The 234251-nt window shown below is 38.5% G+C and overlaps 5 protein-coding genes and 1 long non-coding RNA gene across 12 annotated transcripts; 1 reads left to right on the top strand and 5 right to left on the bottom strand.

Moving 5' to 3' along the window:
* Nucleotides 1-27007: 27007 nt before the first annotated feature.
* samd12 (sterile alpha motif domain containing 12) lies at nt 27008-135447 on the bottom strand. Of its 4 annotated transcripts, XR_009119404.2 has the most exons (6): nt 134566-134807; nt 116579-116787; nt 104572-104701; nt 89892-90032; nt 62945-63058; nt 27008-27830 (listed from the first exon to the last, which is right to left on the bottom strand). XR_009119404.2 is itself a non-coding variant. In XM_078791932.1 (5 exons), the coding sequence occupies exons 1-5, from the start codon at nt 135173-135175 to the stop codon at nt 27799-27801; spliced, it is 525 nt and encodes a 174-aa protein (XP_078648058.1). In that variant the 5' UTR covers nt 135176-135447; the 3' UTR covers nt 27008-27798. The 4 variants fall into 4 exon arrangements, 3 of the variants coding, with proteins under 3 accessions (XP_078648058.1, XP_057903644.2, XP_057903646.2); XM_078791932.1 differs by lacking the exons at nt 62945-63058; nt 134566-134807 and adding an exon at nt 135163-135447; XM_058047661.2 differs by lacking the exon at nt 62945-63058 and having other exon boundaries at nt 134566-134805.
* Nucleotides 135448-136687: 1240 nt separating this feature from the next.
* On the bottom strand, nt 136688-138992 carry LOC131102163 (zymogen granule membrane protein 16-like). The gene is made up of 5 exons (XM_058047667.2): nt 138868-138992; nt 138748-138771; nt 138612-138667; nt 138420-138546; nt 136688-137065 (listed from the first exon to the last, which is right to left on the bottom strand). The coding sequence occupies exons 3-5, from the start codon at nt 138664-138666 to the stop codon at nt 136768-136770; spliced, it is 480 nt and encodes a 159-aa protein (XP_057903650.2). The 5' UTR covers nt 138667; nt 138748-138771; nt 138868-138992; the 3' UTR covers nt 136688-136767.
* A 1298-nt stretch (nt 138993-140290) lies between these two features.
* Nucleotides 140291-142340, bottom strand: LOC131102161 (zymogen granule membrane protein 16-like). 3 transcript variants are annotated; one of them, XM_058047666.2, is made up of 5 exons: nt 142248-142340; nt 142138-142179; nt 142023-142075; nt 141795-141927; nt 140291-140827 (listed from the first exon to the last, which is right to left on the bottom strand). In XM_058047666.2, exons 3-5 carry the CDS (start codon nt 142072-142074, stop codon nt 140500-140502), a joined length of 513 nt encoding a protein of 170 aa, XP_057903649.2. In that variant the 5' UTR covers nt 142075; nt 142138-142179; nt 142248-142340; the 3' UTR covers nt 140291-140499. The 3 variants fall into 3 exon arrangements, with proteins under 3 accessions (XP_057903649.2, XP_078648059.1, XP_057903648.2); XM_078791933.1 differs by lacking the exon at nt 142248-142340 and having other exon boundaries at nt 142023-142094; XM_058047665.2 differs by lacking the exon at nt 142248-142340 and having other exon boundaries at nt 142023-142175.
* An 8-nt stretch (nt 142341-142348) lies between these two features.
* On the top strand, nt 142349-233910 carry LOC144899515 (uncharacterized). 2 transcript variants are annotated; one of them, XR_013627665.1, is made up of 4 exons: nt 142349-142398; nt 215249-215368; nt 233584-233634; nt 233759-233910. It is a non-coding gene; the product is annotated as an uncharacterized LOC144899515 (long non-coding RNA). The 2 variants fall into 2 exon arrangements; XR_013627666.1 differs by lacking the exon at nt 233759-233910 and having other exon boundaries at nt 233584-233707.
* On the bottom strand, nt 145353-147809 carry abrab (actin binding Rho activating protein b). The gene is made up of 2 exons (XM_058047656.2): nt 147070-147809; nt 145353-145836 (listed from the first exon to the last, which is right to left on the bottom strand). Exons 1-2 carry the CDS (start codon nt 147807-147809, stop codon nt 145353-145355), a joined length of 1224 nt encoding a protein of 407 aa, XP_057903639.2.
* On the bottom strand, nt 156875-221352 carry angpt1 (angiopoietin 1). The gene is made up of 9 exons (XM_058047655.2): nt 220648-221352; nt 191023-191178; nt 190776-190897; nt 190139-190371; nt 181063-181178; nt 177988-178089; nt 171042-171208; nt 165063-165193; nt 156875-158368 (listed from the first exon to the last, which is right to left on the bottom strand). Exons 1-9 carry the CDS (start codon nt 221005-221007, stop codon nt 158205-158207), a joined length of 1551 nt encoding a protein of 516 aa, XP_057903638.2. The 5' UTR covers nt 221008-221352; the 3' UTR covers nt 156875-158204.
* Nucleotides 233911-234251: the final 341 nt, after the last annotated feature.

Genomic DNA, 234251 nt, shown 5'->3' on the forward strand with positions numbered 1-234251 from the left:
ATAGACAAACAACCATTCACACTCACATTCATACCTATGGACAATTTGGAGTCGCTAATTAACCTAGCATGTTTTTGGAATGTGGGAGGAAACCGGAATACCAGGGAAAAAAACCCACGCATGCACGGGGAGAACATGCAAACTCCACACAGAGATGGCTGAAAGTGGAATTGAACTTGGGTCTCCTAGCTGTGAGGTCAGCACGCTAACCACTAGAACACCGTGCAGCCTCTCAATAAATGTTTTTTTAAATGTTTTTAGGTGAATAATTGGATTTGATCAAATAATATTCAGTTTTCAAATGGTTTGCTTTTCGTCTGACCTTTTGGAATGGATTAATAACAAAAAGCAAGGTTTTTGTGTGCATGAATGTACGTATGAGAGCCAATGTGTGTGAATGCAACACGGAGAGAGAGAGAGAGAGCAAGGCCTGAAATGTGAACATAACCTTGTGGCCCAGCTGTTTTTTTGTTCCATATTCAGTTAAGATTTTAATATTGAGGGACTCGGAGCTGTCAGGAAATATCAGAGTGATAAAACACACACACAGCGCTGTTATATGCTCTCGGTTGCTATGGTGATAACGTGTTGGTATATGTACGTCACGTCTCTGATGCTTTGTACGTGGTTCGAAGGTCTGTGTCTATCTTACGGCGTGAATGCTGTTTTTTGTTGCATCATGCTAGAGTAGCGCTAAGCGATATGTGTGTGATTTAAAGAATATTGAGAGAATATCCCAAAAATCCGTAATATGCAGCTGCAAGAGAACTACAATTCAAATGGACTGTTTATTTGAAAGACAATAGCAAGGGTTCTCCAATCTAGGGTGGGTCCAAATAATAGGTCCCAGTTCAGTTTTTAACATTTTTGGCAAAGGGATTGTGGATTCCTTGATGGAGAAACATCAGAAAGTAATGCACTCTCTTTAGTATGCAGTACCTTTGTGGTATATATTTACCACATATAAAGTGTCACTACATTACATTCCAATGAATTATATTAAATTTTTTACTGTGCAGGACGACAGTAGCATAGTAGCCACGTTTACATGGACCCAAATATTCCAATTCCATTCGGGTTATTTGCTCTAACCTCATTCCGAAAGAAAAGTGCTAATCCGAATGAATATATAATCGGATTCCCAGGGGTGGAATATTCCTTTCCCCAATCCGATTGAGGTATCTTGTACCCGCTCAAACGGAAAGTTGTCAGACTGTGTTCTTCTTCGTGGTGTTTTTTCTTCTTCGGTTGTTTATTGCCGGTTGGCAAGCAGCTTTTTCGTGTGCATTAGCGCCATCTGTGGAACAGAATCTAAACCCTTCTATACGCCATTCACAAGTCCACTTTTATTAAAAAAAGAAAATACATATCTATATAAAACATGTGCCGAGCTTAATTATAAAATATTAGCAAGATTATCTTTTTCTGTGAAATGTAATATGTGTAATGATGCATCCTGGTGTGGAGAAATGAAAGAAAAAAACAATAACAAAACTACATATAATTAGTGTGCTAATTAAATGCTAAATTAAATTTGTAAATCCACACTGGTATCATTTCATTATAAGTGCACATTACTTACAGACACAGACTGTCAAATTTTTGTGCCTCACTGCATCACAAACTCAACTCAATGAATTATTGCAGCCACTAGGTGCCGCCAAATGTATATTTTGATGGATTTTTTAAATTTTATCAAAATCCTAAAAAAAAAACAAAACAATTCAGCTCCTTCTCCGTACATTTAGCATTTTTGCTCTATTTTGTTTTCCATTTTTGTTTTGTTTTTAATTTTATTTCTACAACGCTACACTTTCTTAATTCTCAAAAAGTATGAAAAACAGCTTGCTATAAAAAACAAACACCTTTCTTTCACTGCAAGGTTTAATCTGCGAGATGTTGACAAAACAAAAAGGATCTCAATTTTGGAAATGATCCAATTGGGAATGGAATGTAACCATATGGAATGCTGTGAAGACTATATCAATCAAACGAGAGAAATGTGTCCCACTCAGCACATGCCAAGAACAGGAAATTACCCCAAAATTGATGATAAGGCAGAAACGATACACGGGGAAGCTGCCACAAGGCAAATTAGAGGAACTGATAGAATTTAGATGACAAGTGTTGCATTTCTTTTTTTTTATTCCGTGGGCTATAGTTTGAGTTGTAGCAGTTACACAATACTATCTCAAAATACAACAATTTATAAAAAGTACAAGAACAAAAACTGCTTATTCTCCACAATTGTTATAGGTCAGGGGTCAGCAACCTGCGGCTCCAGAGCCGCATGTGGCTCTTCAGCCTCTTTATTGTGGCTCCCTTTGCGATGCTTGAATATTTTTAACACCCGAGTGGAGAAAATGCACGTCTTTTGTAATGAGTTTTAAAAAATCCAACTTTGTCTGAGACCATGAATGCATCCTGAGTGAGTTCTGACTGCTATCCAGTTCAGTACATGAAGAAAAACAAGTAATACTTACCTACAAATCTAAAAAATAATTCGAGATAATTTAAAAACAGCGGCATGGGAACTTGTTTTTACGTTTACAGTAGTTTACACATACATTTATGTAAGTTTATCTCCAAAACTAGCAAGAGTACTCCAACTCGTCTTTTCTTATCTGAACTACTTTGATACCCCCAAATTCCCTCCAATGTTGTTTTAAACATACTATATGTTTTGCGGCTCCAGGCTATTTTTCTTCAGTGGGCATTGGGTAAAATGGCTCTTTTCATAGTAAAGGTTGCCGACCCCTGTTATAGGTGGACTGATATCATATTTATACCCCGATACTAAAATTTGATATTTTCATTGAGCCTCATTACAGTGGTACCTCGTTTTTTGTCATTATTTCTTTCCGAAAGGTAAAACAAAAACATATAAAAATCGGAGCAAATTTCCCATAGAAAAAAATACATTTGTTCCATACCCAAAGTATGGACTATTGACAATTAACCTAGCATGTTTTTGGAATATGGGAGGAAACCGGAGTAACCGGAGAAAACCCACGCATGCACGGGGAGAACATGCAAACTCCACACAGAGATGGCCCGAGGGGGGAATCGAACACGGGTCTACTAGCTGTGTGGCCTGCGTGCTAAAGACTAATTTACCATGCAGCGTGGCATCATCTTACAAATAACAATAAAACAGCAACTGAGCAGCACGTTTATTGGGGCGCTGCAATGACATCAGCCACCTCCTGCTGCTTATACACCATCGTGGTGTTTGTATATATGTACAAATATAGTTTTATACATATATGGCCCTAGAATTTAAATTAAAACCCACTCGCAACTTTCTTTGGCCTTTCTTTCATGGCGGGTTATTTTCATAACACTAAATGAAAAATTGTGTTGCGGCACTTCATTTTGCACAACAACACAATAGAGGGACAAACTGAGTTGTTTATTTATACGTGAAATACTGCATGAAAAACCATGATTGAGTACGAAAAGCAAGGTAAATGTTTGTGACAAACACCAACTCTTACGGAAACTGGCGAAGTACGAAAACATTCAGGGGAAATGTCTGTGTAAGGTGTGTGTTGACATAATTTAAATCAGTGTACAGTTGTATAAAATATGACTTGAAATTGGGTAAAAGTACTTATGTACATTTTTCCTTAGTCAATTTTATTTTGGATAATTATTTGGGACATTTCTTTATCACTTCACGAATTAAAAACAATTTCTCAAGTGGAAACAAAATGTCTCAGACTTATTTTGGTTGACAAATGAGGTGCATCAGACCTTAGTGAAAAAAACATATTTTCATCTTTTTCATTCCCAAAGGTAGATGAGTGAGTCTCATTAACCTTCCTTTCCCAGAAATTAACCTCCATGACTTCAATAAAAACACACAAAAAACAATTTGGAGGAAATGCTGAATGCTGAAAAGACGAAGAAAAAATATTATAGAAATCTCAGTCTGATTATTATATTATTTCTTTGTAAAGGCAGATTAAAAATTGCTGATTTGGAGATGCTATAATGTTGCCAGATGAAGTATTGTTGCCAGATGTTATCGACAACGATAACAGTTGATATTTGTGTTTTACTTTTTTACTTTCTTACCAACCTCATGACTGTGTGGCCAACATGCTAACCACTCACTCACCGTGCGGCCTGTTGTCACATTATATTTTTAGAATGTGCAGCTGGCTGCAAATGGCCACCAAGCCAGATTTTGGACACCCCTGGTCATGTCACTTCAAATGAACCGTGTAGCTCCTGATCAACAAAATAATTCAGAAAACCTCTGGAGCTCTATAAAAGTTCTCAAGCTTGATAAAACTTTTTAAAAAATGCATAAGCAATCTCAATGACACACACACCCATGTAGCGCAACCAGGGTTGTGCAACACTTAAATATGACTCATGGAAAAATATTGGGAAACAGAGAAGATGCATTGTTCTCACAAACACACACCAGTTTAACTTTCTCTTTCACACTTCAGGGTCGCGGCCATGCTGGAGCCTATCCCAGCTGTCTTCGGTCCCAGCTGGACTGGTCGCCAGCCAATCACAGGGCACATATAGACAAACAACCATGCACACTCACATTCATACCTATGGACAATTTGGAGTCGCTAATTAACCTAGCATATTTTTGGAATGTGGGAGGAAACCGGAGTACCCGGAGAAAACCCACGCATGCACGGGGAGAACATGCAAACTCCACACAGAGATGGCCCGAGGGGGGAATCGAACACGGGTCTACTAGCTGTGTGGCCTGCGCGCTAAAGACTAATTTACCGTGCAGTGTGGCGTCATCTTACAAATAACAATAAAACAGCAATTGAGCAGCATGTTTATTGGGGCGCTGCAATGACATCAGCCACCTCCTGCTGTTTATACACCATTGTGGTGTTTGTATATATGTACAAATATGGTGTTGTACAGAATTTGTAATAAAATAAAATAAAATAAAATAAAATAAAATAAAATAAAATAAAATAAAATAAAATAAAATAAAATAAAATAAAATAAAATAAAATAAAATAAAATAAAAATTAAATTAAATTAAATTAAATTAAATTAAATTAAATTAAATTAAATTAAAACCCAAATTTTAAGTTGTCTGTCATTGTAATTGCTGTAATTGTTTTTTTATGCTGACTTGACCAAGTTTCTGAGTTGGAACACACACAAAAAAGGTAGTGATTCGCCCCCCCACCCCCCTCCCATCCTGTCCAATTATCTGTGGTCTCATGCTGTCTGGACATGTTTGTCAATATAATAAGCTGCTGTGAGTTCTTGTGAGTTCTGGCTTCTTTCTTGATATCAAGTCCCAGCTGTCACGATGAAGACTTTGTGCCAAGTTTTGATACCACTGAGCACACTGGAGTCAGAGGCTGCCAGATGGAACCACCATCTTCCCAAATCCAAGATGACACACACACACACACACATGACCCACAAAATTCTTTATTGGCACACATCCATTGACACGCACACACAAACACTTGGCAGGGTTGGAATACTGGAGCGTTAAAAGGCGACGGGAGCGTCAACAACATCACACGGCTCCAACATAATCCTTCTCATCCCTGAGAGAGGACGACACAAAAACAGAAAGCCAATCAATAAACTTAGCCTCTTCGTCAATAAGGCAAATGAGGCCTTCTCAACCTTCCCAGGTGTTGCTATCAGGACAGAAATGTTCTTTTTTTAATTGGGCCGACACCTTCATCAAGCATGGAATGAAGATACGTACGTGTTTAGATGTTTAGAAGGAATGTTGCCAGCTGAGGGATTTTTGTTGTCGGAATTGCTTAATTGGTGACTTTTGTCAGATTGCTTACTGTCAATTCAGACTGAAGCGGTTATTGTTATCCCGCGTGTTATGCAAATTCAATGGAAATCAGTTAAATGCCATGCAGTGAAGGCAGGGTTGGGGGGGGGGGTGCTGTCATCATGGGACAGCTAAAGAACTGATGCTGAATGTCATTTCTAATTGCCGGTTTTGAGTGGTTTCGGAATTGATGCTGTTGGATCAATTGGATCAAAAGTCTGCTAACATTTCAAATTCCCACAGTCTTTTGCGCTGAACTCTATCCGGAACACCTCTCAAATTTGGGAGTCTAAAGCAGTGATCGCCAACTTATTTTGAGCCCCAGATCCCTAGACTCGCACCAACATTTTTTGAACCTCAGATCCCTAGTCTAGGCGAGGAAAGGTATACAAAACTGTGGTGAGACCAGCCATGTTGTTTGGTCCAAAGACAGTGCCACTGAGGAAAAGACAAGAAGCAGAACTGGAGGTAGCAGAGATGAGAATGCTGAGGTTCTCATTGGGAGTGACCAGGATGGATAGGATTAGGAACAAATACATCAGAGGGACATATATGTTAGAGGCCTCGGCGATAAAGTCAGAGAGGCCAGACTGAGATAATGAATATATTGGTAGAAGGATGCTGAGGTTCTCATTGGGAGTGACCAGGATGGATAGGATCAGGAACGAGTTCATCAGAGGGACATTACATGTTAGAGGCCTTGGAGATAAAGTCAGAGAGGCCAGACTGAGATGGTTGGGACATGTCCAGAGGAGAGATAGTGAATACATTGATAGAAGGATGTTGAGGTTCTCATTGGGAGTGACCAGGATGGATAGGATCAGGAACAAGACATTACATGTTAGAGGCCTTGGAGATAAAGTCAGAGAGGCCAGACTGAGATGGTTGGGACATGTCCAGAGGAGAGATAGTGAATATATTGGTAGAGGGATGCTGAGGTTCTCATTGGGAGTGACCAGGATGGATAGGATCAGGAACGAGACATTACATGTTAGAGGCCTTGGAGATAAAGTCAGAGAGGTCAGACTGAAATAGTTCAGACATGTCCACAGAGATTGAAAGTGTGGTGTGCACTGGCACCTCTGGTTTTCAAGAACTGGGCTCAGTCCTAGGACTGGCGGGCCGCATGTCTCGGGTTCAGGGGTCAAAATCTGTGTCTGTTGGTCACTCCCTGGTAGGGGACGGCACTGATGTGATAATGTGTTTATTTTATTTTTTTTTAATATTTTTGACATCAACCAGCAAAGTCACAAATATTGACTTGCCAATTATGATGGACGGGTTGCTGACCCCCTGGGTCTAAACATTGGCGTAGACTGCCAACAGTCCTGACCTCAATAGACATGAGTGAAATCACACTGTTGGTGTAAGAGTGACCAACAAAGACCATGTTGGATTGAGGGGAATGGCATCCCACAGCAGTGTGTGACCAGGCTGGTGATCAGCATGAGGTGCCAATCTGTTGTTATTGTAAAATTGCCAGTGTCATGTTTTCTTCCTTGTTGTTGCCAAGACTATCCGGTAGGAATTTTGATGACCATTTTGTTGAGACAAAAGGTTGAAAATGTTTCTTTTATTTACTGTACATGACAAATTGCAGTATTTGTCTTATCTGGAACAAATAATGTTTATGTGGCATCATATTTGTTTTAATTACACAAGATTACGTTACAAAGCCATAGCATTTCAGTATGTGGAATCAAACTATGGAATGGATTGAGTAAGGACCTCAAACAATGCACAACGATGAGCCAATTCAAGAAACAATACAAGCAGTTGATGTTTGCTAAATACAAGGATGAAGAGTCTTGAACCAGTCATGATGTGCTATATATATCACTATATTGACACTTACTATGGTACACATTATGTCATTGGATGCTCATATCACCTCATACTTCGGTACGAGGTACATTATTAAAAAAAACAAAAAAAAAACAAAAACAAAATTTTTTTGGAAAGCAGGAAGTGAACAAATGTAACAGTAATATATTTTTCTGCCGCATGATTTACAGACAGGCACCCGCCGGGCAGCTTGTACATACTAAAGGATTGACCGATACTTCGGCCGGCCGATATATTGGGCCGATATTTGCGTTCTTTACTTGAATCGGTATCGACCGACATACGCGTGGGTTGGCAGATATATTTTTCCGCCGCATGATTTATAGACAGGCACCCGCCGGGCAGCTAGTACATACTAAGGATTGACCGATACATCGGCCGGCCGGTCACACTGCGGTAGAGCAGTCATCACATCGATGCTAAATGTGACTACATTAAAAAGCCATAGCATTTCAGTATGTGGAATCAAACTATGGAATGGATTGAGTAAGGGCCTCAAAAAATAAAAATAAAAATAAAAATAAAAATAAAAATAAAAATAAAAATAAAAATAAAAATAAAAATAAAAATAAAAATAAAAATAAAAATAAAAATAAAAACTTTTTTAGGATAAAAATAGAAATTTTAAAAATTAACAAAAAAAAAAAATACGCAAACTTAAATTATATTAGGAAAGCAGGAAGTGAACAAATGTAAAAGTTACTGATTGCAAAAGTACCAGATGGAGGGGTAGGATTTAATAAGCTTTGCTTCTTCCTACTCCTTTTCCACATGTGGAACTGTGAACTGATTATGTGATGCATTCAATTGTAATCTGATGCATGTTCAAATGAAATTAAACCATTACCATTACCATTAGTTTGAGTGAATATCGTTGGTAAAGCCAATCTCTACTATCTTTGTCATCCGTCAACTAGACCGGCTAGAAGAGACTTGCATAGGCAGTGAAGATTTGAGTCAGTTTTGGTGATCATCCCAGGAATATTCCTTCCCAGGAATATTCCACTGCTATCAAAAGTATTAGCAGAAGCGTTGCTACAACTTACAAAACACTAATTGATCAACTTTTGTCTGGTTTGATAGAATCGAGAACCGCAGTTCATTTTTTTACACATTCCGTTACTTGGGTCTTTGTTTTCGTTTCTGGGCTGTACCTTACATGCGTGGGTGGGTATCTGCTTTTTGGATCATGTACGCATACTTGAGTGTGTGCACATGATCACGGAGGCACCAAGAGATGTGAGATTTGAGAGAGTTTATCAGTATTTTATGTGGTCCCGCACGCAATAAAAAAAAAAAAAAACGGTATCACTTTCAAACCACACAAAACGGCAATTGGAAATGAGATGAAGCAGCAGGTTGTTTTTTTCTTAGCGACTTCATTGGAGCGGTATTTGCATAACACGTGGGATGAAGTCTTGCTAAACAATAGCCGCTTTTGAAATTGATATTTTTGTGAGCAAGAAACAAAAGTAACCAAAGAAACAATTCTGAGAACAAAAATCCATACATCCATGTTTTAGGGTCAAGTGTAAATTGGTGCCTAAACCAGATCCTAAATATCTCTGCATTGAGATTTCTTTCAGTCTTTCAGTCAGGTAATGGTTATGATTTTATTTCATTTGAACATGCATCAGATGACAATTGAATGCATCACATAATCAGTTCACAGTTCCACATGTCCAAAAGGAGTAGGAAGAAGCAAAGCTTATTAAATCCTACCCCTCCATCTGGTACTTTTACAATCAGTAATTGTTACATTTGTTCACTTCCTGCTTTCCTAATATAGTTTAAGTTTTAAACTTAAAATTTTAATTTTAATTTTAATTTTAATTTTAATTTTAATTTTAATTTTAATTTTTATTTTTATTTTATTTAATTATTTATTTATTTATTTATTAATTATTTAAATTTAAATTTAAATTTAAATTTAAATTTAAATTTAAATTTAAATTTAAATTTAAATTTAAATTTAAATTTAAATTTAAATTTAAATTTAAATTTAAATTTAAATTTAGTACATTATTATTGTTCCTTTTTCTCTTTTACTTCTCCGTTTCCATGCGTGTGCTGTGTTTAAATTTAAATAAACTTGAATTATATTAGGATAAAAATTAAAATTAAAAAATTTTAAAAAGCAAAAAAAAAAACTTAAACTATATTAGGAAAGCAGGAAGTGAACAAATGTAACAATTACTGATTGTAAAAGTACCAGATGGAGGGGTAGGATTTAATAAGCTTTGCTTCTTCCTACTCCTTTTGGACATGTGGAACTGTGAACTGATTATGTGATGCATTCAATTGTCATTTGATGCATGTTCAAATGAAATATCTTAAAATTAAGAAAAATTAAAATTAAAATTAAAATTAAAATTAAAATTAAAATTAAAATTAAAATTAAAATTAAAATTAAAATTAAAATTAAAATTAAAATTTTAATTTTAATTTTAATTTTAATTTTAATTTTAATTTTAATTTTAAAATCAGTAACAGTTACATTTGTTCACTTTCTGCTTTTCTAATATAATTTAAGTTTGTTTTTTTGTTTTTTTAATTTAAATTGCAATCCTAATATAATGTAATAATTAAAATAATGATAATTAATTATGATGAATTAATAATTAACAATAATAATTTAAAATAAATATGTTTTTTTATTAAAATTTTTGTCACACATTTTTTTTACACATATTATTTTACACATTAAGTCAATATGATTTCAAGGACATAAAATAAAGGTCAAATGAGTGAGTTTTTATGAAGTTTGGTCAATTCAAAAGGTAGCTAATGTAAAATTTAGATGGGCTTACTTCTCTACATCCATTCTTGAAAGGGGACACAATTTAGGACACAAGTGTTAATCATTTGCCAGGACATTGGAAAATACCCTCCCTTCAAATATCGCCCATGTGGGGTTGAGGGCATTGGTGAATGAAATGCTTCCAAATGAATATCGACTTATCCTCTGTGCTTGAAAGCGAGAAGGCCATCAAAAAACATGTACTTTAAACCCTGGGGGGGGGGGGAACCATCCCTGCCACGTTTCACTGTCCTATTTCTGTGAGCAACATAAAACAAGATTAACCAATTTCTCACCAAAGGCAGCATGTTACATCATTTCTGCTGTTCTGTCGTTTTTTTTTTCTTTTTTTTTTTTCCCAACATGGGATCAATCCAGATTAAAGCCATAAAAGCAGTCACTCACAGATCTGACACATCAAGGGCCCAGCAGAGTGAAATGTTTCTGCTATTTTGGCTCTTTCAGAACTGGCGGCATGCAGAGAAACTGCTCATTAGAAGGCAAGTGTGACAGAACCCCCCCCCTCCTCATCCCACCCCAACCTCGGTAGAACTAACCAAAACAAGAGGGATGAGGAGGAGAGGAGGCAGATGGTGGTAAAAGGCAGGAGCAGAAGGAATGCTGGAGGGGGGAGTGAAAGTGAAAATAGAGGAGGTAGGAGAGCGAGATGCAGCTGTGGAAACGGAGAGAGAGAGAGAGAGGAAACAGTGCAATGGATGTCATTAGCCTTCAGACCAAAAGGCTATTTAACAAGCATGCTCACAGCACCACTTCCATTGTTACTGGCGCCTGCTGGCCCTCGAGCCTCCAGGTTTTGGCTTCCCTTCCACACAAGGGGCTCCGGTCTGTTCCATCTGCAATGAACATGCGAGGAAGCTGAGAGGGGGGGATTTATTTTCTCTTCGTTCCTACCCGTGGAGGATCCAGAGCGCATGCATTCTCATGCTTTGAAACCCAAAACCCAATTTCCGACAATCTCGTTCCCATTCCTTCACATTGCTTTAAAAAGGAAAAAAGATTTATGATCAGTGTTCCGTTTAAAAGGATAATTGCTTGACACATAAACATTGGGATAATAAACCCTTAATGTTCAGTGGAAGTTCGGCTGTGTGTACTCTGGGTGTACCCCGCCTCCCCCCTGAAGTCAACTGAGATAAGCACCGGCATACCCGACTACCCTAATGAGCAATGTAGACTCTGAGGAAGTGGGTTTCAAATAGAGGATAAGGGAATCTTAAAGAACCAAATCATAGAATGACAACCAAATTATCTGCTTATCTGCAGTCCCTGTATACCTACAAGTAAGCGGGTCTTATTACAGCGCAGCTGCAAAAAAAGCACTCTTCCTTTCCCTGCCCGGCTTTTTATACATTCAAGATTATGTAAGAGGCTGAAGTCCTGGACCAATCAGCTTTCGTCACCGCCCTTGCTTGAACCGCTTCTTTCACGGTGTTTCTGCTTTCGTTTGTTCGCGGGAGCATCAAGGCGTCTGGAACATTCTGCTTACATTCAGCAACAAACGGTACAAATAACGGTTGGATGGTGTCATATGGCGGAATATTAACATTATTAACATTTTTTTGGGCATGGGTGGTGGATCTAAATAGAACATCTGCTTGGGTTCGATTCCTAGACTGTAATGTAAGTTGAGATGTGATGTTGAATCAATCCTAAATTGAACTCGAATTAGTTCCCAAGTCAGTCACACTGCACATGGAACATATGAATGAGTCAATAATAAAGAAATCTTTTTTTTTGGGGGGGGGGGGGGGGTTATTAAAAGAGGATGCAGAATTTTGATTATTTTTGATATTTTGATTCTGGTCTTCTAGTCAAAGCACAAGCAACTTTTTGATCTCAGTAATAAAACTTAGTTATCACTGTCACTTTCATGGGGGTGTCCAAACTTTTTGTGGGACTACCAGTGTGTAAAAAATTTACACAAAATAAACACAGTTAAATTTTTACTGCTTGCCTTTTTGACTCTTCCACACGACAATGTTGGAAAGGCTTAAGCAAGTTTGTCGGCTAGTCCAGCTGTATACTGGCCCATGTTCACAAAACAGTCTGATTAAAATTATTATTGATTAAAATGTATTTCCTTTGCTGGTATCGAATCAGGAACTCCAACCACTTGTGCCTGATGGTAGCGTCTTTAGGGATTGTAAACAAAAGTGTTTTTTCCCATACGAGGCATTGCTAGCAAGTAAACAGCAAGGGGAAGCACAGGGTTTATATATACAGCCATATAAGGAAGTCAGTCCCTTTGTGATGTCACAAAGGAACAGTATTACCACGCCTTCAAAAACCGAGCGTTTTGAGCCATCCCAAACTTCTTTCAAGGCTCACTTCCACTCATTATCTGAAACTTTGACATCGTTTAACACCAGAATACAACATTCTAACTACATTTACAGGTCAGAAAAGTGGGGAAAAAAAGCATAATAGGTCCTCTTTAACTGATTGATGAAGCTTCCCTGAACACGAAATTCATCAACCACTTAGGTAACGTGCCACAAACACTGCAGTACTCCCTCATACTGTTGGATGTGCAGTTTTTCCTCCCAGAGCAGGCACTGTTATGAATTGCGCAGATAACACTAATCCTACCAATCTATTTCAGCAGGTGCAGCAACAAACTGTTGATAAGCCGAATCGCTTGGATTCCTGATCCTGTCGTGTTTGCCAGGCAAAAGTTCATAAGAGTCCATTTTATAAGCTCTGTTTCTTCCTAGGGCAGCACGGCGGTCGAGTCGAGTGGTTAGTGCGCAGACCTCACAGCTAGGAGGACCAGGGTTCGATTCCACCCTCGGCCATCTCTGTGTGGAGTTTGCATGTTCTTTTATAGAGAATAATATACTAGTGGAATATAATATGATAGTATATTACAGTACTCAGCTGCACGGCAGTCTAGTGGTTAGCGCAAGGAGACCTGAGTTCAGTCCCACCCTCGGTCATCTCTGTGTGGAGTTTGCATGTTCTCCCCGTGCATGCGTGGGTTTTCTCCGGGTACTCCGGTTTCCTCCCACATTCCAAAAACATGCTAGGTTAATTAGCGACTCCAAATTGTCCATAGGTATGAATGTGAGTGTGAATGGTTGTTTGTCTATATGTGCCCTGTGATTGGCTGGCGACCAGTCCAGGGTGTAACCCGCCTCTCGCCAAGACAGCTGGGATAGGCTCTAGCATATCCCTGCGACCCTCGTGAGGAAAAGCGGTAGAAACTGAATATGTTTTGTGATAACATTTGCGGGTATCTGGAATAGATTTATAAGTTTTACATTATTTTCTATGAGAAAATTTGTTTTGGTTAGAGTTCGTTTTGGTTTGAGTCTGACCTTCTGGAAGAAATACTAAAACTACGTAATAAACAGAACCCAGTAAGAATAAGTATAAGTATAAGTATAAATATAAGTTTCTTTTAGTTTCTTTCTTGAGCCATCATCTCCCTCAACAAGACCATGTAACCAAGGCAACCAATCGTCCTCTACAATGTGGACCCTTCGTTATTTTATTATTATTTATTCTTCTAATTTCTATATTTTGTACTATACTGTGATTGGTTGGCGACCAGTCCAGGGTGTACCCCTCCTCTCGCCTGAAGACAGCTGGGATAGGCTCCAGCACCCCCCGCGACCTTCATGAGTAAAAGCGGTAGAAACTGAATATGTTTTGTGATAACATTTGTGGGTATCTGGAATAGATTTATAAGTTTTACATTATTTTCTATGGGAAAATTTGTTTTGGTTAGAGTCCGTTTTGGTTTGAGTCTGACCTTCTGGAAGAAATACTAAAACTACTACTATATGTATTGTGATTGGTTGGCGACCAGTCCAGGGTGTACCCCTCCTCTCGCCCGAAGACAGCTGGGATAGGCTCCAGCACCCCCCGCGACCTTCGTGAGGAAAAGCGGTAGAAACTGAATATGTTTTGTGATAACATTTGTGGGTATCTGGAATAGATTTATAAGTTTTACATTATTTTCTATGGGAAAATTTGTTTTGGTTAGAGTCCGTTTTGGTTTGAGTCTGACCTTCTGGAAGAAATACTAAAACTACTACTATATGTACTGTGATTGGTTGGCGACCAGTCCAGGGTGTACCCCTCCTCTCGCCCGAAGACAGCTGGGATAGGCTCCAGCACCCCCCGCGACCTTCGTGAGGAAAAGCGGTAGAAACTGAATATGTTTTGTGATAACATTTGTGGGTATCTGGAATAGATTTATAAGTTTTACATTATTTTCTATGGGAAAATTTGTTTTGGTTAGAGTCCGTTTTGGTTTGAGTCTGACCTTCTGGGAGAAATACTAAAACTACTACTATATGTACTGTGATTGGTTGGCGACCAGTCCAGGGTGTACCCCTCCTCTCGCCTGAAGACAGCTGGGATAGGCTCCAGCACCCCCCGCGACCTTCATGAGTAAAAGCGGTAGAAACTGAATATGTTTTGTGATAACATTTGTGGGTATCTGGAATAGATTTATACGTTTTACATTATTTTCTATGGGAAAATTTATTTTGGTTAGAGTCCGTTTTGGTTTGAGTCTGACCTTCTGGGAGAAATACTAAAACTACTACTATACTGTGATTGGTTGGCGACCAGTCCAGGGTGTACCCCTCCTCTCGCCCGAAGACAGCTGGGATAGGCTCCAGCACCCCCCGCGACCCTCGTGAGGAAAAAGCGGTACAAAATGAATGAATGAATGAATGCAAACATGTTTTGGTTTAAGTACATTTTGGTTTGAGTAGAACGTATTTACGGCTTAACGGTGCTCAGTCTTCTTTGTAAAATAAAAATACCTGATATTATAATAATAATAAACGACTGTGAAAATGAATGAATGTTTCTTCCTACTCCTTTTCAGACTTAAGTCTAATTTACTTAAACTTTTTAATTATGTTGGAGATATACAATTAGCGGAATGTCGACCTAACTGGATCCATCACATGCAGAGATATCAACAACCCTTTGGCGACCTTCAGTTCAAGAGGCTGCCACAGAAAAGGATGGATGAGCATTATCCTCTGCAGTGCTGACACCGGTTGTGGCAAAGCTGGCAAGATTACGCCGCCCCCCTTGAAAAGTATCTGTAGAAGATGAGCACATACTGCAGCCGGTTGGCAAAGAGAGGGGAGGAACGCCAAGTTCACAGCCGGGTGGATGTCAGCTCCATCTACAACAGAATCAACGCGGCTTGATAAGAGGGCTTATAACTTCTTTGGCTCCTCCTGATGTCCACTAACTTGCTGCATATTAAAGTTCGATGCCGATACAGTAACCGTGTTGTGTATATATATATATATCTATATATAAAAGAACAAGGAGGAGCACCGACATCTCCAGTCTCTCAGATGCTGACACATGTCGAGATAATGATACACGCAGAGACACTGACACGCAAAGCCGACCGAGATTTGAGCTGATCCTCCTTGCCAAAATAAGCAATGTCAACTGCACTCGGGAAAAAAAAAGAAAAGGGTTTTCATAACAGTCATATTGACGGGATCAGTGAGAAGTGGGATAAAAAGGGAGACGCAAACGCAGAGGGATATAGATGAAAGACGGGAAAGGAGGACAAAAGGCGAAGAGATCAATAACCGAAGGATAAAAGTCTGATAAAACAGAACAAAAAAAAAACCAACAATATTGTGGAATCAAACAGGAGGCTATATAAGGTACTCAAAAGGGAGGCTGAATACATAAGAAACTGTACTTCTTGCCCTTATTTATGCTCCGACCATAAAAGAAAGCGTATGTTCTAACCTTTACTTCCTCTTGTGTCGGGTCTCGAATGTTTAATTCATAAGCCTTTTTGATTGACATAAGCGCATAATATAGGAAGTGGATGATGTTACTTAGACTTGGACTATTGATCCACGAGGGAAGTTGCTTGGTTACAGTACTCAATTTCACAAGAAAACACCATCCATCAATCTTCTACCGATTATCTGAGGTTGGTTTGCGAGGGGCAGAAGGTCGGCGCTGACTTCTGTCTCCGATCCTCCTTGACGGATCCTGAGGCGTTCCCAGGCTAGTTGGGATACATGGACGTGCCCTGGACACCTCCCCAGGGAGGCATTCTAACCAGATGCCTAAGCTTGATCCACAAGGGAAGTTGCTTGGTTACAGTCCAGATCATCCAGATCCTCCTTGACGGATCCTGAGGCGTTCCCAGGCTAGTTGGGAGACATGGTCTCCGGTTGAACTTGCTCTGAACATTTCCACAGGGAGGTACCCTAACCAGATGCCTAAGCTTGATCCACAAGGGAGTTGCTTGGTTACAGTACTCAATTTCACAAGAAAACATCCATCTTCTACCGATTATCTGAGGTTTGGTTTGCGGGGGCAGAAGGTCGGCGCTGACTTCCGTCTCCCTGGCCACATCGTCCAGATCCTCCTTGACGGATCCTGAGGCGTTCCCAGGCTAGTTGGGATACATGGACGTGCCCTGGACACCTCCCCAGGGAGGCATTCTAACCATATGCCTAAGCTTGATCCACGAGGGAAGTTGCTTGGTTACAGTCCAGATCATCCAGATCCTCCTTGACGGATCCTGAGGCGTTCCCAGGCTAGTTGGGAGACATCGTCTTCGGTTGAACGTGCTCTGAACATTTCCCCAGGGAGGTACCCTAACCAGATGCCTAAGCTTGATCCACAAGGGAGTTGCTTGGTTACAGTACTCAATTTCACAAGAAAACATCCATCTTCTACCGATTATCTGAGGTTTGGTTTGCGGGGGCAGAAGGTCGGCGCTGACTTCCGTCTCCCTGGCCACATCGTCCAGATCCTCCTTGACAGATCCTGAGGCGTTCCCAGGCTAGTTGGGAGACAAGGACGTGCCCTGAACACCTCCCCAGGGAGGCATTCTAACCAGATGCCTAAGCTGGATCCACAAGGGAAGTTGTTGGTTACAGTCCAGATCGTCCAGATCCTCCTTGACGGATCCTGAGGCGTTCCCAGGCTAGTTGGGAGACATGGTCTTCGGTTGAACGTGCTCTGAACATTTCCCCAGGGAGGTACCCTAACCAGATGCCTAAGCTTGATCTACAAGGGAGTTGCTTGGTTACAGTACTCAATTTCACAAGAAAACACCATCCATCAATCTTCTACCGATTATCTGAGGTTGGTTTGCGAGGGGCAGAAGGTCGGCGCTGACTTCCGTCTCCGATCCTCCTTGACGGATCCTGAGGCGTTCCCAGGCAAGTTGGGATACATGGACGTGCCCTGGACACCTCCCCAGGGAGGCATTCTAACCATATGCCTAAGCTTGATCCACAAGGGAGTTGCTTGGTTACAGTACTCAATTTCACAAGAAAACATCCATCTTCTACCGATTATCTGAGGTTTGGTTTGCGGGGGCAGAAGGTCGGCGCTGACTTCCGTCTCCCTGGCCACATCGTCCAGATCCTCCTTGACGGATCCTGAGGCGTTCCCAGGCTAGTTGGGAGACAAGGACGTGCCCTGAACACCTCCCCAGGGAGGCATTCTAACCAGATGCCTAAGCTTGATCCATGAGGGAAGTTGCTTGGTTACAGTACTCAATTTCACAAGAAAACACCATCCATCCATCTTCTACCGATTATCTGAGGTTGGTTCGTGGGGGGGCAGAAGGTTGGCGCTGACTTTCGTCTTCCCGGTCACTTCGTCCAGCTCCTCCTGACTGATCCTGAGGCGTTCCCAAGCTAGTTGGGAGACATGGTCTCCGGTTGAACGTGCTCTGAACATTTCCCCAGGGAGGTATCCTAACTAGATGCCCGAGCCACCTCAATGCGGAGGAGTAGTGGTTCCACTCCGAGTCTTTCCTGCCACTTTGTACAGGAAATGTACACAAACCGAGGCAAAAATTTGGTGTCAATTTTAAGTCAATTGGTTCCAGACCGGGCTGCACGGCGGTCAAGTGGTTAGCACGCAGGCTTCACAGTGTAAAAATCCTCCCCCTGAGGACTCTAAGTGGGTTTCGAATAGAGCATAAGGGAATCTTAAAGAACCAAATCATAGAATGAGAACCAGATTGTTTATTCCTGACAACAATAACGAATACAGACATCCGGGCTTATCTGCAGTCCCTGTAAGCCTACAAGTAAGCGGGTCTTATTACAGCGCAGCAGCAAAAAAAAAGCACCTTTTCGTGTATAAGTATCTTTTGTCTGTATTTGTGAGACTATGTGTTTGTTTTTAGTGTTTATGTTTAGCTAGCAAAATTGAGCAAATACCTTCAACAGCTGGGAGACCCAAATTCAATTCCACCCTTGGCCATCTTTGTATCTCTGTTGTAATAAGCGAAATAGACATAGACATAGACATAGACTCCCTTTATTGTCATTGCACAAAAAGCAGAACAAAATAATGACATTTTTGGAAATGTAGGGCAACACGGTTCTCCCCGTGCATGTGTGGGTTTTCTCCGGATACTCCGGACCCTAGTGATGATAAGCGGTAGGAAAAGAATGAATTAATGCATGACAGGCTGCACGGTGGACGAGTGGTTAGCGTGCAGGCCTCACAGCAAGGAGACCAGAGTTCAATTCCACCCTCGGCTATCTCTGTGTGGAGTTTGCATGTTCTCCCCGTGCATGCGTGGGTTTTCTCCGGGTACTCCGGTTTCCTCCCACATTCCAAAAACATGCTAGGTTAATTAGCGACTCCAAATTGTCCATAGGTATGAATGTGAGTGTGAATGGATGTTTGTCTATATGTGCCCTGTGATTGGCTGGCCACCAGTCCAGGGTGTATTCTGCCTCTCGCTCCAAGACAGCTGGGATAGGCTCCAGCACCCCCCACGATAAGTGGTAGAAAATGAATGAATGAATGGTTCCAGACCTGATTGAATGTTTTCATAGTTAGACCATAAAAAACCTAATGATAACCTTCTAAATATGCTTTTTAATATTATTAGAGCTCAGTAGACACAAAATAACACCCCTATAGTCACTTTAACATGACAAAATAAAACAATAAAACACAATAACAATGTAAAACAATGAATAAAATCAAACATTATGGTAAAATTAATGCTGGTAGCATTTGGGATGGCGTTCCAAATTTCGGTACCTTTGACTGATAACACCTGTTGACCAATGACGTGTGTCTGTAAGGTATTACACAAACACTTCTAGCAGAGGCTTTTGTTACTTTGCTGCCCTTGTCGACCATCATAATACAATATATAATAATATATATAATAATAATAATAATACATAATACAGGATAAAGAAATAAAGCCTTAAAAATATATTAGGATGTACTGTAGACGTCGTCCAACAGTTCATTGTTGTTACCACAACAGAGTAAAAACGGATTGATGTGATGTAAGACTGAGCAAGAAGTGCACTGGGAATGAATGATGGGAGAAAATTAAAGCATCCAAATGCAAAGAGAAGGAAAAATTGAAGGACAAAAGGATGAAAAAGAAAGAAGGGAAAAATTTCACATATGCATGCAAGGACACACACACACACACAAAAAAAAAACATGGAAAAAAAAAAAGAGTGCTGAAAGTATGTGTTGCAGGTCTCCAGAGGAACTGAGTGCTAGCGATTTTCTGTCATATCTCTCTTTCTCTTCATCCCTCACGCCTGTTACCCCCCACCAACACATCCTCGACTGCGGTACAGTGCTCTTAAAAAAAACAAAAAAAAACACCCCTGAATGTGCAGTATCTGTTTGACATGACATAAGATTGCTTTTATTTTGGGATTAATGATGGTGAAAGTCAAACGGGATGTAGTGAAACGGCTCAGTTGCAGTTTCTTTTTGCTTATATTCAAGTATGGAAAATCGACATTTTATTGCCACAGATATGATGCAGGGATTGATGGAAGTCGATAGCACTGATTAGTCATGGGGTCTTAGAGTCGGATCTTTGAAGTGAACAAACTGCCTAAAGCAGGTGTGTCCAATTTTTATGAATAAAGTCAAAATATTAACAGAAAAAAGTTAAAAATGACAAAATTTTATGAAAATAACATGAGAAAAAATAACTTTTTGTGTAATTTTTGTAAATTAAAGTTGAAATATTAAATAATTGTTTGTATAAGGCATAATATAGTTGTAATTTTGAAAATATTTAGCAATACATTTAAGAAAAGAAGAAAAGTTGAAGAAAATATTTAAAAAATGAAAACAGCAAAAATTGAAAAAACACTAAGAATAAAGTCAACATATTAAGAGAAGTTTTTAATTTTTAGGAAATTAGATTACAATTTTTTTTTAAATTTCCAATATGAGATTAAATTAAAAATATTATGTAAATAAATTCACAATATTAGGAAAAGACATATTATGAAGATTAGTGAAAAAAAAACTAAATATGGGGAAAAATGAGCAAAGACTGAAGTTCATACTGATAACAAGTCCTTTCACCCACTGTATCATGCATCACAAAGACAGCTGGGATAGACTCCAGCATCCCACCGCGACCCTTGTGAGGAAAAGTGGTAGAAAATGAATGAATGAATATTCAGCAATACCTTTAAGAAGAAAAGAAGCAAAGTTGAAGAAAAAAATGAAAAAATTAAAACACAGAGAATAAAGTCTAAATATTAAGAGAAAGTTTTTAATTTTTAGAAAATTAAAAATTTCCAATATGGGATTAAAAGTAAAAATATTATGTAAATAAATTCATAATATTAGGAAAAGACATATTATGAAGATTAGTTTAAAAAAAACTAAATATGGGTAAAAATGAGCAAAGACTGAAGTTCATACTGATAACAAGCCATTTCACCCATGGTATCATGCATCACAAAGACAGCTGGGATAGGCTCCAGCATCTCTCCGCGACGCTTGTGACGAAAAGCGGTAGAAAATGAATGAATGAATGAAAAAGTTGGGTTTGCAGCTAGTGGCACAAACCGGAAAAACAGACTGTTTTCACAGGAAGCACGAAACCCAAAGAAATACAGATGAATAGGTGCAGATTCTGGAAGAACTGGACAGCTCATAGGAGTCCACAACTCCATACAAAGGGATAAAAATTAGCATAATATGTCCCCACGTATGATCTGCAACACCCCTGATATGTACTAAGTATATAGTCATGGTCATACAAATCTACCTTTAGTTGTACCAAAAAATCAATAAATCAATCAAAAAAGATCAATAAACTTTGTTTTGTTTATCTTTAGACAAAGTAAATATCGAAAGTTAAATTGTGGGGGGGCGACTTTGTATGCACACATTTAAACCCAGAGATAAAACACACTGTCAACAAATAAAACCCAGATTTAGTTTCCCCTTTAGATTCAGTTTGCTTCAATGTTCATTCATGCTTGACCTTTTGCTGCCTCGGTGTCGGCGCATTGTGTCACCGCGCGCTTGTGTCACCGCGCGCTTGTGTATTCCGTACGCGTTTTCACCCGCATGAGTGAACGTTTCCGTTGCAGTCCTGTTGTTGCAAGGGTCGAGTGTGGTCTTCCTCCCTTGTGTAATACCGCACTATTAGCAACCCTGTGTACGTGCCAAACCTCTATCAGGTGCTGGGAGGCTGGCCTGCGCGGAATCTCGGACATCTTGGCACAGTTTTCCAGATTGCAAAAGCTGATGGAAAATGGCAGCCAAATCCATGGTAGAAAGGTTCCCTCTTCACATTTCCTTGTAAAAAAAAAAACATACACGACAAAGAATACATATTTTACTGGCTCCTGCTTGGGTTTTTTTTTTCACTGTTTCAGCCCAGAATATGGATAAGTCCAACTTCAAAGGAATTTTCTATCAGCTTTACTTGGCTTGGCCTCGTGTTTAAGACCTCGTGCTGAAAAGACACTTTAAAAAAAGAATAGTTTTGTAAACAAGTACATCACATTTTATGCACATGGATACCAATTTTGGAAGTAAGAGCAGTGGTAGTAAAAATGAAAACAGCCCCAGACCATCACACTACCACCACCACATTTTACCGTTTTTCTAACACATGTAATAGAAGTTAGTTAACACCAAAACAGCCCCAGACCATCAGACTACAACCACCATATTTTAGTTTTTCTGTCACATGTAATGGAAGTGGTAGTAAACATCAAAACAGTCCTAGACCATCACACTACCACCACCACATTTTAGTTTTCCTGCCACATGTAATGGAAGTGGTAGTAAACATCAAAACAGTCCCAGACCATCACACTACCACCACCACATTTTACCATTTTCTAACACATGTAATAGAAGTTAGTTAACACCAAAACAGCCCCAGACCATCAGACTACAACCACCATATTTTAGTTTTTCTGTCACATGTAATTGAAGTGGTAGTAAACATCAAAACAGACCGAGACCATCAGACTACCACCACTACATTTTACAGTTTTTCCACCACATGTAATAGTAGTGGTAGGAAACATCAAAACAACCCCAGACCATCAGACTACCACCACCATATTTTACAGTTTTTCTAACATGTAAACATCAAAACAGCCCCAGACCAACACACTACCACCACCACATTTTAGTGTTTCTGTCACATGTAATGGAAGTGGTAGGAAACATCAAAACAGCCACAGACCATCACACTACCACCATCATAATTTACAGTTTTTCTAACATGTAAACATCAAAACAGCCCAGCCCATGACACTACCACCACCGCATTTTAGTTTTTCTGCCACATGTAATAGCAGTGGTAGTAAACATCAAAACAGCCACAGACCATCACACTACCACCACATTTTACAGTTTTTCTAACATGTAAACATCAAAACAGCCCAGCCCATGACACTACCACCACCGCATTTTAGTTTTTCTGCCACATGTAATAGTAGTGGTAGTAAACATCAAAACAGCCACAGACCACCACACTACCACCACCATATTTTACAGTTTTTCCAACATGTAAACATCAAAACAGCCCCAGACCAACACACTACCACCACCACATTTTTGTTTTTCTGTCACATGTAATGGAAGTGGTAGTAAACATCAAAACATCCCCAGCCCATCACACTACCACCACCATATTTTACAGTTTTTCTGTCACATATAATGGAAGTGGTAGTAAACATCAAAACATCCCCAGCCCATCACACTACCACCGCCATATTTTACAGTTTTTTTTTGCTACATGTAATGTCAAGTAGTAAACCTCTGACAATCCATCCTAAATGGGACCAACACCTTGCTGCACAAACAGGTATTTTCCATGGTAGACCAGCTTGCTTATCTTAATATACGTACTACAACCATCCTGAGCACTGGTAGTACAGTGCAGACAAAAACAGACAGTGTAAATATGACATGAATTAAACATGTGTATAATAATTCCTTAAATATATTGAACAGGTGAGGAATAATCCAGGGTAAGGGGTGCGTTTCATGTGTTTATTGTGGTGTGCAGGAATGGCGGGTGCACGGCTTCACGTCAGACGTCTGAAAGGGAGCAGGAGACTGTGAAAACTTTAGGAAGCATGCACTGTCGGTGAAAAGCGCTAACCATGTCAAAGTGCTCCGAGTACCTTGAAGGCGGCGCTGCGCCATACAAGAGAAAGTCCATTTACCATTTCCTTCGTGCTGCATTGATAGAAACTGACATGACATCTCTGACCGACCGTGAAATAGCCACTTGCGTTTCAGCCCTAAACAACTCTATCCACTGCAATGTGGACACAGTGACACACACACACACATACACACCTTGAGGCTTTTGTAATCCCGCAGGACTGACTGCATGTCCCGGAGACCTGATCAATATTATTCGATCAGTGAGCTTGGTCTTTCCTGCATTAGTCTACGGATGCTATATCCCGAAAATGAATGAACGGACACACAAGAACGTGTAAACAAATGGAATCCCATTAAAATGAAATGTGTTTTAGTTGTCTTTTTTTTGATTGGCAGCTCCAGTCCCGAAAAAAAAAAAAAAAAAAAAGTCATCATTGCACAGGCTTGGACTTCAGCTTTTTATAAACATCATTCCAGTACATGGATATTTATTTGCTACATATAATGTATGAATAGTCACACACAACTGTTTGTTTTCATGACAAGACACGTGTGCTTTTAGGGTTAGTACATATATATACAGATAACATCGTTATATAACAGTGAGCGGCCATCACGTAGACAAACACGGTTTCTCTTCATATAAATATGACAACAGGAAAAAAGACGGACATTTCAATGACGGACAGCTTGTTTTGGCTTCTTTCAATTTACTGCAGTTCACTTAAAATAGTTTGGAGAAAGAAGCTGACATAACAATATCTGGAGCAAAGTCATACAAGAGACCTGTCAAGAAAAAAAAAAAAAGGCTATTTCTGATGTCTCGTTTTTTTTCTCTCCTCATTAACGGCAAAGAGTTTCAAAGTCAGAACATCCGTCGGTTTGGTTTCAGGTGCCAGATGTGTTTACTTACTTGGATAGGGATTTTCGTGAACCTAGAACCTAGCATTGCAAAACTATAAAAAAAAGTGTTTTGTTTTTGTTATTATTTTTGAGTGTTCAGAACATATTAATTAGATTGGGGCGCTGCAATGACATCAGCCACCTCCTGCTGCTTATACACAAATTGCGGCGTTGTTCAGAACATACTGATTAGATTTACATATTAATTAGAAACCGGAGAACCCGAAGAAAATCCACGCAGGCACGGGAGAACAAACTCCACACAAAGATGCCTGAGAGTGGAATCGAACTCGGGTTTCCTAGCTGTGTGGCCTGCATGCTAACCACTAACTACCGTGCAGCCCGGCATCATCTTACAAATCACACTAAACCAGCAACTGAAGAGCACGTTTATTAGGGCACTGCGATGACATCAGCCACCTCCTGCTGCTTATACACAAATTGCAGTGTTTTTCAGAATATATCAATTAGATTTGCGTTATTTCTAACGGGAAAACCCTTTTTGGTTCGACTCGAACCTTCTGGAACGGGTCCATGACACCAACCGAGGTCCCACTCCCCCATTTGTTGCCTTTCCCTCAAAATTATAATGTTTTTGAAAAACTGCGTGCATTTTCAAACTCCAAAAATAGCCAGGAAACCGGAGTACCCGGAAAAAACCCACGCATGTACGGGAGAACTAACTCCACGCAGAGATGCCTGAGAGTGGAATCTAACTCGGGTTTCCTAGCTGTGTGGCCTGTATGCTAACCACTATCCACCGGCATCATCTTTCAAATAACACTAAACCAGCAACTGAGTAGCACGTTTATTAGGGTGCTGCGATGACATCAGCCACCTCCTGCTGCTTATATACACAAATTGCGGTGTTTTTCAGAATATATCAATTAGATTTGCGTTATTTTTAACGGGAAAACCATTTTTGGTTTGACTCGAACCTTCTGGAACGGGTCCATGACACCAACCGAGGTCCCACTCCCCTATTTGTTGCCTTTCCCTCAAATAATAATGTTTTTAAAAAACTGTGTGCATTTTCAAACTCCAAAAATAGCCATAACGACAAAGATGCCTGAGAGTGAAATCAAACTCGGGTTTCCTAGCTGTGTGGCCTGCATGCTAACCACTAACCACCGTGCAGCCCGGCATCATCTTACAAATCACACTAAACCAGCAACTGAAGAGCACGTTTATTAGGGTGCTGCGATGACATCAGCCACCTCCTGCTGCTTATACACAAATTGCTGTGTTTTTCAGAACATATTAATTAGATGTGCGTTATTTCTAACGGGAAAACCCTTTTTGGTTCGACTCGAACCTTCTGGAACGGGTCCATGACACCAACCGAGGTCCCACTCCCCCATTTGTTGCCTTTCCCTCAAAATTATAATGTTTTTGAAAAACTGCGTGCATTTTCAAACTCCAAAAATAGCCAGGAAACCGGAGCACCCGGAAAAAACCCACGCATGTACGGGAGAACAAACTCCACACAAAGATGCCTGAGAGTGGAATCGAACTCGGGTTTCCTAGCTGTGTGGCCTGCATGCTAACCACTATCCACCGGCATCATCTTTCAAATAACACTAAACCAGCAACTGAGTAGCACGTTTATTGGGGCGCTGCGATGACATCAGCCACCTCCTGCTGCTTATAAACAAATTGCGGTGTTTTTCAGAACATATTAATTAGATTTGCGTTATTTTTAACGGGAAAACCATTTTTGGTTCAAAGTTTTGGTTTTAGTCGAACCTTCTGGAACGGGTTAATGACACCAACCAAGGTCCAACTCCCCTATTTGTTGCCTTTCCCTCAAAATTATGATGTTTTTGAAAAACTGTGTGCATTTTCAAACTCCAAAAATAGCCAGAAAACCGGAGTACCCGGGACAACAAACTCCACACAAAGATGCCTGAGAGTGGAATCGAACTCAGGTTTCCTAGCTGTGTGGCCTGCTTGCTAACCACTAACCACCGTGCAGCCCGGCATCATCTTTCAAATAACACTAAACCAGCAACTGAGTAGCACGTTTATTAGGGTGCTGCGATGACATCAGCCACCTCCTGCTGCTTATACACAAATTGCGGTGTTTTTCAGAACATATTAATTAGATTTGCGTTATTTTTAACGGGAAAACCATTTTTGGTTCGACTCGAACCTTCTGGAACGGGTCCATGACACCAACCGAGGTCCCACACCGAGGTCCCACATTTGTTGCCTTTCCCTTAAAAATTATGTTTTTGAAAAACTGCGTGCATTTTCAAACTCCAAAAATAGCCATAACGACACAGCCCCTGACAGTAATTTTAACATTGTGGCATCAAACGCTGTCTGAAAACAACTTTCCCCGGATAGACATACAACAAAACACACGTTCATACTGTAGTGCTGTAAAATATGTCACCCGTTTGCGGTTAAGGGGGATACAATTAGAGGAAGAATGAAGGATTTATGAACAGTAATTGACTTCCCACTTGACAAAAGCCCTAAGTTGGATTAAGGGCCAGCCTTCCCACGGGGGGAACATAAACCTTCAAGCGCTACAATGAAGTTTTGAGTGACAGTTTTAAGGATTGGATTTAAGGTGTTACTGTAAAGAGGAAAAGAGCCTTTTGGGATAAGTAATAGCCAAGCCAAGTACCGTATCATCATGAAGGGGAAACAACTTTGCAAGAAAACATGTCAGTGTCTCGTTAAGGAAGTGCAGCCAAGACCTCGTTGCTTTTTGCAGAAAAGGTTCAAAAGTGAGTGTTTTTTTTTTTTTGCTGCAAAGGTCAATAATGACTTTAGATTTGATGCATGGAATGGAAAAAAAAAAACAAACTATTGGTCAGATTCCAGAATGCTCCGAGGAACCAGCAGGTTACAACATGTGGGATAGGATGGCTTTCAGGAGTGGCCGGGAAGAATGTGTGGAGATTGTTCTCAGTCTTCCCACAGGATTAGGTCCAAGACGAGTTCTGGGAAAGGGGTGGCGGCGGGGGTCATATACAGGTGGTCTGGTTTGCGTACTTCTGTGAGCATCAGGTTATGGTGAAGATGGAGCGCACTCCAAGGATCCTATAGTGGAGAAAAAATACAAAATAAAACAGGATTAGAGTGTTGGAGAAAAAAGAAATGGTGGGAAAAATAAAAAAAAATGGCAACTTTCACAGCAAAGTGAAACTGAGAAAAGTGACATAGATGAGAAAGGAAATTGGAGATCAAAAGCAAAAAAAAAAAAAAAGAAGCTTGAGATAACAAGCATGGGCACATTGAGGCGTAAAAATGGAGCAAGTGGATGGAATTAGAAAACCAGACGAGAGCGGCGAGATAAGAGAAACGGGATTAAAGACAGAATACAGTGAATAAAAAGCAAAAGGGACACAATTATAAAATAGCACAGAGTAAACCGATGCAGCGGACATCTTTGCGGATTGCGGATGCTTGTCGTAAAAACACAAAAACGACCTCCTTGTTTTTGCATTTGAAACCCATCCTGTCGGAGGAAGCAGAGAGCGATATGTGACAAAGTAGAATTTCTCTCTTATAAATCAATATTTTCATAATAAGAACAAAAAAAAACAGTTTACAACTTTATAAATTCATTTATTTACATATTTAGAGTCCTGTAGACATGAAATAACACCCCTATAGTCACTTTTACACTCATTATAGATATAATATGAGGAAATAATATATATTTAAGCCATAAATAACACAAAATATAGACTCAATGTATGTATCAATGTAACATGTGTGGGTTTTCTCCGGGTACTCCGGTTTCCTGCCACATTCCAAAAACATGCTAGGTTAATCGGCGACTTTAAATTGTCCATAGGTATGAATGTATGAATGCTGAATAAACTTACAGTCGTTTAATTATTATTATAATGTCAGGTATTTTTATTTTTCAAAGAAGACTGAACTGAAGCTGTAAATACGTCCTACTCAAACCAAAATGTACTTAAACCAAAACATGTTTGCATTCATTCATTCATTCATTTATGATGATGCTGCCCAAACATTATTGATGCTTATTACAACAGAAACTTGGTTAGCGTCATTAATATATTTCACTCTATCCAAAGCGTACTCTAACCAAATCCACTTTTCCCCTTAAGAACTCATGTAAATCCAATTAATCAATTCCAGGAGGTCTGGTTGAAATTTTGACCACTGTATTCTTAGGGTCGGTTTCGACCGATATGTTTTTTTTGGGGGGCCGATACCGATTTTTTTCCCCATCACCCTCAGCCGATGGCCGATTTTTGCTTGATACTGCTTTTGATCACTCATTCATTCATTTTCTACCGCTTTTCCTCACAAGCGTCACGGGGGGTGCTGGAGCCTATCCCAGCTGTCTTCGTGCAAGAGGCAGGGTACACCCTGGACTGGTGGCCAGCCAATCACAGGGCACATATAGACAAACAACCATTCACACTCACATTCATACCTATGGACAATTTGGAGTCGCTAATTAACCTAGCATGTTTTTTGGAATGTGGAAGGAAACCGGAGTACCCGGAGAAAACCCACGCATGTATGGGACAACAAACTCCACACAGAAATGCCTGAGAGTGGAATCGAACTCGGGTTTCCTAGCTGTGTGGCCTGCACGCTAACCACTTTTTCACTGTGCAGCCAGGCATCATCTTACAAATAACACTAAACCAGCAACTGAGCTTGTGGACAGGCCACAATCTCCACTGTTGTACAGACATGGAGAGATCTGATCGGAATACTGATTTAGTGTGTGGTTGCATTGACGCCAACATGTGTACACACACATCACCCCGGCCGGTGTCGGTAAATGAACAACAAGCCTCGAGGTGATCCTCAATGACAATCTCGATATATTTCCTATCAATGTCGGTATTATGATGTGTCTCGGGTTGTTAATACACACACACAAACCCATCTCTCATCCTTTACACATGCTCTGCATCTTAATAAAAAAAAAGAATGTCCCTACATATCAAATGTTAGCTGATGACAGATTATTGCTGCTTGTTAAAACAACGTGAAACAATAACATCTGACATTTTCACAACCTTTGTTATACAGCACGGAGTACAATCATCCGAGCTGTTATTATGCAAAAAGGCTGAATCACCAGGTTGTTGTACAGTATATTACTGTCATTTAAAATAATAACTATGATCCGCAAAAACAAGACACAACATAACACTGAGAGACTACACAGCATAGCACACTATGGAGGTCCTTGGTCGAGTCCTAAGTCAATCACACTCTACAGAGAAGACACAAAGGGCACATAAAAAACAGTATTATAAAGATTAATTAGATTAATCAGATTAAAAAAACATCCTTTTTATTCCTATGGTTGAAAGATGACACACCGAGTTATCAAAGTCCATTTCATAGGTATTGATCCTTGCACATGTTCAAGGATACCATCACGCTCGGGATACCCAATAGTCACGTTTACATGAGGAGTTTTTCTCTTTCCGAATGGAATCTTTCCGAATGATCTTTCCAAAAGCAATGGTATACATGGAAAGGAATATTCCAATGGCGTGTCTACATGCGCCGCTATAATCAACCAGAATAGTCAATGGGGCATGCCCAGTAAAGCGTAAACACCAACATCACGTGATACCGACTTCCTCCAGTTTTTCTTTCAAACTCCGCATTCCCAGTTTTTCTTTTGTCCAGTCTTGAAATTTAGTTTGAATCAAAAACAAACTTTCCACAGCAGTCCAGTGCCGATTGCTAGCCTCCATTTTTTTTCTCTGATTCATGGAGAAGCCCAAAGGAAGGACAGACGTCACACTGAGCACCTTGAGTGTTTATAGTGTACCATTTCAACAAAGATGGATAGTCCAGTTGAGAAAGAACATACAGTATGTTGGCAAGCTATGTGTTGACTACCAAAGCATGGTAGAAGGACTTTCAGGCCAGGATCTGTCTATAGTGTCCCAACACTAGCCACATTTACATGAGGAGTTTTTCTCTTTCCGAATGACCTTTCCGAAAGCAATGGTATACATAGAAAGGAATATTCCAATGGCGTGTCTACATGCGGCGCTATAATCAACCAGAATAGTCAATGGGGCATGCCCAGTAAAGCGTAAACACCAACATCACGTGATACCGACTTCCTCCAGTTTTTCTTTGACTTGTTGGAATAACTCCGTATTCCCAGTTTTTCCTTCGTCCAGTCTTGAAATTTAGTTCTTCCGCCACATGTACGGATCCAATAAGTTATAGTAGTGTGTGGTAAGCAAGAAACAACACAAGGATTGCCTGTATGTTATATGAAAAGAGCCAAATATTAATAATTTAGTGATATAACTTTATTCTTGTGTGTGTTTGGGCTGATACATTCTGTCTTTTGAACACACGCACACAAATGATGAATGTGAATTGCCGATAGTCAGAGATCCTGCTATGCTTCTATGCTGTCTTTACATCTTTTATGCTCTGCCTTTCTTGCACAAACACACACACACACACACACAGACACACACACACACTCTTGTTTGTATTCAAACTAATCATGCAAAAGAAAAGCACAACTCAGAAAGCATGGAAATGTCAGCACACTACAGTTGCTCTGATTCTGTCCATCCATCATGGACGATACTCTTTGAAGGGTCGAACAAGCTTTGAGGTGTTTTCATTCACCTCCCAACACGTTTGGGTTGCCTGTACGGCTGACGACTAAACAGACTTGCTTCCAAATGCCTCACCCACCTTCTTAAAGAAATAGCTCCTTGTTCCTGGCTTGTATATAAGATGGACCATACCAAAAGAAGAATTAGACTCTTTACTCTATAGTAGTCTTTCACCTTTTTCTGTTTTTTAGTAATCGGTACAAGAACATAAGCAAGTTTCAGGAAAATATCAGTTCCCAAATAAAAAAAAAAAGTGAGAAAAACAACTTTTTGTGAAAAGATACATATATTTAGCAAAACTATCTAAATAAATATGCAACAAAATAACACAAAAATTGAACGGTGGTCGAGTGGTTAGCACGCAGACCTCACAGCTAGGAGACCGGGGTTCAATTCCACCCTCGGCCATCTCTGTGTGGAGTTTGCATGTTCTCCCCGTGCGTGGGTTTTCTCCGGGTACTCCGGTTTCCTCCCACATTCCAAAAACATGCTAGGTTAATTAGCGACTCCAAATTAGAAATAACACAAATCTAAATTGTTCTGAACAACACCGCAATTTGTGTATAAGCAGCAGGAAGGTGGCTGATGTCATTGCAGCACCCCAATAAACATGCTGCTCAGTTGCTGGTTTAGTGTTATTTGCAAGATGATGCCGGTGGGTAGTGGTTAGCACGCAGGCCACACAGCTAGGAAACCCAAGTTCGATTCCACTCTCAGGCATTTCTGTGTGGAGTTTGTTGTCCCGTACTCCGGTTTCCTCCCACATTCCAAAAACATGCTAGGTTAATTAGCGACTCCAAATTGTCCATAGGTATGAATGTGAGTGTGAATGGTTGTTTGTCTATATGTGACAAAAGTGATTGGCTGGCCACCAGTCCAGGGTGTACCCCGCCTCTCGCCTGAAAACAGCTGGGATAGGCTCCAGCACCCCCACGACAGTATCACTCGGATACTATGAACATCCAGCAGCAACACAACATTTTGGCGTGACTACTATTTTGATGAAAAATATACTGAACCAGGGCTACACAGTGGACCGGTGGTTAGCACACAGGCTTCACAGCTAGGAGACCCGAGTTCAATTCCACCCTCGGCCATCTCTGTGTGGAGTTTACATGTTCTATATGTGCCCTGTGATTGGCTGGCCAAAACTGTTTTCTTCTCCATGCATTTACTCGCAACAAGAGGTCATGAGAACCTTGCGGCTGGTGCGCACATCCACAAGCCCGGTCGTGTGTGCACCACTTTGGAAGCCTGCAACCAGCCTCTACCAAAAACACAGACTGGACACAGTCTTTTGTTAACACTCTCCGCTCCCTATGAAGTATGTCAACCCCTCGATGTCCAAAGTGCGGTCCGCGGGCCATTTGTGGACCTCATTTTTTTTTTATGTGAACGGCACTTCTAGTGAAAAATCTAAGCATACATACACCCCTGGGCAAACCTGGACCTGTTTGTCACCTGTTGTTATTTTAGGGTCTTTCCTTACAGCTCTCAACCAAGTTTTATTTGGTGTGTTCCTTCTTTACGACACCCCAAATGGTTGTACTTGCTATAACTAATTTCTGATTCATCTTCCATCATCTTTCCATCTCTTCATGATTGCTTGTTTTCCCACCTTTAGACAGCTCTCTGGTTTTCATGTTGTGTTCACCTCTAAATGTAGTCTACACAGTCAAAAGCTATCATACTTATCCTACATTCAGTGCTATTTATTTATTAATATTGACGGGTGGGTTCCAACAAAAAGATGCATCTGATCCAGCTCAAGTTGAAATGTTTCTCTTTAGCATAGCTAAAGGAATTGGCCTGACTGTTGCAATACTTCCAGAGGACATTATATATTATATATGTAAGAAGGCCAAATGTTGTAAAGTTGTAGGGAATAAATATATGCATTCCATCAACCTACATACACTAGTATATCGACGTCTAAACAAAGCTATTTTTTCATGTCCCGGTGTGCATTAAGCAAATGTTGCGGCCATGACTGCTCTGTGAATAGACCTATTATGCATGATGGTGCGGCACAGTTACAAAAAAAAAATAGTACTGAGCTCAGCGTGTCAGACCCCTGCTGAGCAACTAAAAAAAACACTTTGGTGTGTGTGTGTGTGTGTTTATTGTATGTAGCAGGGAAATCTGTCATGATTTGCACCCTGCTTGGTCTGAGGCCTGATGTATTGTTGCAGCGCTGCAGAGGAATACTCCTTCCTGTTCATGTGACCAGCACACCTGCATCTCATCAGCACTATTTAGGCCCATGCGGTCCAGCTAGTTCCCTATAGTTCTCCTAGTTTAACCCTCCTCTTGTTTTAGGGTTGGCACCGACATGTTTTATATTTTAATGCATAAAAAGAATCATATAACATTTGTCTATTGCATTAAGGTTTTTTTGTGCCCAAATTATTATTTATACTAATAATACTAATAATACTCATAATACTAATAATAATATATATTATAATAATTATTATTATTTTCAATTATGCTTATTACAACAGAACCTTGGTTAGCGTCATTAATACGTTTCACTCTATCCAAAGCGTACTCTAACCAAATCCACTTTTCCCCTTAAGAACTCATGTAAATCCAATTAATCAATTCCAGGAGGTCTGGTTGAAATTATGACCACTGTATTGTTAGGGTCGGTTTCGACCCATATGGTTTTTTTTGGGGGGGCGATGCCGATACCGATTTTTTTTCCCCATCACCCTCAGCCGATGGCCGATTTTTGCTTGGGCCGATATTTGTGGCCGATACTGCTTTTGATGACTCATTCATTCATTTTCTACTGCTTTTCCTCACGAGGGTCGCGGGGGGTGCTGGAGCCTATCCCAGCTGTCTTCGTGCGAGAGGCAGGGTACACCCTGGACTGGTCGCCAGCCAATCACAGGGCACATATAGACAAACAACCATTCACACTCACATTCATACCTATGGACAATTTGGAGTCGCTAATTAACCTAGCATGTTTTTTTGGAATGTGGGAGGAAACCGGAGTACCCGGAGAAAACCCACGCATGCACGGCGAGAACACAATTAACTCCACACAGAGATGTGCCGAGGGTGGAATTGAACCCTGGTCTCCTAGCTGTGAAGTCTGCGCACTAACCACTTTTCCACCGTGCGGAAAGTATTAAAACCAACATTTTCATAGATGAGGAAGCCTAAGAAGGAGAAGCAAATTTGATGGTAACTTATTGTTTGTGTATTGTGTATTTTACAACTGATTTAATACATGAGTAAAAACCGACCCGTTAACATAAGAGATGATACCAGAAATCTAACACAAGAGGAAGTTTAAGAGTAATAAGCGGTATAGAAAATGGAAATCCAAACTTCCATGTGCTGCTTTGTCAGAAAGTCCAATTTCGAAAAAGTTTTTGAGCCTGGATATATAATCCAATAGTCATTCTCCCCTGATAGCACATTAGTATATACAGTATATACAGTATATACAGTATATACAGTATATACAGTATATACAGTATATACGGCTTATTCGAGGGTCGCTACATCATTCGCCCCGAAGGGATCGAGTATATGAAATAAATGCGGCGGTAAAAATTACAAAAAAAAAGTGAAGAAGTATGACTTTTGTTTGCATGCACCAGAATGACCTTCTGTTGTGTGCCACTAACATGCTCTCTCCCTCCAGGCTTCCTTTTAAAGGTCTGTTATTGTTTATCACAACAGAGTCAATGGAGTCTCTAAAGAGGGCTCAGGGATAAGCAATATACTGGGAAAACCGAAACGGAAGCATTTACCATATGAAAGGAAAAAATGAAAGAAATGGAAAATGGGATGAGAAAAAAAAAAAAAAGATGGAGAAGCAAGATGTGGAGGGTGTGTGTCCTAAAAGAGAGAGAGAGAGAGAGAAAGCATGGATGATAGAGTGAGAGTGCGGAAAGGGGGAAAAAAGAGGGAAAGACAACAACACGGCTGTATTCCCCAATGTGGCTTCCGTCTTGTTGGCTCTTTGCAGCTCGAGCTCCGAGGATTACCACATTTACACTCCCGCTTAAAAATAGCTCTGCTTAAAAATTTATTTAGCTCGAGTATATGCCATCCACTATTGAATTCCCCAAGAGTCCTGAAATATATATTTATTTATTTGGTTCTAATCGAATTTTTGTGCTCTTACTGTCACTTTCTTGAGTTGTGATATTATTTTAGATTAGAAAAAAATATATATGTTATGATAGAAAAATATTATTTAATAAGAAAACGACAAAAAAAGAAAAAAAAATCAGCAGTATAAAGTCAATTATTAAGAAAAAAACAAAAAATCGTACTTTTAGAAGAATAACGTCATTTATAACATCAGTGAAAATTACGTCATTTTAGTAGCATAAAGCTACTAAAACAGCAGAACTACAAAAAACTAATTTTATTAGAATAAAGTGAAAGTGTTGAGAAAAAAGTAATAATAATAATAATAATAACAATAATAATTTATTATCATAGAAAAATATTATTTAATAAGAAAATGACAAAAAAGAAAAATTTGAAAAATCAGCAGTATAAAGTGAATTATTAAGAAAAAACAAAAAAATCGTACTTTTAGAAGAATAACGTAATTTATAACATCAGTGAAAATTACGTCATTTTAGTAGCATAAAGCTACTAAAACAGCAGAACTACAAAAAACTAATTTTATTAGAATAAAGTAAAAGTGTTGAGAAAAAAGTAATAATAATAATAATAACAATAATAATTTATTATCATAGAAAAATATTATTTAATAAGAAAACGACAAAAAAGAAAAATTTGAAAAATCAGCAGTATGAAGTGAATTATTAAGAAAAAAACAAAAAAATCATACTTTTAGAAGAATAACGTAATTTATAACATCAGTGAAAATTACGTCATTTTAGTAGCATAAAGCTACTAAAACAGCAGAACTACAAAAAACTAATTTCATTAGAATAAAGTGAAAGTGTTGAGAAAAAAGTAATAATAATAATAATAATAACAATAATAATTTATTATCATAGAAAAATATTATTTAATAAGAAAACGACGAAAAAGAAAAATTTGAAAAATCAGCAGTATAAAGTCAATTATTAAGACAAAAACGAAAAAGTCTTACTTTTACAAGAATAGCGTCATTTATAACATCAGTAAAAATTACGTCATTTTAGTAGCATAAAGCTACTAAAACAGCAGAACTACTAACTAATTTTATTAGAATAAAGTAAAAGTGTTGAGAAAAAAGTAATAATAATAATATATTATAATAGAAAAATATTGAATAAGAAAACGATAAAGGAAAAATTAAAAAAATCAGCATAATAAAGTCAATAATTAAAAAAAAAAAAACGAAAAACAGCAAGATGGCTGTTCAACAGCCACGCCCGGCAACAACGCCTCCTATTATGACCACCCCCAGGGGGAACCCATTCACCAGAGACATGAATACGGAGACTCCCTTTTGTATTAAGGTAACATATCTTCAATATCAACAAACAAGTGTCCAATTTCCTTGGTTCAACTTTTGCGGAATCAAGAACATGATGAAACAACCAAACTACTCCTCAAACTACAGAAATTGTACTGAAATATATCATTTTAATATTTCAAATTTCATCATGTACTCTACAAAGAATCTGTGTTTGGTGTTTTGTGTGGACTCGCTATTGTTTTGAAGCGCATCGCTGCAGGGGTGCGCACATGTGCCAAGAACTGGCACAGGCGCACTGACGCTGGATTGAACATTGAATTATGAATGAAAGATAGCACTTAGCTTTTCATGTGATATTCTATGGAGTATCTCTTGTATCTCAACAATAAAAAAAATATCCAATTCATGGCAAAGCTGGATGTGATTAGTGGGGCCTATTGAATATGAACTGCCATAATCCTAAATGATTCTTGAAGGAAACTTTAAGGACAAGAACTGTAGAGCGATCCATACACGGCATAACAACCACATGGACCGTACAAAGAGAAAGGGGATGGAGTGTACCAATAAGCAAATTTTACATCATTAAACTATATTAGGAAAGCAGGAAGTGAACAAATGTAACAGTTACTGATTGTAAAAGTACCAGATGGAGGGGTAGGATTCAATAAGCTTTGCTTCTTCCTACTCCTTTTGGACATGTGGAACTGTGAACTGATTGTGTGATGCATTCAATTGTAATCTGATGCATGTTTAAATGAAATAAAACCATTACCATTACCAAAAACAACAATATTACGTGCAATGGCACGTTTGTGGTATTGTTTTTTTTATGTTATTGTGTTTGACTGACCTCTTTGTAGAGATATTTTTTTGGTATGAGTACAGAAAACATCGCCTGTGCAAAACTAGGTAAAAGTGATATTAAAACTATGATTATTGTCTATAATATGTGTTTTGTGAGGTGGCACGGGGGTCGAGTGGTTAGCGCGCAGACCTCACAGCTAGGAGACCAGGGTTCAATTTCAGTTTGCATGTTCTCCCCGTGCATGCGTGGGTTTTCTCCGGGTACTCCGGTTTCCTCCCACATTCCAAAAACATGCTAGGTTAATTAGCGACTCCAAATTGTCCATAGGTATGAATGTGAGTGTGAATGGTTGTTTGTCTATATGTGCCCTGTGATTGGCTGGCCACCAGTCCAGGGTGTACCCCGCCTCTCGCTCGAAGACAGCTGGGATAGGCTCCAGCACCCCATGCGACCCTCGTGAGGAAAAGCGGTAGAAAATGAATGAATGAATGAATGCAAACATGTTTTGGTTTGAGTACATTTTGGTTTGAGTAGGACGTATTTAGTGGTTGGCTGGCCACCAGTCCAGGGTGTACACCGCCTCTCGCCCAAAGACAGCTGGGATAGGCTCCAGCACCCCTCTGTGACCCTCGGGAGGAAAAGCGGTAGGAAATGAATGAATGAATGTGTTTTGTGATCTATTGTGATCTAGATCTAGAAGTTTTACATTATTTTCTATGGGAAAATTTGTTTTGGTTAGAGTCCGTTTTGGTTTGAGTCTGACCTTCTGGAAGAAATACTAAAACTACGTAATAAACAGAACCCAGTCGGAACAAGTACAAGTACAAACAAGTACAAGTATAAGAATAAGTATAAGTATAAGTATAAGTATAAGTATAAGTATAAGTATAAGTATAAGTATAAATACAAGTATAAGTATAAACTGTCTTGCACTGAAAATGGAGCTGCTGCAATTTCTTTCTACTATATGTAAAATGACAATAAAGGGCATTCTGATTGTGAAGTATACGTATAAGTATAAGTATAAGTATAAGTATTTGTTCTTTTCATCCAGAGACTTACAATTTACTTGGTATTTTGTCTTTTCCGGATAATACTGCCAATACCAAGACGTTTTATATATAAAAATCCTTAATATTTAGATTATTCTGTACTTAATTTACACCAAGTCTAAGATGCTCCCATGTGATTGGATAATTGGAGAGTTGGATTAAAGGGGCAGGCGATTAGGTGTATTAAACAAGTTGTTAAATGACCCGTGTATGATTCTGCGTATGATCCTGTGTATGATTCCGTCTACTCCGGTTTCAAGGACAAGTTTTTGAGCCAATGTTTCTCAAGTAGGAAATAAAACAAGTCTATTAACGAGGCGATATCCATTTTGCCCTTGGGGATGCGTCTGTCGAGTGTCTTTTGAGCGTACTTGAAGGGAAAAAGATATTGAACAGGGCATGTTCAAAGTTCATCGTACTAAAAAAACATAAGCTATGAAAGGCCTTCAAAAGAACCAAGACAAAAAAAAAAAAGGCTTGGCGTCTGGATGGAGCAGGAAGGCTGCTTCAGTAGTTGAGGTTAAAAGGGGGTCATCAGTCTTTGTTGCACGGCGAATCTAATTTTCTGCAGTAATGTGATGACTCGACAATGGGGGGGGGGGGCAACGCGGGAGAAGGAAACGGCGGGGAACGGAGATGTGGGGAAGCGACCGAGTTGTTTTTTGTTGTTGTGTGACCATGTCTTTGTCTCGTTTTGTGTGGCTTTCAGAGATCTAGACCTTGATGGCCCCTGATGACCTCACACAGCGCCAATGCTTGGAAACTCTTATCGACTGTTATTTCCAGATTTTGCTGTTATAATGGGATTGTACTGTTCCCTGTAACATTTCACGCAAAGGTGAAACTCCAATTTATTTTTTTTTGTTCACATTTTCAAATTATTCATTAAAAAAGGAGATTGTAATTGATTTATAAGCCCAACTTAAATTATTCATGATAAAGATGAGGTAGTCGGGCACAGTTCCTTATAATAGCTTTTAGGACCATAGCCAGTGGAACAATTCTTGAACATAACTTGGAACCCTAAGTTTTACATTATTTTCTATGGGAAAATTTGTTTTGGTTAGAGTCCGTTTTGGTTTGAGTCTGACCTTCTGGAAGAAATACTGCCCTGTGATTGGCTGGCGTCCAGTCCAGGGTGTACACACCACCTCTCACCCGAAGACAGCTGGGATAGGCTCCAGCACCCCCGTGACCCTCGGGAGGAAAAGCGGTAGAAAATGAATGTGTTTTGTGATAACATTTGTGGGTATCTGGAATAGATTTATAAGTTTGACATTTTCTATGGGAAAACTTGTTTTGGTTAGAGTCCGTTTTGGTTTGAGTCCGACCTTCTGGAAGAAATACTGCCCTGTGATTGGCTGGCGACCAGTCCAGGGTGTACACACCACCTCTCGCCCGAAGACAGCTGGGATAGGCTCCAGCACCCCCCGCGACCCTCAGGAGGAAAAGTGGTAGAAAATGAATGTGTTTTGCGATAACATTTGTGGGTATCTGGAATAGATTTATAAGTTTTACATTATTTTCTATGGGAAAACTTGTTTTGGTTAGAGTCCGTTTTGGTTTGAGTCTGACCTTCTGGACGAAATACTGCCCTGTGATTGGCTGGTGACCAGTCCAGGGTATACACACCGCCTCTCGCCTGAAGACAGCTGGGATAGGCTCCAGCACCACCCGCGACCCTCGGGAGGAAAAGCGGTAGAAAATGAATGTGTTTTGCGATAACATTTGTGGGTATCTGGAATAGATTTATAAGTTTGACATTATTTTCTATGGGAAAACTTGTTTTGGTTAGAGTCCGTTTTGGTTTGAGTCCGACCTTCTGGAAGAAATACTACCCTGCGATTGGCTGGCGACCAGTCCAGGGTGTACACACCGCCTCTCGCCCGAAGACAGCTGGGATAGGCTCCAGCACCCCCCGCGACCCTCGGGAGGAAAAGTGGTAGAAAATGAATGTGTTTTGCGATAACATTTGTGGGTATCTGGAATAGATTTATAAGTTTGACATTATTTTCTATGGGAAAACTTGTTTTGGTTAGAGTCCGTTTTGGTTTGAGTCCGACCTTCTGGAAGAAATACTACCCTGCGATTGGCTGGCGACCAGTCCAGGGTGTACACACCGCCTCTCGCCCGAAGACAGCTGGGATAGGCTCCAGCACCCCCCGCGACCCTCGGGAGGAAAAGTGGTAGAAAATGAATGTGTTTTGTGATAACATTTGTGGGTATCTGGAATAGATTTATAAGTTTGACATTATTTTCTATGGGAAAACTTGTTTTGGTTAGAGTCCGTTTTGGTTTGAGTCTGACCTTCTGGAAGAAATACTACCTTGCGATTGACTGGCGACCAGTCCAGGGTGTACACACCGCCTCTCACCCGAAGACAGCTGGGATAGGCTCCAGCACCCCCCGCGACCCTCGAGAGGAAAAGCGGTAGAAAATTAATGTGTTTTGTGATAACATTTGTGGGTATCTGGAATAGATTTATAAGTTTGACATTATTTTCTATGGGAAAACTTGTTTTGGTTAGAGTCCGTTTTGGTTTGAGTCTGACCTTCTGGAAGAAATACTGCCCTGTGATTGGCTGGCGACCAGTCCAGGGTGTACACACCACCTCTCGCCCGAAGACAGCTGGGATAGGCTCCAGCAGATCATGAATGAATGAATGAATGAATGACTTGACATGTTCCAAGATTTACCACCATTATCCCTGATGATGGTAGCGTTTGAACGACTCGAACAACTCGAATTTTCCGATGTCTAATTTCACTTCGCTTTTCAGTTTCACTTTCCCTTTCTGCCTCATTCTTAATGAAGGGGGAAAAAGTCAATGAAAGTGACGCATGACTACGTACTCTTCCGTCGCATGCACTTAACTGGTTCTGGTTTTCTTTTGGCACTGCATCCATAATTTATGACGACTGCTTATATGAGCAACTCACAGTGACGGCTGTGAAAACATTCATTTAGATTTCTGCGGGTACACAACAAAGGTCAAAAGTCTTGGATCTCTTGGATTAGGGGCATCCATCGCAACACATTTACGGGGAATTAAATAAAAGATAAAGTCAACAATTAGTTCCGTCAGTGCATTTCGAAACTAGTAGTACTTGCTAAAGTGTATGGGAGGGTGACAGGAGTATTTTCTTGTGTGGGCAAGTGCATCTGTGCAAACATTTGTGAAGGCACAGTTTGAATGTGTGTTCTTAAGGTGTTAAGAGAATCATTTTTTTCCTATGACACCTAAAGGCAAAAACAACACATACATACATATATATATATATATATATATATACTCTACATTAACACTATAATAAGTTTATTTGAAAGTTGAAGCCTACAAGGCAGGATGATTAGGCATTTGTAGGATTAGTTTTTATCTATTTACACTTGCATATACTACTACATACTACCACAAATAATAGCTTTGGCAACAATCTGGCGAGCACCGTGGCATATTACGACGTTCCAGCAGTGTCAAATGCTGTAAAATGACACCATAAGACAAGGGTCTATATTTTCAGCCTGCGGCTCATTTTTTATTGGCCCATTCTAAAAATAAAATAAATGAATTAAACAAATTGTCGTCAATAGCACATACAGCTGAGGAAGTTGACGTTTTGCTCCAATAGTTTACCAGATATTGCACTTCTTTGGATTGGTTTATAGCAGATTTTAGGCACAACCTTTACTTTGTGTTGCTGTTTTTGTTCATTTTACGTAAATAACACTATTAACCAACATGGGTGGAAAGGAAAGGCTGTGTTAGCTTGGAAAAGTAAACAATCCCATCCTCAAAATGTCAGTACAATAGTAAACGTGCAACATTTCGGCTTGAACATTGTGGTTTCAACACTCAACGTAAACTTCTGTGGCGCAGCGCAAGTTGGCGCAGCGCAAGTTGGCGCAGCGCAAGTTGGCGCAGCGCAAGGTGGCGCAGCACAAGTTGCAGCAATGGCGCAGCGTGGTGGAGCGTGGCGCACCCCACACAGTGATAATTTGGTGCAGCGCACCACTGTGTGTGCACAAAACAGCGCACCTGAAGCATCCTGATAGCTCACCAGCTCCGACCTGGTCTATTCTTGGTGAAGGCAAAGCGCACCCTACTAACAGTGATTGGGTGTTTACTGAAGAATTCCATGATTTCCTATGGGAAAATTTGATTTGGTTAACAGCCGTTTTGGTTAGAATTAATGACACTAACCAAGGTTCCACTGTGTGTTCTATCCTTCGTGTACAATAGTAAACGTGCAACATTTCGGCTTGAACATAGCGGTTTCCACACTCAAAGTAAACTAGCCCACACAGTGATAATTTGGTGCAGCGCACCACTGTGCAGAGCCGATGTGGTAATTTGGCAGACTGGGCTACGCCGAGATAGGCGTGGAGGCACACCACGGGGAGGTTGTCCACATTTTCAGCATGGCGCAGTGCAAATTTCGCGACAAAACAGCGCACCTGAAGCGCCCTGAAAGCTCACCAGCTCCGACCTGGTCTATTCTTAGTGCAAGCGAAGCGCACCCTACTAACAGGGATTGGGTGTTTACTGAAGAATTCAATGATTTCCTATGGGAAAATTTATTTGGTTCACAGCCGTTTCGGTTAGAATTAATGACACTAACCAAGGTTCCACTGTGTGTTCTATCCTTCGTGTACAATAGTAAACGTGCAACATTTCGGCTTGAACATAGCGGTTTCCACACTCAAAGTAAACTAGCCCACACAGTGATAATTTGGTGCAGCGCACCACTGTGCAGAGCCGATGTGGTAATTTGGCAGACAGGGCTGCATTTTCAGCATGGCGCAGTGCAAATTTCGTGACAAAACAGCGCACCTGAAGCGCCCTGAAAACTCCCCAGCTCCGACCTGGTCTATTCTTGGTGCAGGCGAAGCGCACCCTACTAAAGTGATTGGGTGTTTAGTGAGGAATTCGATGATTTCCTATGGGAAACTTTATTTGGTTAACAGCCGTTTTGGTTAGAATTAATGACACTAACCAAGGTTCCACTGTGTTTTATATCCTTCGTGTGTAATAGTAAACGTGCAACATTTCGGCTTGAACGTAGCGGTTTCCACACTCAAAGTAAACAAGTTAAGGTCAGCAGCAACCCTGGAAAAACGGGTACCGTACTCGTTAGTCAGGATTTCTTGTGCTACCTGTGTAGCTTACAAATATTGTTGCACTGTCAACCATCTGCCATGGATGAATCAAAGGATCAAATGATTAATTTTACTGATTATTATTAATCCAGAAAGCTGCTACTGACAGTCGTATCTCACTTGTCAAAACCGCATCGGTTTATCGTTCCCAACATTACTGTTGACCAATGTTAATTATTAATCTTTTCATTATCTGTTTGTCCTGTTGACATGGACTTTTTACTTTATTTAATCTCCCATCAAGTGTAAGGTCACCTTGTTTTTCATTCTTATCCAATGTTTGTATATAAACATAAATGATTCACCGGGTCTTAGGTTCAAAATCAGACTTTGGGTGTAAGTTACAATGGAATAAATGAAGCAGGTTAATTCTTCCAATAATGGAAAATCTTATGCGTTCTAACATATTTAAAAGGTTTTAGATCATGTAATGAATAAATATTGAATCTGAACTGCTCCAGGTTATATTGCGGTGTCGATGTTAGGAGTTGTCTGCACCCTTAATCACCGCGCTGTTCCGTTACATTTGGCTGAGTCATATATCGGTCACGTTGGCTGCAGATCAATTCAGATTTTTTTGGCTTCGATAAATCCGATATATATCTGATACGTACTGCAGTCAGAACAGATCCGACCAAGATGTCATCAAAAAGCATAGCTTACCGTGCAAGACTCGGATCAAGGTACTCAACCATGTAGGCAAAAGTCCTTCTTGTCATCCCAAAATCATTTTTAAAAAGTGTCATTGAAGCGGCTCACACCAATGTCCCACCAGTCCTTCCACCCACAAACTTTTGCCAAAATGCTTTTGCATCATTTCTCGGACTATTTGCAGGTACTCACATTTTTGTTTTTTTTGGCAGTGTGGACGACCACATTAAAAATCAGAGTGGGCATCATACCATGCCTTGTGATCATAACCTACATACTATTCAAATACAATATTTATTATCAATACAATAGAATATAATATAATGGTAGTGTGGGCGACCACATTAAAAATCCGAGTGGGCATCATACCATGCCTTGTGATATAATAACCTACATACTATTCAAATACAATATTTATTATCAATACAATAGAATAATAATAATATTAATAAATAAAATAATATATAAATAAATAAATAGTATAAATAAATAATATAATTAAATAATAAATTTAGTTAAATTTATAAATAATATAAATAATAAAACAATATAATTATCAATACAATATTGGTAACCCAGCAGTCACTGATTGTGCTGTCGTTAGAGCGCAACACGGCCAATTATCATATATTTTTTATCAATATCAATACAGTATAATATAAAATACAATAAAATACGTTCTTCTTCCTGGTGTTTTTCTTCTTCTGTTGTTTATTGGCGGTTGGCAAGCAGCTTTCGTGTGCATTAGCGCCATCTGTGGAACAGAATCTAAACCCTTCTATACGCCATTCACAAGTCCACTTTTATTAAAAAAGAAAATATATATCTATATAAAACATGTCCTGAGTTTAATTATAAAATATTAGCAAGATTGAATTTGATCTTTTCCTGTTTAAATTGATCCCGGGTAGCGTTCTTTCAGCGCATGCTCAGATATGACGTAACACGCAGATCCAGACGTTCTTCACTTTACATTACGCAGACATTTATGAATTTGACTCAAGGTACAATGACACTCTGAAGATCCAATTCCGAGATGGAGATAAAATCTAGAGCAGGGGTGGGCAAACTTTTTGACTCGCGGGCCGCATTGATATGACAAAATTTACGGGGGCGGTGGGGGGGGGGCAGACTATATATTTTACACGTATCAGTCCACCTGGTATTATTGTATCTGTAAAATTGCAATCTGCTATTATTATTTATTATTTTATATTTATATTTAAATATTTTAAAAATAATAAAATATTATAATAATTACAATAAAATTAAAATTAAAATTATTATATTATTATTATGTAAAATATGCAAATATAACAATAATATTATATAATTAATATAATAATTAGCATGAATATAATAATTATAATAATCATAGTAGTTCTAATAATAATTATAATAATCCAATAATAATAATAATAATACTAATAATAATAATAATAATAATAATAATAATAATAATAATAATAATAATTATGATTATTATGATTATTATGTGCTTGTGTCCCTTTTTTCAGGAACACTTTGTAAACAACAGACCATGTCAAAAAACGAAATTGATAAAACCATCAAAAGGTTGGCTCAGGCCATGATGCCAGGTTGTATGTTGAGTTTAAATGAATTACTTTGGAAAGATTGGGCGGGCCGTATTCAAACACTTGGCGGGCCGGATGTGGCCCCCGGGCCGTAGTTTGCCCACCCCTGATCTAGAGCCTTTTTCCGTCACATAAACAACGCTTTTTTTTTTTTTTGGCAGTGATTTAATTATCAAGACGAGGGAAATAGTAAATAGAGAAAAAAAAATAACCCTAAGGCAAATGTTTTATGTAATGTAAGTCTTAATTATCTGATGTCTGCTCGAGATATTTCGATAACCTGAGGCTAAGATATCATATTCTTATGAGCGTTCTTCAAGTTACAGTCAACACCGTGTAAATGTGCTCATTCTGTCCCTCAAACCCGCACCACAAATTCAAAGTCACCACAAATGATGGATTGTGCATTCTTTGCGTTCTTGTAGCGTTAAACGTGCATTAACCAGCCGGGGGTCTGAATACGTGATGAGGCTCCTGCGTTCCCCACGGGTGGCCGTTATACCTGCCGCCAGTTACACCACATCGCCCTTGAGGTAAGACACCTTCACCTTTAGCTTGGTTAAGTATGCATCGCAACAAGCTGGCTGTGTGTGTAAATGTATGTAGTGTTAGTGTCAGGGTGTGGAGGTCCCACCGGGTACAGAGCGGAGATATATGATGAATATTAATCACACTGTGTGGGTTTGGGAGAGACTCTAGGGATTGGAGTGATGTATTACCTTCGGGGATGCCGACTTCATACGTTCAAGCATCAGGACCGCCATGCATGATGCTGAAACGGGGCACCGTGTCCCTGCCATCCACTATTGACTTCCCCCAAGAGTCCTGAAATATATATTTATTTATTTGTTTGGTTCAAATCATATTCTTGTGCTCTTACTGTCACTTTCTTGAGTTGTGACATTATTTTAGAATAGAAAACTATAATATTATTATTATTAAATATTATAATAAAAAAACTTTATTACTATTATTAAATATGATAATTAAAAAAAAAATTAAAAAATGTTACTTAATAAAAAAAATTACAAAAAAACATTTGAAAAATCCGCAGTATAAAGTCAATTATTAAAAAGAAAAAACAAAAGTCGTACAAGAATAACGTCATTTATAACATATAACATAGTAGCATAATTTTAATTTTAATTTTAAAACAAATTTTATTAGAATAAAGTAAAAGTGTTGAGAAAAAAGTTGCAGTTTTACAAAGTAAAATTTGTAATATGAGGAAAGATAGTTATTTTAGTAGCATAGGGTTGAAATATTAAAAAAAAAAATTGAGATGTCTGATAAATATCGTCCCGATAAAAATGCGATATTGGTTGATATCAGTATTGGATTTTTTTCCAGATCATAAAAACCGATATTAAAAAATGCTGTGTATCTTTATATAAATTTCTTTATATAAAAGAAAAACGAAAAGGTCTTACTTTTACAAGAATTATGTCATTTATAACATCAGTGAAAATTATGTAATTTTAGTAGCATAAAGCTGCAGAACTACAAAAAACATTAGAATAAAGTAAAAGTGTTGAGAAAGTTGCAGTTTTACAAAGTAAAATTTGTAATATGAGGAAAGATAGCTATTTTAGTAGCATAGGGTTGAAAAAAAAATTGAGATGTCCGATAAATATCGTCCCAATATCAGCATAAAAAAGCGATATTGGTTGATATCGGTGTTGGATTTTTTTCCAGATCATAAAAACCGATATTAAAAAATGCTGTATATCTTTATATAAATTTCTTTATATAAAAGAAAAACGAAAAAGTCTTACTTTTACAAGAATAACGTCATTTATAACATCAGTGAAAATTAAGTCATGAAATATAAAAACATAAAAATTGAGATGTCCGATAAATATCGTCCCGATATCAGCATAAAAATGTGATACTGGTTGATATCGGTATTGGATTTTTTTCCAGATCATAAAAACCGATATTAAAAAATGCTGTATATCTTTATATAAATTTCTTTATATAAAAGAAAAACGAAAAAGTCTTACTTTTACAAGAATAACGTCATTTATAACATCAGTGAAAATTAAGTCATGAAATATAAAAACATAAAAATTGAGATGTCCGATAAATATCGTCCTGATATCAGCATAAAAATGTGATACTGGTTGATATCGGTGTTGGATTTTTTTCCAGATCATAAAAACCGATATTAAAAAATGCTGTATATCTTTATATAAATTTCTTTATATAAAAGAAAAACGAAAAAGTCTTACTTTTACAAGAATAACGTCATTTATAACATCAGTGAAAATTAAGTCATGAAATATAAAAACATAAAAATTGAGATGTCCGATAAATATCGTCCCGATATCAGCATAAAAATGTGATACTGGTTGATATCGGTGTTGGATTTTTTTCCAGATCATAAAAACCGATATTAAAAAATGCTGTATACAACACATATGTGTCCATTACACCACAGGAGATATGTCATGTTAGATGTATCGGTATCGGAAATTGAGTGTGAATATCGGCATTTCGGTTTTCGGCAAAAAAAAGGCAATATCGTACATCCCTACTAATATATGTTGTAATAAGAGAAACAAGCAAAACAAAATAATGACATTTTTGGAAATGTCGGGCCACACGGTTCTCACCGTGCATGTGAGGGTTTTCTCCAGGTTGTTTGGTTGTTTGTCTATATGTGCCCTGTGATTGGCTGGCGACCATTTTCCATATATGGCGCTCAGTGAACCTCGGTTCTCACCGTGTCCCTGTACAACCCTCCGGTAAGAGCGCAGTTCCAGTTTTATGTGTGCATGTATTCGGATTACACAACCGCCGGACTGCAACAGCGCTCAATGTGCACGGTACACCTTCACGCTGCTGGTAAACACTCTCTCCGGCGCCTACCTGTAGTTTCATAATACGTCTGGGTCAACAGACATTGGCAAAACAGGGGGAGGCTAATGAAATCAATTAGTTTATCTGCTTCACTGCCGGCAATCATCAGTGTTGTTTTTTACAGCGACATTAGACGCTCAGTGAGGGGATGATGTTTGCTTAGAGAACAGCATCAACAGCCATTTTGGAGATGAGAGTTGACTTGTAAACTTCAAGGAATACGCCTTTTAAAACTACAAAACTGGCACTCTTGTTCGTTCATCCTGGGAACGACACTTCCTCACTCTCCTGACAAGAATCTGAGATGCATTCAGGGACACTTTAAACAATCACAATGACCTTTAACTTAAACTTACGTGAGGTCTTTGAAGGCAACCCACTGTGTTTTTTTAATGCACAAGATTAGAAACATGCAATCCAGAAAATGATATGTAAACGTTACACTTGGGGGGGCTAATAAACAAACTAAACAACTATACTGATGAAAATGGTAATATTAATGATGATTATAATAATGGTGATAATAATAACAATAATAATGGTAATAATGATAAAGATTATAACAATAATGATAATAACAATAATAATATTACAATGATAATTGTGATCAGATAGTTGAATACAAATGGAAATAATGGAAAGTTATATTTGGATTGATGTAAGAAATGCACTTTAATATTTCATATATTTGTCCAAATAAAATAAAAAAAAACCTCACTGCCCATTAAAAAAAAACAGTTGAAAGTGTGATTCAAATGTTCTGCTACCATTAAAAAGACTAGGGTTAGATTTTTGGACATGTGTTATCCTTTAGCTTGATTGACACATACATACGTATATTTACATGCAAATATACTACATAATGCTGTATTGTCATTTATCTTTCTGTTCATTAAATACAATAAAAAATGGCATATTTCAGACACACGGCTCTAATTCCGTGGCGCAGCGCGGCGCACCCCGCACAGTGATAATTTGGTGCTGCGCACCACCGTGCACAGCCGATGTGCTAATAGGCGTGGAGGCACACCAGTGGAGGTTGTCCACATTATCAGCATAGCGCAGTGCAAATTTTGTGACAAAACAGCGCACCTGAAGTGCCCTGAAAGCTCACCAGTTCCGACCTAGTCTATTCTTGGTGCACGCGAAGCGCACCCTACTAAGAGTGATTTTGGTGTTTACTGAGGAATTCAATGATTTCCTATGGGAAAACTTTGACTTGGTTAACAGCCGTTTCGGTTAGAGTTAATGACACTAACCAAGGTTCAACTGTGTTTTATATCTTTTGTGTTTTCTGGGGACAGTTTTAGTGACTTCTGAGTCAATTTTGGTGTAAGATTTGACATGCATCAAAACTCGACTTACACCACAGTCGAGGAACGGAACTCAAACGTAACCCAAGAACCAGATTTAATGTAATTAATTACATTTATTAAGGACTGATTCCTTTCCTATGTGTGTGTTCTTTTTAAGAATAGATTAAACTTTTTTGGTATGGGAGCAAAATCAAAGATTTTTGGACTGCAATATCTGGCTCAGAGTTTTCATGTTAAACTAAGTCTCGTCTCTTCGGGATATGAAAGAGAAGACGAGGGACATTTGCACAAATGATGAGTAATCGCTAAAGAGCATGCATACACACACCCTGCGAATAAACCTGTCACCTGTTTTCACCGCCTACTTGACACTGAGTAATTACACTGTAGTGGACATCTGCCATGTTGCCGGACGGCAGAGTTGCCTCCTACATCCCTTATCCGCCAGGCAGTCGGGAAGGAAGCACAGAAGGATAAGGTTAACATCCGGGGGATGGTACTGATGAGATCAATAATAGGGCTAAAATCCTTGAGCCTAGGGATATTATAATGATACAAAGTATAAGAAGTAATAACGGCGATCTGAGCAGACAACAACAGGACAAAGGAATTGAATAACGATACAGATGGAAGGAACAGAAGAAGGAAGGGACAGTGGGTGGGGAACAAAGTGGGTGGAATACAAAGACAACGGACACCATTTTGAAACACAAGTTGGATGCTTATTGTAGCGTTCACTATATACTACAAGTGTTAAAAACAATATTTTCATAAACACACGCCTCAGGTGTCGCATAACATTTTGGACAATTAATGAATGACACATTTAATTAAATTAATGCCCCCCCTAAAAAAAAACAGTGTGTGCAACATGACTATTTCAATAGTAGCTTACCAGAAAAATCTTTCATTATTGTCGAAAAATCTTCATAATTCCTTTGTCACACACTTTGTCGGCCTCTCTCATTCTTTAGTTGTCTCTGTGTGACTTTTGTTTCAAGGCAAATTTGTCTATCAGGTTTTGCTGATTTTAGTAGTAGAATCCATTACCGTTGACAGCCACGAGAGGGCGCTTGTGAGAATAATAACAATAATGTGGAATGAGATCGGGAACTCGGTGAACTTGAGAGAACTTATCGTGATAACTTCCTTGTTGGACTTGTTTTTTCCTTACATTATTTGGCATATTCAGCCTCTCAGGTATGTTATTTATGCTATTGTGTAGCTGAATAATTGTTCATGTATTATGTTACCATATTCGGCCTGTTGTTGAATAACTTGCTCTTCCAGATTAAATTTCTTTTCTTGGTCTTAAATTCTGTAATATATGCAACGTGTATGTTTTTTTTCCCTTTTCACAACAATTTTTTTTCAGTCATGTGACTTAAAGTAAGGAAAATATGGCTTATTTTACACATCAATTGGCATTTAACGTCGCCTGAATGCTTGTTTAGGTAAATCACTTGTCTAGTTGAGAGAGAACATGCCACTTAAACAAAATGTACTTGACCTTTTCTGCTAGCAGACGCAAGTAAAAAACAATTGTGTGCTAAATTCAGCATCATTAAACAACAGCGTTTCATTGTTCATTACCAGCGGAGGAGAAAATGAATTTGTCTTCACGGATCACCGGTTGCAAGGCGAGCAGGTTTGCACGCAAACCATCCCACCGCTCCACTCTGACAAGCCAAACAACCAGCAATCAAAGCAAAAGGGGGCCATCGTTCCTACACAGTGCAACATGGCCTACTACTATACTGGCAAGCTTTTTTGCGTCTCTTGCTGGCGGGTTGGAGACAGTTGACGGACAAATGAGAATTACAGCCCTCTCTTCTTTGTCTTCCTGTTCGACTTTACTGCTGCACTCATGTGATTGATGGCTGAATGCGAGCCACACTTTGTAGGAGATGAAGAGACAGGAGATTCAATACCCAACAAAAAGGGAACAAAAACCGAGAAAGAAAAAACAAGGAGAATAGAATAGACGTGAATAGGCATTGTTAATCATCAGGACCGATGTGCTGTCATTTGTTCGTGGTCCAGAACAACATACATGTTCTTTGTAGGTTCTTCCCATTTTATAGTTATTCATTTTTGCATTTCTCTTGAGTGCAGCTGCATTCGAATAATTACAGCGCACACACAACTTTGGGGCTGACCCAGTTCCTCGGCAGCTTTAGTCACAGCCATGGAAATCAATGCCAAAATCATCATTCCGATACCGCACAGATTTGTCCGTGAGCCTGCCAAGGCTGATAAACACATCGTCTGCTTTTTAATAAAGTAATGCAGCTACGCCTTGCATCGACATGCAGTGGTTATTTGCAGAAGATCAGTGAAGAAGGAGGATGAAAATACTCAAAATACAAATACAATACTTTTCTATTTCATAAATTAATGTAAGGGGTTAGTGTGCAGACCTCACAGCTAGGAGACCAGGGTTCAATTCCACCCTCGGCCATCTCTGTGTGGAGTTTGCATGTTCTCCCCGTGCATGCGTGGGTTTTCTCCGGGTACTCCGGTTTCCTCCCACATTCCAAAAACATGCTAGGTTAATTAGCGACTGTCCATAGGTATGAATGTGAGTGTGAATGGTTGTTTGCCTCTCACCTGATGACAGCTGGGATAGGCTCCAGCACCCCTGCGACCCTCATGAGGAAAAAGCGGTAGAAAATGAATGATTGAATTAATGTAAGGCTAACCCCTCCAAAAGTATTGAAGAAGTGAGGTCAATTCCTTGACTTTTTCCTGTAGACTCAAAACATTTGGGTGTGGCTCCTTCACATCAAGAGGAGTCAGTTGAGGTGGCTCGGGCATCTAGTCCGGATGCCTCCCTGGTGAGGTGTTCCGGGCATGGGAAAAGGCCCCGGGGCAGACCTAGGACATGCTGGAGGGATTATGTCTCACAGCTGGCCTGGGAACGCCTTGGTGTCCTCCCGGTGGAGCTGGAGGAGGTGGTCGGGGACCGGGAAGTCTGGGTTTCCCTACTGAGACTGTTGCCCCTGCGACACGGACCCGGATAAACGGGGGAGGAAAATGGATGGATGTCCATGCCCTCCCCACCGGGTTTTCTTCTTCCTCCCACATTCCAAAAACATGCTAGGTTAATTGGCGACTCCAAATTGTCCATAGGTATGAATGTGAGTGTGAATGGTTGTTATATGTAAGAATATTAGACAGTTCAATGGACTAAATTAAGGCAGAGAGTCCAATAAGGAAGTTATGAGTAAGCAAGTTCACCAAACTCACGATCTCATTCCATATCACTCCTTGGTTCATGTCAGTCAGTATTTAACTTAACTTAACTTAACCAGAACCGGCTGCATGGTGGATGAGTGGTTAGAGCGCAGGTTCTAAACACCTGAGTTCGATTCCACCGTTGGCCATGTCTGTGTGGAGTTTACATGTTCTCCCCGTGCATGCGTGGGTTTTCTCCGGGTACTCCGGTTTCCTCCCACATTCCAAAAACATGCTAGGTTAATTAGCGACTCCAAATTGTCCATAGGTATGAATGTGAGTGTGAATGGTTGTTTGACTATATGTGCCCTGTGATTGGCTGGCCACCAGTACAGTCCTGCCTCTCGTCCGAAGACAGCTGGGATAGGCTCCAGCACCCTCGCGACCTTCATGAGGATAAGCGGTAGAAAATGAATGAATGAATAAAAACAATAAACCTGCCTTATTGTTTTCATAAACCATGTATTGCATTTTTTTCTGACCTTCACCATGCTGAGATATTATTATATGACATGTACATCCACAGCCACAGTGAAATAACCTACTTAGGAGATGTGATAAAGTCCCAAATCTTGTTTAAGAATCGGTGAGATACACACACACACACACACATATATATTTTGCACAGGTAAGGAGTCTTAAATATGCACACGCAATCACAAGGACTCTGAGCCAACTCTTAATTACAGAAGCAGCCACTTCAGGCAATTTGAAAGCAGCCATGATAAACTCGGGTGTTTACATCATCAAAAGCAGCTGTGCTTGCAAGAGAATAGAGGAAAATTTGTGCCATTCATCACACGCCAAGAGCGGGGAGAGCACTGATTCGACTCGACTCAAGCCTTTTCTTTAGTTTCAACTACATTATCTAAAATTACAAAAAAAAAAAAAAAAAATGAAGTAGGGAAAGATATTTGCTTTAGAAGGAAGCCAAAGGTTTCATTTGGTTTGATGTGACATTTCAGCAAATTGAGAGCAAAACATGAGCTTCCTGTCTCCTTGGAACGGCGTAAAAAAAACCTTTTATATCTTGTTTGACATAACAGACAGCCTTCTAATCAAGATGTTTGTTTCCGATGACAAAAAACTAGGACTGTCAAAAATAGCGCATTGATGGGAATTCATTCATTCATTCATTTTCTGCCGCTTATCCTCAAGAGGGTCGCGGGGGTGCTGGAGCCTATCCCAGCTGTCTTCAGGCGAGAGGCGGGTTACACCCTGGACTGGTCACAGACTGGACAAAAGACTGTGTCCAGTCTGTGTTTTTGGCACAGGCTGGTTGCAGGCTTCCAAAGTGGTGCACACACGACCGGGCTTGTGGATGTGCGCACCAGCCGCAAGGTTCTCGTGACCTCTTGTTGCGAGTAAATGCATGGAGAAGAAAACAGTTTTGGCCAGCCAATCACAGGGCACATATAGACAAACAACCATTCACACTCACATTCATACCTATGGACAATTTGGAGTCGCTAATTAACCTAGCATGTTTTTGGAATGTGGGAGGAAACCGGAGTACCCGGAGAAAACCCACGCATGCACGGGGAGAACATGCAAACTCCACACAGAGATGGCCGAGGGTGGAATTGAACCCTGGTCTCCTAGCCGTGAGGCCTGCGCGCTAACCACTCGACCGCCGTGCCGCCTTTTACCATAATTATGACTTAATATTTTTATTATATTCCCGTAGCTTAACATTCCCGTTGTTTTCTGCAACTTAACGTTCCAAAAATGAAAATGTTGACTTCAAAAGACTTGACTTTAATATTTCAACTTTATTCTACTAAAATGACTATTTTATTGGATTGTTTCTTTTAATATTTAGTTTTTGTTGTAAAATTACAAATCTCACAGGGATATGCTGGAGCCTATCCCAGCTGTCTTCAGGCGAGATAGGCGGGGTACACCCTGGACCGGTCGCCAGCCAATCACAGGGCACATATAGACAAACAACCATTCACACTCACATTCATACCTATGGACAATTTGGAGTCGCTAATTAACCTAGCATGTTTTTGGAATGTGGGAGGAAACCGGAGTACCCGGAGAAAACTCACACATGCACAGGGAGAACATGCAAAATCCACACAGAGATGGCTGAGGATGGGATTGGACTCGGGTCTTCTATCTGTGAGGTCTGCGCGCTAACCACTCGACTACTGTGCAGCCCGGCAATTCATTAATTATGTTATTTTTTTGTTGTGTTTCCAATACCATATACAGTATGTATCTCTAACATCACACACGTTTCTAGTCCTCCTCGGAATGAGGTGCATTCAGGGACACCCCGAATATCACATGTATAATCCAAATAAACATAAGTGGATATTATAATCACTCAATAATGTAACTCTTACTCTAGAAGTACTGGTTTAGAATCAGCAATAGTCTCTGTCGTTGCCATGGGGAACCCGGATTGAATTCCAATTCCAGGAATGTGCTTAAAACAAGCATGGTAATTTGTTGGGCATGGTGAAAGCAAAAGAAGTGAAAATGTGTAGGAGGAAAGAGTAAAATTTTAATCCAATCAATGTGAGTCAGGAGACTTTTGTGACAAGAAAAATGAGAAATATTGGATTTAACATTTAGCATTAACCTGTAGCAATTTAGGTTGTAATATTGTGCAATTATTACATGATGATATAATAATGAATATACAGCATAATTGTATAATATTTATTTTTGGCATAGTTTTTCTTTAGTTGTTGCTCTGTAGCCACGTTTTACATGAGGAGTTTTTCTCTTTCCGAATGCCCTTTCCGAAAGCAATGGTATACATGGAAAGGAATATTCCAATGGCGTGTCTACATGCGGCGCTATAATCAACCAGAATAGTCAATGGGGCATGCCCAGTAAAGCGTAAACACCAACATCACGTAATGGGGCGGAGTCTCTGTGTGGAGTTTGAATGTTCTCTCTGTGCATGCGTGGGTTTTCTCCGGGTACTCCGGTTTCCTCCCACATTCCAAAAACATGCTAGGTTAATTAGCGACTCCAAATTGTCCATAGGTATGAATGTGAGTGTGAATGGTTGTTTGTCTATATGTGCCCTGTGATTGGCTGGCCACCAGTCCTTCTCGCCCCAAGACAGCTGGGATAGGCTCCAGCACCCACCGCGACCCTCGTGAGGAAAAAGCGGTAGAAAATGAATAAAATGAATGAATGAACAACAATGATGTTGAATGAGATCGTGAACTTGGTGAACTTGATTACTTATAACTTTCTTGTTGGACTTGTTCTTTTGTTACATGACAATTACCATACAATAATAACAGTAACCTGTAATAAAAAAGATGACAAAATGTACAATAAACCATTCAATTTACAGGCGAGTGCAGCCTTGATGGATGTATCCACTCATGTCTTTCTGCAAGGCTGTAAACATTGAAATGTATTTCATAATCTCCGGAGATAAATGGACTTGTGCAATGAGTCATATGAGCAACGTGTATCGGCACATTCATTCCCCAAGGAGGCGGAAAAATCTGATGTCACTTGAGAGCTATGTCTTGTACACGGAGATGATACTAAATCAGTGGCTGTGGGACCCACCATCGCTCCCTTAATGATAAGTGTGGACCCACATTTTCAACTGACCATGGACATGTCTAAATGAATATGTGCAGTGGGTGGATTGGAATGTGAGTAAAGGTTTTTTTTTTTTTTGTGTGTGTGTGAAGGTACACGTCCAAGGGTGTTTGTGCCCCCGTCCCAATTTTCCATCAGGCTGAGTGCTGTCAGCGCTGGTGTATAGTGTGGACACATTCGATCAGTCCCACGGAATGGAGTGTGTCTGCAGCATATTGCATGGACCACAGCTCCTTCTCCCAGTAGTCAGTTCCCTTTAATTGAAACTCAACTCAAACAAGCAAGGGTTCTCCGGCGACACTATCTGTGGCATCTTTGTCTCACGCATGAACCGTGGAGTTAGATATGGACACGGCATCGGTGTGACATGCACACAATCGCAGTCAATGAAAGATATTCCCACAGTATCTGTATAGCGGGTGGACAATCTGAGAACACATAATTCTGAATGGTGAATTATGAAACATGTGTTACTCCAATGGAACCCTGTATGCATGTTCACTATTTCTCCTCTGGACATGTCCCAACCATCTCAGTCTGGCCTCTATGACTTTATCTCCAAGGTCTCTAACATGTAATGTCCCGTTTCCTGATCCTATCCATCCTGGTTACTCCCAATGAGAACCTCAGCATCCTTCTACCAATATATTCACTATCTCTCCTCTGGACATGTCCCAACCATCTCAATGTGGCCTTTCTGACTTTATCTCCAAGGCCTCTAACATGTAATGTCCCGTTTCTGATCCTATCCATCCTGGTCACTCCCAATGAGAACCTCAGCATCTTTCTACCAATATATTCATTATGTCAGTGTGGCCTCTCTGACTTTATCTCCAAGGTCTCTAACATGTAATGTCCCGTTTCTGATCATATCCATCCTGGTCACTCCCAATGAGAACCTCAGCATCTTTCTACCAATATATTCATCATGTCAGTCTGGCCTCTCTGACTTTATCTCCAAGGCCTCTAACATGTAATGTCCCGTTCCTGATCCTATCCATCCTGGTCACTCCCAACGACAACCTCAGAATCCTTCTACCAATATATTCACTATCTCTCCTCTGGACATGTCCCAACCATCTCAGTCTGGCCTCTCTGACTTTATCTCCAAGGCCTCTAACATGTAATGTCCCGTTCCTGATCCTATCCATCCTGGTCACTCCCAACGACAACCTCAGCATCCTTCTACCAATATATTAATTATCTCAGTCTGGCCTCTCTGACTTTATCTCCAAGGTCTCTAACATGTAATGTCCCTGTGATGTACTGCTTCTTGATCCTATCCATCCTGGTCACTCCCAATGACACTTTTGTCCACCTGTTCCATCCTGCCTGCACATGCTTCTTCACCTCCTTTTCACAATCTCTTCACAATTGTTCTGAACTGTTGACCCAAAGTACGTCAAATTCTCCACCTTTAGTATCTCTTCTCCCTGTAACCTCACTCTTCCACTTGGGTCCCTCTCATATACTCTCATATACTAAAAAAAAAAACTAAACTAAACAAAAAAAACCTTACACTATATTAAGAAAGCAGGAAGTGAACAAATGTAACAGTTACTGATTGTAAAAGTACCAGATGGAGGGGTAGGATTTAATAAGCTTTGCTTCTTCCTACTCCTTTTGGACATGTGGAACTGTGAACTGATTATGTGATGCATTCAATTGTAATCTGATGCATGTTCAAATGAAATTAAAAGTCTATGTGTAAAAAAAACAACAATAAACTATACATGTACTGGTTCTCTTTACAATTTAGGGTTCTTCTGCTGTGGAACCATCGTCCTGATTGAGTCCGGTGGGCAGACACCAAATCTAGTCAAGAACAGATTTAAAAACAAGCTTTTAAATGAAGCTTGGAGTCAAAGCTGACACTGCCATCGGCTTAGGCCGCTGGGGGGAATCTTACTTATACCAGATTTGCCTGTTCTCTATCTATTTGCTATGTTGTACTAAAAAGTTAGCGATACAGTGGATCAGTGTCTTTTTGTGAATATGCAGAAAAAATTCACCTGTTGTGAATCGCTTAACCCTTTGCTAGCTTAACGTCTCTCACGCTACACTGTCTCACTATCTCAACCCAATTGACTGCAATTATAATACGCGGCTGACATGTTTTGTTATCCTCTCAAGTCAACGAAAAAGACCCGCCGACCTATCACTTATTAATTAGCTTCCAAACCATTTCCCTTGTTCCGTACAGCGATGTGAAATCCGACATGCCAAGGTCACATGGCACCAAGCGGGCAGCAACATGCTGATGAGGTTCTTCCTAATAACCTTCCTCTGGCTTTCCACCATTAATGAGCAGCAGCAAGACTCTGCTTAGCATGCAGTCAACACCTGTCATGCCTCCAGTCATATTTCGTTCCATCTCCGTCGTCAGTATCGCTAAAGGAGACCGGCGTAGGGTTGATGATGGGGTTCTTTGTATTCTGATAATCCTCTGCGTACAGTTGCTGAGGGTAATGAGGGTTAACGAGAGCTTCACTTACTTTGAGACGCCAGAGGCAAAAAGTACAGTTTGTGTTATATTCCAATTCCCTCCATGGACCTGCTCGTTTAATGTGATGTAATCACTCATTTTATGTTCCGTCGATATGATCCATATGTATTGTATTTTTGATTTTGCAAGCTGCACTGCAGGTATGAAACGCTCACTTCCAATCCAATAATTGGATGCAGATGCAGATATGTATCTAATAGTGATACATATCACTATATTGACAGTTAGTATGGTACCGATTATATCATTGTATGGTCATATCACCTTGTACTTCGGTACGTGACAAAAAAAAACAAAAAAAAAAAACTTAAAATATATTAGGAAAGCAGGAAGTGAACAAATGTAACAGTTACTGATTGTAAAAGTACCAGATGGAGGGGTAGGATTTAATAAGCTTTGCTTCTTACTACTCCTTTTGGACATGTGGAACTGTGAACTGATTATGTGATGCATTCAATTGTAATCTGATGCATGTTCAAATGAAATACAACCATGACCATAATTCTATGAATTGCTAAAAAGGTAAATACTATTCATCACTGCAGATAATTGGAACCTAATATAGCATAAATTGATTTCATTCTAGTATAAAGTACAACAATTGTTGGGTTGCAACCATGTGACCAATAACGTAATTTGTAATGCTGCCAAAGAAAAAAGGAGCCAAGGTGAGAAACTCCACTACTGGTCGGCGGTCAGAGGTAATGCAACCAGAAATCCAATGGCACCTGTACAGCGGTCAAAGTACTAACTGTGTTCTAGCAGTATTCTTAATAATCCTACTGTGTTCCAACGATATATGATCAAATGTGCAAGAATGAGTGGGAAAGTGGCTTTGGGTTCATTCCTTGATTAATTTTCTACCGCTTTTCCTCACCAGGGTTGCGGGGGTGCTGGAGCCTATCCCAGGTGTCTTCGGGCAAGAGGTGGGGTACAACCTGGACTGGTCGCCAGCCAATCACAGGGGGCACATATAGACAAACAACCATTCACACTCACATTCATACCTATGGACAATCTGGAATGTGGGAGGAAACCGGAGTACCCGAAGAAAACCCACGTATGAACAGGGAGAACATGCAAACTCCACACAGAGATGGCCAAGGGTGGACTTGAACCCCGGTCTCCTAGCTGTGAGTTCTGCGCGCTAACCACTCGTCCGCTGTGTAGCCCTTTCTCCCAAATTCACACCCAAAATAAAGAGTAATGTCTCCCTTTCCGAAATGATTTGACTACCGAAATGACCTTCTATACATCTTGTACTGATCTCAGAGGGAGACTCTCAATCCTGCATCTTCTCAATAAGTCAGACTCAATACATTTTTTGGTAAAACCAAGATTCTGGCTGGGCACAACAACACTTCTCTTGGAAATAACAGGGGAACTTTGCTCTATATCTTTGTCAGTATTGTAATTGTGTGAAGTGACAACGGCAGGACCACAGCATCTCTGTTTGGATATTGCCTGTTCGGATTTCCCCTGGGCTTTCTCGGAGTATCTCACAAAAAGTCTGTCCAGTCCACACACTATCCCAATTGCAGTGCCCAGAACCGCGACTACTACAACCATAGTACGCCATTTTTGAAGGTAGAATGCAGATACAGATCCTTGGAAAACAACTGATTTGTCATGATTCAGACACTGATAGTCGTAAAAAAAACAGAGGTTAAGGTGACTGTTTTATGAGGCTGGATCACATCATCTGCAAAGAGTTGAGATGATATTCTAAGGACCTACAAATTCTATCCATAAAAGTAATAACCAGACCATAAAAGTAATAACCAGAACATCCTTGGTGTTCACCATGAAGTTAGTCGAGTTACTGCTCCGGTTGTACAAGGATCACATTGTGCCATAAACCCAGCGAGGGATGCCGTCGAAGGCATTTTCCAAGTCCATAAAGCAGATTTGGACCTTTTGGATAAACTGCCATAGACTCTCAAATACCCTTGGTACCCTGGTACAGTTTTCCACGACCAGGATGTAAACCAAATAGTTGGTCATACGTTTCTGTCCAGCACTCTTGAATAGACTGTCATGGAGAGGCTGAGGGGCTGTACGGTGGACAAGTGTTTTTCACACAGGCCTCACAGCTAGGAGACCCGAGTTCAATTCCACCCTCGGCTGTCTCTGTGTGGAGTTTGCATGTTCTCCCCGGGTTTTCTTCTTCTTCCCACATTCCAAAAACATGCTAGGTTAATTGGCGACTCCAAATTGTCCATTGAGGTATGAATGTGAGTGTGAATGGTTGTTTGTCTATATGTGCCCTGTGATTGGCTGGACGAGTGGTTGGCGCATAGGCCACACAGCTAGTTCAATTCCACCTTCGGCCATCTCTGTGTGGAGTTTGCATATTCTCCCCGTGTATGTGTGGGTTTTCTCCGGGTTCTCCGGTTTCCTCCCACATTCCAAAAACATGCTAGGTTCCAACAACATATGATCAAATGTGCAAAAAGAATGAGTGGGAAAGTGGTTTTGGGTTCCAGTTTTCTCCCAAATTCATTTCCTCACAAGGGTCGTGGGGGGTGCTGGAGCCTATCCCAGCTGTCTTCGGGGGAGAGGTGGGGTACACCCTGGACTGGTGGCCAGCCAATCACAGGGCACATATAGACAAACAACCATTCACACTCACATTCATACCTATGGTAATAGTAATGGTTTTATTTCATTTGAACATGCATCAGATTACAATTGAATGCATCCCATAATCAGTTCACAGTTCCACATATCCAAAAGGAGTAGGAAGAAGCAAAGCTTATTAAAAATACCCCTCCATCTGTTACTTTTACAATCAGTAACTGTTACATTTGTTCACTTCCTGCTTTCCATAATACAGTTTAAATACCTATATACCTAATACCTATGGACAATTTGGAGTCGCCGATTAACCTAGCATGTTTTTGCAATGCGGGAGGAAACCGGAAACCACATTCCAAAAACACATGATCCAATTTCCCCAAACACACCATCCAGTCACCCCTGAAAAGGGGTACCAAAATGCCAGCCTACCACCCCTACCACGTGTCAACCAGGACAGTCCCACAACATCCAGAGCAAGAATATGCAAATGGGTGCTCGTTATAACTGCAGTCTCCCTTGTATTTTTAACCGAGAAATCAATCAGTAAAATATTAATTTCACTTCCTTCATCACGTACTTGTTCTCCGCCTGCTTTCCACTGTCCTACATGTATTCAAGTGATAATACATCCTTCACAGAGGTACCATCATTAGCTACTATACTTTTTGCAAATCTACGAGGCCGTGTAAAAGCAGGGCAATAATCATATCCCATCTCGCTGCAGTCATTAGAAAAGCATTAACACTGACACCGCACATTTTCATTCCGAATAACAATAACCCTTCATATAACGCTCACCTTTTAATAACCTGGCAAATTAGGACTGCGAGAATCATAACCAGCTCCTCGGTCCAATTCCTTAATTACACCAGTCTTGCTTTTCCATCATCTGTTAGACACCGCCACCTCCCCCTAGAGGACGACGACGACGCAGGAGAGGGGAAAAAAAAAAAAAAAATGAAGTCAACGACGAGATGGGATTCAGCTGGTGCGTTTGAGGTGGCCTAGAATAGCAGCGGTGATGTAAAACATAGTGGCATGCAGGGACGCTGTTTGTCAGATGTGTGTCGTTAAATTTCACTATTCCCATAAATAAATTCACAGCCAACTGTCAGCCACGTCCGCTTCATGAGGAATTCTCCAAAGAATGGAGATGTAGTATGAAAATGTGCTGTGCCCATGGAGAATATTAGGAAAAAAGATCTCTCACTCTTACCAGAAATATACAATAATATATTGTTGGACTAATAAATAATAGTTATTATGCATGAATTGAGCCATTAAGAGACATAAAGTAGAATTCCTCACTTATAAATCAATATTTTCATAATAAGAGCATTAAAAAACGGTTTACGACTTTATAAATTCATTTATTTACATTTTTAGAGTCATGTAGGCATGAAGTAACACCCCTATAGTCACTTTTACACTCATATAGACATAATATGAAGAAATAATATATATTTAAGCCATAAATAACACAAAATATAGACTCACACATATCAATGTAACATGCATGGGTTTTCTCCGGGTACCCCGGTTTCTTACCACATTCCAAAAACATGCTAGGTTAATTAGCGACTCCAAATTGTCCATAGGTATGAATGTATGAATGCTGAATAAACTTACAGTTGTTTATTATTATTAGAATGTTAGGTATTTTTATTTTACAAAAAAAACTTAGCACCGTAAATACGTCCTACTCAAACCAAAACGTACTCAAACCAAAACATGTTGCCATTATAACCAAAATTGATGAATGGAAGGGGATAAATTAACATTTAACATTGGTTTTACTTTTATTTATGACTTGAGGACACCACCGTTTTGGAGTTGGCAATTAACCTAGCATGTTTTTGGAATGCGGGAGGAAACCGGAGTACCCGGAGAAAACCCACGCATGCACGGTGAGAACCGTGTGGCCCTGTGTTTCCAAAAATGTAATTATTTTGTTTTGCTTGTTTGTCTTATTACAACATATATTAGTAGGGATGTACGATATTGCCTTTTTTTGCCGATATTGTCCAACTCTCAATTTCCGATACTGATATCAGCCGATACTGATACGCCTAACATGACATATCTCCTGTGGTGTAATGAACACATATGTGTAATATACAGCATTTTTGAATATCATTTTTTATGATCTGGAATTTTTTTTTATACCGATATCAATATATCAGCATTTTTATGCTGATATTGGGCCGATATATATCGGACATCCCGAATTTGTAGTTTTTATACTTTAACCCTATGCTACTAAAATAACATTATCTTTCCTTATATTACAAATTTATTTGGAGAAAACCTACGCATGCGCGGGGAGAACATGCAAACTCCACACAGGGTGGAATTGAACCCTGGTCTCCACTCTACCACTGTGCAGCCCAAACCATTAATATATTACTACTAAAGAAATTAATTTTACTAAGGAGATGCTAAAGTTAAGCAATCTGGAAGTCAACCAGCATCAAAAAACAGTTTGACTTTGAATGTTGCACTTGGTTATATATTTAAATCCAAAAACGAAACCTGCCTCCATAAACTATTTCCATGTGACAATAAAAGCAATGATGTAAGAAAAACTCTTTGATATGGACTCCTTTGATAATGACATGTGTTCCTGTCTAGAATGTCTAGAATGATCACATCCTAAGAGAGAGATCAGGATAAACAACGGTCCACATTATGCTCGTCAAAGTCAAAGGCACTCAAAAGGTGAACTTCATCCAACTCTGTGTGGTAATTGGCCAATAAAACAAAAAACCTTGCGAATGTTTTCCGGGCCTGGGGGGACAATTACACAAATGAAAAAAAGAGCGTGTGTGCCAATCTAATCTAACCGATGATATGATGTGTCCATAATGAAGACTAATATATCGCTCATAAAGAGTTGGGGGTTGGATTCATTGTCACGTGTGTATCACCGTGCTGATGTGCCAGGGCAGTGCAGAGCATTGCTTATTTGCATCATTTAATACCCATTTTGTTTTTTACTGATGGCACTTAAACACACCGAAATGCCATAATTCAAGATTATGTCGCCTAAAGCTGTAACCAGCACAATAAGAAAAAAAAAAAGGTACAAGGAGGCGTTACGTGTATGGACTTGTATGTGGTGTACATTCATTTTACGCCCAAATGCCTTTAGTAGTGGTGAAACTAATGAGAGTAGAATGAGTGTTGGAGATACAGTCGTCCCTCGTTTATCATGGTTAAAGAAGACCTATTATTCTTTTTCCACTTTTCTGACCTATAAATGTAGTTAGAATGTTGTATTCTCATGTTAAACGATGCCAAAGTTTCAGATAATGAGGTTTTTTGCATTTGGAAGTGAGCCCTGAAAGACGTTTGGGATGGATCAAAACGCTCGGTTTCAGAAGGCGTGGTAATACTGTTCCTTTGTGATGTCACAGAGGAGCTGACTTCCTTATATGGGCATGGCTCTTAGCCAGATAAACTCTCTGCCCTCCCCCAAGCTCTGATTCCATCTACTTCCTGATTGGATACGGGATCCAACACATATGACTGTATATTAAAAATTGACATTTTAAAAGATTCATTAAACAGATAGATAGATTAATTAAAATAAATAATTATATTAATAATAATAATATAAATAGATTTAAATAAATAGATGACATCAAATATGAACAACAATGTACAGCGTAAACAGTAAATTGCACAAATAATTTAAATAATTTTGAATAAATAATAATAAAGTTAAATAACAAAGTTAAGCAGTCTGATGGCCAGGGGGATGTAGCTGTCTCAGTTTTCGCTGGAAGTACGAAATCCGAAGAAATACAGCTGAACAGGTGCAGATTCTGGAAATGGTTATTGTGTGTAGCTGCTCTATAGGAGTCCACAACTTAACTGAATACCATATTTTCTGGACTATAAGTCGCACAATGCCAAAAATGCAGAAAAAAACATAAGTCGCACTGGAGTATAAGTCGCATTTTTTGCGGGTAATTTATTTTACAAACTACTTGACTAAGGCAAATTCTAACATTAATAAAAGAACAGAGAACAGGCTGAAAAGGTGTAAGATATGCTAACACAATGGTTATTCAGCTACACGAAAAATAAACATGAACAGAAAAGGTGTCCAGTGTTTATGTAACATAACACAGTTTTTTCATTTATAACTCACTCTGGAGTATAAGTCGCAGGAACAGCCAACCTATGAAAAAAAAAAGTGTGACTTATAGTCCGGAAAATACGGTAAATGAAAAATAACATGATAACTTTATTGTTGACAAATAACAGGAGAATATAGCCGATTTTGTATGCTAACCAAAATGTAATTTTTGTATGTAAACCAAAAAATGACGCTAACTGTGGCGTATGCTAACCGAGGTTCCAGAAAACACAGTACATATAGCGCCTTCTCCCCCAATTTTGGATCAACAATTGCAAAAAAATTGCATCAATTAGTTCTGGCAAACAGGTTCGATAGTTGATAGATAAGTCGCAGGAACAGCCAAAAAAAAAAAGTGTGACTTATAGTCCGGAAAATACGTTATTTTCATAGCATTAAAAAAATAAAAATTAGAGCACTCTATACATAAAATAACACCCCTATAGTCACTTTTATATTAATATTACCTAATATAGTAGACATAATAAGCAGTAAGCATTAGGAAAGTTCCTTGTTATCCTTGTTGGTTGCACAGCTTAAAAAAAAGACCAAAGTCAGCTTAGCTCGTCAGTTTTTTTCTATTGCCATCGACAAAACTGTTTGCGTTTTGTCAGGGGTCAAGATCGGTTTGCTTTGTTTTATCAAGGTTAGAAACACCAGCATGTTTCCGCCCCTTAATCTGCTGTTTCAACTGTTTCAATTACAAAAGAGCGTTTGTGTACACGGCATTGAACAAATGACAGGAGCGGCTATGTCCACAAAAGCTTTGCTGGTGGCCCCAATTGACAGTGCTGATATGTAAATATGAATGTGTTGCTGTGGTATGTTGTGTTTCTTATGATAACAGATGGATGGCATAACTTGGTAGAGTTTGGACATGTGTAACTTTTTTTTTTTTCCCTTCTATCTTGCCTTGAAGAGCTTCCAAGTTTGTAGTGCAAGTGAAACAAAGTATATTGATAAAAAGCCTTTCTGCAAAAGCGCACGTGGAAACATGTTTTATATTCACCATCACCATGGAAACAGGACTTGGTTCGAGAGAAAGAGGAGTAACTATGACGATGGAAATGGACGCCTTTACTTTCTGAGGTCATAACTTCAAATGTAGTTATTTTTTTTCTGTATGTTTCACAATGGGATTAAATCTGTGTTCTTGTTTTCATTTCAGATGGATTATTATTATTATTATTATTATTATTATTATTATTATTATTATTATTATTATTATTATTATTATTATTGGAAGGCATTTCTCCAAGTTTCCTGATTTCGATGTAGAAAATCTGCCATGTCTACATAATCCACATTGTTGTATTTCCAGTAACAATTTACGAGAATACAGCGATCCCTTGTTTATTGTAGTTAATTGGTTCCAGAAATGGCTGTGATAAGTGAATTTATATGAAGTTGGGTTCATTATTTCTAAAAAAGACCTTCTTAATACGGGTTTTAACATTTTTAGAGCCCTTTCCACATGAAATAGCATCCCTACAGTCCACTTTAAACTCGGATTACCCAATATAGTAGACGTAATCACAGAAAAATAAATTGTGATATAGACTCACACAGGCTACACAGTGATTGAGTGGTTAGTGCGCAGGCCACACAGCTAGGAGAACTGGGTTCGATTCCCGCTGCAAGGGTTTTCTTAGGGGTACACTGGTTTCCTCCTACATTCCAAAAACATGCTGGGTTAATTGGCGACTCCAAATTGTCCATAGGTATGAATATGAGTGTGAATGGTTGTTTGTCTATATGTGCCCTGTGATTGGCTGAAGACAGCTGGGATAGGCTCCAGCACTCAAGTGGTAGAAAATGAATGAATGAATTAACCAGGACCAGCTATGACCAACTATGAAATGAAATTTTGTGGCTTCACTCTATAAATTAATAAATCGTGCCTATTATGCATATTTAAGCAAAAGGTGTGTAGTTTTTTTAAGCTTTTTTTTTAGTTTTTTTTTTTAATTAACTGAACTATAAGGCGCTGAACAGGCACATTCAAAGATGATATGTAGTACGCTACACTGATCACTTGGTGGCAGTAATGTTACTGTGACTTGATCAACAGGTTCTTATTGCAGGATAGAATTATGTCATTTTTTGAACCCCTGCCTTCACTAGTTTGACGGCGATTCAAATCAGTAATTTGAATCTAACGTTGACTATAGGGGTGTTATTCCATATCTCGAGGACTCTAATAATGTTAAAAACCTTATTTAGAAGGTCGTACATGTGTTTGTTTATTTTTTTTTTTGCCTTAACTAGATAGCATATCCAAGGACCATTTTTAACAATTGGTAGTTGTTGCACAACAAAACAACACAGTTTCTGTCAACTAAAACAAATTAATTCAGAAAAAAAAATATCTCAAAGGCAACTAAGAAAAGCACACCTCTATATAACATAAGTGTCTGAACCCTGTCTACTAATTGGTACTCGTTAACAGAAGGATGCACACTGACATCTCATTTGCCAAATGGAGCACATACACAAGCAACCATTAACCTACCTACTAACTGACACACATATAACTTGACATTTGGACACACGTAGATATATGCTTCTACCAACCAAGTAGTGCATGGCAAGTCCACAGCTCAAGAAATATAAGAGTGTCACACTGATAAAATGGTTCTGTTCAAATCAAACTAATCAGGATTTGGACGGTCCAAGCATGTAAACTGAGAATTATCATTTTGTAATGAATTAATTTTGGATGCAGCACCGGTCTACATTAATTTATGCAAATGCTGTGCCAGTGAATTTATGAATTGTGTCCAACTGGAGTGTTGTCCTCAACCTGTTCATATCGAAAGAACTATGAAATAACTCATGTTGTGATTTGCTGCTATTAAAATGAAGTCACATCAGAGCAAGCACAATTCAGTAGTTGGTCTTGGATTTGTGGTATAAATTTAGCATTTTTAAGCATTTTTGCTGGCATGCTGGCATACCCGGAGAAAACCCACGCATGCACGGGGGAGAACACGCAAACTCCACACAGACATGGCTAACGGTGGAATCGAACTTAGGTCTCCTAGCTGTGTGGCCTGCGCGCTAACCACTCGACCGCCGTGCAGTAAAGTTATGTTAAGTTAAATACTGACTGACATGAACCAAGGAGTGAACATTACCATTCAGTGATATGGAATGAGATTGTGAGTTCGGTGAACTTGTTTACCTATAACTTCCTTATTGGACTCTCTGCCTTGTTATGTTAATTTAGTGCATTGAAGTATCTAATATTATATAACTGTAGTACACTTTCTCATCATATTCATGCAAGCTGGTGGTCTTATTTGTTTAGGTTAAGTTAAGTTAAATACTGACTGACATGAACCAAGGAGTGAACATTACCATTCAGTGATATGGAATGAGAACGTGAGTTCGGTGAACTTGCTTACCTATAACTTTGTTATTGGACTCTCTTCCTTGTTATGTTAATTTAGTGCATTGAAGTATCTAATATTATATAACTGTAGTACACTTTCTCATCATATTCATGCAAGCCGGTGGTCTTATTTGTTTAGGTTATGTTAAGTTACGTTAAATACTGACTGACATGAACCAAGGAGTGAACATTACCATTCAGTGATATGGAATGAGATTGTGAGTTCGGTGAACTTGATTACCAATAACTTCTTTATTGGACTCTCTGCCTTATTATGTTAATTTAGTCCATTGAACTATCTAATATTATATAACTGTAGTGCACTTTCTCATCATATCTATGCAAGCTGGTGGTCTTATTTGTTTGTGTGCGCCTTAAATTGCAGAGCTCGAATCTTGACTATGATAAAATCAGTAGTGACCAGTGAGTGTCTCTTCATTACCACTGATAGCCGTGTTGGCATTTCTCCCCACAGTGTGAGCTTCGCTGTTTAATGTCAGGACAGATTTATGAAGAGTAATTCTGCAAGTGAAAAGTGCAGTAAACCAATTTCCCCATGAGTGATCACACACCTCGCACTTGCCTCACTGATATACACCATCATTAATACACACTTCCATTTAGCATTGGCACGCTTCCCCAGCAAAAAAAAAAAAAAAAAAAAGCACACGACTAGAAGTGCATTAGTTGTAAACTTCATTATTTTCAGTTTCGTTCCAAGTGTGCATCGAGACTAGGGGGTTGTAAACGTTATGTCAATGATTGAGCCAGTGGTAGCAAACATGTAGGCATCCCTCATTAGCTGCATCGGCCATAGTGGCTGCGGGCAGAGAGGTGCTGTTGCAAGGCCAAGCCATCCTGGGGTCAGACTGGAGGATAATCAAAAGCTATAATGACACAAGGAATGTCCCTGAAGCACAGCCAAAGGATGGCTGGTCAGTATCATAGGTCGGATAAGGAGGACATACAGTTACAGACATTGAAAGAAAAATGAAGAAAAAATGGAGCATAGAGTTGGCGATGCAAAACAAGACATGGGAAAAATAAACAAGCAGATGAAGTAATCGAAATAGGTAGGAAAAAAATCATAACAGCATGAGAATGATAAAATGAGCTTAGTTGCTGTGTGAATACAAAAAAAAAAAAATGTGGAACACAAGAAAGATCTTTCAACACAATCTCCAGCAACGCCCGTACAGTCACATTCTCACAGGATGTACGGTTTCAAAAAATGTCTTCCGACTTTTCACGGAAATTCACTTAACATGGTCAGGTATGGGACAAATTAACCATGATAAACGAGGGATTACTTACTTTAAATGTGTTTAAGTGTGAGCTATATTTAGGGCCTAAACTTGGATTTTTCTGCAAGGGAACAATGGAAATAGCGGAATTGAATCTAATAATTCCAAAAGTGTTGATCCCAAATCAGACGCGAATGTCAACGTCAAGGTAGCAGGAGGGTCTGGAGGCCATGCTCAAGGCACATAATCCATATGCTATCAGTATCCATGTTTTGGTGACTTTGTTGCTGTGATGACTCAATAGTGGTTCTTTTAGGGTTGGGACACTAGAGACAGATTCTGGCCAGAAAATCCTTCTACCATGCTTTGGTGACTTAGTCGCTGTGATGAATGGATTGTGCTTCTTTTAGGGTTGGGACACAACAGACAGATTATGTGCAGACAAATGTTAAAATAATAAAGGATGATCAGGTACGCTGCTGTGGTTTTGCCGCCATAAATCATCAATAGAGAAGCCATGATCCCAAACAGGTGAAATACATCATATCCTTTTTATGTACCTTGTCATTGAACAACTTTTCTCTCAACGTGTCCTTGGCTGCTTTTGTTTTGTATTTTTTTTGTTTTGTTTCTCCTCATTGTGTTTCTATAGTGAAGATATTCACTTTCATTGCTCGAGTCTCAGTTAGCAACGACTCCAGGTGTTTTGATTAGCAGACCACATCGTGGACGAGTGTGTAGGAAATAGGATGAGCGGGATATTGAATAATGTTATGAATACCGATAAACCAGTGTGCAAAGCCCTCAAAGCTCCACTGTAATTAAAGAAGCCATTATCTATTGTATGGACTAAATGCATTTTGAAATGTTGAAGGATGAGTGGTAATGACATAGTATGTGAAATGAGACAGAGAGCAAACTGCTGGGGTTTGCAGTGTATCTATGCATATTCATGATTCATCATCCACGGCCTCGTAAATTTGTGGAATTTTGCTCCAATTTTTTATTTCTATTTTTTTCCACCAGAAATAAGCACTTTGGGATACTATAGACAGATTATGTCCAGAAAATCCTTCTACTATGCTTTGGTGACTTAGTCACTGAGATGACTGAATAGTGGTTCTTTTAGGGTTGGGACACTAGAGACAGATTCTGGCCAGAAAATCCTTCTACCATGCTTTGGTGACTTAGTCGCTGTGATGAATGGATTGTGCTTCTTTTAGCGTTGGGACACAACAGACAGATTATGTGCAGAGAATCCTTCTACTGTACTTTGTTGACTTGGTCGCTGTGATGAATGGACTGTTTTTTTTAGGGTTGGGACACTATAGACAGATTCTAGACAGAAAATCCTTCTACCACACTTTGTTGACTTGGTCGCTGTGATGAATGGATAATGGTTCTTTTAGTTTTGGGACACTAGAGATAGATTATGTCCAGAAAATCCTTTTACCTTGCTTTGGTGACTTAGTCGCTGTGATGAATGGATAGTGGTTCTTTTAGGGTTGGGACACAATAGACAGATTATGTCCAGAAAATCCTTCTACCATGCTTTGGTGACTTAGTCACTGTGATGAATGACTAGTGGTTCTTTTAGGATTGGGACACTATAGGCCGATTATGGCCAGCAAATCCTTCTACCATGCTTTGGTGACTTACTCGCTGTGATGAATGGATAGTGGTTCTTTTAAGGTTGGGACACTATAGACATATTCTGGACAGAAAATCCTTCTACCTAATTTTCTCTGCCTGTCTGACAGTAATTACATACATTTATTTTGTGTTGTGGATTCGAAACACATTTCATTTATAATTAATCCTCTTTAAAACTATAAATCTCAGAAAGTGGAGTAGACCAGGCATATGGGGAATAACGTTCTCACAGGGTATATCATGGGTCTTTGAATAATTTAGTTCATGTGTGTTTATTAATAACAGGTAAGAACAATCACAGAGCATTTGAAAATCATGATACACAACAGACCAAATGCAACGGAATACTAATGGAAGGTACTCACAAATGATGTGATGTTTGTTCCACATTCTGACAGGTTTATTCTCAATCGGGGACAAGTACGTGAAATGAGGGACAATTTGTGCCCATTGTTGAATAACATGAACAACTGTGGCCAAGCATTGATTTTTGGCTAATTAAACAGAAAAGAAGAACGAGGCAGTCTGACATTTAGAGAGGGAAGCAAACATGCACTATAAGACAAATGGTAAACAAATCACATTCGATACAGTGGGTCGCCACTTTTTCAGGACTTTTTATGACTGGGGAAACCTCGTTTTTGTACGATGTCTTGATTATCGTTAAGCTAAACAAGCATCCATGCTTTGGTGACTTAGTAGCTGTGATGAATGGATAGTTGTTCTTTTAGGGTTGGGACACTATAGACAGATTCTGTCCAGAAAATCCTTGTACCAAGCTTTGGTGACTCAGTCGCTGTGATGAAGGGATAGTGGTTCTTTTAGGGTTGGGACACTATAGACAGATTCTGGCTAGAAAATCCTTGTACCATGCTTTGGTGACGTACTCGCTGTGACGAATGGATAGTGGTTCTTTTAGAGTTGGGACACTATAGACAGATTCTGGCTAGAAAATCCTTGTACCATGCTTTGGTGACTTAGTCACTGTGATGAATGGATTGTAGCACTTTTAGGGTTGGGACACTATAGACAGATTCTGGCCAGAAAATCCTTGTACAATGCTTTGGTTACTTAGTTGCTGTGATTAATGGATATTGGTTCTTTTAGTGTTGGGACACCATAGACAGATTCTGGCCAGAAAATCATTGTACCATGCTTTGGTGACGTACTCGCTGTGACGAATGGATAGTGGTTCTTTTAGAGTTGGGACACTATAGACAGATTCTGGCCAGAAAATCCTTCGACCATGCTTTGGTGACTTAGTCGCTGTGATGACTGGATAATGTTTCTTTTAGGCTTGGGACACTATAGACAGATTCTGGACAGAAAATCCTTTCATCATCTTTATAATCTGTGTGTGTGTGTGGTTTATTTGTTCATAGAACACAGAAAGAAGGATGAACAACTCAGTATCTATTTCCTTTCCTTTCTTTCGAGTGCACTGCAGATCTTGGGCTTGAGCTGAAAAAGTTTGGCGACAAGAGGGTAGCATGTCATAACAAGCTTTGTGTTGAGTTGTGTTTGACAGTACAGTACAGTACAACAGAATGTTGCCAATAACTTGGTTGGTATGCCATCTCTCTGGTAATAACATTTCCACGCCAAAGCCATTAACAGTTCCCCATCAATCATGTCTGGCCTTAAAGTGACAAATGTTAAAATAATAAAGGATGATCAGGTACGCTGCTGTGGTTTTGCCGCCATAAATCATCAATAGAGAAGCCATGATCCCAAACAGGTGAAATACATCATATCCTTTTTATGTACCTTGTCATTGAACAACTTTTCTCTCAACGTGTCCTTGGCTGCTTTTGTTTTGTATTTTTTTTTTTTTGTTTCTCCTCATTGTGTTTCTCTAGTGAAGACTCATAAAGGCCAATATTCTTTCATTGCTCGAGTCTCAGTTAGCAACGACTCCAGGTGTTTGATTAGCAGACCACATCGTGGACGAGTGTGTAGGAAATAGGATGAGCGGGATATTGAATAATGTTATGAATACCGATAAACCAGTGTGCAAAGCCCTCAAAGCTCCACTGTAATTAAAGAAGCCATTATCTATTGTATGGACTAAATGCATTTTGAAATGTTGAAGGATGAGGGGTAATGACATAGTATGTGAAATGAGACAGAGAGCAAACTGCTGGGGTTTGCAGTGTATCTATGCATATTCATGATTCATCATCCACGGCCTCGTAAATTTGTGATTATGTCCAGAAAATCCTTCTACTATGCTTTGTTGACTTAGTCGCTGTGATGAATGGATAGTGGTTCTTTTAGGGTTGGGATACTATAGACAGATTATGTCCAGAAAATCCTTCTACTATGCTTTGTTGACTTGGTCGCTGTGATGAATGGATAGTGGTTCTTTTAGGGTTGGGATACTATAGACAGATTCTGGCCAGAAAATCCTTGTACCATGCTTTGGTGACTTAGTCGCTGTGATGAATGGATAGTGGTTCTTTTAGGGTTGGGATACTATAGACAGATTCTGGCCAGAAAATCCTTGTACCATGCTTTGGTGACTTAGTCACTGAGATGAATGAATAGTGGTTCTTTTAGGGTTGGGATACTATAGACAGATTCTGGCCAGAAAATCCTTCTACTATGCTTTGTTGACTTAGTCGCTGTGATGAATGGATAGTGGTTCTTTTAGGGTTGGGATACTATAGACAGATTATGTCCAGAAAATCCTTCTACTATGCTTTGTTGACTTGGTCGCTGTGATGAATGGATAGTGGTTCTTTTAGGGTTGGGATACTATAGACAGATTATGTCCAGAAAATCCTTCTACTATGCTTTGGTGACTTAGTCACTGAGATGAATGAATAGTGGTTCTTTTAGGGTTGGGACACTATAGACCGATTACGGCCAGCAAATCCTTGTACCATGCTTTGGTGACTTACTTGCTGTGATGAATGGATAGTGGTTCTTTTAAGGTTGGGATACTATAGACAGATTATGTCCAGAAAATCCTTCTATTATGCTTTGTTGACTTGGTCGCTGTGATGAATGGATAGTGGTTCTTTTAGGGTTAGGATACTATAGACAGATTATGTCCAGAAAATCCTTCTACTATGCTTTGTTGACTTGGTCGCTGTGATGAATGGATAGTGGTTCTTTTAGGGTTGGGACACTATAGACCGATTACGGCCAGCAAATCCTTGTACCATGCTTTGGTGACTTACTTGCTGTGATGAATGGATAGTGGTTCTTTTAAGGTTGGGATACTATAGACAGATTATGTCCAGAAAATCCTTCTATTATGCTTTGTTGACTTGGTCGCTGTGATGAATGGATAGTGGTTCTTTTAGGGTTAGGATACTATAGACAGATTATGTCCAGAAAATCCTTCTACTATGCTTTGTTGACTTGGTCGCTGTGATGAATGGATAGTGGTTCTTTTAGGGTTGGGATACTATAGACAGATTATGTCCAGAAAATCCTTCTACTATGCTTTGGTGACTTAGTCACTGAGATTAATGAATAGTGGTTCTTTTAGGGTTGGGATACTATAGACAGATTCTGGCCAGAAAATCCTTGTACCATGCTTTGGTGACTTAGTCGCTGTGATGAATGGATAGTAGTTCTTTTAGGGTTGGGATACTATAGACAGATTCTGGCCAGAAAATCCTTGTACCATGCTTTGGTGACTTAGTCACTGAGATGAATGAATAGTGGTTCTTTTAGGGTTGGGATACTATAGACAGATTCTGGCCAGAAAATCCTTCTACCATGCTTTGGTGACTTAGTCGCTGTGATGAATGGATAGTGGTTCTTTTAGGGTTGGGATACTATAGACAGATTATGTCCAGAAAATCCTTCTATTATGCTTTGTTGACTTAGTCGCTGTGATGAATGGATAGTGGTTCTTTTAGGGTTAGGATACTATAGACAGATTATGTCCAGAAAATCCTTCTACTATGCTTTGGTGACTTAGTCGCTGTGATGCCTGGATAATGGTATTTTAGGCTTGGGACACTATAGACAGATTATGTCCAGAAAATCCTTCTATTATGCTTTGTTGACTTGGTCGCTGTGATGAATGGATAGTGGTTCTTTTAGGGTTGGGATACTATAGACAGATTCTGGCCAGAAAATCCTTCTTCTATGCTTTGGTGACTTAGTCGCTGAGATGAATGAATAGTGGTTCTTTTAGGGTTGGGATACTATAGACAGATTCTGGACAGAAAATCCTTCTACCTAAATTTCCATTTTTTCCACCAGAAATAAGCACTTTCATTCACCCTAAGTCGTTGACAATGTACATCATAAACTTACCACTGTTAAAAAGCCTTGACTTTATACGTGTTTATATATTTATATGTCACCGATAATGGTTTTCCCGTTAAGCAATTTTGCACTTGAACTTGCGGTCCTTGAAAGCACAATAGTTGCTGTGAGACACATTGTACAACATGACTCCAATTTCACCTGTTCATCGATCATCTTACATCAAGGATGTCCAAACATTTTGTAAAGAGGGTCATATTCTCTAGTATGTGAGAGTTGGATTTTAAAAAAATCCAAAACTGGAGATATTTGGAAATGGTTGAGCAATTTAATGTGAAACTTAGGAAATATGAGGTTAAAAACGGATACATTCCTATGACCTTCCTTCTGGAACTTTCTCCCATCTCCATATAGCATCCTTGGAGTTCAGCCAGAGTGACCGTCGCCATCAATTGCCGGCGCTAAAAAAAAGAGTCCTGTCATTATGATATGCCAGAATTATGGAGGTCACGGTCCTCTTGGGAACATTAAGTGCAGCAGAAATATTTTTGTAGCCTTCTTGGCCAGATATGTGCCTCTGCAAAATCCTGTCTCGGAGTTCTACAGGCGGTTACTTCAAACTAATGGCTTGGGTTTTTTTTTTTTTTGCACGGATATGCTTTAAGGCGGTTGGACTCCAGTTAGGCGTATCTAATACAGTAATGTACCGACCGTTTCACACCCCAAAAGTCGTACAATTTATTCTTAGACCAAATTGGACCCACTTTCAGCCAGGAAATGACTTTTCTGAACATCCAAAACAATCAGTCAGGATAATTACGAACAGTGGATTCCGACATGCGCCACTGCGAGATCTGATTCCGAATTCATCATCATAATAATAATATTATAATAATTGTAGTTTCTGCTGTCAAACACCACCACCACACAATGCTATCACAGTTGCCATGACAACTAACACAGCAAAAAAAGTCACATTTTTCCTCTTGCTCATTACATTTAAAGACAGTCATTCTGCAGGCATTGCCCGGGTTCTTTTATGGGATGATGACTAGTCTCGGAGCAAAGAAAGTGAGCTCAGGTTATTGATCCAAGGTTTGTAAGATCATGAGCGAGTGCTCGGAAGCAGAGGGCTCTTTCCGTTCCTGTCCTGGCTCCTGGATGTCCAGGGTGGTGGTCAGGAAGGCTGGAGACGGCATCAGACTGAGTGGAACCAGTCCATGGTGCCAAGCAAATGATATAAGGCTTTTTTTTTAATGGTGTCTCGTTTCAGTACAGCCTGATGAATGCGGCTCTTTTCAATGAAACTGAAGCCATCAGTACTGGTGTAGCCATCACTGGACACTCAATGAAATTCTACTTTTAAAATACCTTGGACCATGATCAAAAATGTCCAAAACTACATTAATAAATCAGCACAGTGAATACAGCCTATTGTTAGCAGGTCACATTTGTCCGCAAACTTACATTTCCAGGTCATGTGGTTGTTGTTGAGTAAACGGTCTATACCACTTCCTCACATTTGGTGACACTCAACGTGAATAACGCTTTGACCGACAACAGCACGATCGTACCGGTGCGGCTCAATGCTAACAAGGCCGCTAACGACTTTTTGGCAATACTACTATGTTAAAAAGCCATAGCATTTCAGTATGTGGAATCAAACTATGGAATGGATTGAGTTAGGACCTCAAACAATGCACAACATTGAGCCAATTCAAGCAGTTGATGTTTGCTAAATACGAGGATGAAGAGTCTTGAACCAGTCATGATGTGCTATATATATCACTATATTGACACTTACTATGGTACCCATTATGTCATTGGATGCTCATATCACCTTGTACTTTGGTACACACAAAAAACTACAAAATTGAAAAATTCCAAAAAAAAAAAACGGGCTAACCTTGACATTGCTCATATGCCTCTTGGTTCTTTTTTTTTTTTGCAGAAAGAAAAGCAAACAAGGAAAGTGTCTTTAATTGGGGGCCCTCAGTGGTGGGAGGCTGATGTGTCTTTATTGAGGATTTAGGGAGATATATATTGTGCTTTTTCAAAAAAATCGAATCATTATTATTTCCGTTTATCCTCAAAATAATTGATGTGGCCTCGATCATTTGTGGCCTCATCAGTTTCCTGATTTCGGTGTCAAAAATCCACAGTGGATCTTTTGATCTGCCATGTCTACATAATCCACATTGTTGTATTTCCAATAACAATTTACGAGAATACAGCAATCCCTTGTTTATTGTAGTTAATTGGTTCCAAAAATGGCTGTGATAAGTGAATTTATATGAAGTTGGGTTCATTATTTCTAAAAAAGACCTTCTTAATACGGGTTTCAACATTTTTAGAGCCCTTTCCACATGAAATAGCATCCCTACAGTCCACTTTAAACTCGGATTACCCAATATAGTAGATGTAATCACAGAAAATATATACTGTGATATAGACTCACACAGGCTACACAGTGTGCGAGTGGTTAGTGTGCAGGCCACACAGCTAAGAGACCTGGGTTTGATTCCCGCTGCAAGGGTTTTCTTGGGGTACTCCGGTTTCCTCCCACATTCCAAAAACATGCTAGGTTAATTATTATTTCAGTTTATCCTCAAAAGAACTGATGTGGCCTCGATCATTCATTTCTTACTGAAAAGCGCCATTATTTTTTATTAATTTAATTTAATTTAATATTATTATTTTCCCAACAGGAAACGCATTTCTGTCTTCACGTGTTGAAAACCAGAGGCATGTCTTTAGTTTGTGCATTTAAGGCCACAGTGCATGGTTTAGATTACTTTAAGGCTCTGATATCCAAGTTCAAAAATATATTCATATACATCTTAATGTGTATGAGAAAAAAAACACACTTTGTCAAAGGTATTCACTTTCGCATCTTTCGGGCAGTGAGCCATAGATGAAGTCTCTAAGGAAGAAATCTCACTGACAGAAAATGATGAAAAAGAATTAATTTGACCTTCCCTTGCGGCAAGAATAAGTGAGAAAGAAACAGAGGGTGGAGACGGTGTGGAGCAGAGCGAGGACGGATGAAGTCAAGGGAACAATAAGGCAGAAGGGCTTTCATAGAGGCCGAGGTCCTGAAGGGAGAACTCGGCTAATGAGAGCTCTCGGCTCGCCGCGCACCGGAGCAACTCGTCTGATTCATGGAGAAGCCCAAAGGAAGGACAGAAGTCACACTGAGCGCCTTGAGTGTTTATAGTGTACCATTTCAACAAAGATGGATAGTCCAGTTGACAAAGGACAAGGCAAGCTATGTGTTGACTACCAAAACATGGTAGAATCTGTCTATAGTGTCCCAACACTAGCCACGTTTACATGAGTTTTTTTCTTTCCGAATGGAATTTTTCCGAATGACCTTTCCGAAAGCAATGGTATACATGGAAAGGACTATTCCAATGGCGTGTCTACATGCGGCGCTATAATCAACCAGAATAGTCAATGGGGCATGCCCAGTAAAGCGTAAACACCAACATCACGTGATACCGACTTCCTACAGTTTTTCTTTCACTTGTTGGAATAACTCCGTATTCCCAGTTTTTCCTTCGTCCAGTCTTGAAATTTAATTTGAATCAAAAAAACAAAAAAATTCCGCAGTGCCGATTGCTCGCCTCCATTTTTTTTTAATGGAAGAACGTCTGGAGCTGCGTGTTACGTCATATCTCAGCATTCGCTGAAAGAACGCTACCCGGGAACAGGAAAAGATAAAGTTCAATCTTGCTAATATTTTATAATTAAGCTCGGCACATGTTTTATATAGATATGTATTTTCTTTTTTTTAATAAAACTGGACTTGTGAATGGCGTATAGAAGGGTTTAGATTCTGTTCCACAGATGGCGCTAATGCACACGAAAGCTGCTTGCCAACCGCCAATAAACAACAGAAGAAGAAAAAGAACGCAGTCCGACAACCCGATTGAGCGGGTACAAGATACCTCAATCGGATTGGGGAAAGGAATATTCCACCCTTGGGAATTCGATTATATATTCATTCGGATTGGCACCTTTCTTTCGGAATGAGGTGTATACAAAGGTTACATTCTTTCCGTTTGAGCAAATAACCCGAATGGAATTGGAATATTTGGGTCCATGTATATGTGGCTATTGAGTCTTGGCTGTCTGGATGTCCATAAAAGTTGGAGTAAAAAATTGTAATGGTGAGTCGATTTTTCAAACAGTCGGATGGAATTTCATCATGGGCCGGATTTGACCCTCCCCCGCCCGGGCATGAGTTTGACACATTTGGGTTATAGCAACACAGTTATGTAAATGAATCCGGTATCATCAACATCTCGCCGACAACCCTCACACATCCGTTCATTTTCACATATCCTCTCCGCTACTCACCGTGCCTCCTCATATAATGCCCACTTCCAGTTATGGCATTGCAAGACACGCTCCATTTAGATGTCAGTAATTTCTCCGCTTTAGTGAGTAAAAGCCATGAACAAAAATCATCTAACTCTGGCCAAACAGAATTTTACAAAGTTGAGCTTGGAATTGTGACAAATATAAACAGTACGACCAAACTTTCCATGATGAATTATTAATTTTGCACCAAAATAATGGCACCGATATCCACTTGAAAATGCATTCCTCACTGTTTTGTGTAATTTGGCATTAAAATGCTGAAAAAACTTTCACCAAAATAATAATAAAAAAGATGCTTCTGGTAACCAATATCAGTCACAAACAATTAACTTACAAAGATCTCCGTGTGATTTATTTCAAATTTCTATCTGTCGCTCTTAATGAGTCTTTGTCAGAGTAAATGAAGCCTAAAGAGTGAGGTCGTGTCTACATGCACAGATTAGTGCGACATACTTTGAAAACCACTTTCATGGAGCTCCGTCAGCTGTGTAATTCAAGTCGCTTTCGAGAGTGATGATTTCACAAGCCAGTTAATAGCGTATTTATTAATGCGGGGGCTGCAAATGCCGTAACGGTCCCAAGCATGAAATTGAACGTAGAAAAAGTTTCAAATTGGATTTATTTTTATGAGTAAAGAACTGCCACACTTGAAAAAAAAGTTAGCATTCCTGTTAATTAAGAGGGTCGGTGCATTTCACACATTTGAATGTGTGAAAGGCTTTGGGTTTAGACTTTATGTATTCAGTCCAGTGTAAAAGTCTTAGTCTAGGACTCATTCTATTGCTTTAATACCTTAAATTTAATAGCTTAAATTATTAAAACAGTGATTCGATGGACAGTCACAATTAACAGATTTACACGATTATTGGCACTCTTATTGGTGAGGACAGATTTTGGGAACTGGACGGTCAAGCCTTAGAATCCTGAAAATGATCCGAAGAATAGCATTGATATTATCAAACACGGAGTTGGAAATGTCATGTTTTGGGGCTTTTTCTGTGGTAAGGGAACAGAAAGAGAGGTTAATAACTCAAGACTCTTGAATGCCAGCACTGAAGATGGGTCACGAATGGTTCAAAGCCGAGAAGAGTGGCTCAAGAAGACCAACCTGAAGATCCTGGAGTGACCTATTCAGTCGATTTATGAAAGTTCCAAGTGATAACTTTAGGATCGGGAGATTATTGGTAAAGAAGATTGGAAAGGGGCTGCACGGCGGTCGAGTGGTGAGCATGCAGGTCTCACAGCTAGGAGACCCGAGTTCAATTCCACCCTCAGCCATGTGTGGAGTTTGTGTTTTCTCCGGGTACTCCGGTTTCCTCCCACATTCCAAAAACATGCTAGGTTAATTAGCGACTCCAAATTGTCCATAGGTATGAATGTGAGTGTGAATGGTTGTTTGTCTATATGTGCCCTGTGATGTCCGCCTCTCGCCCTAAAGACAGCTGGGATAGGCTCCAGCATTTCCCTGTGAGACTAGTAATTTTACAACAAAAACTAAATATTAAAATATTAAAATATAAAATAGTAATTTTAGTAGAATAAAGTTGAAATATTAAAGTCAAGTCTTTTGAAGTCAACATTTTCATTTTTTGAATGTAAGGTTATGGAAAACAATGCTACGTAAATAAAATGAAAATATTAAGTCATAATTATGGTAAAAAGCTGCATGGTAGTTAAGTGGTTAGCACGCAGGCCTCACAGCTAGGGGACCCAAGTTCAATTCCTCCTTTGGCCATCTCTGTGTGGAGTTTGCATGTTCTCCCCATGCATGCGTGGGTTTTCTCCGGGTACTCCGGTTTCCTCCCACATTCCAAAAACATGCTAGGTTAATTAGCGACTCCAAATTGTCCATAGGTATGAATGTGAGTGTGAATGGTTGTTTGTCTATATGTGCCCTGTGATTGGCTGGCGATCAGTCCAGGGTGTACCACCGCCTCTCGCCTGAAGACAGCTGGGATAGGCTCCAGCACCACTGCGACCCTCATGAGGATAAGCGATAGAAAATGAATGAATGAATGAACAGCAATGATGAAGCAGGAGAGACATGTATTATCTACCAAGGACCAAGACAAAGGGCTGATGGAAGAAAACGAGAGGGTGAGGTGGGTAATTACTGCAGTGTACGCAGACAAAAGTGGCTAGACGGACAGTGATTAACCTTTAAGGGTTACTGTGCCATGGGAGGGAAATAATTAGATCCCCCCCCCCATGTCAGTGCGGAGAAGACAACTTACAGTCAACTGACACAGAACATGGAAAATGGCAAATATTATTCATTACGGTAATATCCAATCAGGGATATGCTGGAGCCTATTCAAGAGGCGGGGTACAGTCTGGACTGATGGCCAGCCAATCACAGGGCACATATAGACAAACAACCATTCACACTCAAATTCATACCTATGGACAATATGGAGTCGCTAATTAACCTAGCATGTTTTTGGAATGTGGGACAATCATGCATGTTTTTGGAAACAACTCCAAACGGGGATTCGAACCCAGATCTTTCCGATCGTCAGTCAGCCAATCTTCTGGCTTTTTGCTGCATATCCATCTGAAAGATAACTCTGAAATATTCGCATTATCTTTCCAGATCATCTTGTTTCTTTGACATTTAATGGCCAGAATATGGAATTGTCAGAACTTGTCAGACAGCGAGACTATGAACTCAGGAAATGAAAAGATGCTGTCACCATCACAACATCCATTTGAACACGACAAAAAAACAAGTATGAAAAGAAAAAAAAAAAAGTAATAAAAAGGATCGATACATAAAAGAAAGTAATAAACCTCTTGTCTCATGAGAAAACATGATACACTTTCTGCCAGGCCAATTCTGTTTTTCTCTCACAGGTCTGATTTTCGGAGATAGACGCGCAAACAACAATATTCTTTAACCTGAGACAACATGTCACCGGGAAATAGAAGTGAATTATGGATTTACCGTACATCAATACACAATTGTGGGACAAAGAAACTCGAGGTGAATAATATTTTATAATGGAACACTTCATGGGAGGTAGGAAAATAGAACCTTGATTAGTGTCTTTAATCATTCCAGATGCTCCGACTCAAACCAGTACTTGAACCAAATTAATCTTTCCCATAAGAAATCATTAATTCATTCATTTTCTACCGCTTATCATCACAAGGGTGACGGGGGTGCTGGAGCCTATCCCAGTTGTCTTCGTACGAGAGGCGGGGTACACCCTGGACTGGTCGCCAGCCAATCACAGGGCACATATAGACAAACAACCATTCACACTCACATTCATACCTATGGACAATGTAGCATGTTTTTGGAATGTGGGAGGAAACCGGAGTTCCCGGAGAAAACCCACACATGCACGGTGAGAACCGTGTGGCCATACATTTCCAAAAATGTAATAATTTTTGTCACCAAAGTAAAAAAAAAATCTAAGCTATCCCAATGTATTTTCAGCGTTAGCTCGTTAGCACCTCACTTGCTTGCTAATACATGGAAACAGGAATCAAAAGTCAGCGCTGTCGTCCATCGATGATGTCATCAGTCGTTGACTCAGATAAAAAAATCAAGAAAATGTTAACACAAAACCGTTTTTTATAGTCTTATGATTATAGCTTTACATTACAATACAATTTTGTTTTACAAATTGTCCATAGGTACGAATGTGAGTGTGAATGGTTGTTTGTCTATATGTGCCCTGTGATTGGCTGGCAACCAGTCCAGGGTTTAAGACAGCTTGCATAGGCTCCAGCATGCCTGTGATCCTCATGAGTATAAGCGGTATAAAAACTGTGTAGAGGCAGTGTAGTACATCAACGATGACTTACCCCCCCAAACTTCCTCCCGTGAGCTGATTTCTGGTTGGATTTAGGTGATGAGGAACGTCATTCCGGATAGTTGGTGAGGCCAGTTTGGCTTCCCAAAACAATATGCCAAAGGACTAATACATTTGAATCCCAAAAATGCCTCCTCAAAAACATCAGAAGTGTTACTTTCCATTGTAGTGTTTGCGTTGTGTTCCACAGTGTTTACATACGAGTCTCGCGTCAAAGTATTCCAAGATGGAAGGTTTCTTTTTTCTAGCAACTAACCTCTCTGACTCTTTCTGCTCAGCTTTTTCCTGTCGCTCCCTCAGTCACTACCACCTTCCTGTTATCCTCTCTCCTCGCTCCGCTCTTCTCACCAATCCGTCTTCTCACCTCCTCTCTGATGCCTCATCACCATTCCCCACCATCATCTCATTTCCTTTCACTCGAGTGTGGATCCCAACTGGTTACAGCTGTTTTTGCCTCTGGGCAACAGCTCTAGGTGTGTGCGCCCTGGGCATCGAAAAATAAACCATTTTCTGTCCTGCCCTGCCTTCCAGAGTTGAAAATAACCTACTCGAAAAATGACTGAAAATATAACAAGAATGTAAACAACACAAAAATAGAAACACTTTTTATTTTTGCGTTCATCTTTCATGAGCTGAAGTCGAACATCGAAAGATTTTATTAGAACACAAAAGGCCTACTTCACTAAATATTCCTCACATATTGAATTCCGTGTTGCTGAGACAATCGATCCATCTGGATTGAGTTTAAGATGCTGTGTAGACATTGTGACTACTGGCCACAATAAAAGGCTTTTCCAAAGGTTGCAGTTTTACCACACAGCATGCTGATTGCTGTCCATTGGATGGCGGCCTTCGACTTTGAGGTGCGGTGCTCATGTTTTTGAACGCTTCACCTCTGTAAACGGTCAAAGTACATAAGACGCTGACATTGGTCATTCGGAAAACAATGCTGTTCAAAATATGACTGTTGCATTTGAACATAGGTGTCTGAAGTATGGCCTTGGGGTCCGAAGTTTGATTTTTGTTCTTTCTAACGAGCTATATTATTAGATATTGCACTAATTTGCTTTGTCATCAATAATGCAAAGCATATACAGCTTATAGTACAACATACTGACATCAAAGTGGCCCCCACACCCTTGAATTTTTCTATATTTATTATTTTTTTTATGGTAATGGTAATGGTTTTATTTCATTTGAACGTGCATTAGATTACAATTGAATGCATCACATAATCAGTTCACAGTTCCACATGTCCAAAAGGAGTAGGAAGAAGCAAAGCTTATTAAATCCTACCCCTCCATCTGGTACTTTTACAATCAGTAACTGTGACATTTGTTCACTTCCTGCTTTCATAATATAGTTTAATTTAAGTTTTGAATTTAAGTTTTTTAACTTTAAGTTTTATCCTAATATAATTTAAATTTTAAATTTAAATTTAAATTTAAATTTATTTAATTAATTTAAGTTTTGAATTTAAGTTTTTTAACTTTAAGTTTTATCCTAATATAATTTAAATTTTAAATTTTAAAATTTAAATTTAAATTTAAATTTAAATTTAAATTTAAATTTAAATTTAAATTTAAATTTAAATTTAAATTTAAATTTAAATTTAAATTTAAATAATTTAAATTTAAATTTAAATTTAAATTTAAATTTTAATTTAAATTTAAATTTAAATTTAAATTTAAATTTAAATTTAAATTTAAATTTAAATTTTAATTTTAATTTTAATTTTAATTTTAATTTTAATTTTAATTTTAATTTTAATTTAATTATCCGGCAAAATTCTGCAATTTCATTCTCACGATTCTCACAATTTGAAATTATACGATAATAATAATGAAGAAAGAATGCTGGCGTAAAAAAAACCCATCAAAATACTGAGGTAAAAACTGTACTGTGGGTTACATATAACTTTCCCCAATGTTTGCAGCTCAGTTTTGCTTTGCAGTGCACAACTATGTTGCGTTCAAGAACCAGCGAATAAAGTGTGACATCTCAAAGATCAGCAATAAAACACGATTATGCATATTGTATTCTATTTTCTGATGATGCAGGACAGCTAATAGAGTATAATCAATACAACCAGCAATGGAGGCTTAAGAAGAGGAACAGTATACCTCAGGTTACAGTACACCAACATGGGGTAGAATATTTTATATATGTCTTGACGAATTTATTTATTTATTTTTCCGGTCCCACTGCGGCTAGGTTCTGCTTACAAGTGTGTGCAGAACGGTGTAGCGGTATGGCGTAGGAGCCACTGGTAAGGCTAATAGAAGAGGGCAGCTTCTGGAATTGCACACAGGAAGCGGCGAATCACAAGGTGACAGCGAGAAATGGAGGAGCGGGGGCTTGGAAAACAAAAATGTCACAATCCTCAAGAGGATGACGCAGACAGGAAAAAAAAAATATATGTTTAAGACAACGGCCCTCAGGGAGCGACGGTGTGTCGAGGAAAGATGGCGAGGACATGAAGATGGGGTTTTATTTCGGGAGATTGTGCAAAAATGTTGTGCAAAAAAAATGAACCTCTAAGGTCAAATTCAATCTGTTCCAGAAAGATCTAGTTCAGGAAGTCTTTATCTTTATTATTTTAGGAATGTCAAATAAAATAACAACAATGATAACATTTTACAGTATTTACTGTCAATTTTCGATTAACTTGTTATCAATACACTGCGTAAGAAGAAGCCACAATGGAGCCAAAGAAATTTTCGAGTGACAGCATTTTGATAAAAGAAAGTGAGAAACACTATTCAATTGAAAAATTAATATTTGAAGGGGGTGTCTGTGTGCTTCTCACAGCCGCATCACCGTCTTTGTTAGCAATCATATCTTCAATGAAGGTAAAAGTGCCATTAAATGTTCATTGCTCCCTTTATTTCATCATTTATATACATTTTGAAGTGTTTTCTGTTTCTAAAACTATAATTTTAAAGCTATAAAAGTGCCCTTTGTGTTAACATTTTTTTCTTTCGGGCATTTTTTATTCCTTTTGGAAAATTTTTTTGGTATGTTTTGGTTAGAGTTCAACATTCTGGAACAGATTATTAACGCTAACCAAGGTTTCACTGTGTCTAAATAATGTTTAAATAATAATTCATACTTGAATTCATGAAAATGTCATACATAATTCATACTTCGGACATTTTTTATTTCTTTTGGGGAAAAATTGTGGTATGTTTTGGTTAGAGTTGGATATTCTGGAACAGAATATTGACGCTAACCAAGGTTTCACTGTGTCTAAATAATGTTTAAATAATAATTCACACTTGAATTCATGAAAACTTGAATTCATGAAAAATTCATACATAATAATAATACATAAATAATACTTTGTACTTGAATTCATGAAAAATTAATAATAATAATAATAATAATAATAATAATAATAATAATAATAATAATAATAATAATAATAATAATTCATACCTGAATTCATGAAAGCTTTCATACATAATTCATACTTCGGCCATTTTTTTAATTTTTTTTGGGAAAAATTGTGGTATGTTTTGGTTAGAGTTTGACATTCTGGAATAGATTAGTGACACTAACCAAGGTTCCACTGTGTCTAAATAATGTTTAAATAATAATAATTCATACTTAAATTCATGAAAAATTCATACATAATAACAATACATAAATAACAATTCATACTTGAATTCATGAAAAATTCATACATAATTCATGCTTCAGGCATTTTTTTTTTCTTTTGGGAAAAATTGTGGTATGTTTTGGTTAGAGTTTGACATTCTGGAATAGATTAGTGACACTAACCAAGGTTCCACTGTGTCTAAATAATGTTTAAATAATAATAATTCATACTTAAATTCATGAAAAATTCATACATAATAACAATACATAAATAACAATTCATACTTGAATTCATGAAAAATTCATACATAATTCATGCTTCGGGCATTTTTTTTTCTTTTGGGAAAAATTGTGGTATGTTTTGGTTAGAGTTCTGGAACAGATTATTGACGCTAACCAAGGTTTGACTGTGTCTAAATGTTAAAGTCATATTGATCGACAGGAACAAAGAAGTGAATATTACAGTCGCAGGTTTGTGACGACTACTGTATATGCTGCTGCTGCTATTTGGTGGTATGAGATTGGGAGCTCGGTGAATTTTCCTTCCTGCAATTTGCTTGTTGGACTCACTGGCGTGTTATGTTAATGTTGCCTATTCGGCCTCCCACATATGTTATTTATGTTATTGTGTAGCTAAATAACTGTTAATGTGTAATGTAAATATGTCGGACATCTATTCAGTCTTTTGTTTTGTGTGCTTTTTAGATAAAATGTCTGTTCTTGGTCTTGAACTTTTGAATCCTCGAAATACAATAAATGCAATTATATGCCGGGAAGATGTTTTCTCTCATATCTTCGCATCGACACCGCTGTGATAGTGTGAAGTAGTGCCAACCCCACTCGTAGATGAGTGCCTCACAGCAGCGGACTCGCACATACTGTAAGAAACCCAAAGATCAAGAGCATCCTTCAGAGATGTTAAAACTCACCTGTGCCAGCAAACAGAAATTAAAGCCCCAATCAACAACAACCAAGAGCCCCCTTGACATAATTTCAGCACAATCATATGAATTACACAAGCCTGTGATCATTTTACGTGAAAAAGGTTATCAAAGCAGACCATTGGTGGTTGCGTAATCATTTTGATTCAACACCTCCTGTGGGCTTCGCCACACACAGCTATCGCCATGACTACAGATGGCAAGTGTATAAATATGAAGCTCTGCGTTATTATGTGAGATATGTCATTGTCGGTGAAATGTGTTTTGATGTGCATATATGATACACAGCACAGCTTTTGGGTCTTTGAAGGGGTCTTTGAATTTGTTTTTACCTTGTGTGAGAAGTTGAAGGGTCCGAACTTCCTCCCGGACGCGAAGCTGCAGGACCTGCTGCAGGATGTTCTGCCTCTCGGCCTCCTGCATGATACCCATTCGCTCTAGTTTTCTGTCAGTCAATCTCATCAGAGCCCGCCCTAAAAAAAAAAAAAAATGTGTAGTTAGCATGTAGGCCACACAGTCACCAGAGTTAGATTCCCCAGGTACTCCAGTTTTCTCCAAATTGTCCCATAGGTATGAATGTGAGTGTGAATGGTTGTTTGTCTATATGTGCCCTGTGATTGGCTGGCCACCAGTCCAGGGTGTACCCCGCCTCTCACCCCAAGACAGCTGGGATAGGCTCCAGAACCCCCGCGACCCTTGTTAAGATAAGCGGTAGAAAATGAATGAGAATATGTGGGGGTTGAATCTGAATGGGCTGGCAACCAGTCCAGGGTGTACCCCGCCTCTCACCCCAAGACAGCTGGGATAGGCCCCAGCATGCCCGCAAACCCTCGTGAGGATAAGGGATAGAAAATGAATGAATGAATATGTCGGGGTTGAATCTGAATGGGCTGGCAACCAGTCCAGGGTGTACCCCGCCTCTCTCCTGAAGACAGCTGGTATAGGCTCCAGCACCCCCCACGACCCTTGTGAGGACAAGCAGTAGAAAATGAATGAGTGAATATGTGGGGGTTGAATCTAAATGGGCTGGCAACCAGTCCAGAGTGTACCCCATCTCTTGCCTGAAGACAGCTGGGATAGACTCCAGCACCCCCGTGACCCTCGTGAGGAAAAGCGGTAGAAAATGAAGGAATCAATGAATCTGAATGGGCTGGCAACCAGTCCAGGGTGTACCTTGCCTCTTGCCTGACTCTTGCCTGAAGTTAGCTGGGATAGGCTCTAGCATGCCTGCAAACCCTCGGAAGGATAAGCGGTAGAAAATGAATGAATATGTGGGGGTTGAATCTGAATGGGCTGGCAACCAGTCCAGGGTGTACCCCGCCTCTCATCCCAAGACAGCTGGGATAGGCTCCAGCACCGACCCTTGTTAAGATAAGCAGTAAAAAAATGAATGAATGAATATGTGGGGGTTGAATCTGAATGGGCTGGCAACCAGTCCAGGGTGTACCCCGCCTCTCTCCTGAAGACAGCTGGTATAGGCTCCAGCACCCCCCACGACCCTTGTGAGGACAAGCAGTAGAAAATGAATGAGTGAATATGTGGGGGTTGAATCTAAATGGGCTGGCAACCAGTCCAGAGTGTACCCCATCTCTTGCCTGAAGACAGCTGGGATAGACTCCAGCACCCCCGTGACCCTCGTGAGGAAAAGCGGTAGAAAATGAAGGAATCAATGAATCTGAATGGGCTGGCAACCAGTCCAGGGTGTACCTTGCCTCTTGCCTGACTCTTGCCTGAAGTTAGCTGGGATAGGCTCTAGCATGCCTGCAAACCCTCGGAAGGATAAGCGGTAGAAAATGAATGAATATGTGGGGGTTGAATCTGAATGGGCTGGCAACCAATCCAGGGTGTACCCCGCCTCTCATCCCAAGACAGCTGGGATAGGCTTCAGCACCCCCGCGACCCTTGTTAAGATAAGCAGTAAAAAAATGAATGAATGAATATGTGGGGGTTGAATCTAAATGGGCTGGCAACCAGTCCAGGGTGTACCCCGCCTCTCGCCTGAAGACAGCTGGGATAGGCTCCAGCACCCCCACGACCCTTGTTAAGATAAGCAGTAAAAAAATGAATGAATGAATATGTGGGGGTTGAATCTGAATGGGCTGGCAACCAGTCCAGGGTGTACCCCGCCTCTCTCCTGAAGACAGCTGGTATAGGCTCCAGCACCCCCCACGACCCTTGTGAGGATAAGCAGTAGAAAATGAATGACTGAATATGTGGGGGTTGAATCTAAATGGGCTGGCAACCAGTCCAGAGTGTACCCCATCTCTTGCCTGAAGACAGCTGGGATAGACTCCAGCACCCCCGTGACCCTCGTGAGGAAAAGCGGTAGAAAATGAAGGAATCAATGAATCTGAATGGGCTGGCAACCAGTCCAGGGTGTACCTTGCCTCTTGTCTGACTCTTGCCTGAAGTTAGCTGGGATAGGCTCCAGCATGCCTGCAAACCCTCGGAAGGATAAGCGGTAGAAAATGAATGAATATGTGGGGGTTGAATCTGAATGGGCTGGCAACCAGTCCAGGGTGTACCCCGCCTCTCATCCCAAGACAGCTGGGATAGGCTCCAGCACCCCCGCGACCCTTGTTAAGATAAGCAGTAAAAAAATGAATGAATGAATATGTGGGGGTTGAATCTAAATGGGCTGGCAACCAGTCCAGGGTGTACCCCGTCTCTTGCCCGAAGACAGCTGGGATAGGCTCCTGCAACCCCACGACCCTTGTGAGGATAAGCAGTAGAAAATGAATGAGTGAATATGTGGGGGTTGAATCTAAATGGGCTGGCAACCAGTCCAGAGTGTACCCCATCTCTTGCCTGAAGACAGCTGGGATAGACTCCAGCACCCCCGTGACCCTCGTGAGGAAAAGCGGTAGAAAATGAAGGAATCAATGAATCTGAATGGGCTGGCAACCAGTCCAGGGTGTACCTTGCCTCTTGCCTGACTCTTGCCTGAAGTTAGCTGGGATAGGCTCCAGCATGCCTGCAAACCCTCGGAAGGATAAGCGGTAGAAAATGAATGAATATGTGGGGGTTGAATCTGAATGGGCTGGCAACCAGTCCAGGGTGTACCCCGCCTCTCATCCCAAGACAGCTGGGATAGGCTCCAGCACCCCCGCGACCCTTGTTAAGATAAGCAGTAAAAAAATGAATGAATGAATATGTGGGGGTTGAATCTAAATGGGCTGGCAACCAGTCCAGGGTGTACCCCGCCTCTCGCCTGATGACAGCTGGGATAGGCTCCTGCAACCCCGCGACCCTTGTTAAGATAAGCAGTAAAAAAATGAATGAATGAATATGTGGGGGTTGAATCTAAATGGGCTGGCAACCAGTCCAGGGTGTACCCCGTCTCTCACCCGAAGACATCTGGGATAGGCTCCAGCACCCCCGCGACCCTTGTTAAGATAAGCAGTAAAAAAATGAATGAATGAATATGTGGGGGTTGAATCTAAATGGGCTGGCAACCAGTCCAGGGTGTACCCCGCCTCTCGCCTGAAGACAGCTGGGATAGGCTCCAGCACCCCCACGACCCTTGTTAAGATAAGCAGTAAAAAAATGAATGAATATGTGGGGGTTGAATCTAAATGGGCTGGCAACCAGTCCAGGGTGTACCCCGTCTCTCGCCCGAAGACAGCTGGGATAGGCTCCAGCACCCCCGCGACCCTTGTGAGGATAAGCGGTAGAAAATGAATGAATGAATGAGCATAATGGTGACTATAGAGGTGTTATTTCATGTCCAGAAGATTCTAACAACCATATTTAGAAGGTTAGAAACCGTTTTTTAATGGTCCAACTATGGAAATTATTACCGTACAAAACCAGATTGGTGGAGCTGATGATATATTTTGTTGGCCATTGTGAAACTTTTTGATGTAAAGTATCTGATATTGGCACAATAGGAACAAGACTACACACGCTTTCTGAGTTCTACTTAATTAGAAATCCATAATTTAATCATGCAAGTGGTTTCTACAGTATATATAGAGGATTTGGGTTTTTGTATTGTAAGTTTGGTGCTTGTTAGCGGTTTCTTTGTGCCTTTTGTCACATGTGCGAGTATAAGCAGTTGGCAATAATTCAGGCTAATTAGTATGAATTATGTAGGACCGGGACGACTAGCTCACTAGTGTTTTTATCCCAATGACTTAGTTTGGTTCCTTGTTGGTGTAAACATTGACCCCCCTCTCACTGGCTTCTTTCTTGATAATATAATATAATGTAATGCATAATAATTGGTTCATATAATTCAATATTTTTTTAACATGCCTGATGATGATGGAACAAATCCAACATAAAGCAATAGAAATACTAAGATTTCATAAATCTCGACTCATCTGCTCAATCTTTAGGGATGCAAAGCTTCATCCTGCCGTTTTGCCGTGTAATTGAATAGTTAGGGAAAGCTAAGTACCCCAAGGTGTGGTTACAAGACATTGTGACAATTTTCAACAACGGCAAAGAGCTCTTTCCGATCTGTACAACCACACGGGGAGCAAAATGACAAACGTAATTAAAATGCATCATCACCAATTGGCAATGAAAACGACTGTCGTGCAACTCGTTCTGCAGCAAAGAAAAGAAGACCGAGACACATAATCAACTGAAATAAATATAATATAATGTTATTATGAGTAGCCTTCTGAACCCGAGGATGCAGACGACTCCATTTTTGGTGCCCTCGGCATCCCGGAGAGGAGACACAATAACGGCCGTGTTACACCCGCAAACGTAATAACTGCCCACAAATGTAATAAACCACAAACGTAATACAAATCTGCAGTTGTAATAATGTATGAAATGAATGTAATAATAATAATAATAATAATAATCCCGCAAATTTTATAAATTTCCCACAAACATAATAAAATTTGCCTACTGCAAATGTAATACTGAATTTCCTGCAAATTTAATGGTTATTACATTTGCAGGAAATTATTACATATGTTGGAAAATGAAAATCTGTAAATGTAATAACGTCCCACAAATGTAATATGAGACAAAATAATGATCTTTGTTGTTGTTGTTTGTTCTTTCTTCTTTTAATGAGGGAGAAGGTGTAGATGTCATTTTGAGGATTTTAACGAGATAATTATTTTTTTTTCTTTTTTTTGTGGAAAAAATATTATTCAAAGAGTATCATTTGAATACATTAAAGGAATCTTAAATTATTAAATTATTATTTAATTTAAATAAAAAAAAGATAACATAATTGTGATAATTGCAATTGTTTTAATAAAATTATTACTATTATTATATTTTATTATTTCTTTTCATTATTTCTCCCCCATAAACACACAAAATCACACATACAATAATATACTGTAACTAAAAGGGCACATGTACTCCCACAAACAAAATGTAATAATTTATAATTTATAATAATCCAATAATTGGAAATTCAGTATTACGTTTGCAGTAGGCAAATTTTATTACGTTTGTGGGAAATTTATTACATTTGCGGGATTATTACATTCAAAGCTGCAGATATTTTAGTCATTCTCAATAAATTGTGAAATAAATATGAATATTCTCATTATTGAGTTACCGGTAAAGGTGACCCATCGATGCAAATATTTCCACCGAATCTGAAATGATGTTTTTCACAGCATTTTCTAATAATAATAAATCACGCAAGGTTCATTGAGTCCAAGTATTAATTTCCTGAGTCCCCCCCCCCCCCCCATCAGGCATCACAGATAATTTTTCAAACTGCAATTAATTCACTGACCGCAAAAGAGTGTGGGAGGACTTAAGTAGTCATGCGGGACAAATGATGTGAAATGCTGGAAAATTAAAAAAACAAAAAAAAAACCAAAAGAAATCCAAACCGATCCCACAGAATGCAAGAAAATAACCGCAACTTATGAATACACTACATATGTGGTGGTGGATTGGTGTGTTGTAATTTGTGTGCTGGAACCACATAATCAATGTCAATAGAAAGTCCATTAGGATCCTCTATTAAAGTGGAGATGAAGTCATTGATTCAACTGTGTAACACAACGGCAAATTACCATTTGGTTGAATTCACAGATAACAAAGCATCGAAGGAATTAAAAGCACTGCTGGAATATATATATATATATATATATATATATATATATATTTAGGCGGTCCTCATGTTTCGTGTTGTGACATTTTGTGGTTACGTACTCCTTATAAGGGATTTATACTGTACAAAATGAATGTCAATTGATATTAATTAATACATCATCTCTGTTTCATGTTTTTACTATGGCCTATAATTAGGAAATGTCATGTACTTTGGCCTAAATTAAACTTTTCAAGCAAAAAAAAAAATGGCTAAATGACTAAAATACAAATATACAGCATTGAGAAAACACATATGTAGTATTCTATGTATTATTCTACCCGGACAAACAGACTCATTACTTATTTTTGCACTACAAAAACACACATTGTTATGTACAATAAGCTTCAAATTGTGCAATACTTGACTTATGTGCAATAAGATTCATTCATTCAAGTGAAATTCAAATTTCAAGTGAAAATGAAATTTCACATTTTGGTTACTGCAATTCTACATCTTGTTATTGTATAAGTTATGTTTTTGACTGCAATTATAAATTTTGTTACTACATAGGTTATTGTTTTTTTTACACTTGTTTTAAACGGCACATGCCACTTTTATATTTATATTGTTATTCTTTGTTTTATTTGTATACTTTTCCTTATTTTTATTTTTACTTTCTACAAAATGCACCGAGGATTTGCACTCAAATTTTGTTGTATTCAATACAATGACAATAAAGTCGATTTTGATTCTGATTCTAATGTTACATTGAAATTTTAAGGTGACTATAAGTGTGTAATTTCATGTTTAGAAGGTTGTAATAATGTTAAAAATATATATATTTTTTAATCTCCAAGGGCTCTGATGTACTAATTCCTGATCCTATCCATCCTGGTCACTCCCAATGAGAACCTCAGCATCCTTCTACCAATATATTCACTATATCTCCTCTGGACATGTTCGAACCATCTCAGTCTGGCCTTTCTGACTTTATCTCAAAGGTCTCTAACATGTAATGTCCCTCGGATGTACTCCTTCCTGATCCTATCCATCCTGGTCACTTCCAATGAGAACCTCAGCATGCTTCTACCAATATATTCACTATCTCTCCTCTGGACATGTTCGAAACATCTCAGTCTGGCCTCTCTGACTTTATCTCCAAGGTCTCTAACATGTAATGTCCCTCTGATGTACTCCTTCCTGATCCTATCCATCCTGGTCACTTCCAATGAGAACCTCAGCATGCTTCTACCAATATATTCACTATCTCTCGTCTGGACATGTTCGAAACATGTCAGTCTGGCCTCTCTGACTTTATCTCCAAGGTCTCTAACATGTAATGTCCCTCTGATGTACTCCTTCCTGATCCTATCCATCCTGGTCACTCCCAATGAGAACCTCAATATCCTCATCTCTGCTACCTCCAGTTCTGCTTCCTGTCTTTTCCTCAGTGGCACTGTCTCGAGAACAAACAACATGGCTGGTCTCACCACAGTTTTGTATACCTTTCATTTCATTTTAGCTGAAACTCTTTTATCGCAATATGGTTTGATGTCACTACAATAAGTCTAAAACTATTGTCTATCTACGTGAAAGGCAATTTATTTTACGACCTCCGCCAAGTGCAGTAGATTCAGTTTTCAGCTATTGTCGGAATTGGGATATGGAAGAACTGATTAAATTTCGGGAGTGATCCGTATCACCATCTGGATACAGAATTGTTTTGAAGGATTCTTTCACGTGGGTCAAAACAAGACAAGATTCCAAATGGTCCTAAAAAATATCAAACAGTGATCCAAAAAATACAGAAATTACAGAAACTGTATGTTACTTTCATTTCATTTTCCTAACATGGAAGTGCTGACCAACCAATTCTTGCGTCCTAAATCCAAATCATCATGATGGGATTTACGATCCCAGGCATTTTCCTTCTTTTAACTCTCCTCATTAGTCACCGGTTCTCCACTGTCACTTATGTATTCAAATGAAGTATTGGCTACCATATGAATATATCGTACCTTGAATGAGGTGAATTATATTTCCACCATCCTTTATATAATAGGAGTTAGTGCATTCAAACTGCCGACATGATAAGCTGCTCCTGCTCTTTTACTTTAAATATTTCTCAATTTATTTACTCTGATTTATATTCTTAACTGTGCTTTCTTCAGGTAAGAGCTAAAATTGTGTGAAATTCATATTCTGGTTCATGCACAAACCCAAAAAAAGAACATCAATGTATGGTGTTTTTTTTTTTAATGTACAGGATTAATGACTGGCGCACAGGCAGCAGTGTTGCAAGGAGGCAGATTAATCTACAGAGCCATGGCCTGGCAAAAAAAAAACTTCTTTGATGAATGGGAATGTGCAAAAGTGTGTGAACCGCCGTGAAACACACACAATAATTCAGGACCATTCGGAATAAAATGCAAATTGAGTTATACACAGACAGTCGAGGTTATATGTTATACTGTTTGGTACCCAGCATTGGGTATGCTAAAAATAAAAGTGAGGAACGGGATCATAAATATTGTGGGATAAATCCATCCTCTGTGTAATGTATGGTCAATAATTCGAAATTATATTCTATAATAATCTTGTGCAAATTTAGTTCATTTAAAGATGAAACTGAATTAGAAAAATAGCATTCAGTTGGCCCACTGTAATTTTCATTGTAAAAGTAGAAACAATATTCTCTATTGCACCAAATTAATAACTATTCTGAATACGGGTGTCAGATTTATATCAAAAGTCAAAATAATTTCATTGTACACGACTAAAACCGGCAGCACTTTGTCTGTCCAACATAAAACATTAAGCACTGGCACCGGCCGTACAGGGAATAAACTGCTCGAATCAGGGGGGGTACAATACCCCCAATAATCATAATAATACCTCCATAACGGGCTACACGGTGGTCGAGTGGTTAACGCGCAGACCTCACAGCTAGGAGACGAGGGTGCAATTGTTGTCCCCGTGCATGTGTGGGTTTTCGCCGGGTACTCCCACATTCCAAAAACATGCTAGGTTAATTAGCGACTCCAAATTGTCCATAGGTATGAATGTGAGTGTGAATGGTTGTTTGTCTATATGTGCCCTGTGATTGGCTGGCCACCAGTCTCTCGCCCCAAGACAGCTGGGATAGGCTCCAGCAACCCCCCTGCGACCCTTGTGAGGAAAAGCGGTAGAAAATGAATGAATGAATGAATGTTCTGAACTCCTGTTTCCATGCTAGTGTTGTATTGAGCAGAAGAATGCTGCCCGGAGGAAATGTCTCAACAGCACCTCTGCTGGTTGGTGGTGGTCTCCGTTTTTTTGCCTCTTAATTAATTAATCAAACAAATGCATTGCAGGCATGCCCATAATCAGCCAAGTAAATTTAATCAGTCCCGTTCCTGACACCTTTTTCACTCATTATAATGGAAAATTTGTATTCTTTTTACAAAGAATCCGGGCCTTGTAATGACAACATATTAGAGACTAATATCTAATTATGCCTTAATGTGCTTTAATATGCCCTCGTGAGGATAAGCGGTAGAAAATGAATGAATGAATACCTCCATAACCTGATACAACACGATCAAATGCCTTCTCCAAGTTCACAAAACACATGCAGACTGGTTGGGCATTGCATTTTGTTCCCTTAAAAGACCTAAAATGAACCAAATGAGACCTTAAAACCTGAACTATGATTAAACTCCCAACAGATATTACATGGACGGTTGAAATGTTGTTTATATTGCCATAGACAAAAAGTCCTGTAAAATGCTCGTCAATATGCACAGACATATTCTGTTCTAATGATCTTCTACAGAAAATACCATTTCAATAAACCAGTCTTCACATTCAAAAAAATCTTATAATTCTGAGGGACATGTGGTTCCTGGAGAGTTGAGTATCTCATCATTCTAAAACTAAGCCCTGTACCGTATAGAACATCAAGCAGATCATAAGATTTTAAAATCTAACAGAAGTACCGCTTGTCCAGAGGTCTTCACTCTTTGAGTGCCCTTCAAGTTTAAAATAGTGTATGTCACCTTTCATTTCCCAGTTCTGTTCATCAAAAAAACATGTCGTACGCAGCGTGAATCCGTCCGGCGGATGAGGAGATCACCAGCAGCGAAGCAGCAAAAGTGCTGTTATTTTCAAAGTGACGTGTAACTGATAGATCCCCGCTACCAAGGGAATTGGAATGAAGAGCTTCAAAAGTATTGTAATGGGACCGGCTGGATGCCGACCACCCTTCATTAAAGCACCAGTCCTTCATCTATTAATAATTAAGGATGCAGCTATGGTGGCATATAGTAAAGAATAGTATGGGTGCATTTTCTTATGTTGCAGAGAAAAAAAATACTTACATTAATTGCTATGTAGTTACAGGTACTACATATATACAGTAGTATGAAAAAGTATCTGAACCTTTTGGAATTTATCACATTTCTGCATAAAATCACCATCAAATGCGATCTGATCTTTGTCAAAATCACACAGATGAAAAAAAACAGTGTCTGCTTTAACTAAAACCACCCAAACATTTGTAGGTTTTCATATTTTAATGAGGATAACATGCAAACAATGACAGAACGGGAAGGAATAAGTAACTGAATGATCACATTTAATATTTGCCCGAAGACAGCTGGGATAGGCTCCAGCAACCCTCTGCGACCCTTGTGAGGAAAAGCGGTAGAAAATGAATGAATGAATGAATGTTCTGAACTCCTGTTTCCATGCCGGTGTTGTATTGAGCAGAAAAATACTGCCTGGAGGAAATGTCTCAACAGCACCTCTGCTGGTTGGTGGTCTCCGTTTTTGCCTCTTAATTAATTAATCAAACAAATGCATTGCAGGCATGCCCATAATCAGCCAAGTAAATTTAATCAGTCCCGTTCCTGACACCTTTTTCAGTCATTATAATGGAAAATTTGTATTCAACTTGCTTTGGAAGCCAACCTATTCTTTTTACAAAAGAATCCGGGCCTTGTAATGACAACAGATTAGAGACTAATATCTAATTATGCCTTAATATGCTTTAATGCATTTTTAATGACGGCAGGGTGTCTCCGCGATGGATGGGAGATAAAGATTGGGGGAGAACAATAGGGAGGATGGGCGACATCGATTTTGAAGTGGCAGTGAATAGCTGCTGCATACTGAAGGAGTTCATTACTAAAATGTTGCAGATAAATGTTTGGGCCATATGTGCTGTAAATTGGAAAAATAAATCTTGATTATTTTTTACGTACACAAATTAGTGTTTGTACATAATATTCCATTCATCATTTGCATCCTCATAGAAGCAGAGCCAAGATGCATATTATGTCATAAATGTGGCTTGGCTTGTTTAAACTGTGTTCTGCTAACTAACCTTTGACGTGGACACAGACTGAATTATTTGCAGATTTCCCGCATATCATTATGTATTTTCTGGAAGGTAAATATGTTTATCCTTTACTGAATGTGCATGTAAATGTCACACCCGGTGTAGGCTCCCGCGTGGCAGTTTGCTTAAAGTTACCTTCTTGGGCTTTAGTTTCTGTTTGTACACTCTTATTTTGTATGGAACTTCCTGCTTTGCCTTGTCTTTTTCCTTTGTTGCCCTAATCACCCACACTTGTCCCTAATGTTTGTATTTAGTTCAGGTGTGTTGCTTTATCCTGCTGCTGCCATTATTATTATTATTAAATTGGTAATGGTTTTATTTCATTTGAACATGCATCAGATTACAATTGAATGCATCACATAATCAGTTCACAGTTCCACATGTCCAAAAGGAGTAGGAAGAAGCAAAGCTTATTAAATCCTACCCCTCCATCTGGTACTTTTACAATCAGTAACTGTTACATTTGTTCACTTCCTGCTTTCCTAATATAATTTTTGCTTAATTTTTTTTGTTTGTTTTTTTTATTTTTTTCATTTAATTTTTTATCGTAATATAATTTGTTTTTTAAAATTAAAATTAAAAAACTTAAATTATATTAGGATATATATTAAATTTAAAATAAAAAAATAAAAAAAACAAAAAAAAAATTATTATATTAGGAAAGCAGGAAGTGAACAAATGTAACAGTTACTGATTGTAAAAGTACCAGATGGAGGGGTAGGATTAAAATTAAAATTAAAATTAATTAATTAAAATTTAGCTACTATGGTACCCATTATGTCATTCGGTACATGACAAAAATTAAAATTAAAATTAAAATTAAAATTAAAATTAAAATTAAAATTAAAATTAAAATTAAAATTAAAATTAAAATTAAAATTAAAATTAAAATTTGGTCCTGTTCTCTGCATCCTGGGATCGAACCGTAAAGATATCAAACCCGACCGTGACAGAATAATCCCACCAAGCGGGGAGAATCACACACCTGAACTAAATACAAACAAAAATTAGGGACAGGTCTGGGTGATTAAGGCAACTAAGGAAGAAGAAAAGGCAAAGCAGGAAGTTCCATACAAAATAAGAGTGTCCAAACAGAAACTAAAGCCCAAGAAGGTAACTTCAGTAAACCACCATGCGGGAGCCTACACCAGGCATGACAGGTAAATCATTATAGCTGAATAACAAACCGAGGCCATTAAGTTAAAACACTCTCATGGAGCTAAAGTACAATTATTTAATCCGGCGTATTCTCATGAGAAATAAGTACAAAATTAGTTTTTCTCAAGATTCATAATGTGACAAATCATATGAGCACTGCTGTGGCTGTGCAACGACGGGCTTGTCCATCAAAACAATGACCCGCCTCAGCATGCTCCCTAAATACGCTCCATTTATCACGGTATTATTTTTTTTATACAGCAGTCTGGGTGCATGTAGTTCATGCGATTAATCTGTTTCACACGAATGATTAATTTCAGTGACATGTCGTCAGGGAAGGCAGATGGAGAAATGAAAAATCAAATAATGTGTCATGATTTTACACGCTGGGCTGCACGGTGGACTAGTGGTTAGCGCGCAGACCTCACAGCTAGGAGACCCGAGTTCAATTCCACCCTCAGCCATCTCTGCGTGGAGTTTGGATGTTCTCCCCGCGCATGCGTGGGTTTTCTCCGGGTACTCCGGTTTCCTCCCCCCACATTCCAAAAACATGCTAGGTTAATTGGTGACTCCAAATTGTCCATAGGTATGAATGTGAGTGTGAATGGTTGTTTGTCTATGTGTGCCCTGTGATTGGCATGAATGAATGATTTATGAATGCTTGGTCTGCTGCCCTCTGCTGTCTCGTTGCAGTTCTGCAGAGGAAGCCTCGCTTCCGGTCATCTGGCAGCGAGCAGCTGCATCCAATTAGTAATCAAGGCCCTTCTTAAGCCATGCTGTCTAGTCAGTTCCTTGCCAGATTGTTGTCTGTCTTTGTCAGCGCATTCGTTGTTGCTACTTTGTTCTTTTAGTTGTACTTTGTTAGCTTTAGTTTTTCCTCCTCTTTGAGCGCCTACTCTTGTGAGCCCTCTGATCAAGGGCTGCACGGTAGGCCAAGTGGTTAGCGTGCAGACCTCACAGCTAGGAGACCAGGGATCAATTCCACTCTCGACCATTTCTGTGTGGAGTTTGCATGTTTTCTCCGGGTACTGCAAAAAACATGCTAGGTTAATTGGCGACTCCAAAAATTGTCCACAGGTATGAATGTGAGTGTGAATGGTTGTTTGTCTATATGTGCCCTGTGATTGGCTGGCCACCAGTTCAGCCTCTCGCTCGAAGACTGCTGGGATAGGCTCCAGCACCCTCCGCGACCCTTGTGAGGAAAAGTGGTAGAAAATGAATGAATGAATGTCCTGCTTACCGTCTGAGTTCACTCAGTTATCCAACTAAGTGGACTTTATTATTGTTTGTTATTATTGTTAACATTATTGTTTGTCAATAATATATCATTAATTACACAGTGCGACATCATTATTGTTGCTAATTGGACAATAAATACAGAAAAATGTCATATGCTAAGGTGTACTCATTTATTTCATCCTGAAGTAAGCTGGAAGGCGCTTGTCGCTGCCGTCCTTCCATAGTGAAAAACTGCAGGCAGCAAGTTTTACAGATATTTTCATGCTCTGCTGAATGAATTCATAAATTTGCCAAAAATCGATTTTCCTTTTACAACTGATCAGTTTCCGTCACGCGTTTAAGAAAGACATATTTTATATAACTATTGCAAAACCAAGTGTGAAATATCCCATTCCTAATGACATGATAGTTAAAAAAAAATTATAACTCTTTTGTGGTTGACTATGGACTGTTATGAGTTTAAAAATATGTATATATCAGCAAATTTTACGTATATCATGTCCAGGTCTTGGACCGGATAACCGTGACACTGTAAACCACATTATCATATTCAGAAGAAACACATAATTTTTAATCTTGAGGCAACGACTGAATTTAAAAACATACTATATACTGCATCTAAAACCCAATTCCTTTAATTAAACACAAAAATAAATGCATTTTACGAATCGCTGCAGACTGGAGAGACGCCAAAAGGCGCAGCGAGATTCAAACCATCAGACCGTTTTCCCGGTGAATGCTAAATAGCACTCAGTGTAGTGCATATAATGGTGAAAAGTGCATGAAGGACAAAACGAGACTGTGAATCATTCTGCCACTCTCCGTGACCTCGCAGCGATTTTACGCTGTCAGAGCATTGCTGAATCGAAGAGGCTCTCGACGGCAACAAACAAACATATTAGCATGATCAGTCGCGCTCCGAGAGGTGTAGTGCATCGCAATTAACAGTCGTCTGTTACCACCAGGACCAAAGTGTTGTTCCGCAGCAGGGTGACCTTGAGGATCCTTGTTATGGAAATGATTGACGTGGCAAAGTGTTGTCGGTGCTAACGCCGTGGGGATGAGTGTGAGGCTCCGGGAGGGGGTTTTTAATGACAAAGGTCTCCAGCAAGATGATGAGTGACACTTCCGTATATATTCCATATCCAATCCATATATATTGATGTATGGATCGATTGGCTAAACTCAAGGCCTGTACATGATTGGGTACCTGTGATATCGTGTTGTTTGAAGGAGTCGCTGTAGATCTGATGCTGATTTGGACAGTGTTTCTTCAACCACTTGCACACGTCCTGTTGGGTCCACAGCGCCACCGGTTTGGACAGCTTCACATATCCCGGCTGTCAAAAATGAACATATTACCACAAAACATGTTAATAATCACATAAACCAATCTGACAGGTATGGTGGCTAAACATATGAGTGTGCATGGTGTGTTGAACCCATCCTTTTATTTTCTGTACCACTTGTTCTCACGGTGGTTATGGGTATATGGGTATAAGTCGCACAAGGCCAAAAATGCATAATTAGGTAGAAAAAAAAACATACATAAGTCGCACTGGAGTGTAAGTTGCACAAGGCCAAAAATGCATAATTAGGTAGAAAAAACATACATAAGTCGCACAAGGCCAAAAATGCATAATTAGGTAGAAAAAAAACATACATAGGTTGCACTGGAGTATAAGTTCCACAAGGCCAAAAATGCATAATTAGGTAGAAAAAAAAATACATAAGTTGCACTGGAGTACAAGTTGCACAAGGCCAAAAATGCATATTTAGGTAGAAAAAAAACATACATAAGTCGCTCTGGAATATAAGTCGCACAAGGTCAAAAATGCATAATTAGGTAGAAAAAAAACATACATAAGTCTCACTGGAGTATAAGTCCCACAAGGCCAAAAATGCATAATTAGGTAGAAAAAAAACATACATAAGCTGCACAAGGCCAAAAATGCATAATTAGGTAGAAAAAAATACATAAGTCGCACTGGAGTATAAGTCGTACAAGGCCAAAAATGCATAATAAGGTAGAAAGAAACATACATAAGTCGCACAAGGTCAAAAATGCATAATTAGGTAGAAAAAAAACATACATAAGTCTCACTGGAGTATAAGTCCCACAAGGCCAAAAATGCATAATTAGGTAGAAAAAAACATACATAAGTTGCACAAGGCCAAAAATGCATAATTAGGTTGAAAAAAATACATAAGTCGCACTGGAGTATAAGTCATACAAGGCCAAAAATGCATAATTAGGTAGAAAGAAACATACATAAGTCGCACAAGGCCAAAAATGCATAGTTAGGTAGAAAAAAAAAAAACATACATAAGTTGCACTGGAGTATAAGTCGCATAAGGTCAAAAATCCATAATTAGGTAGAAAAAAAACATACATAAGTCGCTCTGGAGTATAAGTTGCACAAGGCCAAAAATGCATAATTAGGTAGAAAAAATCATACATAAGTCGCACTGGAGTATAATTCGCACAAGGCCAAAAATGCATAATTAGGTAGAAAAAATCATACATAAGTCGCACTGGAGTATAATTCGCACAAGGCCAAAAATGCATAATTAGGTAGAAAAAAACATACATAAGTCGCACAAAGCCAAAAATGCATAATTAGGTAGAAAAAAAAACATACATAAGTTGCACTGGAGTATAAGTCGCACAAGGCCAAAAATGCATAATTAGGCAGAAAAAAATACATAAGTCGCACTGGAGTATAAGTCGCACAAAGCCAAAAGTGCATAATTAGGTTGAAAAAAACATACATAAGTCGCACTGGAGTATAAGTCGCACAAGGCCAAAAATGCATAATTAGGTAGAAAAAAACGTACATAAGTCACACAAGGCCAAAAATGCATAGTTAGGTAGAAAAAAAAAACATACATAAGTTGCACTGGAGTATAAGTTGCACAAGGCCAAAAATGCTTATTTAGGTAGAGTAAAACATACATAAGTCGCACTGGAGTATAAGTCGCATAAGGTCAAAAATCCATAATTAGGTAGAAAAAAAACCATACATAAGTCGCACTGGAGTATAAGTTGCACAAGGCCAAAAATGCATAATTAGGTAGAAAAAACATACATAAGTCGCACAAGGCCAAAAATGCATAATTAGGTAGAAAAAAAACATACATAGGTTGCACTGGATTATAAGTTCCACAAGGCCAAAAATGCATAATTAGGTAGAAAAAACATACATAAGTCGCACAAGGCCAAAAATGCATAATTAGGTAGAAAAAAAACATACATAGGTTGCACTGGAGTATAAGTTCCACAAGGCCAAAAATGCATAATTAGGTAGAAAAAAAAATACATAAGTTGCACTGGAGTACAAGTCGCACAAGGCCAAAAATGCATATTTAGGTAGAAAAAAACATACATAAGTCGCTCTGGAATATAAGTCGCACAAGGTCAAAAATGCATAATTAGGTAGAAAAAAAACATACATAAGTCTCACTGGAGTATAAGTCGCACAAGGCCAAAAATGCATAATTAGGCAGAAAAAAATACATAAGTCGCACTGGAGTATAAGTCGCACAAAGCCAAAAGTGCATAATTAGGTTGAAAAAAACATACATAAGTCGCACTGGAGTATAAGTTGCACAAGGCCAAAAATGCATAATTAGGTAGAAAAAAACATGCATAAGTCGCACAAGGCCAAAAATGCATAATTAGGTAGAAAAAATCATACATAAGTCGCACTGGAGTATAATTCGCACAAGGCCAAAAATGCATAATTAGGTAGAAAAAAAACATACATAAGTCGCACAAAGCCAAAAATGCATAATTAGGTAGAAAAAAACATACATAAGTCGCTCTGGAATATAAGTCGCACAAGGTCAAAAATGCATAATTAGATAGAAAAAAAACATACATAAGTCTCACTGGAGTATAAGTCCCACAAGGCCAAAAATGCATAATTAGGTAGAAAAAAAAAACATACATAAGTTGCACAAGGCCAAAAATGCATAATTAGGTCGAAAAAAATACATAAGTCGCACTGGAGTATAAGTCGTACAAGGCCAAAAATGCATAATTAGGTAGAAAGAAACATACATAAGTCGCACAAGGTCAAAAATGCATAATTAGGTAGAAAAAAAACATACATAAGTCTCACTGGAGTATAAGTTGTACAAGGCCAAAAATGCATAATTAGGTAGAAAGAAACATACATAAGTCGCACAAGGCCAAAAATGCATAGTTAGGTAGAAAAAAAAACATACATAAGTTGCACTGGAGTATAAGTTGCACAAGGCCAAAAATGCTTATTTAGGTAGAGTAAAACATACATAAGTCGCACTGGAGTATAAGTCGCATAAGGTCAAAAATCCATAATTAGGTAGAAAAAAAACATACATAAGTCGCTCTGGAGTATAAGTCATACAAGGCCAAAAATGCATAATTAGGTAGAAAGAAACATACATAAGTCGCACAAGGCCAAAAATGCATAGTTACGTAGAAAAAAAAAAACATACATAAGTTGCACTGGAGTATAAGTTGCACAAGGCCAAAAATACTTATTTAGGTAGAGTAAAACATACATAAGTCGCACTGGAGTATAAGTCGCATAAGGTCAAAAATCCATAATTAGGTAGAAAAAAAACATACATAAGTCGCTCTGGAGTATAAGTTGCACAAGGCCAAAAATGCATAATTAGGTAGAAAAAAACATGCATAAGTCGCACAAGGCCAAAAATGCATAATTAGGTAGAAAAAATCATACATAAGTCGAACTGGAGTATAATTCGCACAAGGCCAAAAATGCATAATTAGGTAGAAAAAAAACATACATAAGTCGCACAAAGCCAAAAATGCATAATTAGGTAGAAAAAAAACATACATAAGTTGCACTGGAGTATAAGTCGCACAAGGGCAAAAATGCATATTTAGGCAGAAAAAAATACATAAGTCGCACTGGAGTATACGTCACACAAAGCCAAAAATGCATAATTAGGTCGAAAAAAACATACATAAGTTGCACAAAGCCAAAAGTGCATAATTAGGTTGAAAAAAACATACATAAGTCGCACTGGAGTATAAGTCGCACAAGGCCAAAAATGCATAAATAGGTAGAGAAAAACATACGTACATAAGTCGCACTGGAGTATAAGTCAGCAAGAGGGAACAGCAATGGAGACAGCAATGTTTTTGATTCTGATGGAGCAGCTACTACGATCACAAACAAGCAAGGGGTGGTTAAAATTTCAAGCGCACACCTTCCACTTTGGCCTGCCCTCTGGCTGCCGTGTGGTGTGGCATAGCAATGGTGAGCCATTCCTATCCTATCCAGAGAGTATAGACTAACAGGTGCTGGCAGTCTTTCTTCTTTTTGCCTTCCAGGTCTCTCCGCCATATTTAGTCCCTGTCAGCGCTATCTCATCCCCCCATGCCAACATTTTTGCCTCTCATCTCTCTCACCTCTTATTATATGGCAAACCTTTGCTGCTCCTTCCCACTCATTCTTTATATAGAATCCTAGAATTGGGAATTCTGAAAAATATGATGCTAATTTTGAGCATACTGGAATGTGTTTGCAGGACAATGCTTCCATTTAGTGGTGATTTATAGGTATTGCTAGAACTAATGTTAAAGAAAGACATGTATGTACTGTTTAAGGCATTGACAGCCGACATTGTTATAACCCAAACCAAGCTAAGACTCATGAAAAAACTCAACTCCCCATGGACCACAGCAGATTTACAGCTACACACAATTCTTATTTATGTTTTAAATTACTTATTTTCTGTTATTATGTCCATTATATTGAGTAAAATGAGTGCAAATGTTACTATAGGGGTGCTAGTTCATGTCTAGAGTGCTCTAATAATGTTAATTCATTCATTCATTTTCTACCGCTTATCCTCATGAAGGATGCGGTCGAGGGTGCTGGAGCCTATCCCAGCTCTCTTCGGGCGAGAGGCAGGGTACACCCTGGACTGGTGGCCAGCCAATCACAGGGCACATCCAGACAAACAACCATTCACACTAACATTCATACATATGGACAATTTGGAGTCGTCAATTAGCCAAGCATGCATGTTTTTACTTGGAGAAAACCCACACATGCACGGGGAGAACGTGCAAACTACCAAGGAGGGAATCAAACCCAATTCTAATAGCTGTGTGGCCTGTGCGCTAAACACTTAGTCTCCAAATTTGGACAATTTGGAGTCGCTAATTAACCTAGCATGTTTTTGGAATGTGGGAGGAAACCGGAGAAAACACACATATGCACGGGGAGAACATGCAAACTCCACACAGAGATGGCCGAGGGTGGAATTGAACCCTGGTCTCCTAGCTGTGAGGTCTGCGCGTTAACCACTAGATCACCGTGCAGCCGCTATAATAATGTAAAAAACATAATTACAATAAGGAATCCTACTTTATCTTGGTCGGGTCTGGAACTAATTTACCCTGACAAAAACCCTTAGAAACTCCTTACAACTAACAGACCAGGTCCTCTCTGCAGATGGGTAAATAACCCCCCCCCCCCCCCACCACCCACTCCATTATGTAAGGAAATACAGTCAGTATTCCAAGCAGGCAAGCAAAATGACAGACGGCCAAATGAAGCGGGAAGGCAGGTAGGCCGCAATGCACTTAATGCGATTGCTTGGCAGCTCGTATCACTGCTGAATCTGCAGGGAGGTAAGGGGCGTGTGGAGGGAGGGTGTGGAAGACATCGAGGTGTGGGGGGGGGGGGGTACACACAGAAAAAAAAAAAACGCATTAAGCATTAAACACGGCTCTACTCAATGGTAATTAACCCCGACTATGAGCCTGAGGCAACAAAAAGGAAAGGGATGCCAAAAGCAGAAAGAGTGATGGACAGAGTTTCTTAAAGAAAGACGAGTGTGTAACACACTGTGTGCATTTGTATGTGTGTGTGTGTGTGTGTGTGGCCGGACTAACGGATGAAGACTAAGAGGAAAACGCCAGCGCTTCGCAGTGAACACAGAGGGATTTGACACAGGAGACTCATTTTCCATGAACCCATTTGTAAGTCAATGGCCATCTGTGCTTTATATTCTACTCTGATTTAGCCCGTAGCAGCGCTGGAAAATAGGTGAGGTGGTGCCATGTTGCCAGAGAGCATAGCCAAAGGGCGGAGGGAAAACATCAGCGAGAAGGTGAAAAAAAAAAAAAAAAAAACAAGAAGGACTACAATCATGCTCAAAGAGCAGTACTCAAAACTGTGGGCCAATTAGAGGTTTGAGTGACAGCATGGGAGTGTGAGAAGAAGCCTGGACTGTGAAATACAGTCAAATAGATCTGGACACAGGCATCCCTCACTACTTCATGCTTCACTCTATATAACAATATTTTTCAAAAATATATGAATTTATAAATTATTCTGTTGGTTGAAAATGGCTTATTTTTAGTCCAAAAATAAGCAAAATTTTTTCACAATTTTCAAATATAAAAAGGGCGAGAACTAATATACCAATATAAGGCCTTCAAAAGACACATTCAAAGAGGTTATGCAGTATTCTACACTGGTCACTAGGTGTCAGTAATGTTACACTGATGAGACAGCATCCATTACAGGAAGTACTGTACAGAACAGGAAGTAAACAATCTCATGTGTCTTATTGTCTGTTGTGGAATACCAATGTAAAGGTGACTAGGAGTCCATAGGAGTCCATAAACCTCCTCTTTGGTCTTCCTCTACGCCTCCTACCTGGCAACATCCTTCTACCAATATATTCACTATCTCTCCTCTGGACATGTCCCACCCATCTCAGTCTGGTCTCTCTGACTTTATCTCCAAGGCCTCTAATATGTAATGTCCCTATGATCCTATCCATCCTGGTCACTCCCAATCAGCATCCTCATCTCTGACATGTCTCAACCATCCCAGTCTGGCGTCTCTGACTTTATCTCTGAGGCCTCTAATATGTAATGTCCCTCTAATGTACTCCTTCCTGATCCTATCCATCCTGGTCACTCCCAATGAGAACCTCAACATCCTCATCTCTGACATGTCTCAACCATCTCAGTCTGGCCTCTATGACTTTATCTCCAAGGCCTCTAATATGTAATGTCCCTATGATCCTATCCATCCTGGTCACTCCCAATGAGAACCTCAGCATCCTCATCTCTGACATGTCTCAACCATCTCAGTCTGGCCTCTATGACTTTATCTCCAAGGCCTCTAATATGTAATGTCCCTATGATCCTATCCATCCTGGTCACTCCCAATGAGAACCTCAGCATCCTCATCTCTGACATGTCCTACGCATCTCAATCTGGCCTCTCTGACGTTATCTCCAAGGCCTCTAATATATAATGTCCCTATGATCCTATCCATCCTGGTCACTCCCAATGAGAACCTCAGCATCCTCATCTCTGACATGTCTCAACCATCTCAGTCTGGCCTCTATGACTTTATCTCCAAGGCCTCTAATATGTAATGTCCCTATGATCCTATCCATCATGGTCACTCCCAATGAGAACCTCAGCATCCTCATCTCTGACATGTCCTACGCATCTCAATCTGGCCTCTCTGACGTTATCTCCAAGGCCTCTAATATATAATGTCCCTATGATCCTATCCATCCTGGTCACTCCCAATGAGAACCTCAACATCCTCATCTCTGACATGTCTCAGCCATCTCAGTCTGGCCTCTCTGACTTTATCTCCAAGGCCTCTAATATGTAATGTCCCTATGATCCTATCCATCCTGGTCACTCCCAATGAGAACCTCAACATTCTCATCTCTGACATGTCTCAGCCATCTCAGTCTGGCCTCTCTGACCTGGAACCAATTCAGCACGATAAGCATGTGACACATACAAAAACTGAGGCAATTCCTCCAATTGGAAGTATACTATAAAGCCAAAAATGAAGAAAATGTGAAATATTTATGAATGATATATACATAGATGGAACTCATGGTTCATGCAGACATCCTGGTTTCTCATCTTTTTTACTAAATTACTGGCACTTTTGCCCTCATGGCGGGTTATTATTGTTTATTGTACGAAAGCAGAGGCCAAATTTGTCAGCAGTGAACACAAACTGAATTTTACAATACGTGGATTGTACAAATCCCGGTTTTGGTAGCAGAATTCGGAAAACATAATGCATTCATCACACAGACAAATCAATAAACTACCACCACAAATTAGAGAGAATTTACAAATGTGCCGCAAACATAGCATCCCATGCTGCGCCGTCCTTGGCTTCGATGGATAACTGAAAGCCCAGCATGGCATGCAGTATTCTTTGTGTGTTACCGTAGCAACACAGCAAGGACAAGCTCAAAAATTAAAGAAAAGAAATAAAGCCCCGGGGAAACACACAACCCTGACATGAACCGGCAAAGTGGAATAAACAGCAGCACACTTCCAACCTCGGTGACAAACTATAACACACACAATGGACCGTGTAATTGCCGACACACAACACTGATATGCATTTAAAGATCCAATATGGATGTAGTCAGCGAAATTAATCAAGAGGCAATCACCTCCCTTTGCGGGTGCTGGTGATTCACAATTAAATGCATTGAAAAGAATTCCACAGGCTAACTCTATGTTACGGAATGCTTGGAATTGCCAGAGGGAAATAGACTGCAGGAATCACAGCATTAAGCAAAGTGTGCGTTTAGGTTTCGAAGAGTATTCATTCATTCATTCATTCATTTTCTACCGCTTATCCTCAGGTGGGTCACGGGGGGTGCTGGAGCCAATCACAGGGCACATATAGACAAACAACCATTCACACTCACATTCATACCTATGGACAATTACGTCGCCAATTAACCTAGCATGGATATTTTTTACCTGAAGAAAACCCACACATGCACGGGGAGAATGTGCAAAACTACCAAGGAGGGAATCGAACCCGATTCTATTAGCTGTGTGGCCTGTGCGCTAACCACTCAGTCTCCAAATATCATGTGGTGTCCAATCATCACGGCTGTTATCACTGACATAATTGCTTTGTAATTGCAAGGTTTTCTATAAGGTTTTTCTAAATATGAAATATCGGAATGTAAAAATAGAGAATGATTGTGGAAATATATAAATACAGTGCAGCTGCAAGGTGTTCGAGTGTCTAGCGCGTAGGTCTCACAGCTAGGAGACCCAAGTTCAATTCCACCCTCGGCCATCTCTGTGTGGAGTTTGCATGTTCTCCCCGTGCATGCGTGGGTTTTTTTTCCGGGTATTCCGATTACCTCCCACATTCCAAAAACATGCTAGGTTAATTAGCGACTCCAAATTGTCCATAGGTATGAATGTGAGTGTGAATGGTTGTTTGTCTATATGTGCCCTGTGATTGGCTGGCCACCAGTCCAGGGTGTACCCCGCCTCTCGCTGGAAGACAGCTGGGATAGGCTCCTGCACCCACTGCGACCCTTGTGAGGATAAGCGGTAGAAAATGAATGAATGAATGATTAAATACAGTGAAATGATTACACAAGAACTGAGGATCGAACCAGCGACTATTAGGTTGAAAGACGACCGATCCACCACCATAATGGAAAATGAAAAATTAATTTTCACTAGTAAGGGGCAGCATATCACAGCAATAACATATTTCCAATGGAAAAATTATCACTGAAAATATAAAAATTTCCAGTGAATGTGAGATTTTTTTTTTCATAGTCAGGATAAATAGTAATGGCAGTTACTGGCAGTTATGTGTTCTCCTCATCATGTTGCTATACTATCTTTATCCATAATGACGGTCGTGAGAGTCAAGCAACTGAGACAATTACAGTCGATATTGAGCACATATTGTACCCACTCCCCTGCTGTGCATGCTGTAAATATAAAACAACATAAATACTTATAATATAACTTGTAGGCTGTTCACAGTGCTTAATCTGTAATACCGGGTAATGCTGCTTTGGTTGCCCTTAATAATAATTGTCACTGTTTTTACAGCAACCTCTTGTGTTGTGAATGGGTACTGCAACACTTCCAAGCAGTCTGATCCCTTCCTTGCTGTTAATTAGCATCCTTGACAAGCTTTCTTTCACCTTTTATTTTTTTCTGTCTTTCAAATGTACATCGTGTATGCGTGAGAACAACACAATATGCTGCATGAACTAATTAATAAGCCAATTAGATTAGATTTACAGTGACAATTAGTTTTATCACAGGAGGCATATGTGTCAATGTTGAGGCTTGCAGTGGGTGTTGGTGCTAAATAAAAACCTTGACAATTATCCACCCATACATTTTTTATGCCGCAGGGATAGCTGGAGCCTATCCCAGCTGTCTTCGTGCGAGAGGGGAGAGCCTGTAGTTGTGCCAATTTATTCAACGTGATTAAAACATTTCATTCATTTTCCAACGCTTATCCTAACGAGGGTTGCGGGCGTGCTGGAGCCTATCCCAGCTGACTTCAGGCGAGAGGCGGGGTACACCCTGGACTGGTGACCAAGCCAATCACAGGGAACATATAGACAAACAACCATTCACACTAACATTCATACCTATGGACAATTTGGAGTTGGCAATTAACCTAGCATGCATGTTTTTTACCTGGAGAAAACCCACACATGCACGGGGAGAATGTGCAAACAACCAAGGAGGGAATCAAACCCAATTCTAATAGCTGTGTCGCCTGCGCGCTAACCACTCATTCATTCATTTTCTACTGCTTTTTCCTAACAAGGGTTGTGGGGGTGCTGGAGCCTATCCCAGCTGTCTTCGGGCAAGAGGCGGGGTACACCCTGGACTGGTGACCAAGCCAATCACAGAGAACATATAGACAAACAACCATTCACACTAACATTCATACATATGGACAATTTGGAGTCGCCAATTAACCTAGCATGCATGTTTTTTACCTGGAGAAAACCCACACATGCACGGGGAGAACGTGCAAACAACCAAGGAGGGAATCAAACCCGATTCTAATAGCTGTGTCGCCTGCGCGCTAACCACTCATTCATTCATTTTCTACTGCTTTTTCCTAACAAGGGTTGTGGGGGTGCTGGAGCCTATCCCAGCTGTCTTCGGGCAAGAGGCGGGGTACACCCTGGACTGGTGGCCAGCCAATCACAGGGCAAATATAGACAAACAACCATTCACACTCACATTCATACCTATGGACAATTTGGAGTTGGCAATTAACCTAGCATGCATGTTTTTTTACCTGGAGAAAACCTGTTAGAAGCTTGTTAAAATTAGAAATTTAGAAAATACTTAAATTAAACATATTATAAATATTTGGTATTGAGTTGTAAACCTAAATGTGGATCAATACCAAAATATTTGGTGCCCTTGCTCACAAATGTATTACAATAGAACTGCCATTACTGTAATTCCAATTGCGTACAGTACTATAAATGGCCTCCATAGTCTGTTGCTTCACTTGCAATTGCACTTTAGGTTCAATCTTAGGTTTAACTCGAAGTTTTGATGGACAGCTGATTAAAAGACATAAAAGAGAATACGAAAGTGTTTGTGTAACTCCTATCCCTCCCTGTTGTCCCAAATTGCTTCTAATTTCTGAGGAGGCAATAAAAAATATATGATGCTTTCAGTGGCAATGGGTGTGTTGAAATATTACCAGAAGATGAATTTAGATGCAGGCTAAAACATTAGCTTGTCCACTAGTCCAATTAATAATGACCACGCCTTCGTTTTATGCTGCTGACTAAACATCTAAACAAGGGAGTCAAAATGTAAAGTTGAGGTGCGGTCAAAAAATGTTTGCAGCGCCAACTCATAAAAAGAAAACCTTGCAATTACAAAGCAATCATGTCAGTGATAACAGCCGTGATGATTGGATATCACATGATATTTGGAGACTGAGTGGTTAGCGCACAGGCCACACAGCTTGTAAAATCGGGTTCGATTCCCTCCTTGGTAGTTTGCACGTTCTCCCCGTGCATGTGTGGGTTTTCTCCAGGTAAAAATATGCATGCTAGGTTAATTGGCGACTCCAAATTGTCCATAGGTATGAATGTGGAGTGTGAATGGTTGTTTGTCTATATGTGCCCTGTGATTGGCTGGCCACCAGTCCAGGGTGTACCCCGCCTCTCGCTCGAAGACAGCTGGGATAGGCTCCAGCATGCTTGCAACCCTCGTGAGGATAAGCGGTGAAAAATGAATGAAACGGTTTATTCATGTTGAATAAATTGGCCCAATACAGACTTATTATTATTTATTATTTATTGTATTATATTATTATTATTTTCTAAAGAACTTAAGCTATTTCATGTGTGACGATTGAATGATTCCTTACCCGTGTGAGCTCAGACTCGGAGACTGAGCGATGTGGCGGCAAACGGCCAGGGAAAATAGTGGGGCTGATGTCCGGGTAACTCGGACTGTCGTCATCCAGAAGCATTGGTGGGCCATCCACTGACTCCTCTTCTTCATCAAGCTGCGATTCGACATGCTCTGGGCACATCTGGTGTTCGATGCCATTTTGGCTCAGGTTGCAGTGCACAGCTGTGTAGGTGAGAAAGCACAGAGGGATCATTCAATGTCATTTGAATTATTTTTAACGGGTACATATACAGAAAAATAAACAAAAGATGCCCGGTGAGATACATTGTCATCAACAACGATGCATCAAGCAGGTATACTTAATATTAAAGACATTTTGTTAAAATTTGTAATATAAAAAAATCAAAGTTGTGATTTTTGGAAAATTAAGTTGCGAAAAAATTTGAATGTTACAAGAATTATGTTTAAATATAATAGTAAAAAATACAGATATGCTGTAATATTATGAGAATATAGTCAAAATATGAAGTAAAAAGGTTTCAATTTTACAAGAATAATGTGGTAAAATGTTATATTTTAGTTAGCATAGAGGTAAGCTATTAAATAATATTAGTCACTGTTGTGTAAGTTGTAATATTATGAGAAACAAAATAAAATTAAATATATATATATACATAAATAAAATAAATAAAATAATAATAAAATAAATAAAATATAAATAAAAAGCCTTTGGAAAATTAGGTTGGGAAAATATTATACTTAATATAATATTACTAGTTGCTGTATTTTATGTAAGTTTCCCATACAATATCATGGGGATAAATTCAAAATATTATGACTATAATATCATAGTATTACCAAAAAAAATATTTGTGATGAAAGTTTAAATACTTGGAAATTAAAATATAAAATACATTTATATAATTTATTTATTCATAATTTAATCATAATTCATATTAATAATGTGCTTTTTCACCTATATCACTAATTTGAGACGAAGTCTGAAATATATATATATATATATACGTATATAACTACTTAGCATATCCGTGGCTCTTGTATACTTTCATTATTCAGTGTTATCCACAATTACGCCGCTAGATGGCGACAAAGACCATCAAATGACACAGTCCCAGTTGCGACACTCTCACAGCATTGGGCATGAGTGTAGATGACTGCAGGGTGAATACCATGCCTTGTAACCTTCAATCACAGTGTCTTGAATTGCAATGAACCTGTTTCAGGTTTGAATCGATGACAATATTGATTACCAATCGCTCATTCATGGATGCAGGCCTTTTTGTTTCAGCACTGTCAGAAAGCACTTGGATCTTCCTCACATTCTGAGCTTGTGGATAGTCAGCAGAATAACAATCACATTAGACTAGCAACTCTTAATGGGTCCAGGTTGTAAATACGTCACACCTTGCCCAACCCGCAATCCCTGCTGTAGAACCAAGGCACATCATGTTATTAGATAGACTTCCTTTATTGTCATTACACAATAACACAGCAGTAAAATTGCCAACGAAATGTCGTTGCCTGGCTCCCGTGTAATAATAAATAATAATAATAATAATGTGGAGAATAAATAGATGACATCAACTATGAACAATGTACAGCGTAAACAGTCATTTGTACAAATAATGTAAATAATTTTGAATAAATAATAAATATTTTTATATATTTTTTTAATTTTTTTATTCCACAAATATGAACAACGATGTAACAGACTGTTTACGATGTACAGTAAACAGTTTTGAATAAATAATAATATTTTTTTATTTATATAAATATTTTTTTTTCATTCCACAAATATGAACAACAATGTACAGCATAAACACTCATTTCTACAAATAATTTAAATAATTTTGAATAAATAATAATTTATATTTTTTTATTTATATAAATATTTTTAATTTTTTTTTCATTCCACAAATATGAACAACAATGTACAACGTAAACAGTCATTTGTACAAATAATTTAAATAATTTTGAATAAATAATAATAATTTTTATTTTTTATTCATATATTTTATTTTTATTTTTATTTTTTTCATTCCATAAACATGTTGATTTTTGCACATTTTGGGTCCAGATGAATCCACCTGTTCCTCTTGAAAATTGTTGAAATCGGTTTTAGAGGCTTGTCTATAAACTGCAGGGATATTTACACAAAAAGACACACTATAAACCTTGCAATCCTACCTACACTCCGTGTTCCCAGCATTACTGGAGAAGTAGTTCTAGACACATGCAGGTCATATTTTGTAGTGCCACACTTGAGATAAAGTGCCCATGTTGCAACATGGGATATTTACACAGAAAGACACACTATAAACCTTGCAATCCTACCTACACTCCGTGTTCCCAGCATTACAGGAGAACTAGTTCTAGACACATGCAGGTCATATTTTGTAGTGCCACACTTGAGATAAAGTGCCCATGTTGCAACATGGGATATTTACACAGAAAGACACACTATAAACCTTGCAATCCCACCTACACTCCGTGTTCCCAGCATTACAGGAGAACTACTTCTAGACACATGCAGGTCATATTTTGTAGTGCCACACTTGAGATAAAGTGCCCATGTTGCAACATGGGATATTTACACAGAAAGACACACTATAAACCTTGCAATCCCACCTACACTCTGTGTTCCCAGCATTACAGGAGAACTACTTCTAGACACATGCAGGTCATATTTTGTAGTGCCACACTTGAGATAAAGTGCCCATGTTGTAACATGGGATATTTACACAGAAAGACACACTATAAACCTTGCAATCCCACCTACACTCCGTGTTCCCAGCATTACTGGAGAACTAGTTCTAGACACATGCAGGTCATATTTTGTAGTGTCACACTTGAGATAAAGTGCCCATGTTGCAACATGGGATATTTACACAGAAAGACACACTATAAACCTTGCAATCCCACCTACACTCCGTGTTCCCAGCATTACAGGAAAACTACTTCTAGACACATGCAGGTCATATTTTGTAGAACCACACTTGAGATAAGGTGCCCATGTTATAACATGGGATATTTACACAGAAAGACACACTATAAACCTTGCAATCCTACCTACACTCCGTGTTCCCAGCATTACTGGAGAACTAGTTCTAGACACATGCAGGTCATATTTTGTAGTGTCACATTTGAGATAAGGTGCCCATGTTATAACATGGGATATTTACACAGAAAGACACACTATAAACCTTGCAATCCTACCTACACTCCGTGTTCCCAGCATTACTGGAGAACTAGTTCTAGACACATGCAGGTCATATTTTGTAGTGTCACATTTGAGATAAGGTGCCCATGTTATAACATGGGATATTTACACAGAAAGACACACTATAAACCTTGCAATCCTTCCTCCACTCCGTGTTCCCAGCAGTCTAGAAATGGAACACCTAGTACAAAACCCTCGGACCACCGGTGTAAAGAATCCATTTGATGTGATGTCAACCTTGCCCCGTCCTCAGTTCTTCCACAGATATCTAATCACATTGTGACCCAACCACATCCCAAGCTGCGGACCCATTAGAATTCCCAGGAATATACACAAGTGAGCAGTGAGCCGTGTTTTGAACCCAATTGTGATGCATGGCACGAAGCACTGCTCCCTCTTCATTGCTCCTTTCTCCTCTCTGCTCCAAGCTCACTCTTCCAATCCCTTCTCTTCTCAGCCCAAACCTAGTAATTGAGGATTGATACGCAAGGAGAAATTAACAGTGTTTTTTCCTCTAAAAGGATCAGTGACTTAAGATGTAAAAAGACTAAAAAAAAGGACACAAAAGGACATGACAAGATGATGACACAGGGTTAAAAAAAGACAGCGTCAGGACTGATGCATTGCTTTCCTACAATGGGACTCGTGGGAAGAAAGGAGGAGCAAAGATTTTATTTTTTTTTTAAATCAGCAACAGTTGCTATAAATAGCATCATTACATTCTTCAGTCTCTCCGTCCTGACATGCGCTGTGCAAGCACTGAGACAGAAGCCACACAGATGAGGAAGGGGGGCAGGGGGGTGGTTGGGGGGGGGGGGTCTGCCTTCTCTGTCATTCTCGACTTTTTCTCTCAATGAGATTTTCAATGTGCATAGCGGGATGACAACAATAGGGATGTCCACATTTTGACTTGTATAAAATGTATGTTAATATTTTACCTATATTTATTAATTAGGCTACATTCTGATTTTTTTTTTTACAACAACACCCGGGGCTTGTTTCTATCACCGCAATGTTTGAAAAGTTGAAAAAAAAAAGTTGATTCAAGGGCTAAAGCCAGCTGTGATTTCATCATGGAAATGATGATGCCCCTGGATGACTTATGTATATTATTATTTATTATTAGAGCTTATTAAAAATATTTACAATTGAATGCATCACATAATCAGTTCACAGTTCCACATGTCCAAAAGGAGTAGGAAGAAGCAAAGCTTATTAAATCCTACCCCTCCATCTGGTACTTTTACAATCAGTAACTGTTACATTTGTTCACTTCCTGCTTTCCTAATATAGTTTCTTGTTTTTTTTTGTTTTTTGTTTTATTTTATTTTAATTTTATTTTTATTTTTATTTTTACTACAATTTTTATTTTAATTTTATTTTTACTACTATTTTTTTTTTTGTACTCCGGTTTCCTCCCACATTCCAAAAACATGCTATGTTAATTGGTAATGGTTTTATTTCATTTGAACATGCATTAGATTACAATTGAATGCATCACATAATCAGTTCACAGTTCCACATGTCCAAAAGGAGTAGGAAGAAGCAAAGCTTATTAAATCCTACCCCTCCATCTGGTACTTTTACAATCAGTAACTGTTATATTTGTTCACTTCCTGCTTTCCTAATATAGTTTCTTGTTTTTTTTTTGTCTGTTTTTTTGTTTTTTGTTTTATTTTAATTTTATTTTTATTTTTACTACTATTTTTATTTTTATTTAATTTTTACTACTATTTTTATTTTTACTTGTACTCCGGTTTCCTCCCACATTCCAAAACATGCTATGTTAATTGGTAATGGTTGTATTTCATTTGAACATGCATCAGATTTACAATTGAATGCATCACATAATCAGTTCACAGTTCCACATGTCCAAAAGGAGTAGGAAGAAGCAAAGCTTATTAAATCCTACCCCTCCATCTGGTACTTTTACAATCAATAACTGTTACATTTGTTCACTTCCTGCTTTCCTAACATCTCTTTCTAACCTTCAAAGATATTTAAATTAGCATTTTAGTGCCTTTCCAAGGTCCTCAAGAATGACAGCTGAGCAGACACTTTTTTCCACGATGTAAACTCCCATTCAGGTTCATTTGATAAAGTAATTTCTTGTGATTTTATTCTGAAAGTACAGTACTACTTCCCTTTAAAAAAAAAAACTATTGACAGATCACTTTGGTTGAACGTTGTGTTGCACTTAAACTTCCAAACTTACTAAAACTTTGCACTCACCCTGCACTTGTTCTATTTTGGTCTCGATCTGAGTGAAGTTTTTCCTGGTATGAAATATTTAATAATGTTACACAGTTCCAAAATTACAACTATTTTTGTAGCCTTTCTGCCATCTGACTTTGGAGTAGAGTTTATGCATGGGATACGTGCTTCATAGTGAATCAGACTTAACTGCAGTTATATTTAGACCATCTGTGCCGTGAAGTGGGTCATTGTGGTGTCTTTTCTCACTGGCTGCACCTCACTCACCGATTTCATCAATACCTCTTAAAAGATAATAAAAGAAGTAACTCTCAAATTAAAAAATGCTGTTTTTGCGGGTTTTGAAGTCAGATTGTGTTTATACACAATATACATATAATTTCTTCATAGTGTTATTCATTCATTCTACCGCTTAGGGTCACGGGGGTTGCTGGAGCCTATCCCAGCTGTCTTCGGGCGAGAGGCGGGGTACACCCTGGACTGGTGGCCAGCCAATCACAGGGCACATATAGACAAACAACCATTCACACTCAAATTCATACCTATGGACAATTTGGAGTCGCCAATTAACCTAGCATGCATGTTTTTACCTGGAGAAAACCCCACACATGCACGGGGAGAACGTGCAAACTACCAAGGTGGGAATCGAACCTAATTCTGAGTCACCTGAGTCACCAATTAACCAAATTAGCCTAATTAGCCATGATTTCAGAAACTGGAGTACCCAGAAACGAAAACACACGCACAAATGAGGAGAATATGCTCACACTCCACACAGAGATGCCCAAGCGGGGAATCGAACGTGGGTCTCCTAGGTGATAGATGATGTGGCCTGCGCAGTAACCACTCCTCCACCATATTGGATGGATAGATGGATGGATGGATAGATGGATGGATGGATGGATAGATGGATAGATGGATAGATGGATAGATGGATGGATGGATGGATGGATGGATAGATGGATGGATAGATAGATAAATTGGTGGGTGGATGGATGGATGGATGGATGGATGGATGGATGGATGGATGGATAGATAGATCGTTGGGTGGATGGATGGATGGATGGATGGATAGATAGATGGATAGATAGATCGGTGGGTGATGGATGGATGGATGATAGAGGGATGGATGGATGGATGGATAGATGGATAGTTGGATAGATAGATCGGTGGGTGGATGGATGGATGGATGGACGGATAGATAAATCGGTGGGTGGATAGATGGATGGATGGATGGATGGATAGATAGATCGGTGGGTGGATGGATGGATGGATGGATGGATAGATAAATCGGTGGGTGGATAGATGGATGGATGGATGGATAGATAGATCGGTGGGTGGATGGATAGATAGATGGATAGATAGATTGGTGGATGGATGGATGGATAGATCGGTGGGTGGATGGATGGATAGAAGGATGGATGGATAGATGGATTGTTAGATAGATAGATAGATAGATAGATAGATAGATAGATAGATAGATAGATAGATAGATAGATAGATAGATAGATAGATAGATAGATAGATAGATAGATAGATAGATAGATAGATAGATAGATAGATAGATAGATAGATAGATAGATAGATAGATAGATAGATAGATAGATAGATAGATAGATAGATAGATAGATAGATAGATAGATAGATAGATAGATAGATAGATAGATAGATAGATAGATAGATAGATAGATAGATAGATAGATCGGTGGATGGATAGATGGATAGATGGATAGATCGGTGGGTGGATAGATCGGTGGGTGGATGGATAGATGATAGATAGATCGGTGGGTGCATGGATGGATGGATGGATGGATGGATAGATAGATCGGTGGGTGGGTGGATGGATGGATGGATAGATAGATCGGTGGGTGGATGGATGGATGGATGGATAGATAGATCGGTGGGTGGATGGATGGATGGATAGATAGATCGGTGGGTGGATGGATGGATGGATGGATAGATGGATAGATAGATCGGTGGGTGGATGGATGGATAGATGGATAGATAGATCGGTGGGTGGATGGATGGATGGATGGATAGATAGATCGGTGGGTGGATGGATGGATGGATGGATAGATAGATCGGTGGGTGGATGGATGGATGGATGGATAGATAGACTTCCTTTATTGTCATTGCACAATAACACAGCAGTGAAATTGCCAACGAAATGTATATTATTATTATTATTATTATTATTATTATTATTATTATTATTATTATTATTATTATTATTATTATTATTATTATTATTATTATTATTATTATTATTATTATTATTATACAGTATATACAAATATAAAACTATGAACAAGTCGGGTGTATGTATGTTTTCTTCGGTCAATTGACCACGAACCAATCAGAGGACGGAAAAATGCAGACATGACTGTACGCCTGCTAGCAGGCGCTGTGAGGTGAATCAGAAATCGGATATGTTCAAGAACCAGTCATATTGCGAGTAGGTTTTAAGTGGGCAGATTTCACGACCTGGCAACACAAAGACACTGACATCTGATTGGACAAAACCTTGACCTTAAATATGTATTCTGATTCAAAACAAGCCTAATGCAAGTTTACAATGGGACTAAAATAGCATCTCAGGGGGAGAATATTTCTGAAAGAATATGCATAAAATCGCAACCATTTTTGTAAATCAGCATATCACATATGCTTCCTCTTGAAACATTCTACCCTGGAGGCGATTCACTTCTCTGCTCATCTCTTTGTAACCTTCAAAGATATTTAAATTAGCATTTTAGTGCCTCTCCTGTCCCCCGATGATGGAGATCTTCTTTCCAAGGTCCTCAGGGTTGACAGCTGAGCAGACACTTGTCTTTTTTTCTCATATTCACACCCTTCTTTTTTTCCAGCACTGTGGGTGGAATTCAAACTCACTATTGGAGAAGCACTGTCTTATATGCTTGCACTCAAAAATATTCAACCTTCAAGTTCATTAATTTGGTGTAATTTGAAGAAATAAATGGGGTGTAAGATGTACACAAAGTCTGACACTTGTATGTATCTCATTTTGTCATTGTACTCTATGTCCGATTTTCAAACAGTTATGTAGTTTAGTTCATATCTGTTGGGTTCAATCAGACTGTCAATGATGCTATTATGAATGACAAGACACATAATATAAAAGTGGCAGGATTGGAAGCGTACATTAAGTGTTTTACGCACACTATAAACCTTGCAATCCAACCTTCAGTCATTAGCCACGTTTACATGAGGAGTTTTTCTCTTTCCGAATGAACCTTTCCGAAAGCAATGGTATAAATGGAAAGGAATATTCCAATCGAGTGTTTACATGCGGCGCTATAATCAACCAGAATAGTCAATGGGGCATGCGCAGTAAAGCGTAAACACCAACATCACGTGATGCCGACTTCCTACAGTTTTTTTCACTTGTTGGAATAACTCGAGTTAACTCGAGTTTTTTGTTCGTCCAGTCTTGAAATTTAGTTTGAATCAAAAACAAACTTTCCGCAGCAGTCCAGTGCCGATTGCTCGCCTCCATTTTTTTAAATCGAAGAACGTCTGGAGCTGCGTGTTACGTCATATCTCAGCATTCGCTGAAAGAACGCTACCCGGGAACAGGAAAAGATAAAGTTCAATCTTGCTAATATTTTATAATTAAGCACATGTTTTATATAGATATGTATTTTCTTTTTTTTAATAAAACTGGACTTGTGAATGGCGTATAGAAGGGTTTAGATTCTGTTCCACAGATGGAGCTAATGCACACGAAAGCTGCTTGCCAACCGCCAATAAACAACAGAAGAAGAAAAACATCACGAAGAAGAACGCAGTCTGACAACTTTCCGTTTGAGCGGGTACAAGATATCTCAATCGGATTGGGGAAAGGAATATTCCACCTCTGTGAATCCGATTATATATTCATTCGGATTGGCACTTTTCTTCCGGAATGAGGTGTATACAAAGGTTACATTCTTTTTGTTTGACCAAAATAACCCGAATGGAATTGGAATATTTGGGTCCATGTATACGTGGCTATTGATGTAATAAAGATCCTCCATTTATCTCATGATTATAATCATGAGATAAATGGTCAATGAGTAGGTTTACATGCAGTCAAATAACCGGAATATTATCTGTACACACAGCCATATAAAGACTAATAATACTTAAAAAAACTGGAAAATGCTTGTATTTAGTGGATGTTGTGGGATATTCCGGAATATTTCAGAAACCGGAATAATGACTCCATGTAAACAAAGTGTTAGTGTTAGTTGTTAAATCCTTGTTTTTCCATCCAATCTTGCTTAAATTCTACAGACGTGTCCTTGTAGCAAATGTAGCACAATAACTGGAATAATTGGAATATTTAGGTCCATGTAAATGTGACTATTGGCGGTGCAGAGTATGGAGACTTCCTAGTGAAGTGAGCAAAAAAAAAAAAAAAAAATCTCTGCTCTGCACATTTGAAGCTGCTGAACTGTTACTGATATCCCGATGGGCACAGATGGAGGAAGTCAAAGTCAGGTGAAGGAAATTGTGGGACGTTAGATTCTAGCATCTAAAATTAAACAGCCGTTGATTTTAGACGGTTTTATGTTTATTTATGGCATCACAGCAGGAAGTCTGTCTCACTGCCAGGTAGTTCCACGTTCTCCCTGTGCTTATGTGGGTTTACGTAAGGTACACCGAACCCAATTCTGGACCAAACAGTTGGACTGAGAACAACTGAGAGACTGACCAAACAAAAAGATCATCCTTAAAGCAGAGTATGAGTCCATGCATGGATGTCTAGCAGGCGTCCGAACCTGTTTTGATAGAATCTTATGCACAGGTTGTGTTTTGATCTGACAAATATTAAGTAATGTTGATCAAATGTGGAATTACTACAGCCTCTGCTTGGACATTAACACCGAAATTCATATCAAAACTGACACTGGAACACTAGCCACGTATACATGGACCCAAACATTCCAATTCCATTCGGGTTATTTGCTCAAACAGAAAGAATGTAACCTTTGTATGCACCTCATTCCGAAAGAAAAGTGCCAATCCGAATGAATATATAATCGGATTCCCAAGGGTGGAATATTCCTTTCCCCAATCCGATTGAGGTATCTTGTACCTGCTCAAACGGAAAGTTGTCAGACTGCGTTCTTCTTCGTGGTGTTTTTCTTCTTCTGATGTTCATTGGCGGTTGGCAAGCAGCTTTGGTGTGCATTAGCGCCATCTGTGGAACAGAATCTAAACCCTTCTATACGCCATTCACAAGTCCAGTTTTATTAAAAAAGAAAATACATATCTATATAAAACATGTGCCGAGCTTAATTATAAACCAGTAGCAAGATTGAACTTTATCTTTTCCTGTTCCCGGGTAGCGTTCTTTCAGCAAATGCTGAGATATGACGTAACACGCAGCTCCGGACGTTCTTCCATTTAAAAAAATGGAGGCGAGCAATCGGCACTGGGCTGCTGCGGAAAGTTTGTTTTTGATTCAAACTAAATTTCAAGACTGGACGAAGGAAAAACTGGGAATACGGAGTTATTCCAACAAGTGAAAGAAAAACTGGAGGAAGTCGGTATCACGTGATGTTGGTGTTTACGCTTTACTGCGCATGCCCCATTGACTATTCTGGTTGATTATAGCGGCGCATGTAGACACGCCATTGGAATATTCCTTTCCATGTATACCATTGCTTTCGGGAAGGTCATTCGGAAAGATTCCATTCGGAAAGAGAAAAACTCCTCATGTAAACGTGGCTATTGTTGGTGATAACCAAAGATATCTCAGTACTGTGGGAGAACCTATAACCAGATTTTTTTGAGTATACTGAAGTTGGGCTAAGACTGATAGAAATGGATGGTCGTTTGCGATAACTTGGGTTATATAGTCTAATTATTGATTTTTTTCAATGCAAATTTGACTTGGCCACACTGGATTTCATCCCTTACTGTGTTTGTGTGACTTTTTGTTACGGTACTACTGCCTGACAGAGCGCTCACCATTCCAAATACTGTACACACCTCTCATGAAAACTGAACCCATATCCCTGTTTACCATTCCAAAACCACATAGAGGCGAAGTAAACTGTACTCCATTGTGGAAACATACGTAGCATCAAACAGCCTTAGGAGTCAACTGTCAGACTGTATCAGACATTGAACCACAACTGCGGAATAGGTGTTTCCTGTTCATTGAACCAACATGCTTTGTGCTGTTTACTGAAAGACTCATTGGAATTCCATGCAAACTCCAAGCATCAGAATATGAGCCCACTGGCAGTTATTACTGCTGCACTCTGCAGGCTTCAATTCTGAAGACTGCAGACCATGAAATCCGCAAAATAAAGTAGCAGTCGAGCTTAAAAGGCATCAGACATTGAAGTACGCATCCCAGTGTCCGACCATAAGGTATGAACCAAAATCAGAAATCATGCTTGTATGTCTTTATGTTTTTTGTACTGTGTAATAGAGTGAAGTAGTCGTTACCTCCATTGAAAAAAAAAATATTTTCTTTTTTAATAAAATGGAACTTGTGACATGCGTATAGAAGGGTTTAGATTCTGTTCCACAGATGGCGCTAATGCACACGCTAATGCTTGTCAACCGCCAATAAAAAAACAGAAGAAGAAAAACACCACGAAGAAGAACGCAGTCTGACAACTTTCCGATTGAGCGGGTACAAGATACCTCAATCGGATTGGGGAAAAGGAATATTCCACCCCTGGGAATCCCATTATATATTCATTCGGATTGGCACTTTTCTTTCGGAAAAACGTTACATTTTTTCCGTTTGAGCAAATAACCCGAATGGAATTGGAATATTTGGGTCCATGTAAATGTGGCTAATGTCCTGGTGGCTGCTGACCAGTAGAACATTCGAACCCACTGCAACACCCGGCCTAAGAACCTTAGAAAAGTGTAGACTGTTGACTAATATGAAATACATTTTTAGACTATTCTGTTCAGTAAAGCATACTCATAGGACTGCTATTTCCTTTTCATGATTTTTTTAATCTAGCTTTTAATTGATTTTTATGTAGCTCTTTAACTTGTAAAACACTACAAATTAAATTTATTCTTAATATTATTGGTGGCTATACTTCCACCCCAAGGGAAATTACATAATAATTATTTCCCAGGATATTTCCTTGGTTCTGACTCGTAATCCCATTTCTCCTAGATAAGACCAAGCAAGATGCTCTTCATTGAAAAACCCTTTAAGTCTGAATAGATGTAATCCTATGCCACTGACTGTAATAAACATTTTATTTCCTCTAATTCTATTGCTCGTCTAAATCCGGGAATGGAATTGAAATTGCTTTTCTGAATGGCTACCCAGGCAGGCACAGCGGAACATTACAGAGGCTTGATGCTCTGAGATCAGAGTCAAATGAACAAATTCAGCCACAGGCGTAAACAATGACTGACTGGTCAGGCTTAAGGAGGATTTGCAGGCTCTTTCTTGCCGTTTGCATCAATAATGTTGCGCATCAGTAGGTTAGCGTGCAAATAAGAGACCTTTGCTTAGATATTCCACTCACGATATATATACACTCCTGGAACTGGTTTGCTAGCTACTTAAACAAACCGAGTCCAGCAAGTAAAGACTGAAAACATCCGCTCATCATCACCAAAGGGGGTGCCGCAAGGCTCCATTTTAAGCCCAACACTGTTTTTCCATCTACATAAATAATGTAGCCTTATCTGCTGGGAATTCCAAGATCCAGAAAGATCGGAAACCTCGAATTAGAACGCTAACAACTCTGTCTTAATTCAGGACAAACGAAATCTGAAGTCACCATAATAAACCAACAATAAGGAGCCTACAGCCATTACAAGCCTAGCTAGCTAGCCTGGCTAATAGCTGCTTTTAGGCCGAACTCCATAACATCTCGGAATCTGCAATACCGACTGGTAAAAGACAGCATTTGCTATAACAACGAACATTAAACACCTTTTCACCTTTCGCCAAGTGGCCAAGTTGGCAACACTACCGCTGTCTTTCCTTCATGTTTTGATAAGGATAAACAACGTCACTTCCTGTTGACAAGGGAAGGACATTACCGGCTCCGACTTAGTTTTAAACAGTTTTTGGGTAAAATTCATGACCATAATATGTGTCAGAACCTCTAATAAAAGCTAAGAGCGCTAACAACTGTCTTAATTCAGGACAAACAAAGTCTGAACTCACCATAATAAACCAACAGCAAGGAGCCTACAGCCATTACAAGGCGAGCTAGCTAGCCTGGCTAATAGCCGCTTCCGACTTAGTTTTAAACCGTTTTTGGTAAAAATTCACGACCATAACATGTGTCAGCACCTCTAATAAGAGCGCTAACAACTCTGTCTTAATTCAGGACAAGTCTGAACTCACCATAATAAACCAACAGCAAGGAGCCTACAGCCTTAGAAGGTTAGCTAGCTAGCCTGGCTAATAGCTGCTTTTAGCCCGAACTCCATAACATCTCGGTAGCTCCAACTTAGTTTTAAACCGTTTTGGGGGAAAATTCACAACCATAATATGTGTCAGCACCTCTAATAAGAGCTAAGAGCGCTAACGACTGTCTTAATTCAGGACAAACGAAGTCTAAAGTCACCATAATAAACCAACGGCAAGGAGCCTACAGCCATTACAAGGCGAGCTAGCTAGCCTGGCTAATAGCCGCTTCCGACTTAGTTTTAAACTGTTTTTGGTAAAAATTCACGACCATAACATGTGTCAGCACCTCTAATAAGAGCGCTAACAACTCTGTCTTAATTCAGGACAAGTCTGAACTCACCATAATAAACCAACAGCAAGGAGCCTACAGCCTTAGAAGGTTAGCTAGCTAGCCTGGCTAATAGCTGCTTTTAGCCCGAACTCCATAACATCTCGGTAGCTCCAACTTAGTTTTAAACCGTTTTGGGGGAAAATTCACAACCATAATATGTGTCAGCACCTCTAATAAGAGCTAAGAGCGCTAACGACTGTCTTAATTCAGGACAAACGAAGTCTAAAGTCACCATAATAAACCAACGGCAAGGAGCCTACAGCCATTACAAGGCGAGCTAGCTAGCCTGGCTAATAGCCGCTTCCGACTTAGTTTTAAACTGTTTTTGGTAAAAATTCACGACCATAACATGTGTCAGCACCTCTAATAAGAGCGCTAACAACTCTGTCTTAATTCAGGACAAGTCTGAACTCACCATAATAAACCAACAGCAAGGAGCCTACAGCCTTAGAAGGTTAGCTAGCTAGCCTGGCTAATAGCTGCTTTTAGCCCGAACTCCATAACATCTCGGTAGCTCCAACTTAGTTTTAAACCGTTTTGGGGGAAAATTCACAACCATAATATGTGTCAGCACCTCTAATAAGAGCTAAGAGCGCTAACGACTGTCTTAATTCAGGACAAACGAAGTCTGAAGTCACCATAATAAACCAACAGCAAGGAGCCTACAGCCATTACAAGGCGAGCTAGCTAGCCTGGCTAATAGCCGCTTCCGACTTAGTTTTAAACCGTTTTTGGTAAAAATTCACGACCATAACATGTGTCAGCACCTCTAATAAGAGCGCTAACAACTCTGTCTTAATTCAGGACAAGTCTGAACTCACCATAATAAACCAACAGCAAGGAGCCTACAGCCTTAGAAGGTTAGCTAGCTAGCCTGGCTAATAGCTGCTTTTAGCCCGAACTCCATAACATCTCGGTAGCTCCAACTTAGTTTTAAACCGTTTTGGGGGAAAATTCACAACCATAATATGTGTCAGCACCTCTAATAAGAGCTAAGAGCGCTAACAACTGTCTTAATTCAGGACAAACAAAGTCTGAAGTCACCATAATAAACCAACGGCAAGGAGCCTACAGCCATTACAAGGTTAGCTAGCTAGCCTGGCTAATAGCTACTTTTAGCCCGAACTCCATAACATCTCGGTACATCCAACTTAGTTTTAAACCGTTTTTTTCTAATAAGAGCTAAGAGCGCTAACAACTCTGTCTTAATTCAGGACAAACGAAGTCTGAAGTCACCATAATAAACCAACAGTAAGGAGCCGACAGTCATTACAAGGCTAGCTAGCTAGCCTGGCTAATAGCTTCTTTTAGCCCGAACTCCATAACATCTCGGAATCTTCAACCACGACTGATGAGAGACAGCATTTGCTATAACAACGAACATTAAACACCGAAAATAGTTGTTAAGGCAAGCTAACAGGCTAATCAACAGACAGTGTTGGCATATGGTGTTGCCTAGCAACCGCAACCACAACCGCAACGATCAATGCTAGCATTCTGAATTCTTTTAGGTTGAAGTTATTATCTGAAAGCACAACAATTTTTACCCTCAAAACGACTGCTCATTCAAGTGAAGCGTTCAAAAGAGCCGTCTCTTTTTTTTTTTTTGTCTTCTCATGTGTTATAAACGATGAAACAGTTGACCTATATTTCATGTCTGAGGGGCTGGTAGAGTACTTGAACACAACACTCGTACTGCAGAGACGTGTTATTTTTCTCCTACATTTCAAATGAGAAGTGATGTGTTGCAGTGAGATGTGCCCATGTACCCCCCACAGGGACAGCTTTACTTGTTTAAAAAAAAAAAAAAAAAGTGTTAATCAGAATCAGTCTAAAAATAGACTCAGTATTTTTAGCTCACGGTGGCAAATTTAGAAGTGCTGCCAACTCAGGCTGGATCATCATTTTTTATAGAGCTCTTACATTATTTAGTATGTATTAAATGTCAACGCAAGGGCAATATACAGTATAATTTACACAAGATGTCTCATGTAGCACAACAGGAATTAATGCTACGTCTGTTAGTCACAATTTTTCACCTACTTTGCTTACTGTTCACATGAAGGTCAAAAGTCAAATTAAAACAGATTTATTGAGTACCAACAGCTGCAATGAACGATTAGACCTATTTATAACCAATGGTGATTGGTTTATGGTTTCACGGTTACAGACGCACTATGAATTAGCAGAAAAATATTAGCCGCATTTGACCGTCACGTTAATCACCAAAAGTGAAGGTCATATTCCCGCACGTTGCAAGCAACAATCTCATTCTTGCAAAAAAACCTAAACCTTTTTCCACACATATAACTGCCAGATTGCTACAGTATCCTTGAACATGTTAAAGGATCTGTTAAAGGGAACGATAAGAAAACTGGGAAAACTGATTTTCATTCATTCATTTTCTACCACTTATCGTCACAAGAGTCGAGGGGGTGCTGGAGCTTATCTCAGCTGTCTTCAGGTGAGAGGCGGGTTACACCCTGGACTGGTGGCCAGCCAATCACAGGGCACATATAGACAAACAACCATTCACACTCACATTCATACCTATGGACAATTTGGAGTCGCTAATTAACCTAGCATGTTTTTGGAATGTGGGAGGAAACCGGAGTACCCGGAGAAAACCCACGCATGCACGGGGAGAACATGCGAGTGTGGAATTGAATTCGCGTCTCCTAGCTGTGAGGCTTGTGCGCTAACCACTCAAACGCCGTGCAACCGAGTACTGATTTTGAATAACAAAAAAAAAAACAAGACTTATAGGTGAAAGATCAAATCTTTAAAGTATTACCAGTCACAATTTATCCAAGTGGTTAGCGCGCAGACCTCACAGCGAAGAGACCAGGGTTCAATTCCACCCTCGGCCATCTCTGTGTGGAGTTTGCATGTTCTCCACCATGCATGCGTGGGTTTTCTCCGGGTACTCCGGTTTCCTCCCACATTCCAAAAAAACATGCTAGGTTAATTAGCGACTCCAAATTGTCCATAGGTATGAATGTGAGTGTGAATGGTTGTTTGTCTATATGTGCCCTGTGATTGGCTGGCGACCAGTCCAGGGTGTACCCCGCCTCTCGCCTGAAGACAGCTGGGATAGGCTCCAGCACCCTTGTGAAAATGAATGAATGAATCTATCCAATAATGTAAACAATTTCTGGGTATTTTCCTCCACAAAACAGTGGTTATCAACTGTTTTTTTTTTTCATTGACTCACAGTTTGAAATGTAGAACCTGATGTAGTACTTATCTAATAGGTACTGTACATACTGAGCTGGAAACTGAAAGCAACAGCAAAATGCAACAACAAAACCAAGTGTATTCAAGGGTCAAAATACTTATTGTGTATTTTTCCATTTGACACAACCAAAGAACTGATTTTTGTAGTTCTCGCAGAACGTATTTAGCATCTGTCGACCAGTAACAATCGAGTACTATTCGGTCTATGAAAATACATTCAAGTATCCATGGAACTCTACTCTCAGATGTGGCAACTGCAACAACAAAGTCCTGAACTCCATACTGACATACGTCATTGTGGTTTTTTTTGGGGTTTTTTTTTTTTAGAAGGAACGAGACTGTCAAGTTCAAGCACACCCAGGACAATGTCCTCAACATGACATAGTAATGTCTACTAGGAAGGTATGCAGGAGTGCCCGAGTTTCATTCCGTTCACAGAAGCACAGGCACACAGCCAGGAAAATTATAAAAAAAACAAACAAAAAAAAAACAAGTACAAGTCAAGTTAAGAGTTTGAATGAAAAAAAACTGCGCACAAACTCCTAAACCCAAACGTACCTCTCATTGGATTCTGGATCCACAGGATCCCTCCGATAAGATGAGGAGACTGACCGAGCATTGCCCAAAATCAGTGTCTGGTAAGCTTTAGAAGGTCACAGTTTCTTCTCCGAAAGAGTCTTCAGTAGCTATACGGTATTCATTCACAATCACAAGAAGAAGATCCTCATGTTGTACCACCTGCTGCCGGATGAACCTTCTGAACTGAACCGGTCTTTGCAAATATATACACACACACACACACACACACACAGTTACATCACAACATGACAAAGCTTTCTGAATTTCAAAACAATGGTATTGGTGCACTTGTAAGGATTCCGCAAGAGGATGATTGTGCAAAAAAAAAAAAATAATAAAATTAGCGCCACAGTGATATAGAAACCATGTCATGTGCTAATACAACAGCCAAGTGATGCGCAAAGGCGAGACAGGCTCAGTTGCAAGCATCAACCAATCATGACAAGCTTTCACACTTGACTTGTTCTGAGTCTGGGCACGCATCATTTTTATGTTTTATTTTATTTTTATTTTTTTTTAAAACTATTTCCGTTTTGAGGCAAAAAAAAAAAACAAATCAAAACACCGCGATCTTACCTTCGACGGCCATAATGTTACTCCACAGATGCGGGCATCACTCGCTAAAGAGCTGTGAGGAAAATAGCAAAGTCAACCTCTCTCATTGTGTACCTTCTTCGGCTGTGTTATCGTCTCCCTGCTGCGGGAAAAAGAAAGCCAGGGTATACAGCTGCTGCCTCGGTGCATGTTGGGAAATGTAGTCTGTGTGCTAACCACCAGAACAGAGGAGCAGCGACTATGTTAAGTCTAAAGAACTACAGTGTATTATAGAAGGCTCGCAATATGTTAGATTTTCGACTTTCAAGGAAAAATTGAGTTAAAACTTTGATATAACTGTGATATAAATTATAAAATAATGTGATATAAATTATATAAAATTATAGATAAGTTATTATTATTATTATTATTATTATTATTATTATTATTATTATTATTATTATTATTATTATTATTATTATTATTATTATTATTATTATTATTATTATTATTATTATTATTATTATTATTATTGTTGTTGTTATTATTGTTATTATTATTATTATTATTATTATTATTATTATTATTATTATTATTATTATTATTATTATTATTATTATTATTATTATTATTATTATTATTTACTATTATTATTATTTACTATTATTATTATTTACTATTATTATTATTAAAAAAAATTTTATTTAATTTGAATATTTTTTTATTTTATTTTATTTTATTTTATTTAGTAATATAATTTTATATAACTAGTACAGGTCAGAAGAAGGGGGTTCCTCTCAGATTAAGTGCACAAGCTAATGCTGCTGTTTAGTGCACTTCACCGAGTGCACTCACCAATAAAATGTTTGCAGAAAAATGTATTATACACCATGACTTTTTACAGCCTGAGTCGTGTTTTTTAAATGTAATAAAAAATATTGCTAATTCAATAATAAAATATAATGTCATAATGTCATATATTTCTGGGTTGCAGTATACCACTTTCCCCTTGAGCTGGAAGGTGCTTATCGCTGCCGCCCTTCCACAGACAGGAGTCAAATGCATCCCATGTATTTTTATTCTTTTTTAAATGAATGATTATCAGAAAAATTAAAATTTTACTAGGGTATATACAGAGAAAATACCACATCTGATCACCACAAGGAACATATTATAATTCATGTTACTAAGCTTATTCAGTAATTATATTACTAATTCCACACTAACTTTAATGTTATATTATTTTACCTGAATTTAAGATTAATATTTATATTTTTAAATGTCCGGTATAAGTCATATGACACTATAGTGCAGTTAAACTGATTGTAGTACCAAATGTGACCAGCAGAGGTACTCATATCCTCAGAGATGTTGCGAAGCCAGTTTCAAAGAAGAAGCAAAGTTTGCACATGCGTAGTACGACACACATCGCGGACAAGCTGCTGACCGGATGTTGCTGCGTTTTGCCCATGAATGGATTGTGTTTCCGGTATGGACAGGTGAGTTTAAATATAAAAAATAACGCTAATTCACACTCAAATTCAACCCAAATCGGAACGACAGCCACTTAGCTAGCATTGAAGTTTAATGTGTGACCATTATTATTGTTATTATGAACATTTCTGAGTTTTTTCTGACAAAAACGGCTCAATGAACAGCGGCCCAGTGTGCCCCAAAAGAAGTGAAAGCATTTCTGACTTGACCACTAATGATGGTTAACTCTGCTTCCTTGCTGGTGGGGTACATGTTGAAGGAATATCCACGGGGCTGTCCTGCTTGTAGAAACCGACCCAGATTAGTGACAAACACCACTGACTGGATGAAGGAGGTAACTTTTCCAGAAATCTGAATGATGGCTTCACCATCATACAATTCAAAATCCTTGACTCGGCCAGATTGACTCCCGACCACAGGAGACCAGATATGACCATAGCGGAGCTGCAAGCTGATGAGATAAACAGATGGAAACCAAAGTGTTAATCATGTGAGAATAAACATATCTATTTAACCCTTAGATGCATAAGTGGGTCAAAAATGACCCGATGAGGTTGTTTTCTTGAAATATCTTCGTAATTAAAATTTTTTATCATTTCATATTCTAGGTATTCCCCCCAAAAACATGTTTTTGATATTATGCCATTCACATTTTTAACTTACCTTTTATGCATTTTAAGACATTTTTGTTTTTGTGTTACTACCCCAACCTTCCATAAGTGGGTCAAAAATGACCTGGTCAGGTTGTTTTCTTGAAATATCTTTGTAATTATTTTTTTTTAATTATTTCATATTCCAGGTATTCCCCCAAAAATCATGTTTTTGATATTATGCCATTCACATTTTTAAGTTAACTTCTATACATTTTAAGAAATTTTTGTTTTTGTGTTACTACCCCAACCTTCCATAAGTGGGTCAAAAATGACCCGGTCAGGTTGTTTTCTTGAAATATCTTTGTTATGAAAATTTTTATATCATTTCATATTCTAGGTATTCCCCCCAAAAACATGTTTTTGATATCATGCCATTCACATTTTTAACTTAAATTTGATACATTTTAAGAAATTTTTGTTTTTGTGTTACTACCCCAACCTTCCATAAGTGGGTCAAAAATGACCCGGTCAGGTTGTTTTCTTGAAATATCTTCGTAATGAAAATTTTTTATCATTTCATATTCCAGGTATTCCTCAAAAAACACATGTTTGATATCAAACCATTCACATTTTTAACTTTTATACATTTAAAAAAAAAATAGTTTTTGTGTTACTACCCCAACCTTCCATAAGTGGGTCAAAAATGACCTGCATGCATTTTCTATGCAATCCAATAGGAACCTTTGATTCTTATCAACTTTGGCTGTCAGGAATAAATTAACTGTAGACCACACAGACTATATCACCCCTCAGGAAGATTATTTTACACATCAAGTATTATAGTCATATAATATTGTGTATGTGTCTTTCATGACTGTTAGTATTATCAACAAATTAGCCTACTTTATAACTAGCTGACACTAGCTGGCTAACATTACTATATATATTGTTGGGCATTACTCTTTTGTTTCCTGTTTCCATGCCTTGACTGCTGGATGATCTAAAAAAGTGAAAAATGAAGATGTTTCTAACATGAAATCATTCTTGTGTGGTCCTAAGTACAATACTAAATATCATACAAGTGAATATTCCTAACCAAAATGGCAAAATCGGCATAAAAACGCATTGATTCTAGTATGGGTAGTTTTTGACTCACTTATGGAAGAGTGTAGGGTCCATCTAAGGGTTAAAGCACATAGGCTGGATAATCACCCGGTGATGAAGCTGTTGTATCTCTCCCACACTCGTACTGCTGTTATGCGACCCTCTCCTGTGATACCGAATGCCTCACCTCCTCCAGAGCCCACCGGTACGGAAAAGGAGTACTTCTGAGGCTGGACTATCAAGAAAATGAATGAATTGATGACATCATTTGTAAAATACTGAATAAAAACCAGGACTTACCATCAGAAAAGATGCTTAATAGGAGTAGAGTAAGAACCGCAATATTATTATGCATTCTGTTAAAAAAAAAAAAAACAAAACATCAACTAATATTGTTTTGGATAATATCAATTATGAGATATGCATCGATTTTTACCTTCCTTATTGGATCACAACACAACTGAAAGATACCAAGCAAAGAATCAGCATAAATAATTTATATAGTCTCTAATTCAATATACTTGCTTAAAATTAGTATCAAAAACAAAACACATACCACTTTAACGTGTGCATCGGCGCTCAGGCTGGAAGATCAGTGAGTCTCCAACTCCTTAGCTTGGTTTTGGTTGAAGTCGAGCAGGTTCTGAATACCTCCCACGCATGCCTTAGTCTATTGTTCGATAGCGATAACAACGCGGTCAAGGAAATACAATAAATAGCTCAGTTGACTGCTGCTGTGCCATCGCGGGCACACCCATTAGCTCCTGCTAAGATACTATGATAATAGTGGGTTACAACAAATGACGTCAATATGCCTCAACCATACTGAATCTAGTGGAGAAAGAAACAGAAACATTTAGGGATCCTGGGATTTATGAACTGAAATGAACTTTATACATTTCTTCATTTTATTTACTGTAAACATCACCATGCACCCCAAATTTTGTTCTGATTTGATGTTAAAGCTTCCGGAATTATCTTAATAAAACCTGTTTGAGAGAGAAAAGTGAAACCACAAGAGGTACTTAAGCATCCATTTTCTTCCGTTTCTGGGTAGCAAGCCCAGACTTCCTGGTCTCTGACAACCTCTTCCAGTTTATAGATGGGACATTAGCCACGTTTACATGAGTATTTTTCTCTTTCCAAATGGAATCTTTCCGATTGACCTTTCCGAAAGCAATGGTATACATGGAAAGGAATATTCCATGTATACGTGGCTACTGAGGCGTTCGTAGTCCCACCGTAGTGTCCTCGGTCTGCTCTGGGGCCTCCGCCGGCTTCACCATGAGGGAGGGATCCAAACTAGTTCTTGACATGGCCAAACAGAGCATGTTTGGGACTCAGGCTGTGCGAAGTATGGGTACTAGTTCCTTTAAAGTTAGTACAATACAGACAGATTCCGGCCTCACCATGAGGGAGGGATCCAACGATATCTTTTAGATTGGTACCTAAGTTCTTCAATTCTTGACCCAAACAACGCGTCAACTTGTTTGGGACTCAGGCTGTGGGAAGAATGGATACTAGTTCCTTTAAAGTTAGGACAATACAGACAGATTCCATTCAGGAAATCACTTAATCATTGTGTAGAACTTGGTGTCTGTCCTCTTTCTTCCTGTCAGGATGTTGTGTTCAAGCTCACTGTGTAAAAGTAGGCTTTCAGACAATCTAAGAAAGTTGCTAATTTTAGCATGCTGCTGTGGGGTTCCGGAGTCACAATCGCAGTCACTGATTGCATCTGTTGATGTACCTTTAAAATATTATAGTATTTGATTCAGAGTCAGCTATCAATCTTGCAGTCAAATTATACAAAAATGTCATATAATCACGATTGTACGATTTTGACTAAATGTCAAAACTGAACTCATGTAATATTTAATTTGGATTATTTCATATTAGACTGTGTCAGTCTTCAGATTCCCCCCCCCATGCACATTTTGTCAGTTGCATTTTTTCCAATATCCCAAAAAAAAGGCACACACTTTTTAAAATCATCTTTATTATAGTATGTACTCAGCACTTTTATCACTTGCGTACAATCTTGGATTAGTCAGTCAGTGTTTATTCAATGCCTGATCGTGTCAAAGCACTGTACGAACGATGTGTTATTCCAAAAATTAAAATTTAGTCAAGATACAAAACTGTTAAAGATCAACAGCATGAAGAAAAAGCTACCATTTTAGATTACAAATTATATATGTTTATTAGTTACATTGTGAGGGACAGCAAGAACACCCCAGTGGGCTGCAACGGAGGTGATGGCCCCTTGGACGCTGCCACTTAGAAAGCGCAGCTCGGCGCCCTTGTTGGTGGGGTACATGTTGAAGGAATGACCATGAGGCTCGCCGGCATAAAGAGAGCGACCCATGTTGGTAGTGAACACTATCCACTCCACATAATGTGCATATTTTCCAGAAATCTGCACAATGAACTCGCCATCAAACAGCGTTATCTCTTGTGCTTGGCCGTGACGGTACCCGGAAACATTGGACCAGATGTAGCCGTAGCGAAACTGGAAGCTGATGGAGATAAAAATGAAAAATGTGAAACTAACTTCACTACTTAAGTATACTTCAAAGTGTCAGGCACATTTCACTGCAACCAGCAACCACAATTTAATGTAACAGGTTTTTTTTAGAGTGTCAGGCACATTTCAATGCAACCAGAAACCACAATTTAATGTAACAGGTTTTTTTTAGAGTGTCAGGCACATTTCAATGCAACCAGAAACCACAATTTAATGTAACAGGTTTTTTTTAGAGTGTCAGGCACATTTCAATGCAACCAGAAACCACAATTTAATGTAACAGGTTTTTTTTAGAGTGTCAGGCACATTTCAATGCAACCAGAAAGCATTTCAGTATGTGGAATCAAACTATGGGATGGATTGAGTAAGGACCTCAAACAATGCACAACGATGAGCCAATTCAAGAAACAATACAAGCAGTTGATGTTTGCTAAATACAAGGATGAAGAGTCTTGAACCAGTCATGATGTGCTATATATATCACTATATTGACACTTACTATGGTACACATTATGTCATTGGATGGTCATATCACCTTGTACTTCGGTATGAGGTACATTATTAAAAAAAACAAAAAAAAACCTTAAACTTATGGAAAGCAGGAAGTGAACAAATGGAGCAGTTACTGATTATAAAAGTACCAGAAATTAAAATTAAAATTAAAATTAAAATTAAAATTAAAATTAAAATTAAAATTAAAATTAAAATTAAAATTAAAATTAAAATTAAAATTAAAATTAAAATTAAACTCAATTTTTTAAAAACTTAATTTCTATTATGAAAGCAGGAAGTGAACAAATGTAACAGTTACTGAAGTACCAGATGGAGGGGTAGGATTTAATAAGCTTTGCTTCTTCCTACTCCTTTTTGGACATGTGGAACTGTGAACTGATTATGTGATGCGTTCAATTGTAATCTGATGCATGTTCAAATGAAATAAAAGCATGTGAGCATCTCACCCAAAGATGTAGTTACTGTAGGCCTCCCACACTCGAACAGCAGTAATCCTCCCACTGCCTGTGAGAGCGAAGGAACGACCACTCCCTGAACCCACCGGAGGGGAGAATGAGTAGGTATCGGTCGCAGATTGGTCTGTAAATGCATGGTAAACAAAAACCGTTTGTTATTAAACATTTGGGACACAAACGAAAAAAACAGTCTCCTCTTCGGTAAAACACAAAACTTACAGCCAGCCCAGGAAGAAACTGGGAGAATAGCAAGGACAGCAAAAAGCAGCATTCTGTGAAAAGAAAGAAAGACTTTATCAAAAATCATATCAAGGTGTACAAAAGCCTTTCTTACCTGGTTCTTGTTTTGGAAGTCAATCTATTTTTAGCTGCAGACCTGAGTAATAATTAGAATATTTAAATCCAGTATTGCATAATAAATAAATGAAATATCGCAATACTCACAGATTTAGTGTGTGTTCCGGTTTAAACAGTGAACCCGTTTACGTCCCTTTTTATCACAGCTTCATAATCAGGCATTTGTTATGTTTGTGCTTCCTTCAAGTGGCTGCCGAGTGTTGGAGGTGTTACTTACGGTTCGAGGAAGGTGTGTCAGGTATGTATTGATACTCATCACTTTATCTACTTCACATGTCAAAAGTGTCTGTCTCTTTGATGCATTATTTTCATCACATTAAGCACGTTTTACTTCTATATTCTATCAGTATTTTTCACCCGAAAACCTGATATGATCCCTTAACTGCTTACTGTCTGAATACACTGACTTGGACATGGCGCCTGCCATTTCCTGTTTGTCAGCATGTTGCTAATAATTTTGCTGACGTATTTATTATACACTGTGTAATTGCTTTAATTGGAAGTAAATTGGATGATACAATACATAGAAATGTTATGCAGGGAGGCGCCGTAGTTGTCTTCTCAATTGTGAAGGAGCGGGGGCATGCATGGTACCTTCCATAGATAGGAAAAGCCAGTGTTTTTTTGTTGTTGTTGTTGTTGTTTGACAGCAGCATCAGCTAATATATGTTAATATACAATATACGTTCATGCTCTGTTGAATGAATTCTAAAAAATATACTGTGTATAAAATATTGTATAATATTGTACTTTGGTACGAGGTGCATTATTAAAAAAAACAAAAAAAACCTTAAAAAAAAACTGTATTATGAAAGCAGGAAGTGAACAAATGTAACAGTTACTGATTGTATTGAAATTAAAATTGAAATTGAAATTGAAATTAAAATTAAAAAACTTAAATTATATTAGGATAAAAAATTTAAATTAAAAAAACTTAAACTATATTAGGAAAGCAGGAAGTGAACAAATGTAACAGTTACTGATTGTATTTGAATTAAAATTAAAATTTAAAAAACTTAAATTATATTAGGATAAAAAATTAAAATAAAAAAAACAAACTACTATATTAGGAAAGCAGGAAGTGAACAAATGTAACAGTAACTGATTGTAAAAGTACCAGATGGAGGGGTAGGATTTAATAAGCTTTGCTTCTTCCTACTCCTTTTTGGACATGTGGAACTGTGAACTGATTATGTGATGCATTCAATTGTAATCTGATGCATGTTCAAATGAAATAAAACCATTACCAAATTTCTACATGGAAAGTGGAGCATGGCTACAGCATTGGTGGTCCTTGAAAGCGCCATAGTTGCGGTGAAAAGCAACACAAAAGTGAAACATGTTTTATTGTGAGGGTTTTGGAGCTGAATTTCATAATAATTCATCATTATAATAATAATACAGTAGCTTCAACAGACACTTTTATTGCAAATGTTTATATTTTTATTAGTGGAGGTGGTCCCGGATGTAACCCAAAAAGCCAAAAGTGTAGATGTACTGTAATGGCAAACTTAACTGGTAGAGAGTAACATAAAAAGTGAAAAGAATATGTAGTTGTTGACATTTTATTGCACGATTGTCGATAATTATCAATAGGAAATGTCTATTTTTATTTTTGTGTTGATAGCAAAGACGTGGTGGAAATTCCTTTGTCAGTTTCCCATCAATGCAAGCATTCTTCTTCCTGGCAATTAACTTGTCAAACCTGAATTTCCTTTTTTTTTCTGACTGGAAAAAATGTGATGGGCAAACGGCAGCACAAGTGACATTGATGCTGATGTGCCCAGATGATTGGCGAATACATTAGTAGTTAGTAGTACAAATGTCCTTTCGGTTAATATGTTCAGTTCTTTTCACTGATTGGAGAAAACAAAAAAAAGCCAATTTTTTTTAATGAAAGATAGACACTTGTTAAAAAAAAACAGCATATAATACTGCATATTTTTGTATTGATCTGATACCAAGTGTAGGGACAGTATGGCCAATATTGAAAGCGACCCTGATATGTGGACATTATTAGTATAAACACATTGAAAAATGTTACAAAATACAAACACAATATAAGACAATGATATTAAAATATTAATATTCATAATGTACAATAAAAAAAACATAAAAAATATTGTCTCTCAAATCCTTTCAATCATTCAATAATCTTTAACATTTGCCAAGTAAAAGTTTAATAATATTGGAATCAGCAATTTTGGCTCTGTATTTGCTTGGTATTCATTCATGAGGATTCTGGGGTTCTCATTGGGAGTGACCAGGATGGATAGGATCAGGAACAAGTACATCAGAGGGACATTACATGTTAGAGATAAAGTCAGAGAGGCCAGACTGAGATGGTTGGGACATGTCCAGAGGGGAGATAGTGAAATATATTGTGAGAAAGATGCTGAGGTTCTCATTGGGAGTGACCAGGATGGATAGGATCAGTAACAAGTTCATCAGAGGGACATTACATGTTCGAGGCCTTGGAGATAAAGTCAGAGAGGCCAGACTGAGATGGTTGGGACATGTCCAGAGATGAGGATGCTGAGGTTCTCATTGGGAGTGACCAGGATGGATAGGATCATAGGGACATTACATGTTAGAGGCCTTGGAGATAAAGTCAGAGAGGCCAGACTGAGATGGTTGGGACATGTCAGAGACGAGGATGCTGAGATTCTCATTGGGAGTGACCAGGATGGATAGGATCATAGGGACATTACATGTTAGAGGCCTTGGAGATAAAGTCAGAGAGGCCAGACTGAGATGGTTGGGACATGTCAGAGATGAGGATGCTGAGGTTCTCATTGGGAGTGACCAGGATGGATAGGATCATAGGGACATTACATGTTAGAGGCCTTGGAGATAAAGTCAGAGAGGCCAGACTGAGATGGTTGGGACATGTCAGAGACGAGGATGCTGAGGTTCTCATTGGGAGTGACCAGGATGGATAGGATCATAGGGACATTACATGTTAGAGGCCTTGGAGATAAAGTCAGAGAGGCCAGACTGAGATGGTTGGAACATGTCCAGAGGAGAGATAGTGAATATATTGGTAGAAGGATGCTGCATTTAGAGCTGTGCATCTGGTATTGGATCGATACAAATAGACACAACAAATGCTAAGATGCACTGAGTAGAAATTTATGATGACTTTTATAAGTAGATTAATAAATAAAAAAATAATATTGCTGTAAAATTTTATTATACGAGTAGAGTAATGACCACTCCATCATCCTGTCCCTGCCATAGCATCTCCCCTTCAAAGTGGACCTTCCCATGTTTCCGGGCTCTCATCAGAATCCCCACCACCTTATCAGAGATTCGAACATATCTCTCAAACAATTCTCCAAATGTTATTCTGGTCTTTCCGTCTGGGTCCGGATCGGCCATAGTCCTGATGACGTAACACATATCGGCAATCTCTCCATGGATGTGTTGCTCAGCACGTTTTGCTCTTTCTGCCGTTTTAGTCCCTTCTTTAGGGCGTCCGTATCCATCTTGACCCTTTTGAAGGCGGAGTGACATAGAGTATTCATAGTCAAAGTACTCGCTGAAGGGGTTTAGTTTCTGGTTATCGGTGTGTTCCGAGGCCCAGTTCTGCCAGCGGCTTTTGAGATTCCCAACAGAGCTGTATTTCTTTGAGAGAGCGCTGATCTTATTGGCGTCAACGGCTTCCTTTCCGGACCTGATGTAGGATTACAAGACAAGCAAATAAAAGTTTATGTAAGACCGCAATATGTTCTGAAGCAGTTTTTTCTCATTTATACTTTGTGTTAAGCGTTAAAGCAGACCCGAAGTGTACAGATTGTCTGTCAACAAAACCGGGCGATCAAGTCTCCTTGGGAGTATCAAATTATGGTAGATACTTTTAGTACTTTGAGTAGTTGAATTTGATGTCTACTTCTTCATTGCTGTAGTAGTCCCTTGACTTACTTTTACTTCAGTGCCTTTGAAGTACACATACCAACTCAATGCATATCTTATAGGCATGCACGATTTGGGGTTCTGGTGCCTTTTTAGACTTAGAAGTACTAAATAACCGTTTTTGGTTTACATCAGGGGTCTCAAACACGCGGCCCGGCGGGCCAAATGTGGCCCGCAGGACACTAGTTTGAGACACCTGCCTTGATATAAAAGTTTAATGTTTGATATGGATGCTGTATGGTATCATGTACCCAGAAAAAAATTATTACGTTTGATTCATGTTCATGTTAAAGGTTAAATAACTAGTTAATAGTTAACCTCCATATCCGTGTGGAAGTGGTAAGTTTTTGGCTATTTAAGTTTAAAGGAAATAACTTGAAGGCTACCGTTTAGGTCGCTAGCTCTCTAGTTTGCGAGTTAGCATGTGTCTCAAGACCCTGCAGTTGCGCAATATGTTGTAAATTAAAAAAAAAAGTATAAATGTGACTATAGTCGTGTTTTGTCATGTCTACAGGGCTCTAATAATGCTTTGTTCATTTTAATCTGAAAAAAATAATTTGTCTACCCACCAACTATATGTGGTTTCTTAAGTTTTTATTATTTGCCGTTTTATTATTATTTTTATTTATTACTGATTGATTGATTTTCTTTATTCTTGATTTGTTTATTTTTCATCTTATTTTGTGCAGAAAAATAAAAATTAAGATATTTGAGAACAGTGGAATGTTTTATCAGAGCTTTTCCTGTAGAAAATCGAAACCAAAGCAAAGTTTATTAATTTTTCTGTTTTTAATAAATGCGTTTTTTTTTTTTGGAAAACCTGATGCGGCCCAGTCTCGCCCAGACCCTAGCTCCAGTGGCCCCCAAGTAAATTGAGTTTGAGACCCCTGGTCTACATCATGTCACAACCCAAGGGGGACCCAAGCCAGTCCCAAAGTTCCTGCGACTGCCCCATCTTGTATAGACTGCGAAAAAGCTATGATCTGCTACTCACATTAAGACTTGGGATGTCTTGATTCTAACTGATGGTTCTCCATCACAGATCGAGTTAATCGAAGATGTTCCATAGCTGTCCTCAATGTTTAAAGTCTTGGTTTCTAATCTAGAATCTCCATTTTTCTTTAGATTTGCATCGCCAACAATCTGTTGATCTTCCGGATCGTCTTCCTTTCGAAGATTCTGTTCATTCTCCATTGTTTTCCAGCTTTGGGTCAATGATGAAACCATGTTAGAACATTTTCTGCGGCGTGTCGAAGATACTTTTGTCCTCAGTAATCTGTCAATGTTCTCACTTGATGGCAGAGCTTCTTTTTCAATCTTCTCTGTCAGGAACTTGATTCCAACACTTCTGTCCTGTGGTTTGCTGGTCACGGTCTTCATAACCAACTTTGTTTTGATCAAGGATGAAATCAGTGGTACGTGAGATTTGATGCCATTTTCAGCCTCGTTTCCCTCTTGGTCCAAGCTCACAGTGTCTATGTGAGTCTGAGAATCTTCTGTCTTCTGTCTGGGAATGGACTTTTTCTGAGTTTTTTTGGGTTCCTCTGCTGAATCCAACCATGATGGAGACCATCCACTCGGTTCTGCAGCTTGCTTTTTCTCATTGTCCGAAACCCAATGCTGCCAGCTATTTGCCAGGCTACAAACCGTGTTTAGACTGCGAAGCTTCTTGATATTCTTATCGGTCGACGCTTTCCTTTGAAGTTTTAGGCCAGTTTCTTGGTCAGACATCATGGAAACCCGTTCCAAATTCAAAAAAAAAAAAAAAAAACGAAACGAGCTATTGTTGGATAATAATAATATTCTGTTTCTCCCCAACCTCTTTGCTGCCTCTAACGCTGTTGCGGAGACAGCTCTGAAAGTATTCAAGTGTTCTGGTTCTGGTCACCTTTCACTGACACTGCTCACCCCTACAGAGTCATGTTTCATCGCACTTTGTAGAGCATCTAAGTAGGGATAAACATATAAATGGCTCACCGATTCATTGATATTTCTAGTTGCATTTGAGAAAAGGTATAAGAAGATAAGTCGGCGGAAACCAAAGATAAAATAAAGTAAAAAGACTGCAAAGAAACACAACATAGAGGCGACTCCGGTCTTGAAAAAGAAAGTAATATGTGTAGAAGACAACTGCAATGCAACAGAGATCCAAAATTGTTGCAGAACTACGAACTAGCATGGTTGTTTGATTGGTAAAACAAAAAAAAAACAGATACCATGTTTAACAAAAACTAGACTGTGTTGATTTCTGATGCGTACTGGAGCTTATAAATAGATTGGCAGAGGGGAATTGCGCACGGTTGCAGCTGTTGTCAGTCCGTCACGGAGGATGGGAATGACTCATCGGGCATCAAGCCAGCAGACGCGGTGAAATTTGTCTGTACGTATTGTTAGCCCACACAGCTACACGGATATGACAAAATAGAACTACTAATTACCAATAATAATTGTTTTCCTTCTTTCCACAATTGTCATTCCATTCTGGTAATGTCATTGTGCGTTTTTATATTTCGTAAACCTCACCAACGATATTCATGCAAATGTGTTGAGATAAGAAATAAAAAAAAAAAAATCCCTCATCACTTCACGGCTTCCTTGTTGTTGTTGTTGTAAGACACAACAGAAACTGACAATAGCAAACCTTACAGCTTTTGACAGCTACAATGGCTAATTCGACATAATACAATAGCCGTATTTCATTGTTTCTTTTAACCCGTTTTACATTTTAATGCATAAAAATAATCACATAATATTTGTTTATTGCATCAAGGCGTTTTGACTTTATCAGGAAACTCTTATTTCAACAAAATAAAACAAAAAAAATAATAATTTTTACTACATTTTAAAATGATCTGGTTGAAATTATGACCACTGTATTGTGGGCCTTGTTGCAGCTCCCAGACCAGACGGAGATGCAGCTGGTCAGCAGGCTCTCGATGGTCCCTCTGTAGAAAGTGGTCAGGATAGGAGGGTAGAGGGAGGGTCTTCTCATCCGCCGCAGGAAGTGCAGTCGCTGCTGTGCCTTCTTCTCTAATATGACTATAAAGCAATATTTTTGAGCCACAACTGAAATCATAAATGTACAATTAGCCAACACAATGACAACCAAGCTCCTTTTCTCATCATGTAAGCTTCAGGGGATTCTCATTTTTGACCGCTTTTCCAGTATACATGTGACGTGAATTCACTCAAATTTCACTGGTTTGATTTCACATTTACAATTTGGATCATGGAAAGAATGAAGAAGTACAGTGAACCAAGATCTGGACCTGTTCTGGTTTTTTGATTTCAGTTTATACTAAAGTTCTGTTGCTGAAAACAATCACTTTTTATACCTTTTCTTGACATTAATAAATATGGGTCAAAATTCATGTTTCTTTAGTGATTAATACTAAAATGAGAAAATAAATCAATGACTCGAGATGTGACTTGAATTTCAGTCTAAACACTTGAAAATACTTGAGATTTTGTGTTATATAAAACGTATTCAGGGTCGAGTGGTTAGCACGCAGGTCTCACAGCTGGGACACCCGAGTTCAATCCCACACTCGGCCATCTCTGTGTGGAGTTTGCATGTTCTCCTCGTGCATGCGTGGGTTTTCCTCCGGGTATTCTGGTTTCCTCCCAAGTTATTAGAGTTGCACAACACATACATATGACTGATGGAAAATACTGGGAGACACAATAGCTGAATTATTCTCTCAGAAGCAGTCCAGGGTGTACCCCACCTCTCGCAGCGAAGACAGCTGGGATAGGCTCCAGCACCCCTGCAACCTTTGTGAGGTTGCAGGTTTAAGAACAAACAATGAGGGTGTGGTTTACATTAGCAACATGCTACCGAGCTCATGGTATTTCATTTGGTACACTTAAAAGTACTTGTTGGGAGGAGGACTTGAAATTTGACTTGACCCACTTTCTCCAGCATCTGGTACTTCATCTGGTACTTCTCGTACTACAAACACTCAAGTTAATAGAATCAGAGAAAGTATAACTCCAGTTTCAGTCAGTGAAATGAATGAGTTCATACAATTGCTATGAAGTGTACTTGTAAGAATGACCAGCAGAGGTCAGTATAATGTCGTGGGAGCATTATGCAGCTTCCCAAGGGCAAGTATCTCCAGAAGTATAGTATAAATATTTACATGAACGTTAAATCATGCCAGTACATATGCACTAGAGGAAAGATATGTCAATTTTATGTCATCTAATTAGTATTTTTTTTAAATAATTCCTTTAATTGTTCACTTGTTTTACCTGTATTGTCTATTGATGCTCATAGGAATATTTTAATAGAGAAATTTTGTGATGGATCTACAAGGTCGTTTCAGCCCCTGGGTGTTTTACGTCAAATGGACTGGGTGGTCCACCACTTTGACAGCTGAGGAGGTTTGAATCCGGACGCAATACACCTGTTTTCTTTGGTGCATTGTCAACATCTGCACGGTTATACTGCTGCTTTGTTTAGCTTGTTTCAACGTTGTTGTGTTTGGCGAGCTGTGTTGTTGTTGCATTCATTGTCCTGGAATGCGTCTGTGAAGATCTCTTGTGTGGACACCCCCCCCCCCCGAGATGCGCATCGTAATTACTTTTGTTCCGCTGCACTGTGACATGAGAGAATGCAGTGTTAAGGATGATGTTGGAACAATGGTGAAACATTAGACTTCCTTTATTTCATTTTCAGTTTTATAATTTAATGTTTATTTTTTTAATCATATATATCTAACATATTTATATATTTATCAGAGCTATCACTCACTGCTCACTGATTTAGTGCATTACAGTAACCCCTCATTTATCACTGATAACCGTGATGCGTGAATTTCCATGAAGCAGAATTTCTTATTTATGAATTAAATATTTTTTGTATTTAGAAAACCTGCTAATTATATTTTTAAACATTATTAAAACTCTTGAAATAAAATAACATCCCAAAATAGACTGCTTTAGTGCATTATAGTAACCCCTCGTTTATCACTGATAACCATGATAAGTGAATTTCCATGAAGCAGAATTACTTATTTATAAATTTAATATTTTTTGTATTTAGAAAACCTGCTAATTATATTTTTAAACATTATTAAAACTCTTGAAATAAAATAACATCCCAAAATAGACTGCTTTAGTGCATTATAGTAACCCCTCGTTTATCACTGATAACCATGATGAGTGAATTTCCATGAAGCAGAATTACTTATTTATAAATTTAATATTTTTTGTATTTAGACAACCTGCTAAATATATTTTTAAACATTATTAGAACTCTTGAGAAATAAAATAACATCCCAAAATAGACTGCTTTAGTGCATTACAGTAACCCCTCGTTTATCACTGATAACCGTGATGAGTAAATTTCCACAAAGCAGAATTCCTTATTTATAAATTATTTTTTTGCATTTAGAAACATGAAATAACACCCCAAAATAGAAGACATAATAACAGACAATAAGCTAATTAAGACATAAATAAGAGTCTGTGATGTTTAAAACGGTTTAAAGCGGTTTAAAGCGGCTTAAAGCGGTTTAAAACGGTTAAAAGTTAAGTTTTAGCTCGGCCTAGCCGATGTTAGGGGTAATTGTACCTGTTGTGTATTATTCAAAACTGCAATAAAATCCTGTTGTTTTGGTGATCGAGTGTGATTGTGTATCTCATTCATTACAGTAACATTAGTGACACCTAGTGACCTGTGTATTTCGTCACTTTTGTGTTTGAAAATCATTAAAAACTGATAAAAATGCTTTTTTTTTACTAATAGGTATTCAACTATAAAACAGTATTATGTTTTATATTCATATATTTTTGGACATAGTGAAGTAAAGGTGAGGAACCTGAACTTCAGTCATGTTTTTATATAACATTTTAGCTGCTCTGTAACCACCGGACTTAAAAGTGAAAGAATAAGACAAAAAAATGCATATGATCTATCAGATAATCAGCTTATTCATGAAGGCATTCACACACAAAGTCGAACAAACCCGGTTCAAAAGTGCTCCTCCAGACGACAGAACGCATTCCCGTTGCCAGATGGACTCATTAGACATTGAGGGAAAGTTAAAAGTCCCTGCTGTAGATTTATGTGACAGCCTCCATGTCCAATGTTTTACACCATGAAGAGGGTGGAAGCAGTTGAGGAAGGGATATGATAAAAGAAAAGCATTTTAGAGTGGCAAGTGTTTACAGTGGTAGAAGTTTAAAATAGCACTGTTTAATGTAAGAAATGTTTTTTTCCCCGTGTCACTGATAACCGCTTAATGGCTTCGAGCAACGTCTGAGAGTCCACAGCTTTAGCGTGTATGCAAGAAAGTGACAAAGAGTGACTTTTCAGGGGTTTTTTTTCGATGTAAGAGTATTTGTTTTTGTGTGGAAGTGTTCACTGATAACTGATAATGATAAAACGATGATAAGGCCAACCCCAAATGTCATGCGATCATATAATTCATTAGCAGAATGTCATAAACTAAAAATATTGGACAAATGTTGGACAAATTAAGACCTAAATAAGAGTCGGCGATGCACTTCTCACCGCTCTAGTACATTACAGTAACCCCTCGTTTATCACTGATAACCGTGATGAGTGAATTTCCACGAGGCAGAATTATTTATTGATAAATTAAATATTTTTTGTACATTTTTAAACATTATTAGAGCCCTTGAGACATGAAATAAAACCCCAAAATAGAAGACATAATAACAGACAATAAGATAATTAAGACATAAGAGTCGGCGATGCACTTCTCACTGCTCTAGTACATTACAGTAACACCTCGTTTATCACTGATAACCGTGATGAGTAAATTTCCACGAGGCAGAATTATTTATTGATAAATTAAATATTTGTTGTACATTTTTAAACATTATTAGAGCCCTTGAGACATGAAATAAAACCCCAAAATAGAAGACATAATAACAGACAATAAGCTAATTAAGACATAAATAAGAGTCGGCGACATTTAAAATGGTCCACAGAGAGTCCACAGCTTTAGTGGCTATGCAAGAAAGTGACAAAGAGTGACTTTTCAGGGGTTTTTTTTTTTGATGTAAGAATAATATTTGTTTTTGTGTGGAAGTGTTCACTGATAACTGATAATGATAAAACGATGCTGAAGCCAACCCCGAATGTCATGAGATCATATAATTCATAAGCAGACTGTCATAAACTAAAAATATTGGACAAATGTTGACCCAGTTGACCGGGTGACTCAGGCAATTTGTTCCAAGTATGTCTAACATTTAAACTGTTGAACGTAGCCCAAGTCAACATCTTTCCCAAGCGGGGAGGCGTTATTTAAAGACAGACGTGGGTCTCTGTGGTTTTGACATTTAATGCTGATTGATTTCTTGCAAACTAGAGCGCTAGCGACCTAAACGGTAGCCTTCAAGTTATTTCCTTTAAACTTAAATAGCCAAAAACTTACCACTTCCACACGGATAGGGAGGATAACTATTAACAGTGATTTAATCTTAACATGAACATTAATCAAACGTAAATATTTTTTTCTGGGTACATGATACCATACAGCATCCATATCAAACATTAAACTTTCATATCAAGGCGGGGGGCCTCAAACTAGTGTCCTGCGGGCCACATTTGGCACATTTGTGGTGTTTTTTTTCTTCTGTTGTTTATTGGCGGTTATTGGCAAGCAGCTTTCGTGTGCATCGTGTGTTATTGTTGGTGTTGTTGGCTTATTGTTTTCAAATAAATAGCACTCGCTGAAAAAGGATCTGATAAGAGGACACATTTTCCGAAATTCACTGAGGTTATAAAAGAGTCTTACAGCTCACGTGGAAGGTAAAGGGTAATGGCACTCGTCTTAATTTAGAAGCAGTTCTCGGTACGTCGTCTTCTCATACCAACAAGGGCCAATTGCTTTGTTTGCCAACTTCACACTCGACCACCTCCAGCCTCTGTTGAACAAATTCCAACGAGGGTGTTGGGTCACTTCAGGTGCTGACGGGCATGTAGTGGTTTGCAGCCTGCACTAATTTGTTTAACCTCCGATGAGGTTGCGGAATCCTAACTATGAAGAGGCACTATTGGTCCTGACAGCATTTTCCGACACTTTGGTGCCTATCATACCAGCGAGTCATCACTTTAGACAATCGCAACTCCACATTCTTATATTGCACCACTAGGTACAGTGCATCCGGAAAGTATTCACAGCGCTTCACTTTTTCTACATTTTGTCATGTTACAGCCTCATTCCAAACTGAATTAAATTAATCTCTTACCTCAAAATTCTACACAAAATACTCCATTATGACAATGTGAAAAAGTTTTTTTTTTTACTTTTTTTGAATTTATTAAAAATAGAAAACAAAAAAATCACATTTACATAAGTATTCACAGCCTTTGCCATGAAGCTCAAAATTGAGCTCAGGTGCATCTTTTTTCCACTGATCATCCTTGAGATCTTTCTACAGCTTAATCGGAGTCCACGAAAGCCACTCCTTAGTAAAAGGAACATGGCAGCCTGTCTGGAATTTGCCAAAAAGCACCTGAATGACTCTCAGACCATGAGAAACAAAATTCTCTGGTCTGATGGCTTTCGTCTGGCCACTCTACCATACAGGCCTGATTGGTGGATTGCTGCAGAGATGGTTGTCCTTCTGGAAGGCTCTCCTCTCTCCACAGAGGAACGCTGGAGCTCTGACAGAGTGACCATCGGGGCCTTGGTCACCTCCCTGACTAAGGCCCTTCTTCCCCGATCGCTCAGTTTAGAAGGCCGGCCAGCTCTAGGAAGAGTCCTGGTGGTTACAAACGTCTTCCATTTACGAATAATGGAGGCCACTGTGCTCATTGGGACCTTCAAAGCAGCAGAAATTTTTCTGTATCCTTCCTCAGATTTGTGCCTCAAGACAATCCTGTCTCGCAGGTCTACAGACAGTTCTTTTGACTTCATGCTTGGTGTTTGTGCTCTGACATGCACAGTCAACTGTGGGACCTTATATAGACAGTTATTATATTTCCAAATCATGTCCAATCAACTGAATTTACTGCAGGTGGACTCCAATTAAGCTGTAGAAAGATCTCAAGGATGATCAGTGGAAAAAAGATGCACCTGAGCTCAATTTTGAGCTTCATGGCAAAGGCTGTGAATACTTATGTAAATGTGATTTTTTTGTTTTCTATTTTTAATAAATTCAAAAAAAGTAAAAAAAAAAACTTTTTCACATTGTCATAATAGAGTATTTTGTGTAGAATTTTGAGGTAAGAGATTAATTTAATACAATTTGGAATGAGGCTGTAACATGACAAAATGTAGAAAAAGTGAAGCGCTGTGAATACTTTCCGGATGCACTGTATGTGTACAGTAGTGTGCAAAAACTTGTTGTTTTGCATATTTGTCACACTTAAATGATTCAGATCATCAAACAAACGTAAATATTATTCAAACACAACAAAACTGAACACAAAAGGCAGTTTTTAAATGAAACTTTTTAATATTTAAGCGAGAAATAAAATCCAAACATACTTAAGTTTGATTAATTGAGATCTATCATACTGGAAAAGGTCATTAAGCCATTTCTTAAGCTTTAGGACTCCAGCAAACCACAGTGAGAGGCATTATCTACAAATGGCAAAAACATGGAACAGTGGTGAACCTTCTCAAGACCAAATCGACCTCAAGAGCGCAGCGACGATTCCTTCAAGAGGTCACAAAAGACCCCACAAAACATGTAGTTTTGCATGTTTGTTACACTTAAATGATTCAGATCATCAAACAAATGTAAATATGACTTTTGGGAAAATACTTTGTGGTATTACAAGACAAAAGTTGTACATTTTGGAAAGCGTGTGTGTCTCATTACATCTGGCGTAAAAGTAATGCCACATTTGAAAAAGAACATCAGACTGACAGTAAAATATGGTGGTAGTAGTGTGATGGTTTGGGTCCCATTACATCTGGCGTAAAAGTAATGCCGCATTTGAAAAAGAACATCATACTGACAGTAAAATATGGTGGTTGTAGTGTGATGGTGTGGGTCCCATTACATCTGGCGTACAAGTAATGTCGCATTTGAAAAAGAACATCATACCGACAGTAAAATATGGTGGTAGTAGTGTGATGGTCTGTGTCCCATTACATCTGGCGTACAAGTAATGTCGCATTTGAAAAAGAACATCATACCGACAGTAAAATATGGTGGTAGTAGTGTGATGGTCTGTGTCCCATTACATCTGGTGTAAAAGTAATGCCGCATTTGAAAAAGAACATTATACCGACAGTAAAATATGGTGGTAGTAGTGTGATGGTCTGCGTCCCATTACATCTGGCGTACAAGTAATGCCGCATTTGAAAAAGAACATCATACCTATAGTAAAATGTTGTGGTAGTTGTGTGATGGTCTGTGTCCCATTACATCTGGCGTAAAAGTAATGCCGCATTTGAAAAAGATCATCATACCAACAAAGTAAAATATGGTGGTAGTAGTGTAGTGTAGTCCCAAAAAATCCTGAAGGAACATGAAATGAATGAAACCAACTTGGGTTCTACAGCAGGACAATGATCCCAAACACACCAGAGACCCCACCCCTGAATGGATGAAGAAAAACAATATAAAGACTTTAGAGTGCCCTAGTTCAAGTCCTGACCTGAATCCTATTCAGATGCTGTGGTATTACCTTTAAAAAAGCTGATTCATGCTGTAAAATCCTCCAATATGACCGAATGACAACAATTCTGCAAAGTTGAGTGGTCCTCCATTGAGATACATTCTAATCTGCAGAACGACACAGAACCACCTCATGCTGGTTCGATTGCGATGACGCCACATTAAGTTCAAGTCCAGTCCAAAAATGTGTTGTAACCATAGTGCATCACATTTTATTTAATAGCAACACAACATTGCCCACATGTTTACAAAATACCTTTAAATAAAATCAATTAGCAAATCTTCGGTTTAATGAGGTAAAAGCTGAGTTATCAGTGGCACACTTTTTTGGGGGGGGTTATCTTACATTTTGTTAAAAGTACATCTAAAGTACCATTTGTACACACAAACACACACATTTACTTTCCCACATGTACAGTACCTTCCACGGATCCTCCACCACATTATGTTGTCATGTTATGCGAACGATATGAAATTATAATTATAATTCACAGACCTAATGTCCAATTCTCGGTAGTAGTAGTTTGCATTCTGGTGAAATACTCGCATAAACAAACTTATTATATTTGCAAACATGGCTATCTTGATTAATCTTCAATATGCAAATGTGAATTTAATTTTTTTTTCCAACAAGTGAAAGAAAAACTGGAGGAAGTCGGTATCACGTGATGTTGGTGTTTACGCTTTACTGGGCATGCCCCATTGACTATTCTGGTTGATTATAGCGCCGCATGTAGACACGCTATTGGAATATTTTTTTCCATGTATACCATTGCTTTCGGAAAAGTGATTCGGAAAGAGAAAAACTCCTCATGTAAACGTGGCTATTTTTGAATTTTGGATTTGTGTTCAACTTTGGAGGTCTCTGCAGAACCGAGTAGCTGCTGTTGTATATTTTTTTTAAATTTTGACATGCACTAATTATTTTTTTTTTCTTTTCACTGTTTAAATGGAACTAGCCATTCATGTGTAAACGCTAAATTACTCCGAAAATATGATTATCATATTTACTTATACTGAAAGATAAAGTTCACCTTTCATTCATACGTTCAGAATACACTACTGTAATAGACATTCATGTGATGGTGAGATACATACGAGATGAATACTTAAAAAAAACACACATAAGGAATACAATTACAACATTAAAAAAAAACAAAACAACAAATTGTGTCCTCAGAGCATGAAAGATCAGTTCTGTCCTGCAGTTTGTGAGTCATCTCCGCTCTGCCACCGTTCTGTACTATTCAGAATGTCCATGTTATTAAAAAAATACGCACACATTCCCAGTGTGGGATAAACACACATGACTTATTTTTGTCCTTAAATAATTATGTGTGCTAATCTGATCAGAAACATAAATCATGCCTTGCTGTATTTTCTTCCCTGTTGCTGTTCTTAAAGTTCAGTGAGGAGGAAAAAAAGGTTACAAAGCAAAGTGAAATGAGATGAGGACAAAACTGGAAGCGTCCCACTAATGTGCTAAATAGCAATTTTTTTTTTATTTTTTTATGGCTAGGAGAAGTCCAGTGGGCGGATCATCATGGCTGTGGCTCGAAGTGAGTAGCTGGGGCCCTTAAAGTAGTGCCACTTGATCCCGTTTAACTTCCCCACGTGTTGTCCTTGCGTGAAGTACATGCCGTTAAGGTTGGACGGGCCGCAGGCATCAAACCACCAACCTAAACAGAGAAGATGACAATAAAGACAATATTAGTACCGCTGTTATGAGGTCATTGCCGAAGGTGGGCCAAACGCTTAAATCGGCGGTCTCAAACGGCCCGCAGGACACTAGTTTGAGGCCCCCCGCCTTGATATGAAAGTTTAATGTTAGTGCGGCCCGCGTAAGTTTGATATTGGATGCTGTATGGTATCATGTACCCAGAAAAAAATTATGTTTCATTAATGTTCATGTTAAAGGTTAAATAACTGTTTATAGTTATCCTCCCTATCCGTGTGGAAGTGGTAAGTTTTAGGCTATTTAAGTTTAAAGGAAATAACTCGAAGGCTACCGTATAGGTCGCTAGCTCTCTCGTTTGCGAGTTAGCATGTGTCTCAAGAGCCTGCAGTTGCGCAATATGATGTAAATAAAAAGTTATAAATGTTTGATACCCGCAAGTTTGATATGGATGCTGTATGGTATCATGTACCCAAAAAAAAATTATTACGTTTGATTAATGTTCATGTTAAAGGTTAAATAACTGTTAATAGTTATCCTCCCTATCCGTGTGGAAGTGGTAAGTTTTTGGCTATTTAAGTTCAAAGGAAATAACTCGAAGGCTACCGTATAGGTCACTAGCTCTCTAGTTTGCGAGTTAGCATGTGTCTTAAGACCCTGCAGTTGCGCAATATGATGTAAATAAAAAGTTATAAATGTTTGATACCCGCAAGTTTGATATGGATGCTGTATGGTATCATGTACCCAAAAAAAAAATTATTACGTTTGATTAATGTTGATGTTAAAGATTAAATAACTGTAAATAGTTATCCTCCCTATCCGTGTGGAAGTGGTAAGTTTTTGGCTATTTAAGTTTAAAGGAAATAACTCGAAGGCTACCGTTTAGGTCGCTAGCTCTCTAGTTTGCGAGTTAGCATGTGTCTTAAGACCCTGCAGTTGCGCAATATGATGTAAATAAAAAGTTATAAATGTTTGATACCCGCAAGTTTGATATGGATGCTGTATGGTATCATGTACCCAAAAAAAAAATTATTACGTTTGATTAATGTTGATGTTGAAGATTAAATAACTGTCAATAGTTATCCTCCCTATCCGTGTGGAAGTGGTAAGTTTTTGGCTATTTAAGTTTAAAGGAAATAACTCGAAGGTTACCGTTTAGGTCGCTAGCTCTCTAGTTAAGCATGTGTCTCAAGACCCTGCAGTTACGCAATATGTTGTAAATAAAAAAGCATAATGCTTTGTTAATTTTAATCTGAAAAAAATAATTTGTCTACCCACCACCAGTTTTTATTTGCCGTTTTTATTATTATTATATTTATTTATTACTGATTGATTTTCTTTATTCTTGATTTGTTTATTTATTTTTCATCCTTTTTTGTGCAGAAAAATAAAAATTAAGATATTTGAGAACAGTGGAATGTTTTATCAGAGTTTTTATTGTAGAAAATCAGAACCAAAGCACTGAAAAAGTTTGGATATTTTTATGTTTTTACTAAATGTGTTTTTTTGTTTTTTTTTGGAAAACCTGATGCGGCCCAGCCTTGCCCAGACCCTAGCTCCAGTGGCCCCCAGGTAAATTGAGTTTGAGACCCCTGTTTTAAATGGTATTACCATATGAACAACCACAGTACTTATTTATTTTTACTTGAAGTAATATTTCCTAAACAGGATTGCAATCTTTCTGTGACATTGAGTTGGGCCATGACAAGATTATCTTATGTTTTTAAACATTTTAACAGTCGGATTTAAATGTTCTTCCAGTCATAAGCCAAGATTGAAAAACCAGAATCGTTATCTTATACTGTATCACCACGGCAACCCGAACCACTGATTGATATCAGACATCTCTGATTTATGTAGCGAATAACAAAGTCATGTTTTAGCTTAAACACACCGTGACATCATGCAGCCCTTCGAGTAATGAGCTCATCCTCTCATATAATATTTTACTGACCGTTTCCGGACATTTTTATTAATTTTCTCACGAAACATGACATGGATATTGGCAAGCCTACTCCGCAGTTACCCCACACTTTGGTAATGGTTTAATTTCATTTGAACATGCGTCAGATTACAATTGAATGCATCACATAATCAGTTCACAGTTCCACATGTCCAAAAAGGAGTAGGAAGAAGCAAAGCTTATTAAATTCTACACGTCCATCTGGTACTTTTACAATCAGTAACTGTTACATTTGTTCACTTCCTGCTTTCCTAATATAGTTTATGTTTTTTTTTTGGTTATTTTTAATTTTTTAATTTTAATTTTTATCCTCATATAATTTAAGTTTTTTTTAATTTTTATTTTTATTTAAGTTTTATCCTAATATATTTTAATTTTAATAATCAGTAACTGTTACATTTGTTCACTTCCTGCTTTCCTAATATAATTTAAGTTTTTTTTTGTTTTGTTTTTTAAATTTTTTTATTTCAATTTTTATCCTAATATATTTTAATTTTAATTTTAACAATCAGTAACTCATACATTTGTTCACTTCCTGCTTTCCTAATATATATATATTTTTTAATTTGAATTTGTATTTTTATCCTCTTTTAATTTTAATTTTAAAATTTTAATTTCCATTCCATAGTTTGAGTCCACATACTGAAATGCTATGGCTTTTTAACGTAGTCCTAGCATATAAGTGTTTCAAATGTAGTTCTTCTCTGAGATCATATTTCTCCTCTCTTGTAGAGAAGTATTGGATGATATTTTTTAGGTAATTGGTTATTTTTAGCCTTATGCATTATTTTAGCTGTTTGAAGATGAACTATATCAGCAAGTTGAAGTATTTGTGATTTTAGAAATAAGGAGTTAGTATTTTCTCAGTAGGCGGCATTATGAATTGTCCTTACTGGCCTTTTTTGCACTACATTTAGCGAGTGAAGATTGCTTTTCCACACAATAAGTAAGATATGGTAGAACCAGAGACTTTGGATGGCTTTTGTACAGTAATGTATATGCGTTTACATTTCATGAGCGCCAGCAACAAGAGCATTGCTGACAAGTCTTGTGAAATGTCACAGGCCGAAGTGGCGTTCAGGTCTGACACAGGAAGGGGGGGGAGTGTGTGACACATACCATGCCTTGCATATGTTCTATATCGGACTGTATCAGCAAGGGAGAATTCACAAGCCACCGATAGACGACATGGACTTTGCATTACTGATATGACAAAATATACACTCTTCTACAATATATTGCACATCTACCATCTCTCTTCGTTGCTAATACTGGAACTATGAGTGGAATGGAAGCGTCCGATTCCATGCCCCCCAACTGTGATTTCCAGTGAAGCTTGTTCTCCTGTACTCTTTAAATAGAGTGAGGTACGGAAAGAGTTCAGAAACAGGTACAGGTATGCTAATGACCCCAGTGACAGATAGATGTTGGCATTCCCATTGGCCCAAGGACGGCATGGGAAAGTTTCTGACCTTTATGACTCTAGCTTATACCATTTATTGTGTTCCCATACACTCATTTACATTAATATCCTGTTCATCATTTATAGGAAGTAGGATGCTTTAATTCTGAATAGAGTATTTTCATAGTTCACCTCATACTTGGGTATATGACAAAAATAAAAAAGTACCAGATGGAGGAGTAGGATTTAATAAGTTAAAATTAAAATTAAAATTAAAATTAAAATTAAAATTAAAATTAAAATTAAAATTAAAATTAAAATTAAAATTAAAATTAAAATTAAAATTAAAATTAAAATTAAAATTAAAATTGGATAAAAATACAAATTCAAATAAAAAACTAAACTATATTAGGAAAGCAGGAAGTGAACAAATGTATGAGTTACTGATTGTTAAAATTAAAATTAAAATATATTAGGATAAAAATGTTATTTTAAAAATTTAAAAAACAAAACAAAAAAAAAATTAAATTATATTAGGAAAGCAGGAAGTGAACAAATGTAATAGTTACTGATTGTAAAAGTACCAGATGGAGGGGTAGGATTTAATAAGCTTTGCTTCTTCCTACTCCTTTCGGACATGTGGAACTGGGAACTGATTATGTGATGCGTTCAATTGTAATCTGATGCATGTTCAAATGAAATAAAACCATTACCATAGAAAACCTGTTTCTAAATATGTTTTTTTACATTATTAGAGCCCTCTAGACATGAAATAGCACCTCTATAGTCACCTTTACAGTTGTATTACCCAATACAGTAGACATAATAAGAGAATATAGAGTTCCTTGTTGTTGTACAGTATACTGTTCGTTCTGTGTCTCTTCTTGAACTGGAATAACTTTCCAGTTCCAATAACATTTCCAGAAATCTATGACATCATCAGCGGTTGACTCTGTAGTTCTTTGCTCACTCACACAGTTACTCCACATGTCTCTGCTTTTCTTTTGATTACCGCTGATAAATAACCCACAATGGAGACGAACAAAGTTGGAAAAAACTAGCATAGACCAGCTACCGGTATGACCAGCATACGCTGTGTTTTCAGGCTGGTCTATGCTATCTAGAAAGTGAAAGTTAAGTTTGTGTAGAAGTGAGAACAATGTTATTTGTTATTTGTTTTCAGTTATTTGTGAGTGTTAAGCAACTTTGGTTGTGCTATGTGAGTGGGGGCATCTCTATGGGAATCTATTAGATTGAAATACACAGCCCTGTCGCCCGTCTATGACATCATCAGCGGTCGACTCTGTAGTTCTTTGCTCACTCACACAGTTACTCCACATGTTTCTGCTTTTCTTTTGATTACCGCTAATAAATAACCCAAAATGAAGACGAACAAAGTTGGAAAAACTAGCATAGACCAGCTACCGGTATGACCAGCATACGTTGTGTTTTCAGGCTGGTCTATGCTATCTAGAAAGTGAAAGTTAAGTTTGTGTAGAAGTGAGAACAATGTTATTTGTTATCAGTTGTTTGTGAGTGTTAAGCAACTTTAGTTGTGCTATGTGAGTGGGAGCATCTCTATGGGAATCTATTAGATTGAAATACACTTAGCTGTAGAATAATAATAATCAACAAACAAACAAAATTAAAAAGACTAAACTAAGACTGGCTGACTTATGCCGTTTTTTTTTGTTGTTTTTTTTTTACATAGGCAGCTTTCCTAAGTACTTTTTCTGCATATGGTAGTTGCCCTCACTTATGTGGTTAAATGGTATTTTAGTCTAATTAATTCACACTTACGTCATTTAATACCAGCCATTTTCCTATACATACAGGAACTAAATGATGTGTGAGTATACCGCTGGATCTTGCCCTGCATTGAGTCAAGCAATGAGCAATAAGCAACAAATCAAACAGTATCAGGGTGTTAACCGTTGGCGAGATGCCAGCTCTTTTCCATCCAATTTCTTCACCGTGACGTGGCAACACCGGCGTGAAAACGCTTGATTAGTTGTCAGAAAAGCAGCTAAAGAACACCGTGGGTCACTAGGCTCCACTTTAGAGGCAGGAGCAGCGATGTCATTTTAAATCACACTGACATGCGGTGTAGCGGCCAAGCTTTTTTTTTTAATATTATGCTCGTTTTCCAACCACGGTGCAACTGGGAGGGGATGCAAGCTATGGCTTCATAGGTGTGGATAGATGCATAAGATGAAATGTAGACCTTGGCATACTTTCCAGGAAGAGATGCAACGTTTTGGGGACATGACATCATGGACATAATGGACACTATGGACATCATGGCTAGCATACTGTATGTTTCTAATGGTGGTTAAATGTGTGTGCCGATCTGATATTGATATAAAATATTGGTTAAAAAAAAGTATGGGATTATATTGGCCTGCATATAAAATCTCGTCATTCGAGATTCTGTTGAACTGGAGTTAGCAGAGATGAGGATGCTGAGTTTCTCATTGGGAGTGACCAGGATGGATAGGATCAGGAAGGAGTACATCCGAGGGACATTACATGTTAGAGGCCTTGGAGATAAAGTCAGAGAGGCCAGACTGAGATGATTTGGACATGTCCAGAGGAGAGATAGTGAATATATTGGTAGAAGGATGCTGAGGTACTCATTGGGAGTGACCAGGATGGATAGGATCAGGAAGGAGTACATCAGAGGGACATTACATGTTAGAGGCCTTGGAGATAAAGTCAGAGAGGCCAGACTGAGATGATTTGGACATGTCCAGAGGAGAGATAGTGAATATATTGGTAGAAGGATGCTGAGGTACTCATTGGGAGTGACTAGGATGGATAGGATCAGGAACGAGTAACATCAGAGGGACATTACATTTTAGAGGCCTTGGAGATAAAGTCAGAGAGGCCAGACTGAGATGGTTGGGACATGTCCGGAGAAGAGAGAGTGAATATACTGGTAGAAGGATGCTGAGGTTCTCATTGGGAGTGACCAGGATGGATAGGATCAGGAACGAGTACATCTGAGGGACATTACATGTTAGAGGCCTTGGAGATAAAGTCAGAGAGGCCAGACTGAGATGGTTGGAACATGTCCAGAGGACAGATAGTGAATATATTGGTAGAAGGATGCTGAGGTTCTCATTGGGAGTGACCAGGATGGATAGGATCATAGGACATTACATGTTAGAGGCCTTGGGGATAAAGTCAGAGAGGCCAAACTGAGATGGTTCCAGACTGAAATTATGTCAAAAACAAAAAAACAACCCTGTCGTTCATTTGATGTAGCATCATGAAAAACAGCATCGATAGCATATGTCTTCTTAGCCATGAAAGGTATCGAGCTGCACTCACCGCCAGTGAGCATGAGAGCGCACTTGCACATGCAGTTGTCATTGTCCATGTCCTTGGTGCTGAAGTCCGCCCCGTGGATCACTAGACTGCTCTGTCTGCCTGCCGTCCCGCTGTGGCTTTTCAGGAACAGCCTGAAAGACATCAGGAAGAGGGAGGACGGACATGAAAACACATCAGGGTGAGGCAAGGGGGGGGGGGGGAGAAGAGGGTTATGGCGGTGTGAGTGACGGAAGGCAATAAAGACATAACATGCTGCAGGAGATGTCTCCGGAGAGAGGGTTTTTTTTGTGAATGGGCTTATGTAGAACACCTGTAACAACATTAGAAGGACAGACTGGATATAAAATGACAACTAGAGGGGCAGTTGGAGCAGATGTTAAATTGAACAGAAAAAAAAAAAAGTTTTACGGTGTGTTAAACAGATCCGCTCTAATGGTTGCTACTGGACTCACTATGCTCGTTTTGGCGTGATACTTTTACCAGACAAATGACTAAATCACTAACTAACTAGTAATATTTTGTAGAACCTATTGGAAACTTGTCCTGTATTTATTCTCCCCAACTGCTCTGAACATATTTTGTGGAATTATACGCACAAATGGTGAAACTGGTCCTATCTCGCAATGTTAAAGAATCCTTTTTGTGATCTGGATCACCCCCAAAATTTTAACTGGTCTTCTGTATCCCAGTTCCGATAAATTTGGTCTTGGTCTTCTGGTCTTCTGTATCCCAGTTTTCGATTATTTTCAACCCAAACGAAGACGCCAGCATAAGCGCTACTATCCGTTCTGCAAAGACAGTTCAAAGTGTCATGAAAGACTTATTATTAGTCAAAAAATATGGTAAAAAAATATGAAAAATACCAATATATGAGGAACTGCACGGTGGTCAAGTGGTTATCGTACAGACCTCACAACTAGGAGACCAGGGTTCAATTCCACCCTCAGCCAAACCCTACTCCGGTTTCCTCCCACATCCCTAGATTTATTCATTCATTCATTTTCTACCGCTTTTTCCTCACGAGGGTCGCGGAAGTGCTGGAGCCTATCCCAGCTGTCTTCGGGCGAGAGGCGAGGTCATCCTGGACTGGTCGCCAGCCAATCGCAGGGCACATATAGACAAACAACCATTCACACTCACATTCATACCTATGGACAATTTGGAGTCGCCAATTAACCTAGCATGTTTTTGGAATGTGGGAATTGAACCCTGGTCTCCTAGCTGTGAGGTCTGCGCTCTAACCACTAGACCGCCGTGCCGCCCTCCTAGATTTATTGACGACTCTAAATTGTCCATAGGTATGAATGTGAGTGTGAATGGTTGTTTGTCTATATGTGCCCTGTGATTGGCTGGCGACCCCCCCGAAGACAGCTGGGATAGGCTCCAGCGCTTCCCGCGATCCTCGTGAGGATAACCAGTAGAAAATGAATGAATGAACAAATATATTGCATTCAAAGTGCGTATTCAAAAACATGTGTTGATAGGCGTTACATTGATGAGACAATAGCCATCGCAGGAAGTACTGTACAGAAACAGGAAGTTAAAAAAAAGAACAACAAGGAACTCAATGCTAAGACATGTGAGTCTAGATTATGTCTTAAATGGCTTAGTTTTTGTTATTATAACTACTATGTTGGCTAATACAAGTGTAAATGTGACTATAGGGGTGTTATTTAATGACTAGAGTGCTCTAATAATGTTAAAACCTATATTTAGGTTGTAAACAGGTTTTCTTTGCTAAGGAATCCTATTGGGTGAATCTGGTAGTGATTAATGGTGATAAACCAGGGTAAAATATAAAAAATGTCATGGTATTACGCATATCTATTAGGTAACAGATGCTTTAAAAATTACTTTGGAAGACAAAATATTACCTCACTTACTGGTAGAACGGTCAGTAATGGTAAGTTCTAATTCCAAGTAATAAAACACGCTGCGTCAAGGATAAAGTCTGCGACTACTGTGATAAAAAGCAGACGTTGCAACACATTTAAGTGTCCATTTTACAAAGCCGTGATCTCTGTTGCACTCACGAAATTGCCAAGAAACATCATCAAGTGGGATTTCCAGCATGACACTTTGACAGGATCCTTTAAATAGTCTGTGTCTGTGTTTACTGGGTGTCCTGCGTATTTACCAGACCAACAACTAACACGTGAGCAGACATCTGCTGTGGTTATCCACCTAAACAGTAAGTGGAATAATCTGATGGGCCGAATCATGACCAATAATTTATGAGAAATGAAAAATAGTCAGTTTTACTAATTCAGTGGGATGCTGTGTTCCTTTCATGCAAGACGAGAGCGCTCCTATCTAGGGGTGTGTATTGGCAAGAATCTGGTGATACGATACGTATCACGATATTAAGCTCATGATACGATATATCACGATTAACTAGGTTGTTTTTCTTGTAGTTAAAGATTATTTCCTGGAAAAACTGAATTACACCAGCAATATGCACTTACTAAATACATTTTTATTCCATTAGAACAGTATGTTATGCTGCATCACAAACTTTAGCATTTGAATAAATAAAGCTTTAAATTTAAATAATTTTAAAATTTTAAAATTTTAAATTATTATTATTTAAATAATTTTAAATTTTACAATTTTAAAATTTTAAATCACAAACTTTAGCATTTGGATAAATAAAGCTTTAAATTTAAATAATTTAAAAATTTTAAAATTTAAAATAAATATTATTTAAATAATTTTAAATTTTACAATTTTAAATAATTTAAAATAATTATTATTTAAATAATTTTAAATTTTACAATTTTAAATTATTTAAATTTAAAGCTTTATTTGTCCAAACGCTAAAGTTTGTGATGCAGCATAACATACTGTTCTAATGGAATAAAAATGTATTTAGTAAGCTTTAAATTTAAATAATTTAAAAATTTTAAAATTTAAATAATTTTAAAATTTAAAAATTTTAAAATTTAAAATAATTATTATTTAAATAATTTTAACATTTAAAATAATTATTATTTAAATCATTTTAAATTTTAAAATTTTAAAATTTTAAATTATTTAAATTTAAAGCTTTATTTATCCAAATGCTAAAGTTTGTGATACAGCATAACATATTTTTAAATAAAATCTAAATAAAGCTTTAAATTTACACAAAATAAAACACATAAAAAACAAATAAATTAAATGATGTCTCAAGATCCTGCTCAAATGTTCACATTCTATTAGCTGTGAAAAAATACAGTATACAGCCCCTGACTTATCCACCATCAGAAGAATATTTTTGTAACTAACATCAGTAAAAAGTCCTTTTAAGATGCTTGAAATAACCACAATTTAACAAAATAGTGATATCAATTTGAAAAACAAAATACCTGCAATATCACAGTACTACTTTTGTAGTATACAAAAGCACCTTTGCATTGCTTGCTAGCGGCAGGTCCTCATGGTGTCTCCCAAATATTTCAGCTTCAAACAAACAAAAAAAAAGAAACTAGAATAGTCAGGAGAGAGGAATCCGATAACGGCGACGTGTTTGTTTGACACTATTTCCAAGTAAAACTAGGTCACGGTGATTGACATCATGCTGTATTAACATTATCATAAAATCAAAATATTGGTGTAACAAAGGCTTTTGTTTGAAAACTTTGTATCACTGGACATTTAATATTTGTTTTGTCAACTATCAATCAATTTAAAACTAAAATTTAAAACAAAAAATGTAACTAACTATATATTAAAACTTCATGAAGTGCGCCAAGGAAAAGGAAAGCATCACCATGAAGATGAAAATGATTTATTAAATGTATCTAATGAAAAACATAATCAAAATTATCCTTATTTCTAAAATCACAAATACTTAAACTTGCTGATATAGTTAATCTTAAATTAAAATTAAAATTAAAATTAAAATTAAAATTAAAATTAAAATTAAAATTAAAATTAAAATTAAAATTAAAATTAAAATTAAAATTATATTAGGATAAAAAATTAAAATAAAAAAAAGTTTTTTTTTTACCTTTTTTTTAAAAAAGTTTTTTTAAGTTTGTTTTTTTTTGTCACGTACCGAAGTACAAGATGATATGACCATCCAATGACATAATGGATACCGTAGTAAGTGTCAGTATTGTGATATATATAGCACTGGTTCAAGACTCTTGAAACAACAAAAAAAAACCTAAACAAACTATATTAGGAAAGCAGGAAGTGAACAAATGTAACAGTTACTGATTGTAAAAGTACCAGATGTAGGGGTAGGATTTAATAAGCTTTGCTTCTTCCTACTCCTTTTAGACATGTGGAACTGTGAACTGATTATGTGATGCATTCAATTGTAATCTGATGCATGTTCAAATGAAATAAAACCATTACCATTACCAAAATTTGTATCTATTTATCTCGTATCTGAGTCGAAACACACAGCGAATATCCCGTTCTGAAACGACGGACAGACAGACGATTCAAAGGCTTTAATCCATTTCTGTTTTATATTGGACTTTTCACAACAACAATGCTGTGAAAACTTTCTTGGAACGTTTTTGACAAGCCCGAGTATCTGCTACAGTTTGCGGTCTGTTATCACTAAGCCTTGAGAATAAACAGACACGGTTTTACCCCCCACGAAACAGAGCGTGTCTGTCAAAGGAACATTAAAAGAGACAATATATTTTAGTTGGTGTGGAATTTTGTAATAAAAATATACCTCTCCAAAGAATTACATAAGAGGATCAACACGATTGAATTGATTGGTATCTTTCCAGTCATAAGATTGAATCGTGTAACCTCTACAATTGCTATGGCATCAATGTTAATTCAATGTATTTTCAATACAACTTATACTGTTCTGGGTTGCAGGTTGCACGGTGGTCGTGTGGTTAGCACGCGGACCTCATAGCTAGGAGACCGGGGTTCAATTCCACCGTCTGCTATCTCTGTGTGGAGTTTGCATGTTCTCCCCGTGCATGCGTGGGTTTTCTCCAGGTACTCCGGTTTGTCCTCCCACATTCCAAAAACATGCTAGGTTAATTAGCGACTCCAAATTGTCCATAGGTATGAATGTGAGTGTGAATGGTTGTTTGTCTATATGTGCCAATCTGTGATTGGCTGGCCACCAGTCCAGGGTGTACCCTGTCTCTCGCCTGAAGACAGCTGGGATAGGCTCCAGTTCTGGGTTGCAGTGGGTAAGGTTTAGGCTAGCTACAGATGGTCCTCGGTCTTCGGTCAGTAAATACTGGAATTTCGAGAACTAGAGCCTGCACTGCGGATGAATACACATACTCTATGCAGTGTCTTAGGACTAAGGATTGACCAATATATCGGCTGGTATTTGTGTTCTTGACTTGAATCGGTATCGGCCGATAAGCGCATGGGTTCACCGATGTATTTTTCTGCCGCATGACTTACAGCTTGTCTCTCTCCGTTTAAATTTGAGACCTGTAATATTTGTGATAATTGCCATTTTTTGTGTAAATTGAGGCAGCAAAAACAGTATCGACCCAAGCAAAATCGGCTAAGGGTGATTGAAAAAAATCGGCATCGGCCCGAAAAAAAACATATCGGTCGATCCCTACTTAGGACAAACATATTTAACGAAAACCAGGACAATGAACGAAATTGGCTCACAGATACCAACAAGTTGGACTCCAGTTGCTGGAAAGTCCGCTATGTGAACCACTACACTAACATTGTTGCGTTATTAAACACTACAGGCATGTCAGTTTAGGAATGCACATTTAACCAAATGACGGCGAGGTCAGACAAGCATTTTATAAAGCTTAACGTGATCCAACTCCTGTTCTTTGTCCAAAAAGTATAATTTCCATTGCCAAGATTTTACATCACAAATCCCAATGGGTTATGATGAAATAGTAAATTCAAAAATGTATTGCAGCGCTATGTATGATATTTTTACTACACAGTCCAACTCAATTATGTCTTACCATCTGTAAAATGCTGTTAAAAAAATCACATTAATCCATTATTCTCTGTAACAAAGTAAAGCTGTACCTGTAGTTCTGTTTCTCACTGCCAATTTGAAAGCGATCGTATAGCGAGAAGGCCTGGTGTCCGTCCCAGTCTGTCAGTTCAACACGAAGGACGTACTGCCTTTGGCTGGTTAACTGGTAGACGTACTCGTTTCCCAACCAGTGCTCTGCAGATGTGCTCCCAAAACCCTGCAAACATAAACGAAAAGGTAATTAAACATGTAGTGTGGCATTTTCCTACACTGTAAACCCGAATGTTAAAAGTACTTAAATAAATGAAGTTATGCATACTCAAAGTTCTTAAAAAAGTTCTAATAACTTAATTACGTCAAGTTCATTTAACATGTTGTTCCATTTTGAGTACTTTTAACTAATATGTGTTGATTAAATTGAACTATGGCTATATTAAGTACGATTAACTTAATTAAGTTTTATGTAAACTATGTTTTTAAGTTAATCCTACTTAATATAGTTCAATTTAATCAAAACATATTAGTTAAAAGTACTTAAAATGGAACAATATGTTAAATGAACTTGACATAATTAAGTTGTATGTAAACTATGTTTTTATGTCAAGTTCTTTTACTTTTAACTAATATATTTTGATTAACTTAACTTAAAAACATAGTTTACATACAACTTAATTATGTCAAGTTCATTTAACATGTTGTTCTGTTTTGAGTACTTTTAACTAATATGTTTTGATTAAATTGAACTATGGCTATATTAAGTAAGATTAACTTAAAAACATAGTTTACATACAACTTAATTATGTCAAGTTCATTTAACATATTGTTCCGTTTTGAGTACTTTTAACTAATAGTTTCTGAGTTAGAGCACAGAAAATCTGTTCATTACTTTCTAAATATGTTTTTTTTTCTTACCATTATTAGAGTCCTGTAGACATGAAATAACACCCCTATATTCACTTTTACAGTCCTATTATTTTTGGTTTACACCACATTACGCAATAATTCATTCATTTTCTACAGCTTTTCCTCACGAAGATCGCGGGGGTTGCTGGAGCCTATCCCAGCTGACTCCGGGCGAGAGGCGGGGTACACCCTGGACTGGTGGCCAGCCAATCACAGGGCACATATAGACAAACAACCATTCACACTCACATTCATACCTATGGACAATTCAGAGTCGCCAATTAACCTAGCATGTTTTTGGAATGTGGGAGGAAACCGGAGTACCCGGAAAAAACCCACGCATGCACGGGGAGAACATGAAAACTCCACACAGAGGTGGCCGAGGGTGGAATTGAACTCGGGTTTCCTAGCTGTGAGGCCTGTGCGCTAACCACTTCCGCCTCTCGTCCACTTAAGCCCCACATGTTAAAGTCATTATGGCTTAACCATTTAATTCCCCCAATAATGTTAACACTGCATGTTTAAAACATCCTTAACAAAACAACTGCAGTATGTTTTCTGTGAGTAGAGTGGCAAGGTAAAGTGCTCATCAGCAGCAGCAGCAGCGGAACCTAAGCAACGTTACAACGCAAGAGTGTAGTGGTGATGATGATGGTCTGTGTTTGTGCTTAGCGTGTGTGGTGATGAGGAATGGGAAGGAGGAAAAGTAAATATGGAGCATTCTTGGGGTCTTAGGCATGTCCTGCAGAGTGGGTGGAAGAGCAAGTGAGTGGGGGCCCTTTTATTGCTGTCGTCTTTATAGTCATTCCTGAGTGAATATCAGCTTGGTGTCCTATTGTGAAGTAGAGTTTATGTCAATAAATGCTTGGAGAGAACAGTTTAATACTCAGAATTAGGTCAAGAAGGCTCCTACTAAACAACAAAAACGTTAATATAAGTAATGGTAATGGTAATGGTTTATTATTTCATTTGAACATGCATCAGATTACAATTGAATGCATCACATAATCAGTTCACAGTTCCACATGTCCAAAATTTTTTAATAAAAATTTTTATCCTAATATATTTTATATTTTTAATTTTAACAATCAGTAACTCATACATTTGTTCACTTCCTGCTTTCCTAATATAGTTTAGTTTTTTAATTTTAATTTTAATTTTAATTTTAATTTTAATTTTAATTTTAATTTTAATTTTAATTTTAATTTTAATTTTAATTTTAATTTTAATTTTAATTTTAATTTTAATTTTAATTTTAATTTTAGCTTATTAAATCCTACCCCTCCATCTGGTACTTTTACAATCAGTAACTGTTACATTTGTTCACTTCCTGCTTTCCTAATATAATTTAAGTTTTTTTTGTTTTGTTTTTTTCAATTTTTAAATTAAAATTTTTATCCTAATATAGTTTAATTTTAATTTTAACTATCAGTAACTGTTACATTTGTTCACTTCCTTCTTTCCTAATATAATTTGAGTTTTTTTTGTTTTGTTTTTAAAATTTTTAAATTTTTATCCTAATATATTTTATATTTTTAATTTTAACAATTAGTAACTCATACATTTGTTCACTTCCTGCTTTCCTAATATAGTTTAGGTTTTTTTAATTTTAATTTTAATTTTAATTTTAATTTTAATTTTAATTTTAATTTTAATTTTAATTTTAATTTTAATTTTAATTTTAATTTTAGCTTATTAAATCCTACCCCTCCATCTGGTACTTTTACAATCAGTAACTGTTACATTTGTTCACTTCCTGCTTTCCTAATATAGTTTAATACTCAGTAAGTTTTTAATTGTAATTTTTATCCTAATATAATTTAAGTTTTTTTTTATTTTAATTTTAATACTGAAATGCTATGGCTTTTTAACGTTTAATACTCAGTAAGTTTTTAATTGTAATTTTTATCCTAATATAATTTAAGTTTTTTTTTTATTTATTTTAATTTTAATACTGAAATGCTATGGCTTTTTAACGTTGTCCTAGCATATAAGTGTTTCAAATGTAGTTCTTCCCTGAGATCATATTTCTCCTCTCTTGTAGAGAAGTATTGGATGACATTTTTAGCCTTATGCATTATTTTAGCTGTTTGAAGATGAACTATATCAGCAAGTTTAAAAATTAATAAGTGACTGCGATGTTTGGTAAATATAGTCTCCATATTCCATTTTCCCTGATATTCCAACTTAACCACTCCGGAAAAAGTCCATCCATCATATCTACTGGCCAAACCAACTTGACTGAAAGATTTACAGATCCTCCGAGTGCCTTTATGCTGTGCGTAAGCCTGTGAAGAGCAAGAATGTGAAAACTAATAACACTATAAAACATCAGTCACCTACAGACTGTTGAAGGAGAGAGTGGTAAAACTTTGCTCCTGTGTTTCGCAATGTCGTTCAAAGGTCGACGAGTACCCCTCATGTAACGTAATGCAGTCTTTGTGCACCTGTTCAAAGCTGGAAGCTTTCCATGTTGGTCTCATAGGAGCTGAGTGTGTTTGGTCTCACCTTGTGTTTTTTGTCCTGTATTTTCGACTTTTTAGAGAGGTTACGTCAAAAACAAATATAGTCGTCCCTTGCAATAACGTGATCCGCTTATTGTTCCTTGTTGTATTGCGTTTTTTTGCTAAAGTATCAGTATCTGTCGCACTCTACTTAAAACTATCAGAAAATAAATCGGAATAAATCGGAATCGGGTCGCTACAGCAAATCAATCTCCTTCATTCAACCCTGTCTTCTGCATCTGTAAACCTATAAACTTCCTCTTTGGTCTTCCTCTACGCCTCCTACCTGGCAACATCCTTCTACCAATATATTCACTATCTCTCCTCTGGACATGTCCAAACCATTTCAATCAAACATGTAATGTCACTCTGATGTACTCATTCCTGATCCTATCCATCCTGGTCATTCCCAATGAGAACCTCAGCATCCTTCTACCAATATATTCACTATCTCTCCTCTGGACATGTTCCAAACCATCTCAATGTAACATGTAATGTCCCTTTGATGTACTCATTCCTGATCCTATCCATCCTGGTCACTCCCAATGAGAACATCAGCATCCTTCTACCACTATATTCACTATCTCTCCTCTGGACATGTCCAAACCATCTCAGTCTAACATTTAATGTCCCTCTGATGTACTCATTCTTGATCCTATCCATCCTGATCACTCCCAATGAGAATGAAACATGTCTTCCTTCACTACATCCATAAACCTCCTCTTTGGTCTTCTTCTATGCCTCCTACCTGGCAACATCGTTCTACCAATATATTCACTATCTCTCCTCTGGACATGTCCAAACCTTTTCTGATGTACTCCTTCCTGATCCTATCCATCCTGGTCCCAATGAGAACCTCAGCATAAAATATGATGATATATTATGATATTATGACCACACTCAACATGGTTTATTCATTCTGGAGAATAATCATTTATTTGAATTGTTCTTGTTTGGGTCCGAATTGTGCAGGGGTGTCAAATGGTGGTGATGTTTAAATCATAAAACAATGGGAAAAAAAATAGTCACATGGCTCCGTTTGGATCGTCCGTGATTTCAACAGGATCCAGGAAGAACCAATCACATACCTCAGCATCCTCATACCTCACATTCCAAAAACTTGCATGTTATATTAATTGGTGACCAGAAAATGGATGGATGGATGGATGGATGGATGGAAAATAGATGGGTATCTGTGTAGCGACATTGCCTTCGTCGTTAAAAAAAAAAAAAAAAAGATTCCAAAGTTTCCAAATCCCAAGGAATCAGAGGTCCGCTCAGAATGGTTTGTGTTGGATATTCTAGTCATCACCATGGAAATCAAATAACGGCAACTCCAGCAGTCGATAAAGTGTGTTTTCTTTGGTAATATTACCGTGCTTGCCATAATGTTTGCTGCACATTAAAAATGATCAATGTTTATTTCGCCACATGCTATTATTTCTTGTCATCGTTCATGATCGCATCTGAGCTAACATTGCTTAAATTGTTTCCAGCCCTTGTATAAACTTACCTCGCACTGAAAAACATTGATAGACTATCAAAATAGGATTTTGCTTTTGTAAGAGAAGACCAGGGTTCAATTCCACCTTCGGCCATCTCTGTGTGGAGTCTGCATGTTCTCCCCGTGCATGCGTGGGTTTTCTCCGGGTACTCCGGTTTCCTTCCACATTCCAAAAACATGCTAGGTTAATTAGCGACTCCAAATTGTCCATAGGTATGAATGTGAGTGTGAATGGTTGTTTGTCTATATGTGTCCTGTGATTGGCTGGCAACCAGTCCAAGGTGTACCCCGCTTCTCACCCGAAGACAGCTGGGATACGCTCCAGCACACCCCGCGACCCTCGTGAGGAAAAAGCGGTAGAAAATGAATGAATGAATAATTTCACGGCTGCACGGCGGTCGTGTGGTTAGCGCGCAGACCTCACAGCTGGGAGACCATGGTTCAATTCCACCCTCGGTCATCTCTGTGTGGAGTTTGCATGTTCTCCCCGTGCATGCGTGGGTTTTCTCCGGGTACTCCGGTTTCCTCCCACATTCCAAAAACATGCTAGGTTAATTAGCGACTCCAAATTGTCCATAGGTATGAATGTGAGTGTGAATGGTTGTTTGTCTATATGTGTCCTGTGATTGGCTGGCGACCAGTCCAGGGTGTACCCCGCCTCTCGCGACCCTTGTGAGGAAAAAGCGGTAGAAAATGAATGAATGTATGTGTTGTCTCTCCCTGTCCACCTTCTGAAAGGTGTAAAATCCCAGATGTTAACATCATTACTTGACACAATATATATCTTTTTTTATGAGTCTATGACTTATGTGAGCTAGCTTGGAAATGCTCAAAATCATGAATGTCCCATTACATTTTTTTTTTAATGGTGCAAAGAACTGACGGGGAAATTAAACTCGAGACAGAAAGGAGATTACAGGCGAAAGTCTAAACCAGGGGTGGGCAAACTACGGCCCGGGGGCCACATCCGGCCCGCCAAGTGTTTGAATACGGCCCGCCCAATCTTTCCAAAGTATTTCATTTAAACTCAACATACAACCTGGCATCATGGCCTGAGCCAACCTTTTGATGGTTTTATCAATTGTGTTTTTTGACATGGTCTGTTGTTTACCAAGTGCTCCTGAAAAAAGGGACACAAGCAAATAATAATAATTATTATTATTATTAGATTATTATAATTATTATTAGAACTATTATGATTATTATAATTATTATATTAATGCTAATTATTATATTATTTATATATAATATTGTTGTTATATTTGCATATTTTACACAATAATAATATAATAATTATTATTTTAATTTTATTGTAATTATATTAATATTTTATTATTTTTAAAATATTTAAATATAAATATAAAATAATAAATAATAATAGCAGATTGCATGACAATTTTACAGATACAATACAGGTGGACTGTTACGAGTAAAATATACAGTCTGCCCCCCCCCCCCCACCCCCTGTAAATTTTGTCATATCAATGCGTCAAGTCAAAAAGTTTGCCCACCCCTGGTCTAAACACATATTCTATCTGATAATAAACTGACTATTATATATGTAGCTACAGCTATGGGACGATATACAGCGGTTTTATTTTTATATATATATGGCAAAGTGACCGGTTGGACTGCCAGCAATAATAAATAGAATTCAAAGCATCGACTGGTAATGTTAAAATACGCATTAGTACTTTTGTGATGACATACTGACGTTGTACTTTTGCATGCATCCAGCACGGGTCTACGGAGACCGAAAAAAAATTTTGTTGTCATATTTACACTCAATAATTTCCTGTTTAAGATGGAAGAATAACAAGTAAGACACCCTGGGTTGTGTTTCTCATACTAAAAAAAAAAGGGGGATTCAAACTGTAGAAGAATAACATCTGGCGACAGTTTTTCAAATGGATCAGCGGACACTGTTTTTTCTCTCTCTCATCATTTACGGCCAAAACGCTCATATTTGTCAAAACTGAGTGTTAAAAGTATTGTTGCAACAGGATGTAATGCTCATTGAACACTTTTCTATGTAAGAAAGGACCACCTGTATCATGTCTTATATATGAATGTGTCTAGTCTCACCGTTTTGTATTCTTTCCATGTTCTCTGGAAGTCCACACTGCCATCTTCTCTCCGCTGTATGACCGTCCATCCACCGCCAGCTGTTTCCATGTTGCAATACACCTAAAAAAAAAAAAAAAAAAAAAGAATCAAGTTCAACAGTGCAACAATGATAGCACCCGGTGGGCTGTCATTTTTCAGGATTTATTAGATGTAATATGATATAGCTAGAAAATAGAAGCTGTTGAGGCGGATTCCAGTATAAAATATTATAATAATCACACTCAACATGGTTTATTCATTCTGGACACTAATCATTTATTTGAATTGTTCTTTTTTTGGGAATTGTGCAGGGGTGTCAAATGGCGGTTGGAGATGTTTAAATCATAAAACAATGGAAAAAAATGTTGTCACATGGATCATCCGTTGTTTCAAGAGGATCCCGGGAAGAACCGATCACTTGTCATTTAGACAAGATATCAATCAGTTGGAAATGGAAAAAAGCGGAAAAGTCCAAGCAATCCAGAATCATTACTAAATTGGAAATTCTGGAACAATCCAACAACCATCAAGGATCAAGACCATCATGAAGTGGAAAATTACGGTGACACCAATGTCACTGTCCAAGTGAAGCCAATTTACTGTATAATTGCCATGAACTCAACTCTTAAATCGAAACAAACCAGACGTTTTCTGGAAAAAATGACCCACAGGTTGAGCAACTATGAGGTATATTTTTGAGGATTCAAAAGGAGGTTTACAAATCTATGGTGGTGGTATTTCTTGGTGCACTGCACAAAGTGGATGAAATCATGGAAGGAAGACTACTAACTGTTTAAGTAGGCTAAAATTAAGTTTCCGGGGTGTGGACTGTTTCACCCGCAAACGTAATAACTGCCCAAAAACGTAATAAAACACAAACGTAATACAAATCTGCAGCTTTGAATGTAATAATCCCGCAAATGTAATATATTTCCCACAAACGTAATAAAATTTGCCTACTGCAAACGTAATACTGAAATTATTACATGCGTACATGTGCGTTTTAGTTACAGTATATTATTGTATGTGTGATTTTGTGTGTATATGGGGAAGAAATAATCAAAAGAAATAATAAAATATAATAATGATAGTAATAATAATTTTATTAAAACAATTGCAATTATCACAATTGTTTTTTTAATAAATTATAATTTAATAATTATATGTAGATTCCTTTAATGTATTCAAATGATACTCTTTGAATAATATTTTTTCCACAAAAAAATTTAAAAAAGAATCGACCACAAAACAGATTTTCACTTTCCCACATATATAATAATTTCCTGCAAATGTAATAGTGAGAGGCGGGGTACACCCTGGACTGGTCGCCAGCCAATCACAGGGCACATATAGACAAACAACCATTCACACTCACATTCATACCTATGGACAATTTGGAGTCGCTAATTAACCTAGCATGTTTTTTGGAATGTGGGAGGAAACCGGAGTACCCGGAGAAAAACCCACGCATGCACGGGAAGAACGTGCAAACTCCACACAGAGATGGCTGTGAGGTCTGTGCGCTAACCACTCGACCACCGTGCAGCCCGCTTTAAAAATAATATGCTACTAGAACAATATGCGTTCAAAAGAGTTTTCCACTAATAAATAGTAAACCTCACAATTGCTGGGCATTATTTTCTCTCCCTTCCACATTCAGCCATAGCTGCACCCCCATGACGATTTAACGCATTGAATATTCCATGTGATTCTCAGCAGTACAATGAAAGCTCAGCTGGGTTCGGATACTCCTTTCTCTGAGCGGAACAGGCGAATCATGTTTGGAAAGGCTATCGTTGTCCCACTCAAAACTAATCAGTGTCTTCTTATCCTTTACCAACTCCCCAGAGGTGTTTCTCATCATAGGGTTCAGATCAAAGTGGAGGTCCGGGGATGGACACATACCAGGAGACACCTGGCTGTAATGTGGCCCCCTTAACCTTGGACCTCAGTGTGCGTAAGCTGATAATGCAGGACTGTGGTTCTATCTGTAGTGTTCTTCATTGTTTTGAGTTTGTAGACCCCAGGGTGGAAGTAGTGAAGGTCTCTCACCTCAGCAAGCCCACACAGCTGAGCACACATGGACACAGGCTGGGTATAATTAAGGAAGTACCCCTGACACCATCATTTCCAGGAGAAAGTCTCACATTCCTCTCATTCAAACCACCAGCGATCGTTCTGTGAAGATTCCGGGCAGCGGCGTCCTGGAGTTTGACCGATAGAATCCACTCACACCATTTTAGAACCTCTTCATTTATCAAATTATCACCTTCATTAATCAGGCGTGGCAAGGTTAAGAACACATCCGAGCACACAGCCATTATGTTTGGTTCCATGTCTGATTTCACACCTCAACCCCTTGAAAAATTCTTCCGCTACCAAAGCTGCCAAAGTGTGTTCACAGCTTGGACTCATCATTGGTGGTCATTGGTGGCAGATGTCCCACAGTGGCTCAGTGTTTTTAGCTCCCTTGCAAAGAGTCAATAACCACGTTTACATGGAACTAAATATTCCAATTCCATTCGGGTTATTTGCTCAAACGGAAAAGAATGTAACCTTTGTATACACCTCATTCCGAAAGAAAAGTGCCAATCCGAATGAATATATAATGGGATTCACAGGGGTGGAATATTCCTTTCCCCAATCCGATTGAGGTATCTTGTACGGAAAGTTGTCAGACTGCGTTCTTTGTGGTGTTTTTCTTCTTCTGTTGTTTATTGGCGATTGGCAAGCAGCTTTCGTGTGCATTAGCACCATCTATGGAACAGAATCTACTTGCGCTTTACTGCGCATGCCCCATTGACTATTCTGGTTGATCATAGCGGCGCATGTAGACACACCATTGGAATATTCCTTTCCATGTATACCATTGCTTTTGGAAAGGTCATTCGGAAAGATTCCATTCGGAAAGAGAAAAAGTCAAAGTCAAAGTCAAGTCAAAGAAAACAGACCATATCCTTTAAATCAACTATGAAAGTGCCCAGACAAAGTGATAAAAAAAAAGTATATATCCTATGACTGAACGTCTGGCTAGAACACATTGTGTCTTCGCACCCTTTTGTTCTCCTGTAAGTTGATCTGGATGTTGTAGACTCCGTTCTTATGAAAGCCAGCCTGGTAAAGATCGGCACAATCGCTGAACTTCTTCTCTTCATCCAGGGGCTTTGGAACTGTGGGTAAAAAAAAAAAACAAACAGCCCAACATTATTACACAGAAAAACACAAATACCTTTTCAATCCAATGTCAGAAAATTTAGGATTCCATTCTTCTGCGGTACTATCCAGTCTTCGTAAGTCAGCAACTTTCCAAAGTTTATCAGTCTTGCATTCTCCCAGCTCCACCATGATCTCTAACCTCTACAGACCTTGTGGTCGGCAAGTCTGTCAGAAAAAAAAACATCTGTCTTCCTCTAATCTAATCTTCCCAAGATATTTTCTCTGATCTGTTACATTTTTAGTTTATCGAAATCCCTTACTCGCCTCGTTATCTGAAAATAAAAAGACACTTCAAACACAGCATCTACCTTTTCATTGTACTCTTCCTGTTCTATCCACAGATGATGTGTTTTTGATATTGATATTGGATGAGAATTTGGAATTTTACATCAGAACATTAGACAGTACCCCCCCTCCCCTCATCGGACAGTAATAGAGTGCTGAAGTTTTTCCTTGTATGTAGAGTAGCCTACCTAGATTTTTCATGAGAATTTGGAATTTTACAACAGAACATTAGACAGTACCCCCCCCCTCTGAAGTTTTCCTTGTATGTAGAGTAGCCCACCTAGATTTTCCATGAGAATTTTGAATTTTACATCAGAACATTAGACAGTACTCCCCCCCTCATGGGACAGTAATAGAGTGCTGAAGTTTTTCCTTGTATGTAGAGTAGCCTACCTAGATTTTTCATGAGAATTTGGAATTTTACAACAGAACATTAGACAGTACCCCCCCTCTGAAGTTTTCCTTGTATGTAGAGTAGCCTACCTAGATTTTCCATGAGAATTTGGAATTTTACATCAGAACATTAGACAGTACCCCCCTCATGGGACAGTAATAGAGTGCTGAAGTTTTTCCTTGTATGTAGAGTAGCCTACCTAGATTTTCCATGAGAATTTGGAATTTTACATCAGAACATTAGACAGTACCCCCCCTCCATCGGACAGTAATAAAGTGCTGAAGTTTTCCTTGTATGTAGAGTAGCCTACCCAGATTTTCCATATAAAAACGCCACTGTTTTCTTTTGATGTTAGATTAACGATGAAATTTCCTATTCCCTCTCGTCTCTTTATTTGTCTGCTTTTCTTCCTAAATGAAGTTTTTGGAATGAGTAACTTTTACTACACTACTTATTGTTTACCTGTGATTTCCCCTCATTTCCTGGTTGTCGAACCAGAAGGCTGAATATTGGACAGCAAAGTCTCGCAGTGAGTATCTTGTAACTTCGAGATAAAATCTGAGGTCAACTAGCTTATTAGCAGAAGAATAGGCGTTCACGGTCTAGATCCCGACCCCCCCCCCCCCCCCCCATTCAGAGTCCAGCTGCATCCATTTCCATCTGTAGATAATTATGGCGGCACTATTTGGAGACCAAGCATCAGAGTATGGACAAAATACTACAAGCTATAAATTTCAAGTTCCTGTTATAACAAGTGGTTTATATTTACTTTCCAAGTCTTCTTATAGTGATGAAAATTCCTTCATTTTCCTTTTTTTTTTTTTTAACAACTTTCTTCTCCTCCCACTTAGCGGGCTCACGTCAGTTTTCACCTCATTGTTTTTATTGTTATAATCGAGGAGTCAAAGAAGATGTCATTGAAAAGCGAAATGCGTCAGTGATCCTTTCCTTTTTGCTTTGATCCGTCTTTGCACAAATGACCTCTCCTTTGGAAGTAGGTCATTTATTCGGGTGGACTACAGTATTTGGCCGTTTTGAGAAAGTATTGAGTGTCGCTGACATGAGACTCCTGCTGTGACAGGTCGACACAGAGGACCCTTGCACCCCAGACTCTAATACAACAAAGGATAGGCCTGTCAGGCCGGTAATTTACCCCAAACAGGCAGACAGCGGGGCACTTTTAAAGGACCCCGGGAGGTTAATGTTGGTGGAGGGTGTTTTTTTTTTTTTTTTGGGCCTCAAATTAGTGTTGACGATTATTTCACAATAGCTTTTAGCGGTTTCCCAAAAACCGCTCAGGGACTCGGAGTGCCGCAAAGAGACTGGTTCTCTCGTACCGCTTGCTGCCCAGATCTCCAGATATTATTTATGTCCTAATATTTGTTTGCAGTAAAATATTTAGTGGTTCAGTGGGGACTCATATTCATCAGGGGGTTCATGTGAAAAGACCAATAGGCCTTTGGGTGTTTGCATAAATCAGAACCCATGCCAAATGAGACCAAATTCTGGAACTGAGGAGTGAAAATTTGAGCGAAATGGACTGCAATAGAAATCACTGTTCCCATGTGAGCACAATCAGTCTTCAAGTACAGAAGAGATCCAGGACATGACCCAGTGAAGTTTAATGCATGAAAAGCATGATAAAAAGATGTTGGTACTATTCGAAGTGTTAAAAAAAAAAAAAGAATGGTAGCATTTTTTTCAATATTATTAGTGGAAATATCTGCAATTTACATAAACTTCTAAAATAAATAAATGTTTTTAATCTAAAAAAAAATCACAATTTAATTGTATGTTTTAAAATATTTTTATTGTTGTTTTTTTAGAAGATAATGTTATCCAATTTATATGCTTAACAAATTAAAAAAATATTAATAATATATAGTTATAATAATATAATAATAATAATAATTTACTGTAAATACCCTAAATGTGCTGGAAAAAAGGTTAATAATTAATAACCATTTTTTCGTCTAAAAAAATCACAATTTAATCACATTTAAAAAATATATTTTTATTGTTGTTTTTTTTTAATTTAGGAGATAATGTTACCCAATTTATATGCTTAACAAATTCCAAATAAATATTAATAATAATAATAATAATAATATAATTTTAATAATAAAATAATAATAGTAATATAAAGTAAATACCCTTAAAATACCCTAAAGTGCTGGAAAAAGGTCAATAATTAATAACCAAATTTTTTTAATCTAAAAAAAATCAGAATTCAATCGTATGTTTTTAAATATTTTATTGATGTTTTTCTTTATTTAGAGATAATGTTACCCAATTTATATGCTTAACAAATTCCAAATATATATTATAATAATAATTATATAATTATAATAATATAATAATAATATACTGTAAATACCCATAAAATACCCTAAAAATGCTGGAAAAAAGGTCAATAATTAATCACACAGTTTGTGCAGAATAAATAAACAATGGCATCATTTACATTATGTAATGTAAATAATGTAAAAAAGTAATTAAAGCAACTACAAATATTAAGTGAAATAACTATGCAAAAAAAAGCTATGCAAAATAACTGTGATAACTCATAATAATATAATAAAACATGTCATATTTATTTGTCAAATGAGTTTGACTGAACTTTTAAACATAGTTGTAAAGTTTTGTCAGGGATACATCCAGTTTAATTTGTGACAATGATGTGAAATAATAAGTACTATATACTTTTCACGTCTCAGCATAAATTGTCCTCTTTCCTTCTAAGTACAAAGCAGTAAAAATGATGGATAACGCTAATTCAATGAGATAACAGAAAACTGTAAAACAAATTCTTATTTAGCAGCCAGAAAGCTTTTTTTTTTTTTTTTAAAGTGTTCCAAAGCTGTGGTCAATTACTTTTAATGGCAGTGTGCGGCTCATTGCACCCTAATGAGCTTTGGGTAATGAATACAATTCAAACAAATTGCTTCATCTAGCCACATCAAAAATATCTGTTTGCACTGCAATATTGGAAAAAAAACACATATGGAAAAGTTATACATGGATGATTGGGAAGAACATTATATAGGCTCAGTGTTGTGAAAAATGAAAACGGCGACCCCCCCCCCCCCCCTCTCAATAATGAGCAGACATGATTCAGCATATTATTATTGCAATTTCTTACGTAGTTGACCGATTCACGTCAATATATTGATGTAAGGATGAAGTATTTTCAAAAACATAATTTCCTACTTTTCTTTAGCAGCTTGCACCGGAAAAAAACACAGTCTCGTAAATCCCGTCTTCAGCAACTGGCATATGTAATCACGCCTTGGCAACATACAGAACTTTTAAACCGCCATTTGTTGTTTTAAGGACTTTTGTTCACAGCAGTTATTTTTTCGGATAGCAGGTTTAAAGCTTAGGGGTGGGGTACTGTCGCATCTCGCACAAATACAGTGGACTGTTAGAGTAAAATATTAGTAAAATATTATTACATGGCATTACCTTCACACCGCATAAAGTCATGAAGTCAGTCATGGCATGTCTGACATGATTATCCTCCCATCCCGTGTGGAAGTGGTAGTTGTTTTAGCTGACTTTTTAGCTTGCTAGCTTCTTAGTTAGTGCCCGTCTCGAGTCCCTGCGGCATCAGGGTTTCAATGTTGTGTAAACAAGAATATTTGCCCTCGTGATAGTACGGTCCATCTGTTCATTATGCTTAATGAAACAGGAAGTGACCTTCTAAGTCATAAAAAGACTGGAGATTAACACTGGCAGAGGTCAGCATTCTTCAGCTTACTTTTCTGACTAACATGCTAACAGTATACTTGCTAGCATGAAATATTAACTCCACTGATCCAGTTCTCAAAACGACAATAAGCTAATGATATTTAAAAAATTAACTTCCTGACTTTCCTTAAATGCAACTCCAGTGTGTCAAATGATCAGTGAAATCCTCCGATCCTGTCGCCACAGTCGGACAGGGCATCCCTGAGGAACTATTACAGTTTGACTTATTCAGACTAGGGTTAGCAAAGGAGCGCGACCTTTGACCTGCACACCCGCCTCAACCTTCAACAGCACCACGGTGGAGGGGAAGGACCCACCACGCAGCGGCAAGCAGCCACAGGGGAAGTCTTCCAGTTAAGACTGCCACTATCATCACCACGATGGAGTCTAACATAGTGACCGCATTTTGATGTTTAAAAACCAGGACACTTGGTTCAGTAATGAGATACTGAAAGTTATTAGAGTTGCACAACACATACATATGACTGATGGAAAATACTGGGAGACACAATAGCTGAATTGTTCTTTACAGATAGAACGCAATTGACAAAGAAATGACGTTGAAAAGGCGGCACGGCGGTCTAGTGGTTAGCATGCAGACCTCACAGCTAGGAGGACCAGGGTTCGATTTCCACCCTCGGCCATCTATGTGTGGAGTTTGCATGTTCTCCCCGTGCGTGGGTTTTCTCCGGGTACTCCGGTTTCCTCCCACATTCCAAAAACATGCTAGCTTAATTAGCGACTCCAAATTGTCCATAGGTATGAATGTGAGTGTGAATGGTTGTTTGTCTATATGTGCCCTGTGATTGGCTGGCAACCAGTCCAGGGTGTACTCCGCCTCTCGCCCGAAGACAGCTGAGGAAAAAACGGTAGAAAATGAATGAATGACGTTGAAAAGCCGGCATGGAAATGCTAATGCTAACAGTTTTTGTTGTTGGTATTTTGGACAAAAAAATTCAAAGTAACAAGAATTTAAACCACCAATTGTGCAAGATGTCCCCGATTTTATGAGTCTTCAACTGACCAAATATCAGGGGATTTTTTTTTTTTGGGACTTTCTGCAGCTTTTTGGCTACAATAATTCAAAAATTATGGCATTACATCACATGAAGCCGAGTTCCCGAATACAAAAGTATTAAAACTAGTACATATCCTACGAAAAACAGTACATTTGGTCACCTTATTCCAACATGATACTTCAGATGCAAACTTAATCAAAGTCATTGAACGTGACAGAACGTAATGCATTGAACTTGACAGAGCCAGTAAACCAATTTGTGCATGTGTTGTATTTGGATCTACTCTAAGAGGCTGAGCTAATACATTTTCAACAGCCAAGCCAGCATGGTCTCCGAAGGCCTGTGGTAATTATATGTAGCATGCATAAATCAAGAACTAAACAGATGGATTACAAGTGAGGTCAGTACACCTGTGACCTTTTATTGCATGGTCCATTAAAATGACTAAAGCGAGAAAGGCATATTAATCATGTGCGACAGCTATTCACTCGTGACTCCATCGTTGTTTGTGTTGAAACATTTGAAAGAGAAGCGTGAAGATCTCTGAGTACTTCTGCAGGAAATGCTCAAATGGAAAAAGGAAGTTGGGCCAATGCGACAATGCCCACATTAGCCACGTATACATGGACCAAAATATTCCAATTCCATTTGGGTTATTTGCTCAAAGAATGTAACCTTTGTATACACCTCATTCCGAAAGAAAAGTGTCAATCCGAATGAATATATAATCGGATTCACAGGGGTGGAATATTCCTTTTCCCCAATCCGATTGAGGTATCTTGTACCCGCTCAATCGGAACGTTGTCAGGGTTCTTCTTTGTGGTGTTTTTCTTCTGCTGTTTATTGGCGGTTGGCAAGCAGCTTTCGTGTGCATTAGCGCCATCTGTGGAACCGAATCTAAACCTTTCCGAAAGCAATGGTATACATGGAAAGGAATATTCCAATGGTGTGTCTACATGCGGCGCTATAATCAACCAGAATAGTCAATGGGGCATGCCCAGTAAAGCGTAAACACCAACATCATGTGATACCGACTTCCTCCAGTTTTTCTTTCACTTGTTGGAATAACTCCGTATTCCCAGTTTTCCCTTCGTCCAGTCTTGAAATTTAGTTTGAATCAAAAGCAAACTTTCCGCAGCAGTCCAGTGCCGATTGCTCGCCTCCATTTTTTTAAATGGAAGAACGTCCGGAGCTGCGTGTTACGTCATATCTCAGCATTCGCTGAAAGAACGCTACCCGGGAACAGGAAAAGATAAAGTTCAATCTTGCTAATATTTTAATAATTAAGCTCAGCACATGTTTTATATAGATATGTATTTTATTTTTTGAATAAAACTGGACTTGTGAATGGCGTATAGAAGGGTTTAGATTCTGTTCCACAGATGGCGCTAATGCACACGAAAGCTGCTTGCCAACCGCCAATAAACAACAGAAGAAGAAAAAGAACTCAGTCTGACAACTTTCCGATTGAGCGGGTACAAGATACCTCAATTGGATTGGGGAAAGGAATATTCCACCCCTGGGAATCTGATTATATATTCATTCGGATTGGCACTTTTTTTTCGGAATGAGGTGTATACATTTTTTCCATTTGAGCAAATAACCCGAATAGAATTGGAATATTTGGGTCCATGTATACGTGGCTAATCTCTGACTGTCATACCGGTTAAGCCGTGTTGGGCTCAATGGAAAATACTGCAATTAACCGATGCCTTTATAAATGGCATTCTGTTTGACATTTCTTTCAGTAAGTGTGCACAGATGTTTTATAAATAAAGCTCAAAAAGCATTCGTCGCAAATGGAGTATCACGCTGGTTTATGAACGGCATTAAGCCTCTAACAGAAGCAGCCAGGTTCAAACAAGAACCACATTTCTTGCTTGGTGTCGCTTTCATTGCTTCACAATTTAATCGCCGGTGTTTCCCTGTGTTTCCTACAACAGGGTGAGATTTACTGAATGGTGTCATCATACTTTCAGGGGAGGCTCGGAAAATCAATGTTGTTAAAAGCTGGAACATCTACCTAGAGGAAGAAAGAATTTCAAAACAGCTTAGCTGTACATGAGTTCAAGATTTACACAAGACGATCCAACAGCTTTTCCTCTCACGTTGTGGTCTGGCGAGGATCAATGGACGTGGTTACGCTCATCACAAATCAGTTTATCACATACCGAGAGATAACAGGCAATTGCTGTCATCTGTTGAAACATAAACAAGAGTCGTAGTGCAAGCCAGGAAAACCCAGGATTCTTTCGTTAGTGTGATAGAATGCTCGGAATATACGCATGGTCTCAGTCTGCAGATATAAAACTGCTAAAAAGGTCTTTCATTAGGATTTCCTAAGACAAAAAAAAAAATTAGTGCCTAACCAAAGCATCCGTGGTTTCAGACCCGGCCACGATTATTGCGTTTCCCATAGCAACGTAACACTCAAAGGGAAGGTAAGAAATATACAATACAAATACCAATGCAAGTCTAAAATGAAAACAACAACAGCTATTTTAATTTCTCCTGGTCTCAGTCTGCAGATATAGAACTGCTAAAAAGGTCTTCCATAAGGATTTCCTAAGACAAAAAAAAAAAAAAAATAGTGCCTAACCAAAGCATCCGTGGTTTCAGACCCGGCCACGATTATTGCGTTTCCCATAGCAACGTAACACTCAAAGGGAAGGTAAGAAATATACAATACAAATACCGATGCAAGTTTAAAATGAAAACAACAACAGCTATTTTAATTTCTTCCTGGTCTCAGTCTGCAGATATAAAACTGCTAAAAAGGTCTTTCATAAGGATTTCCTAAGACAAAAAAAAATAAGTGCCTAACCAAAGCATTCGTGGTTTCAGACCCAGCCACGATTATTGCGTTTCCCATAGCAATGTAACACTCAAAGGGAAGGTAAGAAATATACAATACAAATACCAATGCAAGCATTTCGGTTCAGCAACAAATTTTGGTCTGCATGCTAACCACTCAACCGCCGTGCCGCTGTTCTAGAACATATAAAATATTGTAAATAAGAATATCCTTTGTTGCTAATATTTATAAGACAGTTAAATACTAGCTTGAAAATATAAAATATAAAATAAACACAGTAAATAAAATAAATATAGTATGTAAAGTGGACATTGTCCATAAATTAATAACAAATTATTCATTAATTTCTACCGCTTTTCCTCATGAGGGGTGCTGGAGCCTATCCCAGCTGTCTTCGGGGGCGAGAGGCGGGGTACACCCTGGACTGGCGGCCAGCCAATCACAGGGCACATATAGACAAACAACCATTCACACTCACATTCATACCTATGGACAATTTGGAGTCGCCAATTAACCTAGCATGTTTTTGGAATGTGGGAGGAACAGGCAAACTCCACACATGGGAATCAAACCTGGGTCTCCTAGCTGTGTGGCCTGCGCGCTAACCACTGTACCAACACCGACATTGACTAAGCTCTAATTTCCACCTACCTCCATCTTTGGAGCAAAGGTTGAGTAGGTTATGGACGGTATCCATCATCTCCTGCTGCTGTCTTTGTAGAGCAGTGCTGTTTCCCGTGGCCCTGTTCAGTTGGACCTCTAGCTCCTTGATAACGCCGCTCTGCCTCCCTACCAGGACCTGGAGGCTCCCTTTTTCCTGTTTCAGTGTTTCTAACTCTTCTTGGTGCTTTGTTTCCATTTCTAACATCTTCTGCTCTAGGAGGCTGTGGGGAAACAGAGGGGAAAGTCTTAAGACATTTGTACAAAGTAGTAGTACAAAGTTGGTTAGTAAATGAATCATGAAATAATCTTCTGGAAAATGACATTTCCTGCCCCCCCCCCCAAAAAAAATGCCATTTCCCGTTAAGATCACCGACTTTGACATAGTGTATTATTTGATATACTGTATTTCATACAGGATGACTGCAGTCATGGTTATGTTACGTAATCTGTTAAATAACCCCTTAGGGCCAATTCCTTTTATGAACATGATTCTGAAGTATGAAAATATCCCTGCCAACGTTATTATTTGGTTAGGAAAAAAAGTCTTCCACTGTAGAGAGCATAGAAAGCTCATATTATTATTATTATTTATTTCAGTTTCTGCTTATTTTTGGTGATCGTTTACCTGTTTTTGTCATGGAGTTTGTTGATCTCGTTGGTCTGGACCATTAACTGCTTCTCCAACTTGTTGGTGGAGAGAGAATTTTCCAGAAGTTGAATCTCAAGCCTTGATGTTTGATTTAAAACCTGACACACACACACACAAATCTCCAATCCATCACTTCGCAAAATTAGGCCAAATAGTCTTCATCACAATTTTTTTTTATTATTTTGTTTTTTTTTTGCATGCATGTAATTTCCTGAACTCTTACTTGCGTCTCAACATCAGTCAGCTTCCGCGTCTGTTCCGCAGTTTGAGACAGAAGGTTGCTGCCCATTTCCAACATGGCTGCCGTGGTGTTGTGCACCGCACTCTGTTGCAGTTGAACCATCTCTGTTTTCATGCGCTCTTTGATGTAATTCTCAATCTAGATGAATAAAGAAGAAAGACAGAAGAAGACAAAAGACAGAAGACAGAAGACATATTAAAATTGGAGTAAAGATCATCATAGAAACATTTATATATTTTTTATATGCAGGTATAGAGTCTTCCAATGATAAGAAAATGACTTATATCGGTATAAATGATGTACTAGTTCCTGATCCTATCCATCATGGTCACTCCCAATGAGAAACTCAGCATCCTTCTACCAATATATTCACAATCTCTCCTCTGGATATGTCATGTCCCAACCATCTCAGTCTGGCCTCTCTGACTTTATCTCCAAGGACTCAAGGCCTGATCCTATCCATCCTGGTCACTCCCAATAAGAACCTCAGCATCCTTCTACCAATATATTCACTATCTCTCCTCTGAACATGTCCCAACCATCTCAGTCTGGCCTTTCTGACGAAGCTCTCTAACATGTAATGTCCCTCTGATGGATTCGTTCCTGATCCTATCCATCCTGGTCACTCCCAATGAGAACCTCAGCATCCTTCTACCAATATATTCCATATCTCTCCTCTGAACATGTCCCAACCATCTCAGTGTGGCCTCTCTAACTTTATCTCCAAGGACTCAAGGCCTGATCATATCCATCCTGGTCACTCCCAATGAGAACCTCAGCATCCTTCTACCAATATATTCACTATCTCTCCTCTGGACATGTCCCAACCATCTCAGTCTGGCCTCTCTGATCAAGGTCTCTAACATGTAATGTCCCTCTGATGGATTCGTTCCTGATCATATCCATCCTGGTCACTCCCAGTGAGAACCTCAGCATCCTTCTACCAATATATTCCATATCTTTTCTCTGAACATGTCCCAACCACCTCAGTCTGGCCTCTCTGACTTTATCTCCAAGGTCTCTAACATGTAATGTCCCTCTGATGGATTTGATCCTGATCCTATCCATCCTGGTCACTCCCAATGGGAACCTCTGCATCCTCATCTCTGCTACATTCAGTTCTGTTTCCTGTCTTTTCTTCAGTGGCACTGTGTCCATATGCCCAACCCTATTATTAGGAGAAACATTTGAAAAAATGTTTATACTAAATACAAACCAAAATGAGGCTGAAATGAGAATCCCAAAAGTGTCTTCTGAGCCGTAGAAGAGCAACCTTTGAGCAGTAAAATGTCCCTCTGGGTAGAGTTGACCAGGGTTTACCGTGCCTCTCACCCTAAGTCACACCACGATAGGCTGCTGTTGCCTCTCCGTGAAAACGAATGGTCATTTCGGAACAGCTATGCAAAGGTTTGCTGTCCAACTAAAACATGCAGTTGCATTAACTTTTCCGATGTAATATCCTCACTTGGCCAAGATGCAAAAGTCATGATTTCAGACACTTTCTCTAACTTATTTACCTTAAGGTGATATTAGCTAAGAGTCCACATTGGTCTTGGCCGAGAAACAGACAAGGAAACTGATTGAAAATCACAGTTCTTGTAAGGTCGGATTACATTGCATGATAGCGAAGCATATAGCATTACTTTGTTTGGAAAATGATTTCAGCCCATCAAGAAATGTAAAACCATTGAACTCTGCGGATGGTGTAGGTTGTTTGAAAATCTCAGTTCAAAACTAAAACAGCAGTTTTACACTAGAGGTTTATCCATCTGCTCAGGACCACACAAAGTATTATAAAGTCACTAAGCGAGGAAAAAGGTACTGAAAGGAGTTAAACGGCGCTTTGGTAGGTTTCTTTTAGGATACGTGACAGACTCTTGGCTGAATGTTATGGCGGTAATAAAAAGAAAAGTACCAAGGAGAAATGGGAATTACACGGACACACCCAGTCACCCAAATATTCCACTTTGGAGGCCATAAAATACATAAAATAGGCCTGTGTGGGTGATGGTTTCTTTATATGGTTTTTAACCTCAGCTACTGTCTTAGTACTTGGTCATTGGCAGTAAATGGAGATCGCTACAGGCCAAAAAAAAGTTTATGGATACAACCTCTTATTGGTATTGCTTTTGTTCACTTGGTACTTGACTTTTTGCAGTTTTTTGCAACTGGAGATAACATTTTTGATTGAAGTTTGCATCTTCATAATAAGGCTTGAAGGTCAACTGTACAAAGTACTGAACAGAGTATCATGTATATTTTGTTATATGTGATCATTTGGATCTTGTTGGGATACAAATATAGTAGAATTTAAGACTGGTAGTATAATTTCTACATATGCACGTATTACAATCAGTAACTGTTACATTTGTTCACTTCCTGCTTTCCTAATACAGTTTAAGTTTTTTTTAAACTTTTAAAAAAAGTTTACCTTTTTTTAAAGTTTTTTTTTACCTTTTTTTTAAAAAAGTTTTTTTAAGTTTTTTTTTTTTTGTCACGTACCGAAGTACAAGATGATATGACCATCCAATGACATAATGGATACCGTAGTAAGTGTCAGTATTGTGATATATATAGCACTGGTTCAAGACTCTTGAAACAACAAAAAAAAAAACCTAAACAAACTGTATTATGAAAGCAGGAAGTGAACAAATGTAACAGTTACTGATTGTAAAAGTACCAGATGGAGGGGTAGGATTTAATAAGCTTTTGCTTCTTCCTACTCCTTTTGGACATGTGGAACTGTGAACTGACAAAAAATAAATAAAAAAACAAAAAAAAATTAAACGTAAAATTATACTATTATTTAATAATAATAATAATAATAATAATTAGTATTATAATATAATAATAATAATAGTAATACTTCTACAACTACTACTACTACTACTACTACTAATAATAATAATAATAATTATTATTATTAGTAGTAGTAGTAGTAGTAGTAGTTATTATTATTATTATTAATATTATTATTATTATTATACAACAACATTATTATTATACAACAATTACTACTACTACTACTATTACTACTACTACTACTACTACTACTACTACTACTACTACTAATAATAATAATAATAATAATAATAATAATAATTATTATTATTATTATAGTAGTAGTAGTTATTGTTGTTGTTGTTATTATCAGTGTCATTATTATTGTCATTATAATTATTATTATTCAATTATAACTTAAATTATATTAGAAAGACAGTGAATAAATGTAACAGATGGGAGGGTAGGATTTAATAAGCTTTGCTTCTTCCTACTCCTTTTGGACATGTGGAATGCGTTCAATTGTAATCTGATGCATGTTCAAATGAAATAAAACCATTACCATTTACATAAGATCTTAGGATGATTTTTTGCCTGAGCAGAATTTATTTGGAGGCTTCATCCTTTTTTTTAAATGATTCAATCCTGTTTTTAAAATGGCTATTTTGATAGTAAAGGTTGCCGACCCCTTGTGTTAAGATAACGAGCTAACACCATAGTTTAACTCGGTCATACCAGAAAATGAGTATTTCTTAGGATCTCTCGAGTACAAGCATTGAAAGCTTTGACTTTGACAGCATTGAATTGACAATTTGCAAAAGAGGAATTCACATAAAAAATCACTCGCATAAGAAAAGAAATACATTTGGTACTTTAATAACAAGAAGAGACATTCCAGAAGGTGCAATAACCATCGGAAACTTCCAAATTCTGGTTCTGCTTCTTCAAAAATCATTGCAAGGGTCATGTTTATATTTCCCTAAGTGCTACTTTACACCTACTACGTCTTAAGCTTGTTTCATATGGACTTATGTGACTTCACAGGGAATGATGCAACTTGACAGCTAAACAGTGCACTGTAGTATAAATATTCTATTCTATCTACACTTTTTTATGAGGTACAGTTGGCTGGCAAACCATGCAAGACAACGTCTTCGGGCTATCCAGAATATAAATAACAACCTGCGGAACATAAAAGCAAATGTCAAGATCCAAAGAGCCAAGATTTTAACAGCAAAGAGGTTGTCCATCACACAAGAGGACAAGTGTTTGGGTTACTGGTTGTTCTATAGAGTGTATATGGTAAGGATGGGTGATCTTCACCATACATATGCTGTACATTATCGTGGCAGAATCTGGCTCTTTCTCTTCTAAAACTGTGAATGTTTACCATTTTTTTGACATTTTCCTTTTAGTGGAGTGTCTCTCTCAAAAGGGGATCTTGATCTCTTTTTGAAACGGCAGCAGAGGTGGTTCTTAGAGACAACTGTGGGAGCTGGGAAATGGTAGATCTGGGGTAGATGTGCGTGGAAATCTGATTCAAAGTGACCGTAAACCAAAACGGACAAAAATAATCAGATCTATAAAAAGTGACAATGCACAAATTTGTGTAATTTGTGGTTTGTTACACCCACAAACGTAATAAAATGTGCCTACTGCAACTGTAATACTGAATTTTATTACATATGTAGGAAAGTGAAAAACTGTAAAAGTAATAACTTCCCCCAAATGTAATATGAGACAAAATAATGATCTTTGTGGTTGTTCTTGTTGTTTGTTCTTTCTTCTTTTAATGAGGGAGAAGGTGTAGATGTCATTTTGAGGATTTTAACAAGATAATTGGTAATGGTAATTTCATTTAATTTCATTTGAACATGCATCAGATTACAATTGAATGCATCACATAATCAGTTCACAGTTCCACATGTCCAAAAGGAGTAGGAAGAAGCAAAGCTTATTAAATCTTACACCTCCAGCTGGTACTTTTACAATCGGTAACTGTTACATTTGTTCACTTCCTGCTTTCCATAATACAGTTTAAGGTTTTATTTTATTTTATTTTTACATTTTTAATTTCTTTTTTTTGTGGAAAAAATATTATTCAAACAGTATAATTTAAATACATTAAAGGAATCTTTAATTATTAAATTATAATTTTTTTAAATTAAAAAAGATAACATAATTGTGATAATTGCAATTGTTTTAATACAATTATTATTACTATTATTATTATTATTATATTTTATTATTTCTTTTGATAATTTTTTTCCCATATACACACAAAATCACACATACAATAACAATAAAACTAAAATGCACATGTACGCCCACAAACAAAATAATAATAATAATAATTTCCTGCAAATGTAGTAGTTATTTCATTTCCAGGAAATTCAGTATTATGTTTACAGTGGGCAAATTTTATTATGTTTGTGGGAAATTTATTACATTTGCGGGATTATTACATTCAAAGCTGCAGATTTGTATTATTACGTTTGTGGTTTATTACGTTTGTGGCCAGTTATTACATTTACGGGTATAACGGTGGTTCATAAATGGATGAATGCATGAAAAGTGACTGAAAAGCTACTGATGATGTTATCGATGTTATAGTAGGTTCCAAGAAAATGCATGCACACCGTCCCGTTACGATAAACAATTAGGACTAGATTTGGATTCCACAACCCAACAGCAGTTATGCAACATCCATTCAGTTGGGGTACAGTATCACTTATGGCTCCTCTGAGCTCCTTATCCGACTCAGCCCACTGCTTTTCTCTATTAAGATTACAGTTTGAAAGGTGAAAATCCTCACGCTACCAATTAGCAAATTCCATTTTTGTTGACATTCCTGTCTCATCTTTTTCAGATTCTGGAAATTCCCTACCTTACCTCATGGGTATAATTAATGAACAGTCACCTCCCACGCCATACGGTCTTTCCATTTTCCCATGTTTGTTGAGCTGTTTTTATAACAATGTTAATATTTCTGGTGTTCTGGAACGTTTTTGTTTTTTATTCCACTTATACATCTCAAAAGTCCTTCCATCCTGGTTTGTTATTCTCCTGTACAAACCGTGAAGCTGGAAGTGACCTCACATTCCCGGGCTTATTAATATCATGAAGAATTTAGATATACATCTTGTCCCATTTCGTTGTGTTGTTTAAACATTAATGCAGTTGTTTATCACTTTATGCCTGAAGGGACACAACAATAGAAACTGATATTGTTTAGAGTAGTCTGTGTTGAGGTTGCATAGCAGTATAGTCGCCCCCTTGCTGTTAATTTGAAAATATTCAATAGTAATAAAGGGAATAGTTTCTGAGTTAGAGCACAGAAAATATGTTCATGACTTTCTAAATATGTTTTTTACCATTATTAGAGTCCTGTAGACATGAAATAACACCCCTATATTCACTTTTACAGTCCTATTATTTTTGGTTTACACCACATTATGCAGTGAACACTTTAAAATAATCCGTTCATTCATTTTCTACTGCTTTTCCTCACAAGGGTTGCGGGGGTGCTGGAGCCTATCCCAGCTGTCTTTGAGTGAGAGGCGGGGTACACCCCGGACTGGTCATCACCAGCCAATCACAGGGCACATATAGACAAACAACCATTCACACTCACATTCATACCTATGAACAATTTGGAGTCGCTAATTAACCTAGCATGTTTTTGAAATGTGCACGGGGAGAACATGCAAACACAGAGATGGCCGAGGGTGGAATTGAACGCTGGTCTCCTCGCTGTGAGGTCTGCATGAGAACCACTCGACCGCCGTGCAGCCGCATCTTTTGTCAAAAACAAAAAGACAAGCAGCAGAACTGGAGGTAGCAGAGATGAGGATGCAGAGGCTCTCATTGGGAGTGACCAGGATGGATAGGATCAAGCCTTGAGGCCTTGGAGATAAAGTCAAAAATGAGTCACAATCAAGTCACAATTGAACTCCGGTCTCCTAGCTTTGAGATCTGCGCGCTAACCACTCGACCGCCGTGCAGACCGCTTTAAAAATAAAATGCTATTAAAACAATATGCGTTCAAAAGAGTTTTCCACGAAAATATAGTAAAACCTCACAATCGCTGGGCATTATTTTCTCTCCTTTTCATATTCAAAGAATATAACACATAATGATCGATTTAATGATCCCAAATTCACCTCAAAGTTGACAAACAAATTGCGACAAAGACCCAACTCCCATCATGGACTGTTAAAGGTTGAATTATGCAAGTCCAAATATGTTAATGTTCCTCAGTCTGAAAACAAATAAACCATAACCATCTACTGAAGGGGCCACCAGACCCTGCAGATACCCGTGCCCTGTTATTGCTCACCGGGAGTAAAAAAAAAAAAAAAAAGGTGAATTTGACACCCTTTTGGTGTACGCTGGGCCTGGAAGTAACACTTTTCATTACTGTTTGTTTTTAAAGCCATTCTTAAGGCTTTCTGTCAAGATTAGGTGAGTAACAACTTTGTCTGAACTCTCGGTTGACTTTTATGACCTTTTGACCCCAGTGGCCTTTTTTGACGCAGTGACTCAAGCACATTTTTTTTTTTTGGTTTCATAAAACGCCAACAGGGGCAACATAAATATAAAAATAAAAATGCAGGAGATGTCTCGTATGTCTTTGTGAGCAAATTTGTATCCTATACTTGACCCCGGAATGGAGGGGGGGGGTGATTATTTGGTATGATAGGTGGTAGAAACAGAAGCCTGCAGAGAACTGGGTGGTCTAGATAATTTCTTATCTCTTCTAAGCCAGAAAGGCCAATAAACATCCGGAAAAACAAACACGGAATCTTTAGAACCCAGTGCTTCATCTCTCTTCTCCTTTTCACCTTGTCCAGATTGAACTGTGTTGATAACATTTTCTTCATTTCCAAATCGCTAAAACCGACATACTCAAGTTAAGACACATTCATTTAAACTTTAGTGTTCAGTGGCAATTTGCTTTCTATGTATTATATAATGCAGGGGTCGGCAACCTTTACTATTAAAAAGCCATTTACCAATATATAAACCAATATATTCACTATCTCTCCTCTGGACATGTTCCAACCATCTCAGTCTGGCTTCTCTGACTTTATCTACAAGGCCTCTAACATGTAATGTCCCGTTCCTGATCCTATCCATCCTGGTCACTCCCAATGAGAACCCCAGTATCCTTCTACCAATATATTCACTATCTCTCCTCTGGATATGTCCCAACCATCTCAGTCTGGCCTCTGTGACTTTATCTCCAAGGCCTCTAATATGTAATGTCCCTATGATCCTATCCATCATGGTCACTCCCAATGAGAACCTCAGCATCCTTCTACCAATATATTCACTATCTCTCCTCTGGACATGTCCCAACCATCTCATTCTGGCCTCTGTGACTTTATCTCCAAAGCCTCTAACATGTAATGTCCCTTTGATGTACTAGTTCCTGATCCTATTCATCCTGGTCACTCCCAATGAGAACCTCAACATCCTTCTACCAATATATTCACTATCTCTCCTCTGGACATGTCCCAACCATCTCAGTCTAGCCTCTGTGACTTTATCTCCAAGGCCTCTAACATGTAATGTCCCTCTGATGTACTCCTTCCTGATCCTATCCATCCTGGTCACTCCCAATGAGAACCTCAGAATCCTTCTACCAATATATTCACTATCTCTCCTCTGGACATGTCCAAACCATCTCAGTCTAGCCTCTCTGACTTCATCTCCAAGGCCTCCCAATGTCCCTCTGATGTACTACTAGTTCCTGATCCTATCCATCCGGGTCACTCCCAATGAGAATCTTAGCATCCTTCATCCAATATATTCACTATCTCTCTTCTGGACATGTCCCAACCATCTCAGTCTGGCCTCTCTGACTTTATCTCCAAGGTCTCTAACATGTAATGTCCCTCTGATGTACTACTAGTTCCTGATCCTATCCATCCTGGTCACTCCCAATGAGAACCTCAGCATCCTTCTACCTTCTATCTCTGCTACCTCCAGTTTTGCTTCATAAATCTTCATATTTCAGTTTCACCAGTGGCGTCAACTAGTTTTCTCAAATGGCAGGGATGGAGTTAGTAACCTTCTGAAGGACCTCTGAAGGATCGGAGTTATTGATATTTTCTACATATTTATATAATTTGGTACATTTTTTGGCACAAATATAATCAAAACACAAACAAGTTTCCACTTATTTATACATGTTGCATGCTAATGACAGTAATTTGTTAGGCTACATAACATAGTTATGCGCATGTTGTTGTCTTTCATGTAGTGGGCATGGGTTTGATTCCCAGCTAAATGGGTGGCTTGCATTATGAACTACGTATGTAACATGGTTTTGTACAGTAGGGTCTTCATCGAAAGTGCAAATATGTTTACATCACTGACCGAATCTTGTATATAAATTCCCTGCTGTAATGAACGTCTGTCTAGACAGGACATTATTAAGAATGTTTGTTATAAATTATACATACAAAAATACATACAGGTCAATTCTATACATGCCAAAGTAATAATAAATATAAATAAAAATAAATATCAACATTTCGAGTATATTAAGTATATTTTCTCATATGATCCGGTTTACAGTATTGCTCTCCAATGTCAAAACAGTCTCTGTAATTACTCCAATTAATTATGTGCTTTGTATGATCATATGAGAGAGGAAGAGCCCAAGACATGGGAATGCAACCGAAACCAAACAAACTCTTCATGGAGAACCTTTCATAGCGAGAGGGGATGTTTAAGAAAGATTTACATGTGAGACGGGAATCTTTCCTGTGGGACACATTGGGCAGGAATGTGCCTAATGACGACTTTCTTGTATCGCTCATGTCACTTTCCCTTATGAATAATATGCAAAATAAAGCCACCGTCCCACGGATGGTATGCTTACTTCAAGTGAACAGCCAATCCTTCTGCCAAAAAAGTTTGAGAAATAGATGAAAAAGGTCACAGTCGTGACCCAACCGGTTCTGTGCTATCTTCAAACCACTCCGAAACTCGTTCCGGTGTGTGTATGTGTGTGTGTGTTCACCGCAGCACTATCTATCAAGCTGGCTGTCTCCTCTAATCAAAATTAATGGAACTTTAATCGCTGAGATTGTTTCCTTCACTGTCACATTTGTGTTTAATTTTCATCCTAACATCCTATTTAGCTAGGAATCCAGGATTTACTGACCATCTTTGTAGTTGCGGACAATAACTAAAAGGCGCTATCTTCACTTTGAACTAAATGTTTTATCACTTTCTCCTTCTGGGTCTCCCACAATGAGTTCCATCACCAAATATTATAGGTTCTGGTACCCAGGAATCATTTTTGCTTGAGGATGCTCCTTAGCCTGTGCAGTGCCCAAACAGTGAGGCCATTGCCTTTATTTTTGCTGGAGACTGAAAACATTTGAGTTTGGTATGAAAAATGAATATGAGACCAGAGAGCAACAGCTTTTCTGATTTTTTCAAATGCAACTCATGCCTCATTTGTATTTATGTAACCCAACTGTTTCATCCAACCCAACATTGGGCTCAAAGACTAGACTTTTGGAATTAGAGTCGAGAGCACTGCAGGTTTTTACCAACATACACTTGGGGAACCGATGAGCGATGTTTGCATATGTGCGACCCACTTGTCATAGAAAGGCGTGTTTTCTCGTCAATAACGATACTCATAAGCTTCTTGAACCAGACATTGCAGAATCGCCTTCTCCTAAAAACGAATCATTCATTCATTCATTTTCTACTGCTTATCCTCATGAGAGTCGTGAGCGTGCTGGAGCCTATCCCAGCTGTCTTCAGGCAAGAGGCGGGGTACACCCTGGACTGGTGGCCAGCCAATCACAGGGCACATATAGACAAACAACCATTCACACTCACATTCATACCTATGGACAATTTGGAGTCGCCAATTAACCTAGCATGTTTTTGGAATGTGGGAGGAAACCGGAGTACCCAGAGAAAACCCACGCATGCACGGGGAGAACATGCAAACTCCACACAGAGATGGCCGAGGGTGGACTTGAACTCGGGTCTCCTAGCTGTGAGGCTTGCGTGCTAACCACTCGATTTCCGTGCAGCCTTTTACCATAAATATGAATTAATATTTTTATTATATTCTCATAGCATTGTTTTCTGCAACCTAACGTTCCAAAAATTTTATTGTTGACTTCGAAAGACTTGACTTTAATATTTAAATTTTATTCTACTAAAATGACTATTTTATGGGATTTCTTCTTTTAATATTTAGTTTTTGTTGTAAAATTACTAGTCTCACAGGGATATGCTGGAGCCTATCCCAGCTGACTTTGAGGGAGTGGCGGAATACACCCTAGACTGGTGGCCAGCCAATCACAGGGCACATATAGACAAACAACCATTCACACTCACATTCATAACTATGGACAATTTGGAGTCGCCAATTAACCTAGCATGTTTTTGGAATGTGGGAGGAAACCGGAGTACCCGGAGAAAACCCACGCATGCACGGGGAGAACATTCAAACTCCACACAGAGATGGCCGAGGGTGGAATTGAACTACAGTCTCCTACGTGCTAACCACTTGACTGCCGTGCAACCTACAAAATATGTTAACTACCATTGCACAAAATCTTTAAATTTGTCACAAACACACCAAAAAGGAGCATAAACTGGAGCAATATTTACTTCCATCATATATAATGGTTTCCCAGCTCTGATTGTGCTATGTGAGTGTCGGCCTTTTTGAGAATGCATTGAGCTTTTAGCCCTTTTATTTGAACCGTGTCACCAGTACCAAAGTCAGCAATGTATGATATTTGTCACCACTTGTGGCAAAATTTCCTGAGAAAATTTTCCCAGAATTTCAGTGAACTGAACTCCAAACAAACAGGAGGAACAGGAAGGCGAGGTGCAGTAGCCTGACTATAACATCTCCACATGGAACTGCTTGAGTGTGACCCGGGGTTCAACTACGCCAGGAGAGGAGGATAATAGATGCCGCTGTTAGAGATAATGTGCAGCTCATGCACGGCCACTATTGTGTTACTGTCGGCTTTCAGGATTTGAAACACTTGCAGCTGTCTGACCTTCACCCCACAAAGCTACCTCTGTTTTGTTTGGGTATTAGTGACGAAAATTATTTTATTCAGTCTACGCATATAATTAAGAGAAAACATGGGTTCTTGAGAGTCGGGCTAATTTGTATTTTATATAAATATCGAGTCAGTTCAGAACGGATTTCCAGTTTTTGGTTGCTAGACATACAGTGTAGAAGAAAAATAAGGACAACTATTGGGTGACCAACTTCTAACAAAGTTAGGGCAGATGTATATCTAGATTTTCCAAATGTGGCGTGAAGGTTGTTGATGGATGGGGTTTACTTAAAGGGGAGGACTAAATCAGATAGGAAGAACGTTAGCAGTAGTCGGTGTAGATTCTCAGTCATCCTGGTTATGGTAATCGGTAAAAGGTTCAATCAAAGCAACCGGTTCTTCTTGTTGGTTGTCTTGTTTCTTTGATGGTTTTGAAAATGCACGACCGCCAGTTTCGAAACTGTAATGTCAGGGCAGTCTGAAGTGATTAGAATCTAGATTGAGTCTGGATTTAGCTTTAATATGGAAAATTCCGTTTCTAATGTTGAGATACCTGGAAGTATATCACTGGCAAATCAGTTCAGGTTGGACTGCGTTGTGTTTATGTTACATTTGCAAGACTGAGAGACGTGTTTCTTTGACGCGTTCATTGTGGCCGTGTAACCTACACGGAATCGGTTAAAAATATGTTGACTACATTCGCACAAAATCTATACATTTGTCACAAACACACCAAGAGGAGCATAAACTGGAGCAATATTTACTTCCATCAAATGTAATTATTTCCCAGTTCTGATTGTGCTATGTGAGTGTCGGCCTCTATGAGAATGCATTGAGTTTTGCGACCTTTTATTTGAACCGTGTAACCATTACCAAGGTCAAAAGTAAAAGGTTCAACCAAAGCAACTGGTTCTTCTTGTTGGTTGTCTTGTTTCTTTGATGGTTTTGAAAATGCACGACCGCCAGTTTCGAAACTGTAATGTCAGAGCAGTCTGAAGTGATTAGAATCTAGATTGAGTCTGGATTTAGCTTTAATATGGAAAATTCTGTTTCTAATGTTGAGATACCTGGAAGTATATCACTGGCAAATCAGTTCAGGTTGGACTGCGTTGTGTTTATGTTACATTTGCAAGACTGAGAGACGTGTTTCTTTGACGTGTTCATTGTGGCCGTGCAACCTACACGGAATCGGTTAAAAATATGTTGACTACATTCGCACAAAATCTATACATTTGTCACAAACACACCAAGAGGAGCATAAACTGGAGCAATATTTACTTCCATCAAATGTAATTATTTCCCAGTTCTGATTGTGCTATGTGAGTGTCGGCCTCTATGAGAATGCATTGAGTTTTGCGACCTTTTATTTGAACCGTGTAACCATTACCAAGGTCAAAAGTTCAACCAAAGCAACTGGTTCTTCTTGTTGGTTGTCTTGTTTCTTTGATGGTTTTGAAAATGCACGACCGCTAGTTTCAAAACTGTAACGTCAAGGCAGTCTGAAGTGATTAGAATCTAGATTGAGTCTGGATTTAGCTTTAATATGGAAAATTCTGTTTCTAATGTTGAGATACCTGGAAGTATATCGCTGGTAAATCTAACCAGTTCAGGTTGGACTGTGTTGTGTTTATGTTATTATGTAATTTGCAAGACTGAGAGACGCGTTTCTTTGAGCTGTTGTTGAGCTGCTGTGCAGCCCTGAGTGGGACCAATCACAGGAAAATATGAGGAAATACAGCTGGAATAGGTGCAGATTCTGGAAGATCTAGAAAGCGATCTGCGTGGGTTATTGCGTGTAGCTGCTCTATAGGAGTCCATGTGGGAGGAAACCGGAGTACCTGGAAAAAACCCCACGCATGCACGGGGAAAACATGCAAATTCCAGAGAGGGGAATTGAACCCTGGTCTCCTTAGCTGTGAGGTCTACGTGCTAACCACTCGATCACCGTGCAGCCCTGAGTGGAACCAATCACAGGAAAATATGAGGAAATACAGCTGTAATAGGTGCAGATTCTGGAAGAGCTAGAAAGCAATCTGCGTGGGTTATTGCGTGTAGCTGCTCTATAGGAGTCCATGTTGGAGGAAAACCGGAGTACCCGGAAAAAAACCCACGCATGCACGGGGAGAACATGAAAATTCAACACAGAGATGGCCGAGGGGGGAATTGAACCCTGGTCTCGAGCTGTGAGTTCTGCGCGCTAACCACTGCAGCACCGTGCAGCACTGAGTGGGACCAATCACAGGAAAATATGAGGAAATACAGCTGGAATAGGTGCAGATTCTGGAAGATCTAGAAAGCGATCCCATGTATGCACAGGGAGAACATGCAAACTCCACATTGGAATTGAACCCTGGTCTCCTTAGCTGTGAGGTCTACGCGCTAACCACTTGTGCACCGTGCAGCCCTGTATATTGTATACTAGATATTAATTTTGCGTCTAACAGCTTTCTTCCGTTGGACAGTTTCCTTTTTTTGTTTTTTTAACCATCAAGTGTCCATAAATTGTGATGTTTGACAGCCACTGACAAACTCAGGCAGTCTCTTTGAAATCTGTTACTGTCTTCACACAAAAGACGAAGATCTCATTTGATGCTGTACAGGCCATCACTTAAGCTGAAGATTATTCTGTCCAAACACGGGCTCATGTATGTCAAACAGTCATCCATAGCCACGTATGTTCAAATGGACAGGAGGATGACACGGGACAAGCACATGCATGTAGCCATATACACAAGGATTACTTTGTTTCCCTCCTGGCACCACAGCAGACATGCCAATTTAAATAAACCATTTGTGTTGAAGGTGTGAAAGAGAGGGAACCCCCCCCCCCCCAACCCCTCAGCTATTTGATCACTGACAGATTTATTTGGAAATTTCTGTTCGGTAGCTGGTAGGGATCCGGAAACACCGTAGTCTTGTGGCTACTGTTAAACACTTGGAATGTTGGAAGAACAGCATTGCAATGGTGTGACAATTTGTTAGCTTAGTTAGCTTGTTAGCTAGCTAGCTGTACAAGTTCATTCATTCATTTTCTACCGCTTTTTCCTCACGAGGGTCGCGGGGGTGCTGGAGCCTATCCCAGCTGTCTTCAGGCGAGAGGCGGGGTACACCCTGGACTGGTGGCCAGCCAATCACAGGGCACATATAGACAAACAACCATTCACACTCACATTCATACCTATGGACAATTTGGAGTCGCTAATTAACCTAGCATGTTTTTGGAATGTGGGAGGAAACCGGAGTACCCGGAGAAAACCCACGCATGCACGGGGAGAACATGCAAACTCCACACAGAGATGGCTGAGGGTGGAATTGAACCCTGGTCTCCTAGCTGTGAGGTGTACGCGCTAACCACTCGACTGCCGTGCCGCGCTGTACAAGTTGAGTGGGACAATTCATTCATTTTCTACCGCTTATCGTCTTATTGTCTTCGGCGGGGTATACACCCTGGACTGGTCACCAGCCAATCACAGGGCACATATAGACAAACAACCATTCACACTCACATTCATACCTATGGACAATTTGGAGTCGCCAATTAACCTAGCATGTTTTTGGAATGTGGGGGGAAACCGGAGTACGCGGAGAAAACCCACGCATGCACTGGGAATTGAACCCTGGTCTCCTAGCTGTGCTAACCACTCGACCGCCGTGCAGCCCTGAGTGGGACCAATCACAGGAAAATATGAGGAAATACAGCTGTAATAGGTGCAGATTCTGGAAGATCTAGAAAAGCTATCTGCTTGGGTTATTGCGTGTAGCTGCTCTATAGGAGTCCATGTGGGAGGAAAACCGGAGTACCCGGAAAAAACCCACGCATGCAAAGGGAGAACATGCAAACTCCACATTGGAATTGAACCCTGATCTCCTTAGCTGAGAGGTCTACGTGCTAACCACTCGACCACCGTGCAATACTAGATATTAATTTACATTCATAGGTATGAATGTGAGTGTGAATGGTTGTTTGTATATATATGTGCCCTGTTATTGGCTGGCGACCAGTCCAGGGTGTACCCCGCCTCTCAACAGAAGTCAGCTGGGATAGGCTCCAGCATGCCCGCAACCCCTGTGAGGATAAACGGTATAGAAAATTAATGACTGAATTTGCAGTGCTGGTGAATAATGGACTATGGAATAAATAATGGAGTTATTTTCAGAGTTATCCTTTGTTCAAATGAGGCACAATGTTCTCCTCCATGATTAAACATGATATTTTATTGTTCTTTCCATTAGAAAGCACAATGACAACAATTACCAAATCGCTGTTGTATTCCGAGACACACATAAGCAACGAAAACAATCGAGCCCAACCATGACTCAGTTACTCCATCATGTCTACACTGTGGGGGAGCCAGACAGTTTATCTTCTCCCCAATATTTTTGCACTCACGCTGTATCTCCCTCTGTCTCGCTTTGTATCTTTACAAGTGTCATGTCATCCATTTCACAAAATGGACCCTACCAGTTTTCCTTTTAAAACCATCTGATTGTGATTCTTTAGTGTAAAAACAACCGTCAATCTAAGCGGAATGAACTCCGAAAAGAAGGTGAAATGGTTCTTTGCTATAAAGGAGCCTCTGGAAAGTTCTCTGGTGTTGACAGACAAAGACATCAACTCAGCGTGTCAAGGAGAGTTAAAGAGACGCCGCCGGGGTGGGGGGTGGAGGGGGCGGGGGGGGGGTCGGCATGCGGTGGAAGGCTTCAGGAATTTTTATCTTTACTTCACTGGAATTGATAATTGTTAGATAGAAAAACGGATCAAACAGCCGTACTTACGGTAAATTTAAAAATAGCGAAACATGGAATCAAGCAGGAAGAATAAAAAAAAAAAAAGAAAAAAAAATTTGTGGCTTGATAAATCATTCTGCTTCTCTTGGCCAGAATCAGCAATAAAAGGCATGTGTGTGTTTTCTCAATATTATCCTTTGCTGGAAGTAAAACACGGACTGACACCTTATTCTAGGTTGAGATCGCGGAGGCGTCTTTAGGAATACATCCAAAATCACTCAACTCGGATCTTTTAAAACAGGGGTCTCAAACATGCGGCCCGCGGGCCAAATGTGGCACACAGGACACTAGTTTTAGGCCCCCCGCCTTGATATGAAAGTTTAATGTTAGTTTGATATGGATGCTGTATGGTATCATGTTAAAGGTTAAATAACTGTTTATAGTTATCCTCCCTATCCGTGTGGAAGTGGTACGTTTTTGGCTATTTAAGTTTAAAGGAAATAACTTGAAGGCTACCGTTTAGGTCGCTAGCTCTCTAGTTTGCGAGTTAGCATGTGTCTCGAGACCCTGCAGTTGCGCAATATGATGTAAATAAAAAATTATAAATGTTTGATACCCGCAAGTTTGATATGGATGCTGTATGGTATCATGTACCCAGAAAAAAATTATTACGTTTGATTAATGTTCATGTTAAAGGTTAAATAACTGTTAATAGTTATCCTCCCTATCCGTGTGGAAGTGGTAAGTTTTTGGGCTATTTAAGTTTAAAGGAAATAACTTGAAGGCTACCGTTTAGGTCGCTAGCTCTCTAGTTTGCGAGTTTAGCATGTGTCCCAAGACCCTACAGTTGCGCAATATGATGTAAATAAAAAATTATAAATGTTTGATACCCACAAGTTTGATATTAATGCTGTATGGTATCATGTACCCAGAAAAAAAATATTACGTTTGATTAATGTTCATGTTAAAGGTTAAATAACTGTTAATAGTTATCCTCCCTATCCGTGTGGAAGTGGTAATTTTTTTGGCTATTTAAGTTTAAAGGAAATAACTTGAAGGCTACCGTTTAGGTCGCTAGCTCTCTAGTTTGCGAGTTAGCATGTGTCTCAAGACCCTGCAGTTGCGCAATATGTTGTAAATAAAAAGAGTATAAATGTGACTATAGTCGTGTTTTGTCATGTCTACAGGGCTCTAATAATGCCTTGTTCATTTTAATCTGAAAAAAAATAATTTGTCTACCCACCAACTATATGTGGTTTCTTAAGTTTTTATTATTTGCCATTTTATTATTATATTTATTTATTACTGATTGATTTTTTTTATTCTTGATTTGTTTATTTATTTTCCATCTTATTTTCTGCAGAAAAATAAAAATTAAGATATTTGAGAACAGTGGAATGTTTTATCAGAGCTTTTATTGTAGAAAATCGGAACAAAAGCACTGAAAAAGTTTGTATATTTTTCTGTTTTTAATAAATGCGTTTTGGTTTTTTTTGAAAACCTGATGCCTTGCCCAGACCCTAGCTCCAGTGGCCCCCAAGTAAATTGAGTTTGAGACCCCTGTTTTAAAAAAATATTTTCACGATCATCAAACGCTGATTCCAAAGCAAAAATAATGCAAAAACTGTAAATCTGTAAAAAAAAAAAAAAAAAAACAATAAACAGAAGCTGATATGATTACGTTCTGTTTTGACATCAAAAATCGAGCCGGTTTTGCGTTAAAAAAGGTCATGTGATTTGCTGCACGCTTTGATAAAACCACACGACTTGCCCTCTTACCGACTGCTTTGATTGACCGTAATGTTTTGCTCTATCTGAGATATGTTATCTTATATTTGGCTCCTAATCACTCAGCGGTGCAGCAGTGGCGGATGGAGCCACGAACCTTGAGTATTTGGCAGTTCTCCTGACTATAACTTATCAGTCAGGACCAAATGACTTCCACTCGCCTGCCCAGAAAAATATTATTCTCAATCTTTGGAAGAGGCTTTTGTTCTCATTTGCAGGCATTTCAATAAAAATGATATTAATAAACAAAACAATAGAAATGCTTGTAAATGTCAACATAACATAACAAAACAAGAACACACAGCAAAGAACAGACCTCTGCCAAGGCCAAACACCTGTATCGTGTAGGTGGATACGTCTGGAGTTAATATTCATTATTGAGTTTGGCAGTTTGAGTACTACTACCAGTATGAACTCAGAGTAGATGTGCATGCAAATACCAAAGGCTATCATCAGGCTGGAAAAGCAACATAAATTTATATGACAGATATGAAAAAATCAGGAAATAGAGGGTTTTTAACCAGATGGCAACATTAGCCACGTATACATGGACACAAATATTCCAATTCCATTCGGGTAATTTGCTCAAACGGAAAGAATGTAATCTTTGTATACACCTCATTCTAAAATAAAACTATTATTAGAGCCCTCTAACATGAAATAACACCCCTATAGTCTCATTTACATTTGTAATACACAATATAATAAACATAATAAGAGAAAACAAGGCACTTAATCCATAATTTTTGACTCGCGGGCCGCATTGATTTGACAAAATTTTACGGGGGGGGGGGCAGACTATATATTTTACACGTAACAGTCCACCTGGTATTATTGTATCTGTAAAATTGTCATGCAATCTGCTATTATTATTTATTATTTTATATTTATATTTAAATATTTTAAAAATAATAAAATATTATAATAATTACAATAAAATTAAAATAATAATTATTATATTATTATGTAAAATATGCAAATATAACAATAATATTATATATAATTAATGTAATAATTCGCATTAATATAATAATTATAATAATCATAATAGTTCTAATAATTATTATAATAATCTAATAATAATAATAGTTATTATTATTATTATTATGTGCTTGTGTCCCTTTTTTCAGGAGCACTTGGTAAACAACAGACCATGTCAAAAAACAAAATTGATAAAACCATCAAAAGGTTAGCTCAGGCCATGATGCCAGGTTGTATGTTGAGTTTAAATGAAATACTTTGGAAAGATTGGGCGGACCGTATTCAAACACTTGGCGGGCCGGATGTGGCCCCCGGGCCGTAGTTTGCCCACCCCTGGGTCAGGGGTTCAGAGTTGAGTTTCATCTCGGCGCAGATTACGGTAGCGAACAGTAGCCCGTGTTAGGGATCATTATGGCAGTTGTGAGATCATTCAAACGTGCAATAAAAGCCTGTTGTTGCGGTGATCAAGTGTGGTACTTCTGTGTCTTATCACAGTAGTATTACTGACACCGTGTGGCCATTGTAGAATACTATATATCACAACTGCAGAGTTTTTGAATGTATATTCTGAATGCCTTATACTCGCACTCAGTTCATTGTGCCGTTTTTTTATGAATGAAATGCTTAATTTAGGCAAAAAAAATGTATACTTTTGCATATTTTTTTGTGTTTGTCATGATGGAGGTGTGTTTCTAGGGAAGACATATTTACAGTTAATAGAGGTCTGTTTAATATTTTGCCATGTATGTTTGAATCAAATACATTCAGTATAGCATAAAAATTGTCATGCTGGTGCTGCTGCTGTTAAAACAAATGGAAGAACGGATGTGACAAGCACCTCGGCATATGATATTTCTGTGTATTTTAATGTCTGATTAGAATAAGCGATACTGTTATTAATACAAGTACTTTCATCCTTCCTTCAATGTCGCTCCATCCCATCCCAACCAGTCATGGACTGAGTCTGGTTTCTTCCCTTGTAGTTTTTTCCTTATGTCTGTCACCAAAAACCTTTGCTGGTTTGGGGTTCAGACGGTTTCTCCGATGTGCGAGTCTCAATGGTTTGAGACTTGCTCCACGTCTGTTGTGAATTTGCGCGACATAAATAGAATTGGATTGACTCGACTTGAAATAGCAATAAATTTCAAACATTAAAAAGATCTACCAGACAAAGTTATGTGTGTGTGTGTGTGTGTGTGTGTGTGGGTGGGTGAATTTTTCCGAGTGAAATTTAACGTCAATGGTTTATATATCGGGGACATTGTGCATCAAATGAAAAATCAAACCAATCAGAATAAATGTTTCATTTATTCCAAGAGACGAGACGCTGAGTGCCAAGCTACAAGCTGTGTTTTCAGAAAAGAGACTATAAATCCTGTTTGCATTGAAGCAAATGTACAACCTTGGCGTTAAAAGAAAATAAATTCTATAGTGATTACCCCAAAGAGAGAGTTATTATTTTGTATATTGAGGGATGGAAAGTGAGCTTCATGCAAAATGTAAACCATGCGGACAGGTTGACAACCAGCAAAACTCACTGGGGTATTGATGGTTTTATTTCATTTGAACATGCATCAGATTTACAATTGAATGCATCACATAATCAGTTCACAGTTCCACATGTCCAAAAGGAGTAGGAAGAAGCAAAGCTTATTAAATCCTACCCCTCCATCTGGTACTTTTACAATCAGTAACTGTTACATTTGTTCACTGCCTGCTTTCCTAATATAGTTTAAGTAGCTTTTTTGTCTGTTTTTTTGTTTATTTTTTTGTTTTATTTTTATTTTTTATTTTTATTTTATTTTTATTTTTACTACTATTTTTAATATGTTCATTTGTTCACTTCTTGCTTTCCCAATATAGTTTAAGTTGTTTTTTTGTTTGTTTTTTGTTGTATTTTTTAATTTTTTTAATTTGATTTTTTTTACAACTATTTTTAATATGTTTATTTGTTCACTTCCTGATTTACCAATATAGTTTATGTTGTTTTTGTCTGTTGTTTGTTTGTTTTAATTTTTTAAATGTTTTAAATTTTATTTTTATTTTTACTACTATTTTTAATATGTTCATTTGTTCACTTCCTGCTTTCCTAATATAGTTTAAGTTGTTTTTTTTGTTTGTTTTTTGTTTTATTTTTTTACATTTTATTTTTTTACTATTTTTATATGTTCATTTGTTCACTTCCTGCTTTCCTAATATAATTTAAGTTGTTTTTTTGTTTGTTTTTTTGTTTTTTTGTTTGTTTTTTGTTTTATTTTTTATTTTTAATTTTTTTAATTTTTATTTTTACTACTATTTTTAATATGTTCATTTGTTCACTTCCTGCTTTCTGAATATGGTTTAAGGTTTTTTTTAGGGTTTTTTTCTGTGTGTGGCTCAAACAGGAAGTGAGGTCAGGGGTTCAGAGTTGAGTTTCAGCTTGGCGGTAGCGAACAGTAGCCCCTGTTAGGGATTATTGTGGCAGTTGTGAGATCATTCAAACGTGCAATAAAAGCCTGTTGTTGCGGTGATCAAGTGTGGTACTTTTGTTTTTTAGTTTTTTTTTTAAAAGGTTATAAAATGACTCTAATCGCCACACAAAAACAACGTCATCATAAAGCGGCATAGCATATTCAGCATTCATCTGGAACAAGCGAAATACTTTGCTCAACTTTTCGTCATTTAGACATAATGCAGCATCACAAATATTTTATTTTATGGAAGCTGTTATTGTAACATCCTAATGTTGTCCCCTTCAGGAGTTGTCGTTTGGGTCAGGAAGGAAGAACATTTTATTCCTCTGAGTATTTCCTCATTTATCTGAATAATCCTATTGTTAGTTTTGGCCCACATCTTTCCTGAAAATAAACAGTTGTAGAGGAAGTTGTCCCTAAAACTGGAAAAGGTTCCTTCTTATTTGCGGAGGCATACAAGTACTGTGTGGCCTTCTGATAGTCTTAAGTAAAGAAACATATCCACTCTTTGTTGTATCAGCTCCCACTACAGACGAGAAACAAGCGTTTCTAAAAAACTACTGTTTGTGCTATGCATCATATTCATGGAGAAGCAGAATGATGGGAATTTCACAGGGATAAGACACTGATCCGCCTCCGTTTCGTTCTAAAACAACTTAGCTTGGCACAGGCCATCGTCAAGAAATCCGGGTCTCAGCTACTTTCAACCAAGAAGATCTATTACTTTTTGCAAGTTTGGCTTGCTAAATGAAATAGTAGAAGTGGAGTAGTATTTTTTTATTTATTTAAAAAATGTTCCTTGGGATGGGTTGTTAATGCAAACCGGAGAGTAGATCAATTTTGCTGAGTGGACACTTAGCTTTTGTTTTTTTTATTGTTTTTGAAGCCATTATGAGGCAAAAGTAATACGTCAAATAAGAAGCTGTACTTGGAGAGTGGGTTGACTTTTATTTTACAGTGCGATGAACAAACAAACACTTCTTTTCAATGAAAATCTCAAAGACAAATATACATTATGTAAATAAAAGGTAAATTAAAGAAAAACAAAGAGCATAAGTTTGGTTTTGGAGTGTATTTTACTTGTAGCCTCAGAAGGAAAACCAAGAAAATCAAAGTCAGATACAGTGGAACCTTGGTTAGTGTACGCCTTGGTTAGCATTTTTTTGGTTTAGGTCAATCCAATCCAATCTCTTTATTTATATAGCACATTTTATAAACAGAGTTTCCATAGTGCTGCACAGAGTAGTAAAATAAAAAGTAAAAATAAAATACAATAAATAAAAGTACAAATTGAATTTAATCCAAAACTAAAAAGATCAAATAAGAAATAAAATAGTAAAATACATATTAAAATATTGGTAGCCTCAGAAGGAAAATCTAAGTCAGATACAGTGGAACCTTGGTTAATGTACGCCTCAGTTAGCATTTTTTTTTGTTTAGGTCAATCCAATCTACTTTATTTATGTAGCACATTTTATAAACAGAATTTCCAAAGTGCTGCACAGACTTGTAAAATAAAAAGTAAAAAATAAAATACAATAAATAAAGGTACAAATTGAATTTAATCCAAAACTAAAAGATCAAATAAGAACTAAAATAGTAAGAGATATTAAAATATTGGTATCGTCAGAAGGAAAACCAAAGTCAGATACAGTGGAACCTTGGTTAGTGTACGCCTTGGTTAGCATTTTTTGGGGGGTTTAGTCCAATTCAATCCACTTTATTTATATAGCAAATTTTATAAACAGAGTTTCCAAAGTCCTGCACAGACTAGTAAAATAAAAAGTAAAAAAATAAAATATAATAAATAAAGGTACAAATTGAATTTAATCCAAAACTAAATGATCAAATAAGAAATAAAATAGTAAAATAGATATTAAAATATTGGTAGCCCCAGAAGGAAAACCAAAGTCAGATATTGGTGGAACCTTGCTTAGTGTACGCCTTGGTTAGCATTTTTTTGGTTTCGTAAAATAGATATTAAAATATTAAAGACAAGAAGCAAAGCAATAAAAGTATAAAAAATAAAACCAATTAAAATAAAAAGAAAGAACTAAAAGACACAGGACCATACGACTTACTCCGAGTTAAAAACCACAGAATAAAAGTGGGTTTTAAGGTCAAACATTTACCAAAATGAGAGAGACCAAAAAAGATAAATTAAAGAAAAACAAAGAGCATAAGTTTGATTTTGGAGTGTATTTCACTTATTTACTTTGATGGTAGCCTCAGAAGGAAAACCAAAGTCAGATACAGTGGAACCTTGGTTAGTGTATGCCTCGGTTAGCATTTTTTTTTTGGTTTAGGTCAAACATTTACGCCCAAATTTTGCTTTAATTCCTGAACATTTCCCAGTTAGCATTCAAGATGGTGAGTGTCTTGTTGTGTTGTTAACTCATTGTTGTTTTTCTATAGGTGCCCTGAAATTAGCTGCCGACCAGTCCAGCGTGTACCCTTCCATGGCACCCATGCCGTCTCTAGCATACCACCGCAACCCTTGTAAGGACAAGCAGCATCGAAAATGTATGGACGAAGGTAAGAGACACTGTTGCAGTAAAATAATGATAATAATAATAAATAATAGCAAAACAAGAAGGTGGCGGATATCTCTTCTGAAGCTTTTTTTTTTGTTGTCTTTGTCAACAATCAACAATCAATATAGTTAAAATATTTTTGTTTTGGTATCGATGCAGAATATATAAGACTTCAATCATTCTTTTATGTGGAGAGACCAAAAAAAAAAAAGATACTTGGCGTACATTTTGGTGTGGGCTGTTTATTGCTCTCGCTGGTATTTTTGTCATCGGACCAAAAGCTGCACAGAAAAATAAATGTGCTTTCATAACTCAAAAACGAAAAAAAAAAGCAAAAACAATCATTTTAACGGCAAACAAACAAGCACAAAACCTAGCACAAACAATTGTCTATTTTGGTTTCATTTGGAGCAAATGGGAGGGTGGGGGGGGCGGTTGGTAAACTTAGGTTGACCTTTGTAATAAACTTAATAGTTCAAAAAGTAATACAGCACAACTGGTATCTGGTATTACTTCAGGCATTTTCTCTGATACACAGCATGTTTTTTGGTTAACGTAAAAAAAATAAACAAAAAAGACACCATAATTTTGCGATTAGCAAACTATCGGGTCTGTGTTTTTAATGTATTTTTATGACACAATGTTCTCGTTAGAAGCCTGTTAGCTCTGTTATACAAGGAAACAGCAACCAGTCGCCTGTCTATGATGTCATCAGCAGCTGACTGCGTAGTTATTTGCTACCTAACACAGTTATCACATCTGCAAAATGCAGTAGTAGTAAGTATTTATTAGTTATATTGTTTAATGTGTGAAAAAGCTAGTTTCCTGTCGCCAGTTGCCTCTGAGAGATAAAAGCCAAGAAGCCTCGTCTGAGGTTCTTGCCTGGTAAGCAGACAGGGGAAGTAATCCTTGGACAAACACACCCCACCTTTGACTGGTCAGGAATGTTATCAGGGTCCATATACTCTCCTCTGCATTGAGGAAAAGGGGAGATCGGACTCAAAATGCTTCCTCGACAGCTGTTTGCCGCATCACCCGTCGCTCCCTCTGAGTACCTCACACAGTGAGCTGAGCACCTCGGCAATCTGGAACTGGTCTCCTTTGTCCATCTCTTTCATCGGGCTGGTTGGAGCCACATTAGGGCGAGCGTACACGACAATTAATTTACATTGTATGGTTTATGGGTATGTTTACACAACAAAAACCTTGCAAATATGTCTTTCTTCGTCCACCAAATTTTTTTTTCAAACCTACCTCTCGCTCCCAAAGACTTATTTATACATCTATTAAGACGTGAGAATTGCTTTTGGTGAATTCTAAATCTGGTTTCCTCACGAGGGTCGCGGAGGGTGCTGGAGCCTATCCCGGCTGTCTTCGGGCGAGAGGCGGGGTACACCCTGGACTGGTCGTCAGCCAATCACAGGGCACATATAGACAAACAACCATTCACACTCACATTCATACCTATGGACAATTTGGAGTCGCCAATTAACCTAGCATGTTTATGGAATGTGGGAGGAAACCGGAGTACCCGGAGAAAACCCACGCATGCGCGGGGAGAACATGCAAAAAATTCTGAGAGTGGAATTGAACCCTGGTCTCCTAGCTGTGAGGTCTGCGTGCTAACCACTCGATCACCGTGCAGCAATAACAAATTATTCATTTGTTAGTTTTCTATGCTTTCCTAAACCCATCCCAGCTTTTCCCAGGTAAGAGGCGGGGTAAAACCTGGAGTGGTGGCCAGCCAATCACAGGGCACATATAGACAAACAACCATTCACACTCACATTCATACCTATGGACAATTTGGAGTCACCAGTTAACCGAATATGCATGTTTTTGGGATTTGGGATGGACATTTGTTCAATAAGATGTGTCTGGGCTGAAACAATCAGGTTCCGGTGCTTTGCTTGCAGGCCCATAATAATCTAGAAAATCTGCTGAAATTTGTCCAGAGTCGTATGAAACAACTTGGTGGAAATATTTTGGTATATTGGTAAAGTTCGAAAAAAATCCTTGTCGTCATGTAAAGGTTCTGGTTAGCAGACTCCCTCATATGCTTCCATTTTTTGCATCGTCTAATGAGGTCTCATTAGTCAATCTGTCATTCACCTAACGCCTCCTTTCTGTTTTCATAGTATCACTTATACTATCTTGGAATGATGGGGTACACCGCACAATGATAAAGCTGGTGTTATTTCACCCTTGGCCTTTCTTGACACAGATACTGCAATTGAATAAATACACAGGATTTGAACCCGATTACAAATTCAACCAACGTTGCACTGTGACAAATGCCGGAATGTTAACATTTTGACAAATGACCATTTCCTCTAATGTGAGAAGTGAAAAGTCAGTAAATGCAAAGCATGCACCCGACAGCGGAGCTTAGACGGGTTTCTAACAACATTGTGACTAAACTGATCAATCTTTTGGTTCCATTAGCATCTACAAAAAAACAACGCTTCATGTTACATTATTTTTGTTTTTCCGATAAATTATGAGTAGTAAGCAACTTGTGTACTGGTGTAAAAGTTGTTTTTCAATGCTTGCTTATTGTATTAATACAGTGTAAGGATTACTTCACAGTATGCATGGACAATGACTGATTCGGTCGGAATTACCTAAATTAACACTTAACACATAAAGGAAGCATATCCTTGAACATGATCAAGGATACAACAGTGTTGTGTTACAGTTTTGTGATTTCTAACTTGTATTGCAGCACATAAAGGAAGCATATCCTTGAACATGATCAAGGATACAACAGTGTTGTGTTACAGTTTTGTGATGTCTAACTTGTATTGCAGCACATAAAGGAAGCATATCCTTGAACATGATCAAAGATACAACAGTGTTGTGTTACAGTTTTGTGATGTCTAACTTGTATTGCAGCACATAAAGGAAGCATATCCTTGAACATGATCAAGGATACAACAGTGTTGTGTTAGAGTTTTGTGATTTCTAACTTGTATTGCAGCACATAAAGGAAGCATATCCTTGAACATGATCAAGGATACAACAGTGTTGTGTTACAGTTTTGTGATTTCTAACTTATATTGCAGCACATGAATGAAGCATATCCTTGAACATGATCAAGGATACAACAGTGTTGTGTTACAGTTTTGTGATTTCTAACTTGTATTGCAGCACATAAAGGAAGCATATCCTTGAACATGATCAAGGATACAACAGTGTTGTGTTACAGTTTTGTGATTTCTAACTTGTATTGCAGCACATAAAGGAAGCATATCCTTGAACATGATCAAGGATACAACAGTGTTGTGTTACAGTTTTGTGATTTCTAACTTGTACTGCAGCACATAAAGGAAGCATATCCTTGAACATGATCAAGGACACAACAGTGCTGTGTTACAGTTTTGTGATTTCTAACTTGTATTGCATATTGCAGTATTTCTCATGTTTTGCACCTCTTTCTTCTTTCTATTGTGGCTTTTCCCTTCAGGGGTCACCACAGCAAATCAATCTCCTCCATCCAACCCTGTCTTCTGCATCTGTCTCTCTCACATCAATTACCCTCATGTCCTCCTTCACTACATCCATAAACCTGTATTAATTCCTGATCCTATCCATCTTGGTCACTCCCAATGAGAACCTCAGCATCCTTCTACCAATACATTCACTATCTCTCCTCTGGACATGTCCCAACTATCTCAGTCTGGCCTCTCTGACTTTACCCCCAAGGCCTCTAACATGTAATGTCGCTATGATCCTATCCATCCTGGTCACTCCCAATGAGAACCTCAGCATCCTCATCTCTGACATGTCCCAACCATCTCAGTCTGGCCTCTCTGACTTTATCTCCAAGGCCTTTAACATGTAATGTCCCTGTGATGTACTGATGTTCCTGATCCTATCCATCCTGGTCACTCCCAATGAGAACCTCAGCATTCTGATCTCTGCTACCTCCAGTTCTGCTTCCTGTCTTTTTGTCAGTGGACATGTCCCTCTGATGTACTCCTTCCTGATCCTATCCATCCCGGTCACTCCCAATGACAACCTCAGCATCCTCATCTCTGCTTCCTCCAGTTCTGCTTCTGTTTCCAGTTCTGCTTTCTCGTATTTTGCCTAAACATCCATCAGCATCACAGTAGAAGACGCATAATGTGTTCAATACATCACATATTGCATGGAGACCTGCTGCCTATAAAACATAATTAAGTAATAATACTACTTATTATATGATTATAAATCATTATTATTGGACATTATTATTATTTTTATTGTTGAGGTAATTATTATTACCAATCCTTTCTGAGGCCTTTCCGCCGTACAGTACAGTTGAACTTGGCGCAGCTAGCAAACTATACCATGGAAAACTATGAAAATCATGCAACATATTAGTTATAAATCTGTCGTTATTTCTGGCGTCACGCAAAAGAGCAAGTAGACATTCGTACACTGTACGTGTGTGACATAAGTGCGAATGCTTTTCTCTCAACATTTACACGATAAAATTAGATATTGGGGAATTCTATTTTGAGTTTAATAACAATCTGAGGGGGGGGGTTATACTCACACATATTTGGCTTGAATAAATAAAGGGAGCATTTTCAGGACTCTGTCTTCTCCAAGTCTGTGTGTCTCTCGGGGTTTCCTCTGACTTCCTGCCATTAAAGAGACAACCCGCTGAAGAATGGGGGGTGACTGACGTACGACTCGTTTTTGCTCTATGTTTGAGTCTGTGGAACTTTGCCGGGGAGGAATCGTTTAAAAAACAAAAAACAAAGCAGTCTGGGACGGGGAGGTTTAAAGAGTGGTTTTAGAGAACAAAATGTCTACAAGCCAAACAAAAAGTATGAGGATATAAAGTAATAAATTTTGGTGTGGTAAACCGGATTTCGATGCCATATAGTAGACTTCTAGAATTCAAACTGAGGATAAATTATTATCTGCATTTTCAAAAACGGTTTATTCATTGGTTTTACAAGTTGACACAAAAATATTTTACAATGCATTGCTGTGAAACCGACTGCTGTGACTCTAGTGTCCTACTGTCTTTAGCTCATTGTGCAACAGTACCCCCCCTCCCCTTTGACATTTCACACTGAAACTGACCACACAGCAAAAAAAAAAAAAAAACAGCACACAACCCGACGTACAAATACTCTCACAAAGTGTAAGAAACAGCAAAAACTGCTAAATCTTAATCCCGAGACCCTCATCCGCAAACAATCCAAACAAGGAATCGAGCAAAGGCACCCACGGGAACACAAACATCTCAACAAACATCCTTCATTTCCAACCCCTTTTACTTACCTTCTGCAGCCACTGAGTGTAATTCTCCATAACGTGTTCGAGTTGCTGGATCTTCTGATTGGAAAAGTCCGGCGCGGTTGGCGGCGAGTCTCTTTGGAGCGAATTGGTGTTGTACTGCGGGTTCCCGCTTTTTGCATCCCTGCAAGAACCTTCACCTGCCGCTCCTTCAGGTAGTATGAAGGTGTATGTGCACTGGCCATGCTGGATCTTATGGAAACGTCTGCTTCCGCTTCCTCCAGCGCCACCTGTGCTCCCGGTGTTCTCGGTCGCTCTGGTCCTCTGCTCACCTCCTCCGCAGCTCGCAATCAATACAAGTGCTGCCAAAGTGAGGAAGTGGTACACAAATGTGTAGCAGAGCATTATATCAGCGTTGCAGGCAATAACGAGTCCTTTATCTCGGTCTTTTGTTTCCTTTGGATGTGTATCAAGAAGCTGTGAAGAAGAACACTGTCGGTCTCAAACATATGCAGTCCATCTTTACGTCGGAGGGTCACCATTGAAAGTCCACACAGTCCTTTTAATTAGCTGTTTAGTACAACTCATGCAACAGGAGTGACTAAGTCGCTTATCTTGATCTTGCTCCAAGTAAGTCTGCAAAGCAAAATGCGCATCAAGTCAGTCAGTCAGTCAACGCATTTAAAAAAAGGCGCTGGGTAATCTGGGATGGTGTAGTTCGACCTCCCCTGGTCGCCTTTCTAGCTTTCGCCCTGCACAACTAGCAGGGAGTGAGAGAGACACTCTCACTTGAAGAACAGTTCCAAGCTTCCAGTACACTCTGAGCCTGCCCCTTGTAGAGAGCCTGCAGAGGAATGTGAGTGTGTGTGCACGTAGTATGTGTATGTGTGTGTTTGGCAAAAAAAAAAAAAAAAAAAAGGGACCCCAGCACAGAGGATGTGCTGAGACTCTGAGGGTCGGCTTACAAAGCGATGTGACTTAGCTGAAGTGCATGTTGTATTCCAATATTGTAGAAGTTTTTTTTTTTTTTTTTTTACATAAATAATCTGCTTTTGACTGTGATTGGCTGGCAACCAGTCCAGGGTGTACCCTGCCTTCTGCCCAAAGGCAGCTGGGATAGGCTCCAGCATACACCGGCATCCGACTGCATAGAAAATGAATGAATCTCCTGATATATTAGCCACGTATACATGGACCCAAATATTCCAATTTTATTCGGGTTATTTGCTCAAACGGAAAAAATGTAACCTTTGTATACACCTCATTCCGGAAGAAAAGTGCCAATCCGAATAAATATATAATCGGATTATAAATCACATTTTTTTTTCATAGGCAAGTACTGCAACATATATAGCCAGGTGGGACTTATACAGGGTCTGACACATTTGTAGGTTAAATAAAAGGCAAATGAAATAAAGAAACAAAAAAGTGTTTCTATTTTCGTACAAAAGTATATATAATGCCATTTTTTTTTTCATTATGATTAAAAAATGAAATCAGTTCCGGCGGTGCGAAGTCGGCCGGTTGATTTTCGTTTCAATGCAGATCCAGTAGCTCTGAAGTTGGGAAGGAAGTGAACAAATGTAACAGTTACTGATTGTAAAAGTACCAGATGGAGTGGTAGGATTTAATAAGCATTGCTTCTTCCTACTCCTTTTGGACATGAGGAACTGTGAACTGATTATGTGATGCATTCAATTGTAATCTGATGCATGTTCAAATGAATTTAAACCATTACCATTACCATTACCAATTAACATAGCATGTTTTTGGAATGTGGGAGGAAACCGGAGTACAAATAAAAATAAAAATAGTAATTAAAAAATTTAAAAATTATTTTTTTAAATAAAAAAAAATAAAACAAAAAACAAACAAACAAAAAACTACTTAAACTATATTAGGAAAGCAGGAAGTGAACAAATATAACAGTTACTGATTGTAAAAGTACCAGATGGAGGGGTAGGATTTAATAAGCTTTGCTTCTTCCTTCTCCTTTTGGACATGTGGAACTGTGAACTGATTATGTGATGCATTCAATTGTAATCTGATGCATGTTCAAATGAAATAAAACCATTACCATTACAAATTAACATAGCATGTTTTTGGAATGTGGGAGGAAACCAGAGTACAAATAAAAATAAAAATAGTAATTAAAACATTTTAAAATTATTTTTTTTAATAAAAAAATAAAACAAAAAACAAACAAAATACAACTTAAACTATATTAGGAAAGCAGGAAGTGAACAAATATAACAGTTACTGATTGTAAAAGTACCAGATGGAGGGGTAGGATTTAATAAGCTTTGCTTCTTCCTACTCCTTTTGGACATGTGGAACTGTGAACTGATTATGTGATGCATTCAATTGTAATCTGATGCATGTTCAAATGAAATAAAACCATTACCATTACCATAATACACAAAACGTATTCAATCAACACTAAATTTCTTCATATGTTCATTGTGATGGTGTGTAATTCCGTGCACTCAAAGCTTGTCAATTTCAATTGGGTCCAAAGACTCACTTTGTCTCCCTTGGAAACGGTGACCGGGGCCTAGATTTCCGAGCCCCAGCAGAGTACATCAAGCAAAGACAAGCACTCCAAGAGATATTTGCACATGCTTTGTGTCTTACACAGTCCGGGTATTCGGGGGTTTTGTTATCTTGGGTCGCCCTCATGTATTCGTTCACACCACCCCTTGGCTCCCAAACAGAGGGCTTTTTTTGTCGCCCCCTGCTAATCACTGCGTGCGAATATTATCGGGTGCACACACGAAGAATCATGCCGAGATGTATAAGACATGAGAGCATGCACATTGGGCTTCATGCATATATATCATACACACATAAAAATTGAACAAACATACATGTACACAGACTTTATGTTCAGGGTCTAAAAAGGAATGTGAAAACGGGGTCGGGATTCAGTCAGCTGTGTCTCCCAGAATCAGCAATTTTAATGGACTTCATAGCAAGATGTTGACCTCTGAGTTGGGCCTGTCACCAGTGGGTTTCCTTTTCTATGTTCCTTTAACTGGACTAAAGACAAACATACATTCCTTAATTCCTGAATCATTGCTGGAGTTCACTTTTGTTTTGTGTTTGGTAATATTATTATACGTACAGATTCAGGTGGGGACGTTTATGGAACTGAGCCACACTACCCCTAATGGGCACCCCTGTTGAAGAATACTGAGGGTTACGGAAGAAAAAAGTCAAGTCGTAGACCCAAAAAAAATGTCACTGGAGAATCTGATTGGTTGTTCATCAACATGGGATGATCCTTGTACCAAGTTTTAGTTCACCAGAGCCCCAAACATGGCACAATTCATTCATTCATTCGGGCGGTGCTGGAGCCTATCCCAGTTGTCTTTGGGCGAGAGGCGGGGTACACCCTGGACTGGTGGCCAGCCAATCACAGGGCACATATAGACAAACAACCATTCACACTCACATTCATACCTATGGACAATTTGGAGTCGCTAACTAACCTAGCATGTTTTTGGAATGTGGGAGGAAACCGGAGTACCCGGAGAAAACCCACGCATACACAGGGAAAGATGGCCGAGGGTGGAATTGAACTCAGGTCTCTTAGCTGTGAGGCCTGCGCACTAACCACTCGACCGCCATGCAACCTTTTACCATAATTACGACTTAATATTTTTATGATATTCCCATAACATTGTTTTCCGCAACCTAACGTTCCAAAAATTAAAATGTTTACTTCAAAAGACTTGACTTTATTCTACAAAAATGACTATTTTATTGGATTTCTTCTTTTAATATTTAGTTTTTGATGTAAAATTACAAGTCTCACAGGGATATGCTGGAGCCTATCCGAGCTGTCTTCGGGCAAGAGGCGGGGTACACCCTGGACTGGTGGCCAGCCAATCACAGGGCACATATAGACAAACAACCATTCACACTCACATTCATACCTATGGACAATTTGGAGTCGCTAATTAACCTAGCATGTTTTTGGAATGTGGGAGGAAACCGGAGTACCCGGAGAAACTCATTGAAACCATTGGGATTGAACTCAGGTCTCCTAGCTGTGAGGCATGCGAGCTAACCACTCGACCACTGTGCAGCCCTTGAAACAAGTTAACATCCAAAAAATATCTGTAAAGATGAGTGGACCAAAATCCCTTCTGACCAAAAACTACAAGAAAAGTCTCGCCTGTGTCTTTGCCAGCAACAGTTTTCCCACCGAGAAGTAAGTCAATCTAATACAAATACATTAATAATATTTTACTATTGACGTAATAAACTAATAAAAAAAAACGTATGATTTATTTCTCTGTCAGGGGGTAAACCAAAAAAAATGAAATGATTAGTTCCCTCATTGTGTACCGTATGTTGTATAAATTCTACCCTTCAGTCCACTTCATGACGAAGCTTGACTTTTTATCATAATGAGATTCTGCTGTAAAAACCGTGTAGCAAAGCAACCTCCATCCACTGAGCCATGATGTTCCTGATAATAAAACATATCAGTTAATAGACCAGTTCATAAATGCTTGTACAACTTACAATACTTTTTTTTTAATACATAAATGCTGTGTTTCTTTGCCAGTGATAATATCTTGCACCGATTTTATGCTGCAATAGCGGATTACTTGAAGGATTGCCGATAGAACCCGTTGTGACACGTGCCTCTCGGAGTAATGATGTCATGATGGTGAGACCAGCAGGAGAGGGACACCACAGAGCCATTAGCGCACGGTGGCTGCTATTTCTCATTAACCGCCCCTTTGTGTTCCCAAATCTGAGCTCGCCACAGGCATGGTCTGTATCTGATGTCAAAGCAACCATGCCCAAAACCCAGCGGCACCCCTAATCCCTCCCATGTGACGTCTCTGGCCAGAACGTAGACCCAGAGAAAAAAAAAAGGTCAGGACTTGGGGTGTGATGGTGTTAAATGGTAGAACAGGATGCTTTCATGTTGAAAGGTTGGTCTTGGTTCTTGGACAGGAAGTCAGTGAATGTAAAACGTATTTGGTTAGTTTGAATCACTAAACCAGAAGTGACTACGCAGTGTTCATTTAGTCCAACAATAGCCACGTTTACATGAGGAGTTTTTCGCTTTCCGAATGGAATCTTTCCGAATGACCTTTTCGAAAGCAACATTTTTTCCGTTTCAGCAAATAACCCGAATGGAATTGGAATATTTGGGTCCATGTATACGTGGCTAGTGTATCCGTAATAAAGTGTTGGCCAATAAACAGCCTTCCCAATAGTATAAAATCTATTGGCAAAAAGCATTGTTCCAAAAGAGAAACACAAACTATTTGTTTTAGTTTTGGGTCATTCCCATGTTTATTCTTTAAAATCTTTGTGGTTTCAACCTGTTTTGCCAAGTTCTTACTCCCATTTATTCTGCAGCAAAACCAATTACAACCAAAGTTAAAGCTGACATCTTGTATATTATTGTACACCGTGTACTACAATCCCATCTGTTGTGGCTTTGTCCAAATCCGTGCACCTTTCCAGACGCTAATCATGTATTACTACACATTTTGTCGTAGTCTTTGCTGTTTGTTCTTTAAACGGTGGACTCGTTCCCAAAAATAACATTGTCACAATCGTATTTGGCTATTAAGACGTCACTTGAGCCCTGTTTGCAATTTCTAATCATAATGTTGAGTGTGTGAACACAAGTACAAACAAAATACAACCTTTTGTTGCAACAAAACTTGCATACTGAAAAGGCCAGTTGGGGATTTGGCATGCGTTTCGGCTTCTCGTCTGGCTGGATAAACAGTCCTGTCTTTCTGCAGGATACGAAAACACATCAGAAAGGAAACCCCAATTATACTTTATCGCCATTGCGCAATCTTATGGTTATGGTTTATTTTTTTTCGGACATGCTTAACATGTTACATTAACGTACATCACATGTTCAATATGTCCGAGAAAGGCAGCTCGTGGGTCAAAGATTTTTATTCGGCCTGCCAAACATCAGCCAAATGATGTTCACGCTAACTAAAGAAATGCTTGTTCATGCAGTACATCCTGCGCTCAGCAGGGGGCAACAATGAGGAATAAGACGTGTTTACTTTTTTACGCTGTTTTCAGACAAAACGTCATAACTTTGAATCTATCCACTCTGTCGATACACATCTGCGATGCTGCCTCTATCCGCAAGAGACGCGTAAAGGGAGGCTGAAGTCATTTCAGCGCCACGGCAGCAATAACTAATGAAATAGGAAGTGAAAATAGCTTGTTATTTAATTTTTAAACTTGTTATGGTACTTGCCTTGTATATTTCTTAGCTTGCTTTTTTGTGGGTTAAGTTGCTGTGTGATGATGTTGGTGTTCCTTGTAAGAAGACAGTAAATCAGACTGTTATATTAAGTACTGACCTTTTGTGACTTCCAATGTGAGTTCCTGTGAAATAACGAGCTATCTGGTCCTCATGGAATTGTGGGAAATTACGGCATTTCTATTTCTATAATAATTAATTAATTCATTTTCTCCCGCTTTTCCTCACGAGCGTCGCGGGGGGTGCTGGAGCCTATCCCAGCTGTCTTTGGGCGAGAGGCGGGGTACACCCTGGACTGGTGGCCAGCCAATCACAGGGCACATATAGACAAACAACCATTCACACTCACATTCATACCTATGGACAATTTGGAGTCCTAGCATGCTAGTAACCGAGCATGTTTTTTGGAATGTGGGAGGAAACCGGAGTACCCGGAGAAAACCCACGCATGCACGGGGAGAACATGCAAACTCCACACAGAGATGGCCGAGGGTGGAATTGAACCCTGGTCTCCTAGCCAGGGGGGCAACAATGATGAATAAAACAAGATGTGTTTACTTTTTACGCAGTTTTCAGACAAAATATCCTAACTTTGAGTCCATCCACTCAGTCGATGCACGTTTGATGCTGCTTCTGTCCACAAGAGCAAAGGGAGGCTGAAATCATTTCAGCGCCGTGGCAGCAATAACTAATGAAAATGAAATACTGAGATAAAAATGCATTATGGGAAGTGAGAATAGCTTGTTATTTAATTTTGAACTTGTTATGGTACTTGCCTTGTATATTTCTTAGCTTGCTTTTTTGCGTGTTAAGTTGCTGTGTGATGATGTTGGTGTTCCTTGTAAGAAGACACAGTAAATCAGACTGTTTTATTAAGTATTGACCTTTTGTAACTTCCAATGTGGGTTCCTGTGAAATAACGAGCTATCTGGTCCTCATGGAATTGTGGGAAATTACAGCATTTCTATTTCTATAATAATTATATTTCTGCAATGGTGTCAAGTCATTTTCCTATTCACGCAACTACTGCCTGATCGAATGAAGTTGCACTGAATTTTTATTTAAAGGTACAGTAATAAGTAATAAGTTGAAATACTTTAGATTCCAAGTTTAATTCCATTTATACACCACTGAAATGTATTAAATATAACAGATAGAACGGCTTTGTTTATTCTGGAAGCTTTAAAATGTCTTTGCCGTGTCAAGTAGCCGATTAAATAATGATACTTGAGTAATTTATATACAGGTTACATACAGGTTAAACTGACCTTGATACAGTATCGCTCAGCCTTATCTTGGAAGTGATAACATGATGGAAATATAATAGCGCTTCTGTGAATGAATTACTGATTTTGTTAAATTACAAAAGGTTGGATGTGGTTGGCTGGATTTTTAAACATTTTCACTTAAATCGTGTTTGAATGTACGTATATCAAGTATGAAGAAAATCATAATTTTATACGTAAGACGGGTGTACAAAGTGGGGTCCTATTTTTTTTTTTTTGGCTTGTGGCACATTGAAAAAAATGCAATTAAAAAATATGGCAAAAATGAGAAGAACAAAAAAACACTTAGACTGTACCAAATAGTAATATAAGTAGATTTATTGCATGCATGGTGGTCTGTCAGGCATACAGTATATAAAGTATACACCACACACAAACATATTTATATGTCTTTTCATGCATGTCTATCAGTTTTGGACCCAGCAGCAAATACCGGGCCTTAAACAAAACCCTTTTGCCTCCGCAAAAGAGCAACTTTTAGCGTTCGCTAATCCTATCAGCTCTATTTACTCAACCTCACGCCATATGAGTTTAAGCCTGAAAAAAGTGACACTGTATCCCAATGTAAGAGCTAGATACTGCATAAGTTGATACGGAGTTGGTCATTGCGCCTGAAAAAGCACATTTCACACAGGCCTTGATAGAGATTCAACAGTGAAAGATATGGGCGTTACATGTTTTTACCATTTAGGGTGGCCATCGCCTGTTTGCGATAGTGCTGTGGTGAATTTATCACTGTTGTTAATTCCACAAATATATATATATATTAATGAGGGAACAGTTTAAGTTTGCAATGCAGTTTTTTTTAGATCTGAAGCTTTTGACTACATAAACAAAAGGCCTACCTCAATCAAATATTGTTTACAAATCTGTCTAAATCTTTCTGTTTTAGTGAGCATTCCTGATTCCCAAGTGTGGCATATTAAGATACTGATGAGACAGCATGATTACTGCAAAAGTGGGCCTTCGGTTGGTCATAATAACAGAGCAGTTAAGGCTAAAGACATGTTTATTCGTATTTTATAATCCCAAATGCCTATCTTGTTACAAAAAAGCTGTTTTTTTTTTTTGTTCCTTTTATAGTCAGGAGCTGATATTTTCTTGAAACTTACCCATGTTTTAGAAGAGGAAAAGGTAGATGAAAGATGGAAGTTTGTTCTTTTGGTCGGGTCCATGTTCATATAGACATAGAACACGCCTTGCCAGTCAAAATGGTCTAAAATGGACCGTCACTGAAGGGGTTGTCTTTTGAAAAATGTCTAGAATTGAATGAGTTAAGAAGTCTGCAGAATGAGCCACCATGACTCTTGAGGTGTCGAGGAGCAAGGTTTACATGGCATCTTTTACATTCATTCATTCATTCATGCAAACTTCACACAAAGATGGCCGAGGGTGGAATTGAACCCTTGGTCTCCTAGCTGTGAGGTCTGCGGGCTAACCACTCCTCCGTCGTGCAGCCACTGTACTTATTATATATGATAATAACAACAAGTCAAAAATACAAAAAAAAACAGGAAGCAGAACTGGAGGTAGCAGAGATGAGAATGATGAGGTTCTCTTTGGGAGTGACCAGGATGGATAGGATCAAGCCTTGAGTCCTTGGAGATAAAGTCAAAGAGGCCAGACTGAGATGGTTGCGACATGTCTAGAGGAAAGATAGTGAATATATTGGTAGAAGGATGCTGAGGTTCTCATTGGGAGTGACCAAGATGGACAGGATCAGGAATTAATCCAGATTTATGGATGTAGTGAAGGAGGACATGAGGGTAGTTGGTGTGAGAGAGACAGATGCAGAAGACGGGGTCGGATGGAGGAGATTGATTTGCTGTGGCGACCCCTGAAGGGAAAAGCCAAAGAGAAAGAAGAAAGAAGAAGTGCAAAATATCAGAAATACTGCAATATGCAATACAAGTTAGAAATCACAAAACTAACACAACACTGTTGTATCCTTGATCATGTTCAAGGATATGCTTCCTTTATGTGCTGCAATACAAGTTAGAAATCACAAAACTGTAACACAACAATGTTGTATCCTTGATCATGTTCAAGGATATGCTTCCTTTATGTGCTGCAATACAAGATAGAAATCACAAAACTGTAACACAACACTGTTGTATCCTTGATCATGTTCAAGGATATGCTTCCTTTATGTGCTGCAATACAAGTTAGACATCACAAAACTGTAACACAACACTGTTGTATCCTTGATGATGTTCAAGGATATGCTTCCTTTATGTGCTGCAGTACAAGTTAGAAATCACAAAACTGTAACACAACACTGTTGTATCCTTGATCATGTTCAAGGATATGCTTCCTTTATGTGCTGCAGTACAAGTTAGAAATCACAAAACTGTAACACAACACTGTTGTATCCTTGATGATGTTCAAGGATATGCTTCCTTTATGTGCTGCAGTACAAGTTAGACATCACAAAACTGTAACACAACACTGTTGTATCCTTGATGATGTTCAAGGATATGCTTCCTTTATGTGCTGCAATACAAGTTAGAAATCACAAAACTCTAACACAACACTGTTGTATCCTTGATCATGTTCAAGGATATGCTTCCTTTATGTGCTGCAATACAAGTTAGAAATCACAAAACTGTAACACAACACTGTTGTATCCTTGATCATGTTCAAGGATATGCTTCATTTATGTGCTGCAATACAAGTTAGAAATCACAAAACTGTAACACAACACTGTTGTATCCTTGATCATGTTCAAGGATATGCTTCATTTATGTGCTGCAATACAAGTTAGAAATCACAAAACTGTAACACAACACTGTTGTATCCTTGATCATGTTCAAGGATATGCTTCCTTTATGTGCTGCAGTACAAGTTAGAAATCACAAAACTGTAACACAACACTGTTGTATCCTTGATCATGTTCATGGATATGCTTCCTTTATGTGCTGCAATACAAGTTAGAAATCACAAAACTGCAACACAACACTGTTGTATCCTTGATCATGTTCAAGGATATGCTTCCTTTATGTGCTGCAATACAAGTTAGAAATCACAAAACTGTAACACAACACTGTTGTATCCTTGATCATGTTCAAAGATATGCTTCCTTTATGTGCTGCAATACAAGTTAGAAATCACAAAACTCTAACACAACACTGTTGTATCCTTGATCATGTTCAAGGATATGCTTCCTTTATGTGCTGCAATACAAGTTAGAAATCACAAAACTGTAACACAACACTGTTGTATCCTTGATCATGTTCAAGGATATGCTTCATTTATGTGCTGCAATACAAGTTAGAAATCACAAAACTGTAACACAACACTGTTGTATCCTTGATCATGTTCAAGGTGATAGTGAATATATTGGTAGAAAGATGCTGCCAGGTAGGAGGCGTAGAGGAAGACCAAAGAGGAGGTTCATGGATGTAGTGAAGGAGGACATGAGGGTAGTTGGTATGAGAGAGGCAGGGTTGGATGGAGGAGATAGATTTGCTGTGGCGACCCCTAAAGGAAAGGCTGTGATAAGCATCAGTGCGTCATTGTATGGCGACAACGAGGTGTGGGTAGTGAGTGACTGTGTAGAGCGGACCCGAAACGGGGCGATCAGTAAAACATAGCATCTGTCCGAACAAAAGAAAGACTGTTGAAAAGTGTGAGGCTTCTTGTGGTGTTGATCAGAAGTAAACATCTCATTATCCTGTCATGATTGATGAATCGGCTCCCTTTCAAAAAAAAAAGGAGTCATTGACCGATAAAAATGACCTTATACTTTTTTGTGTCAGCAAATTAGTCCAAAGGTGGAGACCCTGAAATAAACTTAGCAGACTATGTGTATGTTTAACAGAGTTGTGTCGCGTCCAATAAAGCCAGCGGCGTCCAAATGGTTTACATCATGTCACCTTCTTGTACGGGTCAGAGGGCCAACACTAAACACAATCAATGACTGGGGCCGTCTTGTCTTGCCTTGAGGACACACAAGCCGGGGGTTCTTAGTGCGTTTTGCGGCATGCGTCCGTGAATCTGTCACGCTCCGAAGCTCCTGTTAGCAAGTCAAAATAAATGGAAACTAATTTTGCAAATGGGGAGCAAAAGCACCGCCACATGGTACTTGACCTCTGTGACACCGGGGTTTGACCAACTGGCTGATTTATCCGGGTTTGTTTGTTGCTTCTGGTGTTCCAGCAGTTGACAGAGCTGAGGCTGTGACGTAAACGACACTTCCTGTTTCGTGCGAAAGGGATGACAGTTGGACCATTGCGAACTCCAATTGCCCGTTTATCTGTATCATTTCGACTACAGAACCGGTGAAACCATTTCACCGTTTTTTAAGTACTAAATCAGCAATGGATCTGTCATAACTGTTTTTATGGTAATGGAAAATGGAATCTACTGTTTTTAACAGAGCCTTGTTATTAGTGCATAGTTTGTTTGAAAGCAGCAGTATTGGTATTTATTTATGGAAGTATCCATCTTGCATTATCATTTATGCATCCAGCCACCATTTATCCGAGATCAAGTCATGGGGAAGCCCAAATTTCGACTCTCCCCGACTTTTTCATCCAGGTCTTCCCAACAGATTCCATGGCCTTCCCAGGCCAGTTGAGAGACATAGTTTCTCCAACATATCCTCGGTCTTTCCCAAGGCCTGCAATGGGTCGGATGTGCCCTGAACTGGACACTTCCCCAGGGATGCAATCTCACCAGATCCCCTTAACCATAAATACCTCCCCTCAAAGCAGAGGAGCTGTGGTTCTACTCCAGGTTTCTACCCTGACAGAGCTTCTCACGTTATCTCTAAGGGAGAGCCCACCCATAAAATTCAGGTCACTACCCAAAGTTCATGACCAGAGGTGAGGGTAGGAACGTCGAACGACCAAAAATCGGTTCGGTATTACATATATATTACATACATATTATTTTATATAATATAATATATTATCGGTATTACATATATAATAATGGTTTTACTTCATTTGAACATGCATCAGATTACAATTGAATGCATCACATAATCAGTTCACAGTTCCACATGTCCAAAAGGAGTAGGAAGAAGCAAAGCTTATTAAATCCTACCCCTCCATCTGGTACTTTTACAATCAGTAACTGTTACATTTGTTCACTTCCTGCTTTCATAATATAATTAAATTTTTTTTGTTTGTTTTTTTGTTTTTGTTGTGTTTGTATTTTTTTATTTTTATTTTTATTTTTATTTTTATTTTTATTTTTATTTTTATTTTTATTTTTATTTTTATTTTTATTTTTATTTTTATTTTTAAAATTTTTGTCTGTAGGCGATATTATGAATTATCCTTACTGACCTTTTTTGCAGTACATTTAGCAAGTGAAGCTTGCTTTTATAGTTATTACCCCATATTTCCACACAATAAGTAAAATATGGTAGAATCAGAATTTATTATCATCCTGTGATATGCTGTTTTATTTTTTTTTTTACAGCACCATCAGAGATTTCACCTGAAGTTTCTCGAAGGATTGCTCATGGGTCAGGTAAGAACGCGTAAACATTTTTTTTTGGTGAGGATTATTACAGTTTGCGTCACCATGGCGTCAAAGAAACCACCCACCACTTTCAATCATAATGGTACCACCCATCTATTTGTCATCCTGTCAGGCTTTATGAACCAGGAGATCGCCTGATAATTAAGTACCTGATTGATGACATTTTTGACATGTTTAACACTTCGACCTTGGCGTACGTCTGAACAATTGAGTGACATTCTGACTTTACATGATGATCATAACATTGCTAAAAGTTCTGTGTTGTTTAGGACTTTTATGTACTGCAAAGTTTTTAATGAAATTTGATATGGGACATACAGTACCTTTTTGACCGAGTAGTATATCTGTGCAGGTTTGCCTTCAAAACTAATGTTTTTTTTTGTGCTCAAAATGACACTTTGTTGTCACTTCAGTAGTTATTGGTCAAAATATCAATTTTCAAATACCTTTTATTGGCAGTTTCTTGTTCTATGACTGTTTGGAACTCGGTTGTTTTTCGGGGCAGTCAATCAGACAGAAAACATCTTTCAATGTCCAGTTCTGATAAAACTGCCACTATAGCACCATATGGGGAGCGGGGAATGGAATGGGGAGCGATTCGTGTG

Source organism: Doryrhamphus excisus, linkage group LG7, assembly GCF_037039965.1.
Source record: "Doryrhamphus excisus strain RoL-2023G ecotype Guam linkage group LG7, RoL_Dexc_Guam_v1.1, whole genome shotgun sequence".
Lineage (NCBI taxonomy): Eukaryota > Metazoa > Chordata > Actinopteri > Syngnathiformes > Syngnathidae > Doryrhamphus > Doryrhamphus excisus.

What these genes read in the sequence shown, in the direction of transcription:
- LOC131102163 (XM_058047667.2), bottom strand. Translation starts at nt 138,666, where the DNA reads ATGCATAATAATATTGCGGTTCTTACTCTACTCCTATTAAGCATCTTT. An exon ending in ATTAAGCATCTTTTCTGATG is followed by an intron (nt 138,547 to 138,611) that starts GTAAGTCCTGGT and finishes TTTTCTTGATAG; the next exon opens with TCCAGCCTCAGAAGTACTCC. An exon ending in TACAACAGCTTCATCACCGG is followed by an intron (nt 137,066 to 138,419) that starts GTGATTATCCAG and finishes TTATCTCATCAG; the next exon opens with CTTGCAGCTCCGCTATGGTC.
- angpt1 (XM_058047655.2), bottom strand. Translation starts at nt 221,007, where the DNA reads ATGCTCTGCTACACATTTGTGTACCACTTCCTCACTTTGGCAGCACTT. An exon ending in CCTTTGCTCCAAAGATGGAG is followed by an intron (nt 181,179 to 190,138) that starts GTAGGTGGAAAT and finishes TTTTACCCACAG; the next exon opens with TTCCAAAGCCCCTGGATGAA. An exon ending in ACTTACAGGAGAACAAAAGG is followed by an intron (nt 178,090 to 181,062) that starts GTGCGAAGACAC and finishes TTTTTTTTTTAG; the next exon opens with GTGTATTGCAACATGGAAAC.
- samd12 (XM_058047661.2), bottom strand. Translation starts at nt 134,626, where the DNA reads ATGCTCGGTCAGTCTCCTCATCTTATCGGAGGGATCCTGTGGATCCAG. An exon ending in GATCCAGAATCCAATGAGAG is followed by an intron (nt 116,788 to 134,565) that starts GTACGTTTGGGT and finishes TCACCTACACAG; the next exon opens with CTGTGCACTGCAACCTGAGC. An exon ending in CCGAGTCTGAGCTCACACGG is followed by an intron (nt 104,702 to 116,578) that starts GTAAGGAATCAT and finishes CATTTTTGACAG; the next exon opens with CCGGGATATGTGAAGCTGTC.
- LOC131102161 (XM_058047665.2), bottom strand. Translation starts at nt 142,110, where the DNA reads ATGATTTTTGATAAAGTCTTTCTTTCTTTTCACAGAATGCTGCTTTTT. An exon ending in AGTTTCTTCCTGGGCTGGCT is followed by an intron (nt 141,928 to 142,022) that starts GTAAGTTTTGTG and finishes ATGCATTTACAG; the next exon opens with ACCAATCTGCGACCGATACC. An exon ending in TACAGTAACTACATCTTTGG is followed by an intron (nt 140,828 to 141,794) that starts GTGAGATGCTCA and finishes TATCTCCATCAG; the next exon opens with CTTCCAGTTTCGCTACGGCT.
- abrab (XM_058047656.2), bottom strand. Translation starts at nt 147,809, where the DNA reads ATGATGTCTGACCAAGAAACTGGCCTAAAACTTCAAAGGAAAGCGTCG. An exon ending in AAGACATCCCAAGTCTTAAT is followed by an intron (nt 145,837 to 147,069) that starts GTGAGTAGCAGA and finishes ATCCTACATCAG; the next exon opens with GTCCGGAAAGGAAGCCGTTG.